This window comes from Drosophila miranda, chromosome XR (assembly GCF_003369915.1).
Source record: "Drosophila miranda strain MSH22 chromosome XR, D.miranda_PacBio2.1, whole genome shotgun sequence".
Lineage (NCBI taxonomy): Eukaryota > Metazoa > Arthropoda > Insecta > Diptera > Drosophilidae > Drosophila > Drosophila miranda.
Genome location: NC_046674.1, coordinates 6,576,943 through 6,847,211, shown reverse-complemented (window position 1 = coordinate 6,847,211; position 270,269 = coordinate 6,576,943). Strand labels below are relative to the sequence as shown.

The 270,269-nt window shown below is 44.9% G+C and overlaps 38 protein-coding genes and 7 non-coding genes across 80 annotated transcripts; 20 read left to right on the top strand and 25 right to left on the bottom strand.

Moving 5' to 3' along the window:
- Window positions 1-37,692: 37,692 nt before the first annotated feature.
- On the top strand, window positions 37,693-64,457 carry LOC108152950 (cell wall protein IFF6). 2 transcript variants are annotated; one of them, XM_033386915.1, is made up of 3 exons: window positions 37,693-37,841; window positions 52,307-52,490; window positions 61,837-64,457. In XM_033386915.1, the coding sequence occupies exons 2-3, from the start codon at window positions 52,424-52,426 to the stop codon at window positions 63,252-63,254; spliced, it is 1,485 nt and encodes a 494-aa protein (XP_033242806.1). In that variant the 5' UTR covers window positions 37,693-37,841; window positions 52,307-52,423; the 3' UTR covers window positions 63,255-64,457. The 2 variants fall into 2 exon arrangements, with proteins under 2 accessions (XP_033242806.1, XP_017138138.1); XM_017282649.2 differs by lacking the exon at window positions 37,693-37,841 and adding an exon at window positions 50,373-50,679.
- LOC108152952 lies at window positions 52,716-57,963 on the bottom strand. Of its 2 annotated transcripts, XM_017282651.2 has the most exons (3): window positions 56,495-57,955; window positions 56,047-56,376; window positions 52,716-55,629 (listed from the first exon to the last, which is right to left on the bottom strand). In XM_017282651.2, the coding sequence occupies exons 1-3, from the start codon at window positions 56,570-56,572 to the stop codon at window positions 55,471-55,473; spliced, it is 567 nt and encodes a 188-aa protein (XP_017138140.1). In that variant the 5' UTR covers window positions 56,573-57,955; the 3' UTR covers window positions 52,716-55,470. The 2 variants fall into 2 exon arrangements, with proteins under 2 accessions (XP_017138140.1, XP_033242808.1); XM_033386917.1 differs by having other exon boundaries at window positions 55,558-56,376; window positions 56,495-57,963.
- On the bottom strand, window positions 58,172-66,079 carry LOC108152951 (cytosolic Fe-S cluster assembly factor NUBP2 homolog). 2 transcript variants are annotated; one of them, XM_017282650.2, is made up of 4 exons: window positions 65,855-66,079; window positions 65,341-65,783; window positions 65,020-65,262; window positions 58,172-58,502 (listed from the first exon to the last, which is right to left on the bottom strand). In XM_017282650.2, exons 1-3 carry the CDS (start codon window positions 65,963-65,965, stop codon window positions 65,040-65,042), a joined length of 777 nt encoding a protein of 258 aa, XP_017138139.1. In that variant the 5' UTR covers window positions 65,966-66,079; the 3' UTR covers window positions 58,172-58,502; window positions 65,020-65,039. The 2 variants fall into 2 exon arrangements, with proteins under 2 accessions (XP_017138139.1, XP_033242807.1); XM_033386916.1 differs by lacking the exon at window positions 58,172-58,502 and having other exon boundaries at window positions 64,923-65,262.
- A 627-nt stretch (window positions 66,080-66,706) lies between these two features.
- Window positions 66,707-69,768, top strand: LOC108151521 (phosphatidylserine synthase 1). The gene is made up of 6 exons (XM_017280172.2): window positions 66,707-67,370; window positions 67,759-68,017; window positions 68,097-68,662; window positions 68,723-68,933; window positions 68,989-69,076; window positions 69,590-69,768. The coding sequence occupies exons 1-6, from the start codon at window positions 67,075-67,077 to the stop codon at window positions 69,625-69,627; spliced, it is 1,458 nt and encodes a 485-aa protein (XP_017135661.1). The 5' UTR covers window positions 66,707-67,074; the 3' UTR covers window positions 69,628-69,768.
- Window positions 69,769-69,832: 64 nt separating this feature from the next.
- Window positions 69,833-70,883, bottom strand: LOC108151527 (vesicle transport protein SFT2A). Its single transcript, XM_017280177.2, has 4 exons — window positions 70,790-70,883; window positions 70,418-70,587; window positions 70,217-70,334; window positions 69,833-70,133 (listed from the first exon to the last, which is right to left on the bottom strand). The coding sequence occupies exons 1-4, from the start codon at window positions 70,859-70,861 to the stop codon at window positions 70,002-70,004; spliced, it is 492 nt and encodes a 163-aa protein (XP_017135666.1). The 5' UTR covers window positions 70,862-70,883; the 3' UTR covers window positions 69,833-70,001.
- Window positions 70,884-71,101: 218 nt separating this feature from the next.
- LOC108151524 (transcription termination factor 3, mitochondrial) lies at window positions 71,102-72,289 on the top strand. The gene is made up of 2 exons (XM_017280174.2): window positions 71,102-71,907; window positions 71,968-72,289. The coding sequence occupies exons 1-2, from the start codon at window positions 71,124-71,126 to the stop codon at window positions 72,243-72,245; spliced, it is 1,062 nt and encodes a 353-aa protein (XP_017135663.1). The 5' UTR covers window positions 71,102-71,123; the 3' UTR covers window positions 72,246-72,289.
- A 635-nt stretch (window positions 72,290-72,924) lies between these two features.
- On the top strand, window positions 72,925-76,273 carry LOC108151526. Of its 2 annotated transcripts, none has more exons than XM_017280175.2 (5): window positions 72,925-73,396; window positions 75,459-75,730; window positions 75,808-75,884; window positions 75,945-76,121; window positions 76,196-76,273. In XM_017280175.2, exons 1-5 carry the CDS (start codon window positions 73,357-73,359, stop codon window positions 76,245-76,247), a joined length of 618 nt encoding a protein of 205 aa, XP_017135664.1. In that variant the 5' UTR covers window positions 72,925-73,356; the 3' UTR covers window positions 76,248-76,273. The 2 variants fall into 2 exon arrangements, with proteins under 2 accessions (XP_017135664.1, XP_017135665.1); XM_017280176.2 differs by lacking the exon at window positions 72,925-73,396 and adding an exon at window positions 74,435-74,524.
- A 1,486-nt stretch (window positions 76,274-77,759) lies between these two features.
- On the bottom strand, window positions 77,760-88,658 carry LOC108151520 (C2 domain-containing protein 3). Of its 3 annotated transcripts, none has more exons than XM_017280169.2 (5): window positions 87,472-88,572; window positions 80,739-81,548; window positions 79,507-79,952; window positions 78,863-79,441; window positions 77,760-78,789 (listed from the first exon to the last, which is right to left on the bottom strand). In XM_017280169.2, exons 1-5 carry the CDS (start codon window positions 88,397-88,399, stop codon window positions 78,226-78,228), a joined length of 3,327 nt encoding a protein of 1,108 aa, XP_017135658.1. In that variant the 5' UTR covers window positions 88,400-88,572; the 3' UTR covers window positions 77,760-78,225. The 3 variants fall into 3 exon arrangements, with proteins under 3 accessions (XP_017135658.1, XP_017135659.1, XP_017135660.1); XM_017280170.2 differs by lacking the exon at window positions 87,472-88,572 and adding an exon at window positions 81,618-81,728; XM_017280171.2 differs by lacking the exons at window positions 80,739-81,548; window positions 87,472-88,572 and adding an exon at window positions 88,600-88,658.
- Window positions 83,936-85,295, bottom strand: LOC108151523 (hippocampus abundant transcript-like protein 1). Its single transcript, XM_017280173.2, has one exon. The coding sequence runs from the start codon at window positions 85,275-85,277 to the stop codon at window positions 83,964-83,966; it is 1,314 nt and encodes a 437-aa protein (XP_017135662.1). The 5' UTR covers window positions 85,278-85,295; the 3' UTR covers window positions 83,936-83,963.
- LOC108151522 (hippocampus abundant transcript-like protein 1) lies at window positions 85,428-86,797 on the bottom strand. Its single transcript, XM_033388010.1, has one exon. The coding sequence runs from the start codon at window positions 86,765-86,767 to the stop codon at window positions 85,445-85,447; it is 1,323 nt and encodes a 440-aa protein (XP_033243901.1). The 5' UTR covers window positions 86,768-86,797; the 3' UTR covers window positions 85,428-85,444.
- Window positions 88,659-89,474: 816 nt separating the features above from the next.
- Window positions 89,475-91,148, bottom strand: LOC108153295 (NADH dehydrogenase [ubiquinone] 1 alpha subcomplex subunit 9, mitochondrial). The gene is made up of 4 exons (XM_017283182.2): window positions 90,990-91,148; window positions 90,447-90,888; window positions 90,025-90,390; window positions 89,475-89,971 (listed from the first exon to the last, which is right to left on the bottom strand). Exons 1-4 carry the CDS (start codon window positions 91,027-91,029, stop codon window positions 89,578-89,580), a joined length of 1,242 nt encoding a protein of 413 aa, XP_017138671.1. The 5' UTR covers window positions 91,030-91,148; the 3' UTR covers window positions 89,475-89,577.
- Window positions 91,149-93,386: 2,238 nt separating this feature from the next.
- On the top strand, window positions 93,387-101,506 carry LOC108152048 (zinc transporter 1). Its single transcript, XM_017281050.2, has 4 exons — window positions 93,387-93,649; window positions 98,324-98,525; window positions 99,710-100,445; window positions 100,519-101,506. Exons 2-4 carry the CDS (start codon window positions 98,337-98,339, stop codon window positions 101,238-101,240), a joined length of 1,647 nt encoding a protein of 548 aa, XP_017136539.1. The 5' UTR covers window positions 93,387-93,649; window positions 98,324-98,336; the 3' UTR covers window positions 101,241-101,506.
- On the bottom strand, window positions 101,384-103,484 carry LOC108152050 (glutaminyl-peptide cyclotransferase). Of its 2 annotated transcripts, none has more exons than XM_017281052.2 (2): window positions 103,315-103,484; window positions 101,384-102,715 (listed from the first exon to the last, which is right to left on the bottom strand). In XM_017281052.2, exons 1-2 carry the CDS (start codon window positions 103,456-103,458, stop codon window positions 101,768-101,770), a joined length of 1,092 nt encoding a protein of 363 aa, XP_017136541.1. In that variant the 5' UTR covers window positions 103,459-103,484; the 3' UTR covers window positions 101,384-101,767. The 2 variants fall into 2 exon arrangements, with proteins under 2 accessions (XP_017136541.1, XP_017136543.1); XM_017281054.2 differs by lacking the exon at window positions 103,315-103,484 and adding an exon at window positions 102,784-103,255.
- On the bottom strand, window positions 103,458-104,211 carry LOC108152052 (vacuolar ATPase assembly integral membrane protein VMA21 homolog). Its single transcript, XM_017281056.2, has 2 exons — window positions 104,018-104,211; window positions 103,458-103,954 (listed from the first exon to the last, which is right to left on the bottom strand). The coding sequence occupies exons 1-2, from the start codon at window positions 104,096-104,098 to the stop codon at window positions 103,709-103,711; spliced, it is 327 nt and encodes a 108-aa protein (XP_017136545.1). The 5' UTR covers window positions 104,099-104,211; the 3' UTR covers window positions 103,458-103,708.
- A 381-nt stretch (window positions 104,212-104,592) lies between these two features.
- Window positions 104,593-108,048, top strand: LOC108152051. 3 transcript variants are annotated; one of them, XM_017281055.2, is made up of 3 exons: window positions 104,593-105,276; window positions 106,424-106,591; window positions 107,673-108,048. In XM_017281055.2, the coding sequence occupies exons 1-3, from the start codon at window positions 104,940-104,942 to the stop codon at window positions 107,876-107,878; spliced, it is 711 nt and encodes a 236-aa protein (XP_017136544.1). In that variant the 5' UTR covers window positions 104,593-104,939; the 3' UTR covers window positions 107,879-108,048. The 3 variants fall into 3 exon arrangements, with proteins under 3 accessions (XP_017136544.1, XP_033242325.1, XP_033242324.1); XM_033386434.1 differs by having other exon boundaries at window positions 104,594-105,276; window positions 106,424-106,617; window positions 107,673-107,761; XM_033386433.1 differs by lacking the exon at window positions 107,673-108,048 and having other exon boundaries at window positions 104,595-105,276; window positions 106,424-107,475.
- Window positions 108,049-108,090: 42 nt separating this feature from the next.
- LOC108152049 (L-threonine 3-dehydrogenase, mitochondrial) lies at window positions 108,091-110,233 on the bottom strand. The gene is made up of 6 exons (XM_017281051.2): window positions 109,968-110,233; window positions 109,594-109,843; window positions 109,404-109,530; window positions 109,183-109,330; window positions 108,624-108,729; window positions 108,091-108,554 (listed from the first exon to the last, which is right to left on the bottom strand). The coding sequence occupies exons 1-6, from the start codon at window positions 110,107-110,109 to the stop codon at window positions 108,230-108,232; spliced, it is 1,098 nt and encodes a 365-aa protein (XP_017136540.1). The 5' UTR covers window positions 110,110-110,233; the 3' UTR covers window positions 108,091-108,229.
- Window positions 110,234-111,087: 854 nt separating this feature from the next.
- On the top strand, window positions 111,088-121,227 carry LOC108153290 (protein artichoke). 2 transcript variants are annotated; one of them, XM_017283178.2, is made up of 5 exons: window positions 111,088-111,543; window positions 116,301-116,499; window positions 116,558-119,057; window positions 119,124-119,247; window positions 119,311-121,227. In XM_017283178.2, the coding sequence occupies exons 2-5, from the start codon at window positions 116,372-116,374 to the stop codon at window positions 121,203-121,205; spliced, it is 4,647 nt and encodes a 1,548-aa protein (XP_017138667.1). In that variant the 5' UTR covers window positions 111,088-111,543; window positions 116,301-116,371; the 3' UTR covers window positions 121,206-121,227. The 2 variants fall into 2 exon arrangements, with proteins under 2 accessions (XP_017138667.1, XP_017138668.1); XM_017283179.2 differs by lacking the exon at window positions 111,088-111,543 and adding an exon at window positions 112,264-112,833.
- LOC108153291 (lipase 3) lies at window positions 114,606-115,940 on the bottom strand. The gene is made up of 2 exons (XM_017283180.2): window positions 115,092-115,940; window positions 114,606-115,033 (listed from the first exon to the last, which is right to left on the bottom strand). The coding sequence occupies exons 1-2, from the start codon at window positions 115,902-115,904 to the stop codon at window positions 114,647-114,649; spliced, it is 1,200 nt and encodes a 399-aa protein (XP_017138669.1). The 5' UTR covers window positions 115,905-115,940; the 3' UTR covers window positions 114,606-114,646.
- A 193-nt stretch (window positions 121,228-121,420) lies between the features above and the next one.
- LOC117186847 lies at window positions 121,421-121,507 on the bottom strand. The gene has a single exon (XR_004471721.1). It is a non-coding gene; the product is annotated as a small nucleolar RNA Me18S-Um1356 (small nucleolar RNA).
- Window positions 121,508-121,653: 146 nt separating this feature from the next.
- Window positions 121,654-121,738, bottom strand: LOC117186848. The gene has a single exon (XR_004471722.1). It is a non-coding gene; the product is annotated as a small nucleolar RNA Me18S-Um1356 (small nucleolar RNA).
- Window positions 121,739-121,891: 153 nt separating this feature from the next.
- LOC117186846 lies at window positions 121,892-121,977 on the bottom strand. The gene has a single exon (XR_004471720.1). It is a non-coding gene; the product is annotated as a small nucleolar RNA Me18S-Um1356 (small nucleolar RNA).
- Window positions 121,978-122,121: 144 nt separating this feature from the next.
- LOC117186852 lies at window positions 122,122-122,206 on the bottom strand. The gene has a single exon (XR_004471725.1). It is a non-coding gene; the product is annotated as a small nucleolar RNA Me18S-Um1356 (small nucleolar RNA).
- Window positions 122,207-122,423: 217 nt separating this feature from the next.
- LOC117186851 lies at window positions 122,424-122,508 on the bottom strand. The gene has a single exon (XR_004471724.1). It is a non-coding gene; the product is annotated as a small nucleolar RNA Me18S-Um1356 (small nucleolar RNA).
- Window positions 122,509-122,725: 217 nt separating this feature from the next.
- Window positions 122,726-122,810, bottom strand: LOC117186850. Its single transcript, XR_004471723.1, has one exon. It is a non-coding gene; the product is annotated as a small nucleolar RNA Me18S-Um1356 (small nucleolar RNA).
- Window positions 122,811-123,003: 193 nt separating this feature from the next.
- LOC117186853 lies at window positions 123,004-123,088 on the bottom strand. The gene has a single exon (XR_004471726.1). It is a non-coding gene; the product is annotated as a small nucleolar RNA Me18S-Um1356 (small nucleolar RNA).
- A 1,285-nt stretch (window positions 123,089-124,373) lies between these two features.
- Window positions 124,374-126,258, top strand: LOC108152931. Of its 2 annotated transcripts, none has more exons than XM_017282619.2 (3): window positions 124,374-124,577; window positions 124,672-125,371; window positions 125,431-126,258. In XM_017282619.2, the coding sequence occupies exons 2-3, from the start codon at window positions 124,677-124,679 to the stop codon at window positions 125,876-125,878; spliced, it is 1,143 nt and encodes a 380-aa protein (XP_017138108.1). In that variant the 5' UTR covers window positions 124,374-124,577; window positions 124,672-124,676; the 3' UTR covers window positions 125,879-126,258. The 2 variants fall into 2 exon arrangements, with proteins under 2 accessions (XP_017138108.1, XP_017138107.1); XM_017282618.2 differs by having other exon boundaries at window positions 124,375-124,577; window positions 124,669-125,371.
- Window positions 126,135-134,587, bottom strand: LOC108152932. Of its 4 annotated transcripts, XM_033387483.1 has the most exons (7): window positions 131,934-132,042; window positions 131,629-131,862; window positions 130,581-131,040; window positions 130,433-130,506; window positions 130,318-130,360; window positions 127,221-127,346; window positions 126,135-126,435 (listed from the first exon to the last, which is right to left on the bottom strand). In XM_033387483.1, exons 3-7 carry the CDS (start codon window positions 130,912-130,914, stop codon window positions 126,323-126,325), a joined length of 690 nt encoding a protein of 229 aa, XP_033243374.1. In that variant the 5' UTR covers window positions 130,915-131,040; window positions 131,629-131,862; window positions 131,934-132,042; the 3' UTR covers window positions 126,135-126,322. The 4 variants fall into 4 exon arrangements, with proteins under 4 accessions (XP_033243374.1, XP_033243375.1, XP_033243373.1 ...); XM_033387484.1 differs by lacking the exons at window positions 131,629-131,862; window positions 131,934-132,042 and adding an exon at window positions 134,488-134,587; XM_033387482.1 differs by having other exon boundaries at window positions 131,602-132,044.
- Window positions 134,588-136,869: 2,282 nt separating this feature from the next.
- LOC108151788 (4-hydroxyphenylpyruvate dioxygenase) lies at window positions 136,870-138,572 on the top strand. The gene is made up of 5 exons (XM_017280637.2): window positions 136,870-136,974; window positions 137,188-137,214; window positions 137,280-137,663; window positions 137,722-138,375; window positions 138,434-138,572. The coding sequence occupies exons 1-5, from the start codon at window positions 136,972-136,974 to the stop codon at window positions 138,506-138,508; spliced, it is 1,143 nt and encodes a 380-aa protein (XP_017136126.1). The 5' UTR covers window positions 136,870-136,971; the 3' UTR covers window positions 138,509-138,572.
- Window positions 138,389-140,394, bottom strand: LOC108151787. Of its 2 annotated transcripts, XM_017280635.2 has the most exons (4): window positions 140,185-140,391; window positions 139,536-140,130; window positions 138,841-139,477; window positions 138,389-138,776 (listed from the first exon to the last, which is right to left on the bottom strand). In XM_017280635.2, exons 1-4 carry the CDS (start codon window positions 140,270-140,272, stop codon window positions 138,591-138,593), a joined length of 1,506 nt encoding a protein of 501 aa, XP_017136124.1. In that variant the 5' UTR covers window positions 140,273-140,391; the 3' UTR covers window positions 138,389-138,590. The 2 variants fall into 2 exon arrangements, with proteins under 2 accessions (XP_017136124.1, XP_017136125.1); XM_017280636.2 differs by lacking the exon at window positions 138,389-138,776 and having other exon boundaries at window positions 139,291-139,484; window positions 140,185-140,394.
- A 44-nt stretch (window positions 140,395-140,438) lies between these two features.
- Window positions 140,439-141,510, top strand: LOC108151789 (39S ribosomal protein L15, mitochondrial). The gene is made up of 2 exons (XM_017280638.2): window positions 140,439-140,639; window positions 140,707-141,510. Exons 1-2 carry the CDS (start codon window positions 140,535-140,537, stop codon window positions 141,460-141,462), a joined length of 861 nt encoding a protein of 286 aa, XP_017136127.1. The 5' UTR covers window positions 140,439-140,534; the 3' UTR covers window positions 141,463-141,510.
- LOC108151785 (presenilin homolog) lies at window positions 141,463-144,025 on the bottom strand. Of its 3 annotated transcripts, none has more exons than XM_017280633.2 (8): window positions 143,674-144,025; window positions 143,366-143,610; window positions 143,097-143,306; window positions 142,814-143,034; window positions 142,653-142,751; window positions 142,360-142,590; window positions 141,910-142,074; window positions 141,463-141,848 (listed from the first exon to the last, which is right to left on the bottom strand). In XM_017280633.2, the coding sequence occupies exons 1-8, from the start codon at window positions 143,827-143,829 to the stop codon at window positions 141,580-141,582; spliced, it is 1,596 nt and encodes a 531-aa protein (XP_017136122.1). In that variant the 5' UTR covers window positions 143,830-144,025; the 3' UTR covers window positions 141,463-141,579. The 3 variants fall into 3 exon arrangements, with proteins under 3 accessions (XP_017136122.1, XP_017136123.1, XP_017136121.1); XM_017280634.2 differs by having other exon boundaries at window positions 142,423-142,590; XM_017280632.2 differs by having other exon boundaries at window positions 142,318-142,590; window positions 143,674-144,024.
- Window positions 144,026-144,197: 172 nt separating this feature from the next.
- On the top strand, window positions 144,198-151,760 carry LOC108151783 (Golgi apparatus protein 1). 2 transcript variants are annotated; one of them, XM_017280629.2, is made up of 6 exons: window positions 144,198-145,297; window positions 145,353-146,562; window positions 146,624-147,009; window positions 147,155-147,523; window positions 150,731-151,100; window positions 151,164-151,760. In XM_017280629.2, the coding sequence occupies exons 1-6, from the start codon at window positions 144,572-144,574 to the stop codon at window positions 151,439-151,441; spliced, it is 3,339 nt and encodes a 1,112-aa protein (XP_017136118.1). In that variant the 5' UTR covers window positions 144,198-144,571; the 3' UTR covers window positions 151,442-151,760. The 2 variants fall into 2 exon arrangements, with proteins under 2 accessions (XP_017136118.1, XP_017136117.1); XM_017280628.2 differs by having other exon boundaries at window positions 146,624-147,021.
- On the bottom strand, window positions 147,645-149,936 carry LOC108151784 (glutactin). The gene is made up of 5 exons (XM_017280630.2): window positions 149,609-149,936; window positions 149,301-149,447; window positions 148,587-149,238; window positions 148,329-148,519; window positions 147,645-148,253 (listed from the first exon to the last, which is right to left on the bottom strand). Exons 1-5 carry the CDS (start codon window positions 149,864-149,866, stop codon window positions 147,822-147,824), a joined length of 1,680 nt encoding a protein of 559 aa, XP_017136119.1. The 5' UTR covers window positions 149,867-149,936; the 3' UTR covers window positions 147,645-147,821.
- A 789-nt stretch (window positions 151,761-152,549) lies between the features above and the next one.
- LOC108153022 (nuclear hormone receptor HR78) lies at window positions 152,550-155,460 on the top strand. Of its 2 annotated transcripts, none has more exons than XM_017282776.2 (4): window positions 152,550-153,016; window positions 153,086-153,382; window positions 153,709-153,975; window positions 154,059-155,460. In XM_017282776.2, the coding sequence occupies exons 1-4, from the start codon at window positions 152,977-152,979 to the stop codon at window positions 155,240-155,242; spliced, it is 1,788 nt and encodes a 595-aa protein (XP_017138265.1). In that variant the 5' UTR covers window positions 152,550-152,976; the 3' UTR covers window positions 155,243-155,460. The 2 variants fall into 2 exon arrangements, with proteins under 2 accessions (XP_017138265.1, XP_017138264.1); XM_017282775.2 differs by having other exon boundaries at window positions 153,086-153,388.
- LOC108153024 (protein PBDC1) lies at window positions 155,458-156,277 on the bottom strand. The gene is made up of 3 exons (XM_017282778.2): window positions 156,165-156,277; window positions 155,999-156,106; window positions 155,458-155,933 (listed from the first exon to the last, which is right to left on the bottom strand). The coding sequence occupies exons 1-3, from the start codon at window positions 156,174-156,176 to the stop codon at window positions 155,559-155,561; spliced, it is 495 nt and encodes a 164-aa protein (XP_017138267.1). The 5' UTR covers window positions 156,177-156,277; the 3' UTR covers window positions 155,458-155,558.
- A 106-nt stretch (window positions 156,278-156,383) lies between these two features.
- Window positions 156,384-157,427, top strand: LOC108153023. Its single transcript, XM_017282777.2, has 2 exons — window positions 156,384-156,574; window positions 156,644-157,427. Exons 1-2 carry the CDS (start codon window positions 156,448-156,450, stop codon window positions 157,267-157,269), a joined length of 753 nt encoding a protein of 250 aa, XP_017138266.1. The 5' UTR covers window positions 156,384-156,447; the 3' UTR covers window positions 157,270-157,427.
- Window positions 157,428-160,284: 2,857 nt separating this feature from the next.
- LOC108152023 (receptor-type guanylate cyclase Gyc76C) lies at window positions 160,285-197,882 on the top strand. Of its 7 annotated transcripts, none has more exons than XM_033386379.1 (18): window positions 160,285-160,535; window positions 163,352-163,774; window positions 173,254-173,485; window positions 191,039-191,264; window positions 191,341-191,538; window positions 191,602-191,667; window positions 191,892-192,104; window positions 192,175-192,329; window positions 192,403-192,625; window positions 192,693-192,864; window positions 192,930-193,090; window positions 193,271-193,561; window positions 193,633-193,965; window positions 194,025-194,190; window positions 194,274-194,580; window positions 194,664-194,892; window positions 194,963-195,127; window positions 195,215-196,969. In XM_033386379.1, exons 4-18 carry the CDS (start codon window positions 191,097-191,099, stop codon window positions 196,967-196,969), a joined length of 4,602 nt encoding a protein of 1,533 aa, XP_033242270.1. In that variant the 5' UTR covers window positions 160,285-160,535; window positions 163,352-163,774; window positions 173,254-173,485; window positions 191,039-191,096. The 7 variants fall into 7 exon arrangements, with proteins under 7 accessions (XP_033242270.1, XP_017136490.1, XP_017136489.1 ...); XM_033386378.1 differs by lacking the exon at window positions 160,285-160,535 and adding an exon at window positions 162,188-162,519; XM_017281001.2 differs by lacking the exon at window positions 163,352-163,774.
- Window positions 186,564-188,472, bottom strand: LOC108152024. Its single transcript, XM_017281005.2, has 2 exons — window positions 186,862-188,472; window positions 186,564-186,802 (listed from the first exon to the last, which is right to left on the bottom strand). Exon 1 carries the CDS (start codon window positions 187,961-187,963, stop codon window positions 187,166-187,168), a length of 798 nt encoding a protein of 265 aa, XP_017136494.1. The 5' UTR covers window positions 187,964-188,472; the 3' UTR covers window positions 186,564-186,802; window positions 186,862-187,165.
- A 1,414-nt stretch (window positions 197,883-199,296) lies between the features above and the next one.
- Window positions 199,297-202,925, top strand: LOC108152409 (mucolipin-3). The gene is made up of 3 exons (XM_017281719.2): window positions 199,297-199,932; window positions 200,676-201,526; window positions 201,580-202,925. Exons 1-3 carry the CDS (start codon window positions 199,543-199,545, stop codon window positions 202,316-202,318), a joined length of 1,980 nt encoding a protein of 659 aa, XP_017137208.1. The 5' UTR covers window positions 199,297-199,542; the 3' UTR covers window positions 202,319-202,925.
- A 3,580-nt stretch (window positions 202,926-206,505) lies between these two features.
- LOC108152411 lies at window positions 206,506-213,451 on the top strand. The gene is made up of 4 exons (XM_017281724.2): window positions 206,506-207,038; window positions 208,267-208,439; window positions 208,522-208,771; window positions 212,043-213,451. Exons 1-4 carry the CDS (start codon window positions 206,984-206,986, stop codon window positions 213,188-213,190), a joined length of 1,626 nt encoding a protein of 541 aa, XP_017137213.1. The 5' UTR covers window positions 206,506-206,983; the 3' UTR covers window positions 213,191-213,451.
- Window positions 213,452-218,933: 5,482 nt separating this feature from the next.
- LOC108152410 lies at window positions 218,934-223,739 on the top strand. 3 transcript variants are annotated; one of them, XM_017281720.2, is made up of 6 exons: window positions 218,934-219,062; window positions 219,210-219,286; window positions 220,503-220,641; window positions 220,778-220,908; window positions 221,949-222,098; window positions 222,166-223,739. In XM_017281720.2, exons 2-6 carry the CDS (start codon window positions 219,229-219,231, stop codon window positions 223,314-223,316), a joined length of 1,629 nt encoding a protein of 542 aa, XP_017137209.1. In that variant the 5' UTR covers window positions 218,934-219,062; window positions 219,210-219,228; the 3' UTR covers window positions 223,317-223,739. The 3 variants fall into 3 exon arrangements, with proteins under 3 accessions (XP_017137209.1, XP_017137212.1, XP_017137211.1); XM_017281723.2 differs by having other exon boundaries at window positions 218,935-219,062; window positions 220,527-220,641; XM_017281722.2 differs by lacking the exon at window positions 220,778-220,908 and adding an exon at window positions 221,368-221,480 and having other exon boundaries at window positions 218,935-219,062.
- A 295-nt stretch (window positions 223,740-224,034) lies between these two features.
- LOC108152412 (guanine nucleotide-binding protein subunit beta-2) lies at window positions 224,035-225,824 on the bottom strand. Its single transcript, XM_017281725.2, has 6 exons — window positions 225,654-225,824; window positions 225,140-225,585; window positions 224,876-225,077; window positions 224,684-224,813; window positions 224,524-224,610; window positions 224,035-224,406 (listed from the first exon to the last, which is right to left on the bottom strand). Exons 1-6 carry the CDS (start codon window positions 225,720-225,722, stop codon window positions 224,300-224,302), a joined length of 1,041 nt encoding a protein of 346 aa, XP_017137214.1. The 5' UTR covers window positions 225,723-225,824; the 3' UTR covers window positions 224,035-224,299.
- Window positions 225,825-226,045: 221 nt separating this feature from the next.
- On the top strand, window positions 226,046-228,929 carry LOC108153162. 2 transcript variants are annotated; one of them, XM_033386892.1, is made up of 5 exons: window positions 226,046-226,415; window positions 226,485-226,626; window positions 226,684-227,390; window positions 227,449-227,581; window positions 227,671-228,929. In XM_033386892.1, the coding sequence occupies exons 1-5, from the start codon at window positions 226,166-226,168 to the stop codon at window positions 228,476-228,478; spliced, it is 2,040 nt and encodes a 679-aa protein (XP_033242783.1). In that variant the 5' UTR covers window positions 226,046-226,165; the 3' UTR covers window positions 228,479-228,929. The 2 variants fall into 2 exon arrangements, with proteins under 2 accessions (XP_033242783.1, XP_017138455.1); XM_017282966.2 differs by having other exon boundaries at window positions 226,047-226,415; window positions 227,449-227,602.
- A 23,734-nt stretch (window positions 228,930-252,663) lies between these two features.
- LOC108153600 (protein Teyrha-meyrha) lies at window positions 252,664-266,410 on the top strand. Of its 8 annotated transcripts, none has more exons than XM_017283686.2 (8): window positions 252,664-253,101; window positions 259,538-259,789; window positions 259,903-260,056; window positions 263,361-264,019; window positions 264,097-264,559; window positions 264,645-264,969; window positions 265,048-265,336; window positions 265,565-266,410. In XM_017283686.2, the coding sequence occupies exons 1-8, from the start codon at window positions 252,985-252,987 to the stop codon at window positions 265,856-265,858; spliced, it is 2,553 nt and encodes an 850-aa protein (XP_017139175.1). In that variant the 5' UTR covers window positions 252,664-252,984; the 3' UTR covers window positions 265,859-266,410. The 8 variants fall into 8 exon arrangements, with proteins under 8 accessions (XP_017139175.1, XP_017139174.1, XP_017139177.1 ...); XM_017283685.2 differs by having other exon boundaries at window positions 259,900-260,056; XM_017283688.2 differs by having other exon boundaries at window positions 259,523-259,789; window positions 265,048-265,279.
- Window positions 266,411-267,431: 1,021 nt separating this feature from the next.
- LOC108153585 (ornithine aminotransferase, mitochondrial) lies at window positions 267,432-270,011 on the top strand. Its single transcript, XM_017283664.2, has 3 exons — window positions 267,432-267,836; window positions 268,867-269,681; window positions 269,746-270,011. Exons 1-3 carry the CDS (start codon window positions 267,511-267,513, stop codon window positions 269,904-269,906), a joined length of 1,302 nt encoding a protein of 433 aa, XP_017139153.1. The 5' UTR covers window positions 267,432-267,510; the 3' UTR covers window positions 269,907-270,011.
- The last annotated feature ends 258 nt before the right edge of the window (window positions 270,012-270,269 follow it).

Genomic DNA, 270,269 nt, shown 5'->3' with positions numbered 1-270,269 from the left:
TGAAAATGAAAACATTTTCTTGGTACAATTTCCACTCTCGGAGAAAGCCTACATATATATTTTGTGATTCCAAATATAAATATTAATATTCCAGTGCTCTGGAAACGGTGGAAATTTATTTTAATTTTAAATTTAAATTTTAAGCCATGGATAATCGTCTTTGCTTTGCTTTGTTGTTTCCCAATCTCACTTTTCTATCAAGTCTCTTGGCTACCAGTGTTTTCCCCGTCTGTAATCCATAGATAAATATCGGGGAATTTTTCCAGCCACCTGTGAGAGTTTTAGGCGATCCGAAAATCAAAGAAATGCCACAAAAAATATAAGCGATTGAGGCCATCGAATGTTCGGATGACAGGCAGACGCCACAGAGATTACACCGGACAAAAAAGCCACCAGAAAGTGGCAGATTGGGGCTCCTCTACTGCTCCCTGGCTGAGGCTTTCAGGCGGCTCCAGCTGGATCTTGGAGGCTGCTGCCTGTTGCCTGCTGGCTGCTGGCTGCTGCCTTCTCCTGGTCGGCTTTGGTCATTCACACGTCTTGTTAGCGCGTCTTAATAAATTGCACGCAATCAACTTGCGCGCTTAGCTCCATTTAAGTGAGACTGAGCGAGTAAATCTCTTGGCCAGAGAGCTCCACAGCTCCACAGCTCCACAGCTCCACAGCGCAGAGCACAGCTACACAGCTCCACGGCACAGCACAGCATGTGGCAGGCAGGCACCTCTTACTCTCGGTGGCTGCGGCTGGACCGATCGGATGGTATAAATAATTGATTGCGCTTCAATTGCAATTACCCCCGAGAGTCGTCTCGGGACGCGCCATGAGAGAAGGCAACAACAGCAGCATCAACCACAGCAACAACAACAACAACAAAACTTGTGTAATTGTGTCGTAATAATGCGATTTCCGATCCCCGAGACTATATATATATGTATATATTTGTGGCAGTAGATCTGGCAGTGTGTGTGGCGCCACTAAAAGCTAATCTTTCCTGCCTGCCTCTCTCTCTCTCTCTCTCTCTCTCTCTCTCTGTCTCTCTCCATCTGCTGTGTGTGTTCCCACGCAGCATCCAACACCTCTTCGTCGCTTAGCTTAAATTAAACTTCTTTATTTCAATTAAATGTCCGTCTATCCGGAGTCTGCGTCTCTGCGTCATCGCCATGGCCGTGCCCACAAAACGTGAAACGGGAACAACGCGAGCAACAATCAAATCACAGAAACCCCAGCAAAACGTCTAACTCTTTGGGCCCGTCTGGGGCTTGGGCTTGGGGCTGTAGCTGGGGCTTGGGGCTTGGGCCTTTGTCTGTCTGTTTTGCTTGTAACCTCACCTTTAACATCCCACATGCGTCGACCGACGACCGACCAGAGAGAGCCAGAGACTGGGAAAGAGACTTGTTAGATTGCCTCACATCACATCACATCACATCGCATATGCTACCCAGAATCCCATAATTCAAAGGGTTCCTTGGCTTTATCAAGGCGTTTGTCAGCCCTGACTTTCGGCGGAAGAGCCCTCAATGAACCCTCAGTCCAAAAATGGAGAGCTCTCTTCGATGAAGAGCAATCAATAAGGGAATAATTTATGGCAAGGATGCATTTATTCGGTGATCAAAGCGACCAATCAAAGGATCTATGGAATGTTATTGTTTTTAGAAATTATATCCTATAATCTCCCTCTTATATGATCTTTTAGAAGACTCATATAATTCTCGCTTTTCTTGGGATCTTCAAAGACTCTTCTTTTTCGTTCGGGTCCTTCCCCCAAGAAGCGTCTTACAGAGCATTCCCTCGTTCCCTCCCAAAAAAAAAAAACGCTGCCACGTCATCGGTGACGCCAAGTAATTCATTCGTTCAATCAAATGCAAATGTTGGATAATATATATATAGATATATATATATAAATATTAAGCGACAGATATATCTCTCTGTCTCGATCAGATCAAAGTTCAATGATTATTACTATTACTCCTCGGAGCAGTAGCTCTGGGGAGCGCGTGGGCCCCAGAGCCAAAGGAGCTACTGTATTGCCAAATTGGCAAATGGCTGGGACTGGGGCTGGGACTGGGGCTGGGCCTGGGGAGGAGGGGGTGGCAGGTAGGTAGGTGTGTACGTTTCGAGGCGTTTAATTAGCAGCCAAAGCAGAGCTAAAGCCGCAGCAAACCTTGAGCTCAATGGGAAATGGGGAAAAACACACACACACACACACAGAGAGAGATAGAAAATAAATACTTTGGGTGGCCACAAAACAGGAAGTTTGCCTGCCACACGCAATCAGCATTCAAGTCAAGAGATTCGCTGAGATGTGGGACTTTGCTCCGCAGAGGATCCGCCGAGGCCCAGTGCAAGAGTCTCGCCGGGTCTTGGCCCGCGTTGCACATTCCACACTCGAACTAGACAAATATTGATGGCCGCTCATCAATAGCCGCAGCGGTGCAGCGGTGCAGCGTTGCAGCGGCAACGGCAGCGGCAGCAACAAAATCAAACGCAGGCAACAACATGAAAGAAGAGAAAACCAAAGCAGAGAACTTTCGGCTGGATGCGGACCAAAGGATACCCCTTGAAAAGCAACAAGAACCATAGGAACAAAAGGATACAAGAATCTTAAAAAAAATACATATATATTAAAAATAAATTCAAAAAATAATTAATTTTAATGAAAAAAAATAAATAAAAAATAATAATAATAAATACAAAATAATAATCATAAATAAATCAAAATAAAAAATACAAATAAAAACCGAAAATTAAAAATAATTAATAATAAAAATATACGGAAATAATTAATCTTAAAACTGTAAAAAAAAAAAAATTAAAAAGGTAAACAAAATATATTAATATTGATATTTATTAATAAATATATTCATAAATAAAATGAAAGAAAAAAATATACCAATATAAAAAAAATACAAATTAATAAACAAATAAGTATAGAATAAAAAATTAATATACAATAATATAAATTTGAACTTATGTACTTAAATATAATTTAGTCTGCTTAAATTAAAATTATTTAAATATTTATTCTAATTTAATATCATACCAAACTTTTCTAAATTACATTTTTAGGAAAATATTGTTAGAATATTAATATTAAATATTAATTAATAAAAAAAAAATACTAAACAATTTCTGGATCACCAGTCCAAAGAAGAACCCTGCATAATCCTTCAATTTGGGGGCACCAAAATCATCACCCCGTCGATCCCTAAAATTGCAGGGTATTTGAAAAAAAAAAAAAGCGAAAAAAAAAACGCGAAAATTTTTGCATTGCGATTGATTTATTTACCACGGCTTAGATTTACCGCCTTGAGAGTGGCATTTTGGCATTGTGCTGATGATGCCCCACAGTCTGTGCCCCTCTGGCAGGCAGCCGCATCATCATCAGCAGCGGCGGCACTTGCGGCACTCTGCGTGCAACTAGGGGGCAAAGTCAAAAAACCAACAACAACAACAACAGAAACAAAAATGTTGCATTTGATTTTGTTAGGCCACAACTTGTTCCATGTCCATCGCTCCATCGGTCCATCGGTCCATCCATCTATCCATCGCTTCACAGAGGTAAAGAGAGAGAGAGAGAGAGAGAGGGAGATCTGTGGGTCTCGTCTCGCATCGTTTGCATCGTTACACAAAACCACAAACAATTTATATTCCCATCAAACATTTTGACCGCAACGCTGATTCATCTTAATCAATTATAATCTTTTCGGATCGGATAGGATAGGATAGGATCGCTCAGATCTCCCCTCTTTCTGGTTTTGTAATGAGCAAACTTTGTGCAACAAACTGCAGCAGAAAGGATTAGCAACAGCGAGGGCAAAGAGGTCGTGTGCTCTAGGGGGCTGCGTGCCTCCACAGATCAAGACCGACCTTAAAGCGATGGACTTGGAATGAAGAGACAGATAAAGAGTGGCGGGGAGGGAGGGAGGCTGGGAGGATCTACTTAGGAACTAAACTATGCCATCGAACCGGGGTATTCATCGAAGATAAAAGGTGTCCCTAAACGGGAAGCCAGCACAAGGCTGTTACGCCCCCTACCAACCGAAAGGCGCTGCCGCATGACGCACTAGTTGCTAGATACGTGTTCTCCCTCTCTCCCAGTGTGGCTTAGCAGTAAAGCCCTCCATTATTGGTGATTTTGGCCCATCGCGTCAATCTAATCAAGATCTTCAGAGCCATCAATCAATCATTTTTTGTTTGCTGTTGAATATATTCCGTAAATATTCATTCGAAAATTCATTATCAAAATATTATATTACTTCCGGTTGCTGTTGTTATTGTTTTTTGTCTTTAGATTTAGCTGCAATAATCGTTTCAGAGTCCAATGCCAATCCTCAAATCAGTGGATCTCCCCCCACCCAGCGACCGAATCACGATATTATCAATCAACGCGTGTTGTGCTCTCCCTTTCCCCTTCCCCCTCCCCCCCGCCTCCATCTAGCAGCAAAGCTGTCAAAGCTCACACCGTTTCTTCATGCTCAATTTTCAATTACAAATTACAAAAGTCTCGCGCTCGCAATTGTTTAATTTACAAATCATGTGAACCAATTAAAGAGCCACACAGCCCAACAATGCCACGAACAAGGCTTAAATAGATTTTACTTGTTAACAAACCAAAAAAAAAAGGGGGGCGAGTACCGGGGGGAATCGAATGATAAATGACAACACCAAAACACAACTAGAGACGATGCAGAGTGAAAGAATCCAATCCCATATCCCATCCCATCCAATCCAATCCAAACCAATCCGCAGAGACTCTCGCAGCAATCTTCAATGTGTCGATCCATTAAGACCGCGCACCACGCACCACGCACCACACCACCACTTGACGGATGGGTTTGAACTCTTCTGTCTGACCCACAGACAGACACGAGAGATGGGGAGAGAGAGGGACGGGGAGGGCGGGGAGGCGCCCAACTGAAACTCACACCAGACGAGACCAGAGTCTAGCCCTAGACCTGGCCCTAGCCCTAGACCTAGGTTCAGGTTCAGTCCAGTTTGAGTTCTGTTTGTGCTCTGGTCTCCGTCTCCATCTCCGTCTCCATCGCTGCAATGATTTGATAAATGGCACACACACAACACGAGGCTTTCGAGGTTGATTATTTTGTGTTCTGTTTCTCTCTCCATTGATCGAGGGGCAGTGTTTATTGTGGGATTTTTAATACCCTACTCTCCCAGGAGTATACAAGCCACACTGGGAGAGAGAGGTGTGTGGTGCTCTCTGGAAGAGAGAGTTTTCTATTCAATTCAAAGGCACATCAATGATTCTAGATCAATGGAAAATCCTTTATTTCCCTTAAGGATCCACGCTTGAGACTCTCAAAGCTTGAAGAAGAGCTCAAGCTATAAGAAGATACCCATAAAACTCCATCAAAGCTTTCACATAACACTTTTGTACTCCTCTAAAACCGCATAGATCTCGCAAAATATAAACCAAATACCTACCACAAAGCCCCATCCCTCCCCTATTTTGGTTTTAATCATTTCTCAGAGCATTCACAGTTCCAGCTCTTGCAAAAAATAAATATTTTCTTGGATTTGCCCAAAGGGCAAAAACACACACACGATACACAACAAATCAAAGATCTTCTACGCGAACCACAAATTTAGCAACAGTTTCAGGCAGATTTTGTTGTTGTAGTTTTTTGCTTTTAACCATAACGGGGCCTCTACAGACGCCACAAAAATTTGGCGAATTGAATTGAATTAATCGTTTCCATTTTGTTGAATTTTGTTGAATTTTTTTTGAATTTTGTTTGGTAATTAAACACCTTCTCGCGCTTTGATTTCTTGTCTGAAGAAAATGAATCATTTACAAGCTTTTTTGTTGTTGTTGTTGTTGTTGTTGTACATTTGTTTTATTTTAATGTTGAATCGTTGTAAGCCATCAATTTACGGTTACGCTTCGGCCAGGCCATTTTATGCGTGTGTGTGTGTGTGTGCGGCGGGGGCCTGGGAATATCACTTCTTCTTTTTATTATTTTTTGTTGTTTTTTTTTGTGGAGCGCCTGTTGTGAAATTTTGTGGGGCACAGAATTATGGCGAAATCGAATCGGTTAATGAAGTTTCCATGCACACACACACACACACACAAACACCCATCGATGGGAACAGACATTCCAGATGGAGCCCAAAAACTAGAAGAGAAAATATATTTTGCATAAAAAAAGAGATAAATATTTGATATGCGATTGAGGAGGGTCTTGCTCTCTCTCTCCCAGTGTGGCTTAGCACTAGCATACTCGATTTTTTCAGGAATAAGAATCTATAGGGGGGACACATTTACACATTTATTTAATTTGATTTATTCTTTCTATTTCTTTCTTTATCTCTATAATTCTTTTAGAATTTTATTTATATTTTATTAAATTTTTAAAAATTTTTAACTATATATTTTTCATAAAAAATAAATACAAAGAAACTCAATTATAAATATGTTGAATTACAATTAAAAATAACTACAATAACGTAATATTTTATTAATCTATTATTTTAATATAATCTAATATTGTAGTTATTTTACTTGTAATTTAAAATATTTTTTATTGTAGCTATTTTTAATTTTAATTTTTTTGTAAATAAATACATCAACAAAATAATTTTTTTTTTATTATTATTATTATTTTTGATATTTTTTATTATTATTTATTTCTTATTATTATTTATTTTTTATTATTATTATTTATTTATTATTATTATTATTATTTATTTTTTATTATTATTATTTATTTATTATTATTATTATTTATTTATTATTATTATTATATATATTTTTTTTATTATTTTTTTTATTTTTATTATTACTATATATTTTTTATTATTTTTTTTTTATTATTACTATTTTTTTATTATTATTGTATATTTTGTATTATTATTATTTATTTTGTATTTTTATTATTTATTTTTAATTATTATTATATTTTTTATGACTTTTTATAGTTGTTAAATTAATAAACCCTTTGCGGATACACTTTATTTCCTGTACAGCTAAGACACACTGGGGGAGAGAGAGAATAGAACAATTAAGAGAACGCGTCTGGCGGGATATTGCTTTCCTCCTTCTTCTGCAGAAAAAGTCCATTCCCATTCCCATTTCCATTAGAAATCTCCCCCGAATAGAGTATTCCCATAGCCTTGTGGCCCATTTTTCGGGCTTGCGTTTTTGCTTGTTTGCTCTTTCAAATTTCAATTTGAAGCAAAATGTTAGCAGCAGGTGTCCCCCCACTGGAGAGCAGAGCAGATCCTAAGCATCAACATCTAACCGAAAACGAACAACAAAAAACGAAAAGCAGAAACAGAAACAGAAACAAAAACAAAAATAAAGCAATTTAATGTACGCCATTGGTGGTGTATCTTCTTCGTTTTTGCTCACTTTTTTTGGCTGGTGGAAAGTTTATAGATGCTTTTTGGTTGAAATATTCTCCAATGTCAAAATGAGAAAAATTTGCATTAACAGGCCTGCGCCTCGGCATGGGTCTGGGCCTAGGCATGGGCCTCTACTCTACGCCGGACACTGGGGCCCGGCCTGGCCTCGGTCGCCCTCGGGCATTCAATTACAATCGATTCTGGTGTGAAAAAGTTCAATTTCTTCTGCGCTCGGCCGCAAAACGTAACTCGTGGAAGAAGACAACGCTGGCGACGACTCCGAGAGACGATGACTGCGACCCGTTTTTACTATTTTCTTCTCTTCTCTCTTATATTTTTCTTCGTTTTTTCTCTGCTGTTTTGTTGCTGTTTTCTGCGGCTAGTAATGAGGAAATGGCAAAACGCAGTTGTCCGCGGAGATGGAGGAGTTGCAGCCAGGTAGAAGGAAGGGGCGGGAGGCGGTGGGGGGGGGGGGGGGGGGAGGGTGCAAGCATTTTGTGGCCATATGGAAAATGCAATTCATGCACTTCCTAGATTGGACAACTGGTTGCTGCTGCCGCTGAGTGTGTGCATATCTACATATGTGATTGCCATATTGTGTAGATAATTGTGGGGCCCTGCTGGCCCCACCCCACCACATCACATCGCAACCCCCCTATCCGCCATTCCCCCAATAAGCACCTCAAGTGCTTAATGCTTTGTGACTATTCATGGGCACTCAAAAGCAGCCTCAGACTCAGACTTCGAGTCGTACTCGGACTGAGACTCCAGGTTCGGACTTGCAATTGCTGTTGTTGCTGCTGCTGTTGCTGCTGCTGTTGCTGCTGCTGGCTGCTTCTGCTTCTGTTGGGGCAAGCTATGGGGCCACATATGCAAATCACATCCACAGGTGAAGTTCGACAGCCAGGAAGCCAGCCAGCAGACGAGGCAGGGACGAATCAGGCCAGGCAAAAGTGCAGCACTCCAAAATGGGCAAACAAACACACACACGTACACACACACACACACACACAAAGAGTCGGGGGCAACACAAATACACTGAAATCCTAGAAATACCTAGAAAATAGTACAGAATTGAGAGACTGAATGAATGAATGAATAAAGGAAGGAAGGAACTTAAGATTTCAAATTTTCATGACAAAAAACTAAAATAGGAAAAAATTATCAATAACAATAATAAATAAATAATTAGATAAATACATTAAAAAAAACTAATAATATTTATTTAGATTAAATAATTTAGTTTTAGATCAAAGTTTTAACAAAACTGCGTTCTAATAATAAATTTAAAAAAATAAAATAAATAAATAAAAAATAAAATAAATAAATAAGAATTAAAATAATTAAATACAAAATAAAATAAATAAATAAATAAGAAATAATATAATAAAATAAAAAATAAAATAAATAAATAAGAACTAAAATAAATAAATACAAAATAAAATAAATGAATAAAAAATTGGTAAATAAATAAAAAAAAAAAAAATAAATCCAAAATAAAGAAATAAAAAATAATTAATTAAAAAATAATTAAATCAAAAATAAAAAAATAAAAAAATAAATAAATAGTTTAAATAAATTAATTAGTAATTGGTACTTGAACATGATCATTATTTAAATATTTAAATTTTCCCAAAAATATATTTTTTTATTAGGGACTACCAGCCCAAATAATTGTTTAAAAATACAATAAAAAATAAAAAATAATAAAATGTAATCATATTGAAAGGTTATGATCATAGTTTTAGCTTAGGAGCTTATTTAAAAACAGAATAAGATTCCAGGGAGAAGAAAGCTCTTGGGTATAAAAGTAATCCCCTCCCGTTTTCTTGCAGTGCATCATCATCTGCGTTGGATAGCTGATGGGAGGAGGTTTACCCACTCCTCGAGCCATTGACAGTTGAGTGGTCAGCGTTTTCTATCCTGCATCATCAAGCAGGGGCAAGCAGCAGCAGCAAAAAACCACAGAGATAGAGCGGGAGAGAGACAGAGAGAGAGAGAGAGAGAGAGAGAGAGACAGAGTCAACAACAATAATTACCCACTTGCCTGCACTTGATATTAAAATCAGAGAAAAAGTCATAAGAGCCTTCCACTGCTTCTCCTTCTCCTTCTCTGATGCGCCCCCCATGTCACACTCCTCAATCAATGCAACCTGTCTCGCTCTCTCCCTCTCCCCCTCTCTCTCTCTCTTGGAACGTTTCAACAGGTCGCAAAAGCAAAAGCAAAAGCACCAAAACGTGCAAAAAAACGTGCAAAATTATCAAAAATCGTTCATCAAATTACCAAAAAAAAAACAAAAAAAAAAAAACAAAAAAAAAGAAGAAAAAAAAGAAGAAAAGAGCCACTTAACGACTCTATTACGAAACGGATAAAAATATATACGAAGGAGAAGGAGTGGAGAGTGGAGGAGAGGGGAGAGACAGAGGAAGAGAGCTGAGAGCTGAGAGCTTCCAAAAGACATTGAGACATTGAGACTCCTCTCTCATGTCTCTATGTCGCTGCCTCTGTCTCTGTCTCTCCTTTGTCTGCCTTCTGAAATTGCAAAAGCGTCAACACAAAAATTATTTTAAATTAGAACTCGAAAACTACCTCACGTTTTGCAATTTTCGCTTGCTTTTTTTTTGTTTTTGTTTTTGTTATTTTGTGTGGAATGCCAATTGAAGTGTTAGGAAAATAAACAGCAACACACACACACACACAAAAAAAGATAAGAAGAGAGAAAAAAAATCCAAGGCAAGAAAAACAACAAAAACTGAAGCATCATCATTGCCCATTGGGAATCATCGAAAGGCAAAAGGAGGAGGCGGCAAGTGATCCAGGGGAGTAGAGGGGGAGGGGGACGAGTAGGGTAAGGGGTTCGTTCATCCATCCAACGGTAGCACTAAAAATAACAACAACAATAACACGACTCCCATTCGATGGGAAGACCCCGAGCCCCGAGAGACAGACAGACAGACAGACAGACAGAGTCGCTTTAGTGATGGAAGCGTGACAGAAGAGATCAACAGCGGCAACGGGCGGGGAATTGGATTAGAAGAGCGCACAGCTTGCGATGGGAATTCCCCAGATTGGGGGTCTCAAGCGATATGTATCGAACCCCCAGCGATTTTAAAGCTTATTAATTGACTCATGTTTGAGTTTGAGCGCATGACAGGGGGGATATTTTGTGTCCAGGGCACCAATCATCACTTTTGGATGAGCGGAATATTCATTTTTTTGCTTAAAATATCGAATTTTTCGACTTTTTCGAACGATGTTTATTCGTAAGAGCCATCCCTAAGACTTTTTGCGACTTGCAGTCTGTCCGTCCATCTCCGTCGTCTCTTTTTGGCTATGTGCTGTGGTGCTATGGTGCTATGGTGGCCGTTGACAATCAACGCAAATAGCTCAAACGCCTCAAGTGTTTGGCTGCCGCTGATGCTGCCGCTGAAGATGTCACCCACACTTCAGGTCTTCTCGGTCTTCATCTGCATCTCCCTGGCCAACTCCAAGTTCGTTTCTCGAGTCTTTTGTTTAGACAACGTCAGTGGATGATGATGCGGAGATGGCTGGCTCGCTGGCTGGCTTTGACTTTTGCAATTTGGCACAGAGGCACAGCGCACAAGGAAGCACAAATATTGGCAATATTTTCAATGACTGCTGAATATCGCTTACAGTTAAATGGAAATTGATGCACTTAACGCTGACTCACTCCCAGCTCTTCTCTGTTTGGATTCTGTCATGGAAATGGCAAAGAAAACCCTATGCAAAGAATTCAAAGAAGAGAATTCCTCATTTTCCAGAGGACCGACTCATGGAACCGGCGTGACTCTGAATAAATTAAGAGACTGTCCAAAAAAAGGAGAAAAGAAATGGAGCAAATAATGATGAGGGGAGAGTAGCCATAAAAGAAATCCCGTGCACGTTTCAGCGCGGATCATTAATACGGATCCAGCCGGCCGTGGGGAGGCCTTAACTCTTGGCTCTGTCGTAAAACCAAAGCGATTATAATTATTTTTCATAAATTTCCATTTGAATAAATTGCAATTAATTTAATTTAATTAACAGCTCTACAAACACCAGTTACAGAGCAATTCGACAGGCTGGCCTCCTGCCTGCTGCTTGCTGGCTGTTGCCTGCTGAATCCTGTTGCAACAACCACTTGTCGCATTTTATTATCAGCCACGGCGACTGTCAAAAACCCATGCTAAATGCCATAAGATATAAGATTTTATATCCAGCAGCACATCGGGCTACAAATGGCACAACAAATTCGTGCAGAGCTACCAATCCACATCGAAGCACCAGAGCAGGCCGGAGAGGTGCATGCACCACACCTGGAACGACAATGAGGGGCACAAGATCATGATTGAGGCGCTGCTGCTGCTGTTGCCTGCTGCTCTGCTGCTGCGTTGGTGACGATGATGATGATGATGATGGTCCAGCTATCGCATCAAGTGGGATTCTTAATGGAGTTTTTCCTTATGATTTTTTAAAATCTATTCCAGGGGACAACTAACAAATTATTTCGAGTTTTATCGCCGTAGAAATGAAGAGGTAGATAGTAATGGAGAGATTTTACTCATCAATTTATTTTTTTTTTTTTGGTTTTTTTTGGGTGTGACATGACATGACGATACGATAACATTCGATAATTCAATCTCCAACTGAGACACAATTTTCGGGGTTTTTGAGAGGCCAAGGACATTCGATTAATCGTTCGAGCGGGAAAATTATGTAACATTGATATTTTAACAAAAATATTCGATATTTAATCAATACTCACTGAAAGCATGGAAGTTAATCAAAAATTATCCAAATTAATCGAAATTTATCGCTATTTAATACAAAGTTATCGAAATTAATCGATATTTAATCGAATCATAACTAAATTCCTTAATAAATTCCCAAAAATATTTCATTTTTGATAAAAATTGATCGCAAGTTATAAAAATAAATGGATATTTTATCGAAAATAATTCATATTTAATCGATACTAGCTAAAAGCATAGATTGATGCTTAAGATAATTAGGAATCAATTGATTCAGTTATCTAAAGTAATCGATATGTCATCGATAGCTGCCATCATTGATATTTAAACGTATATAATGGATATTTTATCGAAATTAATCGAAATTAATGGAAAATCATGAATATTTAATCGAACATATTTGATTTCCGACTAAAAATAATCGATGTATACGATTTTAATCGAAATTCACAAAATTTAATTCAAACTTATCGAAATTAATCGATATTCCCTGACTTAATGGACATTTCAATCGTATACCCACCAGTAATCTCTCATAAATTCCCAAAAAATCGCATTTTCTTGGTTAATTAATTTTCTCAATTGAAAAACCATCAACAATTCCCAAAGAAGACGGGAAGAGGGGAAGAGGCAGGGCAAAGAGATGGCAGGCGAGTTGTATTTCAAACTGTAAAAACTTCCTCAAGTAGGCTTCAGATATGCGAAATTAACAAGACACAATTACAAGCCAACAAACGCACACGCCTAGCCATCAACTGCCCCCCTCCCCTCCCTTCCCCGTTGCATCACCCACCATCCAGCATCCACCATTCTGTTATCGTTTAGTCTATGGTTTTATTTTTATTACGCCGCCGCACCGCCTTGAGACGCAGCGCAACGGATCCACCACCACCACCACCACAAAGGCAGAGATCGACTTCGACTTCGACGGCGACTCCAGCGAAATGTTCGCACAGAAATTTGCGAGATTGTTATCACAGGAGGCTGGAAGGAGAGCAGGGAGGGGGGGAAGACTGGAACGGAGGCGTAGAGAGCAGCCTAGTCAAACATCGCTTGTGGTTGTCGGAGGTGAAAACTCGAACCCGCGCAAGTCCCAGTGGGGCTGCGGTGCATGCAAAATGGAATTTATTGTATAATTAGGATTTGTCTTATTGGTAATAAGACGAGTTAAACACACACACAACGAGAAACGAAACGAAACGAAACTCGAACGGCAACGAAATTGCTTGTTGTTGTGCTGTTTTTTTCCCGCAGACAACTGCTTTCTACATAAACAATATTTTGTTGCGGACGCGCCCACCTGAGGCCACAGTCGTAGCCAGAGCCACGGGCCACGGACCACGGACCACGGACCACGGACCACAGAAAGATGCGTCCCACTACGGATGCTGCATCATATTTATTCCTGCATTTCTTTCGAGTCATTCGATACGGGATATACCCTTAAAGGGGTTCCATCTTCAAGTTTTCATTGAAGGAAGGAAAGAGCTATTCCCTTCGATAGGAACAAGTCTACTTTTGAAATATGCCAGAGATCTACTTTTGAAATTCTGGAAAATTGTATCGAAAAAGGGTTACTATACTCCTGTCATACTATCATACCCTGATCGATCGAAAACCTGCAAAATCTCAATTTTTATCGAAAAAAAATCGATAATTAGTCAACATTTATCGAAAAAATCGATAATTAATCCAAATTTATCAAAAAAAAACGATAACTAGTCTTAAGCTATCCAAAGTAAACCATTTGTAACCGAATATAATCTATTTAAAAAAAAATGCATTTTATTTAATTTAAATTTATCGAAATTCATTGACATCATCGATATTTAAGCTTAGTTTATCGAAAGTACAAGAAATTCATTGATATCCAATGAAACAATCGATATTAAATCAAGATAATCGATACTTACAACAATTAATCGAAACTTAGTATAAACCTATCGAAAGAAAGATTAATCGTAGACAAATTCCGCCCACAATTCAGAAGATTTAAATACTCGCAACTATTTCAACGAAAGAGAGATACTTTCGGTATAGAACAGATCGGTCGAAAGGCATATATCTTTCCACTTAGACATTTATTCAATACCGCAAAGCGCCTTGCCTTCCAGACATCGATCCCTTGAGTCCCTCGGGCTTGAATCTTATAGATTTCCTGGCCTAGAAACAATCGGTTTTTGCAAGAGTATCTATGGATTCAATCACCCCAAAAACAGGCCTTTCTTTCTAGTTTTTTTTGTTGATTTTATTTCTCTCTCTCTCTGCTGGTCTGCTGGTCTGCTGGTCTGCTCCCGCCGCTCTTGGCCGAGTGTTGGTGTGTGTGGTGTGTGTACAAGCTCATTACGACTCTTGCTCAGCGGTTGCTGTTGTTGCTGTTGTTGTTGTTGTGCCTCTGGTTGTTGCTGTTTTGCTATGGTTGTTCGGCTGTTGTCGCCGGGGTGTCGAAATGTACAGCCAATTACATGCGACAACAACCAAACAAACCACAGCGAGGCGACCGAATGTGGCCGAGTGTTAGGGAAGAGGCCAGAGGAAGATACCATGAGGATTGGTATCGGATCGCCCAGGGGGCGGCAGAGGGAGGGTGGAACGTTGCAGTCTGGTAATTCGATAGCCCCAAAGCACAGAGAGAGAGACAGAGAGAGAGAGCAGCCCGCAGCGCAAAGGAATTCAAGGCTAAAAAGTCTGAGAATCAGAGATGCAAGCGCATTGAATTTCATGAGGAAGCAGCAACAGCAGCAGAAGCAGCCACCACGCGGGTTGCGACCTCCGAAAGATTGGAGGGGATTCTCATACTCCCAGGGACAGGAGGCTCCTCCACACGCACACACACGCACGCATAGACACACACACAGACACATCGTAGTAGAACAATTATTTTGCGTGTAATTATATGAGCATGTTATGCGACGCGAAGGAGCCTATGTTTCGCGGATCTCTCTTGAGCTCTGTGTTTCCCGGTGGATGGATTTTTAATGGTGTTGCATGGGGCACGGCTGGAGCACGGAGTGTGTATGGAATATCTTCGAAATATCTATGGAGAAAGGAACATTAATGGCAGACATCGGGAATGCAATCGACAGATGTACAAGATTCTCAGGAGAGATTCTATGGAAATCCCAGGGAGCCTTCATCGAAATTCATTGATATTTAATCGTAACTTATCGAAACTTATTTTTATGCTATCGTATATGATTGATATTTATCACAAGAAATCCAACATGATCGATAGTTATCGAAAGAATTTTTAGTTCGTTGATTTTTTATAGAAAAAACACATTTTAATCCAAAAATATCGATAATTATTTAGAGTCATCGAATTTCATCAATATTTTATCAAAAATCATCGACAACTTATAAAAAGTATCGAAATTAATCAAATTTATTGATCGAAAGTTATCGAGTTTAATCGAAAATCATAGATCTTCAATGCGGCATAGAATCGATTATCGAAATTCATGGAAATTCATTGATATCGAATATGATTAATATTTATCACAAGAAATCCAGCATAATCGATAGTTATCGAAAGAATTTTGAATTCGTTGATTTTTTATCGAAAAAACACAATCGAAACATAAATAATTATCTAAAGTCATCGAATTTCATCAATATTTGATCAAAAATCATCGATAACTTATAAAAGTATCGAAATTAATCAAATTTATTGATCGAAAATAATCGAGTTTAATCGAAAATCAGAAATCTTCAATGCAGCAAATAATCGGTTATCGAAATTAATGGAAATTCATTGATATTTAATCGTAACTTATCGAAACTAATCGAATCCAATTGATATACGATCGCATATGATCGAAAATAATCGATAGTTATCGAAATTCATTGACTTCAAAGCGACTTCAATCTTCCCAAATGAAATCTACTCCAGCTCCAAGACGTGTCTAAAACCGAAATCACTTTCTAGCATCCTATGTATATGTCTGTGTATGTGTGCATGTGTGTGTGTGTGTGTGTGTGTGTATATGTGTGTGCAGCCCATAAGGTAGTCGTTATAAATATTCAAGGCAATCAATTACCTTTAATATGGGAAACAACATACATATCCATATATTAATTGTGGAAATTCCCTTCTCGCCCCCCCCCCCCCCCCGCCCAAAAATAAAAACTATAAAAAATAAATGATTATAAATATTCAAATTCCCGTGGTACTCATTTGTCATGGGAAAATCTCGCTATACTAATCGCTATTTCCATTTCCATTCCCATTTACCTGCCCACCGATATTATGGCCTAAAAAGCGTAACATCATAAATCGGGAATGGATGTTGTATCGCTGGGAATTCATAGCTTTATTAAACCCAACCCGAAATGATGGCCACACTTAACCTTAGCCCAAAAGAACGTGCGCATCATTTGGCGGGGGGGAATCACTTTAAACTGAATCCCAGACCCCTAGCCGATCCGATCCGATCCGATCCCAGACGAGTTGCTTTCGATTGCCCAGCAATAACTCAATAAACAACACAAAAATTGTATGTACGAGATGTTTCTGTTGGATTTTCCTACTCGACACACATTGAGAAAATTATGCATGCGATCGAAAACGATGCGAAACCCGACCCGACCCCAACCCTGGCGACCCAAAACCCCACGAATGGGGTACCACCGCGACCTGACCGACCAACATTGACTGTATAATCGCCCGCGACTGTCCACGGACGGTCGCTGCGGCAGATCAATCATAGAGGCCTCCATCTCCACCTCCATCTGCACCTCCTCCTCCTCCTTTGCGCTCGTCTCGTCTCGGCCTAGCCTTTTGGTTAATTTAATATGGCTAAAGATCAACTGCAGCCGCAAAATGTTCCCGCGAACTTTTGTGCACTTGCTGCCTGCTCTCTAGAGAGTCTGTATCTCTGGGATACTCTTTTTGGGGGGCTTCGCTTCTCTTCTCAAAGAGTACTTTGAATTCGTTGAACTCTTCCTTTACCCCGTTCATTGGCATTGGAGGGAGCCTGGGCACCTGGAGCATAATAAACCGAGGGGGAATAGAGCCAGCTCTCTCTCTCTCTTGGTTATGGGTCTGGGTCTGGGTCTGGCCAATTGATTTGCAAGCCATATTGTGGCATCGTTCCAATGAGCGAACCGTGCGAATAGGTCTTCGATCATCTAGTCTTCCTTGTGAGACGACGACGACGACGACGAGGATGAGATGTCGGGGTCATTGCTACAAATTTTGAACGTTCGGGTCATAGTCGTAGAAGTCACACGGGGCACCATCCCAGGCATCCGAGATCCGACATCAGGCAGGCACATCATCGTCGTCCGACTAGAGTTCGATCTTGTAATCAGGCGCAACGAATTTGTATATGAACATGCATGACGTGTGGCCTGATGGCCTGATGATGAGCCATGGAGCAGCAGGAGTCCCGATTGGAGTCCATGGGGTCGTTGGGGTTCCAACATACGGCATGGCATCGCATCGCCTCGCATCACATCTCAACACATTGCATTGCATCGCATCGCATAGCATCGCATCACGTAGGTGAAATGTTAAAGTTCCAACAAACAAAATCATGATTGACATGACGTATCAATCCAACAATCCGATGCTGCTGTTGGGGCATCATTCGTCGCAAAATTATAATTTCATAATTTTCAATTTCCATGGGCAATCAGCAGGTCAGCGAAATTAGCGTGGCCAAAAATGATTGCCCACCTACTCGAACCAGCCCGTAAGCCAGCCAATAAACCAGAATGAACTCGTGTTCGATGGGGCATCCTCCTCTGCCCCTCTGCCCCTCTGGCGGGCGGTGCAATCGGCGATAGATCCATCGAATGCCTTCAACTATTTGCATTTTCCACACCTCGTTGTCTCTGTGGTTGGCGATTCGTTTCCGTGATCAAATGAAACACAAATTAATGTGAGAGGATCTCTCAGAGGCTTCGTTACAGGATAACTACGAATAATACTCGTACATCCTCGTGTATTTGTGGACTCTGCTCTCTCGGCTCTGAGAGAGACGTGCAGAACGTTGGTCCTCGACAGAGAGCAGAGCACCACTTGGCGATTCCTAAATGCATCTTGGTTTTGACTGAGAGTTCCAGAGCACTAGAAGAGAGTCCTCATGGGGCTACACCTGCTCAGCAAATGAGTCCTGCCTGCCATAAAGTTAGTCGAATCTCAAGGGAAATTCGTGTTACGGAAAATTCTTAGTAGAGAATTCATTTTTGTAGAATATAGCCTTGCGGTGTTCTCAAAATCCATTCGTTTCGTAGAAAGCTTCGTTACAGAACATGTCATTCTACTAGGTGGTCCGCTAGCTCTCTTTTCGGGTCTTATTTTACGCTCAGCTCTACTGCGAGCGCTATGACGCCTTCTCTTTGCTGAAAGAGAGAAGAACGAAGTTGAATGTTGTACTGAACAAAATAAGACCCGAAAAGAGAGCGCTTTGCGGTGGCGTTTCGAGTACAAGTCCCGTTGGGCTGCCACGCAAAAGTGTGGCCAGGATTTCATCAGAGGATACCGGTACGACCGTATGCTGGCGGCAATTCGTATCTGCCTGTGATCGGTTTTTGTTTTCCTGAGGCCGAATAGAAAGGAACCTATAAAGAGAAGGAAAAATCGAGAAATTTTCTCTCTGGAGGTGAAAATTAAAGCCAAAAATTCAAGAATTCCAGCAGCATTTTTCAGTGGCAATCTATCAGTGGATACCCTCTCTTAGAGCCACATAAATTATGATGTATGCCACCTCATAAAAACACTTGTCCCTCTCTCCCTTCCCTCCCCTCCGCTGCCCTGCCCCGCCACTTCCCTCCCCACCACACCAATTAATTTAACTAATTTCCAAGCAAAACGATGGCCCAGACTTTTGGTCTCACATTCAAAGTCCGCCTCCATTTTGGGATCTCTTTTGGGGCACCCCCCCATTAAAATGCGTTCGGCCCCAAGCTCACACATCGTAAACCACACCGAAAACTATCCTCAACGTAAAGCCAGTCCCTAACATTAATGCTGAACATAAATTTCCACAAATCAAATCGAGCACAAATTTCCAACCAAAAAGAGTGGAAAAAAAAGGCTACTAATTAGCAACGCCCACGAGGAGAGAAAACAACAACAACAACAACGGAAAATATGGAAAACGTTTTGGTGTTGGGGGAAAATGTTGATAATGATGATGATGATGATTATTATGGACAAAAACGAAACCCGCTCAACGGCGATTAAAGTCGAAAAGTTGAGAAAATGGGTGTTGCCTGGTCATAAACAACAACAACAACAACAAACACCAACAAAAAGGAGTAGAAAATGAAACGAAAATCTGAGAGAAAAAAAAAGTGTTACAAATATCTGGAGAGCAGAAATGAGATTTGTCTCGTTTTTGGGGGGAATCGATTCGTCACATCCCAAAAAGGGCTTTGGCTTTGGCTTCGGCTGTGGCTCAATGTCGTGGGGTCAGGGGTTCCGATCGATCGGGGTCGTCAGCGTGTAATTTGCATACATTAAACTACTGTCTCCCCCTCTACCCCCCTCCCCTCTCCCCTCTCGCCACCAAAACTTAATCTAAATTTAATTATTGTTAGACAACAAAATACCAGAAAACGAAACGGCAGCCAGACAGCCGCCGAATGACATAGAAATCTGTTTCTTTTTTTTCCTCTCTTTTTTTTTTTTTTGTTAATAAATTAATGAAAAAAAAACACAAAAAGATGCTTTTCATATTTTTATGGGCCATAAGAAAACGAAACACGGCTCGCTTTGAACTTGCGGCATTATGTACATATATTTTCATAATTTATAAACGATTCTACGACAAGCGATGCTCCGACGAGGGCTTCCATTTCAAGAGATCGAATGGGATCGACTGAGAATCGAATGAGATCTCTTTTGAATGATTGCCCAAAGCCAGTCCAGGCCCTGCCCCTGCCCCCGTGCCCCCTAACCTGTTGATATACTTTTTATGGGCGTTTGATAAATTTCTTTTCATCTTCCATGCCACAATTAGTTGCAATCAAAAGGCATATTGTTCAGGCCTGGGGGGGGGGGATATCGGTTTCTATTTTCTAATCCGTAAGGCATTCGTTATGAATACAACCTGTTGCACGGTGGTGCTGGTGGTGCCCCCCGCCCCCTCCTCCTGCCACCATCGAAGAGAGAGAAAGAGCGCCTTAAAGGTGGATCTGTGAGATCTTTAATCATAATATTATTATTCGATTTTGGTGCGAAAATATCCCCCCCCCCCCCCTACTCGGGGATACATTTTTCAGCGTGCTCTGTGCTCTGTCTTAACACCAATCAAAACCTTTTTGACCGAGACTTTTGGAATTAACAGACAGATGCGACGATGTTGTGGCAAGTGGCCAAAGATTTGCGCAGTTTGCAATCCGTAAAACCCGTCAACGTCTATGTCTAAGCCCCTGCCGCACGTCACCGTCACCGCCTGCTCCTCCGCCAGCTCCTCCCCCTGCTCCTCCCCCTGCCCTCCTTCCACCTGTAGCTGCACTGCACTGCCCGGTAGTTGTAATTAAAAACGCGCAAGTCGTAAAAAACAGAAACAGAAAGATAGAAAAAAACTACAGTTGAGAACAGGTCGTCATCGTCGTCGTCGTCGTCGTCGTCGTCTATGGCTGATGGCCTGCCTGCTTATGAGAGTAGTGTGTGTGTGTGTGTGTGTGTGTGTGTGTGTGTGTGTGTGTGTGTGTGTGTGTGTGTGTGTGTGTGTGTGTGTGTGTGTGTGTGTGTGTGTGTGTGTGTGTGTGTCTTGCAACGGGGCGTAACGCATCCAAAATGAGTGAAAATTAATTTTCCATATGCTGGACTGGCCTCCTCCTGTAATGCAGGCTGGCAGGCAGCCTTCAATCACACGAAAAATGTGCTAATTGCAATAGAAATACAATTTCTATCGTAAAAACTAAAACAGCCAGCAAAAAGGAGCGGGAGAATGCCAGAGATACCCTCCCAAATGGAAGCTCGTATATACATCTATGTATGCTCTTCAGATGGGAATGAATATCGGATATAGACACTTCTTGGCCTGGGATGGCCCTTCATTTGTTGCCAATCAATGAATAAATCCATGAAGAATACAATTTAAAGCAGATTTGGACTATCGCTAGACATATAATCGTATAAAATCGGATAGATTTACGCCGAGAATGGAAATTGTAAAGGGAAATGGGTTTCCCTGGGTTTCAAAGGATTCAAAGTCCTGGAGTCGAGCCGGCGAAGCGAGTGAGCAAGGGGCTTGCCCTGTACTAAATTTATATATTTCCTATTAAATTAAATATATTTTATACTTCAAGTAAATATATTTCTTCATTAAAAAACAAAAATATTTAATAATTTAAAATAAATATTTTTTTTTTTAAATTAAATATATTTCCTACTTTATTTTATATTTAAATTAAATATATTTCTTACCTAAAATAAATATATTTCATAATTCAGATAAATATTTGGCATTTTTATTAAATATATTTCATAATTTAAAATATATATATTTTGCATTTTCATTTCAAAAATATTTCTTACTTAAAATTGACTTTTTTAAATTAAATATTATTATTTTTTTTTACTTTTTAATTTATAATCTTTTTTATTTTTATTTACTTATTTTATTTTTCATTTATTTTTTTTATTTATTTATTTTTTATTTATTTATTTTTTTATTCATTTTTTTTTATTCATTTTTTTATTTATTTATTTTTTTATTTAATTTTTTATTTTTTCTTTAAATTTATTTATTGTTTTTTTTTTTTTTGATTAGTCGTTATTTTTTATTTATTTATTTTTTTATTTAATTTTTTTTTTATTTATTTTTTTTTTTAATTTATTTATTGTTTTTTTTTTTTTTTGATTAGTCGTTATTATTAATAATAAAAATTAACACAAATAACAATAAACGATAACATTACATACGATAATTATTAAACTATGTACTTTTATAATGGCTTGGGTATTTCCTACAAATTTAATATATTTAAAAGTTGTTTGTATTTCAAGTAAAATAATTTTACAAATTTAAATGCATTAAATTTAGTATTTAAAAAAATATATATATATTTCACTTAAATATGAGTTGCCTTCTACTGAGCCCTTTTTTTGGTTGATTGATTTCTGTATCGTATCAGCGGTGACCCCATCTGGCGACCCCATCCGAATCCAACATACCCTTGACCCCTCCACCCATTACGGGGTACCCAAAAACTTTTCCAACTAATGAAGCGACGAATGAAAATCTGTGAGAGTTTTTTTGGCGCTGGGAGGGGGGAGGGGTGGGGTTGGGGGGGGGGCATGAACTGAACGATTGAGAGATTGGCAACGAAAATTAGTTGTTGAAAATGAATTGCACTAATATCGAATTTCACACTGTACCGCTAATGGCGGACAGCAACAACAACAACAACAAAAACAACAACAAAAACAACTGCAGCAGCAATCGACTTGGACGGCAACAACAAAGACAACAAAATGCAATCAACCTGTGTGTTGGTTGTAGTTGTTTTTTTTTTTTGCTTTTTTTTTGTATTTTTTTTTTGTAGCTAATGTGCAAAGCGCTGATTGGACGAATGCCTGACCGCAAAAATGGAAATTATGATGAGGCCCCCATTTGAGTAAAGAGCACAGCAGCGGCGGCAGCGGCAGCATCCACAAACGGCAACAGAGGGGGCGGAGAGAGGGGCAGAAAGAGGGGCGGAAAGAGGGGTGGAAAGAGGGGCAGAAAGAGGGGCGGATAGAGGGGCGGAAGGGGTAGAAAACTAACTTGAATTCAAAGCTGGTTTCACTTTTGGGCGAGGAGTTTTGTGTTTTGTGTTTTTTTCGTTTCGTTTTTTTCGTTTTTCTCTTTTTTTATTTAGTGGCAAATTCTCCAAAAAGCCAGCCAATAACAAACTATAACTAACAACGTCAACCGATATGAAGCTGCATGTTTATTGGTCAATCGCCCATCCCCCCAGCGCGCGAGCGAGCGAGAGAGCGAGCGAGTGTGCGTTGTATCTGTATCTGTATCTGCATCTGTATTTGTACCTGCCATTATACGAGCATGTGCATATCGAAAATCGAACATTCAACGAATATTGGGCGGGCATTTTGCATACAGCAAATGGCAGTGGGGAAAGTGGAGGGGACAGTGGATCAGGGAGGTGGGAGGTGGGTTCCTTGGGTTCCATTTTCTTGAGAGATAAATTCATAGGAAGAGTTCTTCTCCTAACAAATATTCCCATAAATTCGAGCAATATTTTTGTCTTTTTTTTCGCCCAGTGCATCTACAAAAAAGGTCTTCTGGCCTTGTCATCGGTTGTACGATTTAGTGGCCTGTATTAAGAGGGTCTCAAAACGCAGCCTTGCAGCCCAAGGAGGCAAGACCCCAAAGAGAGAGAGAGAGAGAGAGAGAGAGAGAGTGAGAGAGAGGTCCCGCCCCCCACAAAAGGCCGCTCTTCTCTCGACGGGTGCCTTAATTTATGTACCTGATTATGCTACGGAATCCACCAAAGAAATCAATTGGAAAAACAGCCAAGAAACAAAAACAAAACACAATCAAATGAGGCAATGAGTACGAGAGAGAGAGCGAGAGAGAGCGAGAGAGAGCGAGGCATTTAATTGGCTTCACTTCATTTGCTTGCGGGGTTTGCTGCCCGCCCCCCCCCCCCCAACCGACCCCCCACCGACCCCCGCGATGTGTGTGTGGAGGGTGGAGCCTGGAGCCCACAACAAGTGATATATTCGCAGATGCGGAGTGGAGCGGAGTGTCGGATACGACCTGGGGACTACCGCGATAATACTCGAGAGCTACACAAAGGATTTCCTTATTTTACAATTTTAAAATTGGTTTGAAATTTAATAAAAAATTAAAATTAATAAAATTAATTAAAAATTTTCACAAGTAGTTATAGATATAGATATCTATCTTATAGATTTTGGAAGAACTTTTTGTTTAGAACAAATCACACAAAAAAAAAACAAAATTAATTATTAAAAAAAAATTTAAAATAAAAAAAAAATATAACTTTCTTGCAGCACAAAAGGTCATACAATTTTACTTTACAAAATACAATCCTAATTATAATATAAAAAAAAGAATACGATTTTACTAGATTTTTAAAGTTAGATTAAAGTTGAAATAAATTTAAAAAAAAATTAAATATTTATGGAAATGCCCATAAAGGATTTCGTAAAGGATAAAGTTCTCTAAAAGGAAAAAATCGGAAGAATTATTCTTTAAACATTCATAAATATATTAAACAATGGTTGAACCTTCTTTACATTCAACAAAATTTATTATAACATTCAATTATATTTATTTAATATTCAAACATAAAATAATGTTTAGAAATGCAGAAAACGTACAAATCCTTGTGGCAAGCGACTCTTAAACTTAATTGAAACTCCTACAGGGTATCGGAGGATCACACACACACACAGGCAAAGGGTGGGAGAGGGAAAGGAAGAGGGAGAGGAAGAGGTACGATAAACGATTCCCAAATCTGTTGCCGCACCCATCAGACGACCTGCCCGACCGACCGACCGACACACACCACACCAGGCGCAGACGCAGACGCAGACGCAGACGCAGACCCAAAGCCAGACGCAGACCCACAGGGAGAGAGAGGAGCCACCAGAGCACACCATCCACAGCAAATACGACTACGAATACGAGAAACTTTCCATTCCGACTGAAAAATGTTATCAAATCACAGGCCAACAAAACGAACGACCACAAAACTAAGCAAGCCAATTTTCAGCTCATATTAACCCGCAGCACAAAGGCCAAAAGCAGCAAAGCAATGGACACGGCCTCTGGCCAGCATTCGCGAAGACACCTCCAGAGGAGGAGAACGAGGAGGAGGTGGAGGAGGAGCAGGAGGAGGAGGAGGTGGAGACCCTGCTGCCTGGTCGAACGAACGAACGAATGGACTGCCTGGCTGTATGGCTGGAACCCATTTTCCAACTTTCTCACGCACTTCAAATTTCAATTGGCAATAAATGTAATGCAAAGCAACACTTTAAATCATTTGCCACAGAGAGTCGCGAGTCGGGGGCCACAAAAACAACACGCCAACACCAATAAGCCAACAAGACATCCCCCCCCAGAGGCAGGGGGGGGCAGCAATAGTGGCAGCAATAGAGGTAGAGGCAGAGCCAGAAAGCCACGAGGTTTTTGGCTGAAATTGGGATGGCAATTTCTTTGGCATTGCCATTGGCATTGGCATTTGGTCATTGCCATGGAAAATACATGGCAAAAGCAGTCACTCCTCCTCCTGCCCCTGGGGGGGGAGGGGGGTGGTAATTAAATGTTCGCCTAATTGCCATTTTCTTTATAGGCACAAAAATTTGTCTAGTCATAAAAGTGAGGAAAAATATCAAAGGAAAAGCAGAGGCTTTAAAATATATACATAAATACATATATATATATATTGTATATATGTATGTATGTGTGTGTGTGTGCGTGTGTGTGTGTGTATATTAAATCGACTTAAACCCCGCTAATGCAACCATAAATCCAACTCCGCTGCGCTACTTTGGCGGCTATATATATTACGATATATACAAACGATATACATGTGCATATGTATATGTGTGTCTGTGTGTGTGTTTGTGTATGTGTGTGCTTTTGTTGGGTGTTGGATTTTATAGCCGCGTTTAAGTAACGAAATGGCCCAGAAGATGAAGTGCAATAAAGAAAGCACCTAATCGACTTTTATGCTTAAAGAAAACCAAAAACAAAACACAAAGCAAAACAAATGCAAATACAAATGCAAATCTCTGGTTGTGGCTGTAAAACAGCGCATTTATGCGGGTCTTTCGTCGTCGAGGAACATGCAAAAGTATCTTTTATATGAAAGCAATAAATCATTAGAGTGCGCTAAGCAGATACAAACGTGCAGGTATCCCCCCCCCCCCTTCCCCTGTATGCAGAGCACATTAGAAAGGGGCACTTACTGGGGGTGGGGTGGGGGGGTTTGTGACAGACAGAAGCCTGCTGGCTAATTGTTTTCTTAACCATAACCTAACCCAACCACCGCAAAAATCTCCGCCATGAAACGAAACGAAACGAAACATTCACTTGAACTAATTTACATAAAGACCAGGCCAGGACCCAAAAACAGCTACCAACTGGGGGGGGAGGGGGAAAGGGGATGGGATGACGTCGCTCCGTCTGGGACAAATGACTGACAGTCGCCTTGGCCGTGGCTGTGGCCGTGGCTGTGGCCGTGGCCATGGCCTGGAGCGTTGCATCCACATCATCGAGAGGGCTTCTTCAGTAGCCAGAGTGGCCCAAAGGACCGACGGCAGAGCCTAAAAACAAAAGCCCAACAAAAGCCAGGCCTCGACTAGGAGACACCCTGTCTAAACGGGGTCTAAAACTGGGAAAACAGATGAAGAAAGTGGATACAAGTTCCATTAATATCCACAAAAAGCTAGAGCTTCGTATCCCAGATCTGTTCCGAGTCTTAAACCCCCTGAATGTACCCCCCGAGTGCTGGGTATTTAAATAAAACAAAAGCTGGCCTCCTCCTCGTCTGTTGGAGCCTCGTCTCTCAATGCTAAATGCGCGTTAAATGATGCTTTCGTTGCGCATGCGCACAGCCCTAGACCCCCCCCCCCCCCTAGACCCCCCCTAGACCCCGCATCCCCCATCGACAGTCACAGCCTGAGAATGGAACGACATTGCGCTCGTAAAAATCACGAATTGATGGAGTGTCCAGAAGAGAGCAAGCGGGAGCGATTGGCAAATCATTTTTTTCTTTTCTTTTCTTTCTTTGCCCATCGCCGGACACCACAAAAATTGCCGAAACATATGCAAATGGGAACCACGTCCCATGCCACACCATTCGATCGGTGCCTCGAGTCGCGTCGAGTGCAGAGTGCAGAGTGGAGTGCAGAGTGGAGTGGAGTGGAGCACTTCTTCCCAGACATTCAACCGCAGGAAAGGAGAAACAGCAGCAGCAGCAGCAGCAGCAGGATCTGGAAATGGAGTTGGAGGCTGCAGGGAGACTCGGACAGAGTCCAGAGACAGACTCCCAGCCCAACAGCCCAACAGTTGCTTCACAGTCCCTCAGGTGCACTTTGCTGTATTTTATTTTATTTCATTTTCTTTTCTCCTTTGTGTGTGTGTGTGCTTCTTTTTCTCTCTCTCTTTATTTTGCTAAGGTCGCCTGGGCCGCTGCTTTTGTGTGCCACTTCCCCAGTGGCACTTGTATGCAAAAAAAAACAACAACAAAAACAAAAAATACTACGTGAGGATTTGAGTTATTTTCAAAAAAGAGAATAAGAACTGTAAATGCTCTAACAATAAAAAAAAGATTAAAAAAATAAAATTAACAAAAATAAAATTAATAAAATATACAAATTAATAGGAAATATTGTGAACAAAATTTATAAATTGAAAGAAATACATATACAAAATAAAAAAGAAACTAAAACGTTTAATTGTATTTTATGTTTAATTTTAAAAATTGCATAAGATGGAAGCCAATGAATATCAAAAATATAAGATCAGAGTTTAAGTTAAACTGATTAAAAACAAAAATAATTTTAAAAAAAATACAAATTTTATTTCAATATTTTTAAGTAAAGTAAATATAATTTTGTATTTTTTATTATATTTAGATTAAATATATTTCCTACAAATTTTATATTTCATTTTATTTATTTTTTAATTTTTTTAAGTATAATTTTTTATTATATTTTCATATTTAAATTAATTACATTTCCTATAAATTCAATTTTTTATTATATTTTTTTTTAAATTTTTTATTATTTTTTCATATTTAGATTAAATATATTTCCTACAAATTTTATATTTCATTTTATTTATTTTTTAATTATTATTTTGTATTATATTTTCATATTTAGATTAAATATATTTCCTACAAATTTTATATTTAATTTTATTTATTTTTTAATTTTTTTAACTATGGTTTTTTATTATATTTTCTTATTTAGATTAATATATTTCCTATAAATTAAATATTTCATTTTATTTTTTAAATGTTTTATATACCAATTAAGTATTAAAAAGGCTTTTAAGCTCCATTTAATTTCACTGTTTTAATATTTAAAGCCCGAAAATGTAATTGAAATATGCGTTTCTGCGTTTCCTTTCGTAGTCCCTCACAAATGCACCCAAAATGCCGCATCCTGCCGCCCAAAAGGAGAGAGTATGACAACAGAAAATCAATTCACACTCGATGCCCAAAGAGACCAGAGCCAAAGTTGTGGTCTTTTCTGGACTAAGGACTAGGGCTGGCTCCAAAAGACGGTGGAGCACGGGGGGGGAAAGGAATGGGAGTCGGTTCTGTGACTGGGTCTGGGTCCAGGTCTGTGACTGGGTCTGTGACTGGGTCTGGGTCCGGGGTCTAGACCAAGTTCTTAACCGCCCAAAAACCTTAAACTAAACCTTTTGTTATTTGCTTTTCTCCGTCTGTCGAGTGCCGTGGCAATGGAATGCTGCCACACTGCCACTGCCACTGCCACTGCCACTGCTGCCACTTGTCTGTCTTTTCTCATCTCTTCACAGCCGAATGGCTGGCTGGCTGGCTGGCTGGCTGGCTGGCTGACTGGCTTCTGAGGCTGCTGTTGAATTTATGTTCCTAGGGTTAGAGGGCGCAATGCCTCGAATCAGCGTTTGAGTTAGTTCCAAAAGCAGAGCCAGAGCCAGAGCCAGAAACAGAAACCGAAACAGGCAGCGTCCCAGGAGTCGCAGGAGGTTGTTGCAAGCGTGTGGCATGGCGAAAATGATTTACATTTTTAGCTGGCGAAGAGCCGTGTAACGACTTGCAGCGCGAACTGTTTTCTGTGGGTCTGTTGTGGTCTGTAATTAATTTCCCACCTTCCCCTCCATCCCTGGCCCCCTCTCCATCAACCATTAACCACATCTGTGGCAATTTTATGCTAAATCGATATGAAAGAGTGTGCTTGACCGAGCGACCGATGCTAATCGTCGGGGATTTGGTAACCAAAAAAGACCAGTAGCCGCCGTCGCAGCAATCCAATAATAAAAGTCTATGGAAAAGATATCGAAGCGCGGTGGCATGTCGCCAAAAGCTAGGAACATCTCACACACACACACACAAGAGTTGACCCTTTTTTCCGCAATGCCCGGTGCCCCTCTTTTGGTAGTTCTTTTTTTTTCTGGTGTCTGTTTTTTCTGTCGTTGTGACTCGAAAAATATCGATTACATGCTAGACTCCCATGTTCGCTCTTTCGCTCTTTCGCTCTTTGGAAATTCTCAATTTTTCCAGCGAAAACAGTTAAATTCCGGTAAAAAGAAAAACGTTTCCACCATGCGAACCGCCAGGCAGTGGACGTGGACGTGGACGGCAATGGCAACGGCACCAGCGGACGACCCACCATTGTGGGTCCATGGTGGTCCCAGCGATTATCATGAATTGATCTGTAAGATGTCAAAGCGCAGACACAGACAGAGACGCAGACGCAGACGCAGACGCAGACGACGACGAGCCACAAAAGAATGGATGGGATGGCCAATGTGGGCAGGGAGGTCGCTTTTGGCTCTTGGCTTTTGCGGTCCCACCTTCCCCCACCTTTCCAACAGGCAGAGCCAGAGCCACAGCCACTTTGTCTGGGCAGCAGGCAGGCAGGCACTGGCTGGGCTTGGGTTCCCAGGCCCCGCGTGCGTGTGTGTGTGTGTGTGTGTGGAGAATGTGGAGTCCGGTGGTCGGTGGTCGCTAGAGCAGATAACAGCACAAAATGTTGGCAGCACTGTTGACATTATGAATGACAGCGGTTATTTATTATGTCTTGGGTTATTCTTTTTGGAGGAGCAGCAACGGCAGCCAACGGATGTGGGTTACTCCCAAGCAGCCATCGATTTGGGGGGATTAAATGGTTTACATATGGCATCAAATTGTGCTCCAAACATTAACACAGAGAATTTTCATCGTTTTTCAGTGAAAAATGTGCCATGTGGCATGTGGCATGTGGCATGGATAATTGCGTAACTTCAACAACAGGCGGCGGCGTCTTCTTCGTCGTCGTCGTCGTACCGTTAAGTGCCAGGCTCTCGACTTCATTAGATTGTAATAAACGCGTTTCGGTTACAGCCTCCCCCCCTCTCTCTCTCTCTCTCGAAATACAAAAAACTGACAGTAACATAAAAAGAAACAACAACAACAACAACAACAGCCACAGCCAGAAGATCTGGTGGCCAGGGTGCAGGGGGGGGGGCCAGAGGGGACCAGGGGGCCTGAAGCTTATAAATGCAATTCGCGTTCGCACAAAAAAAAAAACCTCAATGGACTTCATTAAAATATTCGAAACACAAGCAGTTTAAACACCGAAAACTTGTCAGTTAGATAGAGCGAGAGGGAGGGAGAGCGAGCGAGAGGGAGAGCGAGAGAGACGATGCTATAAACTGAAGACTCAAAAGGAGGAGGATCTGTGGAAGACTTGGTCTTGGATTCCGAGTAGTTTTGTTGTTGTTGTTGTTGTTGTTTGTGGGGGCCCAGCTGTGCGTGGCCACTGGCTGACGCTGCATTCGGGTCTGCACTCTGGCGGGTTCAGAGGTCTAATTGAAAATGCTGGAAAACCTTAAAAATATTGAGAGTGTTAAAAGAGAGAGAGAAAGAGGGAGAGAAAGAGTAGGAATGAGTTCTCATTCCCATTAGAGCTCAATTTGTGCAACAGAACAATCTCGTATGTGCATCGCCCACAAGCGGTTAATATTATCGTATCCCCCCCCCCCCCCGCACGACCCCCGCCCCAGCATTCGACCATCTTCTTCGATCTTCGGCTTCACGGAGGGGAATGGGAATGCAAATTTATAATACGAAAGGCAAATTGGGGCCAACTTGTGACAATTTATGATATTAACACTAAATATTTGTGCCCCGTCGTGATTTACGGTCTGGGGTATAAGAAAAGCCACTCGCTTGAGCCAGCCATAGCCGACGAGGGGAATACACTCACAGAACAGAGAAAAACTCATACCAGGAAGAGGGAGGGGGAGGGGGGATGTCCATGGCCAGTGCTATTCCGAGAGTCGCAAAAAAAAAAAAGTTTCCTGCAAAAATGAGATAAGCATTCAATAAAGCAAGGAATCCCTTCCTCCCTCCCCCCGCCCCCTCCAACTCTGGTGACGCCCTTGTGCTGCTTTTCGTTTTTTTTTGCCGATAAGCATTTGCCGGCGCGAGCATGTTCGTGCATGCCAGCGAGAGAGCTGGCGATCGGGCGAGTGGTTGCTGGGAGAGCGCACTGGAATGATGGATAGAAACGCAGAGCAAAGCTCGCTGCGTCGCCGCGAAGGGCGGGTGACGGGGGGCTAGAGGGATATTTACTCTTTCTTGCATTTTTTGATGCCCAAACAAAGTCCTTGCGATAACCAATGTATCCCCACACCGAAAACTCCACCATGTAGAGCATTTCGAAAATGTTTATAAGTCGCATTATTTTGAGGTTTATGCGTTTTTATTGTTTGCCTGCAATAATTTCACTGCTTAAAGCAAAAGATGCCCCCAGAGATTGGTGGTCAACAGAGGGGGCGGGGGGGAGGAGGATTCAACGCAGGGAGTGCCGTGCCGTGCCGCGCCGCGTCTCGTCGTGGTGCGATGGACAGACACAGATAAAGTGGAGCAGTTCCATAAAATTTTATGATAATTGCACTGCCCGACAGCGACGGCGAGGCAGGAAAGAGAAATACACATGCTCTCTCTCTATCTCCCTCTCTCCCTCTGATAAATGAAGAGATTTTCGCTCATTTATTTTTCGGTGATTTTTGCACTTTTCTGCCAAACGATTTAATTATACAGTTCAAAGTCGCAAAAAGGGGGGCCCGATGGCCCGATGGATGGATGGACCGATGGATGGATGGATGCTAATGATGGTTAAAGTAGCCGCCGCTCCCAAAAAAAAAAAAAATATTTAAATCAAAAGTGGATTTCACCATTAGAAATCTGTTCAATAATTGGGGGATCGGATCGGTTCGGTTGGGATCTGCCTGCTGCTTGGGAACCAAACAAAATTTATGGGTCAACGGTTTATGATGGTTTATCATCGAATGGAAACAAAAATCAAAAACTGTAACCGAAGCGAAGCGTCATGCACAATTTGCATGAAACATCGTTCGAAAATATTCCCAAAAAAAAAAAAAAAACACCTTTGAGAAAAACATCTTTAATAAGCATCTCTCTCCATCCAACAGTTTGACGTTCGGGACTGACTGACATAGAAATCTGCACCGTTGGCTATTAGCAATTAACTGGGTCTATTATGAGGCACCGATGAGGCGGCCAGGCATCCGTAAGACAAAAATCTATTTGACATGCTACAAGGCAGAAGAAGATCGAAACGAATCGATCGAATCCATCCCAAGAGACGCCCATCAGCAAAAAATACAACAACAAAGAAAAACCCGAAAAAAAATATACATAATGCAAACGATCAAATCCGAAATTTTTGGGGCAGATTGCGAGCGTGGGGGGGAGGGCCAGGCAGCGGGGGCAAGCGGCGGGGGCAGGCGGCGGGGGCAAGCGGCGGGGGCAGGCGGCGGGGGCAACTGTGCGCATAAAAGCCAAATGCCATAATAGCCAAATTAATCAGTCACAGGTAACAACACGAGACTTGGCTCTGACTCCGACTCCGTCTCCGATCTTGGAGCTTTTCGGATCCCAGAGAAGAAGGCGACGTCCCGCCGTGTGCGTTGATGACTTAACAAAAATGTCAAAAAAAAAAGCTTGTTGGGGGGGAGGAGGTTAAGCGGGACAGAGAGTGTGCTGTCAGATCCAAAGGCGACCCTAATATGCCCTTGCATATCAATTTTATCGACATGGCATCGATTTAACGTATATTTAAATCTGAAAATTATCTGAAAACTTAAGAATTTTCAAACACAAAAGGCAATCAAAGACAGAAATTGATCATTCAATTTGGTTGAGAGCGGGCCAAAAGGGAAATTCGAGGGGAAATTTAAGAGGCGGGGGGTATTTATTCTTTTCTTAAGAGTTACTTGAATGTGGGAAATTGAAAAAGGGAAATTTAGGGAAGGAAAAAAATGTTGAATAAATAATAAATAAATAGATTTTATTAAAATTTTGCTTGATTTCCAAATTGTAGAAAAAAGAAAAAGGACTAGGCACTAAAAAGGAGTCGAATCAATGTTCTGAATCCGATGATGGATTTTTCTATAACAAAACGAAAATGTATATAAATTGTGCACAATCCTATATTATTTTATTAATACTATTTTTTTTTTTAATATTATTTATTATTATTTTTTTGTAATATTATTTATTATTATTATTATTTATTATTATTAATTTATTAATGTATTATTATTAATTTATTTATTTATTATTATTAATTTATTAATGTATTATTATTAATTTATTTATTTATTATTATTAATTTATTAATGTATTATTATTAATTTATTTATTTATTATTATTAATTTATTAATGTATTATTATTAATTAATTTATTTATTATTATTAATTTATTAATGTATTATTATTAATTAATTTATTTATTATTATTAATTTATTAATGTATTATTATTAATTAATTTATTTATTATTATTAATTTATTATTTATTTATTATAATCCATATGTGCATTGCCCAAAACATATTTAAAGATCTATTAATTCACAGAATTTAGATCTAGATCTAGATGATCTAGAATTTTCCAACATTATTGAATTTTGAAGTTTTCCATCTATTTTCCAGTATTCTTGTACGATATACGATCTTTTTTAAGACTTTTCTTATTATTATTAAATCGTAAAATACACCAAAAGCTTCCTCTGCCCCAGACAAAACCTATTCGAAAGCCTTGCTACCCAGTCCAGCATCAGAGTATGCAAAAAAGGTTTTATCCTACCCGTCAGACAGAAGGACAGACGGACAGACAGCCACACATGTGACTGCCAAGTAGGGGACTTACATTGTCTAGAGTTGGAGCTGGGGCTGGAGATGGAGCTTGTACTGGAAGCTGGAAGGTGGAAGGTGGGTGGCTGCTGATTTTGCTTTTCTTTTTATTTGTGGCCTCAAGTGCCCGCCGGCTGTGTGCCCCCCTCATATATGGGCAGACCAGCGGTTCGATCGGCTACCGGGCTACCGTTTTCGAGAGACAGAGAGAAAGAGAGAGAGAGAGAGAGAGACAATGGCGCCAAACGAGAAACAAAAAAAAAGCTGACAAAATGTAATTGTTATATAGGCGCAAAAATGGTGTTCGGTCCATCAATAAATAAAAAAGAAAGAAAAAAACCAGACCGCAGTGCGAACCGGATCGGAATGAAACGGAACGAAACGGAACGGATCGTATGGGAATGGTAATAGGAGGGGGAATGGGGGGGGGGGGGGGGAATGTGTCTCGCATGAATGTTAATTGAAATATGCGTATGACTGATGGACGACAGAGAGAGAGAGAGAGAGAGCGAGATAGAGAGATGCAGGAGAACATCTTTGGACATCGATGGACAGTTGGACACTCTCTTAGCTCAGCTTTCACAATTATTGATTGATTTATTGATTGAAATCTTTGCAGACAGTGGCAGGCAGGCAGGCAGCTTTTCCTCGTACAAATTGCTCGGAACGAGGCTCGTTGCCTAAGTCATTCGTTTTGTGCTGGCGCCCTGTCGCGCCGTCGCACACACACACACACAGAGAGAGAGAGAGAGAGAGCGAGAGCACAGAGAGAGCCAAACAATAAATAATTAAAGCAATTAAAAACGCTAAAACAAACATTTAACAAGCAGCGCCAAGATTCTGTTTTTCCTTCTTTTTTTTTTGGCAATCTCTAAAATGGGAAAGTCTGAAAAAGAGCGGAGCATGGCACTAGAGTGTACCCTGGAGACATTTTCAGAGACAAGAAGAGACCGTGGCGTTTCATTTCCGTGGCGTAACCCCATCTCAAAGACGTACATAGCCCTGGATACCCCGGGATACACGCAATTCGCTCTTATCTTGGCCCCAAATCGCGTCTAAATGTTGCACATTTATCAAAAGAGGCCCAAAAGAAACAGACAGGCCGACAGACCCGAAAAAAGAAAAAGGTCAACGCACAGTTATAGCTAACTAGGGGGCTGGGGGGAGCTAGGGGGGACTGGAAACTGGGGTCTTGTTACAATTGGTGTTTGTTTTCTGGTCTGTTCTACGATTACAAACTACCGGGTATTTCCGCCTTGGCCCTCGTAATTCATGGCCAAAAAAAAAAACGGCAAAAACAAAAAAAAATATTTGCAAACTAACATTAAAAGTGCTTTTTGCGCTAATTCTATTTGCTGGATCTCTTCTCTTTTTCGTTTTTTTGTGTGTTTCTGTAATTAAAATGAATTTTTTACCGAAAAATTCTATGCAAAAAAAAATACAAATCAGCAGAAAAGAATCCGCGAAAAACAGCCAAAAGGGAACAAGAAAAGGAAACTCAAACGGGCTCCCCCTCTTCAACCCCCCTCCCGACACAAAACCGGGATCCAGTCTCCAATCTGGCGACTTATCTGTGACTCTGGAAACCTTTTCTGCACGTGGCCCGCGATATGCAAATAAGTTGATATACAACATAATTAAATTTCATTACTTGGCCAAACGCGCGCGCTCTCGGGCTCCAACGAAGCCAACGAAGCCACCTCTGGGACATGCAACAAATTGCCAGCAATTAGTGCGCGGGCACCAGTGCGAAATCGGTTTTAGAGGAGTCGACGAGTCGAGGAGTCGAGGAGTCGAGGAGTCCCCCGGTTCCCCGTGCGTCTCCCGAGAGTCGAGAATCCAAATCCAAATGGAAATCGCATTAGGTGTCAGGATTGTGGGAATGCAGTCCCTCCTCCTCCTCCTCCTCCTGGCTAATTGCTGCTTAACGGTTCCCAAACCAGACAGAGATTTCAGTTGTTTAATAATCGATAATATATCGGTGTAAAAAGAATCGATTCTACAGATACATTATAGTTTCTGTATCGATTCTAAGCCAAAAGCCAAAGAGATATTTTCTTTCTTTATAATATACCAGATAATACCCACAATATACAGTCTTTCAGTATTTCTATAGACATGGGCTCCTTTCCCTCATCACTTAAATCCGCATCCCCCCCCCCTGCCCCCCCCACCCCACCCATACCTTTCAGCATAGCTTTTGATAAGCAAATGTAATTTCATCTCCTTTCGATCACCTCCTGTCCGCCCTTACCTTTTTTTATTTTGTCGAGAGGGAGAGACAGCGAACAACAAAGGGGGCCACCTTTTAGTTCCAATAATTTACCAATTAATCATATTACTCAACATCTCCTTTGGCCACAGCGCAGGCGCACACGCAGACCGAGGAGACCGAAGATACCTCTCTCTGGGGCCTGACAATAGGTGCTGATTGCTCTGCCCTCCTCCTCCCACCAACATAAATGGGAACAGGAGAGGGCGATCCATAGGAAGGGGTGAAAAGGGGGGAGGGGAGAGCTTGCCTGCCTGCCTGCCTGCCTGCATGGTGACGTGATAAATGATTTCGATTAGTTTGTTCTTGTAATTCGACGCCTATAAATGGGTCTATGATTGAGCGCAGACGACTTCGTTTACGTCAGGCGGTGTCGTTGTCGTTGTCGTTGCCGTTGTCGTTGTCGTTGTGCTGGGGGCTGCACCCTATACCAAAATGTCCCCAGATCCCCTCTCACTCCCTCCCTCCCTCCCATCTCTCCATCTACTGTCAGAGTCTCTTCGTCTCGCCATCTTTCAGTCTCCTTTTCCAGTCATTTGACAAATTGTCTATAATTGAAAGATTAGCTTTCCTCACACACACGGGGAACAGGCAACAAAACAGGCCACAGCAGCAACAGCAACAAAAACAACAACAACAACAAAAACAGAACCGAGAGAAACAGCTACAACCGACAACAAGTTGACGATGAGAACACGTCGCGCGGCGGACTCGGTTGAAGTTCCCGAGTCTGGTTTGGTGTCTGGAGTGTGGAGTGTGGAGTGTGGTGTGGAGCCAAGAGTGTGGCATGCCTCCTCTATAGAAGGTAAGCATCCTTATCAGCCGCCATCAGCTTGCATCTGTTGGGGCTGGTGCTGGCTTTTATTAATCAAATTCACAAAATGGTTTTAGGGGCTGCACCAAGTAGGTGGAGCATGTTTACATAGACAAGTGCTTCAATCTTTAGGCCGCTGTTCTTCTCTCTCTCCCTCTGCCGCATTGTAATTGGAATTGGTGTGAAATTCGCGTGCCAGAATGCCAGGAGGATCCCCGCGGATCCCAGAAGGTGTGGTCTTTTGTCAGACAGAGCGGAGTGGAGCGGAGTGGAGCGGAGTGCGAGTGCGAGTGCCTTTTGTAATGCTTGAAACATGTCAGCGCAATGCGATACCTTATCGCTGTCAATTACTCAACTCTCTGTTGGGACAGTAGGGGCGATGGAGGCACCGGCACCGGCACTGGAGTGAGACAGTCCCCCATGGGACAGACTTACAAATTACCCTCTTAAGTATAACAAATCCAAAAAAATATATACATATGCAAGCAAAGTGGAAAATGCAGTCCGAAAAGTCTGTATAGTGGAGAAAGGGGAAAAAGATTGTTTCCGGTAAATGGGAAATAAAGAAAAAGTCTACCAACCAATGCCAGATCTACTATACACTGAGAAATTCGTAAGAGAGTAAGGAAATATATTTTGTACTTACCTTTTGTCAGTATTTTGATTCTTACGACGGCATACGATTACGTGGATTACGAATAAAGAAACGAATCGGAACGAAGATACAAACTTTTCACATGATGACGCAGATGCGATTCCAATAAGAGCACAAATTTGGGATATATTTTTATAAGGTGAGACTTTAGAGGGAACAACTCTCCCAATGCACGCACACTTTGCAAAGTTCTTGTGCAAAAAGTAGACGAGAGAGAGAGAGATCATCACCTAAAATCATTGGCACGCTTGGAAAGAGAGCGGCCCGCTCATTCCTTGCTGGCTTCTCTTCTTCTCTGCGGCAATGCTGGAGTGGGAAAGGGACAAGCTTCTCGCCTTCTTTGACCTACATATTTTCACACACACACACACTTGCAAGACATCACGCGATCAAATGGAACAAAAAGTGAGACACCACACGGCACCATGGAAGCTGGGGGGTGCTCCGCACATTTTGCACATATTTGGCCATATTTTATTCTGCAATCTGCCGCTTGTATGCCATTTTGCTGCCGGACCGCCCACTCAATTGGTCACGGACTTTTTATTGCACTTAAACCGCATATTTTTGGCATTTTCAATGTTTAAACACTGCACCACTACACTAAACATTTCCCGCGACATTTTTCCGTTTTGATTTCCACCATTTTTCACGATTTTCGCTGCGCGAAACGCGGAGCTGACTTCGAAACGCACGCGGACCGATGATGAAATTAATGTGTGAGAGAGAGAGAGCGCGACAGATGCGTACGTGGCCTAGCGCTCATTTCAATTCCCCTGCTTCCATGCTCTCCTTTTAGTTCGCTTCCGAATTGCTCGCTCATAAATGCAAAAGGAGAGCGAACGAGTGAGGGCATATTGGAAGCTGGCAGCATTTCTGCTCTCATTCTTGGCGTGGGTGGAGAGGGGAGTGTGAGTTTGCGGTGTAGGTGGATTATATCTTGATCTCTCTCATTCCTTCCTCTGATCAGTGCAACTGGCCTTATTTTCCCTCTCCCTGCATAATAGGAGAGCGAGCTTTTGTGAGTGTTGGGCCATTTGTAGGGTACAGGTGGGAGTGAGAGTTAAATTCCCTAATTAAATACCTCTTTCAAGCAAATTCCCTTTGCTGAAAGAAGGAAATTACTGCACAATAGCCACATGCATATCTTGATTATCAGCATTCGTATTTATGCTTAATTGCATACAACAAAATATGAATAAAAAACGTATGTATGTATGATTGCTGATGGCTGAGTTCGATTCAATCCAATCCACTGGGATGCCATACAATTTGGTCATAAATTATGCGGCTCGGTGCACTAAATCAAGCGCACATGCTGCAGGGAGGGAGTGAGGGAGGGAGGGGGTAGAGGGCTGCGGTGGGTGCTCGATGCGAAATGTAAAAACTAATTAACGCTTTTATTGCGACTTCAATTATGCTAAAAATGCACAAATTGTTGGAAAATCACGCCCCTAATTGCCCGCTTGCCACAACAGCAGCAGCAGAAGGCAGCAACAATGAGGTAGATCTCCATCGCCCTCCTCCCCTGCCCCGCTGCCCCCCTGCCCTGCTGCTCCTCTGCTAAAAAATGATTGCCTTAGGTCATGGCTGTTGAGTTTTTTTTCTAGAGATGTGGTGTGGCTTTTGTGGTTTATTTATAGGTAAAATTTCGCTTTTAATAAATTGTTCATACAATAAGAAAAATAAAGGAAAAATCCAAGAGCGAGAGAGCGAGAGAGAGAGAGAGATTTCCCCTGCGTTCTCACACAGAGTTTTCCAGAGACAGAGACAGAGACAGACAATGAGGCGACACCTGCTGTTCGGGGGATAATTTATCATGGACCTGCTTAAACGCACATCCATTATCGGTAGGAGGAGGAGCAGGAGGAGGCCGTGGAGTGGACTCCAGTTAGTGGCCGGTCTGCAGGCCCCGTGGGCTCCCAGGCACAGGCGCACTCGGCTTTCCTCTCCTCTTTTAAGCCTTTAATTGAACAATTTGTAACAATCATGTGCACAAAATAGCGCAACAATTTGGCTTAAATAGTTTTCAATGGAGTTGCAACTGGCTGCAAAATGAATATCATCGATTAAAGAACAGAACAATGGGAGTGGTGGATGGTGGATGGTCAGAGGGCTGGGGGCTGGGGGCTGGGGGCTGGGGGCTGGGGGAAACAGCCTTGGGATTGGGTTTGCAGCTTAACGAAATGATATGATGGTAGGATCATTATGAATACGAATGCCAACTGGGGAACAGCATTTCCCACAGCACACTCGGTGCACGGTACTTTCTCTCTATTTTTATATAGTTTTACCGTCACCTTCCCACAGCCCAGCAATTACAATCTCTCTGGATCATCAATAACTAGACTTTGTTGCCTCTCGTACGCTCCAGCAATAAGTAGCACAATCAGCTCATGAAATTTGAGCGCCAATCCGCGCAAGAATCCACCTCCTCATCATCGGCATCAGCGGCAACATCATGATGATGCCAGGCTGGTAATCAGCACCCAAGAAGAATCCCAACCTGTAGTTGGAGCTGCAGAAGATGCTTATCAGCAGCAGACAGGAGACTGAAGATCTGAAGAGCTGGAAGACCTGAAGACCTGGAAGACTTGGAGACTAAAGACCTGAAGACTTGGAGAACCGAACAAACTGTTGGCGACTCTTGACTGCAGTTTGGCATGTCAACCCGAGAGGGACCTGTGCCCGTGCCTGTGCGCCTCCTCTGCACCAATTTATGATCGACAGAAGACCAAAAACAAGCCAAACAAAAAGGTGTGTCGATGGTGCAAGGAAGCCCAGATACTCTTCAAGATCTCTCCATAAAGATGCAAACAAAAACCTACCCAAGGCTTACCCTGCTTTAGAGCCTTCCCCATGAAAAAGTGTCATACTCCTGTTGGAGTGAAAAGTGTATAACAGCACGAAACGGAGGCAATGGGGTGTTGGCATACAAAAATGATAAATTCTCATCAAAAAAATATTTCACACTGCGGGATATCATCAGGCCGAAGATCAAGATCAGAAGAGATCACTGCAGCAACCACAAATATTTCGAAATTATTAAAGATCATGCAAAGACGAGAGAGAGAGATTGTTGTTGTTGTTGAAAAACACGCGCCCATTTTGGCTTAATTAGTGAAACAAGGCCCGAAGAAACAGCTACGACTTGGACACGATCCAGAGGCATCGTCTTCGTTTTCGTCTTCGTCCCCAACTAGATCTCGATTTCGATCTTGATCTCTCAAATATCGTTCGGGCTAATTAAAATTTATATATTTTAAAGGCGCATCGCATAGTTTCTCGTTTGAGAGTTCTCAATATCTCTCTGTGTGTGTGTGTGTTTTCCCCATCGCCCCGAACCCGAACCCGAACCCGAACCCATAAATCTTATTGATAATATGATTTTATTAACTTTTAAATAGGCAAAACATTTGGCGCCTGTGTTTGAATCACCAAAAAACACAAACAGAAAACGAAACCGAAAACCGAAAACCATTTATAAAAAAAAAAAAAAAAAAAAAAAAAACAAATCTGAAGTCGTTTTGACAACCAAATTAGAGTACATATTCGTACTGGTCGTAGTTTTTGTTGTTGTCTTTTGTTCTTCTTTTTTTTCATCTCGTTTGGCGTTTTTTTTTTTCTTTTTCTCGCATGCATATTTATCGGTTTTTTGTGGTTTTTGGAATTAATTAAGTATGCAAATGTTTTTTGGTAGGTTTTGTTTTGTTTTTTTTTTTTTTTGTTGGCGTTTTGCGGTACTTGCCACGCACCACCGATCAAACGGAATCTGGGCCTGCCTCCGAAATTATACTACTATATTTAAACATGAGAATATACGGAAATTCCTTGTGGCGTTATTTTTATGAGGTGAGCTCATAATTTTCGCTGCCATCGTGCCCCCAAAATCCACGCCAATCTAAATTGGCCTTTTGCCGGGTCGGGTCACAATCCGGCAAGTGATTAGCGGTTTATTTCTTGTTGCGTTTTAGCTGATTTTTTTTTTTTTTTAGCAACCGCCGTCTTGCCATGAGATTTGTTGGAATCAATTTCGTATCGATTATCGTGTGTTGGATGCTTGAATTTTGAATTCAAAAATTAACATTTATTTACGAGACGAGAGACGATTGAGTGGGTGGGGGATTTGAATATTTTGCAGAAGCAATACCACTTGTATAACAGCTCTGTTTGGGATAACGGATGTATTTTAGTCGGAAAATAGTCGTTTATTAGGGTAATAATCTCAGAAATGTGGTTGAAGATATGTATAACAGTCGTATAACAGTTTTATTTCATACATTTGTATTCCAGTTTCTTACAAGTTTAAAAAATAACATATAATAATGGTATAGTATATTGTATAACAGTCAAAAAGCAATAGTATAACAGTAGAACAGTATAAAATATACAAAAGTTGTATAATAATATAATAAGAAACCAATTGTGGGGTATAATACTAGTAGAAACACATATAAACATTATGTATAACATTTGTATAACAGTTTTATTATAAAATTAATCTGAAATGCTAAGAATAGTCTTTTAATAATCTTTAATTCATGTTCCCAATTGCAGTCGTAGGACAGTTGTATTACAGTTTCCTAAAAACCAAAAGAAAAGTCGTTTTTGAATTGTACAACACTGTTTTAGACATGTCTAAAGGGATCTAGGCATTCTTATGGTATAAAGGATACAAAGCTGTAGGAGATAATATAAAATAAAAGCGTATAACACTTATCTTACAATGGGATATGTCAAACATAAGCCCTACAGTCACTAAACCAAGCCCAAAAACGTGCAAAAGTAAAAAAGAGGAGTATATGAGTATTAGACGAGGCGTATAACAGTCAAGTGAGTCAATATAGATCGTAGAACAGTCATAAAAAAACCGGCTAACAGTGACATACGTTCAAATTCGAAATGGAAACCCTGTAGAACAGAATATGACACACGCCGCACACAAAGTTGCATTCAGAAAGTCGGCTGTCATCATTGTTTAGATCTCTATCGATTGTCCCTCTGCAGAGATCCGATCCTGCAAACTGTTGACATGTGTCAATTATAAATGTCTCAACTTCCAAATAAAACCGCATGGGAGGACAGAGGCCAAGCGCAAAGGCTAATGAAAAGCATGGCAAAAAGGAGAATTAGCCATAAAAAAAAGAAAGAAAAAAAAAAAGAAATAATAAAAACATGTGAAATATGTTCGGGCAGAGATACGAGAGATGCTATGCGTCGTCCTATACCGATATTGAGATTTTATGGCCTATTAAAAAGCCTGAATCATTAAGCGTTCTTCCTTTTTTTTTTTGCGATTGCTCCCCAGACAGCCTCCCAGCCCAAAACACTCTCACAGACCCGCTCCGATCCGTTGTCCAGCCGCATCCTAATTGATGTTAGTTCATAATTTTCCTTTGGGAAAATGTAGCAATTAATTGCATTGCCAATAAAACGCGTCGATGCCCCACTGTGCGAACGACGCACATTGCGCAATGTGCGCTGCATACCCGAGCGATCCGAACGATCCGATCCTCACCGGGAACCACCGGATCCACCGATCCTCCATGGCAGTCATGGGCCAATAAAAGTCTACAAGACAAAGGCCCCACCAACCCACAAAAAAGCGAACAAAAAAAAACCAAAACAAAAACAAAAAACCTCTAAGAAAAAAGAGAAAACAATTTGGCTTGGAAGTTGGGAAAACGGGAAAGGAATCCGGACCATGGGCTGGATTAACGTTTGATGCTCTTTAAAAACGGTTGCCCGAACGGGAAAATTAATCGAAAATGTAATTTAAGTTGCAAATCAAGTGCTTTTCCAATCACAATAAAATTAGGAATTTTTCGGGCTCTATGAATGGAAATCGAATGAACGAAAGAAAGTGCTATTTAGCAGGCTGGAATGGTACCAAGACGACGGCATTCGCTGAAAGCCCCAACAAGAGAATAAATCCCACGAAATTGTATATTTTCAAAGAAAATTTTTATAAATACAGGAGCTTCGCAGAAAAAGAAAGCGTTTTCTTGTTCATTTATAAAGAATTTGAAAAGAAAAAAAAAAAGAAGAAAATATATGAATATATTTCATATTTAAATAAATTTAAAATATTTAATATATTTTATTATTCAGATGAAATATTTTGGTTTTTTGAAATTTTTGTAAATCTCGATTATTTGTGGGCTGTATTAAAAAGCCTTTTTTAAATCATTTATTTAGGTTATATTTTATTAAATTTTTTTTGTAATTTAAAGCCAAATATTTTTGTTAAATATGGTTGTGTTTCTGCGAGGATATTCAACCCGAAAGTAATAATTCTTTCTACGATTGTATTGCCTTACACTTTTCTAAAGGTCTTTCCATTCTTGGGACCCTCTTAAGCCCGCTTAAACGATCAACTGGACTCTGTATACCCCCGTTCTCTGAAGGGTATTTGCCTTTTGTGGGTGTAAGCCGTACATGTGTGAGTGTGTGTGGGGGTGGGGGTGGGGGGGTCGATAAGGTCTTACGTTGGATAATTAGAACTGTAGAATTGTTGGCATAGAACATGTCATATATTATAAACATTTTCCATGATTTGTGTACTGGGGGGAGTATTGGGGAGGAGTGGAATCATAATGCTAATAGCACAGGTTCGCTCTCCCCACCGCTCCTCCTCCCCCCGCCCACCAGCCTCTCTTCCTTATAAATATATGTATTCTATGGACCTCCAACCGATCGGACCCACCGCTGCTTCTACTAGATCAGAGCGTTCGTTCCAGAGGTGATTTATTGAAAATTAAATTTTTCACCAACAGAGGTCGAACGAGAGAAAAGCACAGCACACGGCACACAACAGAGCACCGAGCACCGAGCACAGAGCACAGAAAACCACTAAAAATTTGCAGGCAGCCAGCAAGTTAATTATGACTGTGGTTGCTTAAGGCAGGGGGGGGGAGGATGGGAGGATGGGAGGATGGGAGGATGGGAGGATGGGAGGATGGGGGGATGGGTGTAAGGCCACAGATATACTATGGAGATGTGGAGATGGAGAGTTCCACAAACAAGTGCGCTGGGTGTATTTTGCTGTTAATTAGTCTTACGTGATGAAACCCCCAATGGTTGGGGAGGATCGTCGGGGACGGGGGCGGGGGGAGGGAGGTGCCTTCACAAATGGCGTCTCTCTATCTCCCTCTCCCTCTTGCCCTGTCTTTGTGTGTCTCACATTTTGCGGTTTATTTAACCCCTTGACGGCAGCCAACAAGAAAAAAGAGGAGTACAAAAAAAAAACCAAAAACCAATAAAAGTTGAAAAAATATACGAAAATTGGGAAATATCTGCCACTCTTTTAGAGTTTCAATTTAAAAACCACACCTTTAGGTTTTGGCCAATACGATTTAAGTATAGTATTTATAAGGAAGCCAAGCAGAGGCTGACCGAGGGGCGCTGCTAAATGACGCGTGACAGGTGTGCTAGACATTCTTATAAAAGAAATGAGGGAATGCCCATACAAACATCTTACATATCCATTTACAATGGGGTACAGTCACTAGATAACTAGCCTGAACCCCTTCTGCAGTTCATCAAAAATTATTTACCAAAAAGCATTTATTTTTCACGAATTTATTATGGAATTTTTCTATTTTCATGCAATTTTTTTAATTTATTTGTGGGTAAAATGGTAAAATATTTAAATTTAAATATTTATTATAGAATTTTTATATTTTTATGAAATTCTTTTACAATTTATTTGTGGGTAAAATGGTAAAATATTTATATTTAAATATTTATTATGGAATTTTTCTATTTTTATTTATTTATGACATATTTTTAAATTTATTTGTGGATAAAATGGTAACATATTTAAATTTAAATATTTATTATGGAATTTTTCTATTTTTATTTATTTATGACATTTTTTTAAATTTATTTGTGGATAAAATAATAAAATATTTAACTTTAAATTTAAAAAAATAAAACCTATGCAAAAGGTTAGGGGAATTCCGTGTTTAAGGGCCGGTTTTTCGACATTGTATGGGTTTTGGTTCCGAAAAACCTTTGGGGTTTCTCGGAGCGAAGAAGAATAAAGCTTTGATTAGCGCATCAGCTGTTTACCGTCAAGTGCCTGCTGTTCTTCTTTATCTGGGCTTTTTAAACCAGCTATGGATATTAAAATCCCATCAAACTATGGCTGGCCTTCTTGGGGTTAACAATTGAGCAGAAGTCCATCTGTTTGAGGGCATCAAATGGGCGAATCTCTACGCGTTCGTCTATGCATTTCTGAGCTAACAAATTGTGCACAATTTTCACCAATTTACAATTTTATGATTCGCAATTGCAGCATCCCAAAATCCAAAGAAAAGAAAAACAAAATCAGCCACGAAGAAAAAAAAAAGAAAAAAAAAGAAGAAAAAAACTTCATTAAAGCAAATATTGCGAATAAAATTTATGTTGGCAATTTAAATACATGGAAACACAACAACACAACAGCAGTTGGCGAAAAATAGGAAAATAATAAAAGGAGGTGTAAAGACTAAAAGGCTGTAACCGAGAGGCAAGCGAGGCAGCAGCAACAACAACTAATCGAACTGGTCATCAATTGACCAAAAGCCAGGTAATGGTCGGTCACAGCCCAGTCCCCAGTCGGAGATGGAGATGGCGATGGCGATGGCGATGGCGATGGAGATGGGTATGGGTATGGGTATGGGAGGCCACAGCCTGGGAGACCCAAAACCATCGACGATCGATCGAAACGACAACGCTGGAGCTGGAGCTGTAGCTGGAAGCAGTCTGAAGGCAAAAGGCAGCGGACGATCGATCTTGGCAGCCGCCGCTGCGTTAGATGATGCAGCAGCCATCCAAAGAGTCATCCGAAGATCCACCATGGACCAGCAAAGTGGGTGACGCAGGCAGGAGTCGAAGACACACAGTGGGGCAAGAACATTCTTTTCCCAGCAATACATGAATGTGAGTCCAATTCAATCGAAGCGAGACCACTGTACCATCGATTTGCCTCGCCCGCTGCCATCGACATCATTTGGCACATGTGAACACCAAAAAAAGATGCCACAGCCACAGCCAGCAGTGGCAGAGGCAGTGGGGCAGAGCCCCAAGACCCAGTCGAATGTCGGTTCGGGGAGATTCGTCTGCGGCCCATAACCGAAATCAAGTATGGAACGGAACGTCGCGTCGTCGTGGCATACGGCTCGACTTGACCGTCTCTCCGTCCGTCCGTCCGTCCGTCTGTCCAATATCCCCGTATGGGGCAGAGTCAACGGGCGGCCGATTCACCTGTCGCGTCGTCGTTTTTTGTTTGCTTTACGCAAAGGAGAAGAAATGTTTTGGTGGAGCAGGGCAGGGTTGGAAGAGGAGAAGAGCAGCAGAAGATACGACCTGGTCTCGGGCTGGCTTTATGCGAAAATTCCATGAATTTGATCATTTTGGTGGAAGCGTATTAGATATTTGGCATTTTCTGCCAGCCAGCCTGCCTGCCTGCCTGCCTGCCGGACTGACTGACGTACATACAATGCAAAAAGGAAAACTCCAGCCAAAGCCAAAGCCAAGGGGTCAGCGCACACACGTGACCCCATTGCTAGCCTCTGAGCGCTGCCAAATGATCGATGGAATTGCCAGGGCAAGAGTCTGAAAAAATTAAATGGATTATAATTATTATGCATTGGCCAGGAGGAGGGAGGAATGCAGACAGACAGACACTTGGCTCACTTTTATTGTCAACCAATAAAATGGCCAAGAGTGCGGCAGCGGCAGCGGCAGCGGCAGACAAGGCTTACATGTTGGGCCTGGAATTGATTTGGCCCGCAGCAACCATTAACAGCAACAAAGCAGCAACAGAGCCAAACAGCCACACAGCCACAGAGCCACAGAGCCACAGATGGTGGAAAGAAATAACCCTAAAGCTGCTTTGATGATCATCTTGTGGTGCTGCTGCTGCCGGCTGCTGGCTGCAGTGGCCATAGATGACATCAGGTGCAGATACTCGTAAGGGAAATCTCCAAACAGAGGGCCAGGGGCAGAGGCAGAGCATAATAGAGAAGCTCAACAGTTGTGGCACCAAATTCCATCGGACATTTTTGTCCGATCCAAAACGACACACAGCGGCAGCGGCAGCGACAGCGGCAACAACGAGGCATGTAACAACATAAACTACAGAATACTATTTGGCCTTTTGCACCTTTTTGGCATGAACAACTTTTGGGGGCACCATCAGTCGGGTGGAGAGGGGCGGCCGGCGGCAGGAAGACCTGCCCTGGTGGATGAGCTGTGTGCGCCGCCACAGAGATCTTTATTTCGGGTCGAGGCGGCCACCGATCGACCGGCAACGACAACGCCCCGAAAGGCACAATTAAAATTTCACGCTCTGTAGCTGCAGGAGCTGCAGTGGAGGAGGAGGAGGAGTACCCACCAGGACACCAAAATCGGACAACTAGGCAGCAGCCAAAAAACAAAACAAAAACAAAAACAAAAAACAGGCACAACTTGACCATTTTTGGGTTTACATGTGCGGCGGCATTTTCGCTTTGAGGCGCACAAACCCAGGAGCTATGCAGCGCGCAGCGGTCCAGCGGTGGTGCCACGCGTGCAATTTGCAGTCATCGGGGAATTGCAAGGGGCACAACCACAGCCACACCAGACACACCACACCAGACACACACGCGGAGAGGTGCCTCTCCAGAAAGTGTTAATTAGCAGCGCGCGTGCTAATTACCAATGCCGGTTGGTGTTCGAGGGAAGAGAGCCCACCAGTCACTCGTACGTACACCCAGTGACAGTAGAAGCCCCCTCCCCAGCCAGCAGGCCCCGCCGTACAGAAACCCCCAAGGCGGCGCTGGCCAGGCCAGGCCAGGCCGGGAAAATGTCAACATGTCAGCGGCGCTGCGAGATGTAGGATGAAATATCAATTAAATGCAAGCTAATACCATGCGAAGGAGTTGATTCTTCCACATCGAATATTTGGGTATCGTTTCGCTAGGGATCCAAAAATTCTAAGAGCAGTTTTGAAAGAACCCATAATGGTATTCAATAAATTACTTAAAATATACCTGATACTCGAAGAGCTTAAAGCTATGTAATTTTTGTGGTTACAGGCGTTTGGGAAGCGTTTCCCACACCATAAAGTAGGCATATTCTTGATCAGCATCAAGCCAAATCTGGATCAGATCGGATCATTATTAGAGCCCGAAGGAACAAATCGATTTGCAGTGACCACGCCACCCCTCAGCCACGCGCTTACTCATTCACTCTCGCTCTCTCTCACACGCACACTCTTCTTCGTGCAGTGTGCGCCCCTAGCGGAGGAGAGTGTGCGGTGGTGGGGAAAAACTCTAAAATTCTGATCAAAGAGTACAAACGAAGTGCAACAATTAACAATTAGAACATCACTAGCGGTCATGGTTTCTCTCTTTCTAGCTATGTTTTTTCCCTCTCTCATGACAAGGCTGTCCTACCAAAAGTCACCCATCTCTGCATTAAACAAGCAATCAATTTGTCTCTTTTGCGAACAGCCATCGGCAGATACCAATGCCGGCGCTTACATATAATTACGTATAAAATATATTTTATAAGTTACATAAATCATAAGCTCATGACTGATTACCGGGTATAAAAGTAGAGCCGCGACCCTTGCCGCGGCTCAACACGTTCCCGCTCCTTTCCCATAAAATTGACTCGTTTCCAGAAGAGTTTTCTAGCATTCTTTTTAAAGAATGCTGCTATGCCTGATTGTCCGGGTTTCTCGTATCTTCGACAATAGTGCCACCGATTTTCGTCCTTTGTGGGGGCAGTAGGGGGCGTGGCCAAACTTTGAGAACAAAATTGATTCAGTGTGAAATCACAGTAGTCTGTTCACCAAATTTGGTTTCTGGCTCTTGAAGTCTTTGAGATGTTGTTCATGTAATCATCAAGATGGCCGGATGGACAGACATAGCTATGTTTATCGACTGTGCTATTGATGATCAAGAATATGTATACTTTATGGGGTCGGAAACGCTTCCTGCTGGCTTTTACATCCATCCACTTCCACCACACAACTAATATATCCCTAAAGTCTTTGAGTATGGGCTATAAAAATACAAGCATACGATAAATGAATCAAATCTCTACAAGTTTTTCTGAATTATTGAATTATTTTTAAAGACAAACAAGAAAGTTGTAAAATCCGAAGGCAAAAATAGATTTGCTACATTCTAAAGGGCAGAGGCGCCATCTGTTGATATTTACACGAACTCGACGTTCCTACATGCTTTCTACATGAGTTCTACATGTATTTTTGGATTAAACGAAATGATGCCAGCCTTGTAAAAAAAACATGTGCCTGCTTCTTTTTCCGCCAGTCTGGCAGCACATCCATGTCGATAACAGTTGATATACCGATAGATGACAATCGATATGTAGGTAATTTGAATTTAAAGTTTTTTGTTGTATTAAGTATACGTAAACAAAAGAAAACACAAACGTACTATGCGAAGCAAGCATTGCAGGTGCAGATAATAAATGCTGGTATTTTGTGACCCAAAATACAAGCCTACCAGGCAATTACGCACTAACCAACGTTTATTTATCAAAACAAAAACAAGATCACAGCGAAGAAGAAGAAGAAGAGAATCAGATTCAGAGAGAGAGAGAGAGAGAGAGAGAGAGAGCCTATATAAAGCTATGTAGAGAGAGCGCCAAGCGCCATTTATTGCAAAAAGCTTTTGCCGTTTGGCGCGTGGGGTCTTCAGACACAGTTTGCTGTGAAAATCCATTGAAGCCGGTTGTGTCTGCGCGTGGCCCCGAATAAAAACTCAAAAAACGGAATTGAATAAACGAAATAGTATCATTAGACGGCAAGCGAAACAAAACAAAATACAGAGCAGAGCAGGCCAAAGCCATAAAAAAACATTAAAAAAAACTCAAAAAAAAAACATGGACAAACAAAAAAAAGGCAATTGAAGAAAAAATACATTAATACAATGACGTTTTATTTTTGGATCAGTTGAACTCTTTGCAAATAAATAAAGGTACGGTACGGTACGGTACGGGCATAAAAAGCGAGTAAATCTGTACATTGATTGTTTTTCTGCCTGTCTCTGTCCTACATATGTAGTGGTCTCGTACATATATAGGTATATAATCTGCGTAGGCCAGGCGACCTAATTTTCCGATTCTCTGGGAATTATTATTATTTTTTTCTTGTTTTTTGTTTTTGTTTTGTTTTTAACCAAACCAATCTCTGCGCAATTTCTTGTGAAATGTTGCCTGTTATGGTCGCTTATGGTTATTTCCTTATATGGCATTTCATTGATAGGCCGCGGCACATGCGCCTGCACTGCAGCAGGAGGCGGAGGCGGAGACGGAGGCGCAGGCGCACGGCACCCCGGAAAGTGTGATGTAATGTGTGGAACCTTCGAGGAGTACTGTACTACTTACATAAACAAAAAAAATATGCACCACCTCTGCTCCTCTGTCCGTCTGTGTGCACTCTTTTCTGCCAAATAAGGGAAAAAACTGTGTATATTATTGGCCTTGGTACTTGCACTCGACCTATGTAATATTTTCATTTTGTACTTTCAAAGTAAGCCCCCCTCCCCAAGAAAAAGAAATACTTGTCCCTGTCCATGTCTGGGTTTACTTTACTTAGTACTGTGTGCATGTGCATGTGGGTGTGTTTGTCGGTGGGGAGATATCAGTTTTGGCACTTATCGGTCGCCAAATCGAATTGGATGCATAACGACAATGGTGATACCCGTGATATGCTATCTTCGCTATAACTATGCTATAGATTCACAGTGGATGCAGTGTATATGACAAGAATACAGAGACTTCAAACTTGATTGCTCATCTTTATCTAGAATACTGTCACCTCCCATATACCCTTTTAATCTACATATTCTATAGGGTATACGGTAACCACACAACAATAGAAAAGGTGGGAAAGGCGTGTGTCCGTCTTGTGTCTTTTAATCAGAATGTACTCGGCACTCGGTGGGTTCATAAAATGATATATGTATTCGCGTATCTGTATCTGAGGCCCAAAAATATGTGTTCTTGAAAGAAAGGCAAGGGTGGAGAGGCCCCCGATTGGAACTGAAGTTAAACAGATTTCAGGCATGACTAATGTTGCTGAGAAGCCACTGGTGTTTTAAACTTGTGCATTCATACACTACTGGGCAAAATAATAAGTACACGCTTATGAGATTTCTACAAAGCGAAAAACCAAAAGCATATCAACATTATTTCACTTCTGGACCACTTTTCACTTATTATTTGTAATCTTATACTAGTATTCTGTATAGAATTTGTTTCCCTATCAAATCCTTTAAATTTTATTTTGGCCAGACCTAAAAAAAGCCCATTCATCAAAAGTTGGCAAGACTATAACATCCATAAATTTACAAAAATTCGAGCTATTCCATAAAAAATTAGCACAACACCGATGTACTTATTTTGTTGGCCAGTAGTGTGTATTGTAGGATAATGCAGATAAGGGCTCGGAATCAATATAACCCCAAAACCCAGTCGTTTTCGCGCAGTTCTGCCAGCCGGTTGGCTTTTCTTAATATTTTTTTGTGGTATGACATGAATCACATTTTCAGCAGTCCCATAAAACGTTCTTCTAATTTCTGTGATACTTTTGTTTATTTTCAGAGTTTCAGTGCGGCTTAAAGCGTGTCTTAAGCGACAACAAACAATCGAAAGTTTTGATTCGAACATAATAGTGCGGTATACTGTGGCTATACAATATATATTTTGTTCACGTGTGAAATGGCCAAGTTTAGCACTATTTTTTGTTGCCTCGTTGTGTTCTGGATTGGACTGGACGGTGTTTTGGGTGAGTGAATAATGCTGAAATTAGTTCATAAAAAAATGCCTATTTCGGGGCAATAATGAGGGTGATTCACTCGTTTAAATGGATATCAATACATTTGTTTTTGTTAAGTCATCGATGAGATGAGAGATTTCTTAAAAAACAGAACAAATGCGCCCCGATCTACGTCACAGTGGCAGCATCATGTGCCTATACATAGCTGCGGCATAGCTTGCGATCTTATGACGCGTCTGAAACTATTTCCATTCGCGATTTCTCCCCCAGAGGGAGAGGGAGAGGGAGAGGGAGAGCTCTCTGTTCTCTGGCCTCTTGCTTGCTTCTCTCGCTCAACCACATGTTGCGCTTCTTGTGGGGGTATATACGCAACATTGAATATCATCTGTGGCATCCAATATTTGGAACATTCGGAACTTCCTTCCTCATTGGCAGATCATCCTGAATTGATACTGATTGAATCCTGGATGATACTGATTATATATTCTTCTGATTGAACTCCGTTCAGATCTGAATAGCGATATAGGGGTATCTGATAGTCGGTATATCGCTCTTTATTTCTTTTGCTTTAATGTTTGATTCTCTTTGGGTTTTGTTTTGGTTTTCGTTTCGAAATTTCATTGATAATTCAAAAAGGCGGCGTAAAGTCTGTATTTGTATGTGTGTGCGTATTTTTTGTACCCGATAATCAAAATAAGTTTGAGGGTATGTTCGACTTGTGGCGAAAGTGGAGGACGAGCCCAGAAGAAAGCGTTCTTGATCAGCATCAATAGCCGAGTCGATTGAGTCATGTCCGTCCATCCGTCCCCCTACGCCCCCCCCCGCAAAGGACGTAAGCCTGTGGCATCCACAGATCTCAGAGCACTATTAAAGCACAATTTTGAAAATACGCACAATCATAGAGAATGACGATATCTACAAGACTGCCGAATCTGGATCAGATCGGATCAATTTGCAGTCCGACGACACGTTCTGACTGATTTCCTGTCTCTCTCGCACACACTCTTTGTCGTTCAATGTTAGCGTCGTTTGGCGTCTGAACTAAGTGTTTTTTTGCGTGGGGGTTTGGAGATTATATAGGTCAGGAATCGGAAGAAACTCAATAATTTAGGAACCGCATTAAAAGAGTCTTTGAAAGTTGATAGAGATATCTCTGGCTTGTTCTTTATACGGAAATATGTAAGGCAAGACTCTCAGAGAGTCATCTTTGTGGAAAACAAGGAAAGAAGCCCAACATCAAGCAGTTTCTCGCCCAAGTTTCCCCATCAGTCCACCCTGTGACCATCTATCCGTCGATGATTCATATCTGGAGGAAAATGTGCTTTAATCTTGCACAAAATCGAATGAACTTAACCTTCGAGTGGCGTAGTGGAGTCTTGATTTTGAATAGAAGAAGGAGCAAAGAAGTGGAAATACAAAAGAACGACGCAAACACACTTTTATTTGGAATTCCATCTTAATCTGGTGGCATTCTTATCAAAAGTGGTGACACAACGACAGATACAGATACGGATACAGATACAGATACAGCTAGAGCCGGAGCCGGAGCTACAGCTAGTTTTTGTTTTGTTATGGCAGAGCCCCAAGTGTTTGCCAAATAAATTCCATCCAGATGAATACGATAAAGTGAACTTCGGAATGGCGCAAACAAATGGTAAACCAGAGGTAGAGGTGGGGGCTAGGGGTAGGGGTAGGGGCAGAGGTGTACCGCATTCTACACTCTCTCTCTCTCTCGCGCTCTCTCTAGAAGAAACTACTCTCAAATTGGGGCACTCTACCTGGGGCTCCATCCCTCAAAAAACAGTTTTCCATTACCGGAATGAAATCGAGAACTACAGCAGAATGCCGGCCTGCATTCTTGCGCGTTGAGTAAGCCCCTCTCCCCCATCAAAGGCCTCTTGTGACTAACCCACTAAGTGAGCTATTTCAGACTTTACCCCCGTCGTTTTGGGAGTTGTCTGGGGTGGGTCTCCTGTCTGCCAGCCCCATGACACCACCTTTCTGCACCTCTCCATGGTGACCTTTGTTGTGGCTTTCATGCTAATGGCATTGACCCATTAAAATATTGGGATATTTCCCATAGAACTCAAATAGCAAACCCCTTTTTGGCTCTTTACCACTAAATAAATGACGTATTCCCACCGATAAGAGACCTGCCTGCCGTCCATGAATCAACAACTTTGCATTGAACAAACATATGAAAAAAAAAAAACTGATTCTGATTCTGAAAACAAAGCGTAAAGACGCGCTCCTAGCGTTTTGTGCGTCTCGTGGGGCACTTTTCTTTCGGCTAAATCTGTTACCGTTGGTCAGCGGGCTCACGTCATTTTCTTAATTTAAATGCCAGAGCCCTAGCTCTTAATCTGTTATTTTTTTGCACCCGCAATATCAACAAAATAGAGAAACCGAAAACAAGCCGCCACCAACTAAAATGCGGAGAGCAGAGAAGGAAAGGAATGTGTCGGAGGTACAGTTGTGCAGAGCCATGCAAGGTGGAAAATTTCCAGAAATTCGAGAAGTCACTCCATTTTCCGTCATTTAGAGAGCACCTGCAGCAGACACACCGTTTGGCACACGGCGTAGTCGGGGCACGGGTTTCACGGAGGCACGACGGCAACTCAGATGAGATGCCACGGGTACGGTACATAAAGACGTACCTTAAGGACTATCTACATCGCTTTGGCCACGACGAAGATGGACTGTGCACGCGGAATTTCATGGAATAGGGTATCATAGTACAGACCCTGAAGACTGATAAAAAAATATATATATATCAATAAGGCATTCCTCAGATTTATTATTTGCTTTAGCTTTAGACACGGCTCTAATCTAGAGAATGCCATGGATAATAATCATACCAAGGCCATTAGTCACTCTCCGTTCCCAAGTTAGTCATGGTTTTTGGATTTGGTTTTTGAGTTTCTCTCTATTGGAAGCGGTGGCTGTGGCTGTGGCCGTGGCTATGCCTGTGGCTGGACTGTGTATGTATCTACGATCGCCTCATTACCTCGGCATCCACACTGGCCCTAATCAGGGTGATATTCTTGCTCAGATAGAAAACCAATTTCGTGTTGAACTTCATGTCCGGCATGTAGGCTGGAAAGTGATCCGGATTGAGGGCAAAATGTGTGGACGTATAGTTGACATTCTGTGGAATGAAATCGAATCGAATCGAATCGGTATCGAAAACTCGTTAGGCATTGCACAATTTTTACAGAAAAACAGGAAAAAAAAAAAAATGAGAATGATATTTAAAAATCGATTTGGGTTTGGGGCTTCCATTGCCTGGGCCTCTCACTTCAGTTTGCAATAGCTCTATTTTCAGTTAATAAGCATTTGATGTGTTTATAAACACAGACATATATATAGACATACCATATACGATAATATCTTGTTTATCGCGGGCTTTTAAATAATTTCCCTGTGTGTGTTTCTGGTAAATTCTTGGCTGTTTGGAGGATTTGTGTACACAAAGACTATGGGATATTACGTATACCGAATAGAGGTCTATGCCTAGGTCTATGCAGTTCAAGATCAAGTGGAAAAGATCCATCTTACTACTTACCCCCAATAGTGGACAGGCCTTGGGATAGTTGCCCGACTGCAGTAGCTTCCCGAGAACGGCATTCAGTATACGATTTTTGCTGCGGAATCCTACCAGATGGCAGGCATCCACGCGTACCTTCATCAGGTTCTGGACAGTGCCAGTGCCACCGACCTGGCCCACGCTCATCTCCACCCACATCTTGGGCACGGGTCGGTTGAGCAGGAGTCGGGTGTTCAAGAAGTTTCCCTGCCGCTTGGGCAGCTCCACGATCAGGCAGTGAAAGGCGGCCGTTGTGGCCGGGTCAATGGCCGTGCAGTTGATGGTGCGCCAACGTATCTCAAAGTCTCTCTATAAGTAGGCAACGTGCACAAATTATACACATATATTTTGTATATTGTATATGTTTTGTGTGGTATATGCGAGTCTATATGGTGCGGGGGGGGGCGACACGACATCTGTTACGTACTGTCGCCAGCAGGGGCTCCAAGAGAACGGCCACCGCCGCCGAGAACACCAATAATCCCAGCAGAAAGGCGTCAGTCATGATACTGAATGCTGGTGCAGACACATATTGCTGGTCCCAATACAGTAATTATTTAACCATAATTATAATTATTATTTTGTATACAAAAAAAATATATATATATAAATTGAATATCAGCGCGCACATCTGTTCCGCTGGCGATCCCATCCCGGCCGGCCCTCCTCCTCCCCAGTTTGTCATTAATCAGACATTTTACGCTTTGCCGTATAATTTAATTGTAATTGTGCAATTTGTATAAAATAATACGAAATAATTACCCATACACCCTCTCTCTCTCTCTCTATACGTCTCAGACACGTCTCTCACTTTTTTGGGAGGTCGGTTCCACAGATATGTCTGGTTTGGGCCCAACAAAAGGGTAAATAAAAACCCAATTGGAGTTGCAAAAATCATTACAATCCATTCCATTTCAGGGCCTACCGTTTTTTTTTTTTTGCACAGCACACATCTGTTCGACCGAATTTTCGCACTTATAATTAATGATGTTCTGTTCGGTTCTGTTCCTAAGCATTCATGTGACGGCTACCACTACTATAATTGATCTATAATTAAGATAAGGTTTTACTACGCCTGTCGCCGTCGGCCGAAAAAAGAAAGCTCTCCGCATGCGAAAATGTTTTGTTTACGCAATTCCAGCGAATTAGCAGAGCACTCATAAATTCTACTCTATAACAGGGGGGTAACAGTGCCAGAAAAAACATTATGCCTGACTATTGGCCAAAAGGAAAGACTGTTAATGCTAATGGTAATGGTAATGCTTAGCGTGAAGTGCCGGACAATCATTGAATAGTGCGGCGATCATTGAATCATGGGGTCTACGGTCTATGGTCTATGGTCTATGTCTGCCACTTAATTGCCAGACAATGCGGAAAGAGATCGTCGCCTTTGGGAGTGCGAGAGAGTCCATATGCTCTAAATCGCATAAATCACGGTTACTTACGGCGACACATGAAGATTGATAGCCTTTGTACGATTGTATTTAGGATACCTTTTTGCACAAACTATAAAAACTGATTACTCAGGCTTTCGGGTCACATTTTTACCGGCCATTTCATTGGAACTTAAATATCACTCTAAATCACTGTCATAGTTCATTGGTCAGAGGGAAGTGGCGGTGGCAGCGGCAGTGGCAGTGGCAGTGGCGTCAGCCATCGATAGTCAAATCATTGCTGGAATGAAATATTTGAATACTCGCCTTGGGGTTTAAGATACCGCTAATGGGATTGAGTGTGCGTTTTACTCAGAAATAAAATATTCTATTAAGATTTAGTCACTGTTTTGGTATATGTTTAAGAAAAAAGATACTCTCTCGATCGTGCATTTTAAAGAGAGACGAGATTTTTCCCAGAGATCAGAAACAAGAATTATTAGTTTAACAAAAAGCAAAGTGGGAAAAAAAATTACCTAGGCTTTTTTATTTTTTTATATTATTTGGTATTACTTATTTTATTTTGTTTTTTATTTTTATTTATAATGATTTATATTTTAAATGTTTATTATGAAAATTAAAACTAACTAATTAATAGCAAAAATTAGAAAAGAATTATATTTATTATTTAAAATTATTATTTAATTAATTATATTAGTAAAAAAAAAAAAAAGAAAGAACAATTCAACCATGGAATCAGTGACCATTCAGTCATCAGTTCAGTGACCATCAGTGATCACTAATTGCTACCGCATTACTGTTGATAAATCACAGTTTAGCAAGTAATTCCCTTCATGGTCACAGCTTTATGGGTCCCCTAATGCCCATGCGAGTATCTGCCCCATCAAATGTGATAAAATGTACGTAAATATGATAATTCTCCGCAAACACAATGCGACAATTCCACATGATGATGGTTCAACACGATTGCCAAATGGTAAACACGCCGAAATTTCAACAGAATCTGAATGGGCATTCGTTCGTCTCTAATTACTCCATCAACTGCAAGAACAAAAGAAGGAAAAAATAAGGAAAAAAAAGCACTTATTTGTGTGAGGGGATGTAATGGCTAGCGTTCAGTCAGGTACATGCACGCCCCTGGCTGACGAAAAGACTCGCGAGACCTTTAAGATATGAAATAGACATAAACGACGACCTCCTCCGTTTGGTCTTTAGGTAGTTTCTAGTATATTGTCGTGTAGTAATGTAATGTTTGTTTTGTCTGTTGTCTGTTGTGTGTTGTGTGATTTTTCCAAGCTCTATGTTTAAGTAACTTTGCATGTCAACGAGCCGGCGCTGACAGGCAGCGTGTCAAAAAATATAACCGACTGCTAATTGTACTGGAATTTATATATTTTTTTTTTCGTTTTTCGTTTTTGAGATACGCCGCCATAGCGCGTCAGAGAGTACGAGTATCTGGTTTGTGTGCTGTGCGCTGTGCTGTGCTGGTTGGGGCTTCTCCTCGCTCCCTGAATTGCATTTTTGCATGCCAACCTTCGACTGTAGATCAATCAAAAAGAAATATGGATCGCCTGAGCGCCTGTGAAGCTTCAAGATCTGTTGTATCTGTTGTTGTATCTGGTTGTTGTGTATCTGTGGCTGTGAGGTGACGTAAGTGAGTAGTCGCACTTCTGCTGGTTGCTCTGACTCTGCCTTTGACTCTCTTTCTCTGTCTCTGATCCCCTATAATCATCATAATCATCTGAGATCTCTCTGCTAATGAGTGCCGACCCATTTATGAGGCGGATATATGCTTAGGTAATTTGCATTGAATTTGTACGAGTATCTACACTGTAGTAACCTTTGGAACCGTTGAAACCTGGAACCCTCCTCCTTCTCCTTCTCCTTCTCCTCTCTTGATATACATATATGTATATATACTCTTTACTTTTTGCTGACTGACCCAAACGGCGATAAAAAGTATTACTATACCATACACACGTTTGGGTCAATAAACCCACAAGAGGGAAAAGACGAAAAATATGTATAATGAATATCTAGAGAAAAGAAGGCCATAATCATGCACCATATATAGACATTTATTGTCTGGCTAAGCATTTAAATATAATTTGCAAAAGCATTTTACACCCAGCGACTAGATTCAGAATGAAATTCTTTTCGGTATTGTGTCTTGTTTATCGGGTTTTTTTTTTAGCAGCAACAAAATTTAATCCAAACAGAAGCCTTCTTTCATAGATCTTTCCTTTGTATTGTTAGCATTTCTATTCCCAGAAACTTTCCTTCCATGGATGCCATGGTCTTTTAGAATTTCAATTGTTGAATATAAGTATTTTCCTACATGGGAAAATTTGTCTCATATTTTTGGGATAAATGCAATGTATGGAATCCGTGGGATGTTTTTGATTTTCGACTAGCTATTGTATCCTATGTTTTATTGCATTATTTGTCACATTTTAAAATATGATCTGCCGCTTTGATCTGCCATCCAAAACGTGTGGCACGAACGTCGCTGGCATTTGGCCGCACTGTGCGTCGCATCGGGGCTGTCATATAGATCGCTTCGACCTGATAGCCAAAGAATCAAACAAAGCAACAACTACAACAACTTATATCTATTTTAAATTACGTTCAATTAAATGCGCTTCACCTACAAAGTCTTCGACAGTGACGTCAATATCGAAAATATACACTCTCTCTATAACCTTCGTGATCATTGATCATTGATCGGCGGCATCGACGGGAGTCTGTGGTGTGTCGTTGTAAAAGATGGGGGCATGAAATTTTGTAATACTCGTATCAAAAATATATGAACAAATTGGAGCTATAGCCGGGCCCCAAATTGACTCAATCGATCCAAAAGAAATCTTTCAGTTTTTGTTTTGTTTTGTTTTGTTTTGTTTTGTTTTGCATTGCAATTGTTTTTTCCGTTTCCCCCCGCCCCAAATTTGTTATCGCTCTACATCCCACCGGCACTCCTCCTTCTCCTCCCTTACTAATTCAATGATAAAATGTCAAAAATCAATAACAATAAATAAATGATAAACGAGATTGTCACTCGCGTACTTTGTATTCCCCCAAATAGAAATTTCTTTTTGTTTTTGTTTTCCTTTGTTTTGTTTAGTTTGGTTTTGTTTTGTTTTGATTGTGTGCTTTTTTGGCTCAAACAACTCTCTAATCAAATTGCAATTTTTATAAATTTACCTCCAGATCTATTGAATAATTCAGTGACTATATAGAATGTGCACTAGAGTCTGGAATTCAAGATCGATACGGCTATATGCTAATATTGAACTTGAAGGGCATTCAAATCAGTTTTGGAACTTGTTATATCCTAAATTATATTGAACAATTCATTAAAATCTGATTACAATTATGTGATCTGTGGCATTGAGTGGAATTTTATATTCTAGTTCAAGGCTTTATTGAAATTTTGTTGATATTTACGAGTAAATATTCTTCTTAAGGTCAGGTGCATGGAATCTCTACACACCCCCTGTGTGTGCCCGGAAATTCAATATATACAATTTTTCAATATTTACAATTGAATTTCAAAATGTATACCCATAGACTCGCTTCGAGATCATAAATTGTAAAAAGAAAGTGCTTGCACGTAAATGAAAAAGTTTTGATGGAAAATTTCAATAAAATAAATACATTTCAGATTCAAAATCAATATATTAAATATTGCATTCAAGATTTTTGTCTCTCTCGTTCTGGACTTGATTTTCTGGTAAAGAGAACGAGAGGGCAACACACAATCTTTCTGGACTCCTTCTTGCCTTACACTGAACAAGGTTTCGAGAATATTCTTGGGGGATCGTAAGTTAAACGTATATCTATGACCGACACTCACACAGTATGGCTTTCCTCCGCCAGAGGGCGCTAACTTTGAACGACATTGAAGAGTGCGAGAGAGAGAGAGACACAAAAAATGCGTTAGAATAATAATAATATAGGGACGGACAGACGCCCATGACTCAATCGACTCGGCTTTTGATGCTGATCGGAAACGCTTCCTTCTGGGCGTTACACACATCCACTTTCCCCACAAATCGAATATCACAGGGGTGATTCAAATCGAACTGGAAGCGGGATTCGTAATGATCGAAGGAGCATGAGTATAGCTGTGATTTGATGAATACTCGAAATGCATTTGTTTGCATTGTTGCATTGATTTCGCCACACGAAAAGGAAATTTACTTTGGCAGCTTTTTCATCTGCACACATGCCAGATGTCGTGTTGTTAGAAATAATTTCAGCATTGTCAAAATTTCAACGAGTATTAATAGACTGAACCAACAAGCTGCATATGTAGTACCTATGTGTGTAGACAGTACCCACAATTTATTCACACCTTTCTCTCTTCCTTTTGCAGCGATACCCATTCTGGAAATCGACACGAACAAATGCCAGAGCTGTCCGGAGAGGCCCGAATGTGAACCGGATCAGGTGCTCGTTGAGGTGGTGCGCGGCACCGGGGAGCCGGGCAGCTGTTGTTCGCGCTACCAGTGCGTCAGCGAAATGCCCGTCTGCGATCGTTCGAATCCCATTCGATACTATCCGAACGCGTGCATTGAGTGCAAGACCTGCTCCATCTGCCTGTCCATCTGTCCATCGAGCGAGTCGGAGCAGTTGCTCAACTGTCTGACCTTCAACGAGGAGCCCAAAATGAAGGGTGATATCTGGATGGAGAATAACGGCTGCACCACATGCGAATGCGATCAGCAGAGTGAGCGATCCTGCAAGGCCACCCAGTGTCTGGAGCCGGATTGTGAGAATCCCATTCAGAGAGAGGGCGACTGCTGTCCGGTCTGTCCGTCCGAAGACGAAGAGGAACTGATCAGACCCTCAATAGCGGGCACCACCAGTGGACCACCACTGGCTGTAAATCACACCAGCACCAGCAGCAGCACCAGCACCACTGAGAAGATCGAGGATACCACTGCGGCAATGGTTGATCCCTCGAATGAATATTCCAGCACCGACACAACAACTACTGGTTCCGTTTCCTCGACCGAAAACGAGCCAAGTGATGTTCCATTAACCTCCAGCACGACGATCGATAGCTCCACTGAAAGCGACAATGACACGACCATGGAGTCGTCGCCAGCCAGCGAGGGCCCCGTAGCCCCCCCCGACTTGGATGAGTATTCAACATTGGATGCCACTTCCACAAAGCCAACCACAGATCTCACTGCAAGCTCTGACACTCCCGACGAAGGCGGCCCCACAGCCACCTCAGTCTATGAAACCACAACGGATGCCTTCTCAATGGAGAAAGATCAGATTACCAATCCACACGAAACGGGGTCATCCTCAATTGAGTTCAATAAAGAGAGCACCCCCTCACAGATGCTCGATGAGATTAGCACAGAGGAGACCGTGACCACATCCACTGAAGATCCGCTGCCAGAGGCGGCTAGCGATCATCCTAGCACATCGGAGCCACCACCGCCGCCAGCACCCCAGTCGACCAGACTGGTTTCTGGATCCAATAACACGGATAGGACCACTCGCACAGTCTTGGAAGATGCTGTGCCTGTGGAGAAGGACAGTGTCAAGCGTTGGATTTCGATTCCCGCTGTTGTTGTCGGTTTTGTTGTCTTTTTCGTGTGTGTGTTTGCCATATTTTACTTTTGCTTTGTCCACAAGAAGCAAACCAATGGCAAAAAGCAAAACACGGACTACCGTGAGGTGTCACAAGCCAATCCACAGCCGTTGGGCAATACGGGGCTACATCTATTGCTAACGCCCATCGGCAGTGAGCCGATCAAGGAAGAATTGCAGAACTAGCATTTTTATTGTGGTGCCCCTTTCATCCTCTCTGCAGACTGATTTTTGATCTTACCCTCTAGTGGTCCAATCCATCTAGAACAAATTAAACCAAAACAGTGGAAAAAGTCTGCAATAGTGATACGACATAGAGAAGAGAGAGAGAGAGAGAGAGAGAAAGAGAGAGAGAGAGAGAGAGATAGAGAGAGAGAAAGAACCTTATCAGATCCATCAACAAAAATGAAAACCGAAAAGAACACACACACACATTTTCCGCCCAACTAGGGCAAGGAGAACCAGACAGAAGCAGACATTGAAACCGAAACGAAACGAATCGATGGACGAAGGAGAGCAACGGTTCCAGTATCCAGTATTTTTTTAGAGAAAAAATACTCCGAATTGACGGAGTCAATAGATCTTTCAAATGTATTTCTATCCGAGAGCTGTTGGAAAAGTGTGCAAAGGTTATTAGATCTTAAGGCTATGCTCAAATTCACAGAGTAAGAATTATGTTTAAGCCTCCATTAAGATAGTTTACGTTATTTTCTGATAACTCTAAATAGCGAAAAGAAAAGATAGACAAAACTGCAGGAAACTAAACGAAGCGAAGGGAAAGAAAACGAGATTGGATTAAGTATTAAAAGGCGGACTGTTTAGATTGATTGTAAATTATACTATGATTCCGACGTAACTCTCTATAATATATTAAAAATAGCTTTGAGTGGTCGTCGTCGTCGTCGCACGTAACTTTATTTTGGCAGCTGGCCCACATACAAGGTTGTTTGCGGTTCGATAAGAAAAACACAATGTAAGGGTTTGAAATACACTTTGTTATTTAGTATAGTCTTCCAACGAGATTTCAGAAGTTAGAACCCAGAAGTTAGAATCCGGAAGGGCCTCAAAATACGCTTCCACAGCTTTTATGAAAACAGATGGAAGTCGCTAGGGGCCAAGTCTCGTGAATACAGTGAATGCTCCAACAATTCAAACTTTAATTCATGGATTTTAGCCATTGTTAAAATGGATTGACTTGATGAAAAATAATTAATTCTTCTGCAAATTGGGTCTTTTCTCACGAATTTGTTCCTTCAGCTGGTCTAAAAGGATAAAGTCATATTCGGAATTCATTGTTTTACCAGTTTCAAGTGGTCCACAAACAAACTTTCTTTCGCATCCTATAAAACTGACACTAACTCGTTTAGGAGCCGAAGAACCAGGTTCACACCACGCTTTAGCCTCTTGATTTCATTCAGAATAATGGTGATAAACCCAAGTCTCATTTATAGTGATGAATCGATCCACAAAATCCACTTTATCGTTTCGAAAACACTCTAACTGGTGCTGAGAAAGTCGGTTTTTTTTTATTTTTAGCGAATGCGGCACCCATTCTGCACAGCTTTCTGAAACCCAATACTTCTTACGACTACGTGGAAATTAATTGAATAAAATTAAATTTAAAAAAAATTAAATTAAATTAAATTGTAAAAAAGATGTACCAAAATAACAAACAAAAAATTAGACTAGTCGTAACGCCCTCTCTTATCGAACCGCAAAACTTATTAAACACCCTTGTAGTGCTACTATAAACATACAATATACTTACTCTCACTCATAAATTATATATACATAAATATATACGATACACATACATTATTTGTTCCCCTCAAACGGATTGACTGCATTCCTGCATTCCCATATTCATTTCATTTTATTGTTAAACAATTTAGTCATTAAACGCAGAAACAAAATGATGCAAAAATAAAACCAAAGTAAACGAAAAACTTACCAATCCAATCAGTTTTTAATCTATGTTAGTGCAACCAAGTGCTGAACTATTCCCCTCAGTACTTGGGCCGTTGGCGAATCAGGCAACTCATCCAGCACAGAAGCTGTCGAGCCGGCAAGCACGCCGACGCGTGGATCTATGGGCAGAGTGCCGAGATGTGGTATCTGAACGAGATGCGCTAGCTCCACGCCGCCGTTCGAGGAGAAGATATTGGTGCAGTTTGTGCAATTGGGGCAAACAAATCTGTGAAAAGCAAACGAAAGTCTCAGTAAGTTGATCAAAGCTGATAGGTGCCGCCGCCTCCATAAACCTGATCCTCACCCGCTCATATTCTCGACAATACCCAGTAGCTTGATGCCCGTCTTCTTGCAGAATGTGATCTCCTTGCGCACATCGTCCAGCGCCACGCTCTGTGGCGTTGTTACAATGATGGCGCCATTGCAGGGCACTTCACGCATGCACTCCATGACGGTTATGTGCTCGTCGGAGGTGCCGGGTGGCGTGTCGATGATCAAATAGTCCAGCTCCTCCCACTTGACATCGGTGAGGAATTGGCGTATCATCATGGTCTTTTTGGGACCACGCCAAATCACGGGATCCGTGCGATTCTTTAGCAGAAATCCAATGGACATCACGGCCAGAGTTTTGCTCGCATCCGTGTAAATGGGGACCCAGCCCTCGTCGCACTGGTAAATATTGCTCCCCTCGAGGCCCAGCAAGAACGGTACACTGGGACCACACAGATCTATGTCCAGCAGGCCCACCTATAAGGAAAATACAACAATTACGCATCCGGTTTGCAGGTTCATGGTGAAATAGTTGGTCCGGCACTTGCCTTGTGTCCGGAGTGGCGTAGTGCCAGCGCCAGTTGTGTGCTAACAGTCGACTTTCCCACTCCACCCTTTCCAGAGAGGACTATAATCACGTTCTTAACTTTGTCCAACATAATATTGTCTTATTGTATATAATTATTCCAGAATTCTTTCTTTCAACAAGTGTGCCTAAGTGTGCCATCAGCTGTTTACCAGCGCTGGGAGCGAAATTTCGACCGTCTGACAACACTATCTTATTACCTTACGTGTACGGCAGCGTACAGTAAAGTTCAGTTCAGGTGAAAGATATTGTGGTTTTTCTTAAATAGATGGATCTACAAGAAGAATTATGTACTATATGTACTATTTTCCGTGGTTTAACTAAGTTCTTATCCTGTTTAAATAGAGGAGGGCTTAGTGGGCTAACTTGACTTCTTATCGATATACGAGACGATATATTGTTGTTGAGGCGCCAAAATTGGTGCAAAAACAATTAACGGAATTACCGTCGCAGGAAAATAAGTCAAGTATTTAAAACAAGCTAGTCAAGTAGAAAATTTAATCATTAATTGGATAAAATTAGATGGGCAGGGCTGAGAGATCTATGGAGCTAGTAATATTCCACGGAATATCAAAATCGAGAAATATGGTATCCAATCCTTGACGGAGAACAATTAACCCATTGTACCCCCAAAAGGGTACTTTAATAATCCGCCAAAATAAATGAAAATTGAATAAATTTTTGCGCTGTTCAGGTGAAAGGTATCGTGGCTTTTTTTTAGCTCAGAGTCTACAAGAAGAATTTACAATCAGTAATATTTGACGCCATTCACCTCAAGTCGTTGAACTGTTTAAATAGAGGGGGCTAAGTGGGCTAAGCAGTCAAACTGTCACACTGCCGCGCGCATGTTAATTAACAACAATAGACATTGCTGGCAAAAGATTAAATAAAATCACATTGATTTAACAACAATCGGTCATCTATGCGTGAGGCATTGCTGACAGCTGACACAGGACACGGACCAGGGCGATTTTGACAGCGGCAAAGCCGTAGAAATCAAGCCGACAAACTAATGTTGCGCAACCCGCTGCTCTCCCCGCATGTATTTGAGCCACCACCACACCACCCATCAGCAGCAATCAGTCCGCCTAACAACGCCGCCACCGCCAGCGCCACCCCACCATCACGCCATCCGCTTACATCTGATAATCAAATTTAGAGTGACTTTCTAGAAGCCAGGCCATGAAGAAGCGTTCCAACTCACGTGGTACGCCGTCGGCCGATGGTGATCACCCACCTGCGTACAAATCAGGAGCAGCCAGTGCTCCTGCCACCCCAACGAAGGAACGGCGTGGCAGCGACAATGGTACCAACAGTGCTGGAGCACAACGCAAACGCAAGGAGGAAATCGCCAAGACCTTTGTCATTGTCAACGAACGTCCTGTGGATGACATTTCACTGGATTTCTTCTACAAGCCCCACACCATTACACTGCTGGCCGTCTCCGTGCTGGCCGTGATGTACACTGCCTTCGTCAGGTAAGGAGCAACCACCGACCCGACGACGATGACCGCGACACTATTGATCTTTCGTTGCATGATGTGTGGCGGACCTTGCTTGTATCGAAAGTGTTTGAGGCAAACGAGTAAATGTCATGCATGCATACACAGCCAAAAGTGTCATTTCAGGCGGCTCAAGGTTCACAAAACTAAAATACGCACGTATATATAGTTCATATATAGAGAGCGAAAACAAAACGACGATACTTTACGGCTACATACAGCACAATTCATTCACCCCGCAACCGAAACGTGCGACTATGCTGATAAGAAATGGTCTGTCAGACCAGGGAGCAAAGAAATTCGACAAGATAGCCAGAGATCAATTCATTTACACAATGGGTATGCCCATGCTATATCCTTTCAGAAACGAGACGAATGTGGACGATAATCTTTGGGCCGGCCTCCTCTGCATTGTGTTCTTCTTTCTGATCATCTCGGTGCTGGCATTACCCAATGGACCATTTACGAGGCCGCATCCGGCCTTCTGGAGGATACTGTTTGGCTGTTCGGTGCTGTATCTGCTCTCGCTGCAGTTTCTGATGTTCCAAAACTATCCAACAATACGGAGCATATTCTATTGGATCGATCCCAAACTGAAGAACTTTCACATCGACATGGAAAAGGTAGCAATGGCATATTCCTATGGCTTCTAGTGCTGCAGTATGCATGTATACATTGTATCTCGGTCTTTGTCTATTTCAGGAATACGGTGTCAATTGTACGGACATCAGCTGGGACCGTGTCAAGGGACATTTGGATGTGTTTGCCTGGGGCCACTTCCTAGGCTGGGCCTTCAAGGCCATCCTCATCCGTCACATGGGCATTCTGTGGGCCATATCGGTGATGTGGGAAATCACCGAGATCACCTTTGCCCATCTGCTGCCGAACTTTATCGAATGCTGGTGGGATGCACTCATTCTGGATGTGATTATCTGCAATGGCTTGGGAATTTATGTCGGCCTCTGGATCTGTAAAATGCTCGAAATGCGGGAATACAAGTGGGCCAGCATCAAGGATATATCCACCACAACGGGCAAGATCAAGCGTGCCATGCTGCAGTTTACTCCGGAGAGCTGGACGGCCATTCGCTGGCTGGATCCAAAGTCAACGGCCATGCGATTTGCGGCCGTCATTCAGCTGGTCATCTTCTGGCAGGTTACAGAATTGAATACGTTCTTCTTGAAGCATATCTTCGAGATGCCACCAGATCACTTCATTGTTATTGGACGTCTGATATTCATTGGTCTATTTGTGGCGCCATCGGTCAGGTGAGTTCTTAGTCTCCCAACCCCAAAACCTTTTTTATATGGCTGTTCCATCTTTTGCAGGCAATATTATGTATATGTCACTGATACTCGCTGCAAGAGAGTCGGCACCCAGTGTTGGGTTTACGGCGCCATCATGGTCTCCGAGGCCATTCTTTGCATTAAGAATGGCAAGGAGTTGTTTGAGCGCACGCAAGCCATCAACATTGTCCTGTGGCTGTCGATTCAAGTGATCATCTCGGTGGCATTTGTGGCTGTAGCTGTTTTATGGCAGGTTTGTCGCCTACAATCTGCCATTTCCAGTATTATAAATTGTTAATTTTCTGCAGCAACGCCAGCTGAAAAAGGAAACCTCGTTGCCCACGAAGAGAAAAAACCAAAGTCCTGCCATTTCGCCATCGCCGTCGCCATCAAAAGGTACGTCCAAGTTCAAGCTTAGGCCAGCAGACAACATTGGTTAGAAGAAGATGAAAATGGGAAATAAACTGAAGATTAACGGTGATATATGTATATGTACCCTACGCAATCAATTGAGCCTTCGACGGGTAGATAATCTTGAATATATGAACCAATTTTCATTGTTAATACTTCCAATGTTGCTTCTGATTTATAGCTAACATTTGATCTGCACTTTTTGACTTTGTGTTAATTTTTGGCTCTCTTTCAATTGTTTTAATCGCAATTCTCCGTCTTTCTGAACTCATGATTCTCCCTGCCATCTCTCCCCCTCTCTCTCTCTATCTATCTATCTATTTTGTCTCTCTATTTCTCTTTGGATTGCATTGCCATCAAATAAATAGCACAAGTGTCGAGAAGTAAATCCATTGATGCCCCAAGCACTGCGCACTACGACATTAAAATTAAAATAGTTTAACTCATTTTGTTACTTTTCAAACGATCTAAAAAAACCTTTCGTCTCCGCTCTTTTAGGTAACTTGACGCCGCAGAAAGAGAAGAAGGTGAAATAAGTTAAGAACTGAAAGCTACAAACAAAAACTAAACAAACCAACCGACAATGTGGAAAAGACAAAAGCAAATCAAAGAACGGAATCACACGTTGTACATACACTCAATGAAAACTGTACTGATTAAATTAAATACAAAACATATTTAAATGTATATATGTATATAATATATATATATTTATTGAAAAAGGAGAACCAAAGGCAATACTTGTGAATGGGCGAAAATTAAAGTAAATGTAAAATCAATATCTACGTGCTAATGCTAGATTAATACAATTGTTGTTTAATCGATTTTTGTTAATTAAATTAAGAGACGTATTTTGAAATTCTCGAGTTATGTACAAATACCGAAACGCAGCGAGAACGTTTCATTCTGTCTACACCTCGAAACATGCCGAGACGGTCTTCTTGACCGCATCCCGTGCATAGGGTATGTAAGAGAGGGAATACCAGGTCATGGCCAACGATTGTATGATTATGAATATAAGCGTGAGTCCAGCCTTTTTCAACTAAAAACGGATAAACGAAAAAAACAATACAAATCAAAAGAAAATTATAATTTTAAATGGGATAAAATGGGATCATGCTGTACCACTATGGCGGAAATGAATGTCATAACGATGGCCACGATCACAATGCTGGTGGCTATCAGGCGCGTGTCGGCGAACATTTTCTTGACCTGCTTGAAGGGGCCCATCAGGAAGCAAGTACTGGATATACGGCGTGTACGGGAGAAGACAAACTCGTTAGCTGGTCCATGTGAAAACCAAGATGTGAAACAACGGAGCCTCACCTGGCCATCGAGATGATGTTTCCCAGTGTGTAGAAAACCGCAAAGACCACAATGCCGCGGTGCAGAAAGAGAGCAATGGAGCCCAACAGAGATAGAAAGATGCCCAAGACAAAGCAAATGCAAAATGCCTTGATGCGTGTGGACCAGCTCAGTGTGGACATGTCGTTAATCTGCATTTATGTATAAATAATGGCGGTAAAATAATTAATACGGCTGATAAGCGTTGAGTCACAGCTGCTCTGCCTTCATGTGATCGCGGGGGCGTATGGTAGGGTAGCGGTAGCAGTAACGTGCCCTAATCGAGCCAACCGCCATCTTTAGCTGCAAATGGGATCAGTGGTTAATGGGGCTGCAATAAACAATGGTTTTCACCTGTGTTATTATGCTGCTCTCCTCCTCCGGTGTGGGCTCATCTCCACTCAGAACGCGGCGTAGCTTGTCCATCGTTTCCAGCTTGTCCAACAAAACCAAACACTATAATCCAAAAAGGTCTTTGGCCAGCAACACTACACGAAAGCCACAATATGTCACTTAATTTTGCGCTGTACAAACAATAAAGAAATTATGAAAATCAAAGATCAACCAGATCGAGAGTGTGACAGGCAGTCTCCGATTTACGTATATCGATGTATATCGATTACCCACTAGTTGCGGTTATTTCAATCATTTTCCAACACTTCCTGCTGATAAATATATCGACTGCATCATGTTTGGCTCTGCAATACGTAACATTATAAAAAGTTCACAAAATGCAGCGAAATTCGAGGCAATTTGCGCTCAATGCCGGCATATACGAGCCAACCGAAGTATACAAAGTGAGGCGGATACAATCAAATCAATAGATGTGGCCACAAAACCAAATGACAAGGAACTGGAGCCAGCGCCTGAACATTCCAGTGCAGTTGCCTTGGACTTTGGGAGCCGGGAAGCCCACGTGCCGTCCTTTAATCTGGCCGCCTATGTCAATAGCTCGAGCACACTGCAGCAGCTTGTTAGCCTGGGCGTGGATCTGCACAGCATAGAGAGACGCAAGGGTCTGGGACAGTTTGTTCTCCGCCTAGACTTTGAGAAGAATATCAAACCGTGTTTGTCCTTTCTCGCGGACCAGGGCATTGCACCCGATGACTTTGGCAAGATGGTCACAAAGAATCCGCTGCTGTTCAAAGAGGATCAGGATGATTTGCAGACGCGCGTAGAGTACCTGAAGAGCAAAAGATTTTCGGACGAGGCCAGACAGCGCATCTTCACACAGAATCCGTTTTGGCTGATGTTCTCTACGAAACGCGTGGATCGCCGCCTGGGCTACTTCCAAAAGGAGTTTCGTTTGAGTGGGCACGACCTGCGTCTAATGGCCACCAAAGAGCCAAATTTGATCACATATAATATGGAACATCTGCGTAGATCTGTGTTTACCCTCCGCGAGGAAATGGGTTTCAGTGCCAGGGAGCTGCAATCCCTGATTGTTCGCAAGCCCCGTCTGATGATGATCCGTAAGTTGATTGGAAAATGCTGTCCTCTCAAATTGATAGACTTTATATGTCTCCTTGCAGGTCCCGATGATCTGGTAGAGAGATTCAGCTATATTCACAAGGATATGGGCCTGCCGCATTCCCAGATAGTGCAATGCGCCGAGTTGCTGGCCTCGCGCGAATTCCGGCTGCGTGAACGTCACGAGTTCCTTAAACTACTGGGACGTGCCCAGTACGATCCGCAGAAAGACCTGTACATCTCGCCTAGAACGATAGTGCTGGGAAATAATTTTTATTTTGTGCGAAATGTAGCAAAAAGTGACTTGGAAACGTTCGATTTGTTTTTAAAAACGCGATAACAATAAACGCCGAGTGCAATATATGTAGTCGACTTATCGGTAAATTTGTAAATTGTATAGTTTTGATAGTCATTTTTAAGATGTAGAAACCGTGTAGTACTGCCATTTAGAGCCATGTCCCAGGCCACGTCGAATATCAGCATCGCATTCCTGATTCTTTGCCATATAAAATCTAAATTTTTCAAATATGTTCCAAAGTGGATAACGGAGGTTTTTCACACTGGCGTTTCCATAGGGCGTTTGTGAAACACATTTCCTCTTCAGGTGTCGGTTTTGATAAAAACATAAACAAGTAATTAAAATGTAGCAAAGGTGTAGTTGGCGTGTAGTTACCATGTAAGAAAATTAATTTAGTATAAATTGTTGTTGACCGGTTTTGCTTAAACCTTATTTTGTAAACAATTCAATGAAGATGAGAACTTAAAATTAGCCAGTCTTGTAGGAAAGTCATTCCTTAATCGGATAAATTTATGAGTTTAGAGCTCAGACTCTTAGCTACCTAGTGATATTCAACAGAATATAAAAAACGAGGAATATGATGAAACTTGAACGTCAGTATTTTTACGGTATATTTTTTATCTTGCGACATATTTTCGATATATTTATGAGGGTAAGACCATATATGTGATCGATAAGTCGTGGTCACACTGGCATTAAGCTTGGCGGGTGCGTAGTATTTCCTGTTTTGTTAAACGGAACGATTTTCCGTTTATTTTAATCCTAAAAGAGAGCGCTTCGGCTAAGCATTGGACAAAGTTGCAATATTTAAAGTGCAAGCTGTTAGCTTGGTTAGAACGAAAACAATAGTATCAATCAACCAGTGCACAGACGGAGAATCAGCGCAGCTTCAAACAAAAAGTAAAACGCATATTCTCACTCATACATTGACACAAAAAGCGAATACACAACACACACAAGCAGGCAAACGTGCGAATAATAACAAAAGGGCTCAAAGAAGACTGGCAAAAACAAGGAGAATAAATTAAATTTGAATTTAATCTGAATAAATAGCAGCGGAGAACGAGTTATCTTTTGGTGTACAAGTGTTGAACACTCTGAACCCAGAAAGCCCTACCATATACCCACAAACACACACAAATACCTAAACAAAATGTCTACGACACCAAAATCGACTGAAGATTTGCTGGGCGGTAAGTTGTTTTGGTTTTGCTTCGGCATAGCTATTTTCTGTGTATTGTGAAATTTCATTATCTGCGTTAACAATAACAATGCGCATTAAGTAGTCTGGACTTACCTTTTACTTGATATACCTTTTTTTAACACGCTATGTCTCTGCGTGTTATTTGTTGTAGTTGTGGCTGTGACGACGCGTTATAAATAGATGTTTGTGTTTGTGTTTTGTTTGTATCCGCATATTCGTATTTTCCCCAGTGCTCCACTTGTATCCGCCCCTCCCGCATCTTCCATTTCAAGGCTTTGCTTTGTTGCGCCTCTTTGCAGCAGTATGGCAACAAAGAGCCACAACTTCGCCGCAAAAAAAGAGTGAAAACAAAGAGGCTGTACCCTCTTTCTCCTTCGCTGGCATTGCCCTCCTCCACCAATTTGCACTGAGAGAGTGCATGACCATTCACTCTCATGCCATATCTCTTTACTTTGCACTTTACCGTTTGACGTCAAAGTGCCCACGCCTACCCCCCCTCTCGTTGTTGTTTGCTTAAATAATTTTTAAATAAATATTTTAAGAAGCAATTGTAGGAGGGCATTTCCCTCTGCTCCCATGATTGTTGTTGATTCCCACATATTCCAGAAATTGCGACTTTGACTTTAGCCTCAATTATTTTTTGGCTTTGCCTACTTATCATCATCATACACACACACACACACACAGATACTACCACTCATGCATGCATGATATGGAGGAGTCATCCAATAAAAGGCGGTTCAATGGGCCGTGGCTCAGGGACAACATCAGAGCAGCAGCAGCAGCTGCGCATCAAGAGATGCAAACAACAAAAGAAAGCGAGAGGGAGACAGAGACTGGACACACACATATACTGTTGCACTCGGCCTACGTGCCGTGAGTCAGCAAGCCATGTTTTTGCCACCCCTAAACACACTTTTGTCTTAGCGTTTCCCTTCGTACCTGTTCCGTGTACACTATACAGTGGGTATTTCCGATACTGTGGTCACCTGTGCGCCCTAATCCAAGGCCTACCTGGCTTTGGGTTTGCAAAAATGGCTACGAATAAATCTTTGAGACCCTGTCTAGACGCATCATTTAGTATTTGTTTGTCAGCCCAGCATGATAGGTCTGCCACGTGAGTGAAACCTGCACATTGCTTTTCTCGCCCTTCCCCTGTGCTGCTCTCTAATTGATTCGGTCTGTGAAATTTTTACTAAATTAGTTGCCGTTATTGTTGTGTTCTCCTTATCAGCCAGCCAAGCATCTCTCGCGTGGAATTTGCACACGATTGTCCCCACAGACATATTGCATCGCTTTGAAAATACAATTTCTCGTTATTTTGATAAGCTTTGAAAACGTGTCTGTGTTTGCATTTGTTTGTAGGTATGTGTGTGTACACGCTTGCTCCAATAAAAGAAACGGAAATTGTGTGGGGAAGGTAGGGTAATGCGGTGTTTGCCTTATCAATGGGGCACGGGCACACGTACACGTACACGTACACAGATGAACGCACACACAGACATTAAGGCGCGCGCGCACAGGGGAAAGATTTTATTTACGTTTAAGCAAACAAAAACAAAGGCTGGCAAAGGGGTGACGACGTTGTATTTTTGGAGCCACAGCGGGCGTTGAACGGCTTTTCACAGTGAATGTCAAACTGTGTGGTGTCTCACGCGAATCTTTTCGAACAAAGTTCCCAGTGAATTTCAAACTTCTTTGTCTCACGAATCTCTTATGAGCGGAGTGATGCATACTTATCCAAAGGCTAAGATAACTCTCGAAATGTAAATTAAGCTAATTTCTGACCAGCTTAGGCAAGTACAGTCTTTTCGGTCCGAGTATTTGCTTTACAGAATGAAAAATGTAGCACAAAACATTTTAGGCAAACAAACGAAGACTACATACATATGTATATGTTTAACCAGCACCCAATACAAACAGCTCAATATGTATGTAGATAGTTTCACAGCATTTGGCTACAGCTTTCTGACGCTCCTGTTTATTTGTTTTACTCTTTGTTGCTTGTTGTTCATCATAATGACCCAATTCCATGTGATTTACTTTTGCAGAATCTTGGATTGAACTGAGCACAACAGCTGCCATGGCCGGTATCAAGAGCCCCGACAGAATCACACCGTTGCCGTTCAACAATGGGGAGGAGTATCTGCGCCTGTTGCGCGAGGCACAGCGCGAATCGAACCAGTCGAGCCGTGTGGTCTCGCTGGCCAGCTCTCGTCGTGATACGCCCCGAGACAGCCCCAAGAGCCCACCGAACAGTCCACAAACGGAACTCTGTCCCGATGATGAGCTGAGAAACGTGTACATTAACTATTGGACAAAGGTAAGTCGGAGGAAACGGAGGTTCAACCTTGGCGAAGAACTTGACACTATACTCGTGGACGTTTCTTTTGTTGGCAGGCCGGAGAAAAACAGAACACAGACAATGGAGATTGGTTGCAGAACTGGAATCGCAGCGCAGATGAGCAGCCTCCCAAGTACGAGCGAGCATTAATATTTGTGGAACAATGTGTAATAAAGATATCGTTGTTTTACAGAAACTGGAAGTTCGAGGCTGTGCATAAGGCCGGCGACGAGGATGAGAAAAAGAAGACTACTGGCGGCTACTCCATACGCTTGAAGCGCTTGGGCGCCCAATCGCTGTTCTCCCGCGAAATCCTCTACTCGCTGCTGTTCACCAATGTCCTGTCCTTGCTGCTTGGTGCCGGCTTTGGGTAAGCATCAGCCACGCCATCTCGGTCCGCAATCTCTGGGCATTGATTGATAATTATTTATTCGGTATTTATAGATTGTGGCTGAGCAAGCGCGGCATACTCCTCACCCGCGTGGTCATTGACTGAAAGACGCCATAAAAAAAAAAAAAAAACAGATACAGAACATACAGATTTATAAACGTTTTCAATCTATCAATATGCACATCAATCGAGAACAGAACAGAACCGAAACAGAAACAGAACATGAAGCGTTCCATTTACAAAAAAATCGCCAAACGTATTCCAGCTCATTTGTATTTTTCGACAGAAAGCAATCTGTGTAACACTTTCTCGTAAGATAAAAGTGTAATTTGTAAGCCACCAAGCTAAGGCAAGTCTCGAGGAGTGGGTATAACAGAATAACAATTTTTTTTAAATACACATTACATATTCTATAGTTTTATATATTTAACACGTTATATGTATCGTATCTAGGCGGCAAGTTGAGTACAGAAATGCCGCATATAGCCAGCCCCCCCAACTATATGTTTTTCTGTAGTTTCTTCGCTCTTAGCATTCACTTCGCCCATATATGTATGTTTAATCCTCCAATCAAATCCAATCCATTCAAAGTATTTCGTTTACATCTGATACACCCATACGCGTATATCTATAGACATATTGTAGTTCAATCACATTGTATATCCAAATCATTATTTTCTGTTGTGCATTCGTGAAATGGTTTTATATGATTTTCTAGCCTTTAGAAAACAACATAAAAGAGAAGAAAAAATAAATCCAGATATGGCAAATATACATATATATTAAATGATATATGTGTATATATATATATATATATATATATATTAATATGTGAGGGAGGGGTTATTAACCCCACAAAAAAATCACACAATAGTTGTAACAATTTTTATATTAAAATTTATTTTCAATATCTATTTAAACAGAATTTGTTTGAAATCTTTTATAATCTCAAAAGGAATGTGTTTCGGCTGAAACATGGAAAGATCTTTATCTTTTGGGATTAGGATCACTGAAATCTGTTGGATTGGGTCACGCTTTAGGTATTTCAGTCCTTAAGATACCTTTCTCAGCTATCGTCTAAGCCATCCAGCCATTGTTAGATAATCCAGTGGTTCCCCTGAATTGCAACCCAAGATACAATTGCAGGTAGAGATCAAGAAAATCAGTTTACGGTCATGTGGAGCCATTTCTTAAAGTCCGTCAAGCATTTGTTTTCGCAGTCGGTCACAATCTTCAAAGGTCGCTCCAGATTGTTTAAGTCTATCAATCTGTTGGAGCGTTTCCATGCCAGATCCCAGATGCCAGATAATCGAATGTAATGCATGTGTAGGCTAGATCCTTTTCTAGAATTTTAATTGACATTGAACAAATGCACTTCGAATGCAAAAACATTTCCATGAATGACGACGTTAGAGTGCTTGCAAACACATGGACGTCAAATAGATGTTTGTCAACAGGTCTGTGCATTTCATCAGAAATATTTATTATTTCTATAGTAATTGATGAGTCAGTGTGAATTTCCGCAGGTGCGCCAACAGATTTCAATATAGAAATGGTTATCAATCAATCGAAAGACTTTCTGTGGAATATACGTAGAAAGAAGAGCTCGACGCGCCATACCTTGTGTGCACTTTGCTTTAGCATTTTTATTTAAATTTTCATTAAGTAATAATGTCTAAATACTTAGGTGATTAACACAGTTTCAGAACTAATACATAATATAATGCATGTGGCCTGGGGATCGATGCTCCCCAAGCAATAATTCAATCAATCAATCATTTGTATTTCAATGGAACGATCGCTGGGTGATCGTTGCTGCTTGTTTGATTTTATGCTATATAGACAGCCATCAAAAGGTGAATCGAGGCAAAGTGGGATGCCAATTTAAGTACAATATGCGTTTGGTTGCGTGGGAGGGTGTGGGTGTGGGTGTGCATGATCGTGATCGTGATCAAGATCCATATAATATATACTGTATAACTAGATGGTTAACTAGAGCTAGCAATGAGCCTTTATCAACGATAACATCGAGATGCAGAGAGGGGAAAAAAGTTGCCTGACTAAGTGTGGGTTCAGGCCTGGGCTATTCCCGGCCAGATTCATTACTTGGCCTTTGTGCGGTGGGCGGTGGCGAATTGGGGGGCGTGGGTGTACGCAGGGCCCGCTCAAAATCGGCCACCAGTTCGTCGTCGTACCCATCCGTCTCTACCATCTTCCAGTTATCCAGTGCTGCATCCAAATCGTACTCCGGAGAGGTCAGGGCCTCCTCCGTGACGTCCACCAGACGTGTGCGCAATCTTTGTGAGATTTGTTCCAGCTCCGTGTACTTTCGCTTGATGGCCTGGCCCAGATGAAGGTGGGTCAGCTCCATGGACTGCTCGAATTGATCTATCACAGTATCCATGCTGGTGCCTCCGGGCGGTGGCAGTGGCTCCACGTGAGCCTCGAGGCCGCCGGTCACGCGCCCATTAAAATCGACTATGTTATGCCATCCACTGGGAAAAGCCGGCTCGCCACCTGGCTTCTTGTGACTGAGATTCAATGCAGCAAACCCAATGATGGCATCCTCCAACGGAGTGGGCTCGGTGCTGCCGCTTGCATTGATGGCAGCCTTCTTCCACAGCTTCAGAATGAACAGTTTCTGGGGCTGCAAAGCGACAGAGAGAGAAATACAGATAGAGAGAGAGGGAAATAGAGAGAATTAGCAGCATTGTACTCACATTGTTTAGGTAATCCAGGCTCACTTCCACCCGGAACTTGGTCCGCCACTGCGGTGTGGTGGACTTCTCTACAACGGGCGTGGCATAGACCAGACCCTCGTGCGACTTGTACGTCGGACTGTTGCTTTTCAGGGCCTGGAAGGTCACATAGGTGTTGGGCGATTCGTTGGGTGGGAATCGCTGTTTGGCTGCAGCCTGACGCTTGGCCTGCTTTTTGCCCGATTTCCCATAGCCCGGATTCAGGGGCAATCCGGCTGCTCCCACAATATGCAAGTCGAAACTGAATTTGCTGGCCGCTGAGGGAGCTGCTCCAGCTATAGGCGGACTTGGCCCAGCGCCAGTAGTAACTTTCGCGGGTGGTGGAGACGCAGTCAGTGCATTCTGGAGCATGTCCAGCAGATCTGTGGTGCGACTGCTCGTGGGCACTTGATTGTTGTCCTGGTCAAAGCCACGCTGCTGCTTCAATTGGGCAATCTGTGACTCGCTGCCAATGGCAAGGAGCACCTTGAGCTCGCCCAGCTGCGCCTGCGTCTGCGGATGGACAATGGGAGCCCAGCCATCGATGGAGATGACGGGTAGCTGTGCAAAAAGCCGACACTTTACTTTAGACAAACAGATGTGTGGAATGTGTGATGCCCCCTTACCTTTCCCTTGCACAGATGATTGGTAATGCTGGCATCCCTGTACGCAATGTAGAACTGATGGAGCGGCAGCCTCACCAGACCGCCCAGCGGACGCAGCTCCATCAACAGCTGCTGACGATCGACGCTCAGCAGAAACTTCTCATCGTTGATGATGGCGAACTGCTCCTGCAGCTGGAACGAGCCCACATCGTTGAGCTTGGCCACCAGAGGCTGTGGCTGCCAGAATGGCTGCAGCGAGAGCTCCTGGCCGACGGCAGTGTCTGTCGGGGACAATTGCCGCAACTCTCCCGCGTAGATGTAGCCCCGCAGGAGCCGGACCTTGGTTGTCTCTGCCATGAAATTCACGCTGGCCAGTAAGGCTTTCCTGTTGCCGTTTGCTTTGGGGGGAGGCGGCGGCGGTGGCGGTGGTTGTGGGGGTGTCAGAGCTTCCTTTGAACTGTGGTTAGCTGGAAGAGAGCGACAGAAACCAGGAGAGGATACGATTAGCCATCTACAGATTAGTCATAGTTCAACGGACCTTGATCCCAGTCTGTCCTCCCCAGCCCCAGCCCCAGCCCCTCCCCGATTAATGTATCAGATTCGAGATTCGCGCCTTATCGCCTCGACAACAGTCGGTCAGAGCTTTCAAGCAGCCAACCGGGTAAAACCGGGTCAAATCGGCTATGGCACGTGCCCAACTGTTGTGGGGAGGGGGAGGGGGGGAACTGGAAAGCGACTGTCCGCGACTGCGGACAGCGGACAGCGGACAACGGACATCGGACAACTGTTTTAACTGGAACTGTTTTTGTTCGCGTTAATGGACAATGGACTGTATAAATATCGCTTAAATTTATAATAATTTGTATGATTTCGAAACCCACTGTGCCGCCAACAAAAGCTCTGGAAAAACGAAATAAATACAATACGTGGAAAAAATAAACATAAAACACATAAGAAATTGTTTGTTTTTGTTGTTTGATTTGTTTTGGTTTTTTTTTCATCTTTTTTGCAGGTAAAAGTAAAATTGTTTATTAATAATTGAAACAGAATGATGGGCAGCACTTGTACAATGGCAGCCAGTAGGGTGTGGAGGATTTGCAGGAGGCGGAGGCGTGGTGGCACTGTGGCAGCTGTGTTTTGGTGGTGGTGCGTGTGATAATCGTGTGGTTCTGGCTTTTGTTTTTGTTGTTTGGGGTTCTTTATCTGTTGTTCTTGTAGGTGGCAGGCACACGACATTAGTCATATATATTCACCTGGGGCGGTTGCTGCTTGATTGGTGCTGCCACTGCTGCTGCCAGTTTCGTTCTGGTTCTGATTCTGATTGGGAATCTGTTTTGGGTTTTGGTTCGGCTTCTGGCCAACCATATTCGCCGAATTCTTGTTGGCCAGGCGCCTGGCCTCCAGCTGCTCGTCAAAGCGCAGGCTGATCTTCACATAGATGCTGCCCAGGTGGACGTCGCGCCGCTTCACGGCCACGCACTTGCACTGCTCCAGCAGCGAGGCCTCGTACAGCTCCCTGAGGTGGAGCCGGCCCATGCCCAGCATTTCGTTGAGACAGGTGCCCGGCTCACGCCACCAAATGGTCAGATCCACATGACCCATGTCTTCGTTGTCGTTCCAGGCCAGCTGCACCTCGCGCGTCTGCGTCTGCCCGAAACGGGTGCACTGCGTCAGGCTCTGGAACTTCTCCGACTCGAACTGCATCACGTGGAACATGGGATAGCGGGCCACCGACTTGATCAGGTCCTCGGACAGCTGGCACTCCACGGTGAAGATGGGACGCACCTCGCTCTGCAGCAGCTCCATGCGCTGGGTGCCCTCCGGCTGCAGGGTAACCGCCTCCAGGTGCAGCTGCAGCGCATTGCAGCGCTGGAAGATCTCCGGCGTGATGACCAGCTCCGTATCAGCAGGGGACTGCTGCAGCTGGAGTTCCTGCTCCGGCCACAGCTTCTGCTGCTTCTTCAGCTGCTCCAACGGCTCAGCGGCGGCGGTGGCAAAGAGAGCCACCAGATCCGCGTCCAGTTTCTTCATGGCCTCCATTAGCTCAAGGTTGTTGGGGGTGCCTGCAAGATAAGAGATTTACATCGTTAGTTTTCCTCTTCTTACAGTTCACATGTGCTCGGTGTGTTTACAGTTCTTTAAAGCGGAAACAAAACCGATCTCCACGACGTGGGCTTTCCAAATGTGGATTGTGGATGGACAGTCCCGGCCTCGCAACCAAAGCTGACGGGTAGCGGCAGTGGCAGTGGCAGCGGCAGTGTGTGGAAGGGAGACGCCGAAAATGCCGGCAGAGAACCGTAATCGAGTTCTATGCTCTGCTTGGCATTTCTCTCCCGCTCTCACGTGTTCACACGCTGGCGGCTCCCGCTCTCGCGCATTAGCTGTGCCAAAGAGCGGCCACGCTGACACGAACTCTGAACACCCTTTGCGGTCTTAGTTTTTCTCAATGTCGTGAATTCAGTTCAATGTTCATTTGGATCTGACTTCGATAATACTCGTAATTTTTGTCTTAAGTGTTTTGTCAATTTCCCCTTGAACTGTTTTGGGCAGACATTTACGATGTAGCCAGCATACTTGTGTAGAGTATTCAGAAAAACACACAAAGCTTTCCACATAAATTGCCCTCTCCACAACTGTCTCTCTCTAGCTCTCTCTCTCTCTTCGCCACTCGTTCGCATAGACCAAAAGCAAAACCAGACCCAAATAAATTTTTAGCATAAATTGCTTGGCATTGGCAAAGTTCAGTGACAAAAGGAAGTACAATTTGCAATAAATTCAAGGGCATTATCCACTGTACGTCGTAGTAACTGTAATCCGCACTAAAAAGGTCAAAAGGCTATCCGTGCGATTGCGAATTTTTTCCCCGATTTACCCGCTTGGTAACGCGCCAAATTCGATTTGACCCAAGATAATTGATAAGAGTCGCCTCGTCTGGCATCAGGTTCAATGACATAATTGGATCAGATAGCCGCGGGGGCACCGGAACGGGAGGGGGGTGGAGAGTAAAAGTACGGTACGCCGTAGCAATTCTGCAACGTTTTACAGCACTAATTAAAACCCATAGAAATTCGCACTAGCTGAGAAATGAAAGAGTGTGAAGGAAAGCGAGATGGGGGACCCCTCCCCCTTGTCCATCAGGGCAAGGCCTATCGATATCCCCATTCCACACCGTCTCCAAACCGTGTAGCAACAAAGTATGTACAATATCTGCCTGCAAAGCAGTAAATGCGAAAACGAATGCTTTTGTTTTTCACACATTTTGCCTCTCTCTTGGGCATGCTTCTTCTCCTCCGCCATTCCTCTTTGAATTTTTGGAATCGTTGCCCATTTTTATGTTTGCTTCTACATTCATAGGTTTTTTCGTACAGATGTAGATTCCATATGTACAATATGTTTGTCTGGTTGATAAGTAAGTCCCGTACCGCGGAATTGAAGGCCAATGGCAGAAAAACCCCACACTTAGCCGGCAACAGCGCTGCCAAACGCGAAACGCGAAAGAGAAGCAACAACAAAGTGCAGAGAACTAAGCTTGAAAGCATAAAGTGTGACAAAAGTTATGTTTGCGCTCTCCTCTCTGGATTTTGATGGACGGGAGCGGGGTTAAGGCATGGCCCACCCATGGCAATTCTTTTCTAGTACAACGGAGATCCAAGATCTCTTGGGCCCATAGCTAATGAGCAACTATGAATTCCACTAAAAAACCCGACACAGCTACATCCACCCTGTGGCTGCCTAATCCGTCCCTGGATTACCGTTAAATAATATTTATACGTCGCCTACGAGTCGCTCTTCTGCCTCTCTCGCCATCGTTCGCTCATCGCTAGCTTGTACTTGTGTGTGTGCCGCACGTGTTTTGTATATCACACTATTTCGTGATTTTTATGGCGCTCTTTCTCTCTTCGCTTGTGTGTAACACACACACACACGTACATGCATGCATACATATGTACATCTGTATTCATGGGGTTCTTTGCTTTGCGCTCACCGCCCGCCCGCCCGACCCAATGGAAAGTTTTCGGCGCTGCCCCGTTCAAGCAGAGAATACATAGAGGAGAGTGGTACATATTATGTATTTTTATGCCAAGTGATTGGATAGATCTGGGACTATTTCGGGAATCTGCAGCAATTGTTAATAAATTAAATTTTGCCAAATTTTGTGTTCCGAAGAGGCGCGAGACGAACCCGCGACCCCGCCGCTCTTACGTAAGAGTCAACAAACTGTCGTGAATTTTCTGTTTTGAAATAGCGAAAAAGAGCAGAGGCACAATTTATAAATAAATAAAATGAAAATGTCGGAAAAGGAAAAACAAAAACACAAATAAAAAGCAAAACAAACAGAAGCGGTCGTCGACTGAGAGGCAGGAGACCCGCGACTGGCTGATTTGGTGACGACACCGACTAAATCTTAGCCCACTGAAGCCCATCTGTCGATGACGAAAGGACCAACTTCTAAAACTAAGCCGAATCATCGTTTATTTCTATACGGATGTAGGGACTTCGTTAACCATTTCAATCACATACGGCATCTCGGAGAAATCGGCTTTGTTCCCCATCGGCTCTTGGCTGAGGGGCATGAAGATGGCCACCAGGATGGCGATGAGCAGACAGATGGCCCCGAACATAAAGGGAGCTGCTAAAGGAGGCTCTTGATCCACGTCGGAGAGATAAAAGATAATGCCGAACACTCCCGGTCCAAGGCTATTGCACAGGCTGGACATCCCATTGATCATGCCCTGGACCACCCCCTGGCTCTCGGAGTCGTAGTAGATACATGCATAGGCACTCAACGCGGGAAAGCTCATGGACCCCAGGGCGGCCACAAGGCCCGCCATCCACATAGTCCATTTCTCAGTGCAGAAGGAGTACAGAAGTAGCTGCAGCATATTCATGCCCAAGCCCACGAAGATCACTCGCTTGGCTCCGAGGGCTCGTATCAGGGAGCCCAGGGCCAGGTTCATCGCGATGCTAAGGATGGCAATGAAGGCGATCAGAATCGAGAGCTCCACAAAGTCAAAGCCAATCCTGAGCTTGAGGTAGGCGAGCATACAGGAGTACTCGCCGGCTGCGGGTAGCAGTAACAGAAATACGATGAGGCACAGCATCTGGATGTTCTTGTCGGACCCCATCGTCCGCAGGCTCCCGAAGGGATCCAGTTGCCTCCAACTGATCCTGGTGCGCAGCTTCCTGGGCAGACTCTCGGGGACGGCCAGCCAAACAAACAGCACATCCACCACTGCGATGGTCGTGGCGAAGAGTACCACCGTACTGATTCCGTACATATTCATCAGTATGTTACCCAAGGCCGGAGATACGACCAGGCTGGCGGCAAAGGTGGCGAACAACATCCCGTGCGACCGCGAGCGCTCCTCTGGCGTTGTCACATCCGTCACATAGGCAAACACCACCGAGAAGGTCACCCCAAAGACGCCGCTGAGCGAGGCTATCACGAAAAACCACCAGTTGTGGACGAACATCAACGGAATGGGCAGGCAGCTGAATGTCACCGTCACCAGCAGCAGCAGCTTGCGTCCCCAGATCTCCGAGAGGGCTCCGATCAGCGGGGCCGAGAGGAACGAGAGTGTACCCTTGATCCCCATGACCAGACCGTTCATGAGGAACGGCTCGTCCGGAAAGGTTTCCTTCAGCGTGGCTATCATGGGCATCGTCAGGAGGCCCCAGGCCGAGTATTCCAGTAATATCACAATCAGAGTGTGAGTAACACTTGCCTTTCCGAACCCGTGGCCAACGGTTGGACCCTTTTTCAACCCGAAATGGCATCTCTGGGGCGGCATGGTCTCGACTAAATGGCGTCCGGGGGTCCATCCAAGATCAATTTGCACGCTCTGTACATTTGAAACCGTGGCTTATATGGTTTGCAGGGTGTGGCAAATACACAGATTACAACTTTTTCCGGCCAAGATTACATTTTATTTGCTTAACAGATTCTGGAGTTTCCTCTTTACTCCGTTCCCGTTAATGGTTTCATCTCGTCAACTATTCCAGAGGACTTGTATACCTTTTGCTTGTCCACATCCTCCACTAGTAATTTGGCTAAAATAATGGCTAGTAGGACGCTTATGGCCCCAGCAACAAATGGTACCCCATTTTGGCTGCTGTGCTTCCCATTCAGATCCCGGTTGAACGCATAGAAGAGGATCCCAAAGACGACTGGTCCCAGGGCCTCGGAGAGCTCCATCATGCCAGACATGATGCCCTGAACAGCGCCATGATTCTGGGGATGAGAGTACATGGATGAGAAGACGGTGCAGGCGGAGGCCCCGATGGTGCCCGTGGCCGCCATTATTCCGGCCATCCACATCATCCATTTTTGGCTACCGAGCCCGTAGAGTAGTAGCTGGCACATTTCCAGGACCAGGCCCGAGATGATGGTACCCTTCGCTCCCAGGACGTTTATTAGGAGTCCCAGCGTGACATTCGCCGCAATGCCGAGCACCGCCACAAGGCCAACCAGCACGGATACTTCCACATTTCCAAAGCCCATATTGAGCGTAAGGTAGAGTGGGACACAGGACTCCTCCCCCGCCTCGGGCCAGGAGGAGAGCACAACAATCAGGCAGATGCGGAGCAGAGTCTTGTTTTTGCCCAACATTCGCAGATCATAAAATGGATGTGCTCCAACCCATGCAATGTCCATGGCATGCTCCTGCTCCTTCTGCCTGGGCAGACTTTCCGGCAATGCGACCCATATAAACAGGATGTTCATCAGGCCAGTAGCTGCAGCAACAGACACGGCCACAGGGAGTCCATATTTGTCCATTAGGAGGCTGCCCAGAGCCGGTGAGAGCACCATGGCAGCAGCATATGTGGCCGAGGTCAGACCATAGGCCTTCGAACGCTCCTCCTGCGAGGTAACATCGGCCACATAGGCCAGGACCGTCGAATAAACTGTGCCAAAGAGACCGCTGATCATTATCATGGCAAAGAACCACCAATCCTTGATGATCATCATCGGAATGGGCGAGTAGGTGGTCACCACGGCCATCAGCATCAGCGGCTTGCGTCCCCAAATGTCCGAGAGGGCGCCCATCAGCGGGGCCGCGATGAAGGCAAGCGTTCCCCTGGTCCCATAGATCAAGCCGTCGATGAGGAAGGCTCGTTCCGCAAACCTCTCGTTCAGCTTTACCATCGAGGGCACGGTCAACAGACCCCAGGAGAAGTAATGAACGAATGTCACGATCAGGGCATGGCTTAGACGCGGCTTCCCAATACCCGATTGCGGTATCGCACCGATCAGGCGTTTCTTCCAATTGGATCGAAACATTGCCAACGAGTAGCGAGAAAAATGGCGTAGGGAAAACTTTACAGCTCTAGTCGTAAATGCAATTTTCACGCCCTACATTTGCTTGTGTGTTAACCCATAAATATGGCAGTGCTGGCGATTTAGCCGGGCTAACAAATACGGGTCGGGGGCATATTCCCGTCTGAGAGAGAGAGAGAGTGCGGTTTTAAGCAAGTTCGTGGCTGAGAAATCTTTTGAATTCCCCCATTATAGTTATTCATAAAAGGCGAAATGAAATTATAATCTTGGCAAAGAAGGAAATGCCTGAATCACACACCAGAGAGAAAAAAATATATGTACATACAAATGAAAGAGGGCTTTACGGACCGGATATTATTTGTACAGGACAGAATGCTGACTCTGCTGCTGCTATACAGTTGCTGCAGATCGAATTCTGATGCCACACTCGATGAAGTCGGGGATAGAAAACAAATATTTTATGCTTGCAGTGAAGAATTTATAATCTTTGAGCTGCATCATAACACCCATACAAAGGGTGAAATGCTGACTCGTTTGCTCACTTCCTGAAACGCTTGAGCACTATATGAGAAAAAGAGACGGCTGTAGTGGCTCAATTTCCGTCATTTCGGCTGTGCAGTGTCCAACACTGTGCCTTCAACGTCCGTTATATTGCACTCGTTAAAAATACACCCAGAGAGGGGGCACATTCTGCGTGCATTACTCACCTGCAATGAGCTCTCCCGGCTGATCCTGCAGCAGAGCGGTCGGCGGGGGCGCTGGCGGCGGCTCAGCAGCAGCAGCAGCAACAGCAACAGCAGAAATGACGCTGGAGGCAGTGCTGGGTGGCGCCGCCTCGGCAAAGAGCATCTTGATACGCAATTGAATCTTACCGACTCTCAGCTGCTGTTGCTGTTGCACTTGTTCGAACGGGGCACCGATCTCGAGGTGACGATATAAAGCATAAATTTTGGTTTTATGCTCGAAATTGCAACCGTTGACGTAGTTGGCGGCGTATTTACGCAACAGTGGCGCCGGCACGGGAAGACGTGTCTGGCCAAGTGATGCTCCTCCTGCTGCTGCTGTACCGCTGCCGAGAGGATGATCGTAGGCGTGGTCGCTGACGTCACTGCCGGCAGCGACAATTTGAATAGAGGGACACTCGCGCAGATAGTCTAAAAATAAGGCAAGGCTCTTGCTCCGTACGCTGTACCGTAATTTATTGGTGGTGCATGTATTAGTATTGGTATGCTGCCGATGGGGATGATGCTGCCGCTGCTGTTGACTTGACCTTTGCTTCTGATTTCTGCGTTTGCCTGCGCAGAGCTTTTTGTCGCTGTTCCCGTCTCTGCCGCTGCCCCTGATGTGGGCGGCGGTGCAGGCGTCACAGCTGATGATGCTGACGCTGCCTGCTGTTTCGGGCTTCTCACCCTCACCCCACCAAACGATTTTCGCTGTAATGCCCGATGGGTGGGAGTAGGACCAGCCCTTCGCCCAGATCGATTTGTCGGTTATGAAATGGATGCAGCTCTTTTCGACTCCTAGATGCGCCAGCGGCGATCGGTGGGACTTCTGCTGTTTCTCAGCTAATGCTGCTGCACTTTTTTTCGGTTCCTGGCTTTTCACATACACATTCAGCGCATAGTCCGTTAGCATAATTATTTATGCACTTGCCATTTTAGTGCCCCGCACACACACACGCCGCACACTGGCAAACGCTGCACTCTCTCACTCAGAAACACAAACAAAAATTAAGCCGCACGGTTAACTTAGCACTGAAAAATTTCCTTGCAACTATGTTTGCACACAATTGGACCGACCACTCGAATAAATTAATAATATAAATTATTTTATACCAATAGGCTCTCCTGCCATATATCTGCTATCGCGGACTTGTCGATAAAATATACGGTCTGACCCCCAGAAATATACGAAATTTGAAAAATATACCGTAAATATACTGAAGAACTCAAGTTCTTTTGTACAAATTCGTCGCTTTTGATATTCCATCGAATATTATTAGCTAGATAGAACATTTAGCCATGCCCACATAATTTTATCCAATTAATGAACCTATTTTCTACTTTACTGGCTTAATGGACTTGGATTAACTTGGATTTTGCGTAAAAAAGGTTATAGCGAAAATGGGCAACAAAAAAAAACAAAGTGGATAGTCGTTAATATTGCTCAATTTAGAAATTCCGTTGAATAATTCTGGCTACCTAAAACCCTTAGTTCTGTCCACATCATTTTAGGCCGTTGATGAATAAATTTTCTTCAAGATTGGCTAGTTTTTAATCTTTGCTTGTATTGTATTTTGGCTAAAACAAGGCTTAAACAAAATAGTTCAACAAAAAAAACAGTCGCAGTGTTGCCGGTATTTGAAGACATGATGCGAGTATAGGCTTTTGTATACCCAATTTAGTTAATTTCATATGAAGATTCTGTTTTCCAAACTGTTTTTTAAACGTAATTAAAAAACATTTTTTCTCAAATTGATACGTTTTAGACATATTGTGTTTTAGACATTGTGGCGAGGAAAAAATCATCAGGAAAAATCCCAAAAAAGTCCCACCAAACTTGAGCGCCAAGTAGAAATTGTTTGAAAGTGAATGAGCGAAAAGGATTTAAATTCAATATAAATGATACAAATTCAAATCCGCCCTCCGTTTTAACCTGAAAGCGCGCAGAAATTTGGTTCAAAAACTAGAATTATTTAGAATATTGGTACTTTTCGATTCCGATTCGCTTTAAATGTAGACTTCCTTTATTGACGCATCGCCTTAAACAAGTTTTTACTAAGAATTTCCAATCAACACACAGACCAACATCAATTAGGCAAACAAGCGCAGCTCCTCACTCGCCTCAATGGTCTTTGGTGGCTCTGGTGTTTCGAATTCGCCCAACTCGGCATCATAGTAGAGGGCAGCGCGATATGGACGCAGCTCCCAGGGCACCTGCTGCTCCATGGTGGTCAGCTGAACGCCCAGATCCTCCAGAGTGGGCACACCGGGCAGGACCTTGTCGGTGATCCCTTCGCGCTCAATGCGTTCCGGGTGAAGACCACCAATGGGCGCACCGGGGCAGATGAAGCTGGTGAGCTTGGCCTTCATCAGGAAGGTGGGGTCCCAGCGCATGTCGTAACGCTGATAGCCCCAGCGTTTCTGATCCTTGCGCATCAGGCGATGGAACCAATCAACCAGCTCGCTCAGTTGATACCTCTTGGGCCTGAAGTACACACAGATTACAGCGGTTCGCATTGAAGTACTTCGGATACCTACCCCACAGCCTGGTAGATGCGTCCAGCGGAATCCGGCTCCTTGGCAGCGTTAATGATGGCCTGAGCCACATCCGTCACGTACACGGGCTGCTTCACGGTGCGCTCTCCCTTATACCAGAGCGGCATCGAGCGGAACTGGCGTCGCCAGATATGTGCATAGTAGCGCAAAAAGCGGTCCTCCGAGCCGTAGATGTCGGCTGGCCGAATGATTGTGGCATTGGGGAAGGCATCACGCACGCGGAGCTCTCCCTCGTATTTGCTCCTCAGCCACTCACTGCCGCCCTTAACGTACAGGGTCTTGGGATTGGCCTCCACGTTCAGAGACGAGAGGTGAATGAATCTCTCCACGCCAACCTCGCGACAGATCCTTTAAGAGGGAAAAATTCATCATTGAAGGGTCTCAATTCTCCTTGCGACACCCACCTGGCGATCCTCTCAGCACCAGTGACATTGACATCCTTGAACTTGAAGTTCTTGGTCTCGAAGTCGCGGCCAACCAAGTTGATGACCACGTTCGAGTGCTTGACAGCATTGCGAATGGAAGCGGCATCCTCCAGATTGTAAAAGTGGAACAGCACCTGGCCCAGATCGCCGGTGACTTTCAGCCGGATAACCTCAGAGTCCTCACCGCGATAGGGCAGGATCATTTGCGTGCCGGACTTTCCCAGCTTGTTGCACACATAGCGACCCACAAAACCGGTGGCTCCAAAGACGGTGGCCACGATTCCGTTGAAGCTGCTGCGTCCGCCCGTGCCGCGCTTCATGGCAGCCGGATTGATGGTCTTCAGGGGGCGTGGAGCATCCTCAGCGGCGGCGGCATAGCCCCGCAGGCAGAGCACGCCCACGACACCACTGCCATGGTGTTCTACAATCGGGAATAAACAACAACGTTAGCAAAAGGAACTGCACTCCACCATTACATAATTTTCGCCAGACACTTTTCTACTGGCTAGCCGTTTCACTTACTGGCCACCTGCATGTTCCGGGTTAGTACTATGGCGGCCATATTGCACCGCACTTTACCAAACTAGATCAAGTAATGCCCAATTTCCTAGTTTTAAGACAGATTTTATTGTTAAATTTTTTCTTGACAAGTACGGTCTGCAGTGTGACCGCGGATTTATAAATATACGGTCCGACCCCCAGAAATGTACCGAAATATACCGTCTCTTTTAAAAGATATACCGTAAATATACTGACGAACTGAAGTTCTTTTGTATATATTCCTCGTCTTTGATATTCCGTCGAATATTATTAGCTATATAGAACATTTAGCCATGCCATCATAATTTTCTACGATTGATGAATCAATTTTCTATTTAACTGGTGTATTCTTAATACTTGCTTTTATTGCATTTTGCGTAAAAAGAGGTTTTAGCGAAATAAGTCAAACAAAAAACAAGTAGCGAAATAGGTCAATCAAAACAAACGAAAAAGGAAATTGCTCAATTTTGATATTCCATTGAATAATGCTGACTAACTAAATCTCTCAGCAATGCCCACATAATTGTGTCCTATTAATGAATTAATTTCCTACTTGACTGGTTTGATTTAAATACTTGCTTTTATTGGATTTTGTCTAAAAAATTGCTCAATTTTGATATTCCGCTGAAAAATGCTGGCTTGACCCTCAGAAATATACAAAGCAGAGAAAATCCCAAAAAAAAAGACCCACCAAACTTGAGCGCCAAATAGAAATTGTTTGAATGACTGAGCAAAAAGGATTTAAATGCAATCCATTGGAATAAATGATGCACGGAAGCACGATTTGAGATAGCGAAAATTCAAAAAAGCTGCGTATGGAAGTTTCTATACCTATATTTATATATGTATTTGTTGGTGCACGAAATTACGTATGTGCTTTCATTCTGGGTGAATTTTCAAACACGGCTAAACGCGGAAGTTGTCGGAGGTGACACGAGTCCAGAGGAACCATTGGAAGGATGGTCCTAACCATTTGAGTATTGCTCTCTATCTCTCTCTCTCGATGTTTGATTCCCCGATTCCCAATTAAGTGCATTCCACGCTCACACCAATTGGTGTCACACCCAAAGTGTGTGGGAAGCGAGTGGGTAGAAGGAGCAAAAGGATCTCCTCTCCGATTTAATCTGAAGAAATAATTAAAGTCAACGCCATTTCGCTTTGGCGCGCAGCTCTACGAAGAGCGCCGTCTGTTGATGGTAACATGAACTAACTTATCGATAAGTTAATTGTATGACCGTTCGCTGTGAATGTCACAAATTTGGCGCACATTTTCAAATTAAAATCTCATCAAATTCCAATGGCCTTGGCATGGTTTATGTGTTTATCAACACAACTTTAATTACTCTTGTACAACTTAGTGTCAACAATTCGTAAATTACTCTGCAGCTTACGTCTTAATTTATGAATATTTCTTGCATCACCGGTGGTGCCAGGCGTGTCCCACTTTTCCAACTAAAGCCAAAAGTCAACCCCGTTGACTTTTTATCTCCAGTACGTGCTGAAATTGCAATTACCATGCCAACATTGGTTCGTCTCGGAGAGAATTCTAAGACCAATGAATAGTATATGCCCTTTTGCCAACTTCTCCTGCAGAGCAGCTGGCAGTTGCCTTTGAACTATATTTCTGCAAACATCAAACGAATTCTGGTTGAAAATATTTTAATATTGGAGTTTTCAAAGTAGGCTTTCTCTACTGTGCGCCCTAATCGCGATTGCAGCTGATAAGAACATTTTTAAAGCAGTACGAATAGTGTGTGTCTGTGTGTGTGTTCAGGTATAACTGTAAAGGGTTTCTACTACAGTGCGTGTGCTGCAATTATCTGGCGATTAGCATATGTGGAGGACCGTAAACTTGTTTTATTGTGGTCGTCGTCGTCGGGGCTTAATATGGCTAAAAACATATTATACCCCAAAAGTTCACCCTCATAATGCCTACCAGCGCGTGCCCTCTCTTTCCCTCTTCTATAACTGATACCATTATCCCCTCTCCTGCCCTCTGCTCTGCCATGCACTGCGGGCCCTGTAATGCCTACCTAATCGCACTCTCTCTCTCTCTCTCTCCCTCTCTCTTCTATCGCACTTTTACACCCACACACTTGTTGCCTATCCCTCTCTACGGCTTGCTTTCCCTCTCTTTCTGACAGACACTGGCAAACACACAGCCACAGACAGGCACTTGCACGCTCACTTTCAATATATTGGCCTTTATTTTGCCGGCTGTGGTCATTGTTGCTGTTTCCATATCTCTGCGTCTGCCACTACCTACCTCCCCATTTATTTTCGTACATCAGATTTTTGAGCTATATTTTTTTTTTTTTTTTTTTTTTTTTTTTTTTTTTCGTTTTTTTACTGGGCTTGATCGCCGCCTCCTCGTGGCTCTGCTTTTCATTCGCATCTGAGCCGCGCTGCCGTCCACATCGTCCGATCTGCCACTCCCGCTTCGCAGGTGGCACGCGTGTGTGAATTGTGCTACGATATATACAAAGAATAATAACAATAATAAATTTCGAAAAAAGCCTATAGAAATATTTTTTTTTAAAAGAAATTTACAGTGTGGTGCCCGCCTATAAATAGAACAATCCAAACTAAAAAAAAACTAAATCTTGTGCTATAGAAGCTGAAAAGTTTGCCCCAAATTGACGGTAATTTTCCTATATCTTAGCTTAAGTTCTACACTCCAGTATTCAGAACTGATAAGACTCCCTCCCTCTTTGGCCTTGTGTTAAACATTTGGCCAACCCAACCGCCAGTATCCAGTCAGAAAAAAAAACACACACCTTTCGCACACAGCATGGGGCTAGATATAGATGTATATAGATGACTGATTCGTTAGCAGGGCAGGCGGTCTGGACACTGGACTGGGTGTCCACTTAGCAAGTGATTATTAAGACGCCTCTCGCACCTTTTCGCACCGCCGAGAGAAAATAATAATCGAAAATAAAAACGCATCGAGCGGTAGCCAGTATAAAAATAAATTCGATCCAAATGAATGCTAATTAGAGGTTATATCTGTCTACTATCCGCTACGCTACCCCCATCCCATGTCTGCGCCGAAAACAAATTCTCATCCCAGAGATATCCGCACCTTCCGCCGCCCCCCCCCCCCCCCCCCCCCCCCCCCCCCCCCCCCCTCAAATCAGGCTAATTCAATGCAAATCAGCTGAAAAAAACCTTGGCTAAAAAATGCCCAAGAGCCCCCGAGCAAGCAACCAAAAGTTCTCAATGAATTATTATTAAAAATTACTTTACCGCTAGGAAATATTTGATGAGCCTCATTAAACGTAATTGCTTAAGTCTTTAGTAGTCAGCATTAATATCAATTTGTATATAATTTAATTCTATATAAACTGAACATGTCTGCTCTGATCACGATCGGCCCAAGCAGGAGGACGAGTGAAAGTGTGTAATTGAAGGGAGTTTCAGTCAGGGAGTGGAGTGGAGTAGAGTGGAGTCATGGGGATATATGTACATAGGCGCAGATCTCACGTAAATGGGGCCTCATAAAAGTGCAATTAAAATAAGTGGCTACCTCATTGCCAGGTTCTTTTATTGGGAACTTAAATGGAATTGTGCTGTGAAGTATGTGCAGCTGGTACGCACGCTCGGAAAGCGGGGACGGTGGCTTTCGAATAGAGTATGAGAAATGTTTTTATTGACTCACATTACAGAACGGTTCCATTAGTTGTTTATTTTCGGAAATCGTTTGGCTCTAAAGCCTTCTCAAAATAGCTTCAAAGTCTATTGAATGTGAAGCAACATTTGCCTTTGTTGGCAAAATTATTAGAATTCCCCGACTAGAGATGGACTTTGAACCCTTGTAGAGATGGGCTGTTGTCGACAAATCAGATTTCCAATCAAAATGAGACAGAGAGATAGATAAATCCTGCAATCTATGAGCAAGCGAAAGAGATTGATAGGCACAGATAGAGACAGAGATAGATAGTAATTAGATATGTACGCTGAGCTCCTATGGAGATGGCCTGTTTTCGATATTCGAACCAAATGCCCGTTATCTAGTTGATAGCAGTCAGATTTCCAAAGCAAACGAGGCATCGGAAAGTTTGCTTTGATTAATGAATAATAGATATTAGAGCCCTGCATGAGTCCACGGTAAACAAAAAATTATCCCATCTCGCTCAACTGAATAATGTGTTAATGGCAAAACTATTATCAATATTTCCCACTGTCCCACGAAAACCCCTTGACAACATACTGATGCCTGAGCCAGAGTCATAATCCAGCCGACTTATACCCATGTCTCAGAAAAAGCAGAAAGACTACTCTGGTACTACCGCTCAAAACCATAGTCAAAATTCATACTAACATATATGAAAACAATAACCATAAGCAATGGAGCTTCTAAGGTTCCTAGCTAGGGAAAACACTGTTTCAGAGGAAGCTCTTTCCACCAATGCAAAAAATTGAATTCGTCTTTCATTGGTGCTCTTATATTAGAGAATTTCCTCAGCGGATCGATGAAGTCGACAAGTCTTTGCGATCGTTATCAACTCTATCCACTTTATCAGAAAAGATAAAGGAATGATAGATATAGATATAGAGCTATATAAGTGCATCGCCTTTGGCGTTATCGAAAACTATTCAAATATGCCTCATTTGCCATGGTTAATTGACAGCAATCGCTGTCTCTCTCAATAGAATTCATAAAATAAAACAAATTTGTGTTCCCTTGTAAATTACAAATTCCAAATGCATCGGCGACCTTGTCTGAAATGGTCAAAAACGTTAGAAACGTTAGGGGATTGTTGAGGCCAGCCAGGGCTCAATCGGAATCTACGCAGAAAATTGAAAATAAAATTGTTATCTCTTTTTTTTTTGTTTTGTTTGCCAAATTTAAATTTATATGCAGGGCATGTCTTCCTTCTCCTCACAAGAAAAAATCAAGCAAACAAATCGTATCTGATGACAAATCAAAACAAAAAAGCAAAATGTTATTGGACCCGAATTTATTTTGCAGTCTTACCTCTTTGTTGTTGTTGTTGTCCGTGTGTTTGTTGATGGAGTGACTTGTTGCATTGATCTAATTGACAATCGAGCTGTCAGCGCTTGGGGCAGATTTATGAAGTGGATTTTACGTTATCGTAAAGCATACACAAAAGCCGGATACCGAAGAGTCGTCAGATACTTTTGGAAAGGCAGGGGAAACCCGTGATTACTTGACTCCATTTTCGAGCCACTGACCATAGAAATATTAGCCCTGCGTTATCTGTATTCTGTAGATTTGAGATCGCTATCTGGATGGTAATCCAGTGCCCCCAGTAACAGCAATAACCGAGTCGAGTTTCTCTTTGTGTCTGTATCTACTATCTTTGTTATCTGCCTCTCTGTGGGAGCCTCTGGCCCACACCCTCTGCCAGCAGGTCCATCTCCCATTGGGAGTGAACACAAATTGAGGAAATGAACATTTAGTGTCTGTGGCATGTGGAACGAACCACTGAGATATACATATACACATGTGGGGGTACACATGTACATACACATGTCGAGCTCTTGTCTATCTACGAGTATACTACGGATAGATAGTATCTAAATTGTTTGTTGCTACCTGTCTAACACTATCTGTTTAGCTTTCGCTTTCTCTCTCTCCCCTCCAAAAAGCGTTGGGAATTTGATTTGCGATGTTTCGGACAATTTGGGGCCGGAGGCGCCATTTAACGCTTTTGTATTTAGGATCTTTCTAATTACCTTCTACGGGTTGGTTTCGCAGAGGCTAAAGCGGGTACAGAGACCACTGGGAAGGTGGAAAAACAATAGATAATATCATTTGAATCGAAACTAAATGATTTTTACCATTGCACGTGTGACAATTTGGAATGCAATTAAATCGTTTATGTGGAGGAGGTTGCATCATTCGTTGGATTGCAATTTAAATGCCGTAGAAGTACCTATTGAGAATTCCAGATGGATGCTAGAGATATCAGTCAGGGATTTTACTGCGAGAAGTTTTTGGTTTCGCCAAGGAGAAATGAGGTCATATAGATCTTTTCTGCCCTTGGCAACAATACCATTGTGATATTAGTTCTGGTCTGCACAAGTTATGGATTAGTTTCGGGTATAATTTTATCTATAGAACACTTCTTGAACTCTCTACTTAGACGATAAGGGAGACCATATGGAAATGGGCCTGCAGCACGTCCCCTTGATAAGACCCACACAAATCGATATTCCCTCGAAACTATTATCTTTTTATGGGGGGTATTTCGGACTAATTCTCAATTAAATGCTGTAGATTACAAGGCTTTTAATGATTCCCATTTGTCTGGGGAGTTTTCTATAGTTTTCCCTATCCATTTAAATAGATCTTAATGGTTAGTCCTTGGTTTGTTCAAAGCCACCATTAAAGCAGCGACATGTCGCCTGATAATTACTCGGGTAGAGGGCATTGTAATACTACAAATGTCCGGCCGAAAGAAAAGGGGGTCTAACCTTGGGGTTACAGCAAACAAACCAACAAACAATCGGTAGTAGCCATATCCACGATCACGTAATGTTACGTCAATGTCGCGGGCCAACTGATCCGATCCGATCCGATCCAATCCGATCCGCTGGCGATTGCTATCGATTCAATGAGATACAGTGGGGTGGGTTAGCTACAGGTACAACGAGCCCATTTAGCATCTTCATTTGCATGCCGGACAGGCCACCGCCAACCCACGACAGCAGGAGTAGTACCCATAGCCCATAGCCCACAGCCCATAGCCCCCAGCCCATACCCATAATAATGCCGATTTTGATGATTTGCATATGAGTTTGGCCTGTGCTGATCCCCAAATATGGCGGTAGGTTCAGTTCAGTTCAGTTCAGTTCAGTTGAGTGCAGTTACGGTTCGTCTTGGTATGGTATGGGTTCACCGTTCACTTAACCCGCTTTATAGGAACTTGAACTTGACACAGATTTTTGTTGGGTTTATGGTAGCGCTGAAAGGAAGAAGTTATGCTCATAGAAAGGGGAAACTACAGTCAAACATAGTTTCGAAGAGCTAGAAAGCTCTCTTAATATACTCCAGATATAATATTTTTTGCCACCTCAATCGATCGGTATCGTTCAACCAGCAAATTTGTACATATAACACCTTACATTTTGCATTGACAAATTGACAGACAACCCGATGATGAAGTGTAAATTTGTACAAGCAATAAAACAAGCTAATTTGTGTAGATCTATGTAGGTAGGTGTGACTCCTGCGTGTGAATCTACAAGTTCGTTGACAAGTCAAGTGGTGACCTCTCAACGTCATGTCCGTATAAATCGAATATTGAATCAAATAGTAATCACTCTCTCTCTCTATCTCTCTGCAGACCTCCCTCCACAATGCCAATCAAAGATATATTGCAGCGATGCAGGCCCATACCCCTGTATGTGGTGCTGGTGCTATCGATCTGCTACTTTGTGCTCCAGCTGGCTCTCAGCCACATAACGCACGCTCTGACACTGCTCATGGCATCGTACCACATGTTGTGCAACATATTCGCACTGGGCGGCTGCATCATAACAATTAAGGTAAGTGGAACAGGCAACCCGTTTTTGTTTTTTGTATTTTTTGGATTTTGGCATATTTTGCTTACGATCTTTTGGCCAACGCCAGGAAGCTGTCGCGTGCTGCGGGATTAAAGCAACGACCACTCGACACCCGATCGTGTGCCGGTGCATTGAACCTTGATTGTGGCCGAGGCACACAAACGCATTCCAAACTCCTTTTGAATTTGGCCTGAAACTGGTTCCATTTCAAATTATAATTTATTAGCGAATTTTTGAAATATTTTCCCCCCTCCCCTCTCTATCCCTCTCTCTTCAGTCGATGGGAGCGGTTCTTTGAGTTTGTGTTATCTGCACATTCTGGCAGTGTTTTCGATTGGATTTCATGCTTATCAGTAGATTGCTGTGTAATTGCCTAGTCCGAGTGTCTAATGCCTCTGTCTACACAGATATCAGCCTGAAATTCATGGAGATACCACCGGCCAGACTGCCTTTTGTCACAGTGCCTCTGTTCGCCCGTATTTCTGTTGAGGTTTGAGCAAATGGACAAATGGAACTACTATTTCGGCAGAAAGCGAAAATGGGCATTTAGTAAACTTCTACATAAATATCTGCATATGGAATCTAAGTATATCCCTCCTGGGAACACCCATCCCCATCCAATAAGACGATCTCTTACCCAACTGAAATTTGCCTATAAATAAATTTGAACTCAAGGTGACTGAGTTCATAAACAGATGGATATGATCGTTGTCAATACGATCGTTAAATATTTAACATATTATTGAATGAATGCAAATATCTATGTATCTAACGCTGAGGTTGTGGGAAAGCGAAGCGTGCCAAGCACGTTTCGCAAAAAAAAAGACACAGCGCCAGAGACCAAAACATCCAAAAACCGCATAAAACTTGGCCTGAAACCACAGAGATACCAGAAATCGAAAGCGTCCAAAACGGACAGACAGTCGTAGGTGTGGACGGACACAGCACAGCTGTGTGGGCCGCTGGGGCCGATCGTATTATATAATGACAGAGAAGACCAGCGAAGCGTTAAAATAGTGGCTACCACATTTCGGGGCTGGCTCTAACGATCCAATGCCAATTGTTATGACTAGGCTTAGAAAGCATGACAATAAATGGACCATTCTATCCGATTCTATTTGAAAATCTATTAAGCCCCCTCTCTTGTCTCTCTCTCTCTCTTGTAGCACAGCAAAAAGAATCAGGAAGAGCCGGCGGCCCAAGGGCAGACCAAGCTAAATGGCACCAACGGTGGTGCTGGTGGTGCTGGTGGTGCTGGTGGTGTGGTTGTCCAACTGGGCGAGACGGAGGATCAGAAGGAGGCCAGGCGGGAGTGCCGGGAGCAGAAGCTGCGTAATACCTTCGGCTGGGCCAGAATCGATATACTCACCATGCTGATAGTGTTCATCATTCTGGCCTCGCTCTCCTTCTCGCTGGTGGTGGAGGCCCTGCAGACGCTGGTGCACATCGATCACCAGGACACGATGCACCTGCCCATACCCGTGATGATGCTGGGCTTTGTGGGTCTCATATTGAACGGGCTGACCTACCTGCTCATCGGTGGCTATACCCTGCACCAGGGCAGCTTCCTCCACTTGACGCCCGGCGGCAATGTCGTCCTCGAGCGCTCCATGTCCAGCAACATGGATCTGTCGCTGAAGCCCATGCAGCGGCAGCTGAGCAAGTCGCGGAACGATCGCCAGCTACGCGAGGAGCTGGAGGCGGAGGTGGGCAGTCTCTACTTTGCCACCAAGCGGCAGGGTGCCGTCGAGATGTTGCGGGATGTGTCCAGCACCATTTTTGTGATCGTCTGTGCGGCCATTGTCTATGTGGCGGAGGATGAGCAGCATACGGCCAAATTTATTGATCCGGTGCTGTCCATCTTCTCGTGTATCCTTCTAATTTCGCTCAGCTATCCCTACAGTGAGTATAAAAGCGAATACAAGAGTGTAAGAGAACATTAAGTTAACGTTAATTTGTCTCTTTCCTTTCGCAGTGAAAGAATCCTGCCTTATTTTGCTGCAGACCATTCCCGGCTCCATCGATCTGGAGATCTTTGAGCGGACGCTGGTCACCAAATTCCCGGAGATAGTCAGCTATCATGATCTGCACATCTGGCAGCTGGCTGCCCATCGCTACGTGGCCACCATACACATCCAGTTCCAGAATCCCAAGCTCTACCTGAAGATCATCGAACAGGTGCGCACGTACTTCCACGATCAGGGCATCGGCGCAGTCACCATCCAGCCCGAGTTCTATCCGTCCACCAATAAGAATGCATCCGCCTCACTGGAATGCCTGATGCAGTGCCAGGCGGCAGAGTGCATCGAAAAGGTGTGCTGTCGGGACTCACGTACGGACCTGCGTGAGATTAGCGATAGTCCAGATGGTGGCAAGTCCAAGTCTTCGCATTGCCATGGCCATGGGCATGGTCATGGTCACGGGCATGGCCATGGCAAGGGCAAGTCCGATTTGAGTGCTGTGGTTGTGGAGAAGCCCAAAGAACTGAATGCAGCCCAACTTATGAAGAGACAAGCGGCAGACGAAGCCAAGGCCAAGTCTCAGATGGAGCCGGCAACAGATCGAGCTGCATCTGAGCTAAAAATTGCCTCCAAGGCCACATGTCCCACAGAAGACAGTCCGCCTCCGCCTCCGGCTACCACTGCCACTGCAGCGACGAGTAGCAACGAAAAGTGCCAAGAGCCTCCCTCCCAATAGATATATGTATATACATAGTATTAGATCAAGAATTTGACGATTTTAGCTAGTTCTTAAGTTAGTTTACGACTTTGCCATATAATTTGTTGGAGCTAATGTTTCTACGCGTGACGCTTAACTAGTTAGGACACGTGTTTGATAAGTTAGTGTAATGAATCCCCTTTTTTTTATAGGTACATTTATTGTATTATGTATTGTGTTATGTTATGCATAATTCTAGCAGATTTACAAACGATAAATAATTAAACATACATACATCAATTTAACATGCCATTAGATGAGCAATTCTTTAGATAAATATCTATACAAATATTTGGACATTAGATTTGCAGGGTCACTTAAGTAGGCCTAAAGGGCCGGCCAGAATAGTCAATTAACAATAAGATCCACATGATTTCCACAGCTAATAACAATAGTTAACAACATTTTTGATATCGGACAGTCAGATAGATAAAGCCGTCGTGTATATACTACATCTATAAATATCATACATATATCTGATTTGCGGGGAACTCCACAAGAGGCCCCTACTTCGCCTGGTCGCCGCCCAACAGATACTCCAACGCAAAGAGCCGTATAATTAGGGCCAGGTTGTCCGTCGTCGCATAATCAATCACACTTTCGTTATCGTCGGGCGTATGCCATACGGTGGGGAAGGGCACTGGTATTAAATGGAGAACGGGTACATTGCGCTTGAGGAACGGTATGTGGTCGTCCTCGATGAACGAGGAGCGCATGGCCTGCGACTGGAAATAGCGCGTGGGATCCCGCTGAGAAACCCCACTGCTGGCATATCGCTCCAGCAACTCAATCTGCGCGAGACGCGTTTCCACGGACTGGAGGCGCATGTACCACGATTCTGTGTTGGCGAAGAAACTGTAGAATGCCGGATCGGGGGCTCCCAGCAGGTCCAACAAAACAAGCATATCGATGCTATCCAGTTTTCCCTCGTGTTGCCACCGTTTGGCCAAGTGACGGGCACCGTAAATTGAGTCTTTGGGTCCCCACTCCTCGAAGGCCTCCTCGCCATCGAAGAACAAAAGCATCAGACTGAGTTTGGACTTCTTGAACGGTTTTAGCTGCTCCTGCAGCACCTGGGCCAGGTTTAGCAGCATGGCACAGGGCACAGCGGAGTCAGTGGCTCCAAGAAATTCCGCCTTCGGCATGTACTTGCTGTCGTAGTGGCAGGCCAGGACCAGATACCGCTCTGCGTCCGGATTCAGGGTGGCAATGATATTGTGGAAATGCAGTTGCCCCATAATGGGGGCCGTATCATGGAAGCTGTCCAGCTCCACATGCCAGTCCAGGTCTTTCAGGCTCTGCACGATGTACTGCCTCACGAGGCTGTGGTTTCCGGTGCCCACCACTCGTGGAATCAGTATGTGGTTGATGGCTTCCCGCAAGTGGAGTTTGTTCGACAGATTGCTGTATTCCAGGAATTTTGATTCCGATAGCTTGCTCGGGTTGTACGAGGTCTGTAACGAGAAAGAAGAGATGGTTAAAGCACAGTCAGATGGTAGGAGTTGCTTTGGGGTGGTGGCACCTGTAATCGGCCAACCAGATTGTCCGTAAGGGACACCGAGCTCTTGACCAAGGTGGCTATCAAAGCCGCCTGCACGCACAACGTCCACATATTCGGCGGTAATCGAGGCAGCTGGAGTCGCAGCATGTTGAACACTGATACCCGAATACGTGGCCGAGTAATTCCGTTTTTTTGGGGAGTGGGAATCTCGCGTCGTAGCGTTCTAACAGGTGGTTCCAATCAATAGTGCGTGCTGTTTGTTTGCCGCTGGGCGAGGTGCTGCATGGGCGCAGGTGTGTATCAGTCTGATGACTGCAGCATGTGTTAACGAAACAGTTGCGTGGCATCTATCACTATCAATTTATCGTTTTTGCACTTGTTAGGGCCAATAAACAAGCCCAAATATTCTGGCCTGACCCGCGAACAGCTGTTGGCTTGTGGATTGGCAGTGTTGAACAGCGATCGACCGCGTATGCACAGACATTTGTACTTGGTGCTAGTTGCAAGAAAAGAATGTGGATCGGAACCAATTGATCGTGAATTATATCTGACCTGTGATATGTCGGCCAGCTCAAAGCAAGCTCCCAGGTTGTAGATTTTCTTTCGCGGCTTCGCCAGCATTGTTTTGACAGCCTCCATCCAGGAATATTGGCGCACCAAATGCCTGCCTCGATTCAGATTCAATAAACCACGCATTTCACTTAATAATGTCTTTTTTAATGCAATATTAGAGACAAAAAACACTAGACAACAAAGGGGGTTGCACGTTTTTCCCGCTGCTATCGAGAGTTATGCAATAGAAAACGATTACTACACACATTTACAGGCAACTTTCCCCCTCTCTCTGTCGGGCATATAAACATTGTATGTGTATGTACAAAAGTGTTTCGTTTGACTTAATACTTTCTAGAACAAAAATGGAAATGGTGAACGTCCTCGATGAAGCTTAGTCGACCTTCGATGCCTTGGAGCCGGAGCCTCCAAAGTAGGCGCGATAGATATACAGTCCCAGAGCAATGTGTAAGGCCACTACGGCACCGACCGCCGAGAAAATGTTAACTTTCAACTCGCTCATCTCGAAGAAGCCATCCAAAACGACGGCCTTTAACAGAAAGAATGTGATCACAGGTAGGAACACAATCAGCATGCAATAGAAGAGCACTGTTTTGAAAGAGCTATAGTCCTGAGAGTCCTAGAAACATAAACAAGACAAGGGTTTAGCTACCGGCAACTCCGTGGCCATTGTGTACCTTACCTCCGACTGCTGTCTGGCCTGCTTTGAGGGGGCAGCGGCACCGCCAGTGCCAGCGCTGGTTTTCTTATTTTTGTTCGTCATTTTTCTAAATATTTTTGAACTTATTCCAATTGAAAATTCTGATATTTGTGACTATTTTGATTTTGCTTTTGCCTGCCATTCGTTTTTATCATACATTTTGACAATCACATGATAATGCGATAGTTTCTACAGTTGCTTTGTTAGTTATCGATGTTTCAAAGCACCCCTGCGTGCGCAAAAGTCAACGGAACGAAGAGCGAACACACTTACGTTTTTTGGTTTAATTTTTTGATGACCGGTTTTGCTTAAACGAAATTTTATGAGCAATCCAATTAAGATGAGCCAGTCCCTTAGGAGACTTATGTAATAATCGGATAAAATAATGAGTTCAGAGCTGAGGGTCCTAGCTATCTTGTAAAATTCAACCGAATATCTTAAACGAGGAGTATGATGGAACTAGAATACAAATAACTCGTCAGTATATTTACGGTATATTTTGAATCCTGTGACGTATTTTCGGAATATTTCTGAGGGTAGACCATATATGTGATCGATAAGTCCGCGGTCACACTGGACGCGAATCAAAACAAAGCGCACGCGGCAAAAATGTAAAACTTGCTTATTGTGAGTTTATTTTTAACAATTGCCGTCATCGCGCGTTCGTTTCGTTCGCCGTTCGTCTCGTATTTGGCTGTGTGCTCGCCCTGCTTGCGTGTGTTAATTAAATTTATTTCAGCATTTTTCAATGCGCGTATTTGCTTTTGCGGCAATTAACTGTATACCAAAAAATCCATCGTCGACTGCAGTTTGCCGCGCGACCGAGTACTGTTAGGACGCCGTTCCGTTCTGTTCCCTCTCATATATTCTTGGTAAATTTCCACTGCGCGCGTCCGTCATCAGCATGGTGTTGACAAATTTCGAGTGCTGGGCACATGCAGACTCGGCGGGCCCGACTGCCGCCAATTTCGAAACCAGGCAGATGCGACAAACCTTGGATCCATTCAATCCACGTGCAGTCTCTTACACTGTCGCCCCCTCTGTCGACGCTGCCGGTGGCGGCTATGCGTTCAATGATGCAAACAACAATGAGCAGCCCATGGATGCTGCCGTCGCCGCGTCTGTAGCACGCTGCAAAAAGCGTTGTAACGGGAACGAGCCATCCGAGGACGGGGATAACCCGATGTACACCAAGCGCTGCCGCTTCGACGATGTGGATCTGGCGGCCCAGTATTGTAATGGTAAGTAAATTTCGTATAACAACCGAAATGTGTATATTTAATGAGCAGTTTTGGCTTAACCTTGACATTTAATTGCCGTTGCGTGAAATTTTTTGTGAATTTCGTTACAAAATCAGCGGGGGGCTGACCTCACCGCCTAATGTTGACTTGGTTGCTCTGACCTGGCTTATCAGTCATTATTTAGAGCGTTTTCCGTGGGTACAGCTCTCTGTTCAAAGAGCCGATAAGCACTTGCGAGACGGCTAAAATCCGCGCGACAATAATAAAAACGCCGTGCCACCGCGCTGAGATAGTGGAGGAGTGGGATAGGCGAAGGGGCAGCCAAGTGTTGCAACTTGTTGTGCACCCAATCAATCTATAATAGGTTTATACAACAAAAGAGGCGAGACACAAAATGTGTATCTAAAAGGTGTATATCTAAAACGTGAAAATCAATATAAATGTGGTATATCATATGTGTAGACTTCTTATAAAGCGTTAATCGCATTTATGGTTTCAATGAACGACTGACTGGATAAATGAATTGAAATATCAATTTAAGTGGGCTTAAATGTCTATCTACTGCAAAAATATTACCCAAGAGTCTATCTCAGTGTTAGAAAGCTTGATTCGACAGCTGCGTAGTCGCAATATTTGGTCATTATTTTAATGATGAATGACCTTTTCGGCATCTCGTTTAAAGGCATCTTGTTTAACCTAAGGTACAGTTCCCCCCCGGGGACGGGGTCCTAACATTCCACCATAACCGTTATCATAACCACAAACACGCATACAAATACAAAGCGACAAAGCGATAAGAAATGACATCGTCTCTGCCAGCGTCGCTGTCAACGCCGCTTGCATCGGCTATAAATAAACGAACGGTAATTGGGGCAACTATCGGCTCTGGTCGACAGAGCAGCGGCAGAGCAAGGTGTACCTATACAAGGTGAGGCGAGGAGTTCCCGCTCTTCGAATCGCATAGTCTCTCACGACCGCAGCGAAACAACAATATATGTGACTATTGTGGGAGCGCTCTCTGGAAATGCCTAACCTCATGCAGTACACCTTGCGAGAGAGCCGCAGGTGACATAACTATCGATATCGGCAACGTGTTGCGCCTGCATTAACGCTCATTACTATACCGTTTTTGCCTCTCGCCTTACAGATTTCTTTTCCCTGCCTGCCACACAAATAATTGGAACACAGGCCTGCTTAATGGATTACGAGATGCAGGCCAGCGGTGGTGGCGCTGGAGTTGGAGCTGGAGGCATGATGGTGGAAGCAGAGGCCCAGCAGCAGCAACAACAACAACGTCTACAGCAGCATTTTCAAGGTCATTTGCATCGCGCTAACCGTGATGTGAGTCGTTGCATGATGTCGCACATGATTTAGAGATCTTTCACACAATATAAATAATGATAAATGTATATAACACCCACTCACATACTCTCCCAAAAGCAACGCACATGCAAAAGAAACACATGCAACAATTCACCAAACGACGCGATTCTCTCTTTGATGAATCCACAAAATTTTCAATATTACTTATAAGAAAAACTCACACGAAAATACACACACACAAGGAAACGCAATGCCAGACCAAAAAGGGAAATTGTAAAAATAGCAAACGAATCAATTGATCAATCAATAAATATTCCAAATAAACGGTTGTACGCATATGTATGTCTGTACAACCGATTGTACAAATCGAAAGAAAATAGTATTGAAAGATCGTTGGAGAGTACCTGTACTTAATATGCAAATGTCAAGCAATACAATACTTAATGAACTTGAAAAACCTAAAACCAAACTAAGAGAAGCTATTCAATCAGCTAACACAGAAGCAATATATATATGTATACTTAAGACCGTGCTGTAAACTGCTTGAAGCGATTGCTCAGACCCTTTACAAAGTGTTGGACGTACATATTTAGCATCTAAGCAACTAGCACTTCAAGATTCAAATTTTGTGAACCAATTCGATGTTCCATAAATGTAGTTTAAGCTTTAGTTTAAGCTCAATCACCATATGTTCAAGATACGTACGATGTTTTTAAAACGATGCAAACGTTGTGAATTTTCGGTACTTCTTTAACGTATTACGCGATCGATTACCATGTTCCCTTCGGTTTTGTAATGGATATTTTACATGCATTGAAATGGAAATGAAATGAAATATTATTACCTTAATATAATCCTTTTGATTTTGATGATCTATTCTCATGTTTGCAAAGAAAAGGCAGAAATATTATTGGGAATATATAATAATTATAGCACAGTGAAATACAAATGTTGGAGAGAGACACTTTGTGAAAGATCTAAAGGGCAAACGTGGCAAAGCAGAGCAACGAAAATCAAAGTGAAAAATCGAAAAACTGATGGACAAACTCTCTCCACTCTTTGCTCGTTTACAGACCCCATAGAGAAAGAGCAGCAGCTGAAGCTGTACACACGACTACCCGAGCAGCATATATCCAGAAAAGTGATTGCACAGCCTCTCACGATAGCTCAGGCAAATTCCAGTGAAGCTGAGGCGTACCTGTATATAGGCACGCATGGCGGTTGTCTGCATCACTACGAAAAGCTGGGCGGGTCAGAGCAGGAGGAGTTTGATATCTGAAATCTAATATGTACCACTAACCCCCAGGGTTGTCTACACTTAGTGCCCTAACTAACTAGATAACTAACTAACTAACTCCAATCCAGCATTGTTAATCCCAACCGAAGTAGTCGCTACCTGAAGGTGCTTAGTGTTAGGAATTCAATTCTAATAAATGAAGTTCCATTTTAGATGTCTCTTGTTTAATGTTAACAAAAAAAAAGATAATTATAGAGAATTGTACTTGTACATTGTATTTGGGGTTTGGGGTTTTTAGTTGCTAGATAAATGCAGGGTTAAACGCAATTGAATTTCATTTGTTAAGAATACTAGATGCGGCCTCCATTTGGTCTGACCCGCTCGAGCCACTCCTCAGATCTTGAGCTGCTGCTGCTGCTGGCGATTCTCCACATTGATGTAGTTCTCCTGCACATCCTTGACCATGAAGTCCACCAGGTTGCCCAGATCGTACTTGTGCTGCCACTGCCAGTCGCGTCGGGCCTCGGAATCGTCAAACACCTCCGGCCAGGAGTCGGCTATCGACTGTCGACTGTCCGGCCTGTAGGTCACATGGAGATTGGGTACATGCTTGCTCAGCCGGTCCACCAGCTCCTCGGGCGTGAACGACATGGCGGTCACATTGTAGACGCGACGTTTTAGCTGCTCGTTGGGTGCCCGCATAAACTCCAGCAAAGCTCTGCAGAACGAAACTCTCTCTTAGACACATTCTAGTGGGATTTTTCGGGGATTTGTTAGGTTAGCCTACCGCAAACAGTCTTCGATGTACATCATGGGCAGACGCGTGTCGGGACGCAGATAGCAGGTGTATTTTCCAGAGCGCAGGGCCTCATGGAACACGGCAACGGCATAGTCTGTGAAGGCAAGAAACCAATTCAAACCCAAACACAAATAAGTATGCAACAGTATTTTTCTATAGCCCTAAGTGCTTCGAATTTTGAATTTTGTTTCGACTTTCACTCCCGAAGATTGTGGAAAGCCTCACAATTTGAAGACAATAAACTAGAGGTAGATATTATTGGAAGTACCGAAGGGGTACCATCATTTCAAGATAATATCCACACTAAGTGAGTCAATAGCTTAATGGGTCAACGGGTAGGCAAGCCCCTCTTTTTTTATGCATTGTCAAGCCATTTGATTACCCTAAACGATCAGCAATTGAGGCATACTATTATGTTGGAAAATTGGATTAAATAAAGCTTGAAATGCGCCCGACGACACAGTTTCGTTACGGGGAAAGTAACTCGAAGATGCATGGATGCCGCATAGATTGAGATGGGAATTTCTCCGGGAAATACCAGACATACCTGTGGTACCGCCGCCTGGTGGATCGCTGGAGATGACTCCGGGGAAGCGCAGACATCTAAAGTCCAGGCCAAATTTATGATAATAATATTCGCCAATTAGTTCGGCGTGCACCTTGGAAACGCCATAAATGGTGCGGGGACGTTGTATCTGCAAGGAGGTGCAACATGAATATCGAACAAACATTCTGGGGGGTGTCTGTGGGGTGTCTGGGGGGACCTACCGTAATGTTGGGCGTGGGATTGCGTGGACTGTCGGGCCCAAAGGCTCCAATGGTGCTCGGCACAAAGATGCGCAGCTTGTACTGCTTTGCCAGCTCAATGACATTGTGCACACCCTCGATGTTGACCCTACAGAAGGGGCATTACGGCATTAAGCGAGTGCTTAGGGGTTTAAGCCCGCCCGGAACTCACCTCACAGCCAGGGGCACGTTCTGCTCACCCACAGCACTGAGCAGGGCCGAGAAGTGTATCAGCCAGTCGATGCGATGGTTGACAACGATCTTCTGCAGGCCCTTGAAGTCCAGGATGTCCGCAAAAATATACGGCCCGTTCTCCAGCACCGCCTGGCTGGGCTTGATTATGTCCGAGAGTATCACGTTCTCGCTGCCGTACTGCGAGCGCAAGAGCTTCGCACACTCGATGCCCAGCTGCCCGAGGCCACCTACAACGTACAGAAGTACAATATATGGGGACTGTTTAATACAGCTGTTTTTTTATTTTCGCCTGCCCTTGAGAACTTCTCTCGCGTATCCACAAGAACCCAGCACGTGGTGCCGTCCACTGACCTGTGATGAGTACTTTGGGGGGTCTCGACTTGTCCGGCGCCTGATGCATGCCACGACTCTGACCGAGCCCGGCCAGCTGCCCGGCAGGAGTGATCCTTGGCAGCGGGGCCAGGGCCAAGCTGGCTAGACATTTGCGAAACATGTTTAGTTCCAGTTGCTGGGGAGAGAGACACAGCACAGCACAGCACAGCACAGCACAGCGACGTGCGAATGACTATTTCCAACTGATTTCGAAATTTGCAAAATCTTTTTCAGTAAGCAAGCCCTCCAACGTACCCGTACTGTCTCGCAGTCTCCTAGTCTCCCAGTCTCCCAGTCTCCCAGTCTCACAGTCTCATTTCCGCTATATGTTTTTTGTCGTATATATCGCGTGAGCGTAGGCACACTCGGGGGGCGTCCCGATTCGCAGTCGTCGTTTGGCATATACCAGTAGTAGACTCTGAGTAGAGCAGCACTTGGCAGCCAGTCAAATTCATTATGAGTTGTATGTGGCACGGTGGCGTGGTATGTGGCTTGCTTATTAAAGGGGAGCTGTCGCCATGGCGCAAAGATTTTGTTTTTGGATCGAGTAATTCAATAAAAAACGAAAGCTGCCCGCCAGAGAGACAGAGAGAGAGACACCCAGAGAGAGGAGGCCTGGCAATTGACAACAACAATTCGTTGGAGGTGGATGGATGGATGGGTTTCCTTTTCGGTCGGTCTCGGCATGTCTAAATCTGTTCGAATGCCTATTATTGCGTACACATTGTGTACATATGTTATGTAAGGCCTGCTCGCCGCTTATAGGGTGCCACCAGGACAGGCCCCTCTTTTTGTGGGGTCTAGTGGTAGAGGGTGCAACAGGTGGGGAATTTCGGAACTTACTAACATATGGAAAAATGGAATAGTAAAATAATTAATTTAAATATTTGATTTTTAAATAACAAATGAAATATAATAATTAAGATTTGTGGCAAATATTATTTCACATAAATCGGAAAATATTTAATTTAAATATGAAATATAATTTTTAATTAAATAAATAGAGAAAATAATTTGGATATATTGTTTTCAAATCTAATTTGTGTACATTTAGATCATTATTCATCTGTAATAAATGGAGCAATGACAAATACTGAAATATCCACTTATCCACAGAGTCTCCCACTACTGGAAGCCCCATGCCCCCAAAGATCGTTCACTGTAGCTGAATGAATTCTTTTATGCACAAACCTAAGCCCAACACCGCCGTATAGCACAGATCAAATTAACCTTGAGTGGGAAATTGAATTTCATTTGGGAGTGGAGTGGGTCGAGACCCCCAGAGGCTGCCTCCGAATGTATGCAAATTAGTGGAATAGTGGCATTATGGAACCCACTCCAGACTTACATCGGACACGTGTTGTGCTCGATCCGATAGTGCAATGGATTGGCATTAATTGGGAATCATTTTCCGACCTGGCCCCAAACGCTTATCAGCTCCGGCTGTACAGTGCACGGTGTCCAGTGCAGTACAGTGCGGACTACCACCAGCCATGGGTCGGCCTTGAGATCCGTATGACGTGCGCGTAGATGCTTTTTGCATACAGCAAATCGAGTAAATATTATGGCATATAGAACTAAAAATATTATTTGTTTTCCCATGTGTGCGGAAAACAGCTGAGAATTGTTCACTTGTTGCCTTCCCCTTCCTGCCGCCAGGCGACAAAAGTGAAAAGAAAGATGGAATTGGCTTTGGCAGTTATCGTGAAACAAATTAAATATATTAGGGAAGCGTTATGCTATTGTGTACGACTGTTGGTGCCTTGCCCAGCGAAGCGTCTCCGAGGAAAAGAAACAGAAAGCAGAGAGCCCCCACAAAAACTGGCGACTCTTTATGTAATCCCATTAAAAAAAATATCTGATGATTTAAGCGCTTTATGAGGCCTTTAATTTGATTTAGAAAAAGTGAGACCCAGAGCCCACGGAGCCAAGGAAATGATAGTCCCAACTGTTGTCAGATGAAAGAGAAAATATTGATAAAAAGTATGTAAGGTGCATACGAGTATTTCCATTAAAGATTGGAGCCAGCCAGGATTCCTGAAGGGATCCATTTTATCCATTAAAGATCCTTTGTAGACCTGGCTGGGCAAACCACTAATTCTCAGCTCTCTTGGCCTTCATTTGCACAAGCAATTTCCTCATCTAATAGCCTCGTCATTTCACTTGCAATTTCATTATAAGCAGCACATAAAACACCTGAGAGACCAGAGACCAGGCCTGGCCCAATCCCCCCCAAGAGCGACCTCTGAGCTGTGGTCACAGTTCACCTGCTCCATCCCATGCCCATGCCCCATACTCTCATCCAACACAGCATTATCTTCTCCCCAAAGAAGTGAGTGAGAATCAGCCAAGTGTGGCGTCAAGAGTGGAATCCAGCTCCGACTCCAACTCCAACTCCAACTCCGACTCCGATATTGCACAGGCAGGAAGCCCTCTGCTCTCTGTGTGTGAGGCCTGGCGCGCTCAAGCCAACATTTTTTGTAGAAATCTTGAGTAATCTGTGGGGCCATAACATTTTTTGTACCAGCCCAAACAGTTTTCGCGTGCATTCCAAACGAGACGGTTCGTTCGGCTAAGAAAAGGCTCGCCAGATTGCAAAAGTCACCTGCCCGATAAATTCCAAGCGAATTAGTTGGTGAATTATTTTGAAGTGCGTTGGAAAGTGATTGAAATTCGAATGGGGCCAAAAGGCTTCAAGTACAACAAATGATTTACAAATTGTTCTAGGGATTGAGAAAGTATATGCGAATTTCGCTGGAATTTCAAAATTTTAAGAACAAATAAACACAAGTGCTGTATTCCAAAAAAATAACAAGGATATTTGATTGGAGACTGTTGAAATTGAGTAAGTCCGAGGCTCGGGTTGGATAATCTGGAAAATTCCTCAAATGGTTTCAGAAATTTGTAATTTGATTGATTTACCCTAATTCATAATTTTGGAGGGAAGTATTGAGGGTTGAAGGGGGTCTTTTTTTAGGAATAAATCCGTACTTAACGCAGAAATCTTTTCTTTTACTTTTGATAATAGTTTATTGGTTTCCTTAGGAATAATTCAGTACTGAATGCTTTCTTCTTTGACTTTCTTCGGGGACCAAATTCGCAAGCCATGCATAAACCCTGAACCCACATCTATCTATCTATCTGTCTAAGCCACCTAAATCTGTATTCATTTGATAAAAGAACCGTTTGTAGAACCAAACAGTTACTTAATTAGGGGAGATGGTCGGTACCCAGTGCCAGAGAGAGGGAGAGAGAGAGAAATCAGAGCAGACTGGAGCCAAGGAAAAGCTGGTGAAACTGTCGCCAGAGAACTCCATGGGGACGGGCGGATGGGAGGGCGGGCCTTCACTTAGTGTGACTCCAAGGCGTGCAATGCAAAGTCTGCCAAAGAAATTACACACAGATACAGATACAGCTGCAGATACAGATACAAACACATAGACCCGAACAATGATGAAAACGACAATAATTTCAAGGTTCGTTTGATGTAAACTCCGCTGCGCATGCGTAGAAGCTGACTCTGAATCCGAATCCGAATCCGGCGCTCTACCAGCGGTATTCGTTTCACTCTATTCCGTAGTTTTCGTTTCACTCTATTCCATAGCAGCTTTGCAGCTGCTTGTTTTGTGTGTTGTTTTTTTTTTTGTTAAATGATTACAAAATTTTCGTTGAAAAGCCATGTTACGCTTCTTGGCGCAAAAAAGTTTCTTTTTTTCGGTTCGAGTTGCGCAGTTGCATGTGGGGGGATCTACTATGGATGGATATAATGTCTATACGTTATAGAGACAAGAAAAGACAGACCAGACCAGACCAGACCAGACGAGTCTTTGGTAGGGGTCTATTGCACAAGAGAGCGCTCGTTCGCACAACTTCCTGTCGTACGACCTGACCACAAAATGAAACAGCAGCTTTATGAGGCGTTAGAAGTGCATCTAAAGATGAATGGATCTATACAAAAGGTTATTTGTTTTCTAGAAAGAGGAAGTACCTGTGGTAATGGTTCGATAAGCATTTGCAAGACTCTTATATAAAAGAGTGCACTTGGAGTTCAAATTTAGAAGCAGAGATTTACAGATACCTTGATCTACAATAAATTATATTAATCATTGAGCACCTGGCCTTGTTTCCCTGTAGATAAACATACATCATCAGTACCTTGATTATTTTCATATATTATGAGCGGCTCAGCTGATGGAAAAATTACCTAAAATTAGTACCACAACTAGTTTAAATATGAAGTAATAGACATGGGTAAATGCCCATTATTGTCATGGGAGGGAAGTATCTTATCGCTGGGAATGTACACACGGTAACCTTTCAATTGATATCTGGTGGCAGCCAAACAAATCTTAGGATTCGATCAGCGATTTCTGACTAATTTAAAGAGCCGAATCAGCCAGACAAACACATCCATTCGCAAGAGCAGGGAAGGCCTCTCCAATACGGCCCAACAGGTGAGGGGTTGCTCAGGCACTCGAGTGGATGTTTGAAGGCAGTATCTAATCGATTGATTTAGTACTAAATCCCGCAGTAAATTCAGGCAAAGCTCCTCAGTGGCACTTGCACTTGAGACACTCTCTTGAGTGTCCCCCCGTCCAGATAATGCGAGTGCGGTCATTCATTAAATTGCATTTGCTGTATATATTTTGGGATCGTGTCTAGCGGCTCTCGTACTCGTTGATGCGCTCGATGATCGGATCGTTGACCAGCTCCTTTATGTTCTTGGCAATGATGAAGTCCAAGTGGTTGAAGCTCTGGACGGGCACGCGATGGTCCTCCGCCAGGTGGGTGAACCGGGAGACCAGGGTGTCCACGTCCTCTGGGCCGCACAGGGCGTCGTTGTGGCTCGAGTAGGAGTGTGTCTGGGCGGTGATCAGGTCCAGATCGTATTCGGGAGGCAGGTCCTGGCCGTACAGCTCGTTGTTCTTCTTCGTGCCCCAGTCGTACTGGCGGAACGTGTGCGACTTCCACAGCTGCAAGTAGTGGATACCCTGGTTGCTGGAGGAGCCAGCCGGATGGGTCTCAACCAGCACCGACATGGAGCTCTGGAAGAACAGTGTGGTCAGGAGATGAATGGTTCTGATTCGGCCCCGAATGACTTACAGCATTGGCATTCTCGTAGCCACCGTTGGCGAACATAACGAAGGCGTTCTTGCAGATTACGTCCGAGAGATGGCAGCCATTGTCCACCACGCGATTGACCAGGTTGTTGTGCGGGACAAGCTCGGTGTCCACCAAGAGCTGGTTCCAAATGCCGCCGGGGGTGCCCACCAAGGGTCCCAGGGTGTTGAAGACGAACGAGGTGCCGTGCGCGAAGAAGGCGCAGGGAGCCAGCAAGTGGCCGGTTGCGATCTTGTCGTTGTACTCGGGACGCTCGGAGAGCAGCACCAGGTAGACGGTGGTGCCCTGCGAGTGGCCGGCGTAGTGCACCTTGGGGAAATCGGTCACGTCGATGATGTAGTCGATCATGGCGGCGATGTCGATGGTGCCGATCTCGTGCCAGTCAAAGTGCCAGAACTTGTAGCTGTTCAGGGAGATCTTCTGGTTGGCCCGCGAGTAGATGTTGCCACGGGCATTGCCCAGCCAGACATCGTAGCCGGCGTCGGCCAGCAGGTAGGCCAGGGAGTTGTCCGGCCCGGAGCAGAGGAAACAGTCCGAGTTGCTGAACAGGCCGTGCTGCAGGAGGACGGGCGGGCGTCTCTGGTTCTGGTTCTGCAGCTTGTGCGAGTAGGGGATGCGGAACAGGGTCAGCACATAGCCGTCCTCGGTGACCACCTCGTGAGCCTCGGCCGGATACCCGTGGGATCGGATGCGCTGGTCCGACTTGACGATCTCGCTCAGACAGTAGTTGGACTTCTCGGCGGCGACCAGGCCAGCGGCCAGACTGAACAACAAAGCGTAGGCGATGGGACCCATGCTGATATCAATAGAGACCTCAGGGGCTTGCTTAGCCAACTGACCGCGGAGGAGGCCTATATATAGTTCGAGCCACCCGCCTTATCGGCTGATAGAGCACCGTTTTCGTGCCCCTGATTTATAGAGAGACTCTTGTCTCTGGGAATGTCCGCGCGAGCACCTGCTACAGCGCAGTGCAGCCTGATATAACTACCACAAGGGGGGTCTGATTCCCCAGTCAATAGTTCGGTTGAACTCTTCGCTTTTATCAAATATAAGTTGTATTTACTTCAGGCTACTCCGTCTGCTGAATCCCCTTGATATACGATGCCAAATGTCGTTTGTTTTGCCATTCTTTTCATGGTCTTCCTAGTTCAAATCTCCTAGGTCCTAACATCGCTCTCCTTTGCCCCACAGCTATGCCCCAGATTGGCCTACCGCAGTTTGTGCAACCCACTCAGCCGATGGTCTAACGCTAGCCCGTTTACATGATGATACTCCAGGTCTTACTGCTGCTCTGTGCCGGGACATTGCTGACCAGGGCCGACAGCTGTCCGCCCTCTCAGGCCATCCTACCCTGTCGCTGTTCGCTGCGTGGCAAGGAGATACAGATATGGTGAGTGGAACCAGAGAACTGCCTTCTCCAGCTTAAGGGTGCCACTCTTCTTCATCAGGTGCTCGCACAGCAATCTTCCCCAAATCATGGACGGGCTGAAGGCCGTGGAGCGGAATATCAAGAGCCAAATCGATGAGCTGGTGCTGGAGAACAATCAGCTGCCGGCGTTGCCGGGACGCTTCTTTGGTAACCTGCAGATTGTGCGGCTGATGCTGCGCTACAACAGCATCGAACGGGTGTCCAACGGCTGGCTGAACGAGCTGGAGAACAGCCTGGTGGAGATCTTCATCGTGGAGCCGCAGCTGCGCAGCATTCCCGCGGAGAGTCTCAATGGCATGATCAATATGCTGGCCATAACCATACAGAGCGACGAGCTGAAGCATCTGCCGGACTTCTCGGGCCTGCTCAGCCTCACGTACCTGAGTGTCCAGACGGGATCCCTGCTGGAGCTGGCGCCCCACATCTTCCGGCACTTGCCCAAGCTGCAGCACATCCACATCACGGGCGGATCGGGTCTAACCCGACTGGAGGCGGGCCTGTTCGATGGCCTGATCTCACTGAAGAACCTGGACCTCTCGCACAACGGACTCAACTGGATCCATCTGCGGGCCCTCACCCGATTGCCCAATTTGGTCAGCCTCAAGCTGTCCCACAATCAGATCAGCGACGTGGGCATGATCGGGCGCATTGTCAAGGACTTGGAGCACCTGAAGAAGCTCAGATTGGACCACAACATCATCAATGTCATCGAAGACGGGTCGTTCGTGGATCTGCCCAATCTGTCGGAGCTGCATCTGAACGACAACCGCATCACCGAGCTGCAGTACGGCGCCTTCCTGCGCACGCCCCAGCTGAAGACAATCTATCTGCAGAACAACCTCATCCGGCGCATACATCCGGAGTCGCTGCTCCAGGCCAGTGGCAGTGGCGTCGAGGCCGTCCACATCTACAACAATGAGATTGGCCATGTGGAGGCCTTGAGGGCGCTGCTCGACGCCCTGCCCACGCTGCGCTACCTCGACATGAGCGGCAACCTGTTGAGTGATCTGCCCTATGGCGCTCTGCGGGGTCACGGCACCTTGGAGCAGCTGCATCTGAACAACAACCAGCTGAGGCTGATTGAGCGGGACGCCCTGATGGCCATGCCCGCCCTGCGAGAGCTGCGCATGCGCAACAACAGTCTGTCCTCCGATCTGCCGCTGCCGTTCTGGAATCTGCCGGGCCTCAAGGGCCTGGACCTGGCTCAGAATCAGTTTGTGCGAGTGGATTCCCAGCTGCTGGCGGGACTGCCTTCGCTGCGGCGGCTCGATCTCAGCGAGAATGGACTGAGGGAGCTGGCTCCGAACAGTTTCCGGCACAATCCTTTGCTGGAAACCCTCAATATATCCTCCAATGGGCTGTCAAAGATTCATTCCTCCACGTTGCTGCACCTGGAACGGCTGTTCGAGGTCGATGCCAGCTTTAACCAGCTGACAGCGGTGATCGCGGGCCTGCCACGCATTGTGGAACGCATCTCCCTGAAGGGCAACGAGATCGGATCTCTGCCCGCTGCGGCCAGCAAGTCTCTGCAGCTGCCCAACCTGCGCATGCTCGATCTCAGCCAGAACCGCATCGAGCAGCTGCCCAGACACGGCTTCGAGGGCGCCGCCCAGTTGCGGGTCTTGAGCCTGGCCCAGAACCAGCTGCGACAGCTGGAGGACACCTCCTTTATAGGCATCCAGCGGCTGGAGTTGCTCCATCTGCAGGAGAACCAGCTGGGGGAGGCCGACGAGCGGGCTCTGTTGCCCCTGGCGGAGCTGCGGAACCTCAACCTGCAGTCGAACAAACTGGAGGCCATCACCGACAACTTCTTCTCGAACAACAGTCGCCTGGAGCAGCTGGATCTGTCCCGCAACCTGATCCGCAGCATCTCCCCGACGGCCTTCGATACGCAGAGATCTCTTGAGTATCTCGACTTGTCCGGCAACGGCCTGCTGGACATATCGGTGGGCCTGGGTAACCTGCACAGCCTTCGGGACATCGACCTGAGCTACAATCAGATCTCGCGTGTCCAGTCCGATGTCATTGGGGGCTGGCGCAACGTCGTCGAGATTCGTTTGTCCAACAATCTGATCGTGGAACTGCAGCAGGGCACCTTCCGGAACCTGCCGAAACTGCAGTATCTGGATTTGAGCAGCAATGAGATCAGGAATGTCGAGCCAGGTGCCCTCAAGGGTCTCGATGAACTGCAGGAGTTCGTCCTCGCAGACAACAAGCTGGTGGAGCTGAAGGACCATGTCTTCGAGGAGCTCCCCAGTCTGCTGGCCTCCCATTTCCAGTACAACAAGCTGCGCTACATCTCCCCGGAGAGCTTCCACAATGCCAACTCCCTGGTGTTCCTGAACCTGTCCAACAATCACTTCAGGAATATGGAGAACATTGGTCTGCGAAGCATGCGCAATCTGGAGGTCCTGGACTTGTCCACCAATGGGGTCAAACTGGTCTCGACAATGCCCTTGAAAGCTCTGAATTGGTTGGTGGAACTGAAAATGGATAACAATCAGATATGTCGGATACAGGTGAGACGTCTCTCCCTTAATTCCTATATGCCCTCTATATATGTTTTGTTGTACTCTTCCATCCAGGGTGCTCCGTTTGAGACCATGCCCAGGCTGCGGGTCCTCTCGATGCGAAACAATCAGCTGAGAAGCATCAAGGAGCGTACCTTCCGGAATCTCAGAGGGAACATAGCCATCTTGGATGTGGATGGTAAGACCTAGTCTAACAAACAGCCAAAAACCAAATGAAAAACCCTACTATATCCCACTCCAGGCAATCCCATTGACTGCAACTGTGAGATGCAGTGGCTTTCGGTTTGGCTGCAGGAAACAAACTTCCCGTATCCCGGGCCCAAGTGCCAGGACGGACGTCTCCTGAGGGCCGCCCGCATGGAGCGGAGCTTGTGTGCGGGCGTGGATGTATTTAACAATAATGAACGGACAGAGGCCAATCATCTGCCGCTGCTCAACGAACACGGCGATGTCTTCCAGCGGGACTTGCCCGAGGACTTCACCGACGAGTGTGAGGTGTTTGAGGCCACGAGGCAGCCCGGCGACCGACCCATGGTGGGCGAGAGCGAGTACTTCTACGATCAGTATGTGGACTCCACAGATCCGCCGGACGCGGCCAACACAGTGCTGAGCACCTCGCAGCGCCCGAAGCCCGTTCCCACGTCCAACATCGACCTGAACAACACACTGCTCCACACCAAATACTTCAACAGACGTCCACAGCCGGGGGCTGGAGCCGCCGGAGGGGGCTCTCCCTTCACCTTCTTTGGCTATCCCATTCCCAGCGTGAGTCTGGGCCGGTTCTTTGGCTTTGGGGATCGCGGCCGCAAGCAGCGAACGGATGGGAACGATGAGATGCCGGCCACGCATCGCATGGCCAGCATTAACCTGCCCAGCGGTCGGGGCAAGACGCGGATGTATCAGCCCAACAGCGCAGAGTTCGAAAAGTACTTGAAGGAGCAGCAGCAGCAGCAGAATGTGGCTAGAAACCGCTACATGGAAGTGGACACCACCACCAACTCGGCCGAGGAGACACTGAGCAATGAGAGCGGCGGGTCGGCCACAACAGTCGGAGTTTTTCGCACAACCTTCCGGGAACCGTCGAGCATCGAACGCGGAGGCTTCCGCCCCATTGTGCCGGCCCATGTGGGTGGCTTCATGCCCGTCCATGACCCGCAGCAGCGACGCGGTCTTGTGGAGGCTGTTAACGTCACAGGAAAGCTTCCGGAGCCGGCTCAGGCCAAGGCCGAGCGTAACTTTATGCCCATTTCCGTATATCCTCGCCCCAGACCCACGCCCAATAGTGTGGAGAGTGTCGAATCGGCCACATATGATGTCACGGAGATGACGCCCGATGTGACCACCATAGTTCCGCTTGTCCAAAGCACAAGAGGAGCGACCACGCGACCCACAACCACAACGAGGGCCACAACAACCACTGTTAGGACTACCACCACCACCACCACCACCACCCCTGAGCCTACAATTGTAAACGATTCCTCCTCGAGCAGCGAGCAGGAGCAACTGGACTCGCACTACGATGATGATGATTTGGAGGCGCAGTCTGTGACCTTGCTGCGACCTCCGCCACTGGTGCAGACAACCACGGCGGAAACAATTTTGCTGATTCCACCAGCAGAGGAGCATGTGGCACAGATCAAGAGCCACTCCTGGGTGACCACGACGACTCCACAGAGCCCCAGTGACTACCAGGCCACTCCAGTGCGCTCGACAAGCACGGTGCCACCGCCTGCCCCGCCACCTCCATTGCGGAGCGGTGGGCGATCCACCATCACCAAGGTCTTTACTCCGCACCAACCACAAGGGGCTCAGCCCACAGCGGAGGAATACCAGCGCACCACGCCCAGTGCGGACAACGAGGGTCTGGCCAGCGAGCATCAGCTAACCGCGCAGAAACGCACAGAGCTGGAGCTCTTGCAAGTGGATCGGCTAGATCGCAAGGACGGCATGGACTGGTACTACGAGAGCTTCAAGAAGAAGCGCGACTTCAATGGCGGGGCTGCAGTGCGAAAAGCAGCCCACAAGGAGGTGTTCTATGGTGGCATCCCCTCGGATGGGGAAAGTACGGGCAGCTGGAACCGATTCAACAAGAAGGAGATCATCTTTCTCAGCTTTTTATTGTTGTGGAGGCTCTAAGAGAGCGAGCGTGTTAAACAGTTTGTTAAGATCTTTGATATAGACAATTAATATATAAAATTTTTTTGTATATTTAAATAAAATCTTTATTTTATATATTTATTCCCCGTCTAGAAACGGGAGTCGTCTAAAAGCTCTGTCGCTTGACATTGCCTGTAAAATAAAACAAAAGGAAATTAATACCAAAATATAAATAAAGGACTGTAGCTTATAAAGTATGTGATCAGATGGTGATGCATGTTAATAGGATTTCAACATAATTGCTCTGAGATTGGTATGAAGTTGTCATCATTATGGGAATATGGCTCTTAATAAGAAAAAATGGGTTAATACCTTCAGACGAAGGGATCCATTAAGATCGTACTTCTCTAGCCAACACAGCCTGTAAAATATAAAAAAAAGAGCAAATTAATAAAAGAAAACACAGAATAAAGTCTTAATAATGGCTGATTATATCAGATGGTGATGCATGTTAATAGGATTTCAACATAATTGCTCTGAGTTTCGTATGAAGTTGTCATCATTATGGGAATACTTGTTCTAAATAATCAAGAAGAATCGAGTATTTACCTTTCAAAGGATGGACAGACCAATTTCTTTCGGGGTAAGCGCTTAATATTGCCTGTAAAAAATAAAAAGATGAGGGTTAAATCAACGTACTCTTATGTAAGAGTTTGGTTTATGAAGTATGTGATCAGATGGTGATGCATGTTAAAAAGATTTCAACATAATTGCTCTGAGTTTAGTATGAAGCTGTCATCATTTAGAAGTATGTATAGCTATAAATAATGAAATATTACCTTCAGACGAAGGGATCCATTGAGATCGTACTTCTCCAGCTAACACACAGCCTGTAAAATATAAAATAAGAGCAAATTAATAAACGCAAACACTTAATACAGTTTAAATAATGGCTGATTATATCAGATGGTGATGCATGTTAATAGGATTTCAACATAATTGCTCTGAGATTGGTATGAAGTTGTCATCATTATGGTGATATGGCGACTAATAATTGAAAATGGGCTTTTACCTTTAGACCAGTGGACGGCACGCTCTATCCTATGTGCATAGGAAAGTGTTCTGCTGCTGTGCAGCTGTAAAGTTTAGACGAACGGATCCATCGTCGACCGATATGGATATCGGCTATCACATGCTGTAAATATAATAAGAGCAAATTAATAAACGCAAAAACATAATACAGTTTAAATAATGGCTGATTATATCAGATGGTGATGCATGTTAATAGGATTTCAACATAATTGCTCTGAGTTCGGTATGAAGTTGTCATCATTATGGTGATATGGCGATTAATAATTGAAAATGGGCTTTTACCTTTAGACCAGTGGACGGCACGCTCTATCCTATGTGTATAGGAAAGTGTTCTGCTGCTGTGCAGCTGTAAAGTTTAGACGAACGGATCCATCGTCGACCGATATGGATATCGGCTATCACATGCTGTAAATATAATAAGAGCAAATTAATAAACGCAAAAACATAATACAGTTTAAATAATGGCTGATTATATCAGATGGTGATGCATGTTAATAGGATTTCAACATAATTGCTCTGAGTTCGGTATGAAGTTGTCATCATTATGGTGATATGGCGATTAATAATTGAAAATGGGCTTTTACCTTTAGACCAGTGGACGGCCCGCTCTATCTTATGGGTATAGGAAAGTGTTCTGAGCGGACCCATCGTGGTCCGATATGGCCATCGGTTACCACTTGCTGTAAATATAATAAGAGCATATTAGTAAACGAAAACGCACAATACAGTCTAAATAATGGATGATGATTATATCAGATGGTGATGCATGTTAAAAGGATTTCAACATAATTTCTCAGAATTGGGTATGTAGATGTCATCATTTGAGTTGTTATAGAGTGGGGCATTAATTAAGATGATTTAAAATTACCTCAAAGAATGTCTAGCAGCAATCTAACGTGTCTTCACATGGCACATGGCGCACCACGTGGGAGGTGCTGCTTTTGATTAAACGAAAATCCAACGATTTCTTCATACTTCCAACTTTATATTATATGTATACAACCACTTGTAATATGGATCGCGCATTTCAATGCTTTTTTCACTAATGCGCTGTGAAAATTTTCTATATTTTCCATTTCTTACAAAAATTTTGGCGCCAGCGACCACGACTAGCAGGCGATAAGAGGTTCGACCCCCAGAAATATACTAAAATATGCCGTGTCATTCGAAAAATATACCGTAAATATACTGACGAACTCAAGTTCTATTATACATATTCCTCAATTTTGATATTCCGTGGAATATTAATAGCTAGATAGATCTCTCAGCCCTGCCCACATAATTTTCTAATTGACTGGTTTATTTTAAACATTTGCTTCTATTGCATTTTGCGTATAAAGAGGTTTTAGCGAAAATGGTATGAACTATCGATATAATTAATGTACATAATTTCCGTCTTGAAACTAAATCTACAGTAAAATACCACAAAATGGATGAATACATACACACATATACCTTCGGTAAAATTCGCCTCTAAGATATACCAAAAAATTAAACGGTCCGCTATTTAATAGGGTGTTTACACCGGGACTGCGTCATTGCGTCTTACCGCAAGGTAAAAATACGCATATAGTCCATACAAAAAATAGTTAAAAACAATTGTATGATTAGATAAGAGACTTTTGTGGACCCCTGCGGCCATACTGACACTGCTCGATTTATGGGAAGAAAAAATTGATTGTTTTCGGGGAGTTAGAAAAAATCACATTTGTACATATTTGCCAGAAAATTGCAGAGGCACTTCCATGAATTTTAAAGCGTTTCTCCATTTTGCTCCATCTCAGATAAGAGAATCAAGTCTTTGTCGTCCATTTTTCCCTTTTCCATAATATGCTTGATATACAAAATTTGGGTTGCTTTCATCAAAACATAAATCAGCTGTTTTCTGGACGCAACAACCTGCGTTGGCCAGTGTGAACGCCTATTCTGCGTCACTTCTTCTATTCCGATATCAGTGGGAAACGCGCAGTAGTGTAAAAAAGCTATCATTTCGTAATCAAATTCACCGTCGAGAAAGAAATTCAATTTTAAAGGCCAATTTTAACACCTACTAATAAAGAGATATACCACAAAAAATACCCTCAACTGAAGGGTATAAAGTGGTCGATAATATATCGATTTCAGTCCGTCGCTATAGTGTGCTGCCACCTTGTGCAAATTGGCGCAATTTAAACAAAAATAAGAGGAAAATCACAGAATCATTCGCAGGAGGGACGCCAGGATAGACAGCCAAGCAACCAAAAGTCATTTGAAGGCACACAAAGCATTTGCAGAATTAATAGGTGTTTACGCAGTGCCCAACGAAAGAAATATCAATCGGTATGTGGGGTTCCTTTGGCAGGTGCAGGGTGCTGGAAAATTGTTTATACAATCCTAATGTGCATGCTATTTGTCGTTCCGCACTACGCAGCAGCCCCAATGACGACACCGCTGCAAACTCGCATGGCGCTGGCCGAGATACCCGATCGTCTGGAAGCCCTGCGCATGGCGAATACTCCGACAAATGCTAATCGACGCACTCCAGACGAGCCGACCCCGGCGGCCATAGTCAACACACCAAATGCCAATGGTGGCGGCGGCTTGGGAATGCGTCTGGACAACGAAGCGAATGTGGTGCAGGGTCAGGACTTTGTTTTCTCGCCCCTGCCCTCCCCGGATGAGCTGGTGATACGCCAACGTGGTCGACGACGTTTCACAACTACATTTTCGCCCGACAAGCCCAATGGCGGCAGCAGTGGGTCGGGTGGCTCTTCGATGCGAAGTCCATTCCAGCGTACGCCCACAAAGAACCTTCAGCTGACCAGTGGCATGATCTTGCGCAGCTCGCCAAGGAAGCGCTTGACCATGGGCAGCACTCCACCCGAGCCAACGCCTATGGAGACTTACTCCCCGATTAAAATAGCCACCACCAAGCAGCTCTGGCCAGGCACACCCATTGTGAAAAAGCTGAAGATGGATGACCGCCCAGTGGGCCAGACAAATACAGATGTGGCATTACCGTCCCTGTTGCAGGGGCTGTCTCATCAGCAGCTTATCGAATTGATTGTGAACAATATAAACAATGCCGGTGATGAGGAACGACTCCGACGGCAGCTGCCCACGCCAGACATTAGGTGGGTGGTTAGACAGGGTTTCATTTTCCAGTTTTGTTATTTCTCTGATTGAATTGCAGTGCGTTGGAACAGGAGCTGCAATATGCCAAGCGGCTGATATTTAAATCCTTGCCCACTTCTCGCCTGTGTAAGAAAACGGATGCGGCTGCATATTCCAAGGCAGCGATGCATCTCAACGAATTTAAGCGAACACTGCAAGTGCAGGCAAAGCGCCTGCACGACGCCACCCACTGGGACGCCCTGGTCGACTATGTCAGCATGGCCTGGCAGTGTGTGGCCACCACTCCCAACTGGGAGAGTCACGCGCACAATGCCGTGCGACGACAATGCTTCAAATTGCTGGCCTGCTCCTGCTATGCGGCCATCAAGCATGGCGGAATGCGCCTCGGCCAGACACGACTGGAGAGTCTGGAGCGTAACCTGCGCGAATGGTCCAAGGACTACGAGGATGTTCTGTCCTGTGTGAATGCCTTGCAGCGTACGCTCAGCAGCCGTACTAGCATATAGAACCGAGGAGACTATAGACTTGCTGAACTCGAGGATTAGTGGACCGTTTTTAGTAATTAAGTTGAACGTTAGCCCATAAGCGAATGATGGTCATTACTGGCCGATTACTGTTGCTGAACGGAAAGGCCTGGCATGTGTTAAAGACTATTTTTTAATTTTTTGTTCATCGACATGTTTCCTTTTTACAATGCGCGTCTGCAGTTATAGCTTCATTATTTAGTCGTCTAAGCTCCACACAAACGCTAACTACAGCCGGTTAGCTCTATAAAAATGTATTTATTAACGCTTAAATATATGCTTAGCAAGTAGGTTTGATTTCCATTGGACATTGGTTGAACTAAGTACACTTATTCGATAAACCGCGTTACATCTAGATCCTACATCACTATGACTATCTTTTACAAATTTTACACTCTCTGTCCCCCAACGAGGTCTCTCCCAGCTTTAACAAGTCGGCCCTCTCCGGCCCATCCAGTGGAGTAAACTGAATACAAACAGCAAAGTTATTAGTATTTTTGGTGGGTTTTGGCTCCGCGAACTCCCCGAGATGTGTCGCCCTGGAAATAATGCAAATATGTACATGTATAGTATATGCAGCTTAGAAGTTATGTCAGAAATGTGGTTTCGATATGGTAGAGAAAATCTATAGCACTCGCTTTTAATGGCCATCTGCTAAATGATATGTATTTGTTTTTACAGCTTTTTCCGTATTAACGAGCAAGCCCTCCATTTAGCCAGAGTGTTATGTTTATTTTCTATGCGAGTCTGGAGCTGCTCAAAAGCTCAACAAGTTCTTGGTATTATAAACTACTCAGCAATAATATACAGCCAAGGCTAATTACCCTTTTAAATTTATAGTTGCCAATTTTGTATAAGCAAATCTCCTCATTCGTTGCTATATTTTATGATTTAAAACTCTCTCCTCGCTCTCTCCATCTCTCTCTGATTCCTGACGGCCAGCAGCAAATGCTGTGTGAGCGATATCAATTAGCATTCTAAACTAAATATAATTAGCATGATTCGATTTTCGGTCTAGTGAATGGACAGAGGAGAGAGGGCTATGGAATATTGGATGATTTTGCTGCCTATTATTGTTGTTGTTGTTGTTTTTGGTATTTGTTTATTTATCGAAGGCGCCGTGTGGAAATGGAATCATTGAAAAAGTATATTTACAGTATTAAATTAGCATTGCTTTGTTAATCCCTGGCCATGTGTGAGTGGCCAGCGATTTAGCATCTAGCATTAGATATTGTGACTCCACACACACACACGATGGCAGTGCCAGTGGCAGTGGATGCCTCATTCGAATTCATGCGAATCTCTATTTGTATCTGGTACTTACACTTCTTGGCCCAGGCAGGTGCACAGCAGCATTCTTTGACCTCGTCGAAGAGGAAACAGGAACCAATGGACGGTCTATGAACCTTTTCATCGGCATAGCATATGTGAGGCACAAAAGGCAGACCCTCTGTAAAAAGCAATCAAATAGTGTGGTTTAATATTATAGGAAAAAAAAGATCTATGTACTATAATTGGAATAGGCACTCTTCCATATCGCAGCGACCCCATTTCCTGACCCTACAAAATTCGACACTCCAACCAAAAAAAATAATTCCTACGTCTTTACGAGTGTGTACTCAGCTGTCTATGCCAATCATAAAAACTTATATCACGTACTGGGGGATATATTAAATATTGTATATTTATTTAGTGGAATCTGCTTCCAGATCAGATCTGTTCATGTCTGTTCCTATTTCGGAATAATGTACAATATTTACCTATTTCTAATGGAAACCACTTAATTTAGATATTAAATTTATGAAACTTTTTCACTTTGAGTAGAAACGGAAACCAATAAAACAGAATATGTTTATGGAGAGGCACAAAAATCAGCACAAAAATCAACACAGCCCACAAAATTGTTCAAAAAAATATAAACTGTGGTGGCAGGAGGGTGTTGGCTGGAGGGAGGAGTGAGGCTGAGCGACTAAATATGAAACATATTGTTTCTCGATCGGATCGTAACACTGTTGTTCTGCTGGCCTGTTTATAGATGCGTATTTGTTTATGGGAACTCAACGTGTTGAATTTTATGAAGTTCCATGTCTACATTTATTAGAACATCCCAGACCAGACCCACACACAGAGGGAATACATACATATGTACATATGTATATGGTAATTTTTGTTGCTTCGTGTCGCAAATATTTATCCAATTAAATAATTATTAGTTAATGCAAACAGACATGGAGTGGGGCCCTGGGGCCGGGGGCCTGGGGCCTGGAGTGTAATATGTTGGTTCAATTTTGTGATTGCGCTCGCAATTGTTGTTAATCTTTGGCGACAGCTGACGGGGCGAGGACGATCCCGGCTAAAATACAAATCGACAGATCGTTGGCGTAGGAAAAACCTATTTGCAAATGATTGATTACACTGGATTACACTGAAACAAGGCACTATTCTCACATTAGACTGATTTATGCGATAATTTAATGACTCGAAAATTGGCTTAAACTTGATTTTTAGTGGTATGAATCACATTTCATTTGTCAACATTCGAAAAACTATAGTATTATTGACAGTGCCAATAATTGGGGAAGGGAAGTGTTTGCGTGCACGAAATATCCCCTCGAAAAAACACCGCGAAATCTATCCAATTTAATGGCGCAAAATTATGGAAATATTCAAATTCAAATTCAAATTGTGAGTGCTACAACCGGCACCTAACAATGGTCATCGGGAGGGTCCAGTCTATGGCTATATGGCTATAGCCACCCACCCAGAGGCACTTCATTTCATTCATTCAACGCTGGACAGGTGTTTTACGATTGATATTTCAGGCACGTTCCCCATCATCGATGGCTAGAGGAACTGCCCATGGAATACTAAAGGAAGCTCGTCAGGGCAGCCGTTTGCATAAACATAAATAAAATAAGTGCAAATACATATAATATATATATGTATATATTTTAAGGTACGCTGGAAACAGTCAAACTGTCTGTTAGGGCAGAGATTTTTGCACCCGATAAGAGGGGGCTGAGAGTGAGAGATAAGGACGGTTGAGTTTAGGTCAGTGATAGTACTCGTACTCGAGAATAAGTACTACTCATAAATGTAGCAAATAATACATATGTACATATATAAATATTGTAGATACTCGGGCAAGCACCGAAGCAACAACAGGGCGAATGCCTGTATTGGGGCCTTTGGAGATACCTTTGCGTATAGCTTAAACCAATAAACTCGTAAGAACCCCAATTGAATGTCCTCTGATAGCGGTCCTGAGAACGGAGACTTTCATAAATATTTGAGAAGTTAATAACTGATTATAAAATGAATGCAGCGCAAAACTAAATGCAATCGTTTTTATTGTCCGGAAAACCTTCGCCCAGTTATCAGCCCAGTAACTGAAATGCCCAACAAGCCCAAAGCACATAAAGAAAAATTAACAAAATTGAATTTAATGAGTGAGGCGCACACACAAGAAAAAACAATTTAAAGGCGAGTGCATTTGAAAAGAGGAAAACTACAGCGGAATGGAAAACTGTGCACGCCTTGAAGAAAATCATTCAACTGTAGACAATCTAAGCGCCGAACCCACTAAAACGGGGGGGGGCGGGGGGGGGGGGGGTGGGGTGGGGTGGGGTCTTTAACCCCCTCCCCCTACTCGGTGCAGAATGCACATCAAGACAGAGGGAAAAGCGAAAAGAAACAAATAATACTATAAAGAGTGAATTATAAACTGACGCTTGGACATTTGGAATGCCGAAAGAATCCGGTTACAGGGGCTACACGCTATGGAAGATAAATCTAGAAAATGTTTGAATATTATAGCTCACAGTATTTCCAAACAAAACCTCCTAAAATTGTCAAGCATTCTGTGAATCAATATCTAGTGGCAGTTACCTCCATAGAGGCTTCACTGTCTTTGGTACTTAATGCAAAGCAGTGCAATGAAGCGTGCAGCGGCATTAGGTTGCGGTTCAATCAGTGGCCTGGACCAGGCTTAACGACTTCCGCACCGCACCGCACCGCACCGCATCACGTGCCGGCCGAAGCCGAAGAGAACGGCCTTATTCTGACTCCAATTATCACATTCTATTCCAAGTAGATCCCAGACCATGGGACAGTTTTGTGGCCAAGACTCTCTCCCCACCCCCACCCCAACTGTTGCGTCATCAGTGGCTTGCGTGATGGCCGCTTGTTAAGGGCCAACCCCCACTCCCCCCCCCCCCCCAATAATGAAGCTCTTTGGATAACTGCCTCAGACTCTGGGTCTGTCTGTGCCTCTGCAAGTGGGTTAGTAGCACTCGACGGTGTTCACTGTGAGAGACTGTGTGGCAGAGTTTGCTTATTGTTGCATGGGCGCCATGTGCCGAGACTCTAGTGGCAAGTCATAAACATCATCTTGGGTAAATACTCGCACTCTTTGTACTAACCTTCTCTGTGCTGCAGCTCGCACCAACAATGATCGTTGATGAACTGAAAGGCGAAATCAAAATCAAAATCGAAATGTTTACATTGAATGGAGGGAGTCTCGTCACCGATCCTTACCTGATTTCCCAGGCAATATTTCAAGACATTCGGATCGCACTTGATCGTATTGCAGGCGTTCTTCAGACCAAGTGCTTGAAATGGGAGAAAAGACAGGTGACAGATCAGAGAGGATGTGGAACCCATCCCAGGGGTGTGGTCTGCTTACTCTCATTGAACTTTCGCAGCGCCTCCATGGCGTCGTGCTGGGACACCTGATGGTCGAAGGTGAATTCCTCGTAGCTGTCGCTGTAGGGCGGCACCCGGGGCCGGATGTCCTCCTTGTCGCACATGATACAGGAGGTTTGTGGCGCCGCCAGCACGGAGCTTAGTGAGAGGATCGTCAGCAGCAATTGGAGCAGGATTGTGGCGCTCGACTGATAGGGGAGGCTGACCCTCGGGGCCGTTCCGCTGTCTCCGTGAGATCTCCCAGTCGCACCTCGCAGTCTCTGGCACAGACAGTCCTCCCCAGCAGACCCGTTGCATTCCACTTGGTTCCACATCGTGACTAATGTTGCTTTTTGCTCGCCAATTATCACATTAATTCGTTTGATTTTATTGGCGTTTTATTTTGGCTTAGTTGGTGCCTCGTTGTGGTCGGAGTCGCAGTCGCAGCAATCGGAGACGATCTATAAGTCGCATGGTTGGATATGAGATGCACGGAACAGAACAAATACTTGGGTTAGAAATGCGGTCGTGATCTGAATATAGACTCGAGTTACATATATGGTTCAGTCTCTGTACGCGTTAGTTTTCCACACGAACAACTTTCGTCTTATGCACTTTACAGCTGATTGGTTTGTTGGCATTTTGCGATTGTTAAATCATTTTATAGATTTTATTTCCCTTTTACTGGAGTAATTGGGTGCGACATGGCATTGTGTTCATACGAGATATGAGTGTAAGAGAAACTGTTTTGTATCTAAGATCCATAAGAGTCGCATAACTTTCGAGGATTATTATTTTCTTTAAGATTTAGCTTTGGATGTTATAGTTTTATAATATTTCTGGGTTCTTAAAAAAAATTCACTTTAAACTTCACTTTAATATTTTTCAAAATCATTTTATTTTCTTGATTAAAAAAAAAAAATTGTATGATTTTAGAGATCTCTGTTACACCAATAGTTCTTGAATTCAGTTTCATATTTTATAGGATTATAGTGTAGAGTGCACTCTTCCTTATTTATTACCATTTGTTGCCATTTCACATATCTTACAGATTTCTTGTTTCCACATATCCACTTCAAATGATTGCACACCATCTTCGCCTGCCGGCTTTCATCTGATAAATGACTTTGAAATTTGGTGGATATTATTTCTCTTCACTAAAAAATGCCTGGTATTCTTGGGAATAATTTATCGGGCAGCCATCCAGCGGTTCCACATCTCATAAATAAAAAGTTACAGATTTCACAGGCACACGCACACGCCCGACAGGAGGCGGGAATGAACTGGAAAAAATATAATATGAGTATTTGTCGTACCGCTGCGATGTATTCGCATCAAGATCGACGGGCCACACGTCCGATTCTCAGCCTATGCAAATTCGTTCTGAGCGTTACGAGTCGACGCTGCCGTCACCGTCGCAGTCGCAGTCGCAGTCGGCCCAGAGGCGGAGGCAGGCGTGGTTTGCCTGGTCGGATGTCGAATCGGACGACTAATGAAAGCAAATGCCGACGGTCTGGCTGCATTTAAAGGTAAGTGACCAAGAAAGTGGGCAAGGGGGCAAATCTTAAAGAGGGATGTACAGAAGTACCGGTATAGATAAACATACTTGTAAATATGTACACTTTAAAAACCGGGTCGTGATAACGTTTACAAATTGAGTCCAAGAGCTTTTTTAATGAACAGGACTACTTCATTAAGCATTTATACTCGTACTTCTACATAAAATAGGTACTGGATTATCGTTTATGAGATCATCTAGCATCCTCCAGTTTATAAACAAACTATTCGCTCAATTTACACTCGCTTCCCCCGAATGATTAGCGCCGGCTATCAACGGACATTCAATCATTCAGTCAGTCCCCTGTGAATCATGCTCCATTAATAATATGGCACTTAATAAGCTGCAGTAATTTGTTAGAAACGAAGCAGAACAGAACACAGGACAGCAGCATTTTCCCCCCAAGAGAAGACACCACAAACAAATGGACGGCATACCTTGGCATACCGAACAAACAATATCTGACACGCATGGAAATATTTGTATAATTTATGCCTACCTAAATGCCTCAGAGGCGATCCCTTTAAATAGATATATGTATGGCGATCTGCATCTATTCTATATACCCTGGGCCTCGGTCTCGGGTCTTCATAATTTGTGTGTTTAAAAATAAAATAGAAATTCACATAGACGACGTGGCGAAGAAGTTTTCGAAGCAATCTTTTGTTTATTTGTCTTACTGCAACCTGCTATGGATGGTCCGTCCCCACCTTCTGGCACTCCCTCCGTCGCGGATCGTAAATCTGGACAACCCGTCTATTTTCATGTTTTGAAAGCGACATTTTATGGACCTTACTTTCTAGAATTACCCAAGACCATTAAATGTAGCTCTGCCATCAGATCTGTGGGCGGTGATTGTAGTTTCCTTCTGGTTGATGTGGTTTCCAGCTACCACAATACTTAAAACTATAAGTCGGCGTGTAAATAGCGTCAGAAATATCATTTATATGACGGCATCAGGCATAAAGAACTTAATACCTTGCTGCCACCGCAATAGAAAGGACATTGAGGCACGATAAGAGCTGGCTGCGCCCCAATCATGTCAAGGTAAAAGTGAATCATGCCGGGAACAACGGCTCATTCATTTACCCCGTGGTAATGTCATAATAAGGGACTTCCCCTCACAGCACATGAGGGCGCACAAAGGGCGAGGCGCGTCTAATGGCAAGTAATGGAAGGCCGCCTTGTCGAAAGCTTGACGATTGAGTTCTGGCACGCAAACTGAATTTAATTCGCAAATTTGCATACAAATATTTGGATTTATACGGGGCTTTGGGCTTTTGGGATAAAACGATGTTGCGAAGTACAGCGGAGTACGGGAAAGAAAGTCCTAGAGAGTGTTTTGATGGCTTTAATGGGGAAATGACAGAACTATTAAGATCCCATCTCTGCTCGTAAAAGGACACAACACAACAACAGTAACAAAAAGTTAAGGCGAACCATACGCCCCAAGACGCCCTTGCGATTGATCACTGTGTTTGCCTTCCTCTTTGCGGGTACTCTGAGAGCAAGGCGGCTTACGCTCTCAGTCTAAGTAAAGTGCAAGCGAGACAAAGAACTGCATTGATAAGAAGGGAGAAAACGCGAGAGAGGGCAGCAGCTACTGTTGAGAGAATAACTGCTTATGAAACAAATGCTCTCCACTCCCCACCACTCCACTCCCAAGGTGTTTGCGTATAGTACACAATGCCCTTTTCGTTTTGCTCTCTCTCTCTCTCTGCTCTGGGAATTAATACACTTTGTCCTTTTGCCGCGTCAAGCATTAAACTAGTTCCAGCAGTACCTCTAAAACGGTGCACAGTTTATGGAGCACTGGTGTTCAAGCGGCTTTCAAGCTTCACCGAACGGCACACTTCCACTGCAGATTTATGATCATTTCCACACCAAACAATCAATCAACAAAATCGCAAAAATATCATCTATAAACTATTTTTAATTCTCCAACTAGAAATTCCGTTCAGTGTGTGTATATTTTCTTCGGTATAATTTATGTTGTAATTTTTAAAAGTCTCTTGTCTTGCTCTGGGCAGGGGGTTTTCGCTTGTCAGTTCGGGGCCAGCGATTTGGTGTTTTTGGATCGTTTTTTAGCATAAAGATTTTAATCGCATAGCGAGACGAACGAATTTGTCAATATTTAGAAAAAAGTTTAACATAAATTTCCACAGAAGCAACACAACAAAAACGTGGTTTGGGGCGAAAAAATAGAGATGGCGACAAATGATTTTTTTAGATTTATACACAAAACCAGCGACAGTTCAAGTACGTTCGGAGGGGGGTTTTTTTTTCGTTTCGTTCGTTTTTTAATAGAATTATAGCAATACACATGAATAATTTGGTAGTTGTTACCCACTTAAGTTGAACAAACAGATTTGTGATTTGGTTTTTTAGCCGAGAGTCTGAATGTGCCTGGTGCTTGGTGCTTCGTGCCTGGTGCCTGTGTCTGGGGCTGTTGTTTTGGAAGCGCATTAAACGCGACTGAAGGAAGGATGGAAAGCGTGACGTAGACCGGCGACAGCTTGCGGCTATGGCAACAACAATAGAAACTCATATCCTTCTCCTGTCTGCCGTGCCGTGTCCTTTGCCCGCCCAGGCGTCACCACCAGACCCGAACGTACATAAGCCCTTCCACACGCAACGCAACCCCTAAGCAGACGCAAACTTTTTCCTGCTGGCAACGCTGTCCTCGTTCGGCTCTCTGCGTGGCGAGCCAGCGAAACAAAGGGAGAGTGGAAGCCAGACCAACGGTGCAGAGAGAGAGACAGACAGAGAGAGAGAGAGAGCGCGCCTTGGAAATACAATCCTCCTCTCCCAGCCAGCAATGCAACAGGCTTCCCACATCAGAGCCGAGCAACCCGAGAGCAAACCCGAGGAGCGCGGAGAACGAACCACCGTTGTTTCGCCAAGGACAAAAGTTTGTTTAGCTAATGGCAAGTCCGGTGGGAGACTGGTGGATGCCCTCCTTGCGGGGAAGATGCAGGAGCGGGGGTTGTATATTTTGTTGGGATAGGACTGGTGTGGGTAAGATTCTATGACTAATGGAACTCAGGTTGTGACAGGTGTACTAGGAGGAACCAACACTACTCGGAGCTAAGAAATGAGGGTATTTGAGTTCATTAAGTGGACAGAGTGATGGTAATATGATATACAGTCGAACTTTCCCAGGTCGAATATGGTCTAGGGATCCTATAGAAAGATTTTTACTCTACTCAGTCCAGCTCAGTCCATGGTTATATCAATTCAATAGCCATATTATTTAATGGACTGTGCCACATCTGGCACAATCAAGCGACAAGTGTACAACCTCCCCCCTTCAAATGTTAGCGGGTTATCGCCTCCGCTGCGCCCTAATAAGCCAATCATAATAAATGTCAAGCATCGATTTGGCTTCCTGCCAATGGGGCACTAGACCATATCATGCTCCTCACCCCACCTTTACAGTCCCCCTGTCTCTTTTGGGGACTGTCAGTTCATCATTAGCTCGTTGCCAGCCAGCCAGCTGCTGGGGCGACTTTGTCTAGGGCTAATCATGAATGCTTAGCTGCCTGAATTGCTCATACGCCATGTGCTCTAGTATTTTTAGAGTAGCCCTCAGAAAGCATAAATCGAAGCTACGGGAGTGGGAACCGTTTAATTTATGTGTGTGTCGAATGGTTGCCAAACACCTGACATCAGTCGTCAGTCAAAATGATAAAGAGAAACTGCCCTATCTCAAATACCAATAAAGTTGAGCAAGAGCCAAAATAAGGGTTTAAGGATAGCAATTTCGAAGCCGAAGCAGAATGAAGTAGCTAAGATCTTCTCTAAATCCATTTATAGACATAAAGAGATACATATTTAGTATAACTCAATCAGATGGTCCCCGAACAATGAAAAAACACGACAAATCTTAAACAATTTCCTATCGAAATCATCTTAAGCCCACAATTAATAATCAATTTGCGGCAATAACTAAACAAAGTAAATGAATTATGGCCAACGTGTGCCAAGGCAAAGCAAACAACAACAAACAACTTTCTTGGCTCTTGGGCAACCAGTTTTCGTAGCTTATTTTCAGAGCACTTCAAAGCAATTCTAATGCAAAACAGCTCCCATAGTGATATACATTATCCCCTGGAACAATAACAATAATAGCTCCGGATGGCATTAGCACTCTGTTCAACTATGTATTGTTACTTTTTGGGGGCTCGCAACTGGAATCAAGTTCAATGTGACTTGGCAACTGTGGACTGTGCTGCGGCGTGTGGATCTCCGCACAGAACTCGACTGCCGGCCCGGCAGTCTCATGAATATTTAAGGGTATTCTAGCACATTTTGCATAATGAGTTGAGATATGTATTTGTGGATATAACGGGTTAAAGGAAGTGCAATTTTTGGCTTCGGAGAACCTTTGTAAGGCCGCTTTGATAAGAAGAAACTTGGAGGAGGCCTGTCTGTCCCACTTGGGCAAAGCGCAATTCATGTTTGTTGATTGCATAAATTCAGTATCTGTATTGTGGAAAACATCGCCACCTGTTCTAGTAAACAAATTTCTGCAATCTCCGCTTAAAATATGCAAACAGCAATGACAACAACAAGAACAACAACAGCCAGATACTTAAGATATTCCGATATATATAGCATCGGAATGAAATAAACAAAATACTAGTTTGGCTCTTATTTAAATTAGTACAGGATTTTCACCTGATCAACTTGGTCGAGGCTGGGGCCCTATATAAAGCTCCGATTTGCCACAGCTCAGGCCATAATCAACTTGTAGATCGTGTAAGATCAACGGAACGTAGAAATCTTTATCGCGTGTGAGGAGAGGATTTGCATAAATTGAGTCTGAGTGATAATGGTAAATGTGAAAAGTGTTCCATAAGAAAAGAACCAACGTGGTTGTGCGTGAAATAGGATATTTTGGCTGATCCTTTCACGAATATTTTAAATCTCTGTTGAATTAAACATCAGTACACCGTGAAAGTTATGTTGTGATGACGATGACCCATCTATCTTTAATATTGTAGATCCCTAACCTATTTTTTCCATTCTATTTCCGCTGTGCTAATAGACCAGCTATACTGACAAAGGAACCAAAGTAAGACCTAATGAAAATTCACTACATAAATCACAAGATTGTAACTGTTCCTGTACTCTGTCCAGCCTGAAGCCGGCAAATTCCTAAGCTTTGATCACTTAACGTTTTACGTTGGTAACGCCAAGCAGGCGGCCAGCTACTATACCACCCGTCTGGGCTTTGAACCACTTGGCTATCAGGGATTGGAGACCGGGGAGCGACGCTTTGCCAAGCATGCTGTGCGCCAGAACAAGATCGTCTTTGTGTTCGTCTCGGCCTATACGCCGGACGATCGCGAGCATGGCCTGCACTTGATGCGCCATGGGGATGGCGTCAAAGATGTGGCCTTCGAAGTGGAGGATTTGAATGCAATATTTACCCTGGCCGTGTCCAGAGGTGCCGAGGTGGTGCGCGACATCTGGGAGGAGAGCGATGACAATGGGTTCGTGAGATTTGCCACCATCAAGACTGTAAGTGGAGCAAGCTGATAACCAAAGACAGTTCCTCGCATTAATACTCGTCATTTAGTATGGGGACACCACACACACCTTCGTGGAACGCAAGGGCTATGCGGGGGACTTTCTGCCCGGCTTCCAGCGTTCCCCTCAGGATGTTGTGTCCAAGAACTTGCCAGCGACCAAGCTGAACTTTATCGACCATGTGGTCGGTAATCAGCCCGACCTTCAGATGGAGAGCGTGGCCTCTTGGTACGAGAGGATTTTGCAGTTCCATCGGTTCTGGTCTGTGGACGATTCGCAAATCCACACCGAGTACTCGGCTCTGCGCTCCATTGTGATGGCCAACTACGAGGAGACGGTGAAAATGCCCATCAATGAGCCGGCCAATGGCAAGAAGAAGTCCCAGATTCAGGAGTATGTGGAGTACTATGGCGGCGCAGGTGTGCAGCACATTGCCCTCAATACGGATGACATTATCCAGGCGGTTAGCAATCTGAAGGCGCGTGGCACCGAGTTTCTGGTCATACCGGCCTCCTACTACGAGATCCTGCAGGAGCAGCTTTCGCACAGTCGCACCACAATCAAGGAGGACATGGAAATACTACAGAAATTAAATATTTTAATTGACTTTGATGAGAACGGCTACCTTCTGCAGATCTTCACGAAGAACTGCCAGGATAGGCCCACTCTCTTCCTCGAAGTGATTCAACGCCACAATCACAATGTAAGATTATTGCTTTACTTATTCTAAGAACACTTTATTCCTAACACAATCGTTTCAGGGCTTTGGCGCCGGCAACTTCAAGTCCCTGTTCACGGCCATCGAGATTGAGCAGGCCAAGCGCGGCAATTTGTAAATTATGTATAATAATATCAAATGATAAATATATTGAATTATCCAGGTAATTCAATGGAATGGCATCCGATGTTATTTTTATTTTATCGCTGGTCTCTAAAGCGAGTGTCAATCAAGACCTCATTGCGTGGATCGTCTTCGGCAAAGGAAACCATGTGGGGATTCCAAAAGCCTGGCGGCGACCCAGTTCGTTCATTGTTGTGTTTACATTTGCTCAAATAGAGTTGGATCTTTTCATCATTCAGGTTGGAGCCCATGAAGTTGATAAACTAGAAACGGAAAGGCGGCTTTACATGCTTTCTACCACATGGAACTGTGTTTTGGGGCACTCACCTTTTCGCACTCCTCGCATTCAATGTTGAACCGCTCTTTGAGTGTCAATTCAGGTTCATCTTTTACCATAATGGGTCGTGGAATCTCGTCCTCAGATTCCTTGCTGTCGTCTTCCTCCATCATATATTTTTCAATATCTTCAGAAAGTCTCGTTGATTCATTGCCGTGATCTTCGTTTGGCTGTGTTATTGGCTCATCTTTTATGGCTCCGACTGGTGCGAGAGCAGTCTGAACTTTCTGTGGATTGGGTTGAACGTGTTTCTGTTGGTCAATCATTATCTTCTCGTACTGCAGCAAGGCAGACGAACAGGCATCGTCGTCCTCTTTCATAATCTCCGCTAGAACATCCATTGTGCCGATTTTTTTTATGTCTTCGCTGCTATCATTCACGAAGATGATGTCCTGTGTGGCAGGAGTGAGTATGACTACGCTCTCGCTTGAGTTGTCTATCTTCAGGTGCGGAGGTGTAGCAGGTGGCGGCATTACGGGTAGTTCGAGGCTGACATCAGGCAGACTGTCGATCCCAATGAAATTTTCTACGTCCATGTGAAAGCTAGGGTCGGTATTTTTGATGTTGACACTGTTGCTCCTGCTCAAGATGAAGTTGTCTTCGTTTAAGGCGTTGCCTATGTCGGTTCTGCAAGCTTGGCGTAAGATATTACACAGGGAAAGACACGGGTTTATTCGATAAATACCTTTGCAGCAAGGAGCGAGACGCCGGGGCACGTTTCGATCCTGGGCTTGGGTTGGGACTTTCTTCTATCACATCTTTTTCGCTGCCACTTGCCTTGTTGCCATCGAATTTGAGACGAGTCTGCTTAAATTGCAGGTTGCTACCTCTGTGCGTCAATGACAGTTTGGTCATCATTCCGATATTCTTGGGTGTCTTCCGGAGCCAGCTTTGGCTCACACTGGTCACGTTATTGGGCTGTACATTCTCTAAATTCCTAACATCAGGCTTGCGATGATGTGGCCTGAGCTTACGAGGACTGCCAATGGATGGAGCCTCGGTTTCCGCTATGCTTTCGTCTTCCTGCTCTTCTGTGTCTTCATCAGAGAGCTCTATGCTGTTGAGTGCTATATTCATGTTCAGCGAGCTCTGACTTTGCGGAAGCGGTGAAATATCTTCCTTGGACTTCTTGGGCGACACTTTACGTCGCTTGTCGTCATGGAGAACGGCCAGCGATTCCTGACGTTCTTTTAGGAGATCCACAGCCCTGTGCAGCTTTTCATTTTGGGCTTGCAGGCTTCCAATAGTCTTGTCCTTCTCCTCCGCCTCATGTTGCATCACTATATGGAAAACCTTTCTAATTATATTCCCAAAACAAATTTACTTTAACTTACTTAAGGCGTGCTCTTTAATCGTATCCAACGCTGCTATAAGACACTTTATACCTTTGTCTTTGCGCCCACGACATGCTCCACAAGTCATTTTGGCGTCGTTAAGAAATGATTACCTATACTATATTTTAGTTTATTTATTTGTAGAAATGTATTAAATTATCTTTTTCAAGCTACGATAGTTAGTTGTCCAGCACTCTATAATGGCAGTCGACAGTGCTGGAAAAATTCAGATGATATCGATATGAAACCAGCTGATTGGAGTATCGATAGTCGATTCAGCTAAAATCGTGTTAGATTTTATTTTTCAGCCCGAGAAACTTAAATTTATTAAAGAAACCGAGCTTTTCAGCATGGCACACTTGCGGGAAACCTCGGACAAGGCTTTGAAGCTGTTGCGAACGTTGCCGCGCGTGCAAATTGGAAACCTGCGACCAAATCCCAACTCCAAACAGAACGTGAGTGCTTTGCCTGACCGGTTGAATAACAACTTTTGACATACCCGATCCATTCAATCCTCTTCAGGACAAGCGAGGGCGGGCGCAGCACGGCGGTGATAAGCATGGAGCTGGCAACAAGGGCTCCGGACAACGCCAGAACTTTATGCGTTTGGGCTATGAGACGGGTAATCAGCCCTTCTACTTGCGGTTTCCCTATGAGCCGTATTACAAGGGCCACCACATGAAGCGCCAGTACCCACCGATCTCCCTACTGCAGCTGCAGGTGCTGATTGATACGAACCGAATAGATATCAGCCAGCCCGTAGATATAAGTACGCTGTGCAACTCTGGTTTGTTGAAGCTAAAGCCTGCGGAAATGGAATATGGATTCCAGCTGACCGACGAAGGATTGGACAACTTCAAGGCCAAGATCAATATTGAGGTACAGCATGCAAATGAGGCGGTAATTGCAGCCATCGAGCGCAACGGGGGTGTCATTCGTACAGCCTACTACGATCCTCGGAGCCTCCACATGCTCGCCAATGCGAAAAAGTGGTTCGAGAAGGGTGTCCCGATTCCTTATCGTATGATGCCGCCTCAGGACGCCGTGGACTACTACACAGACGCCAAGAATCGTGGATATTTGGCAAATCCCGAGGAGATCAGCAAGGATCGACTGGTGCTGGCACAGAAATACGGCTATCAACTGCCCCGCATTGAAGACGACTCTGCCTATGAGATGCTCTCAGCCACCAAGGATCCGAGGCAAGTGTTCTATGGCCTGGAACCCGGTTGGCTAATCAATGTTGTAGACAAAACAATAATGAGGCGCAAGAAATAGTTATTTGTGTTACTATGCATTTTGTTAATAAAGATTTGATTTTAAAAAGCTTTTTTAGACTATGATAAGAAGGACATCGACTTGTCCTTGTCTACTAAATTCTTGTATGTCTCTTTCTTATATAAACACCTGCTTGGCCGACAGGTTCTCCATGAACGGCTTAACCACAGCGCTCGTGGCAAAGCAGAATATCAAGCCAAAGGTGATGGAAATGGGCAGGGCTGGCAGAGCCTTGCGCCAAACGGCCAGGAGTAGCAGCGTGAGACAGAGTCCAATCAAGATGGCCACAAAACATGCAATAGTTGTGGTCCAGTCGCCATAACTGGAGGCTTTGCCCACTAATACCGAGTAGAAGATGAAGTCGCCGAGCCCCAATTTGATGCCACCTGAGAATCAAATTCCTTATTAATTTCTAATGGCCGCAGGAAACACCCCGGTTAAACTTACGCTCCTCCTGGGCATCTGCTGGGGCCTGATCTGGTGCTGTGACAGTACGATACTCGTTGGAACGTTGGGCATTGCCGCTCTGTGTACTCTGAACTTCAATCTGACGACGTGCCACACGATCATTGAGGTTTTCAGACCATTCTTGGGTGAAGCCTGCTGCCTCAGCTGGAAGTAAGAACATAAGTGTTAAATATTGGGGAACATATTTACAGCTCCATACGATATGTATACATCTCAAAATAGAATAGTGTTCTACTAGCAGCGCCTTATACCATATACCCACAACGAAACAAGACACAAGAGAAATACGAGTACTTATAAGATCAAACACACACAGAAAGGCCAATAAGAAGCGTTGTACACATGGGAGAAGTAAATTAAATCATAAAAAATATAATGCATATGTACCGTTTCCGCGCAAATTGCTTTTAAAAGTCACAAGTGGCATACCTTCAGCTGCCATTACGTTGCTATCATCCCGCTGATTCTGGTGAGGATGTGTTCGAGTATTACCTGAGCGGGAGCTGCTGCTGGCCACAGCTGCCTCTGGGGATGCCAGAGAGTTTTGTGTGGCTCTCGTAGTTGTAGTCGAGTTGCTCGATGAGGGCGAGGAAGTGACTGCGGGCTCTGCCGATTGTTGCGGTGTATAATGTGTGCCCATAAGCGTATAAATAACAGTGGCTGAACAAATGGGAGAATTCTATAATTCGAATGATCTACAGCAGGCCGATAAGAGTCCTTACATGAGTAGATCAGAGCGGGGAAAATTTGCTCATTTCGTTCCTGAGCAGTTTCCACTAATATGCGCAGCGGTCCTCTTGGTGTAAGGACAGCTATGAGATCTGTCAACGCATGAATCGGTTTAGTAAACAATAATATACGCCAAAACTGCATTTATCCTCACCCCAAATAGAAATTGCGGCCAAGACAGCCCAGGCAGTCCACTCTGGGAGATATTTAATAAAGACCAGTGCCATGAGGGCTGCAACGAATATGAGGTATCCCTGTTGAAGACGCAAAGGTCCCTGCCAATGTATGGACATCATTCCAGCCACACCAAAGTTCCACATAAAGAGCAGGGCAGTGGGGTAGTCCATGGGTACGTTGTAGGCGCGCAGGAGCTCCCTAAAAGCCATAGATGCCATAGAATTAGATTGCACCAAATTGAAGAGATCGGCTATACTTACTCCAAGTATAAGTACGTGAAAATGAACAGGAGCATGAACGATGAGAGAATTAACCAACCATGGATGATGCGGTAGCAACGCTTCTTATAAAGGACTATCAATAGAATAGTCATCACAACCACCACGCTCATCAGAATCAATGAATTGGCCAGAGCATTCCAGAATTTGACACTGGGCTCCGGCGAGAGCTCATGGAACGGAGTGTACAGACTGCAATTAACAATTGGATTAGTGACGAATCTCATCTACAAATATCTCTTTTGTCTTACAGATAGACATCAGTGCTGGAGTAGAAGCTGATCGAGTTGATTGTGGCCACCACCAGCAGCATGCACAAGGAGACGGGCACAAACAGCTTGATGACATGCTGGGCACCGTATTTCAAGCCCTGATCCTCTTCTGTTTCATTTGGGGGAGGTCCGGCGCCACCGCCACCGCCGCCGCCGCCACTCAATCTTGATGGTCGAGAAGCCGAAGAGCCCCTTACCGCCACACTGGGGACGGCAAGTACAGCCTGGCAAAGAATCACAAGAATCAAGTCATCTGAACCGCCCACAGAATCGTATGATTGACCTACCGCATCTGTTTGATCCTGATTATTGGAGCCATAATTGCCCCTTTGTTGTGTTCGCTTTGGAGGACGCTCCAAACGCTCTGCTGCGCCGCTCAGGCCACTACCATCAGCGCCAGCGCCACTCCTTGACGAGGACGAGGCATTGACATGGCCGTCCATGAGCGGTGTGCGTTCGGTTGCCTCCTTAGCGCTCGACGATTGCCACTTTGAAGCCGTAGTTGGGGGTTAAAGCACTTCAAAAGAATGTACCCAGTGACTGTTGGTTGAGGATTTGACCCGATGGGAAAATTTTCTTTAGTTTTTTGCAGCAGACAGAGCGATTCATAGACTAGTGATGGGCGAAAATAACTGCAGCTTAGTAATCGATTGCAGAATAATTATTTAGATTACATTTTGTAAGCCAAAACATAATAGCTTTACTAGGCGAATCTAATTTAAGTGCAATTTATTTATTTTAACTAATACTTATGCTATAATTTACATAATTTTTACTTTGTTTAAATGATATCGATGAATCGCTGTCCAGCCGATAGTTATTCTGGTCATCAGTCACAAGTGAATTTGTTGCAAAAAGTTTGATATTAGCGTTAAAAATGCTGAATCAACAGTTTGCACAGGCTGTTTAATTCATAAAAGTGGACATTAGCCCGACCCAAAGGTTGAAATATGATCAAGAAGTGAGAGCATTTCCAACCGGCCTTCTGTTTGTTTTTGTTGTTGTGGACCTAAGAACTCTACAAGATATTTCATGCCATTGCGAAGAGCAGCAGCGCGTCGAATTGCTGAATATTGCACATAGAGTCGCTTCGTTAGCTTACGCAAGCAACTTGCCAGTCGACCAGTTTCGATGACCAGTCGATAAGCGCCAAAGACAGATCTTCCAGATACAAATAAACGCAAAATGAAACACTTGCTACTGGTGCTGTTGGCGGCGGCAGTAGCAGCAGCCGGCGATTCGTCCCGCCATCGCCGCGTCGCCATTGACGTGGACAATAAGAATGTGGGGGCCAAGGAAATGCACAGCATCATCGATTTGCCAGATTGCCAGGATTTGAAGAAATTCTGCACCCACCAGAAGTCCACCGACAATCTGTCCATGCTGGAGTGTGCCCTCACGTTCAGTTCCAGCCAACTGGAGGCTCTTCCCGAAACCTGCCAGCACGCCCTTTGGATGCAGCAGCGGCAGCTGCAGCTTCCCGCATGGATAGAAAACACACTCCTGCCCACATACTGTCCAGAGGAGCGGGCAAAGCTCGAGACCTGCCTGAACTCTGTGTACATGTGGAACTGCCTGGAGGAGCAGCGCCTGCAGCTCTCGCAGAGCAACACGTGCCAGCAGCATCTCCGGAGTGCCTACAATGCCCTGGGCCACGACTACACCAACGTGGATGAGTTCTACGTGGCCTGCAGCAGCCTCGTGGAACACCACAAATGCGGCCGCCTGAATGTCGAGCACCTGCCGTCGCTTCTGTCCCAGCTTGGAACGGTGCAGTGCCTCCGGTCGACTGCCCAGAAGTCCACCATTGAGCCCACTTGCATGTCCGCCATGAATGCCATCGAACTGCAGCGCGGAATGCTCGAATTGTTCAGGATCTGCTCGGAGGACCTCGCTTCGCTCTGTTCACAGGTGAGGGGGAATTCTGTTTGTTTTGATCGGAGCCTCAGTAACACGTTTTATTTAGGAGCAATCCGGAACGCCGGGGGCGTACAAGTGCCTGGTGCGGCACAAGAGCCATCCATCGATGACGGCTAACTGCGCGTCGCAGATCTCAAAGCGGGATCAGCAGATGGGCCGCGACTACCGCGTCTCGCACGGCCTGGCCAAGGCCTGCAAGGATGACATCAAGCTGTATCACTGTCGCCGCGGTGTATCCGAGGATAAGCATGTGCGCCTGGCCCAGATTCTGCTTTGTCTGGAGACTGTATCGAAGAACGGCACCAAGCTCGCGCCTTCCTGTCTGGTGGAGCTGACCGACCACCGCCGCATGCTGATGACAGACTACCAGCTGTCGCCGGAGCTGCTGAGTGACTGTGCCGACGACATACCCAAGTTCTGCCCGGAAGAGCACAAGGCCCAGCTGGTGAATGGCCTGTCCGGCACTGGCGGAGAGATTATCCACTGCCTGCTGGAGCATGTGAAGGCCAGGCGACCGCAGAGGCGCGTCACGGCCCAATGTCAGCGCGCATTGGAGTCTTTGATCAAGGTCAGCGATGCCGGCGAGGATTGGCGTGTGGACCCCGTGCTGAGGCGTGCCTGCAAGCCGGTGGTGGACGTGGCCTGCAAGGATGTGGAGGGGGGAGAAGCCCGGGTCATGACATGCCTCGTCGAACGCATCGGCACTCCCTCGATGCTGCCGGAGTGCGAGCAGGCCCTTCTCATCATCGAATACTTTGTGGCGCGCGACTTTAAGCTGGATCCGCAGCTGTACAAGCACTGCCGCGACGATGCCGTCAAGTATTGCCGGGCCAAGCGGCAGTGGGACGATGTACAGAATGTGCAAATGGATCCGGAGCGGGGCCCAATGATTCTGCCCTGTCTGCATCGCATGGCCTTCAGCGAGGACGAGCAGCAGACGCTGCGGAAGGACTGCTTCAAGGAGGTCAAGCGGGTGATGCGCCAGCGAGCCATGTCCATGGACCTCATACCCGAGGTGGAGGACTATTGCCTGAACGATCTTTCGCTCTTCTGTGCGGAGTGCGTGGAGAAGGGCAGCGAAATGGAGTGCCTGCAGAAGAACATGGACCAGCTGCAGCCGGAGTGCAAAACGGTTGTGGTCAAATACACCGAGGAGGAAGCAGCTCATGTCGAACTGAATCCCGTCATAATGAACGTCTGCGGCGAGGCCATGCAGCAGCACTGCTCGGCCATTCTCAAGAGCGGCAAGGATAATGGTAAGCTGGAACGAATCGGCACCCTTTTTGCATCTGATTGAGTTCTGATCCTCTCGCATAGGCGACATGATGGACTGCCTTATAGCGCACAAAAACGACGCCGATCTGCGCAAAGATCTGCGCTGCCGCGCCGCCATCGAACACTTTCAGATAATCTCGCTGAAGAATTTTCATTTCACCACCAAATTCAAGGAGGCCTGCCGTCCATTTGTTCAGCGCTTCTGCTCCTCCAGCATCACCAAGAACGATGTGGTCGGCTGCCTCAGTGAGGTGATGCGCAACGATACAATCAAGGCGCAGCGCCACCAGATACCCAAGGAGTGCCGCCATCAGGTGAAGTCGCAGCTGTATCAGCAGAGGGAGAGCATCCAGCTGGATCCGAAGCTAGCGAATGCCTGCAAACGGGAACTGGAAGAGTTCTGTGGGGACCAAAAGGGTCCCGGTCAGGTGAATAAAAATGCAAGTTCTCTTAACCATCCTTAATCTATCCACAATCTATTAACAAACACTCACCGGCACCCCACCGTCCAAACCACACGAAGTTCAGCCCCAGAGCAGGCTCTGATTGCTTTCGACATCTCTTCTATTGCAGGCCTTGGAGTGCCTTATCAAGAAGACCCCCAGTTTGGGCAAGACTTGCCATCACGCCATATTCATGATCAAGAAATCAGAGCTGGGCGACAGCGGCACCGACTACACGCTCCTCAACACGTGCAAGGAAATGATCTACAAGTTCTGCCCGAGCACGGACTCCGCGAAGCTCCTGGACTGCCTCAAGACCTACAAGGATGACACGCAGTTCGACCAGCGCTGCCATCTGGTTGTGGTCAATCGCATGATCGAACAGAACACGGATTTCCGCTTTAATCCCTCGCTGCAGAGTGCCTGTGGCAAGAACATTGATAGCTACTGCTCCCATATTGTGGCCAGTGCATTGCCCAACGAGGAGCTCAATGGAAAGGTGAGTGTTTCACGTCTTTATCCATCTCCCGGATCTCTATCTATGAAAGATACTCACCGAGTTATTGACCAGTGGAATAATGACCTTTGCTCGCGCCAGTCATGAAAAAAAAGGTGTGGGGCACAGTTTCTAAGATATAGCGCTCTATTTAGGAAAAGTACTACGAGTATATATAGCCCTTATCTACCGTTCCACTAAATTTAGCACGCTTTGATAAGTATTATACCCAGAAATGGGAAAAATAGCCGTCTTGCCTTTCCATGCTCCCATCTAATTTATAATTCCCAAGTAACCCACCTCAAAAGTCCACATTCTCACGCTGCAGCCTCCCATTGTCGGGATCATCGATGGCCGACGTCAGAGTCTCCAGCAGATCCTCGCCTGTCGTTATGTTCAGAGCCAGCCGATTGTAGGGTCCACTGGGGCTAGACAGGGGTCGCAGTTCCTTGGGCCTGCCATCGATGGCAAACGAAGTCCACAATTCGACCATTTTCTGGGACATACGCGAGTCCTGCCCCACCAGGGGATGTGTGGCGAACAGATACAGATTGTCATTGGAATGGTGCACTCCCCCATTGAAGGGGTAGTGGTCGTTGCCGAACTCATAGCCAAACCGGGTGTACATTCCCTCGTACTCGAAGCTGTACACGTAGACGGGAGCCGAGGGCTGCTGTGCGTAGAGTTTCGTGGCCAGCGCTATCACTGGCGACTTCATGTAGGCCGACGTAAGCTGTTTACGGAGGAGGGTAATGAGAAAATCATTCGGTTGAAAGGTTGAGAGGTTCCTCTTGTAGATCTGACTCACATCGAAGTAGGCGGGCAGCGCACCCTTGTGATCGTGACTGTTGAGGAGCTCTGGTGTGAAGAGCAAACGGTACAGCAGGTTGTCCGTGAGTCCGGTGCTATCATTGGCCATTCCCATGAGTCCCGCGGAGAAATCGCGCACCGTTAGGGCACTCACATTTGAAAGCTTTGCGGCAATCATATCGTAGTAGCCTACAAAAGCGATTCATTAGCTTGATCTCTACATCCATGTACTACATACTATATGCGCGCTACCCACTGGCCAGGATGAAGGAGCCATCGTGTTCCGTGAAGCCAGTGAGCAGTGGAATCTGCCGCTGGTATGTTTTCACCAGCTCACTGGGATGCTGGGGCAGGATTCCCAGTAGATCGCCCACAACTGGAGAGAACGACTCCGCCTGGGTGGCCCTTAGGATACTCGCGACCGAAGCGTTGCGCAAACAAACCCACAGCCGATCCTCCTGTTCGCATCCGGAGCAAAGCAGTTTCTCACAGATACGTGTGGCCTGGGCACGGGGATCGCTATTGATGGCCCACCGGGCGAAGATCGAACCCGACTGGACAATGGCTCGCTTGAAGAGATGCTCTTCGGTGCGGGGACTCAACAGCAGGGCACTGGCCACCCCAGAGCCAGCGCTCTGGCCGAAGATGGTCACCTGCTGTGGGTCCCCACCGAACAGAGAGATATGTGTCTGCACCCACTGGAGCGCCAATAGGATATCCGCAATGGGCGCATTGCCGGGCATATCCTCCGTGAAGGTGCTCAGCCAGCCCAGGGCTCCCACTCGGTACTGAGGCACTACCAGGACCACATCCTCCTCTAGCAAATAGTGGGGAGGATGATCCTCGGCAGAACCGTTGTAGTAGCCACCGCCGTAGATGTAGAACATCACTGGCTGCCCGGCTGTGAGCTGAAAAAAGAGGGGAAAGACATCATCCGACTCCTAGGCGTCATTTCTGTCATCTTACTCACATTTTTGGTGTACACGGAAACATTGAGACAGTCCTCCGTCTTAGCATCGGACGTCTGGCCATCCAAGTGCGTTATCACGGGACAGCGTTGAGCAAAGTGGAGGGCACTGGCGGTATGGGGCGACCAGCTCGAACGCGGAACAGGTGGCTATCAGTCGGATGAGGGGAACAGTAATCATTAACAGCACCACGTCATATTAGGCATTAGCCTTATCTCTTGCCTCTATCAAGTCTTAATAGTCAATATAACTTGGCTGAACTGGAGGGCAGGCCACTCGGGCGACAGTCCAAAGACTGTTTTTGACTCACCCGAAAGCGCAGATCCCCCGCCGGTGACTCCGCAAATGGAATGCCGCGGAATTGCATAAATCTCTGATCTGTCAAAGCCGTCACATCGAAATTGCCCAGCACCTTGCCCTGCCCGTTGGCCAATTCAACGGTCACCACCGTTGTGGACTCTTCAGCCCCCGCTTGGGCACCCACAAGGGAGACCAGCAGCCAACCGGCCAGTGCAGCGCTCACTAATCCGCATAATGTTAACATCACGTATACGCCGCGGCTACGCATCAGAATGGACTGTGATGGGGGACTGATGTGGACTCGGCTCAACCGAGACGACCCACAAACGAGACGGAAACGAAGCCTCACGAGGCAACCAGCGAGTGCAGATACCCCCTCGGCCAGTGACGAGCCCACTAAACTGACTTTCCTTACAGTCTATGATGAGCCGTAATTGTGAAGTTTGTTCGACCGCATAAGCATCCGGGTTGAACAGATCATACCCTTCGTTAATTGTTCTACTATTGTTATACATTTACACATGTTCAACAAGTGTTGTTGGTAGCAAAGAGTATCAAATTTCAAACAATTTCAACAGGGAGCAAATTCCATTGAAAGTTTCGAGGTATTCTCTTTTCTTAGTTTCTGGGGATCGACTCAGCTAACCAAGGCATTGACGACGCCAAGTAGGCAGCGGGTCAGAGATGTGTCACATATGTGAAGAATGAGAATTGAACCTCCGCACGAGCCCTCTGTCAACACCGCCGAAGAGCAGATTTTTGCTGCCTCATGTAACATCTTGGTAATTGTATAGTCTTTGATAGTAGATAATTTGAACCTGTGACCTAAAGCTGTCTCTTATCTTTTTGATAGATACGTACTAGTAGTACCTTACGCGTCTTATCAAAAGTACAATGAACCTGAGTAGCGGGTATCGTATAGTCGAATATCGCGAGTACAGAGCTTTTAGTAGTTTAGCTTAAATCTAAGTTACGTGATCACTTGGAGTGGCAACAGTAATGGACTCTTTATCTGTGTCTTGCCTAATCAGACCCTTTCAATTGAAAGCACTCCACGATTATACGCTAATTGATGGCTCTACATGAGAGAACTATTCTCAAATTGGGGTAATTCTTTTGTTTATTTTCATAGGTCATCCATTGCCTGAAAGATAAGTTCCGTCAATCGGCGCTGGATGAGCCCTGCGCCCAGGAGATGATCAAGATCCTGCAGGAGCAGGCTCTCAATTACAAGCTGAATCCATTGCTCCAGGTGTTTTGCAAATCGGAGATCCAGGAGCTGTGCAAGGCCAACATGGATGCTGATGAGCATGGCCAGGTGGCCGAGTGCCTGAAGACGGCCTTCCTGCAGAAGCAGATCATCAACAGGCAGTGCCAGATGGAGGTGGCCACGCTTATAGCCGAGGCCAAGGCCGATATTCATGTGGATCCCATACTGGAGACTGCGTGCACAGTGGATCTGCTGAGATATTGCTCCAAGGTCTCCAGCGGCAACGGACGCAGTGAGTAGAGTACAGGGCGTGTGCCAGATAAACCATCATTCTCTAATGATATCCATTCCAAAGAGCTGAATTGCCTGCGCACGCTGCTGAAGGATACGCCCAACTCCTTGGACACAGACTGCCGCGAGAAGCTGCAGCGACGCATCGAAATGTTCCACAATGCGGACGATACGCTGGCGCTGCCGCCGGAGGACATGCAACAGCTAGTGCAGCAAGTGGTCGCGTCGCCGGCGCGCAAATTCTTCCTTGTGATATTGATGAGCGTCACGGGCCTGATCTTTCTGACGGGCATCTTCCTGGGACGAGCCACCAAACGTGCAATGGGCTTAAAGAATAAATAGACTGTAGTTTGTGGGCATAGACCATGATAGTTGTAAGCGTGTGCGTGCCTGCCTGTGAGCTTAGCCCCGCTTGTTGTTCTCCATTTTGGGTTAAATTCCCTCATCCATTTATCCATCCGCCCCCCTACCACTCCATGCAGCCTGAATATTTGTGTAAGTGATTTGTGGCCTAATCGTTTCTAAGACCAAAAAAAAAACCACAAAAATTAATATGTTTTTCACAACTAGGGAGTCTTATGTTTTATGTTATATATATGTAAAGAAAAATAGTCTTTTGTAATGATTTCTCTGTATATTAAAGTGTATTTTTGTAAATGAAGAGCTCGTTTCAAAGTTCATTCAAGCAACATTTGATATATCCTTTGGGAAAAAGTATATTATAGAATTGATGGACTGGAGTGCCTCAAAGCAGCCAGTCTTGTATAAAATGGATTTATTTATCGGCTAAAATTGTCCGTGCACGTATAGAAGTCCTAGCTAGCTAGTAATATTGAACAGGATATCAAAATAGAGGAAGATGATTTCTAATCAACAACTATCAACCAGTTACTATTGAAATATACCCACGAAAATTATGAACATAAAGAGTTCAGCGCAGTTCAGGTAAAATATATCGAGTTTTAATAGATTTTTATCTGAAGAGAAAGGATAAACCCCAGATAAACTAAATTTAATCTCCTGTTTAAAATAGAGGGGCGTTAAGTGGGCTAAGTTCGTTTTTTCATCGGTATATTTTGAAAATTATATATATTGGTATATTTCCGAGGGTTCGACGGTCACACTGCTGCTCTCTCCTGCAACAAAAAAATGAGTCCAAATTTTAAATGGGCAATAAATAAGGGTATGGCACAACGGGCAAGAACAGCCAAGGTAAATTGGAAGGCTCGTACGAACCTCACCTCGCGAGTGAGGACAATATACCTTGAACACAAAAAGCCCATGTTGTCTCCAAGGTATATTGGGCAAAAGGGATAGTTTTTACGTGGCATGCATTGCATTTTCTGGGCGGTTTTGCCCACTGTCCATACCCTCTCTTTCCTCCCATTATGTAGCAAACTTGTACTTACCCTGTAGTTGCCGTGTAGTTTCTTTCTCTTTTGATTTCTGATTTCGCTTGCGTGTAAACATAATCATTATAATTTTTTCTATTGTTGCATTGGATATTGGATATGGTGATAGCCGTTATAGCTGATAGTTGTAGAATCTGTAATAATAACTGTAATAAATTGAGCAAATGTGAACGAGTAAGGTTGGTGAATATTTGTGCTGCTGCCATTGGGCATAAAAAAACAGCTTCCGAAAGGCTAAAATGCCTCTAAAATCGTACAATTAACTAGCTAAATCGACTTAGCCAACGAAAGTGCTTGGTGTACTGTATAAACATGGTGATAGCACCTGTTCAATAAGAATTTTCCAAGAGCCAAGTAAGCAAAATCCACTCATACGCACAAACACAGGCGTGGAAGAAACGGGTTCTAATAAAAATAGCTAACATCGCACCAATACCAACAAGCAACAGAGCAGCCAGCTTGCAAATGGACGGCGTTAAGGTTGAGGCATTCATTAAAGCTGAAGGTGGGGACTCGACTCGACGTGCAGGCACCTTGAGAAGTATTATAATAAACGTTGCCCTCGCCATTACAGAACCCCGAGCGATGCCTTTGATTGGAAGTGGCAGTGGAGCAGCGGCTGCTGCAGCTGCTGCGGCCGCCGCGGCGGCCTCCCTCAGCGTGGAGCTGTGTCTGGTTTGCGGGGACCGTGCCTCGGGCCGCCACTACGGGGCCATTAGCTGCGAGGGCTGCAAGGGCTTCTTCAAGCGATCCATACGCAAGCAGCTGGGCTATCAGTGTCGCGGGGCAATGAACTGCGAGGTGACCAAGCACCATCGGAATCGTTGCCAGTTCTGTCGGCTGCAAAAGTGCTTGGCCAGCGGCATGCGAAGTGATTGTAATTTTCGTTTAAGTCGTCGTCTCAAGCAATAACCCAACGCATCTTTGGCTGGCCAAAGTCTACGTACCCTTGCAAGAGCCATTAGCAATTAGCTATTAGCACAGTCCAAATTATCTCGCTCTGCAAGGGTATAAACGATGATCCCAACTAGCACACATACTAACCCCCAATGCACACTCACTCAGGCACACACACATACACACACACACAGTCACCCTGCTGGAAAACTGCATCATCAACTGCACCGTTAGTCGACTTCTCGCTCTAATTAATTTCTATTTTTTCTCTCTCTCTCTTCCTCTCTCTCTTTTCTACAGCCGTTCAGCATGAGAGGAAACCGATTGTGGACAGGAAAGAGAGCCTGAATGCCTCTGTTGGCGGGGGCTCCTCCACATCGGGCAGCGGAGGGACATCCTCCAGCTATATATCCAGCAAGTCTGGCTACCAGCAGGCACGTGGCAAGCAGCACACTGTCAAGGCCGATACCGCGGCCACACCCCCCGTACCGAGTAATGCAGCAACGCCTTTCGGCCTGAATGACAATCTGTTTGGCCTGAATTTTGCCGAACTGACGCAGACGTTGAGTGAGTCTCTTCCAACCAGAAAAAAACCTACCGCCAACTGGTGAGCAATGAAACTAATTGGTGTTTCTGTCTCGCTTTTCCAGTGTTTGCCACCCAACAGCAGCAGCAGCAACAACAGCAACAACAACAGCAGCAGCAACAGAGTGGAAGCTATTCGCCAGACCTGCCCAAGGCAGAGGTAGAAGACGATGACGACGACTCGATGGACAATAGCAGCACCTTGTGCCTGCAACTCTTGGCCAACAGTGCCAGCAACAATAACTCCCAGCACCTGAACTTCAATGCAGGGGAGCCGACAACGACACTTCCCACCACCGCCACACTGGGCCTGATCAAGAGCTCCCTGGATATGCGGGTGATCAACAAGGGTCTGCAGCTGCTGCAGCCCATCCAGCATCAGTTGGAGCGCATTGGGGGCCAGGGAACAAGCCTCAGTGTGAAGCCCGAATGCGATTCGGAGGCCGAGGACAGTGGCACCGAAGATGCCGTCGATCCCGAGCTGGAGCACATGGACCTGGACTTTGACTTCTGCAATCGCAGCGATCTTATGATAAATGAAGCGGTCTTCGATCAGGAGCTGTTCACCGATGCCCAGTGCACCTTCCATGTGCAGCCGCCGACCTTGGTGCACTCCTATCTGAATATACACTATGTGTGCGAGACTGGATCTCGCATCATCTTCCTCACAATTCACACGCTGCGGAAGGTGCCCGTCTTCGAGCAGCTCGATTCACACAGCCAGGTAAAGCTGCTGCGCAGCGCCTGGCCAGCTTTGATGGCCGTGGCCTTGGCCCAGTGCCAGGGTCAGCTGTCTGCCTCCACCATAATTGCTCAGTTCATCCAGAGCATTCGGCAGTTGGCGGACATTGATAAGTCAGAGCCGCTAAAGATATCCAAAATGGCCCATCTCACTCGCGCCCTGCACGACTTTGTCCAGGAGCTGCAGAGCCAGGAGGTGACAGACATGGAGTTTGGACTGCTCAGACTTATCCTGCTCTTCAATCCCTCGCTGCTGCAGCAGCGCAAGGAGCGACAACTGCGTGGCTATGTGAGGCGCGTTCAGTTGTATGCTTTGACCAGTTTGCGTCGCCAGGGCGGCGTCGGTGGGGAGGAGCGCTTCAATTGCCTGGTTGCCCGCCTGCTGCCGCTAAGCAGCCTCGACGCCGAGGCCATGGAGGAGCTATTTTTCGCCAATCTAGTGGGACAGATGCAGATGGAGGCCCTGATTCCATTCATCCTGATGACCAGCAACAGCATCGGACTCTAGGGGGAGCAGGGGAAGAACACATGAAAGACTGAAGATGGACCAAGTGCGGGCAATACTTAGCAATTAGAGAGAAAACCCATAATAATATACCTATATATTTAATATATATGTACAACGTATATACACCTTAGCCTAAAACAAAAACAAAACCACCATATATGAGAAATTTGGGTTTATTTTTTGTTTTTTCTGAATTAAAATGAATCAATTCCCAATAACATCTTAAAATGCATTTATTGCCTAGAAGTATTCGAATTCCGAATAACCATTACCTTTCGCGTGATCCATAACTTAGAGACTAAACGTAGCTGAAGGCTCACTGGGTTTCTGTCCTGTCCTCTTGGGTGGTCTTCTTGGCAGGCTTATGTTTCGCGTGAACCTCGTCGTTGAGTCCCTCCCGATTGCGGGCTATCTCTATGGCCAGGAACTGTACGCGAAACACAAAAATGGAATTGTCCGAGCTAAACTCTTTGCTGGCATCGGCTCTCATTAGGGTCCCATAGGAGTAGTCATCCATTTTGTTGAATTTCTCGGCGAATTCACGCCACTTTAGCTTCCCTACAGCGGACTTTAGTACGTCATCTGTGAGCAGACCCACTTTGAGATCGGGAAAGTCCTGACGAAAGGTTTCATAGATCTGATCGTCATAGGGCGTCAGACGTAGCTGAGAGGGATGGACACTGGTAAGAAGCTAGAACGATGTTGCGAATCAGTAATGATTGTTATTTGCATTTGGAAATCTCTTTGGAAGCTTACATTGAAATGAACCTCGGCGTGTTCCAGAGCTTTAGCGGCCCACATTTCCTCCACCATCGAATCGTTGCCAAACTCCTCTGCTGGCCTGGACAGCATCGAAGCTCCGTGCTAACCATTGGAAATATTTTAATTAAGACCTGCCCATAGTATCTATACCCAGACATACCATCATCTCCATTCTGAATAGCAGATAAATCAAAAAATAGCCGAAAAAACTTTAAAAAATCAGCACGTTTCCTTTATTTAGCGGAGAGTGTGGCCAGCCCATGCTTAAGTGGAGAATGCCTGGTAATACCTACAGAAGTTAAAAAACAACAGAACTTGTGTGACCATACCGTTTTTTAAAATTCCACTTTGGATTCTCGTTCAATTTGATTTTTATTTCATTTCATTCTCCATTATAAACGCTCAAGTCACGTTACAATTCTCATACAAAATTTAATACAAACATGTTTGATCAAATAAATACTCTGTTCCTGTTGGCGTTGGCCTTCACCGCCTGGATTATTTGCTGTTATTATCATGCAATTCAGGAGCAGGAACACAATTATGACTTCAAGGTGGAGCTGTACACAGGTGAGCAGGAGCGAATACCGACCGAATATATCCTTGTCTATATCTATTTGTACATATGCTGCTTTCTAGAACACCCTGGCTTTGAAAATAAGCTATTGAATAGCGGATTCCCCTCGACAAGTGCTCCACCATATATTTTCACCTTTGAAATGATGGGCACCCTTCTCATCGGCATAAGTCTCACATATTCCTTGTTCAAGGTGTTGAAGATTGTGTTGGCGCGGGCACAACAGTTTTGGCAAGGCAAGGAGCAGAAGGAGCAGGAGGAGAACAGTCTGCAGGACAGTCCTCAGGACGATCTGGAGGCCAGTTCTGTGAACGAACAGTTGTGGGAGCAAATAAAGCTCTTGCGGGAGAGACATCAGATGATGGGTGATCTGCTGAAGCAGGTAAAGAGCAGTGGTGTCTTGGACCTGCAGACCAGTGTCTCCTTAGAGCCACAGATCCCAGGCAGTAGATGTTTGGCGCTACAGACCCGTGGCTCTCTGGAGCTCCAGCCCCTGTTCAGCAGCACCATCGACAGCGAAGAGCACATCCAGACAGAGTCCGTCAACTTGGAGGTGGTCTGCCAGTCGAGGGCGTACTCACGTAAACCGAGTGTTTCCCTCCCGGTGTCTGATAATTGCATTACCGGATCCATGCACGGCCCCCTGGTAGAAAGCAGCACTGGCACAGTGGCCCTGCCCCCGTTATAAATACTCGGATGTCTGAAAGAGCCCGATCTAAATTTAAAAATATTGCACCAATTTAAATTTCGCGCGCTTATATGTCCCTGTTGTAATATTTGTATTGCGTGTCCCAACCAAATATATTTTTTCCCTGCGTTCACAAATAGCTTAGGTCGCTGTAAAAATCCATGAACTGTTATGTTATCTGAAAAGCTGGTAGTTTGAACACCACCCGCAATACGCTGCGATACAAGTTTGTGAGCTACCTTGCATATATATGTATGTATGTACATGTGCGTAAAAAAACACCCCACAAGAGCCATCATTTTTTGATTAACTTAACAATCTTGCGCTTAAAAATCTCAACCTCCTGTCTAAAAATACGAAATGAATTAATGTATTTTATGAAATATGTATACAATATCAATGTTCAGTTTTCCCGCTCGATACTGATGGTCGGCTAATTCTTAAATTCTGGTATCGATAGCACTATCGAAACATCAATGTTTGCGGACAACGAAGTTTTCGATGCTTTGAGAGAAATATATCGATGAAACATCGTTGCTATTCAAATATACACTTGAAATGAACCCACTGAGAGATAAACAGAATAAAATGTTTTCAAAAAGATTATTTTGGGATTTAAATATTCATACTATACCATAGGTATTCGCGCTAGCACACAAAAATACGAAATTTATTAATTATTAATCCTCTTGTTACACTAGGGTTGAATTATTCAGTTTTTTGCAACTCAGTTTTTTTTTTACCAAGAATAAGCATGGGGGCCTAGTAGGGGCAACAAGTTTTGTTATGGTTGCCTTTCATTTTAACCCTGTTCTGCCTACCGTGTCAGCTTTTAACTAGCTCATGTCAGTATAAAATATAAATAGCCCATAAGATGCTCTTAATGTAAATCTAACGGAATCTAAAAACATCGGTGCTTGAAAAAACATCGATGTCTACAGTGTGTCCAAACATCGATGACATCGATGCTAACATCGCTGTTTCTCCAGCTCTAGCTCACATAGCGGCCCAGTAAACACTTTGGCGCCCAGCGCCCCAAACCCCCAAAACTCGTATTGCACGTATGATTGAGCAGTGGGATGCACTTGTTCTTTTTTTTTGAGTACGAATTGGCCATAGAAAAAAATTTATCTGCAGATACACTCTCTCAAATTTAAAAAGCGTTTCAGTCAAATTATATTTCTACTTTCTAGACTATATTTTACCTATAATAATAAATAGATTTAATATCATTTTTCAGTCTAGCAAAGCTGTAACACACATAATATATAAAAATATGTCTGAAACTTATATGTTAATATTAAGCTGTTATTTGAAAGACTTATATACAAGGAATACTGATTTAAATTTACTAGATCCAAGCAGCAATGTTAATTTCGTAGAATTCCAAAAAATGAATTTGGGCATTAATGTAAGCCTCGAAGTGTCAAAATTAGAAAGAAATGAAAAATATGCATTTTTCCAAAGAGCAAAGTCATTTTTGATCGAGTTGAGTATACAATTAAAGAAAAGGTTGCCTTTTAACGAGAAGGTTTTTAAACTTCTCTCATTTTTAAACCCTGAAGACATGGTCAATGGCCAATTATCAGATTTGCATGACCTGTATAAAAGATTTCCTCAACTTATTAAAGATCCGCAGGGAATCGATAATGAATTTGTCCTCTTAAAAAATGATGAGGTTCTTTTTAGTTTATTAAAAACACACAAAAGTCCTGGCCATTTCTTTGAACATGCTGTTAAAAAATCCCAGCGACATCGTTAGTGACGATAGTGATGTTAGTGATTAGTATATTATTAAGACTTTATTCTTATTAATAAGTCTTATTAAGACTTCAGATTAATAAATGAAATGAATGAAACAATTGTTTCGAATAGGCCAATCAAGTAGGAAATAGATTCACCAATCGTATAAAATGATGTGGGCATGGCTAAATCTTCCATATAGCTGATTTTCGACGGAAGATCAAGATTGAGGGAATCGTCGTATTTGTTGAATCGGTAAAGCCCGGTTGACAACATTTAAATCCTTGTCGTTCAAATTCAAAAAAGTTATATTTGGCGCGCACCACTCGTAACCAGTCGATAGTATCGATAACCGAACTTGAATCGGGTAAGGACCTATTTTCCGATTGACAACAATGAGTCCCATTCCATGCACAAATACCCTGGGGGAAATGGATGTTATAGAGTTGTGAATATGTTTGGCAAAATCAATTTATTCTTAATAAATTTTATTATTATTCAATATTATTTTCAATATTTCAACGATATTTTAAAGCTTATTGTCTTCTTGCAGAGACCAAGAATAGGTATCACGATCGAGATCATATACTCATGACTCATCATATACATGAATATGTCTAAAAAATGTCAATTTGAGAAAAGGTCTTTAGTAGTTACGTTTTATCTTCATATCAATATTTATACTTTCATATAAAATTAACAAAATAGGGTATACAAGGGCTATACTACGGCTTACACGCAATATAGCGACTCTTTTTTTGTTGAACTTTTTCGTTTAAACCTTTTTTACATAAAATACAATAAAAGCAAGGATTAAAAACTATCCAATCTTGTAGAAAATGTATTCATCAATGGGATAAAACTATGTGGGCATTGCTGAGAGATTAAGTTAGTCAGCATTATTCAATGGAATATCAAAATTGAGCAATTTCCTTTTTCGTTTGTTTTGATTGACCTATTTCGCTACTTATTTTTTGTTTGACTTATTTCGCTAAAAAGCAGTAAAAGCAAGTATTAAGAATACAACAGTTAAATAGAAAATTGATTCATCAATCGTATAAAGTTATGATGGCATGGCTAAATGTTCTATATAGCTAGTAATATTCGTCGGAATATCAAAAACGAGGAATATGTAAAATAGAACTTGAATTCGTCAGTATATTTACGGTATATTTTGAAAATGAGGCGGTATGTTTCGGTATATTTCTGAGGGTCGGACGGAATATTTTATCGATAAATCCGCGGTCACACTGCAGTAAACACTTTGGCGCCCGGCGCCCCAAACCCCCAAAACTCGTGAACGTGATGACATGCTTCGGCCGGCCGCGGAAAATCGAGCAACCGAAAGCCAGTGCAGAATTTTTTTAGTGAATTCAGAAATGTCCAGAAATCCCAACACATAATGTCCATATTGATATATTTAAAAAAATAATATATATAGAACTTGCTTAAATCTTTCTTGGCCGCGACAAACGAAACAACGGTTAAAACGTTGGTGCATTTAACTCTCAGTGAAAATAGCGGTAAATTCGAAAATCAATCTGCGAAAATGACAAGAAATGATCTTCATAAAATACTAAATCTTTTACTGACCAAAATGTATGCTTTCTAATGCGAAATATATTGTTACCTTTGAATATTTCGAGTAAATAAAACAATACCCGCTAACTGCAATGTAAATGTTTGTGTTCTCCTTTGCTCTCCCGCTCTCGGACACCCACACACAGGCGCACAAGCATGCATGTATTGGTGGGCGATGATCGTGCTGACAAAAGTGCAACAGCAACAGTGATAAAAAATGCACAATAATAAAAGCAAAATCGGAAAAGTTTCACAATGCAATGCCGCCGCCAGGCTATGCATAAAAATGTCCAATCCGCTGCGTGATTTTTGATTTTGGTTTTGCTTTTGGCTTTTGCACTTGTCACGTCTTTGCGGAGTGTTTTTCCTGTTGTTTCAGCTGCCCTGCCCCTTCGCCTACGTACGCACATTTTCAAATCGAACTTTGTGCATCCCTCCCGTATATTTCAATTGCAGTTTAAAAATAGATCACAGAATTAAGTTAGAACAGTTTATATTTTGGCACATTTGTAGAAATGATTTTTGTATTTTTGGTGATTTGTTGCTTTGTTGCCTTTTGGGCAACACAAACACGTCTAAAAATAGGCAGACGGGACTGATAAAACAGATCACTCTCACTATCTGTCGCCGCTCGTTTGCTCTTCTCTCTGCAGCGATTTCGTGTGTGCATGTGTGTGTGCAATGCTTGCGGCATATTGTTGTACCCAGTGTTGTGGGTATGATTGAACTAGCCAAGCTTCAAGCAAATATGATGAGTTCTAGGAGTGCATTTGTCCCACTGTACTGAACTGAATCATCCAACAAGTTGCTGCTGTCTTGCACTGTTTGCCATCTTTCTGTTTTCTCTGTTTTCCTGTTCTGCCATTTTTTGCATAAATTACAATTTTCTTTTGGACTTTGGCGAATATATCGCACCTATAGAGCGAAAAATGTCCAACGGAAATTGTCGGCACAAATTGAAAAACTCCCATGTAAGCAGACACACACACACACAAGAACAATCAAGCACACCCATATAACCTCTCATACACACACACACCCATATAGGGTTTAATAAAGATTAACGCATTTCTTATCAAGCGGTGATAGCAGGCAAAAGGAAGATGGGGAACAGAAGAAGCAGAGAGAGCGATTGGGAGAGCAGCAGCATTATTTTGAGCTACTCTTTTCGCACACACACAGGCACACAGGAACACATGCACACAGATCAGGAAAGAGAACACGCTTGATATCTTTTACTAGGCCTCTGATTAGCAACAACAACACCAAAGGCAGCGTCTAGTTTTTCACGTATTATTTATTTGTTTTCTGGTTTCTTCGCTGCTTTCGCGTCGCGCCGCGACGCTGATAAAATAAAGAACAATATTAATTTAAGTTTAAAAATAGAATTTGCTGCAGATGCCCATTGCATGAATGTGCGAGAGAGGGAAGAGAAAAGAAGAAATAACAACCTTACTTGATCTCTGCTCTGTGATTGCGCTCTTGTCTTCGCTCTCTTGGCACACACATGTTGATCTGTAGCGTCGAATTAGCGTCGAGAGAGGAACTCAGAGCGACCGCTCTCTTGTGGTGGTGCGCCCGCCGCTGTTTGGGGCCTTTGGGGCCGTCGGTTTGGGGCCCCCGTTCAGTATTATTCTCGCCGTTGCCGTTTCAAAAGTTGGTTTTTCGGATTGCCAAAGCCGCGTGCGTCGCTCCCACACATACACTCTCTCGAACATACACACACACGTGCAGAGCAAACGATATTATGCATATGTATGTTTATATATATTTCTTGTGATTGGATTGGGACAAAAACAAAAACCCCAAAGAGTGCGGAGTGCGACCAGAGCGAGCTCCTCCAGCCACCCGTTTTGCCGTCGGCTTTTTTTTTTTTTTTTTTGGTTTTTCGGTATCAACAGGCTGAGAAAAAGCAGCAACCACAAAGTAAATCCCTAACCGCATTGCGTATAATATATTAATAGTTATTATTGAATTCAAAAACAAATTTTCGCAAAATGTGTTAACAAGAGTGTTTGCTGGCCCTCCTCATAAAAGTTTATAATACCAAATAAAAAAATATATGTATATAAAGCCACAAAATCGAAAAGAAAACTGGATTTTGTGATAATTGTTTTGTGATCGCACGACAGAGCGAGAGAGGGGAAAAGAGAAAAGAGTGGGAGTGGAGAGGTATGGAGAAAAAAAAGTTCAAAGATAACAGATTTCTGTGCGGTTTCTGATAAGCGCTCATCTTTATCTGAGCCATAAAAAAAGAACAACAACAACAACGCTGATACTATAGTAAAATGTATGGGAAGAGGAAATTAAGGCAAATACCGATATGTTTCGCTGGAATATTAGATAAAATGTGGGACCAGCGGGGTGTTTCGATTATTTTTCTATGCAAATTCGAACAAGATCCATTGTTCTTCCAGCCTCTTTGCCGTAATCTCTCTTAGCGAGAGTGCGTGCTCTCTCCCATTAACCTACCACAATGCATTTCATTCTTCTCGTTCCGCTCTCCACGCTCTCTATTTTGCTGGCTGCATTCTCTCCCGCTCTCAACTCTCCATTTACATGCAGACAATCAATTCCCTTTTCATGCAATTTACCGCTACATATTACAGTATTAGTTTTCCGCTCTCTCTCTCTCTCTCTTCCACTCTACTTTGGCTCTTCCTGTGTGCGTGGCGTGCATGTGTGTGTGTGTGTGTGTGCATGAAATAGCAACAAAATTATATTATAATTAACCGCAATATATTTTCCATATGAAAAGCAAAACGAGTAAATGCGATCACGATAGCAACAGCAGCAGCAAAAAAGTGAACAATTGTTAAACAACCAAAAAGCAAAACCAATTAGAAAAATAAACATAGTGCAAAAATACAACAAAAAGCGGAAAAAAAAACGCTGAAGCTGAAGCAGCAGCAGCAGAAGCAGGAGAGAAGAAAACGCAAATCGTTGAAAACAAAAACAACTAAAACAAAAAGTTTATCTAACTGTAAAAGCTGAGAGGAGGCCGCATCGTGGGAGGCAAGGCATTTCAGCATTAAGCATCCACTCGGAGAGCAGCAGATAAAGACAGCAACACAGAGAAACAGACAGGCAGACAGAGAGTGAGAGAGAGAGAGAGAGATAGCGAGAGATAGCGAGAGATCAGAAGAGTGTTCTAATGACGGAGCAGGCAAGGCCGAACAATGTGAGTGTAAACCAAATGATACCCTTTCCAATTGGTTCAGTGAACAGAGCCCAACTCCCCTCCCCCTTCCCTACCTGCCTCAGGAATTTAATGGAACTTGGAACTACAGAAGGGTTTCCGGTTTCTTCCCTTCTCTTAAAGAGTTTTCTTATCGCATACAACAGGTTTTCCAGATTTTCTAGGCGACCGTTCTAGACCGTTTGGTTTTCATTTCAATTTAATTGCAAAATTCTGTTTAAAGGGAAAGTTCTGGGCAAAAATGTACAATGTATATACATATATACAATTGTATATATTTTTTCTGCTCAGCTTGATTTCCATTTAATTGCAGTCTGGAAAACAGCAATTCCCTCTTTTCCAGCAATTTTCTTGCTCGTATTTCTTGGAATATCTGTCCAAACTCCAGCAAAAAACCAAAATTTTTTGGTAACCAACTATTTTTGCAACACGATAGCTGACATCCTGGCAACCTGTCACCACGGCATCCTCCACGGAACGCACGAGAGGGAACTTTATTAAAAAGTTGGCCACAGAATTGCCCGCAATGAAACACCGCAACAAGTTGGCCGTTCCGAGAGACCGAGAGACCCAGAGAGCGGAGCAGGAGGAGGAGAAGGAGAAGGAGGATGCGTAAGCCAGAGAGTGCCTCTCGATGCGGCTTCTTCTTCTTTGCTTTGTCTAACAGACTACTCCTCCCCCCCCAACCCAATTTTGAAAATGAAATTTTTATGCCGTTTCTTTTTTATGGTGTGGAACAAAAACGAAAAACAAAAAAAAACGGGGAAAAGAAAATTTCTATTATTGATTGAAACGTATGTATTTTTGCATTTTCTTGTGTTTACATTATTTCTGGTCTGCTAATGAAATTGAAATGTTCGATGTGTCGGAAAAAGTATAATCTAAATATAACTTTTTTTTTTGGGGTATTTATAATGGTGGGGTGGGTGTATGGACTGTGATTGCTTTTGGCCTGGCTTTCTGCTGTCGGTGTGTGTGTATAGGTGTGTGTAACTGACAGGAAGACCTTACACTCGCACTTGTATTTTTGGCAACGCAAATTGTTCATATTTCGAATTTTGAATTCAATTTTTGTGTTCGGGTATCTGTTCTATGTCAACATTTGCACACCAAATATACAAATTTTTCACTCTCTTTCTCTCTCGCGCTCTCTCTGAAATTATTAAGTAATACAGCCCCTCTTCCTCCCATTTCTGACCCTCGTATCGCGCTCTGTCAGAGGTTTCCGATTGAACAGATGTTTTCCCTCAATTAAACTTTGTGCCGAAGTACGTTTCTGTTTCCGAATAAAGTTCAGTTCCATCGAAAAGTGCGACAAAAACCGAGTGGTGGGTCTTTGGGTCTTAAAGCCCCGCCATGCGGGTCCTCAAATGGTACTTTTTCCTTCAGCAGAGTCTCATCCGTTTGGGGCATCATTTCCGCATACGAGAAACCTGCACAGAAACAATAAATAAAACCACAAAATTCTAAAATACCAACAATTGTTATTGTTCTATTTCGCTATGCTTTCGGTCTAAATATAGAAAATGTGCCTGCAAAAACAAAAACCGCTTTATAACAAACATTTTGTTTGTAATCTTGACCGTGGAATATTTTGTGTTCCGTCCGTCTGTCTGTCCGTCCGCTAATTGAAAAACGCGTAGCATAACTAATGAAAAGTGTGTGTGTTTTTTTTGTTTTCTTCTTCCAGGAACAGGATGCAAATCCAAATGAATTTTTATGTAGAAAAATCTGTTTAAAATTTGTTACTTTTAGAGTACTCAGGCTTTAGAGAATTAGAGATATTGTATCTCCATTTTGGTAATCCAAAAATTGTGATGTATAAAACTTGTTCTTCCTTTGGTTTTTTTTTTCTTTCGGTTTTTGTTGCTGTTTTTATTGTATATTATATTTTTTTGATGTATATTTTGCGCTAAAACCGCAGAAAGTTTTGCGGTTCGGCACAACGGGGACACAATCTTATCATCTAGGGGTTCTATAAATAGCACCCGCCCCGCCCCGCACCCGCCCCGCACCCGCCCCGCCCCGCACCCGCCACGCCCCGCTCCGGTGTGGATGGGTCTCGCTGGAGCTTGGAGTGAAAATTGTCGCCCAACCTTTTTTTTTTTGTGTTTTTGTGTTTTTTATTCGTATCTGTATCTGTATCTCTATCTCCACTCGTAAAATATATATTTTTAATGTATCTGTATCTCTGTGCGAGTATCTGTTGCTTGTATCTCGGTATCTATCTGTATCTGTGTTTGTAGTTGTTGTTATTTTTTTTTTTTTTTGCAAATTTTAGTTTTCTTTTGTTGTTGTTTTCGCTGCTGGACTTCTGGGTGGACTTTGTGTTTTTCTTTGCTTGTTTTCTTTTAGAGCGACCGTGTGATCATTTAGCGTTGTGCTAATTCAATTTGTATCTTTACTGTATCTGTATCTGTAGCTGTAGCTGTGGCTGTATCTTTGCGTATTTCGAATTTATATTTTTCCAAACGCAAAACAAAAACCACCAAAAAAAAAAACGTGGAAGATCTGCCCCCCAGGGCTCCACATATTCTCGTTCTTTGCGGCTCCACTGTTGGCCCAGGCCAGTGCCAGATCCTGGCGACGATTGACGGTCAGGATGACACATTTTCTGGCTTCAGTTCGATGTGAAGTTCGCCCTGAAGTGGGGGGCACACGGCAGGGGCGCCAGGGACTCCATCAGGAAATCATTGGATCCTCTTCTCGATCGTTTCTCCCTCAATCTTTCGGACTCACATCGACCGGATAAGGATGGTGGATGGTTTCGAATCTTGAATTCAATTGTACAAAGGAATCTTTTGAGATGATTCCTCCAGAATGGATTCCATATGGTAGTTCCAGTGGATTCTGTGGGGTCGCAGGTCCACCAGTTGAAAGTCCAGTCTCCAGTACCGCCTGTTCCATCGCCTGTTGGACTGTTCTGGGGCCACCGCAGACCGCGCGTCTTGCGCTTCATTCATTGCTAAACCAAACCCCGAAAAAATAATAGAAATTCCTGCAAAAGCTGGCAACAAAAACGAGGGAGAGAGAACTGTCAACTGTCAACAAGAGATTTCACGCCTATAATTAAATTAGAAGTTCGATCCTAAACGAAACTAATAAAACGGATGCCAAGCTCGTACTTTTTTTCTGGTCAACGCTTTTTCGATCGGGCCAAGAAAATACACTAAACGAAGTCGTGTTCGCTTTTCTACTTAACTTCTCTGTGAATTAAAGCACAGACTAGAAGCAAAGAAACTAAATAAATAATATAGAAAATTATGCTCAAATCCATTGAGGGTATTGTGAAAATGTTAAAAGTGTATTCGGTGCAAATCTACTGCCTGTCGAGGGTAGGAGGAGGCATGTTGCAAGTCGGGGAGGATCTGCTGATTTTTTTAAATATTCTTTGGACAGACGCCGAAGGGCATTTAATAGTCGTTCTCACCTTGGAATATTTGCATGTTGTTTAACAATTCATAAATGAACAAACAAACAAGAGAGAAATAGGCGACAGAAAATATATACATATATATATATATATATTTTCTTTTTCCACTCTCGACATTTTCTTGCCTCAAAAGTTTTTCGCGCGTTGCACTAAAAAAAATAAACGAACAAAAACTTGAAGTAAAAAAAAATAAAAGCCAAGAAATTCGTTTCGAGACGAGACGAGAAATTTATAAAAAAAAAAATAAAAAAAAAAAAAAAATAAAATGGGATTTGTGTAAAAATTTCCATCGTCGTAGCTTTAGCCGGAATATAAAATTATATAAAATATTCCACGAAAGAAGGAATTTTAAAGGCGACTGGGAGGGGGGGAGGGGCGGCCTGGAACGGGCTAATAGGGGAGGTGCTGTTTGATCAATCATTTAACAGGCCATTGGTAGATTTTTAATAACTCAAGAAACAAAATTTTGTACACCTTACGGCGGTGGCAGGGAGCGGAGGGGAGGGGCGGGGCGGGAAGGGGGGGTACTGTGGCAGAAAAGATTCCACTATAAATAATTTGGCACTCGAGAGAAAGGGAGCCTCGGCTCGTTTGTTGCGTTGCGTTTTGCCACTGCATAAATTAGATAGAAGATGCCAGACAGACGTCTGGCGGGACAGAAGTCATGTCTGGTGACATTCTGTACGGAATGGCCATGGCCGTGGCCGTGTGCCCGTGTGGCCGTGTGGCACCCCCCACACGATGACTCGACAGATGCTGCCTCGATCCCATTGTGGCCGTCATTGGATTTGCATCTGGAGGATGCCGCCAAGTCCTTGTTTTTAGCAGGATATTTAGAGATTCTGTTTGGTATGCAACCTGCATATATGTATGATCGGGTGCTCAAAGGCATCCTCGTTGGGCATCCTTTAAGCATCAGAGCCAACAAATTAGCGAAGCGCGAGCGTCGCGTGCGTTGCCTTGCCAACGCCACACGCATTGTGGCAGTGTGGCAGGCATGTGTGTGCCCCCCCCCTCTCTCTCTCTCTTCTGAAGCGAATATTATACACCATCAATTAGAGTGCTCACTGTAGTGGAGAGCCCACAATTAGTGGCATTAAATGCTACTACATGAAAAGCACTGGACTGCAATGAAAGGCATCTCCAATACGCATCTGCATGTGGCAGGGGCATACATGAATGTTCATGAATGATTCGTGAAGGACCTTCCCTTCTCCAATTTGTGGCACACTGCAGTCCATGACTTCCATTCTGGTGTTCAACTAATCGTCTTTTTCTCAACTATTTACAAACTTTGAGCTCGAATGAGCGTCCTCGGGGTCCTTGAGGTCCTCTTTGGGGTCTGACTTACCCCTATGTGGGGCTAATCAGGCCCAGCCATATAGCTCCCTTTGTCACCTCCTTATGGTCCCTCAAGATTGTAGCACCCAGCGAAAACGAAAGCATTTAGGGCTGTGCCACAAACAATATTATATTCAACATCAATTAACATGCGTATTGTTTTTGGGGTGGGGGGGTTGGGGGCACACACATTGATTTAAACTCAATCAATCAGCGAATCGTGTTTTTCATGAGTTTATTCAATCAATTCATTGACCTTTTACTGGCTGAAACGGGGCCAGACTTCAGTTCCCTTTTAAGCGATCCTTGGGGCTGCCTCGAAGGCAGACAAAGTTTTCGCCCAAAACAAGTTTCTGGCAGTTGGATTGTAAACAGAATTCCAGCTGAAATTGGGCAAAACTCATGTGAAGTTTGTAGGGAAATTAGCTCGGGGAAACAGAATTTCTGCTGGAGGACACCAAAGACGAGAGAATAAAGGATCAGCCTTGAATTTCAGGACAAATTTTCCCGCTTTTCAACAAAACCTTCAAAGAGCCGGAACGGGGGCATTTTTGGGGAATTTTTGTTGCATATTTCCTGGCCTAAAACATGCCACACATTTTGGACGCACTCGGGACACTTTTGGTGGCAACTAAATTTAAGATTTTTGGTGTCCAAACAGCCAGAAGAAGGTTTTCAGCTGGAAAAATCTGCTCAGGGAGAGACAGAGGACGTGGGGCAGGGGCAGGGACAGGGACAGGGGCAAGGGCAAGGACAGAGGCAGGAAAGCGGAGCGGAAGAGGAAGGGTCTTATCATTGTGGCTGGTGGTGGGGCTGGTGTGGGTGTGGGTGGGGGTGGGGGGTAATTCAATTTGGAGAGAGAGAGCCTTTCTCTAGCTGCTCTTTTGTTCTCTGGCAGTGTATTGTCCCAAAAATAGTCCTGAGGGAAATGGAATGTGGCATGAGGCGTATGGCATTTGGCATGCGGCATGTGGCATGTGGCATGTGTGACAGACAAAAGACAAAGACCAACTCAAAATTAGTTGACTTATTGTTCGGTCATTTATGGCTTTATCAATTGGCCATCTCAAGGACCCCCCCCCCCCCCGCACCCATTGATACTCGTTTGGCCTGTCGAATTTTCCTCGATTCTAAAGAATTTTCCACTTGATTTATTTGGCCAGGGACAGAGACAGATTGCCAAAGTTTATTCAACAAGTTGGAGCCGCAAAAACCCAACCAAAATGAAGGTCCTTGCAGTCCATTGACTGAGAATCGGGCTTGAGAAATGCTTGCTGCAAGAATCTGTAACTTTCTATTCAAGGCATCAGCCGAGGAAGCTCTGAGCAACGGGAATTACCATAAACGAAAGAAGCTTCAAGAGGCAGAGGCAGAGGCAGAGGCAGAGCCAGAGACAGAGGCAGAGGCAGAGCCAGGACTATCATTGTGGCCTGTGTACATATGTCCTCCGACAGGGAATGCCCTGCCTTTTGAATATGGCCAGGAACAAAGGGCAAAGGCCAAAGGCAGAACGCTCTCTCTCTCTCTTTGAAGAAATTTGATTATATTTGCACCTTTCTGGCAGTCACAGAATGCACTCCACTTCGTTTGAAAAGAGCCCCAGTCCCGACTCGAAGATTACTGGACTCCGCCCCTTTGGGCCTTGACAAAATCTTGTCTTGGCCCCGAATAAACACTGCTTGTAGGCGGGCAAAACACTTTGGCGTTTCCGGGAAATCATAGCGGCTAAACACAAGTGAGGCCGAAACTGAAACTGAATTTGCATAATGGTACGCGTAGTACGCAATCTGCTAGCCACAACCCCAGCCCCAACGCAGGGCTGCTAATCTATTCGCCGATTTGGGGGCAACATTGTTGTGTTTAGGACGGGGCCTTTCAACGCGGCAAGTGTGTTTATGTTTAGGCCCCAGAGGCACACTTCCACAGTGCCACAGTGCCACACGGCCACTAAATTATGTTGTTTTAACTTGGCTTTAATGGCCCTATCCGACTGGATTTTCCTGGACTGGCGGAAGCAATGTGTTTATCCCTGCTCCGAAGAAGTGTGTGGATAAAGCAACAGATAAAGAACAGAAAGAAGCGTAGAGGCAGCTGCCACACAAAGCTGGCTGCAACATTTTTGAAAACTAATTAAAGTTTGTTTTTGAATGCGGAAATAAAGCTGAAATCTGGGTGCAGGATAGACATTCTTTGGGGAACAATAAGGGAGATCCCGCTGCCTTGCCGCTTGTCCTTTGGGCAGGACAACTACTCTTTGCCCACCTGAAGGGCAGGAGGGCAGGAGGGGGGAGACGCTCTCTATCTGCGTGGTGGCATCTGCCCCTCGAATATCATATCATATCCTCCTTTGTGCCCTGGCGGGCGGTGGGGGCGTCCCAAATGTGGGCTTGCCTTTGCCAATTTTAGTGTTTTTGTTTAATAAACAAATAAGTAAAAGGTAAAGTGGATTGAAGAAAACGACGACGACGACGACGACGCCACCAAGTCGGAGGAAAGTCCACAAAGGGTTTTTTTTTTTGTCAGCCTTGTTGTTTTCCCTTAATTTTTTTTTTTTTGGGCGGGGTTTTCCATTCTATTAGCATTAATCGGAAAGGGGGGGGTGGGGAGGGAGGAGGGGGGGGGGGTATGTGTCAATATGCCCCTTATGGCACACAGAAATTTACGACCTCGCTGGAGCTTTTAACAACTGTTTGTCCTGCAATTTCCCCCAACACACAGACACACACACACACACACACACACACACACACACATACACAGACAGGGAAAGAGTGAAAGGAAATTTATTATTATTTTTATGAGCTCTGCAATTCCCAGCCCCTGAAAGGGTGGGGGGGGGGGGGCACTGAAGTGGCCGGCTAAAGGGGGGTGGGGAAGGGGGAAACTCTGTTTGAGGATTCGCCCTCTCTCTCTCTCTATCTCTCTCTCGCTCTCTCTCTTCCTCTGTAAAAGTTTTTTAATAACTTGGCTGGTTTCTAGCCTTTTCTTGGCCAAGAGCTGTCCCTCTCTCTCTCTCTCTCTCTGTCCCTCTCTCTCTCTCTGTCTCTCTTTGGAGTTGCACGAAAATAAGTTGAACATTTGCATAGCATACTTATCTGCGTAGGCAAACAATTAACTCGTGCTCCACTGCATCTGCCACTGCCACTGACACTGCCACTGACACTGCCACTGACGCATGTAGGCGTGGCACGCTCAATGGGCGGCTCCAGTTCGACACGGAGCCAAAAAATGCGATGACGCACGTGCGAATCAATCCCCAATTGAATCTGACAGACTGCCTCTGCCTCTGCCTCTGCCTCTGAACGTGGGACCCCCCAGCCGGGCCGGATTTGCTGTCCGGAGCAACAGCTGAATGAGTTTTATGTGTTTAAATTTCCTTTTTTTTGCTTATTAATAACTGCAGCGCCCGGGCCGAAAAGGGTATGCCGAGAGTGTGGCATGCCGCGTTCACAGGGCTCTCCCACAAGATCCCAGCAATTGTCATTCGAGTAGCCCTCTGCCACCTCTTTGGGAACTTTGCACACGATTCAATGCCAAGGATTCTGGGGCTACTGCCACATTCTGTTGGCTGTTGGCTGTTGGCTGCTGCATTCCATTGCCCGGCTCACGTTCTGAAAAGAGATATGCTCGAGTATTTGCCAGCATTTTCTTGCCTTTTTCCAGGACGAGTCGGTGTTTCCCTCTTGAATTAGCTTCTCCCGCCGCCCACACGGCTCCTCCTTTGTCGCATAACCATGTCCGAGGACGAGGACGAGGCCGTAATGCCGTTCATTATGGCCTTGTTTATTTCGGTCTCCTAATTGGCTGCCCAACGCCCATGGCTTCCGAGAAAAATGAAAGGGCATTCGGTAGTCCCATCAGATGGATTGCATTTCCCTGGAGCCTTCTTTTGACCTTTGTGCGTTTCTGTGGCAACACGAGTCTGCAGGTCCCCGCTGCCCCCCCGCTGCCCCCTTCTGCTGCGGACGCGACTCCTTTCTAGTGCTTACGGGACCAGAAGTGTTGGACCTGTTATGGAAAAAGTACGGCTCTGCCTCGTGCAAAAGCCCCACATAGAGGGAATATTGTATTTGTATATCAAGGACCCCCCGCCCCCCCACCCTCACCGAAAGGCGGAGCCGGGGAGCTGTCCAGCTGTTCAAATGTTTGCCATTCGGCCTTTAAAGAGATCTAGTTACCAGCTAAAAAAGTTGGTCTCTTCTTCATTATTCCGCCTTTTAATTGAGAAAAAGTTCAGGGGGGTTGGGGGGAGGTGGTAGGGGAGAGGGATTTGCTTTTAAATGCAACTCCATTTACATATTATTTTGCAACTAAATGAATGGGAAATCCACTTATATTTTAGGTGCATCTACACTCAGAGAAATAACACACCCAAAATAATGGAATTTACAATTTTACCAAAAGATTTAAATGAAAAATAATTAACTATAATTCCCCACAAATTGATTATATATTAAATATTGTTTAAATGTATTTTATATTCAAGTTTTAGATGAGTTTTTTGTTTTTTTTTTTGTTTTTTCTCCGAGTGTAGTATCTGTAGTTTTTACATCTGCATTTGTAATCCCTGTATTTGTATATTGAATGCAGTTTTTGCAGTTCGTTAATTGGCCATTTATATCTGTAAATTTTTGTCCCTCAACGGATTTGAAATTTCTTTTTGTAAACTTTTGCATGCTTTTTCCAGCTATGAGTGCAGCCCGGTCTTAAAGCAATTATAGGATACACGGAACTACATATATGCCAGGACACGCCACGGGCCATCGATCAGATCCGTCGAACGGGAGCCGCCACACAATTCGAACCGATTCGCTTTGTTAATCCACTCTCCGAGTGGCCGTTGTGGTTGCAGCAGCAACGACAGCCGCCCCACACTCGACGGTCCATCCACACACACCGCAATCCACAACAAAAATCACGTGAGTGCCTGCCTGCCAAAGCTGACAAAAAGCCAGAAAAACAGAAAACCCAGAAAAATATATTGAATCTTTAAATTTGTTTCAAATGTGGGGCACTTGGGGCATGTGATGCATGCGGGCTTTCACGTGTGCATTTTTAATGCAAATGTCCTGTTCTGGAACTGGGAAATAGATCCCACAGATTGACATCAATTTGCGCAACTCATTTTCATAATTAAAGTCACAATAAAATATGCAAATATTCACGACACGGCAGCAGAGCATTGATATTTGATTTATTTTGTTTGAAGTGAACTTTCTCTGGCTTATTATAATATTAATGGAACCTTTGGCATGTTTTTTGTCCATCATTAGATGGGACTGTGGGACTGTAGGCAAGTCCAGGTGTTCAAACAGCCACGCGACATTCAGGGCCCATAATACGATCTTGGGAGTCTCTGTATATTACTAAGAGTCCTAAGATCTCTTTCTCCTGGCATATTAAACGATGGCGAAATACAGTCATCAATCTTTGAGAACACTTTGGACCTTCTTGGGTCTCCCTGCCCATCATCTTTATCGCATGTATCGAATGATTCCCCGTCATTCCATCGTTTACTCTCCCATTCACGATTTACTCGAAATGTGTTAATTGTTTATTTCAACGCGAATCGAACGAATCGAACGAATGAACGACATGTGCGAAAACCCCCATCAAACTTTCTTATACAACAAATATCTCCCCCTACTATATACCGTACGAGTGCTGCTTTCCCCCTGGACTCGATATTTGACTATTTGCTGGGGTACAGGCTCCAAAAGGATTGCATTTCCTTGAGCTTTGTATTCTTCGTGTGGCAAGGAGTTCCCAGAAATTCAACAAAGGCCAAGGCAAGCCCCAAGCCAGGTCGAAAGGAAGGGAAAATCCTTTGTGACACCCTTAACCTTTAACCCTTAACCCTCTTCCAACCCTCTTCTTCGCCCCGAGTCGATGAGTCGTTGAGTCGTTTTTGCAATAATTTCCACATTTATTCTCGTCTCGTTTTTCTTTGTTTTCTCAATCGGCCAGAGACAGACCTAAACCTCATATGATACCATATATTAGGTATAAGCTCGTGCCATTTAGCGACACTCATAGAAAAACAACCGCAAATCGACTCATACACTCACACACTCACACGCAGATACAGATACGGATACAGTGAATATTCCCTTGAATACATGGCGACAGAGAAGCAGGGCAATATGCTGCATATAGGATGGGGGAGGTGGAGGGTGAGGAGGGGGAGGAGGAGAGCCGCACCACACCACACTACACTTTTTATTATGCACGATAAATTAATGATAATTTAAAGATAACTTTTATATAAACAATAAATTTTGTGCTCTCTTCCGCGCCCATTCTCCCTCTCGCTCTCCCACTCGCTCTTCTCTGTTCTAAAAATAGAAACCGAACAGTTACAAAAAAGAACGGAATGGAATGGAATGGAATAGCGATTAGTAATGAGAAAAAAAACAACGTCGCTTGGTGGTGAGCGGAGAGCGGGGAGCGGGGACTCCATTGATATGGCAATACATACTCTAGTATATCGGAACATTATCATTATTATTATTATTATTATGAAAAAAAACAAAAAGAATGAGAATAATTAACAACTGTTGTTGTTTATTCATGAAGCCCGGCATAGGTGGAGGTTTTAATTTTAAATTACAGATTACTCCAGGGATTACTTAGTCGATGCTAAACTGAAAATATGCCAGATACTATCATTAAATGTAATCTATCGAGATTGGGCATATTTTAAGATACATTTTGTTCTATGGGAACTCTGTTTTTATTTATTTTTTTAAATAGAATATATTTCTATAAAGGATTTAGATAATCCTCAAAATCAATTTCGATAATCGCTCTTTTGAATTTCAATTAAATTTCCGCTACAGATTGATTAAAAACCAATCAAAAAAGTACAAAAGATCAGTGACAAAAGCCTCTGAGACGGCTCTTAATATCCAAATATCTCTTACACTCCACACGTATTCGCTCCTCCTCGTCTATCTTCCATCTGGTATCGCTTCATCGCTCTATCGTTTATCTATCGACTTTCATCGTAATGCGGAAGTCCGCCAAGGGCAGGGGCGCCCCACCCCTCTAATTTCCATACAACCGGCAGCAGTCGTTCCGTTCCGTTCCGTTCCAAACAAAACCCAAACAAAACCCAAAAAAAACTTAATTCTCTATGGAGTATATTGTCTACCGTTTTTCACTTCCTCCACTGCCGCCGCCGATCTCTTGAAATGTAGACAAGCTTCTTTAACTGTCATTATTCACGCCATAGAAACCAAAAACCAAAACCAAAGCCAAAAAGTCCGAGTCAGAGCCGTGGCCGGTGGCCGGTGGCCGGTGCCGGGGCCCCAGAGGCAATGCCAAATCGGGAAACAAAGGTCTAAGGAGAATAAATTTGTTAAGCGGCAATTAAACGTCAATGGCGACACTTGAAAAGCGATCCAAAGACGATGGATCGGCTATTTTGGAGCTCAGTTGTGGCCCGGAGGGGTCCGTCTGGAGAGGGGGGTATTATAGCTGACATTTTCAAGTGACTTGTATTTCTACACCCCCAGCCGCACTCTGTCCCACTCTGTCGCACTCTGCCCCACTCTGTCTCCTCAAATGATATTTGTTTTCACTTATCTTGAGGTCTTATCAAGTGCTTCGCTCACATACCGTACTCCTCCACCTCCTCCTCCTCCTCCTCCTCCTCCTCCTCCTCCTCCTCCTCCTCCAATAATATGTTGTGTTTGTATAAATAATTGCCAATCATCTATGTATGGTGGGATGTTGAAATTTTTGATATCATTTTGATTGAGAGTCGCGCAAAGGCAAAGTCGACGTCGAAGACGAAGTCGAAAGCGCCGGGTAATTAGCTTAAAAAAAATATACATACATACAATGTATGTACTACGAATGACTGAGTGAATGAATGAAGAACTTTTGAGAAGCCGACGGGCCGCCACCAGTTAATCAATCAATGGAGGAGAGGCGACGACTTGGCTGTTGGCTGCTGGTTTCTAGCTGTGGCCATCGAATATGAGAAGCCTTAACTGGACTTTGATTGGCATCGTGGGGATGTGGCAGTGGAGGGCGGGGAGGGATCAATGGTTCAATGGTTCAATGGTTCAATGGTTGAATGGGCCCATCAATCAATGGGCTACGCGATTCAAGTTACAATTCAATTAGCCAAAGAATAGGCTCGGGGCTCGGATAAAAGAGCTATAAATTAGGTGGATAATATTCACACCTTCCCCAGGGGGGGGAGGGGGGTTGGTGGGAAAACGGCGACAAAAATTTGCGGGCTGAAAATTGGAGAGTAATCAACTAGATTGATGGATGGATAGATCCCTTAGGAGAGGTCTGTGCATCGAGTGGGGGATTGACTCATTTTGAGGGAACACATGGGCGATCTCTTCGCAAGAGATGGCCAGCAAAAAACAACAAATATTTCATATACAATTTATAATTCATAAAATTAATTATATTAATTGTTTTAAACATTAATGTATGCGAATGCATTTGTATGAAAATATATATAATTTATTAATTTTGTGAGAGACAGAAATTTAAAATAAAGAAACTAAAATATAAAATAAAATAAATAAAAAATAAAATAAAATAAATAAAAAATAAAATAAAATACATAAAAAAAAAAAATAAATAAAAATAAATAAAATAAGTAAAAAAATAATAATTGTAAAAAATAAAAATAATAATAATAAAAAAACCAATAAAATAAATTAAAAATTAAAATAAATGAAAACCAATAAAATAAATTAAAAAATAAAATAAATGATATAAAAAAACCAATAAAATAAATTAAAAAATAAAATAAATGATATAAAAAAAAAATGATTTAAAAAAAACAAAAACAAAAATGATTTCAAAAAAACATGATTTAAAAAAAAAATAAAATAAATGATTAAAAAAAAAACTAAAATAAATAAAATTATTTAAAAAAATTAAACAAATACAAAAAAATAAAATAAAAAAATTTATAACATAAATTAAAAAATAAATAAAATATATGGCAAAAAAATTAATAAAATATATGGCAAAAAAATTAATAAAATAAAATATATGTATTAAATAAATACAAAATATCAAACTTTTCCAACATCCATTCTCAAAGGCAATCTATTGGCAATCTAATTTTTCTATGCACTCGTATGTGTCGAATTTTATGGATATTCTCTCTGGGTCTACGATTCTACGCTTCGATTCTTTCGATTCGCTGTCCAAAAACTAGACCTAAACAATGGAAAGCTCAGGCAAAACCTAAAATCCAATTATGCTTGTTTAAGGGGTATTTGATGGACCGATCCAACATCAAGCGGATAATTTAAGTAAATGCCAATTAATTGGTTCCATGACAAAACCAAAACCAAACCAAAACCACAGACAAAGATACAGATACAGATAGAGGTACAAACAGAGATTTGTTGGTCAGTCAGGTAGCTTTTTATCCATCAATAAAAACCGAAACAGAGACCGACAGAGACCAGAGACCAGAAACACACAGAAAAACGATTTATCATCTTGTGTGGCTCGGTGTGGTGTCAAATTTTGAGGTTTTAAGTTTCTGTTTTTGTTGTCTGTTGACCTGGAAGTCAATGGGCGGGATTGATAGACCATTTGGTGGAGAGAGAGAGAGGTGCCTCTTGGCCGCCACTGAGGCTGGGCACGTTTCTCAGATCTGTTTTCCCTGCTCTCCTCTCCCCCTTTTTTTTTATGGTTATTGTAATGTTTGGAAGACCGACCCACCTCCTCAACTGCTTAATTAATGAGTTTTCGCTTTCTATTTTTTTTTTTGGCTTGTCGCGTGGACAACCAGACAATGACTAATCAGAAGATGGAAATAGGTTGTTGGTGTTTTCGGTTGATTTTTTCGCCGGGCAATTCTTCTTCTTGCTCTCCTTGTTGGGGGGTTAATTGAGGAGACCCCCCGCCACCTGCCACCGCCTGCTGCCTGCCACCACCTCTGCTGTGTCTTTGGTTGGTGTTCGGTCGAGTTAAGTTGAGTAAACAAATTGCATTAATTTGTGTCTTATTATTTAATAACAAAATAAATAGACAACAGCCGACAGCCGACGGCCGACGGCAGCGATAATTGATGGCGAGGCGGGGGGAGGGGAGGGGTGGGGAGCATGGTGTGGGGGAGGTAGCTCTGCTGTGTGCTTAGCTTTCGTTTTGTTGTCGGTTGCTGAGCAATTATTTTAATCCCATTCAATTAGGAATCGAACAAGTCGAATCGAAACGGAATCGTCGAGGCAGGCGCCTTAACCAGGACACGCCCTGACCTTCTTTTGCTCCTCAAGGAGGAGCCTGCTCCACCACCCACCCAGAGGCAGAGGCAGAGACGGAGATGGAGACGGCGGCATCGTTTCAATATTTCTTCCATCTTCGATTTGCTTCTGAATATTTGAACGACCCTGGGGGACTTCCTTTGGCGGCAGGCCGGGCCTTAGGGATTTATTCGAGTGTATTTTAATTGGAATTTCGCAGTTTCCCAACTTCAGAGCTTCCCAGCTTTCAGTTCCCAAAGGACTCTCAAGTGGGTGATGATTAAAACCCGCAAAATAATTGGAATTCGAAGAGGCTTCCTTCCCAGCCTCGAATCGTGCCCATATCGTGGGTGCATTTGTACCGTCCAAAATCCTCGTAATCCCCAGCCCACGTAGTCATACTGAATCAGCTCTTTTGGCACTTTTATCGAAATAATTCCATTTCAAGTTCAAGTTTTGTGCCTCATACCCCGAAAGCCGTTTCCCTTTCTCACTCTTTCGATCCAACTGTTGCCCGAAAAAAGTATTATAATCGGGCGTACCATAAAACCATAAATTTTGTATTTATTATATGATATGCATACACGTGTGTGTGTGTGTGTGTGTGTGTGTGCGTCAAATAGAGGTGTTGGCATAGAATCGATTCTGATGGCGCCTCCGACCCCAGAAACACCGAACCCCAACCCGAACTCCTCCCCCATCGCCTGGGGGTGTAATGATTATGTTTATTCGAATTGAAGACATTCGAGAGACGATTTTTATCGCCCGTTTCTGTGCGTACTATTAATATAATTTTATGTGCAAAAATATTCCAATTTCAATTTCAATCGAGCAGAGGGTGGGAGGGCGAGAGGTGGAGGTGGAGGGGTTTCTTATCAGCCCCGAAACACCCAAAAATAAAACCCAAGCCAAGATAATGCTCTATAGGCGCCTCTATTGCCGGCAGAGAGGAGGATCATCATCGAGTGGTGCGGTGGGCGGTGGGGCGGGGCGGGGCTGGTGTGGCGTGTTCTCTCTGTCTCTTTCTTTCGCAGAGCACGCAGCCTTCTTGTGGCATGTGCAGACACTAAACTTATTAATAAAACATCGACGAAACCATATCAATTCTGAATTTGTGAATTCTAAATTCCGGATTCCGTTTCGGATTGAATGGTTCGGTGGGTCAGGGAGGGGGGTGGCTGAGGGGCTAAGGGGGGGACTTGGACGTACTGGAAGAACGAGTCGCAGCCATTTGCTGTTTGCATATCGCTTTGCCATTAATCGCTGCTGGGTTTTGTTGCTTTTTTCACTTTATATATACATATGTGGCGATATATACATATATACATATGTATATATTAAGCGATATCAACAACAACAACAACAAAATGTTTTATTTTTAGCTTGGAGTATTTATAAATGGCCTTGGCGCTCCAAACCGATCCGCTCCGATCCGCTCCACTCTGCTCTGTAGGGGTATCCAAAAAGAGAGACGAACCAGCGGAAGGGGTGCAGCCCCATACATATTTTTTTGGAGGCTTTTGCGAACCGCAACATCTGTCCTTTTGAAGATTAAAGCCTGAAAATCTGAAGTAATTTGGTAATTTTGGAATAGGGTTATAGGGATTATTCGGCTACAAGATTTATAGCATTTTATGGCACTACTTCCTTGCTTAAATATGTGTGTGGGTGTGTCCTTTGCGGCCATAAAGTATTCACAAGCCAGCATTTAAGCCTTTCTCCCGCCCTGCTGTGTCTCCTGCCAAATGTTTAAGCTTTAAGCCATTAATGGCTGTGTTTTCCCTTTGGCAATTTGCAGCTCGGAAGCGGCCAAAAAACATTCACAGAAGCCTCTCCCTTAACTGGGACTTAACACTCATTCAAGGGTCTGGCTCTGCGCTGCGCTGCTCTGCTGCGAAATGGGAAGAATTTACAACTTGATTCACTTGTCCTCGACTTTTATCACACACACACACACACACACTCCCACACACACACACACACACACACATATATCTCCTTCAAGAACATAAACTGTTCGGTTGCGTTGCTCAATTTAATCTCTGAATGTCTGAATGTCTGAATGTGTGAATGGGGGGGATGGAATAATAATGAGAGAAACTGCACTTCTGAACAATTTACAATGCACAAGAGGATTGGCCCCCGCACAATTTTGGGGAAGAGATTTGGGGGGTAAGAAGAGCAGATCAGAGAATCTTATGCACTTGAGTGCATGAGAAATGCAGTGTAGTCGGTGCTCTGCTAATAATACAAATGAGAAATACATAAAAATAATAATATTAATACCAGTTAAACCACTTTGCGTGCAATGGCAGACAACGAGGCAGACCCCGGACCGACCACCGGGCACAGCCACAACCTGCATGGCATGGAACTTGTTAAATTGTTAAACCCATCAAGACAAGACCCAGCCCCAGGTCCAGGTCCAGAGCCAGCCCCAGTCCCAGCCCCAGCCCCAGCTCCAGCTCCAGTCAGAGACCCGAAAGAAGTGGTCGAAGCCAGTTAGCCAGCCAGCCACCCTGTCACCCAAACAAACCAACAAACTGGCCAAGAAGAAGGCCAGGACGGGACACCAGCCAGAGGAGGAGTAAGATGTAAGATGGAAATGGAGATGGAGATGGAGATGAAGACCACGTCGCGACGCATTGGCTGGCAAATACTCGAGAGACAGAGAGAGAGAGAGAGACTGAGTCCCCAAGCTCTGCGTTAAATAAAATAGAGAATATTTCTAATAAACACAAAATGAGGAGAGAAACTAGATAATCTTGAATGGGGAGGTGGGTAGGGGGAGCGATGGGGCTTTGGTAGAACGGGAGAGCATCAAACTTGAAACCGAATTGATTAAATCGAGGAAATCCAATTGAGTGGGAATATTAGTTCGGGGACAGGAAGTGAGCCCTGGCCTAAGCAGGCCTGGGACTATTCTATTATTCCTGGATAGCCCCCAAAAGTAGGCAAATGGAGGCAGAAGATCCCGCTCAAAGAGAGAGAGAGAGAGAGAGCAGTCTCGATTGGTAAAAAATTCATTGAAGCATTCTGTTTGGCACCATGGCAATGGAGCCCCCCTCTGCCCCCTCTCCCCCCCCCCCCCCCCCCCCCCCCCCCCCCCCCCGCCCTTGGGGAAACGGAAATAGTATTTCCTGTTTGAAAACCACTCGACGAACCCTTCTCGCTTATCATTTCTCTTTGGTCGGAGGAGGAGGAGGAGGAGAAAGAGGAGGCCTCGTCCATTCATTCTAACGAGAAAGGAGCCCGGTTTTTGGTTTTCTGATTTCGAGCGTGCCCCATGACGGCTGGTTGCAGCATCATCATTGCCTTTTGGCGGCCGTTGCATGTGCACATGTGGCGCGTATTCAAGTATTTCCCCACGGTCTATTTTTAGAAAATCCTGTTTTTTGGCAACACACAGACGGACAGGCAGGTCTCTGCTTTGCATGAGAGAAGTCAAACGAGAGACGGGAAAGAGAGAGAGAGAGGGAGAGAGAGACACGCTGAGAGAGAAACTTCAGCAGAGATTACAGAGATCCTCCTGCTGCCTTTGTAGACTCATAATTCGCGCTCATAAATGTGCAAACATTCAAGGAAATTCCTTCGTTTTTTTCCGCCCAAAAAAGCCCTTCACTTTCACACGAAACGGAGCTGAGAGCTGAGATTTGAGCTGGGTTGTGCCTGGCCGGATCCAGTCTGCCTTTTCTCTACCGCACTCCCCGCTCTCCCCCTCTCTTTGGGGCCGTGTCTGCTGCTAAATGCCAAAGCTGCTGGCTGTCATGTGTTGCTTCCTTTTAAGGCCAGCAAAACGGCGCCTCATCAGGCGGGATAGAAGGGGCGACGGCTGTTGAGTGGAAGTTGGCGCTGCAGCTAAGGCAATGGTATGCCATGGAGCCCCATGCCCCCCCCCATAGCCCCCTGCCTGGCACCGTCATCATCATCATCATCACATCATGGACGGGTGCTTGGGCTTCTTTGAAAGTGAAATTTCCGAGTGTAACACATGCGATGACAATGCTGCCACAGCAACTGGCAACCAGCATATGAAGCCCCACAGCATTCACAGCATTCAGAGCTCTCTTCGCAACAGATGATGCCTTGACATTGTCAAGTGTGCGGCATGGCATGATGCCGCATGATGCGGCGGTACGGCGCAAGACCGATCTTAAATGGAATCATTGTCCCATTGAGGAATCATTTTGTGGCACAAGCGAGAGAGAACTGGGTTAAGTTCCGGGCAGCAAAAACGGAATTATGAATGGGCACGGAGGGAGAGAGAAGGATTCGCTCCTCGAGAGCGAACAGTGAAATGATTGAATGAGTGAATCAATCGTTGGCTATCCATGAGTGCACTCACTCCTTCACACTTCTATCCTTTAACCATTATTGGAAGTTTTTGGCTCATTTAGTTTCTGTGTTCCCTTTTCATCTGTGGGGGGGTGGCGAGGGGACGCCATTCAACAGATTGTGCGTGTACATAGGGCTGAGGGGAGGGCGGGGAGGGAGGAGGGAGGATGCTGATGCCTGATTCCGAATTCCAGGCACGCTCCGTGCATACAGAACGAGCGAATCATTTGCAACAGTTGAACAGTTCGTTTATATTGTAATTTGATTTGAGAGACACCAGAGAGAGGGAGAGAGGGAGAGGGCGAGAGGGAGAGCTGGAGGGTAATTGTATTAGCACCCCTTGACTGTCCCCCGTGTATCCCTGATGTCATTCCATTCCCGTTGACCACCTTTCTGGGGCAATAGGCAATGCAATCAACTCCCCTCACATGAGACAGCTGTCTAGGTCCTGTCATTGTCAAGCCCTGCTCCTTGGCCTGTCCTTGTGGCCATTCATTTATCATATCCCTACGACAGAGCTGCTGTCAGAGCTCTGGCTCTGGCTCTGGCCCCTTCGTCGATCAAGTGTAAGCTTTAAAGGCAGCGAGGACAAAGGAGTCCCACTCATTAGCTGAAATCCCTTTGCCACTTTCCAATTAACTTTCTGCTGCTTTCACTGGCCAGAGGAGGGAGGAGGAGGAGGGAAGGGGTTCATCTCTGGCGATTAAATCAAATTGCACATTCGGGCCCAATAATCCATTTAACGGTGGGGCCCTGCCGCCAGCCCCATCTTGGATCCCTTTCATAGCGAAAGGGCTTTGAACCCTTTTTTGTAGCCACATTCCCTGCGTGGGTGTGGGTGTGTGAGTGTGGGTGTGTGTGTGCGCTCTTTTGTGGAGCCCGGCCCCAACTTGTTGATGATTGATGGCCGTGTGTGTGTGCGTGGGCGAGTGGAATGTGTGTCCTTGAACTGATTGGCGATTGGCCTGGCCCAGCATGCTGGCCAAACAATAAACATTAACAATAGCCAAGAACAACAGATAGTGAGATAAATAAACTCCATTAAGGGTAAAAAGCAAAGGCTTAAAGAGATTTAATTCAAAGTTAATTTCGTAATTAAAATTTCAAGCAGATTCGTGGAGCCACCCACCCATGAATCTTCGGAGCAACAATGTATTTTATTTAAGAGGATTTACAGGATTTTTCATAGGCAAACATTTTGCATCAGAATAGGCTTTGTCTTTGCCCTGGCGGTACTTCAAAACGGAATTCTGAGATCAAAGCTCCGATTGATACCATTTCTTCTTGGCTTTCTGTACGTTATGTATATGCCCCTTCATCGGAGAGGCAATATATCTGGTCTTTAAAGAAAGAAATCATGACTGAACACGCCCTCCCACCCGGACATGGGCCGGGATCGGGACTGGGACTTTGATTGAGATTGAATCAAATCTGACAAGGGGCATGAGTCAAGCCCCCCCTCGGAATCCGATGACAATTCACGCACATTTTCCATTTGTTGTTATTTGTATTGTATACCTCTGTCCTCTCTTCCCGCCACCATGGGTGATGTTTGCTGAAATATATTGAATTGTACATACATACATACATACATACATACATACATATGTAATGTCGTGTCGTGTCGTGTCGTGTCGTGTGTTGGTTTATCCACGGGAATGCCTAGTGTTGAGGTCTGGGGATAGTCATGTTTGCGTCTGGTTTCTATTTTTAGTGCGCAAGTTTTATTTTTAGACAATCCGACGCACACGCACACGCACACAATCACTGACAAATGCACACAGAGATAGAGACAGAGAGACAGAGAGAGAGAGAGACACAACACACGTGTGGAGCAGCAAACAACTTTAACTGGAAAAAAAAAGTACATATCACTGCAACTTGTTGCACTGCCACTGCCAGAGAGGGCAGCCTCATGCCGACGGGGGAGAGGGCGAGGGCGAGGCAGAGCAGGAGCAGCACCCCGAGGCGTCCCACGTTGCGGCTACGCGATATATATGTTTCTTTTTTCGGTTACACAACATCGCGTCGTGTGCAGACTGTGCTATACCCTTGACAAAAAGGGTATTGGCAAGCCTAGAAGAAGGAAGAATCATATATATAATTATTATACAGATATTTGATCTGCCCTTGGTGCTCAAGTAGGGGCCTTAAGCGGGATACCTACAAAGGGTATTTGCTTGTGTTCCGCAACGATCTCCATATATATTTTAGTGGCAGCGATCGCTTTTCAAGGGTATCGAATGCGTCGGTAGGCGACTTGAGCGTTGCGTTCTCTCTCTGGCTTGTTTGTTTGTTGATTACAACTAAGCTCTGCTCTGCTCTCGCTCTCTCTCTGCATCTTGTGCTCTCGAGCAGCGCTCTCGCTGTCCCTCTCTTTGCTCTCGCACTCTGCCGCCGCGCCGCTCTTTGGGCTGTCGGTCTGTCCGCGTGCTTTTTTCCCCATTTCGTTAAACGTTTTATCACGTCCGTCGTCGTCTCCCTGTGCTGCTGCTCTTTTCTCATATTTTCCTTTGAAATGTGATTCTATTTTTAGAATCGAATTGCTCGCCCGCTCTCTTCTGCCTCTCGCTCTCTCGCTCTCTCTCTAGCCGTGTGTGTCTGTTATTCTTTGCTGCTCTCTGTTTACTTTATAAATATTTAAATTGTTGTCACGTACTAAGTTCTTAATAGGTTACGTTATGTGTTTATTTAACTCATTTTGATTAGAAGTCGAGAAAATACGAGAATATGTATACGGAAGAAGAGCGCCACAAGCGCCGTACAACTACGGAAAATACACATACTAGATATACTATATCCTATCCCTAACTACTGAGTAAACCTACCATCCACCCCCAGACTAACTGATTCCCGTTCAAAGTTCAACTTTGGAGCTCCCCTCCACATCCCCATCCCCATCCCCCCCAACAGATGTTCAACCCAAAGTTCTTTAAAATTAAATGTTTACTCAAGTGCAATTAGGAAATAGAAATAATGGAAAATATAAACACTGACACAGGCACATCTAACATATTCTTAATTAAATAATCTTAAATGTCACACAAAGCATACGAAAACTAGAAATTCCGAAATTTTGCCTCGCCCTGACCCTCGCCCAGCTGTGCAAAAATATTCAGGAACAAAAAATGTTCCATTTCCATGGAGGAATATTTCAACATTTAATAAATGACTTGCAATAATGGAAATTGGAGCAATCGAATGGCATTCTTTAGATACATTCTGATATTACATACAAAGAGCAAGAGGGAACGTTATATATAATATATAGCATCCAGCATTTTACAGAATTTCCGATCACATTCGCGTCTTTCTGAGTCTGATCATAAATGATGCTAAAGCTTAGCGCCCTTTGAGCCCTTGACCCGACCTCTCGATCGGCAGGACTTGAGCAGACGAAGAAGAGCAGACACATTGGAGGAAGAAAAGTTGTAAGATAGGGATAAAAGGGAAAGACTTGGGGAGGATTTAGAGTTTTAATATCGAAACCGGAAGGATGCTCTTCCTTCCACTACCCGAACGGAACATCCTCTCGGCCCGCCTAGTAGCGAAATTTGATTACAATACATTTTTCGCAAGAAAATGATAGGGTTATGACTTTTCTTAAAGTGTAGCTTGTCATTCGTTCTTCTGATCATTTCCAAGAGGCAAGGACCTTAGATACGATGCCTGTGACGAATATTTAGAATATTACTCGAGAATATGCACCTTTTTTGTGTTAAACTTACTTCGTTTGATGCGTCATGCAGCAGCACCTCTCGGCCAGTTTCTATTTGCGCTCTTATGGCTCCCCCATACAGGTATTACTCGAGTGGTGTTCGTTTTTGGTTTATTGAAGGTCAGTTTGGAATTTTGAATTTGGAATTTGGTTAGAGGTCTGAAATCTTCGATTAGCCTATTTTGGAATTTTGGCTATATCAATTTTGGGCCTGAGCCCGTTCCCAGATGACAGATGTCAGATGCTATATGCCTGATGCCTGATGCCTGATGCAGACGGGCTGTGTACCGGGGGGACACTGGGGCTCTGCAGTGCTACGAGGCCACATAGTTCTTGGTGGACTTTTTGAGGTCGCCCGCAATCTTCTTGATGGCCGGCGGAATATGCTTCGCCACTCCCGGCTGCGAGCTGAGGAACGAGATCTCGAAGAGGGCGGGACGGCTCGAGTAGACGTTGTGGAGCATGCTGATGAACCAGAAGAGCAGGTCGTCCATGTTCTGGAGGGTGCACTGGGCGAACACGGCACCCGCGTCGCGGCCGTGCTGGTGGGAGTCGAAGAGGGCGACGATCGAGACCCGAAAATCGAAGGTCACCATCACCGTTCGACTGTCCGCAATGATGGCGGCGAACAGCTGGGTGGGTGCCACCTGGCCGATGGCCTGCTGGAAGACCTGCAGGGTGATCTGGAAGATGCGGGACAGCTGCATGGCCACGTTCCGGTTGTACATGGGACTGGAGGTGTCCGCCTCCATGTGCGTGTAGAACCACTCCTCCAGCCGGAAGTTCATCTTGTGCTGCGACCGAATGGCCGCAATCGCGTCGGGGATGTTCAGGTTGAGGTTGCGCACGTGCGGCGTGTTGGCCGAGATCACGTTGTGGTAGACCTTGTTGCCATCGTTCATGGCGTGGCCGAACAGCTCCATGCCGCGCGGCGGCATGTTCGACACCCGGTGGTAGAACCGCTCCGCCTTGGACACCTTGTCGGCCAGGATCAGCGAGATGAGGGTGCACGAGTTGGTGCCGCTCTGCTGGAACTCCCCGAATCTTGACTGGCAGAAGTCGCGCGGGAACCACCAGATGTTCAGGTTGTCGATCTGCTCGTGTATGGCCATCTTGGTGCAGGACCTTCGTCTGCGTCCTCTTCTGAGGAGCCTTCTTCTGGCTAGGCTTTTGGCGGCTTCGTCCACTCCTTCTTGTCTGCTCTCTTCTGGCACTCCTGCCACTCCTGCCACTGCTGCGGCTGCTGCTCCTGCTGCTGCTGCTCTTGGCTCTCACATAGTATTCCCCATGTGGATTCACCCTTCAACAACAGCAGTACCTTGGACGTGCAACGTGCAACGTGCACGTGAATCCCAACGGAGATGGCTTCTTCGATTGCTCCGGCTCCTTCCTCGGCTCCTCCTCTCCAGTACACTCCAGGGGCGGCCACTCGGTCCTAGCCGAACATTGAATTTCGCGTGTCCTCTGCCGGTGGAGTAATCAGCGGGAAAAGATACAGATCTTCCGGAATCGAAAAAAAAAACAAAAAAAATTTCTAGACCAACAATTGACAAATAACAAACAAGATTTGAGATTTTGATACCGACTGGTCGGGTGACCGATCTGCCAAATCGAATGCCTTGACCGCTTTGACAGTAAAGAAACGGGTATCGGGATTTTTTCCATCAGACTCATGAGATACGCCGTTCTAGATGAATCGTATTAATTCCAAGAGCTAGAAAACCTTGAGTTCTGGCTTCTTTTGGACGTGTCTTTAATCGCCGAGTAATCCCAGACACCATCCACAGGGACTTTCTTAGCTCTAAATGCTATTTAAATGGAGTAGTATTCAGGGGGATTAGTCATTTGTTTGTTTGCCGATTCGGCGGAACTGGAGGCCAGTCGCGGTCTCTGAGCCCCGCTAAGCTTTATTCTAGGAATGGGAACACTCTATTTTAAAACTGGCCTAAACGGAGATTCTTGGAAACGCGCTCTTCGCCGAGTGTCAAAATTCTGCGCAAATATTTATCAGTGGCGCCCAAAATTAGCCAAGGCCCGGGGCCAAGTAGTTCTAATTATAAATTGCAACATTGGCGAAAAAAAAACAAACTAAAGAATAAACAACGGACGGACGGACGGACGGAGGGACGGACGGGCCAGCACGGGCGGTAAAGAAACAAAAATAAAATCGAGAAACAAATATGTGAAGTGTGTCGGAAATGCTAATTTATGGTGGCATGAGCGCTTTGGGGTGTTGATTGAGATTGAGATTGAAGAAGTGCTTGAAAGATTGCTGGAATGCCTGAATGGAGCGCCGTACAAGTTGCTCAAGAGTCTCGATTTTAAAGAAATATTCCCGGAATTCCCCCTGGTATTTCTTTCACGAATAAATGCCAGTAAATAATATATAATGAACTGAAGAGAGATATCCGAAGAATGGTAGCAACCTGCAGAAGCCCCACATAGTGCCTATTCGGGAAGACTTTTCAAGAAACTTTGGCACTATGAGTTTTCCTTTAGACTGTTGTGCATAGATGCAGGGTGTTCATAGTACCCAAAAACGTTTTATACTTATTTTTAAATTCAATGTTAAATTAGCCAAGTGACTCTTTTGAACTTTTGCTGATTTTCAATGGGGTTTTGACATTAAAGATATGTCAATCAGTTGCTAATATCGGGACCTACATTTATGAGGTTTTTACTTATTTATTTGTTAAAAATTCTCATCTTCAGGTGCCGCAAATAAACGTTCCACAAAATGTCTGAAATGTGGCAATAAAAATTCCAAAATAAATATTTAGCCCCCTGAAATGGGGCTCATTTGTTGGTACACTTCAGGCCTAATTAATACTTTAATGTATCGCTCTCTGTTGTTGTACATTCGTGAAAGTGAAACGTGAAAGGACGAGCTGAAACAAAGGACGAACCGGAGCACTATCCTGGCTCTATCGCTGTTCTACCACACAGCCCGTCCCGTAATCCATTTTGAATGGAATGCGCTTTCCTTCCATAACAAACAATCTGAACAATGCTGAGGCAAGCATCTGGAATGGGCTGCTGTCGGGGGGGTGGGATAATAGCAGGACAAGCAAATGCCAGGGACAAAATCAGGGATCCATCCATCCATCCATCCATCCATCCACTAGCTCTCTCACTCACGGTAATACGATACGGTTAATACCTCAAACGAAATTGCATAATGTGGAAATCAACGCGTACGCGTGCTATAATTAATGATAACGAGCCATGGCATGCCATGCAGTCGGAAGCGAGTCCCCCCAACCCCACCGCACCCCACCTGAGGAGGGGATGGATTCCTCTAAGCCGATAGATGGATGGGTGGCTGGGGCGCCATACTGTGGGAACGGACGGCAGGGGCAGCCCAAAAGGATTTCCTTTGGGGGTTCTCTTGGCGATTCCCAGATTTTTATAGTTTTTTTTTCTTTTCTTATCTGGCGTGTGTGGCCTGTGGGCTGTGAAAGTCAAGGCCATCGGCAACAGTTGACATTTGACTTCAGCTCCAGCGCCCAGCCGCACTCCTAACACCATTTCGTTGGCCATCCACTTGTCGTTCAGGAGAACCGTCCAGTCTTTTACTGCTTTTCTGCAGACTCTCCTACTGTTTGTGTCGGCTTCAAAGGCACGTATAATACCCTGAACCAACGGGTAATTGCATTTTTCCAGAAGCGACAAATTCCTGGCTTAAAAATGTGCACCCAGTTGCTGTTCTTGGAAGAGACAGACATTTAGGCGCCTGTTGCCGCAGGGTCTTATCCGTTCACCTTCTGGAACAGCGTGGAGCAGGCTTTTTGAGGTTAGGAGCAGTCCAGGAACAAACCACAGCCAAAATAACGTTTATCCCCTACACGCAATGCATGTTGTTTCGAGCTTTCATGAGCCGCGTCGTGTGTGAGCGACGAGAGCAGTGGCGAGCAGTGGGGCGGCACCTTCGAATATGCGTGCATGTAGATACCCAGAGAGAAAGGGAAACGCTAGAGAAGGGTATTATCCCTTTCGATCTTTGACAAGGCCCAGACTTTCTCTTGTTTTTGTGTTTGAGTTTGTCTTTGTCAAACATGCACTTCATCATGCACCAGAAGTGCCAGTGATGGAGTCCTCGGACTGGGATTGAATTGCATCCGCACTTAACTCTGGATATCGTTCCTCCGCTCATGTGCATGTTTTTGCTTGTGTCCCTCTCGTTGCAGTGTGAGAATCTGTTGGGACCCATAGGCGTCGCGCTGAACGGCCCCGGCCTAAGGGGCCATGACGCGTTGGCCCTTTAATCTACTACTCTTGCTGTCGGTGGCAGTGCGCGACTGTAGCAATCATCGCACCGTCCTCACAGTTGGCTATCTGACGGCTCTCACTGGCGAGCTCAAGACGCGTCAGGGCTTGGCCATATCCGGTGCGCTGACGATGGCCCTGGATGAGGTAAGACTCCCTAATTGGCGGCTCCGTGCAACTGAGTCCGTAATAATCCATCCATAAATTCCGTCGTCGTGCAAAGGTCAACAAGGATCCGAATCTGCTGCCAAATGTGACGCTCGACCTGCGCTGGAATGACACCAAGGGTGATACGGTATTGGCCACCAAAGCCATTACCGAAATGATATGCGATGGCATTGCCACCATATTCGGGCCGGAGGGTCCTTGCTATGTGGAGGCCATCGTGTCGCAGAGTCGCAACATTCCAATGATATCCTATGTAAGTTTATTCCCGATTTATGGAGTCACAGACAATTTCATGCATCGCCTTTTTTGTTCGCAGAAATGCGCAGAGTACCGTGCATCCGCCATACCGACGTTCGCCCGCACGGAACCGCCAGACACGCAGGTGAGTGGAGCCCCGGGGAGGGGGGGTGGGGGTTGCAACAGGTGGGAGGGACTTGCCCTGAATCATTCGCCAAACAGGACAGGGGATTATCCCCGGGTGAGGGAGAACAGCCACAAGGATGTGGAACTAAGACAATGGTCATGACCCCCTGCCTGCGCGACCCCCTGGAGCGCACTCTGCTCGTTTTGGAGCCCACTGGAGCCTACATACTCGTCTCTTTGCAGGTCGTCAAATCGCTGCTCGCCTTGTTGCGCTACTATGCCTGGAACAAGTTCTCCATCCTCTACGAGGACGTGTGGGGCCCGGTGGCGGACTTGCTCAAGGATCAGGCCACCAAGCGGAACATGACGATCAACCACAAGCAGTCGTTCATCGACAATCGGGCCAAATGCTGCGAACTGGGGCTCGATTGCTGTCGCTCCGGCTATTGGTATCAGGTGGGTTCGAAATATTCACAAGAGAGTCCAAACACTCAAGGCTCAAGCTCTCTCCTTGTATCTTTTAAAGCTGGTGCAGAATACGATGAACCGCACGAGGATCTACGTGTTTCTGGGTGCCGCCAACAGCCTGGTGGACTTTATGAGCTCCATGGAGACGGCCGGACTGTTTGCGCGCGGCGAATACATGGTGATCTTTGTGGACATGATGGTGTACTCGGAACGGTAAGGGATCGCCTCGATCACTGACTGTACAGATTGAACCAATTTTGGCTTTGGCTTTGGCTTTTCACTGCAGTGAGGCAGAGAAGTACTTGCGGAAAGTGGATCAGATCGATCTCATGTCGAACTGCCACAGCACCGAGAAGTTCAACCAGCTGGCACGCAGTCTGCTCGTCGTGGCCTCCACGCCGCCGACCAAGGGCTATGAGAAGTTCACAGAACGCGTGCGGACCTACAGCTCGATGCCGCCGTTCAACTTTGAGATACCCAAACTGTTTTCCCAGAGTAAATTTAGCAAGGTAATCGATTGAATGATCCGTGTTATTGGAACATACTTCTGCCATGTGTGTGTGATGTATCTTGCAGTTCATATCGATCTATGCCGCCTATCTGTACGATTCGGTGAAACTGTATGCCTGGGCTGTGGACAAAATGCTGCGCCAGGAGACGCGTGTGCTCACCGACGAGGTGATCTTCGATGTGGCCAGCAATGGGACGCGTGTCATCGATACCATCATCAAGAATCGTACTTATATGAGTGAGTCCCCGTCCCTGCAATCCCTTCATTCTTGCTGATCGTCTTTGTCTGTATCCAACATACAGGCGTCACTGGGTCCACGATCAAGATCGATCGTTATGGCGACTCGGAGGGGAACTTCTCAGTGCTGGCCTACAAGCCCCACAAATGGAACAACTCGAACGGAGTGATATGCCACTACCACATGGTGCCCGTGGCGTATTTCCACCAAGGCGAAGAACTTCCAGTGAGTGAGTCGTCTTCTCTTTTTTAGTTTGCCTTTTGCCTTTCGCATTTCGCCTTTTGCCTTTGACTTTCCACTTTCCACTTTCCACTTTTGACTTTGAGTTGGTTCCTGCACGTGTCCCCCAAAAGGGAAATCCATCTGTACTCACGTGTATCTATCGCTTGTCCATCGTTTCTGTAGGAATACAAACTGATCAACGGCTCTATAGACTGGCCCTCGGGCGGCGAGAAGCCCACGGATGAGCCCATGTGCGGGTTTGCCAACGAACTGTGCAAGAAGGACGACACACACTATACCTCCACAGTGGCTGCCGTGGTGCTGGGGGTGCTGCTCTTTTGCTCTGGCGTGATCACCATGAGCATCTATCGCAAGTGGAAGATTGAGCTGGAGATCGAGGGTTTGCTGTGGAAGATCGATCCAAACGAAATCAAGGGCTACTCCGGCAACGAAATTGTCTCCTCGCCCAGCAAGGTAGGTGGTCGAGCCTTTTGATTGAACCCCCACTGAACTCTCTTCACCGATTCTCCTCCGCCCGTGTGCAGGTCAGTTTGATGAGTGCCCAGAGCTATGGCTCACGCTGGACAAATCAGTTTGTGACCTCCACGGGTCGCCTACGCGGCGCAGTGGTGCGCATCAAAGAATTGAAGTTCCCGCGCAAGCGGGACATCTCCAGGGAGATCATGAAGGAGATGCGTTTGCTGCGCGAGTTGCGACACGACAACATCAACAGCTTCATTGGCGCCTCTGTGGAGCCGACGCGCATCCTGCTAGTCACCGATTACTGCGCCAAGGGCAGTCTGTACGATATCATCGAGAACGAAGACATCAAATTGGACGATCTGTTCATTGCCTCACTCATCCATGACCTCATCAAGGTAACTAGAACAGAGACAGAAGCCACGCCAGTACTAATGCTTTTCTTTGCGCTGTCCAGGGCATGATCTACATCCACAATTCCCAATTGATCTATCATGGCAATCTCAAATCCTCGAATTGTGTGGTCACCTCGCGCTGGATGCTGCAAGTCACCGACTTTGGGCTGCACGAGCTGCGCCAGTGCGCCGAGAACGAGTCGATTGGGGAGCATCAGCATTACCGAAGTGAGTATCCAGTATCCAGTCATCCCGTCATTCCTCTGGCGTTCAGCTGCTCTAATCCGAAACCGAATCCTCTCATTGCGCAGATCAACTGTGGCGCGCACCGGAACTGCTGCGGAATCATATCCATGGCAGCCAAAAGGGCGATGTCTATGCGTTTGCCATCATCATGTACGAGATATTTAGTCGTAAGGGTCCGTTCGGACAAACCATTTTAGAACCAAAGGATATTGTGGACTTTGTTAAGAAGCTGCCGCTCAATGGCCAGGAGCCGTTTCGGCCGGAGGTCGAGTCCATAATAGAGGCCGAATCCTGTCCGGATTATGTGCTGGCCTGCATCAAGGACTGCTGGGCCGAGGAGCCCGAAGAGCGGCCCGAATTCAGTGCCATACGGTAGGGCTCTCACTATCTCTCTCTGTCTCTCTCTCTTTCTCTCTCTAGAATTTATAGTAATTTCGAATAAAATGTTAATTTAGAAATCGCTTGAAGAAGATGCGCGGCGGTAAAACCAAAAACATCATGGACCAAATGATGGAAATGATGGAGAAGTATGCCAACAACCTGGAGGACATTGTCACCGAGCGCACACGTCTGCTGTGCGAGGAGAAGCTCAAGACAGAGGATCTGCTGCATCGCATGTTGCCCCAGTCGGTGGCCGAGAAGCTGACCATGGGTCAGGGCGTTGAGCCGGTGTCCTATGATTTGGTAGGAACAAAGATCAAGCCTTAAAGACTGCCTCCCTCACACTCATGTACTCTGTTTGCCTTTCCCTCAGGTAACGATCTATTTCAGCGACATTGTCGGCTTCACGGCCATGTCAGCGGAGAGCACACCGCTGCAGGTGGTTAACTTTCTGAATGATCTCTACACGGTGTTCGATCGCATCATTCGCGGCTATGATGTGTACAAGGTGGAGACCATAGGCGATGCCTACATGGTGGTAAGTGCACTCCAGCTCCAGCTCCAGCTCCAGCACAGCTCTAGCTCTGTATGGGTTTCTCATTGATTTTCTTTGTGTTGGCGGCAGGTCTCTGGTCTCCCCATTAAGAATGGGGATCGTCATGCGGGCGAGATAGCTTCGATGGCTCTGGAGCTGCTGCAGGCGGTGAAACAGCATCGCATCGCCCATCGTCCGAACGAGACGCTGAAGCTGAGAATCGGAATGCATACGGGCCCCGTGGTGGCCGGCGTCGTGGGCCTCACGATGCCGAGGTACTGCCTCTTTGGCGACACCGTCAACACGGCCTCACGAATGGAGAGCAATGGCGAGGCGCTGAAGATACACATTTCCAACAAGTGTAAGCTGGCGCTGGACAAACTCGGAGGCGGCTACATCACCGAGAAGCGTGGCCTGGTCAATATGAAGGGAAAGGGCGATGTGATCACCTGGTGGCTGACGGGGGCCAATGATAATGCGATACAGAAGAAGCCTGTGGACATGATGGACATGCCGCCCCTGTTCTCCCGTCCGAGGAAGAGTCCGAAGCTGAATTCCGACTCCAGGCAGCCAAGTATTCAGGCCATGCACTTCTGCGGGACAGGATCGAGGCGTCAGAGCAGTGTGCCAAGGCCGGCGGATGTCGAGTCCACGTACAGCCTGCAGGGATCCGTGAGGGAGTCGCCGCGAGTCAGCAAGAGGGACAGGGACAGGGAGCGACCCGTCAATGGACTGGGTGGAGCACACTTTGTGGGCGGAGCACTCCTGGAGTCGGCTCTGGCCTCGCTCAGCACGCTGAATCATTCCGAAACAAATGAAACGAACTGTGATATGGATGGAGGAGTAGGAGGAGCGAGTCTAGTACGCCAGCCGAACGCTCTGCACAAGCCCCTGGCCATGGTGCGGCCCCACCGGATCATCAGTGCCGCCCAGCTGCCCCTCGGGGAGGACGACGACGCCGACGGCACCACCGTCTCCCAGATGGACGTGGAGATGCTCCTGAGGGAATCTCGCTCCCTGGATCCCATGCCGTGGCAGCATCTGCGCAAGCGGCACGAGAGGGTCAAGCTGCCACCCTCCAAGCTGTCCAAAAACAATTCGCGATCCCTGGACACGGGAGTGTCGCTGATCAGCGGCAACCAGAACGGCGATGCCGAGGGGAGCCAACTGGAGATCGACGACGACATGTCCGCCAACCCAGTGGATGCCAACGATAGCTACGACGATGAGCTGGGCCTGCTCATGCGACACGACAACGGCCAGCTGCCCACGCTCCGCTACTCCGGCAGCTTCCCCAATGCCAATGCCCACGCCCATGGCCAGATCAGCATCGTTCCCACCGGCGGCAGCTCCAGCCGACGGCGCACCAGCAATGTCTCCAGCGGCAGCTGTGCCAAGCATCTGAACAACAACTGCAACGGCGGCATGAATATCGAGGACGATCTAGAGTCTCCCCTGCTGCAGCGCCAGGCCTCGCTCTCTGTGCCCCCCGAGGAAATGTTGGCGCACAACAAGCGCTGGCACTCGCTGGAGCACATGGAGCCGGGCGGTGCCGGGCACGGGAACAGTGTCAGCTATGCGGCGGACATCGATGGCCCTGTCAGTGGCTTGGACATCTTGGGCGGCTCCTCCAATCAGCGTCCCAGAGGTGTAGGTGGCACAGGCGGCGGAGCCACCAAGCTGGGCAACTGGATGGCCAATTTCTTCAAGGGCAATGGAGTGCGCAGCGGGGAGGCTAGGCGAGTGGGAATCCTGCCCACCGGTGTGCAAGGAGTAAGAGCTGGATTCACGGATATGACGGCAGCGGCAGCAGCCGGAGCCCGAGATCGTGAGAGTATAGTGTAGAGAGTAGGATCTAAGAGGATAGCAAGATAGCAGGATAGCAGAATGGGAGGATAGTAAGTTGGAGGTGAAAAAGTTACTCAGGAACCGTGTCGAGCAGGAAACGATCGTCTTTTGGCTTATTTCTTCGTTTTATGTATTGTAGTTTGTATCGATCGAACCGGTTTGTGTGTCTGTGTTTGGAGACTGGAGATGATCCATTTACATACAAACCTCTTTACCTCGAAATCGCTGGATTATCTAAAGCTTGTCGATGTGAAATGGGATTCAAAGTATATATTTTTGTGTAATTCTTGCAATTTCGAGGATTTAGAGGAATGATTAAGCATTGCATATTGTATACATATGTATGTATTTGAAAACTCTACCCTACATATAAATATTGGAGAAGCCGAAAAAACCGTCTAGTCACAAGGTCTTCAGACTAGTTATTGTTTTATAATATATATAAATATATATACTATATTATACACACACCCACACATCTAAATGTACGTTTGTAAATGTAACACAACACACATAAACACACACACACACATATTTATATGAAGAATCAAAAACAAAAACAAATATTTGATGTAAATGTAATTGAAAATGTTTGCTTTTCTATACAAAATGCGATGCAGCTTAATGGAAAACTAGTTAATTTATGTATTTCGAAAATCAAAAGAGGAAAAATTAATGTATCAATGTTTTTTTGCTAGTATGTAATTAAGTGCGTGTGATTGTACGTAATGTTTAAGTCCTTAACACTAAACGCATAATTTTAATTAATTAATTATGAACGAGAATTGTGAGCAGAGTTGCGAAAAAAGGCCCGATATGAGGTGTTTTTAGCCTAAATGTATGTATGTATATTTTTAAAAGAAATTTGTTAAATTTGCCATATATAAATACAAAGAAAACAAGAAAGGAAGGCTATTTTTCGGTGCAAAGCATTTAATACTCTGCATAATTCAAATTTGCAGTCTGGCGCCCTCTGTGCCCGCCAAATATATTTGTAAGTTACGCATTAGAGGTAAGTGTCTCTGCAAGTGAACTATCGATTGGACTATCGATGGTGCTTTATTCCGTTCCCGTTAGATTTGTATGGAAAAAAATCATTTGAAATACCCATTGGGAAAAGTCTATTATAGATCGATGAAATGTTTGTTACCCCAGGCGCCAATGAATGCAAAGATACAAAATCGAATTAAATGCATGAAAAGGTCAAAAAAATGTCAATCTGGGAAAAAGACATTATTAATTAGATTTCAAAGAAGCTTGGAAAACAGTATTTTAACATTAATTAAAGGAAATAGGGTATATAAATGTCTATACTCCATAAATTTCATTGATGTGTTGCAAATGTGTAGTTATTTTGTAGCTACCTTGTAAAAAATTTGAATTTTCATTGAACTTTTTTGTTCAAGCTTTCTTTTATAAACTATCCAATAAAAGCAAGTATTTAGAATAAGCCAGTTAATTAGAAAATTGATTCGTTAATCATATAAAATTATCTGGGCAAAACTGAAAGATCTATATAGCTGGGAATATTCGACGGAAGATAAAAAACGAGTATTTATTGGTGAATAACCGACAATAATTACCGGCAACACTATTACTCATACCCTAGGGAAAAGGATGTTATAGAGTTGAGATGATGCTTGTCATACCAGGCTCCGAAGGTATCAGGATCGAGATAAGTATATACAAGGTACTAATACTATACATGAATATGTCTAAAAAATATCAATTTGAGAAAAGGTCTTAATAAATTAAGTTGTATCTTCATATAAAATTATCGAAATAGGGTGTACCAAGGCCTATACACGCATCATGTCTTCAAATACCATCAACATTGCGACTGTTTTTTTGTTGAACTATTTTGTTTAAACCTTGCTTTAGTCAAAATAAAATAGAAACATGGACTAAAAACTAGCCAGCTATGAAAAAAATTCATTAATCAATGGCCTAAAACTACGTGGGCAAATCTTAAGGTTTTAGTTAGCCAGAATTATTCAACGGAATCTCTAAATTGAGCAATATGAACGACTATCCTTTTTCGTTTATTTTTGTTTTGACCTATTTCGCTAAAACCTTTTTTTACGCAAAATGCAATAAAAGCAAGTGTTTAAAATAAATTAAACAATTAGAAAATAGATTTACTAATCGGATAAAATTAAGTGGGCATAGCTAAATGTTCTATATAGCTATTAATACACGACGGAATATCAAAAACGAGGAATTAGTACAAAAGAACTTGAGCTCGTCAGTATATTTACGGTATATTTTTAAAGTAAGGCGGTATATTTTGGTATATTTCTGGGGGTCGGACCGTATATCTTATCGACGGTTCGCGATAAACAAAGCAATTTCGTATCTCTTGCTATTTTTGGGTATTTTATTTCGGTCGAATAAGTCGCGCATTTAGTTACTATACATTCTCTTGATCCCCTTCCCCGTCTGCTTGTTGCGCTTGTGTAGATTCTTCCTTTGTATGTTGACCTGGACGACAAGCAAAGGAAAGTTTTTACACGCAGAACAACAACGCACGCCCCGCGACCCTCGCGACGCAGCCAGTGCAATACATTGAAATGCAAAACTACGGCGTTGGAGCCGCAGCCGCGACAGCAGCAGCAGCTCCAGCCGTCAAACGCCGTACGGACAGTTATGAGGCTGCCCAGCATCACCCCCAATCGCCCGAGAGCGATGAGGACTACGTGAACACCAGGACACTGCACCGACAGGCGCACCTCCAATCCACACCAGTGGCCCCCGTTGTACCCATGCCCGCTGTGCCCATCATTGCTGACGGTCCCATTTCTGTGGAGGGTCATGTGGAGCAGCCAGAGTTCTCGGGGCCTACGTCTTCCGCCTCCTCCTATCATGAAGAACGCATGAGACGAAAGCTGCAGTTTTACTTCATGAATCCCATCGAGAAGTGGCAGGCGAGGCGCAAATTCCCCTACAAGTTTGTCGTGCAGGTGAGTGACTCGACACTGGAGATCCGCCTCATATTGTAGCTTAATTGGCAATTGTCTCGTGATGCCTCTTCCGCAATGTGGAATTTCGACTGGGGGGCGGGCGGAACTGTGTGTGACACATGTTTTGCTAAATTTACAGTCGCTTTTTAATCAGGGCTTTCAAGCTTTGTGTTTACTTAGTTTTTTCAGCCTGTAACACAAAAGGTCCAACTCGAGCATAGTCAACATTTAGACACTTAAGCATTCTGCTTGCATTGTTAAGCCCTCTTCGCTTATCGACGCCTTATCTGAAAGGTCTACTAACTAAATATAGGACATACGTACATACGTATGTACATACATAGTGTGCGCAATAAACTTGAAAAAATATCTTACGTTTTACTGCTAGACCTACCCGTCCACACGTACGCATATGTATGCACAATTTAGAAAATTATTCAATAGTATCTAATAAATGATAGCTTTTTGGGGGTTTTTTTGGATGATTAATTCGAAATTGGGCTGGGAACTGAACTTGTCGGGAACTCCATTGTCCCGACAATGCTTAGTAGTCGTGGTAGAAGCTGATTTGTCTATAGATACAAGGAAAACATGATAAGGTTCTTAGATCATTGAACGCCCGTATCTGTGTTCTCAAAAGAAATGCATACATACTCGTACATATAGGAACGACCACACACTTTAATTAGATTAAGCAAACACTCCCACTGATTTGCGCATATGAATCCCCCTCCTTTCTACAGATTGTGAAGATCTTTCTGGTGACGATGCAGCTGTGCCTTTTTGCCCACTCGCGCTACAACCACATTAACTATACGGGGGACAACCGATTTGCCTTCTCGCACCTGTTCCTGAGGGGCTGGGACTCGTCGCGGGAGGTTGAGAGCTATCCACCTGCGGTCGGTCCCTTCGCCTTGTATTTGAAATCGGAATTCTACGACACAGTGCAGTATGCAGTCAACGGATATGCCAATGTGAGCCGATCGATTGGCCCGTACGACTATCCTACGCACAACAATACAATGCCGGCGTTGAAGCTGTGTCTGCAGAACTATCGAGAGGGCACCATATTCGGTTTCAACGAGTCCTACATCTTTGATCCCCACATCGACGAGGTGTGCGAATCGCTGCCACCGAACGTGACCACCATCGGAGTGGAGAACTATCTTAGGCAGCGCGGAGTGGAGGTCAATTTCGCGTCTCTGGTGTCGGCACAGCTGACGTTTAAGATCAAGACTGTGAACTTCAAGGCCAATGGTGGACCCTTGTCGGCTCCAGATTGCTTTAGGTTCGACATAGCCATACTGTTCAACAACCGGGACAATGACGGTCAGATGTTGTTGTCGCTGGATGCCGAGGCCACGCGATTGAAGTGCCATGGAGCTACCGATTTCATATCGGAGGCGAACTTCGACTCCATGCTAAGGAGCGTGCTCAATATATTTGTCCTTCTAACCTGCGCCTTATCCTTTGCCCTGTGCACGAGGGCCTTGTGGAGAGCATACCTTCTGAGATGCACGACTGTCAACTTTTTCCGGTCGCATTTTGGCAAGGACTTAAGCTTCGACGGTCGCCTGGAGTTCGTCAACTTTTGGTAAGTCTGAAAATGAAAAGAACATCTGATTTATTTAATTTATATTTTGCTAGGTACATTATGATCATTTTTAATGATATCCTGCTGATCATTGGGTCTGCTCTTAAAGAGCAGATCGAAGGACGCTACTTGGTTGTGGATCAATGGGATACATGCTCCCTGTTCCTTGGCATCGGAAATCTGCTTGTGTGGTTTGGAGTGTTGCGGTATCTGGGATTCTTCAAGACCTACAATGTGGTAATTCTCACGCTAAAGAAAGCGGCTCCAAAGATTCTGCGATTCCTGATTGCCGCCCTGCTGATCTATGCTGGTTTTGTCTTCTGCGGCTGGCTTATTCTGGGACCCTACCACATGAAGTTCCGCTCGCTGGCCACCACCTCTGAGTGTTTGTTTGCGCTTATCAATGGCGACGATATGTTTGCCACCTTTGCCACCCTGTCGAGCAAGGCCACCTGGTTGTGGTGGTTCTGTCAGATCTACCTGTATTCCTTTATATCGCTTTACATTTATGTAGTGCTGTCTCTGTTTATTGCCGTCATTATGGATGCCTACGATACAATAAAGGCGTATTACAAAGATGGCTTCCCAACCACCGATCTCAAGGCATTTGTTGGCACCCGCACCGCCGAGGACATCAGCTCTGGCGTCTTCATGTCCGATCTGGATGACTTTGACCAGACGAGCATCGTGGATATTGTGAGGAGCATTTGCTGCTGCGGCTGCTGCAGACGCGAGCAGGAGCCCGTCCAGCCCAACAGCGGCTACACCAGCCTCTCGAGTATTATGAAATAACTGGGTGCGCCATAGATAGTTTGGAATCATTATAATGTTTTTTTTTGTTGTTTTTGTAGTTAGTCTGTCATCAGCTTTATGTGTGTAGTGGCGTGTTAAAAACTGTTATTAGCTTTTTGTATTAATTTGTTAATTGCCAAAGCACTTTAACCGAGAGAAACCCCAACGTACGTACCTTTAAGAGTTTCCAACAAATAGCGGCTCAGAATCAGCTTTGACCAGGGAAACGCGCCAGTTGGCAATGCAACTGTTTGCATTTGTAATGAACGATATTATGTGTATACTGTGTGTGATATAAGTCAGAACCAGAATCAGAATCAAAACCAGAACCAGAGAACAATAGAAATTAAAGTATGAGAGCTATTTTTGCCGGGAATATGGACATGGATCAAGTCCATGGGAACAATTGCATCCGCAACGAGTTTACGTACAAATATGAAATATGAGTCACTGCATATAAATGCCTAACATTAATAATACAGAAACCCTAGGTACCTAAGTATCCAATAGGTAATTTTTTTTTATGTTTACGATGAAAAGTTTGTATGAATAACCAAAATGCCCTCTGTAAACTGTATACAGAAATTACAATAAAGAAAGAAAAGTAACGAAAAAGGTGCCAGTCGGTTGGCAGGACTCTGCCGGTCACGAAATGACATGCCACGCCCCGATCGGCTTCCGTATGGCTGAGATATAGCTTGCAGAAAAAACCAGTATTTGCATTATGCGTAAATCCAAATCTTCGGAAGGCTATATCTCGGGAAAACAGGACCAGATCGATGAAGGACCTAGTCTCCCAGGATCGTGAGGACCCAGCCTGTCGGTCGGCATCAAAATCTCGACCTAGAAAATGAGGCCGATTTTTGGCAAATTCAATGATATTTGGCGAAAAATCGTGAGAATGGATGTCCTTTTTTCTGGTGCCAATCGGTTGGCAGGACCCTCCTGCTTGCAAAAAGACATGCCACGCCCCGATCGGCCCACAAATAGCCGAGATATAGCCAACGAAAAAATTTAAGTTTAATCCGACGTCAAACGGCGAAAACAAGGTAATTTCAAATCTCGGTACCAGGCGAACAGAAATCAGCAGAAGGCAACTTGGTGTTTGTTCAACCCCAAAAGTAGGCTATGCTTTAAATTCAAGTTTTCTCTGTAACTAAAAGTATGCAACACTAAATTTCGTATTCGCTAAAGTTGCCTTCTGCTTATTTCTGTTCGCCTGGTACCTCGGCCTGAAATTTCTTCATTTTCTGCCATTTGAGCGGTCGCAAATCGCAACAAAAATCGTTGGAGAAAAGTTGTTTTTCTAATTTTTTTTTGTAGAACAAAATACAACAAGTTAGTTTTGTTTTATTGTTTTCTCCGCTATTTGTGGCCCGATCTGGCAGTGTGATGACATCCTCTGATCGGAAAAATGTCCCCGACTTAATGGAGCCCTTTTCAAGGATCCAGAATATTTTTCCCAGTCAAACATATGTTTTATTTATTCACTTATTTATTTATTTTTTGTATTATTTTCTTATTTAACTTATTTCTATCTTAAATAATACCAAAAAATAACAAAATTATACATGGAATAGGAAAAAATCAATAATCTGACGGCTGCTTTTTTACCCTTGCAAATCATCAAATCAATTCAAATCATCAAATCACCGGTAGAGATCAACCACAAGGGGTGCATGGGTCCTTAGGCTCCTGTCAGGCGTACTGAAGCCAATCCTTCTAAGCAGGTCAGGGCAACCGATGTTACCCACCAGAGGTCATCGATAAGGATCTGAGCAGCAACGGTCCTTCGGTCCTCCGACCTTCGAGGGAGGAGAGATGCACTAGGCGACGTCTGCACTCATAAGGTGGCAACGGGATGGAAAAGTCCAAACGCTGGAGTGCAAACTTCAGAAACTTCCTCTGCAGTGTCTCGATACCTGCAATTTGAACGACCCCAGAGGGGTTTTATATAATATCATTTGTAAAAAATGTAGTTTTAAAAGGAACCTAGAATGTTAAAACTAAATAAATACATTTTTTTTTAAAAGATTTTCTTATGCCAATCGGTGGGCGGGACTCTCTCGAGCATGAAAAGACATGCCACGCCTAGATGGACTGAGACATAGCCGAGTTATATGGACGAAAAAGAAGAATGATTTTATGCGATAAATCAAGCAATTGGATCTATAGGATTGGGTAGCTTTGAAGCGAGTAGTTGTATTCCATTATTTTTAATTTTTAACAGAAAAAGAACATGGCTTCCTTTCCGAAATCTTCAAAAAAACTGCGATTTTGATGTCAATCGATCAGATCAATGCTGGAGTCGTACATGATCTGTATAAAGCAGTTTCGGCGCCAAAAGTATGCTCAAAAAATCCAGTTTGGGTTGCAACTTTTTTGCAAGGAAATTTTTTACATTTTCGAAAGCATTTAGCAGATCTGAAAACCGCGAGATCTCGATCGTTTGGAGGCATCAAGGACAATAAGGGTATTGTTTTTTTAACGTTTAATAGCTATAACATCGTTCGATCTGGACGGGCCATGCCTTCTCTTGATCGAGAGAATATTCCTAAAATCTACTCTGTAATATTTATATTTTTATTTAAAGTTAAATTTTTTATTTGATTGAATTTGAATTTTGGTATATGTACAATGTGAATTGTTCAAATGTGCATACATAATATGGTTATTTTTTTTAGAAAAAAATAAAAGAAAAAACTTGACAGAAAAGGGAAAGGAAAGGAACAAGTGCTTCCCAAAACCAGAAAATTGATTAACTTAAGCAGCATCGAATTTTTGCGGTTTTAAGCTTGAATTTCATTGAAGATTTTGCAAGAATTCGTCGGAACGAGATGATCACATTGAGATGATATGGGGAAAACTGGTTCCTCAATTGACGTACATTTCGTCAGGCAGATGTTGTCCTAAAGCGTTGAGGCGGAAACTGCTCAAAACTTATTTTACTTAATCTTAATTGGAAATTCAAGCCGAAATCTCCGGCAAGAGGCAGCCTTACTCCTCTATGCAAATGTCAAGAGTGGCAAAAATAGACAATGACAATTCGGAAAGGTCTCTCGTCGAACGGCAAAACACTTTGGCACACTTTGGAGCTGTGGCGTCCAGCGATCAGCGATCAGCGGGCATGGCGACAAAAAAAACGCTCTGGCTGGAGGCAGTTCGTCACGCCTTAAGACGCCTCTCTGTCATTTAGCAGCCGTCGAGCCACGACGTATCACTCGCTTGGCCATAAATGGCTTTAATTTAGCTTTAAAATGATCAAGGTCGTGGCGTGAAAAAAATAACAGCTTTTGAATTGGGACGACGAGACGTCAGAGAGGCGCTACTTAGCCATAAAAAAAAGAAACAAAAATACAGATTGGAAAGATGTATCTTTCTTCAATTGGTTTCTGGCAAGGCGAATACAGTATACGCTTGTTGGAGCAGTTGCTGGAGTTCAGAGTTCATCTTGGAGAGGCAATCATGGAGTGTTTCTCAACAAACCATCCAAATCTGCAGAGTTATAACTTAAACATGTCAAATATTGTCAAAACTACCCTTTCCTTAGCTACCATGGCTTCAAGTGGTATTTAGTACGGAAAAACAATAATTATACGCACTGTTGACAGACACAACTGAAAAATCCATATACCCTCCGCTCGGGCATTAGGTATACTTAAATAAAAAGCAACTTCAGAGACATATGTATGAATATGTATGTGTGTATGTGGGGGGGGCATTAAAAATGCAGTGGTTTTTTGACGGTGTGTTTGGCGTGGGCACGCCCAGACTGACACACTTCCGACACACAGAAGCGAGGGCTAGGCCAGGTTGGGCAGACAGCAGACAGCAGACAGAGCCAAGAACCAAGAGGCCTTCTGGAATCTGCCAGAAGTGCCTAGATGGTCGCATATAAATTATGGCCAAGAATGCCATTTGCATAATGGCAAACCGAGCTCCACTGCACTCCACGGCACTCCACGGCACTCCACGGCACTCCACACACATGCAGTCCACTTGATTGTCCACAGCTACTCACCACAGTGCACCACAGTGCACCAGCAGAGAAGCTGAGTAGCAGAGTGGATGCGAACGAACCCCTTTAGAGACCGACAACCACCACCATTTTGCATATAAAAGAGCACCACCACAGTGCCGCACTGCTCTCTTCTTTCAGGCAGCGATCCAGTCACGACCGAGCCACAGACTTGTGCAACACACACACAATCAATCGGAAAAAGCCGGGCTTGGTAGTGAACAGAGCTTTCGTGTGGATCGCGTTTCGGAGCCACCTACCCCGCTGTGGATCGTGCACGGAGACTGCAGAAAGCTCAACGCTGAACGTTGCTGGGCCGTGCGCTCGACGCTTTCCAAAACCCACCACAGAGGCACGAAAGAGACGTCGTCGTGGCCGCCGTGTAATAAAAGAAGCAAATCCGACTTCGTCTGGGGCTTTGGTGTCAGAGAGGGGTTCGAGAAATTGTGCGCGGCTCGTATAAGACAGTGTAAATGGAGCTTTGATAGCGATCGGAAGGACAAAACTTGCTCTCTGCCGTCGATCTCCAAATCCAGTGTTTTTCCTTACTGTGTGTTAACCGTAACAAAAAACAAAAAACAACCCAATAAAACTGTGCGCAAACGAACGAAATACTCAACAGATTTCCAGTCAGCCTTAAGTCAAAGATGGCAAAACTGTTTGTGGTTTTTGCCGTTCTGGCTTTGGCGGCCTTTAACGAAGGTAAGAGGGTCTCCGCCGAAACATTAAAGTATATGTTGCTTCTCTCCGCTTCCATTCCACCTAGTTTTAAGTTTTAATTATTGAACTGCAATTTGCATTTGGCCCGGCTGGCGGAAGTTGTCAAGACATCAATTAAAATGGCTCGACTGGTCTTCGGCCTTCAGAAAAAATGAAGGAAAAAAAAAGAAAAAAACAAAAAATAAAAAAAAAACGCAAAGGGGAAAATCGAAACGAAATTTAAAAGCAGTCTTCGAGATGTGAATGTGAGGCTTAGTAACCTTGATTATGCAAAGGAAAAGGACGAGCAGATAAGTGGCTCCGACTAGTTCGGTGAAAAAACAACTTTCATTTTTCAAGGGAGCCCCGTACCTTGAGCCGAAGAGAAATCCCCACACCACGTAGCACATACCACGTACTACACACACCACATACCACATACCACATACCACATACTACACTCCCGTTGACATTTGAGCTGCTCTCCGATGAATGCAGTTCGCAGATCTCCTGGCACGCCGAGCGACTCTTGACTTTGACAGGCCATCGATCATGATTATGAAGGCGAAACGAATCGAAACGAAACGAAACATACATAAATAAATACTGGCTTCTGCTGCTGCTGGTGCTGCCACTGTTACCAGCTGTCAATTAACGGTTATGCAAATGTGGCAACTCCCCCTCGACGCGGACGCAGACCCGGACTGTTGCCAACTGCCAGCGAAATGCAAAATGTCAAAGTTATAGCGCAGGCGCAACAAGTTTTCGGAATGCCATGGAACAATTTCTGTTTCTATACAATACAGACAGACGGACAGACAGACGGACAGACAGATAGACAGATATTTTTGTGTTTCTGCGCTCGGTTCTCTGGTGACATCGTATTTCATAATGCCAAACGTGTTTGCTGGCCGACACAAAGCAACACAACACAACACAACCAGCCAGACGACATGCCATGTCTATATCTATATCTATATCTAAGCCATATACTATAAAGCCGTGCATATAGCCATGCCCGTGCCCGTGCCCATGCCCGTGCCTGACTCGATCTGTGCTTTTGTAACAGGAAGTGCCAGAGAGAGCCATGGCGACATGGCGACATGGTCCGCACTGAACCCAACCCAACCCAACCCACATTCGCAATAGAAATTCTTCCGGTTTGGCAACTCACTCACTGACAAATCGAACCACACTCTGGTTTCCTCTTGCTCCTTCCGTCCATCCACAGCCAATGCCAGCGATCCGCTGCTCCGATTCAAGCGACAGGCCACCACCGAAGAGACCAAGAAGGAGGAGTCGTTCGAGAAGGAGCTCTGCAAGGACAAGGATGCCGGCGAGTGGTTCCGCCTGGTTGCCGGCGAAGGCGACAACTGTCGCGACGTCATCCAGTGCACCTCATCGGTAGGTCCATCACAGCCACACGATTGATTTACACACACCCATAACACTCGGTTTCTTCCCCGTATTCGTTGTATCCTTGCAGGGCCTGCAAGCCATTCGCTGCCCTGCCGGTCTGTACTTCGACATTGAGAAGCAGACCTGCGACTGGAAGGAGTCGGTGAAGAACTGCAAGTCCAAGAACAAGGAGCGCCGTGTGAAGCCTCTGCTCCACACGGACGAGCCACTCTGCCAGGACGGCTTCCTCGCGTGCGGCGATGGCAACTGCATTGAGCGCGGCCTCTTCTGCAACGGCGAGAAGGATTGCTCCGATGGTTCCGATGAGAACACCTGTGGTGAGTCCAAGAAAAAATACTATAATAATTCAAGAAGAAGTGCAGACACCTATGGGGTATTCAGTTACAGAGAGTTTTCCGATTATACCCCACAAAAACCCCTACTAATTGTATAAAACAGATCATGACTATGATTAATGAGGTTTATCTTTTCATTGCCCATTCATTGCCACAATCCAAAGCCCAAAAATCAAGTTATTTGTTGTGAGGATCAAGGATCGAACGAAGCTATAATCCAGTGATCTGTCATTTAATTTTGGAGCACATTTCTATTCAATTTGACATTTGACAACAATGATTCACAATGATTCAGCACTCTATAGAAGTAAGCCGCCAGATATTGCATGGGATTGGGATTGAGAATGGGATTGGGATTGGCTTTCCCAAAATAGGCTGAGTATTATTACTCCATCATCTCAAGATGTAAGTCTTCAAGTGGCTCAAATATGTATATTCAAGCCTATGTGTGGCTGTCTGCCTGTCTTGTCTTTTGGCCGGGCGCCAAGTCGAATTTCTTTCAGTTATTCCAGTCGCAACAAGAGTCGCACCTTAAAACCGGTTGACGGCATTTAAGACATTACTTCAATGCGACCATTACAGCCCCGAGAGAGGGGAGAGGACGGACACAGAGACAGGGGCAGAGACAGAAACAGAAACAGAAACAGACACTCCACTCGGCTCTCGAAAACTCCGACAACGGCATACAAGTGTCTGTCTGGGATTGGGATTGGGATAGAGATTGGGGGATGCGGCGGGGATCATTGGGATGCCAATGACGCCTACATGCAACGGATCCGATCCGAGTCTTGCTGCATTGTTGCACAGATCCGCGACACCGACCGGTTTCGTAAAGGCCCTTAGCGGCGTCTCGGCCGGCCCCGACACGAATCTCTAATGGAAATCGACTTTCGGGTGGAAATGTCAAGTGTGAAATGGAAACGAAATGAAATGTCAGACACAAAGACCCCCCCTCTGGGGCCCCCAGCGATCCGCAGATCTCTCACATGAATTACCAAGATCTTCAGCCCGTATTGCTCGTACCTCTGGTAGATACGAGCACTCGCATATGAAATATTAAATCACTAATTAGCAACATCCATCGCAACAGAGCGCTAACCTTGGACTTAATAGAAATCAAATCGAAGCACAACAAAATGCCTCTCCATAGGCGTTCCGAAGCGCGTTCGATTCATGTGTAAATTAGCCTTACATAAGCGGCTTAAGAGACCCATTCCATTCGCCGCAGTCGCATTTGTTTGTATATATTTTTAGCAATTGCAAAAAGCCGCAAAAAAACTGAGCCAAAAGCAGCAGCAAAATAAATAAACTAAACATCAAGACAGCAGGCAGCAGGCAGCAGGCAGCAGACAGTGTAAAAACCGCAACTAATTTATAATAATACCAATAATAACAGACACCGAAGACTGGCATCGGGCCGGGTCTGGGCTGTCTGGGATGCGATTAGTACTATGTATATCTCTGCTCATCGTCTGCGACGATCACCTGGCACGAGCGACATTTCCCCAAGAGACTCACGTGGCATATAAACGATGCCTTAACGAGCTAATTAATGCCGATCCGTACAGATATCGAGCCATCAGCCACCACCTGCCACCGTGCTCGAAGCTCATTCTGAGACCTCGCTTCTTTGTAGATTGTTGCACATCGCGTTGGCTGAATGCAATGAAAAAACATGCACAGCGCCAGAAGGCGTAACTCTTGAAATGCTCAGCGGACCATTAACTTATAAACAATTGGATAACCAAAGCCCAAGTTTAGCCCGCACTCCACAATGAGGAAGCCCGCGTCACTTGAGGGGACCGATTAGATGGTCATACTTTGTAGGTTTTGGCACTAGAGGCACTGCAATAAGGAAAGTGTAAAAACGAATTTTGCAAGCCCTGTTGGACAAAGAAAACTATAGAAAATACTGCGGGAAAACTGGCATATTGGGGGGAATTCAAAGGGAGTTTGGGCTTGTATTTCGCAACCCGAAATTTTCCACAATTATTTATCAATCACCTCCAGTGATCCCGGCCCGACTTCATCTCTCCATCGCCGTCTTGGCCACATCCTCTTCAGAAATAGCCATAATGACGCTCAATAAGCCAGCTTACACATCTCAGCCGTTCCCCTGGCCACAAAAAAAAGACCGTAAAGCAAATAAATAAAAGAAATAAAGGCAAAGCCCTAAAAAAGTCAATAATAGTCGGGAATATGGTAAGCAATGAATGCTGAATGCTGAATGCCTCCCCGAACCGGTTCGGGATGACATAACACCTGGCTTTAACGACAGATTATTGGCAAATGTGTAAGAAAGACAAAACAAAAAAAAGAGGCGAAAGGAAACCAGCCAAGACGACAGCCAGAGATGCCGGACAAAAAGGTCACAAGAGAGACAAAAGCCGGCAGTAGGCAGTGGACTCAAAAAGGCGAAAAACTCTTTGCTGTACAACAAAATGCTTTGGCCTTTGCCTGCCCCCCGTTGCCATTTCACTCTGCAAATAGCAGGCAGCAAATATCAAAAGGCAAATGCCAAATGAGACAACACCAAAATAATTACCGCCAATTTCTATGAAAACTTTCGCAAATGATTCGAATGGCCATTGGCCAGTGGCAAGTGCAAGGCTTACCAATTGGTTTTGGCCCGAAAGCAGATAGCCCTCATTTGCATATGGCCGACTAACGAATGGCCAAACACGTGGGTGGAGTGGTGGGTGGGACAGACCGTCAGTCACCCACTACTGAGTGAACGCTCTCTGAATCCCCGATCAGGCTTGAAAATTGCTCAAACACCAAGCCTCCCATCCCCCTTCCCCCCTTCCCACCAGAAAACAACAACAAAATAATAATGAAAGAGAAATATATGTATATTGTATATGTACTATGAAAATGAGACTCCTCGAGTGGAAGACTGTGTAGACATTTTCCATTCACTTTGCGTTTCGGTTTTCCCACCACCTCTCTTGATTGCTTTTCCAGACTGTGTCGGTTCATTGAACTAACCCCGGACCCGGCCACAGCCACAACCACAGCCACAGGCACAGGCACATACCACACTCTGTACAGTTAGCTAATTGTTTAAATATTTATGTGAACAAGTTGAGTGAACTTTTGCCGGCAAGCAAAAGCGCAAGCGCAGGCAGAATACAAATATTGTACAAGTAAATTCCTGCTGAAGATCAATAGGTCCACGAGGGGGAAACCCCACATATGTACATGTGTATTCGAATTATTACTATACAGTATTTGTCATTATTTGTCCTTGCAGATATCGACAACGATCCCAATCGTGCTCCTCCCTGCGATCCCGCTGTCTGTGTCCTGCCCGACTGCTTCTGCTCGGAGGACGGCACCTCGATCCCCGGCGATCTGCCCGCCAAGGATGTGCCCATGATGATCACCATCACCTTCGACGATGCCATCAACAACAACAACATCGAGCTGTACAAGGAGATGTTCAAGGGCCGCAAGAACCCCAACGGCTGCGACATCAAGGCCACCTACTTCGTCTCGCACAAGTACACCAACTACTCGGCCGTCCAGGAGACAGCCCGCAAGGGCCACGAGATCGCCGTCCACTCGATCACGCACAACGACGAGGAGCGCTTCTGGTCGAACGCCACCGTGGACGACTGGGCCAAGGAGATGGCCGGCATGAGGATCATCACCGAGAAGTACGCCAACATCACGGACAACTCGGTGGTGGGCGTGCGCGCACCGTACCTGCGGGTGGGCGGCAACAACCAGTTCACGATGATGGAGGAGCAGGCCTTCCTCTACGACTCCACCATCACGGCGCCCCTGTCCAACCCCCCGCTGTGGCCGTACACCATGTACTTCCGCATGCCCCACCGCTGTCACGGCAACCTGCAGAGCTGCCCCACCAGGTCGCATGCCGTCTGGGAGATGGTCATGAACGAGCTGGACCGTCGCGAGGATCCTGCCAACGACGAGTACCTGCCCGGCTGTGCCATGGTCGACTCCTGCTCGAACATCCTGACCGGCGATCAGTTCTACAACTTCCTGAACCACAACTTTGATCGCCACTACGACCAGAACCGCGCTCCTCTCGGTCTGTACTTCCATGCCGCCTGGCTGAAGAACAATCCCGAGTTCCTCGACGCCTTCCTCTACTGGATCGACGAGATCCTGGCCAACCACAACGATGTGTACTTCGTGACGATGACCCAGGTGATCCAGTGGATGCAGAACCCACGCACCATCAGCGAGGTCAAGAACTTCGAGCCCTGGAGGGAGAAGTGCGTGGTCGAGGGCAAGCCCGCCTGCTGGGTGCCCAACACCTGCAAGCTCACCTCCAAGGAGGTTCCCGGGGAGACCATCAACCTGCAGACCTGTGTGCGGTGCCCCAACAACTACCCATGGGTCAACGATCCCACTGGCGATGGTTTCTTCTAAGTCAGCGAGCGAGATGATCTTCTGCCCCCGTCCCACTCCCAGTTCCAGTCCCGGTCCCACTCCCAGTCCCAGTTCTTGTCCCTCTGGCGAGGCTCCTTTCTCTGAGCTCTACCACAGTCCACAGCCACTCGATCAATCGATTTTTTTGAATTTCCTGCAAGACTTTTTTTTATTTTTTTATTGACTGACTTTCCGAGCGCCTCCCCTGGGCAAGTCCTTGCTGTGTTACGGTTACGTTGAGACAAGATGGAGAAAAGACGGAAAGAAAAACTCTACAACAGAAAAGCGAACAACACCAACCACAAGGGAGAATCAACAGCATCCACACTTGTGTCTAAATTCTTTTTTTGTAGTTTTACGTTAATTTGTATGTGTATATTTAAATGATAAAAAATAAAAACGAAAAAACCACAAAAAATTATATAAAAAAAAAAAAAACATCAAGAAAACAAATTATGGATTTCTCAATCATATTTCTCTCGTTTGCTCATCAAACAGCCGAAAAATGCATAAATGCAGATGGGCTTAGCCATGGGGGGGGGGGTTATGGCATGGAGACCCAGGCGATCCCCAGCAACAGAAATCGAAACCACAATAATTCAACCCAATTTGTATGCTACCTACTCTACCCACTGACTTACTAACCAGTTTCTCGGAATTATCCGACAGGAAAAAATAAGCCGCAAATTTGAATAACAATAACGCGTTTTGTGTTCAGTTTCGATTTCAGTTGGAGTCCCGTCCCCCCATCTCCGCATCTCCGCATCTCACCATCTGTCCGTCCCCCAGCCCCCCAGGCACCACCTTCATATGGTAATTTTCAGGTTTTCATTTCGGGCACCTAACACCGAACGCTCCAAAGTGTCGATCCGGTCTAGAATTAGATATATTAGTCTATAATATACACACATAAAGTATAAAATGACTCTCGAGATTTGCTAATTTGTATGCGCACAAATCAATGCAAAAGCCAAAACCAAAGCCAAAGCAAAGGCAGAAGGAGATGGCGATGGCGATGGCGCTGGCTGTGGCTGTGGAGATGGAGATTTGGCTCTGCTGTTGAGCTGTTGAGCTGTGGAGCTGTGGAGATGGCCAAAACTGGTTCTTGGGCCTGGCTCGGTTTGGGGTGTGACATGGGTCTGGGCTTGGGGGCTCTTTGCGCAATCCCCAAACAAATCGAAAAAGCTGCTAATTAATTTTAAGCATTGCAAATTTTTGCTGGAAATACCACAGAGATATATTCACAGACACATATGAAATTCATACGATATTTATATGCTTTACACATTTATTTAGCTGCACAAATGAATATTATTTCTTTTTTGGTACGAATTCGACGCATAAATAAGTTTTATCACCAATCAAGGTAAGCGGCTCTCTGAGGCTTCAAAAAGTGGCCCAAAAAACGAGTTCCCTACGATCGCCACACCGTGTGGTGTGTGTGCTGTGTGTGTGCTGCTGTGTGTGTGCCTCTGTGTGAGTGTAACTTGAGCAAACTTTTACTTTTGCCATGCCGAGGTAAGTGAACTAGTTGCAAAGTGGGCGATTTGCATAAATTGCACACGGGACGACGACAAACGACAAACGCAGGCAGGCAGGTAGGACAGCCCCTGTCCTCAGCTGCACAGTGGATCCCAGTCGATGTAGTCGGGGTAGGGATATATGTAGTACAACCCAACCAATGCACAGTTTAAATGAGTTAGCTCTGAAAATCCATGCACTGCGAAAAATGGCAGAGTAAAAGGAAACACTTTGTCTCCACACACCCTTCCTTCTGCTTTTAAGCAGCTTCCCTTTACCATCGTTCCCTCTAGAGCTTTTGCTTCGATGATCCCCTCTCTGCTTTCTTCGCGGCTCTCCTACCAGTGTGTCCGACAAGTGGCAGCGGCTACCCAGCCGCACAATTCTCGAATATGCTTCCTGGTTCTGAGAGTCTTGCTCCATTTTATGTGAATATGCAAGTTACTGGCTATTCGGGTGACGTCAATGCGACAAGGTGATCAGACATGGGACCCAACCAGGTGCTGGGGCTGTGACGTCGCCCTGGGGGCAGCGCAGGAGAGAGGCCAGGCCATTTACGGATGAGGCTCCCCGCAAAACAAATAATTGCATAATAACCAAGTCGGCAAGCTGTTGAAAATGTTTAAAAAAGAAAAGAAACAGATCGCAGTTGATTGCCGATGATGAGTTTTTCAAATGGAAATGAAAATTGAAAGTCAAAGGCAAAGGCAAAGGCAAACAAACACTCTTCCACACGCACACAGAGACACGCACATTGTCTTAAATACTGAAGATATACTAAAAAGAAAGTCCGTTATTTGCTACAGGCCTTCGGATGCTCTTGGCTTGCCATAAATTAAACCCACAGCCCCACACAGCCCCTAGCCGTCCCCCGGTGCGGATCGAAGCCGATGATGACGATGATAGGGAGAGCCAGAAGGAGAAGGCAATGGCGAAGGAGAAGGAGAAGATACAACAAAGCGGACGAAGGGTGGTGAGGGGCCCGTTATGCAACTCTCCAGCTCGCGTTTTTTTGATTTTTTCTGTTTTATGGTTATGCATTTCTTTTACAGTTTACAGGCTCATCTTCAACTTCGACTTGGCTCGGTTTATTGTCTTGGCCATCACACCACACTCCACACTCCACACTCTACACTCCACACTCCACACCATTTCCTTCATTAACAATTCCGTTTTTGTACGAAGAAATTTCTCTTTTCTCAGCCAACATCGAGCCCGAGACTGAGGCTGAGACGACCCAAGCTTAAGCGCTCTGCTGATCAAGGACAGCTTTGGCTGCTGCTGGAAATGGTCTAATCCAAGCGTTTTGCTTCTCCAATTAGTATGCAAAATAGTTATGCGTTAATTGATCGAAGGACCGTGGAAAAGCCCACTGGCGGGGCGTTGTTTTTTGATTGTTTTTGTACGGATCAAAAGTGTGTCACTCACTCTGTAAACTCGTATGGACGACCTTTCAAAGCAGAGCCCACAGCAGCTGCCAAAAAAATGGTTAAAACGCTTACAAATTTAAATCAAATCGGAAACAATAAAAGCAACAACAACAGCCACAAAATCGAGGGCAACTAAATTATGTAAATCCGTAAAACCCATCGACAAAAAAAAAAAACCAACGATGATAAAATAAAACGATTTTCACTCTTCATCTGGTCATCGCTTTGGGGCGCCCAGTGCCCAGTGCCCAGTGCCCAGTGCCCATCATCAACATTTTCACTCTAATTGAAAAACCAGTTTTAACAGTTGATTAAACAGCGGAAAGATGCAGCACAGTAATAATAATAATCAGCTTTTATTTTGTCTTTTTTCGTTGGCTGGCTTTCCGTTGAGATTGAGGGATTATATCACACCAGAGCGCAGAAATTAATTGTAACTAAGAAACTAAAAAAAAAAGAAGAAAAACCTGCAATCGGCAACCAATTTTGCAAGCAGCAGCCGCAAGAAGGTGAACCGCTTTTTGCAGCATCTTCGTGCCAAGTGGCACGACGGCAACCTTCACCCGCGTGGCTGCCACTCCACTCCACTCCACTCCACTCCAGTTGTGGACTCCATCCAATTGGTAATTGGCAATTGGTAAATCGTACGAGTACGAGTATATCGCAATTAAAATGTAATTGTCATCTGTGGCAATTCCAAGAATTTTCCAGCACACCCGCCGCACAATGCGCATACGCCACGTTGCCACGGCCTTTCTGTCCGTCTGTGCATGTTCTCATTTGCCTGAGGCACTCTGCGCGACACCACAACAGAACTCGTTTTCAAGTTCAGGAAATGGCTATGCAATGTGTACATATACTCGAAATACTCGAATAAATTGCATTAACACGCCACCAGCCATCGATTCCTTCTAGATCGGACACGAATAAAACTTAATTGACATGGCTCTGGCTCTGGCTCTGGCATGGGGCTGTCTATTGGTCCATTGATCAGCGGCTAAGTGATGCAGTCAACAAGTAAAAAAGCAAAAGGGGGAAACCATTGGAGAAACTCTTGACAGATACGTGCTGATGATCAATTGCCCTATCGATCGCTACAATGGGAAAATAAATCAAGTGTGTTTGAGTGTTTCTGGTAGGATCAGCTTATCAGTTCTGTTCCTTCTCTCTGAAGACACACCTCTTATGGTCTTATGGTTCGAAGTATATCAATTCCTCCAAGGAACTCTCATTTCTCAAACCCTTGAGACGTGTACCGCTATGCTGGAACTGAGGAATGCTTATCTCCGAATCTTCTGTTTCTCCATTCCCTGCGCAAATGTTGACCATTTCCTGTTGATTCTCTCGAGTCCCGTTACAAACTGGATGGGGATCGGAGTATGCGCGGAGCACACAAGGTTTCTGCGGGCTGTCCTCAACAATTTCATATCCGCAAACATGCTCCGTTTTGTTGCTGTTGTTTCTGCATGTGTACACACACTCGGGGATCGCTTATTGAATAACAGGGCCTGGCCTGGACCGATCTCTTGGTATGTGGTGGCCCTTAAATCGTGTGCTGCTGTGCCCCTGCACCTCTTCCATCTGCTTTACATAACAGCGAACGGAGAGTGCAAAAAGAGGGTAAACAACGCAAAAACAGTTAACAACGGCATCATTAATTTGACATTAATTAAAAAAACCTCATGATCTTTAGAGACAGTGGCAGGGACAGAGACAGGGCCAGAGCCAGAGATGGAGTTAAATTTAACAACTGGTGACTCAGCGGCAATCGAAAACAAGACTCTCTTTTGCTGGAATACCTGCGGCAGGAGAGGTTTAATAACCTTTTAGTGTCTTAGCCACGTTAACAAGAATTTTATGCGACCGATGTGCTTGGCATAACCGATCCCCGGACAGACACCGGGAGGCTCATCGTAAGTTCCAGACCCAGCCAGGCCGGGCTTCTTTAATATGCAGCGAGTGTCCGCAATTGGGATTCTCGGATCGTTCGGGTGAAAATAAAAAGTAATCGTAACTAGACAAGAAACGTGTGCAAGAAAACCGAAGAGAAGTGTCACAAAAAGGAGTAAAAGAAACAGTTACGAAATCGAGATTTTGTATAATAATAGTCGGTGGTGGGTTGGGGGTAGAATCGAGTGGTAGAATCGAGAGATAATGAAGCCAAGCCAAGCCAAGCCAAGCCAAGCCAATCCGATGTCGCAGATGTTCAAACAAAAGACTTGGCAATTCATGGTCAGTGGCAGAAAGAGATTGATGGGCCTTTGGATTTGATTTATGTCTAAGATGACAGACGATCAGACGATCAGACGATGACTAACTAATAGTAGAGCCCAGCCCAGCCCTAATCCGTACCCGAACCCCCAAAAGCAGCAGGCCTCAGAGGTGCAGTCGCAGAAGTCACCCACACAATCGAGCACACAAATACATGCATATACTGTGTATGCATTCCCATATCGGTACGATCCCGCGCTCCCACCTGCGCCTATAAATGCTAATTAACCTTTCTTCACACTCGCACACACACACACAGAGGCAGAGGCAGAGACAGAGACAGGAGAGCCGCTCGGCCTCGGCTCGCCCTCGTGTCACCCTCGGCTCGCCCTCATGCCTTGGCATTTTAAAATACGATCCACAAGAGCCGCCCCAGCGCTACCCCGTCAAAAGCTCTGCGCCGGCGCGACTGCCGCTGCCCGTGCTGCAGTGTTGAGCTTCCGAGCCCCGAAACCCACCACACGGCGGCGGCCAAGACACACCACGGCTTAATAAATAGAACTCGTTGGCCCCGGCCAACACCTAGTGTAAGCGTGGCTGTGTATTGGAAGAGTGCTCCGTTCACTCCACTTCCATTCCGATCATCATCCCCAACGCAGAGTCCGCAGACAGGGTCTTGTTCATTCCGTTCAGTTGCTCAGTGCGCAAATGTTAGTCTTCAACAAAGTTTCAAAAAAGTTTCTCTTCCCTCTGTACTGCCTAAATGTATAATCTTTCGATTTAAGAGTTGTTTTTTTTTTTACGTGCTGGCTAACCTCTTTTTTTTTGCTGTTTCTTGTTTTTATTCGACGGTCTAGAAGGCGCTGGAAATAAATCATGGCGCGTATCCACTGGGCATTCTTTGTGTCCATCATGTGCCTGTGCATGGCAGCTGGTGAGTACTCGAAATTAGTAGCATTAGTAGCACTTAGAGCTTAAGTAGCGGCCACGTCGGCTTCGCCCAATTGACCTTTATCGGTGGAAACTCCACGGTGAATTTTCGCAAGGTTGCAAAAAACAATGAAATAAACGCAAAAACAAACCACTCGGCACTCGGCGGTCGGCAGTCGGCACTCGGCGGCTTCGGTCGTTGGCCAAGGCAAATAAACTTGAAAAAATGATGATCGAAAATATCGGAGTTGTTGCAAGTCATTAGCGGCATGCGATCGATCAAATTTATCCTTCGATCGGTGATGCAATACCCCCAAAACCAGAAACCAGAAACCTCAAACAAGAAACCAGAAATAGCTGAGCGAACATCAGATTGTGATCGAGATGGAGATGGAAAGACAATCGAAAAGGAAACCGAGAAAACTGTGGCATGAGGACGAAACCGGAGTTGGCCATAAGCCAAAAAAAAAACATTAAAATTAGCATAGGCAAAACGAGCAAAACCCGCGACTGGCTGGCAATCGGTTCCGTTTTAATATATTTTTGGACTCGGCAACGTTGTTTATGCAATAATCATTTTAATGTTGAACCGAAAACGGGTTCCCAATACACCAACAACAGTTAGGTTGGCCAATCCCCGTACCGAACCGAACCGAACCGAACCGAACCCGTTTGAGCAGACACCTTACGTGAGAAACTGCCAGTCAACATCATCGGGCAGGCAGGCAGGCCAGGCAGGCACATTCCCCAGTTCCATTTCCATTTCCATATCCATCTAGAGATATGGCCATGTCTGCGCCTATAAATGGCAGGTGAGCCCCGAGGCTTTCGTTGCCCTTTCGTTTTCATTTGAACGCCGCGTCGTGCCGCGAGATGAAGATAAAAACGGTGGCTATGAACAAAAATGAGAGTTGTTTTGGGTCGGTCGGCTAGAAGTGGTACTCGGTACTGGTACTGGTACTGGTACTGCCACTCGTATTTCCCCACCAGCGCAGACCAAACCGGTTGTTCGCTTTGGAGTACGAAAACAGTTCGAGCCACTATTATATTATAATATATTATTATGAGGTATTATAGAACAAGATAAAATCCACAGGAATGCGAATTCCAGATCAAATATAAATAGCCATAAATATATACTGCTCGAATTCGAATTCGATTTCGAAATCGAATGATGATTATTCCAACCATGATTTACACACTTTCTTATAAGCAATCAGACTCATTTACTCCATTTCAAACAGGAAAATCCCAGCAGGAGAAGCTGGAGGGCGTTGACGTCGAGGAGGTCTGTGCGGATCGTCCCGCCGACGAGTACTTCCGCCTGGAGGCCGATGGCGACTGCCGCGAGGTGTACAGGTAAGGGAGCACACTCCAAGCAACTTCCAGAGATTGTCCGATTTCCTGCAGTCTATATGGCTATGCTATGCTATTGTTCTTTAAAACCAACCAACCAACCAACCAACCAACCAACTCTTTGTATCGGTATCGAAAGGTGCGACAGCGCCGGTGAAGATGGCAGCAATCGCCTGGCACCGATTAAATGTGCCGGCGGCTTGGCGTTCGATGTTTTGCGACAGCTTTGCGATTGGAAATCGAACGTGAAGAATTGCGATGTCCAAGAAAGTAAGTGGGGCCCACAAGAGGCCACAACCCACCGTTCCGAGTGCCGATAGCCTCCGGCTCCGGCTCCGGATAGTACTTCCAAAGGCTTTCAGCCCAAATGCCCAATCTTCCACCCTCCTAACTCTGTCTCTGTCTTTGTCTATCTGTCTCTCACTATGTCTATTCGTATGTGTGTGCGCCTCGTAGCTCATTGTGCGTTTGTGTCTGTGTCACTAAACCAAACAAAAACCAAACCAAACCAAAACCAAAACCAAAACTCCCCCTGAAATATCGTTCGTGTCATTGCATAATTACCACCCAGACTCCCCCCTAAATTATAGACTCCCCACTTAGTGCCAAAGTTCTTTTAGCTAGCCAAAGAATGTAGAGATCCACAGCAAACAGCCACAGCCAAAGCAAACAGCTACAGCAAAAGCAACATGAACATCAAACAACAACAAAATGAACTTTATTTTTTAGATGTACTAAATCGGGTTTGAAAGAAATTCAGTGTCCCTCCGGTTTGGCCTTTGATGTGATCAAACAGACCTGCGACTGGAAGGCCAAGGTGACCAATTGCGATGAGAAAGAGAGTAAGTGTGCCGAAACAACAACAACAACAACAACCAAGCTAGACAACCAACAAAAAAACCAAAACAAAACAAAACAAATCAATTCCTGGAACCACACTTGTACATACAGTAGTCAGCAATGTTAGATTCGGAACTTTGGTAGAATCAAATCCGTTAACCCACTCCAAAATCCAAAATCCAAAATCCAAAAACACAAACCTAACCCGCACCAAATGGTAGACACCACCACACAATGGTGTGATCGTTGCGAAACACCCCACACCCCACTACCCACCACCCACTACCTGCTAACCCACCTACCAAACTCACCAAATCAGCCGCACTAACCGCACTCATGCATTCATATGTATATTTCTCATTTCAAAATTTAGACATGTGTTGTCACTAACCAAACTTTAGGCACAAGACCTTCAAGATAATCCTTGATCTAACCCCCATCCACCATCTCTCATTCGCACGTTTCTACAGAGCCCCGCAAGGCCAAGCCCATCCTGAAGACGGATGAGCCCATCTGTCCAGAGGGTAAGCTGTCCTGCGGCGATGGCGAGTGCCTCGACAAGGAGCTCTTCTGCAACGGCAAGCCCGATTGCAAGGACGAGTCCGATGAGAACGCCTGCTGTGAGTGTCACCTGTCCCTTGACAATCCCTGATCCCCAGCACACAGACTAATCTCCCAACTTAACAGCTGTCGATGAGGATCCCAACCGTGCCCCCGAGTGCGATCCCACCCAGTGCGCCCTGCCCGATTGCTTCTGCTCGGCGGACGGAACCCGCATTCCCGGCGGAATCGAGCCCCAGCAGGTGCCCCAGATGATTACGATCACCTTCAACGGTGCCGTGAACGTGGACAACATCGATCTGTACGATGATCTCTTCAATGGCCAGCGCCAGAACCCCAACGGCTGCTCCATCAAGGGCACGTTCTTCGTCTCGCACAAGTACACCAACTACTCGGCCGTGCAGGATCTGCACCGTCGTGGCCACGAGATCTCCGTGTTCTCGCTGACGCACAAGGACGATCCCAACTACTGGTCCGGCGGCAGCTACGACGATTGGCTGGCCGAGATGGCTGGATCCCGATTGATTGTCGAGCGCTTTGCCAACATCACCGACGGCTCGATCATCGGCATGCGTGCTCCCTACCTCCGTGTGGGCGGGAACAAGCAGTTCGAGATGATGGCGGATCAGTTCTTCGTGTACGACGCCTCGATCACCGCCTCCCTGGGCCGCGTGCCCATCTGGCCCTACACCCTGTACTTCCGCATGCCCCACAAGTGCAACGGCAACGCCCACAACTGCCCCTCCCGTAGCCATCCCGTGTGGGAGATGGTGATGAACGAGCTGGATCGTCGCGACGACCCCACCTTCGATGAGTCCCTGCCCGGTTGCCACATGGTCGACTCCTGCTCGAACGTCGCCTCTGGCGAGCAGTTTGCGCGCCTCCTCCGCCACAACTTCAACCGCCACTACAACAGCAACCGTGCCCCTCTGGGTCTGCACTTCCACGCCTCGTGGCTGAAGTCCAAGAAGGAGTACCGCGACGAGCTGGTCAAGTTCATCGAGGAGATGCTGGGCCGCAACGATGTGTTCTTCGTGACCAACCTGCAGGTGATCCAGTGGATGCAGAACCCCACCGAGCTGAACTCGCTGCGCGACTTCCAGGAGTGGAAGGAGAAGTGCGATGTCAAGGGCCAGCCCTACTGCTCGCTGCCCAATGCCTGCCCCCTGACCACTCGGGAGCTGCCCGGCGAGACCCTGCGCCTGTTCACGTGCATGGAGTGCCCCAATAACTATCCCTGGATCCTCGATCCCACTGGCGACGGCTTCTCCGTCTAAGGCAGTACACTCTCCTGCTCTTTTACTTTTCCAAAACCAACAAGAGAACAACTCATAGTAGTTCCACCGAGAGTCTGATAAACTAAAACACCCACAAAAACAAAAACCCTACAAGCAAGCAAACAAACAAACAAACAAACAATATGTTGAACCATCTACACAAAAATACTCAATTAGTTGCATCTTGTGTGATCCTAAAAAGAAGTTTCGTTTCGTTTCCCCCTCTATTATTTATGCAAATCTTATCGTTTCCGTTTCGTTTCGTTTCGTTTCGTCTCTCACTTTCCACTTTCTATACCCCCTATAGTCCGCTGTTTGTCTCTCAACTCTTTCTCTTTCCCTTCCTAATGCCTATATCTTTTCCTTGATCTGCTCGTACTATTTCTGTTTCGTTTCTCATTTATGTTGATGATAAAGTGATTTTTTTTTTAATTTACTTCGCTGCTTCTTTGATCTGTTCAAAGATAATTTTCAAAAACAAAAAAACCAAGCGCCAAAAATCGCAGCAGCACAAAAATATCTTCGTAATTGTATAAGTATTTTTTATAAGAAAAATATAAAAAATATATATAAAAAAAAAAGAATAATACTTACTGGTTTAAATGTGGGACTTACGGAAGGGAGGAGTTCGGATCCCTGATAAATGGATAAACGGAGCTGCAAAGACCACAAATAAAACTCATAAAAACAGAAAAGAATAACGAAGAATAAGGATGCGTATTTTTGTTGTTAGTAGTGCTACTTTATAGATTTTATTCTCGCACATGCAATTTGCTCTGGGTTAACTACTCGCCACAGCTACGTTTTAAGTTAGTAAATATTATTAGACGACGGCATTCGACCATTGGACTGGATTGGAGCCAGGAGTCGGGAGTCGGGAGTCGGGAGTGATTAGAGCCACCGAGTCTGCGACCAACTCATAGTTGTCCACGCGGCGATACAAATACAAAAACAAAAACAAAAACAACAAAAAATAAAGTTAATTAGAGCCACAGGCGCACTTGTTGATCCCAACTGGTCGAGGCTAGACACATGCCATTGGGGCACAGGCTGATGCAAGTAATCCGATTCTCGTGTCCAGACAGTGTGCCTATGGCAGGGACGGGGGAGGGGCGAGAGACAGAACAAGAAATCGATATAAGCATTTGCATAGGTTTCTTCATCCCCATCACCATCACCATGTCTATACCCATCCACCAATACCCACCCGTATGCCTCTGTTTCATCGTGTCCCACGAGTGCACCATGCCCTCAATGCCGCCGCACATTAGGTAGCGCCCGCTGGTCGATAGAGCTAATGAGCACACAACACAAAATCAGATTAAAAATTGTCAAGAGTCAAGGCGAAAAGCACGCCAAAGACGCACCGCACGAAGTGAAGCCCGTGTTCTTCTGGGGTGGGGCGTACAGGCCGATTTGTTGATCCGATCGCAAGTCGTACAAGCGCGCCGTCTGATCCTCCGAGCAGGAGGCGAAGCCATAGCCATTTGGATGGTACTGTGCAAAACAGAACCTTATGATGCAGTTTGCCAGAGACGAAGCTTGAAAGATGTACTTACGCAAACAGAGGAGACGTCCATGTCGTGGCCAAAGAACATCTGCTTATGGCCCTGTTCGCGTACATCCCACAATTTGGCAGTTTTGTCCACAGAGCCCGTTATGTAAGTCTGCATATCGGGAGACAGCGACAGGCCAGCGATGTCGCCAGCATGCCCATTGAAATCCATTGTCTTGACACCCTTCTCCAGATCCCAATGGCAGCTGCAACGATACAAAAGTGCTAGTACAGCCAATACTCTTCTAGAGATGGAGAGATACCTTACATCTTCATGTCGCCCGATCCGGTGATCAAATGGCTATCGTCGAGGAAGCGACAGGAGCTGAGGAAGCCCTCGTAGCCCACGAGCTCCCGCACCATTTTGGCCACACCCGAGGCATCGCGATTGTTCACATCGTAGACAGTGCAGGCGTTATCCATGCCGCCGCAGGCCACGAAATTTCCCGATGGCGAGAAGGCCACCGTCATCACCCAGGCCGATCTCAAGGGTATGATCTGCACTTTGTTGGCTGTCCATGTGTCCCAGATGATCAGTTTGCCATCCAGCGAGCCAGTGACGCAGTGGCGCGAGTCGCCAGCGAAGTGCACCGAGTTGACCTTGTTGATGTGACCCTTGAGAATCTTCTTCGACGAGAAGCGGAGCTTGGTCACATCACTCATGTCGCCGCATTTGTCGGCCAACGTGCAATCCGCCTTGGCCTTTTGGTCTTCCTGCAACGAAATGAAGTTTGATTTGAATCCCATTTGATTGGAGCAACTTCGGCGAAAAAAAACGCAACCTTAAACTTCTCGATCATGCCATTGATTTCGTCGTATAGGGCCTGTGTTTCTGGATCAATTTTAGGCATGATTGAGCATTAATCGAGGGACGAAACCGAAAGGAAACCAATTTTTTGCAAGTCAATGTTGATTTATATCGCACCGCGTCGCAAAACAAACTAAATGTTGAAGAAAATGTTTCGCTTACATGTTATGATGTTTTCTTTTGCCTTTGCGGTAATGCAATTAACTAATTGGATTAGTTTAATACAAATACAATACATTGAAGACATTATTTACGCGCTACAAATCGAAACAAACACAGTGTCGGGGCTGCCAGCTTGGCCAAAAATTGTGGCCCGCCCGGCAGTGCACCACACTGGCAACGGCGCGAGCCTGGTCACACTAATTAGACAACTGATTGGCCAGCTGTTTGGTCACCTCATTTTTGTTTGCCTTGCTTTTATTTATAAGAATTAACCAAATAAACAGACCGCCCCGCCAGCAGGATGTATCAATAAAGGAACGTAGAATGGAGCCTCTGCCATGTGCCAGCCAACACCACCAGCAGTCGCCGCAACAGCAGCAGCAGCAGCAACTCGGAAATCTCAACATGGATTCGAGTCTGGGCAATAATGTGGTCAGCATACCCAAAGAACTGATTCTGCTATCGCTCGTCTCCCAGCAGCAGTGCCTGTACAATCCCAAGCATCCGCACTATCGCAGTACAAAGAGCAAGGACGAAAAGTGGGCCGAGATTGGCGGACAAGTGGGTTGGTCAGGTGAGTAGTCTGCAGCCTGCAGCCTGCAACCCCATGGTGACCCTCAGAGTCATGTTCTCTGTCTTTCAGACACACAATGCAAGGGCAAATGGAAGGCCCTGAGGGATCAATATTGCCGCGAGCTGAAGCGCGCCAAAACCTGTGCCAAAGCCGTCAAGTGGAAATACTTTAAGGAACTGGACTTTCTGCGTCCATATGCGCTGGCGCGAAAGTAAGTAGCGTCCCCAGGGTCAATAAACAGCCCACTAAGATTTTCTGTTTGCTGCAGCTATCGGGGAAGATCTGGACAGAATGCAAATGGTGTTGTGTCCACAGTGCCGCCCCTCACGCTGCCCATAAGCAATTCGTTTAGCAGCAACAGCAGCAGCAGTCAGAACTTGCACCTAACCGGCAGCATTAAGATCGAAGATGCCACTCTCCTGGACAACTGCAATATTGTTCAGTTTCTGCAACAGCATGTGCCATCTACAGCGTCGTCTGGGGCAGGGGTCGTCACGACTGCCACCGACAAGAAGTCTGGATCAGCTTTCATTACCAATCACATTAACACCGTCATGCAGCAGCAGCAGCAGCTGCAGGCCCAGCCAGGCAATAACTGGAACTATCTGACCGATGCAGGAGGCGGCACGACAGCCCCCAGCATTGTACAGTGCGGCACGCAGAATGCCACCACCGTAGTGGAGATTGTCGACTGTGTAAACGCCACTAACAATCAGTCAAACTCTGCGGCCACAACAAAGGCAACAACAGCCACGACAACGTCGGCGTCGACGCATAATCACTCGACGAACGCCGAGGAGGAAGATGACGATCCCATACACACGTTCCTCAACATGGAAAGCTATTTCGAGAAAGAACTGATTACGCTGATACAGCAGGAGGATATGATCTACAACTATGGCAATGAAAACTATCGCAATGCCAAGCTAAAGATGGAGGTGTGGGAGGAGATAGCACGGAAACTAAAGAAGTCAGGTGAGTCTTCACCTAAATTGACACTGTTTGGCACACTCTGAACTATCTGTCCTTGCAGTGAAACAATGTCGGCTTAAGTGGAAAGCCTTGCGGGACCAATACGCACGCGAGCACAAACGTCTGAGGACCCTGATGCAAATAGAGGCCACATCGCGCTGGAAGCACTACGACACTCTCAGCTTCCTTCAGAAGTACATACAACAAAAGGCGCTGTAAGGCACCAACATTTGTCTCGCTCCTGTGTGAAGAATATTTGTAACTACTTTGGCATTTTTTTCAGTGAGGGTGATCCTCCACTCAGCATGCTGCTGCCCAAGCATGATCTAGAGGAGCATCTGGGTGGTCATGGCTCCCACTCACCGCCGACACAGCCAAACACCATGGAGACGTCCTCGGGTAGTTCACAGCTTAACATGCCCCTGCCACCCCTGACGGGTTCACACAAGACGGAGTTGGCCAACGCGCTGCAAGAGCAGCAGCAGGAGGAGCAGAACCAGCAGGCCAGGGAGCTTTGTGTGGCCAGCTACGATGAAATGGACATCGAGAACTACATTAATGGCGCTGCGCACCACAACGGCGAGGACGAGGAAGATGAGGATGAGGAAATGGAGAGCACAACGGTGCCGGAGCCGACTTCCCAGCAGCAAGAACAGCACGTGGTGGGCTATGACCATGACGAAAGCTCTGTGTACATGGCCGTTCAGAGTGTTAGCAATGCCTTGACCAAACATGAGCACCACAACGATACCTCGAGTAATCTGGAGCAGCAGCAGCAACAGCAGCTGCAATCTGCTGGGGGCTGCAATCAGCAGAAGCTGGACGTTGAGTCGACTTCACGTTATCAGAACGCGGCCACCACGCCGTGCTCCACACCGACTTCGCGCTATTACTTCAATCAAATCTCACCCCTTAAGAGCGGACATCTGGAGTTCCCAGCCAGCGGCAGCAACGGCGAGGAGGATGAAATCGGTGCCTTCTTTAAGGCAGTGGCAATGAAGATTCGCAGTGCCCATATGGAGCCGGTTGCCTTTACAGATCTACAAATCGATATACTCCGTGTCATCAATGATGCACTGCGGAATCCATAGGAGATCTCTTCCAGAGGAACAGGAGGAGACCATAGCGGACCATATACGGTTTCAGGACGTTTCTGTTTAATTGTAGCTCCTAAGTGTTATTTGAAAATTGTGTTTTTTTTTTCTAATTTATAGTAGAGTGGATAATTTCGTAAATTTCTTTATTATTTTGTGAACACCGAACGAACCCTTCAAGCAAAACGCCATTGGCAGACGGTGCATGAACTAATATGCTCCCAAAATGTGTTTAATGTAATGTACATAGTCGGAACAGAACCATTTATACGAGTAGTGTTTAATAGCTTAGGAGGATGCTTCCGGTAGAGCCCACACAAGTCCGGAACTAAAAGATTCTGATTTACGAGTACATTTGTAACCAAATACATAGATTGTACGAGTAGCATCGGCATACAATAGCCAAAACAAAAACAAGAATAAAATATACCTATATTTTTCAAGCAAATAATACGGGTTTTAATCTGATTCTGAAGACCCTCCCAAAGAGGCTGAAGAGGCCTGGCAGCCCTTTTCGAGCCCCGCCACAGGGTATACGAAAAAATCAATGCATCTGCCAGTTAAAACCGGTAGTTGATGTAGCTTCCTTTGAGGTATCCCCTTCGGCTCGCCCTCAGCCAACCATCACCCTCAACCATCCACTCATTGGCGCACCCACGCGATTCCCGCAGCTCCAACACAAACATTTAGACAAACGACAAAGCGTAGGAGCAGCTGGCTTCAAGTGGAGCACACTTGGAGCACCATCTCCAGCACCATCCCCAACCCGAACGCAACTCGAGCCCAACCCAACCCCTTGGCGCCGCTATACATAGGAGTACGTACTTCGCTTGTATACAGACAGATACATATACAGATATCTATGGTACGTAGTACGTATGTGCCGAGCTGTATCCACTCTTCTCTTGCCACTGCCAATGGCCTCCCTTTGGCATTGGGCAGAAACCGGTTCGGGTGACGCATCCAATGGGTAGACAGGGCCGCTGTCTGAGCGAGACAACCGTAGTGTGTGCGTTCCGTACATAAGACCGTCAACGGGGGCGGTTCCCATTTATGGGCGTGGCCAATTCATTCCCATCCATCCATCCATCCATCCATCTATCCAGATGGCACCAGCTGGTAGTACCTGCTGCCGTTTCTGGTCTTTTTCCGGCTGCTGCTGCTGCCGCTGCCGCTGCGGCCGCTGCTGTTTGCAAATTTATGTAAAAGTGAACATTTTTTAATAAACATTTTCATTTTCAGACGGTAGTTCCGGTAGCCGACTGGACTGTTGCCTAATCAGACGGACATCGGAGCTTGGGCTGTTTGGCAACTGTTTGCCATGGTCTCCGTTCTACGCTTGATTGATTCCCCTCCCACTCCCACTCTGACTCCCACACCCACACCCACTCCCACTCCCATGCGGCTGCAATTGCAATTGGTTCGATGGTTTTTGGTTTATTCTGTTTGCTTTTGCAAATTAATTTCCATTCTCCTCGAAATGGTTGAGTGCGCGAATTTTAATTAAAATTATATGGGTGTGGGTGTGCGTGTGGGTGGGGTCTCCAATGGGAGGGACGGTATCGGAGGGCAGGCTTGAGTATCGTGGGATCAATTAATATAGTCGGAAGCGGTCTTATATTTCATGAAGCGTGGCCCAATGACATTTCTTAAACTCTACCCAGGATATCTAATCAATTCATTGGGAATTTCCACGCTATTCCTGTAGCTTAAAGGTGAAGTAACTCTAAAAAATTCTTCCAATCTGTAGAAGCTAGATTCTCCTGAAGATTCTCTGTTCAGTTAATAAATTACAGTACACAGAACTAGCTTTCTTGTTAAAGTGTGGGGCCCACATACGAGTAGTACAAAGAAATACTCAAAAATTTAAATTAAATATTCGGCTTTTAAATAGAAAAATAGGGAAATTACGGTCCATATTTAATCTATAAATAAAACAGTTTAAAACACATTTATTTAATCTCAATATGCAAATATTTAATTTAATTATGTTACATATTTAAATCAAATATTTTCATATTATACTCAAAATGGTGATTTTTTCTCTGAGTGCCTCGATTAAAGAGAGATTTAAGTCCTTTAATCTCCTGAACTTGGCTAATATTCCACCACCCCAACATTAGTTTCGAGTGCTACTGAATCCATTGCGGCACCTAAACAAGGATAATATCTATTTATTTCCAGAAGTAAAGCCCATCCAATACGGAAACCCAAGCTTCTACCTTCTCGTTTGTGGCAAATAAAGGTTTTCACTTCCTTGAATGTGCCTTTGATCCATTTTAAATCGATTTGCCTTAAAGACCATCTTTCCAAGAATAAACAGAAGACGAAAACGAATCCTTGACAATATTTATCTACACTCCTTACACCTTATCGCATTATGGCACATTTTCGTTTGCAATTTCCAGGACACGGAAACTATTTTCGCGGCTCATTTAACGGGTTCATGCTATCCCAGAGAAGAAATCATAAAAAATACATAAAAAAATACATATTTTTTTATTGCTTGAGGGCAACTTCTACGGGGACGAGCAGAAAGACAGACAGAGAGAGAGAGCGAGAGAGAGAGAGAGAGAGAGACAAGGAGACAGGACAGACTGAGACACAGTTAAACCAATTTGCAACTCATTCCAGCCGCAGCGCCTTAAGTATATCAAATTTGCCAGGATTACGGAGACGCCTCAACGCCTTCACGCCCACGGGGCTGGACCGAAGATAGAGAGAGAGGGGGGAGGGGGAACATATACTTATATTCGAAACTCATTTCCTGCCCGAAAAGAAAAAATATTAGGTACAAAATTTATAAAACGTGGAGCCGCCTGCAGCTTTGGGTCAAAGAGATACAAAGACAAAATGCTGACAAACTGTTGAGTGAATGTTTTTTTTTTGGGGTCCGGTCTCGGAGTCCATCCCCATCCCCATCCCCCATACCCATACCCACCCCAGTCCCGATTACGATTCCGATTCCGATTCCTTTCAGCGCATTTTGGAGGAACTGTTATCATAAATAAAGTCAAGCCAAATGTCAGGGACAGGCCTCATATCATAAAGCAAATGCAAGTGGCGCAGTGAATCGGAATCGGAATCGAGGCGAGCGAGCAGGCGAGCAGGCGAGCATTCAGGCAAACCATTCACGATTTATTGTCCGATATGCGATGCACTTTTTCTCTCTCTCTCTCCCCTTTCAATATCTCTTTCTCTCTGTTAAACTGAATTGTTTCCGGGAACTGCTGTGGCAACAACAACAACAATGGCAAAACAACAAAGCGCTGAAAAGCTTGTAAAACATTTGTAGCAACTGCAACTCAAGTCAGAGTACGAGTCCGAGTCTGAGTCCGAGTCCGAGTCTGAGTCCCAGTCCGAGTCCGAGTCCGAGTCCGAAGTCGTTTCGAGTCTGGAGTTGGCCAGAAGGAGCAGGCAAAGCTGGGAAGGCTACTGCTACTGTTGACCACGTTCACCGCCCCAAAAAAATGTTTTATTCATAAAGTTTAGCGACAAGATCGTCGCCCGTATGCTGTTTGCTGCTACTGCTGCTGTTGCTGCTGTTGCTGGAGTGTGGGGCATGGTGGGGCAGCAGGGCGGAGTGCGGAGTGTGGAGCGCAGAGTGTCCGATGCTGGCCAAAGACCAAAGCCTATGCTAATTTCACATGCAACTTATCAGCCGACGCGCATCTTGTCAAGCTTTTGTGCGGCTGTTAGAAATGGCCGTGATCCGACTCCGACTCCGACTCCCAGCTACAGCTACAGCTACAGCTCTCATCTCTGACTGCTGGATCTGTCCTGTCCCATCCTGCTGTCCCGTCCTGGGACCACATGCCGACCGACCGTTTCAGCCAACTCACAAAGGGGTGCTAATCGCCAAATTTACAACTTGATGCAAAACTTTGCTCCGCAAATGGGCCAGAAAACAAAACGACCGCAACTCGCCCAGAAAATGGCAAATGTGGGTGGGGCTGGGGCATGCCTTGAAAAACTATAAAAATCAACACACCGCAGAGAGCAGAAAAGAGACAGCAGATTGTGATAAAGTGAGAGAGAAAGAGCGATGCCAGGCGGTTAGCAACTTTCACTCGCCCCCCAAAGAGGGCTACGAAAAATGTAACATTTGAAAAATGTACTTTTCCACACTCTCCAAAAAGCGCGACAATGAGAGAAGGAGGCACACTGGGGCAAGACACAAGCTGTCTCCAAGCCAAACTCTCGAAGCCATTTCCCTTTCCAGTCCCTCGGCTATCATGAACTCGCTCCTATGATCCTCTCTCAGCGAGTCTTTCAACACTCGTTCTCTCTCAGCAACAGAATAGGCAGGAATGAGAAGAATAACGGCCAGCAAAGTAACAGAATAGACAGCCAGCTGAAGATCAAACACTGAGAATAATAGTTCGTGGCCAGTTCAGGCAGGGCTAAATGTCCAAAAAATGCACTGATAATAATCTTACAATCCAACACACAATGCACATCCCATCGTCTTCCATCCACTGTGCGTTCATCTTCTGGGGAGGGTTCTATCGGTTGGTCGCTGAAAGGATACTACTCCTTTTTTTCGTCTGCAACCACAGTGCCGGCCACACTCGTAGTGTTAGTTACAAGACACAGAACACATAACACTTTGTTATGTGCGCTTGACAAAGTTGGGCAGCGAGACAGCACAGCGGTAAAAGTGCTTAGTGCCTTAGTTTAAAGCAATTCCTATCCTTTTTTTCTCTCCCGCACCCGCTACAGCTCCCGCTCCCGCTCCTGGGGCAGGGATAACAGATAAAGCGCACACGAGGCTCGCGGGGGCAGGGGCCGGGGCAGGGGCAGGGGACTGTGAGCGAATTGGGTGCTAATATGGTCAAAGCACACAGCACCATTTTCAACTTCGGTGGTTTGAGGGATTTTGTGATTTTTTTTTTTTGTCCGTGTGTGTGTGTTGTATTTTATTTTTAAATTTTAAGATTTGCACATCCTGATACGGCGGAAAGAATGGAGAAACAAATAAATCTCGTACAAAGGAAACGGATAACGGATAGCGGATATTTGCGGAATTTGTAGACACGTGTGTGTGGAGAGCGGAAGGCATTTGGGAAACCGTTTAGTGGGGTGACTTTTCCCGCATACGCATACGCGCCCCGTATGCTGCATGCCCCAAAAACCAGATGGACTCAGTGGTGGTGGGGGTTGGAGGAGGGCGACCTCGGCAGGGAGAAGGGGCACGGCACGGATGGGTCTGCGAAAGTGCCAAAATGCCTGGCGCGACAACCTCCAACACCTTGTGCCAGTAGTGTCAGAGGAGTCAGAGGAGAGAGGTACGGCCCGGCCCGGCCCGGCCCGGTCCGGTCCGGTCAGGCATCCATCCGACAATCATCGACACATCCTTGGGCCCATGATCATCATCCATGATCCACTCGTTGCAGACGCACAAAAAAGCCTCCAAAACATCAGCGGCTGCTGCTGGCTGCCTGTCTGGCAAAATGTCAACTTTATTAAAAGAAATTATAAATTGGTATGCCAGTGCGGATCCCCAGTTCGACTCCCGACCAGTCCCGAGTCCCAGTCCCAGTCCCAGTCCACCACTTCACAGACACCGCGCGCAAAATTCCAGGCTCACACATCATTAAACGAGCAAAAAACTGAAAGATCAGTCCACTCTAGAGTCGGGAGTCGGGAGTCGGGAATCGGGCGTTGGAGTTGCAGTTGCAACTCCAGTCAGTTCTCCAGCGAAACAGTCGGGAGTTGCTCCCCTCCACGAGTATGTGCCCCTCTTGGGCCCCGCCCTTGTCCAGGCCATTACAATTACTGACAAAAAGCATCAAGGTAACGATAAAAAGAAACCTTTGTACGGGAGGGTAGCCAGAGAAGTATCCAGTATCCAATCGAAGATCCACAATGATCCACAACGAACTCCCGAAAGAGATCTCACGACTTACCCTCTCAGGACTCTTGATGCCACCCTCTATTCCAAAAACTGCCCAAGAATCTTTATCGAGAGGCACATACGAAAAGCTCATGTCAAGCCATTTAGAATTATGATAGAGTTTTGATGTTGTCATAAAAAAATTTAATTGAAATACCAAAAATGGCAATGAAAGACGTCCAACAGCCGAAAGGTAGGCCTGGACCCTGGACATTCTCGAGCCAGATGAAGATGTCAGTGCTTTGAAGTCCGACTTTTAATGTGTGTATTTTTGGTAGGCATTAAGTATTTATTGCAGACAAGGCCCGCATGTATCACTCGCTGGGCCTGGACGGATCGATGGATCGATGGATCGATGGATGGATGGATGGATGGATCCTCTGGGCCCAGAGAGAGAGAGATGTCAAAATGAGGCCACTTAGGCGAGACATTTCTTTCTCTTCTTGCGGCACAGCGCAAAATCAACTCGCGAGGCGGCAAAAAAGGAGACACATACAGAAAACTGCTGAAAAGTGAAACGTCCACGATGATGATGAGGACAAAAAAACAACAACAGCAACAAGAAAAGAAAAAGATAAAACAAGTAGCGGACCGCTTGCTGGGTCTCTTCGAGTGGAGGCTCAACTCTTTAAGGTGTTGCCAAGACAAACAAGTCAAGGAGTGGGATATGTTGAAGGCGAAGGCGAAAGCGTTGAAACTCAGGGCTTCCTGGCTGTGAGCCCTGGCCACATTTCAATTACCTTTGTGGGCAGCCATTTAAATGAAAATGCCACACATTGCAGCCAGGCACAAGCCACAAGGAGCCGCAGGAGCAGCAGCATCACAGCGGGGCACCCCAGTGCCAGTGCCAGTGGCAGTGCCAGGGGCCCACACATCTCCACATCTCCACACACATGTGAGGGGCCGTCGTGCCACAGGCCAGCAGCAAGTAATCATAATCTTAAGGCAATAACAGGCACATTACATGTCACATTAATAAACGCCGCCGCATTGAAATTAATATCATAATTCATATCGTTATAATTTAGCATGCGCCCAAAACAGTTCCACTGCCAGTAGCCATCCTAGTGTTCCCCCCACATCCTCACATACTCCTTACACATCCTTGCTTATTAATTTTATGTGACTTTTTTCGGTGCAGGGTGAGTTTCGGGTGTGCGAAAAAATGGCAAGTAATCAGAGCTCGCTTTGTGGGGGGGCCTTACAAAAACATTTACATTCTAGTCCTTTAAGCCTGATAAATGAGTGGGCCAAGACGCTGCCTTAAACGTAGGATAGCTGGGACACTGGGAAATCTATAAAAGAAAACTACAAGTCTCTGTGGGTCAGGTGGTGGTCCATGAGTTTTTCCAAAAGAGTTACAGAACACAATATAATCTTTGGAACGTTTCTGATCGCGGCACACGTTCCTCGACATTCAGATACTCGGTACAGACAGAGACAGAGAGAGAGAGACAGAGAGAGAGTGAGAGAGAGAGTTAGACTGTGCTCTCTTTGAGTATGTCGAAAATGAAAACTCACCCTTAGCTACTAAGCCACACTGGGAGAGAGAGTAAAACTCATTTTCTGACCCGGATTTCCCTTCCCTCCGAACCGGTTTACTATTTGATTTTACTGAATTTCTGCATTAATTATCTACTATGGTTCATTGCAATTCGAAGCATCAAATGGGGAGCTACAGCCGCTGCCTTGGGCATTTGATTTCCAAATGAAATCAATGCTACGAGTATTCATAAGTGGTTTCCCGACCATAAATTTGTCTCGAAAACAGCATCATTATCATTAATCAACTGCAACTGAAACTGCACTGAAACTGCACTGAAACTGCAACGGCGACTAGCAGCAAACGTCTTACAGCGGCATCAACTCAGAAATGAGCAATTGGGGCTTTCAGGCGGATTTGGTTTATGTTCAGAGCCACAGAGCCACAGAGCCATGTAAACGACATCTGGCGATGCCGGGTTGCCGCATGGCAATTGGATATGTCACCTCCAAAATGGCCAGAGACCGGGTAATGGATATTGAAAGTGCCGCTAAAGTTGCCCCATAGAACAGAGATAGAGAGAGAGGGAGAGATAGAGAGAGAAGTCAGAAGTCGGTAGGCAAAGTATTGGCAAAGTATTGACTGGGCCCAGACGGGGGCATATCGTATCGGAGATTCGGCTCTGTGTGCATTTCATTTCATTGACAGCCTCTGTACAAATGTCACGAACAATTTAAAATGCCATTTTTACATGACGATTTATTTGTTGACATGTTCGCAGTCAAGTGGCAGTCGAGACTGGAGACTGGATACTCCATTGGAAAGATTTTTACATGGGGCTACTACTCAACTGTCCGAGAGTCCGTGCGTCCGAGCGTCCGATCGTCTCGCGCAGCTGCTGCCCGACAGACAGCACAACAATCGAATCGCTTGGGGCGGCTCCAGATCCCCGGCCTCAGATTCAGTCAAAGATGGGCTGTGCGGACAGATTGTGTGTGTTTTGCATGGACAGGCGGCTGTGTAACCAGGCAAACCTCCTGACACTTGTCGCCGAACTATAAATCCTCAGCGGATGCTCTCTCTCTAGCCACAGTCTTGATGGTCAGCCGCTGGTCGATGGTCCCGGTCTCGGTCCCAGTCCCGGTCCCAGTGCCTGCTTCCAGCTACCAGCTACCAGCTTCTTTTAAAACTCAATTTGCGCTAATAAATCGCCGAAAAAGCATTTTGACAGCTTATGATGCGCAATGGCGCGGGCATAAATCGTCAAGCGTTTTTGTCCAGCGCTCTCCCCGCTCCCTCATTGATTTCCAGCGAAAACCGCGCGCGGCTTTTGCACAAACGTTCAGCGAGGACCAGGACCAGGACGAGCCCCATGACGACAACGGGGGACTACTCAGGGACGGTGACTCCCGGCCAGACTTGGATGGGGACGCAAAGGGGACGCGTTCGACGGCATTCGTCATTATTTGTTCATTTTTAGCATTTAACATTCCGCCAAAGTCCTCGCTCAGATACGGCAAAGTCAAAAGGCCAGTCCAGTCCAGGCCAAAAGCCAGCCCAAGCCATCCCAAGCCAAGCCAAGCCAAGCAGTCTCTGATGATAGCTGGACAGCCAGCCAGGTGCATTGCGGGGCAGGAGATGCTGGGCGAAGGAGTGAGGGAAAGCCGCATTGAACTGTGGGCACAAAGGGCTCAGAGTGAGTTTTATTTGTAGATTACTTTTCCTGGAATACTTACTTCAATATCGGTAAGTATTTGGGACTGCCTTTAAAGCAATTTCTACTAAGGGGTCAACAATTGGCGGTAGGAACCCAAAATGTGTAAATTTTTAGATGAAAATAGATGACAAATAAATGGAATACAAATTTTAAGTGCTTCAAACTTCCTTGTAGGGATCGTAAGGATTATATTTTTTATAATACAATTTATGAAGTAAAGATTTGTTTCTGAGGAAAACCTGAAAGAAATTAATTTCTGTATAAAATAAAAAAAATATAATGAAATAAAAATGTAGTTAAAATTTCTATCGAACGGAGAAATGTTTATCGAAAGTGTATTCATTTTTGCTCGTGGTCTATACTTTTATACCATTTGTTTTTTATATGTAGTAAATATTTAAGATTATAAATTTCACATTCTAGGGGTACACGGATCCTGCAACCACTGTGCAGACAAGAGCTGGGGACTCGACTCGACTCGACTCTTCTGTGGTGCCGTTGGTCTCCCTCCTCGTGCGAGTATTGTATTCAATTTTTGTCAACAACTTGGTTTTCCTCCATATTCTCCTCCATCATCGTCATCGTCATCGTCATCATCATCTTTATCGTCATCATCATTGTGTCTTGTGTCGTCAGTGTGTCTGCCGCGAACACACGGAGGGGAACGAGCGGGTTGGGGTCGCAAAGGGGGGGAGGGCAGATGGGAACCCACCTTTTCTAAATTCGTTTTTTCGGCACCAGCGAATGGCCTAGGAGTAATTAATTCCCCATGGGCAACACCCTTTGCTGCCGCACTATCATGGGCAAGTCGAAATCGATTTACATACTATGCCCCCGAATTCTATTGTATGGAAAAACTCCGCCAGAGACAAATATTATTTCTGGCTTTTCTTGGGAAACCGAAAGGAATCTCTTGCAACTGCAATAAATGCAAAAACAGTGAAAACTTACACAAGGATTACAGCGTTTGGGAGAGAGAGAGAGATGGCTCTGAGATTAAATGGAGTGAAAGCATTCTTAGAATTCTATTTCAGAAGCAGAGAGGAATATATGGGAAAACTATAGTTAGATTGGTATTAGATAATAATGAAATGCATGAAAACTTGCAGAGTCCCTCTCCGCCACTCTAGAGAGCGTTCACTGTACCGCACACAGATGCATCGACCAGACACACACAGGTGTTCGATAATAATTTTTCAAGTTGACAACAACTATGCCAGCCCCAAGACCCCCTCCACCCCCCCACCACTTTCCTTTCAGCCGAACAGTAGCTTTGTGTGTCTGCTCCAGTTTTTGGCTGCTCCGGCTGCTGTGTCCAGTGTCCAGTTGCGAACGAATCGGCGATCCGAGGAATTCCAACTGTGCGCTCAATTGTTGAGACTGCCCCCGGCCCCCCGCCCCCGGCCACGGGCCCAGCTCCGAACCGAATCCCGACCAAGCTCAAAGATTCTTTATAAGCGCAGGCACAAAGTCAAAGACAATCAAAATATTTGCATATTACCAATTTTATATGCAAATATCTCCATGTCAGTCGTGAGCCGACAACGACAACGACGACGACGACGACGTCGCTATGGCTAGGACTTGGCCGGCTCTGGGCCTGGGGTTTCCCCTTTGCTTCCCCCATTGGCCAACGCTTCGGTTAGTCTTGTTTTGGGGCCGCTTTGGCGGCTTGCAAGTTTACATTTTTATACCCGGTAATACTATAAGTATAAGGGTATATGTATTTCCTCACTACTTTTTGTATACAGAAAATATATCAAAAATATACTGCTTTTCGATGGACATCTCTCGTTCAAAAGCTATTTGAATTTAGTTTGTATTATAAAATAATTAAGTTATTATAAATTAATAATTATAATTAATTAATTATGTAAAGGAGAGAAAAAACTTAAAAAAAAAATAATATAAAAATATAATTTATACAAACATTATTTTATTTTCAATTTTAATTACTTTAAATTTAATTTTGGAAAATGATACATTTGTTAAATTTTATTTCAGATTTGAATAATAAACATCAAAAATTAATATTTTTTTCATAATTTGCTTAACAAAAATGCTCAAGAAAATTCTCTAATATCTCTATTCATCTCAGTCCATCTCTCGTATGTTTTATTCGAAGAATTTATAGTCAATACCTAATTTTAGTACTCCGAAACTTAAAGATTTATTTGCCCGCTTTGCAACTGGCATGGAAAAAAGTGTTAGGCAGTGTGTAATGGGTATCTCCTAGTCGGGGTATCGACTGTCGACGCTCTTACTTGTTACTTTACACAACACGGCAATAAGAACAGCAGCAACACGAGTGGCCGATGCCGCAAAAAAGACGCTTCGCTTCACACAAAGGCCCTTTGGCCGTGCCTGCTCCTGTGCCTGCCAGAGGATGCCAGGGGATGTACTTGCTCTGCCGGCAAGTGGTGTGACAATCGCACGTAAAAGTGCAACGGTCTTTGGCTAAGAGGCCAAGGAAAAGGCAGCCCAAAATCAGCCAAAGACAACGCACGACAAATGGGGGAGGGGGCTTGGAGTTCAAGAGTTCGCTGTCACTTTGGGGCGAGCCAAGGAAGGCCTGGGGGCAGACAGTGAGGCAGAGGGGGCACGAGGTACGAGGCACAAGCCACAAGCCACAAGAGGGGGATCCATATTGGAAATAGCCCAGACCATATGGGCAATTAAACAATCGTTACAGATGCTGGGATGCTGCGATGGATAGACAGAAGACAGAAGGATTGATGGCAGAATGAATGGATGGCATTCCCCAGTTCGGTGGCACATTCCAAAGGTATCAATATCACTTGGGATGATTGACGGTCGCAGGCCAGGGGTTATTCGTGATCTTCCATTCGCTTCTATCGATCCAAGAATAGCGCTGAAAAGCCGACACCTTTACTTTCCGATAGTTTGACCCCGCTTGTAGTTGGAGCAGTCCTTCCAGGCCAATCATGGCATAAATGTGGCATAAATAAATCACACTCTCAATATTTGCTCAGTCTTCGGGACTCTTTTGGCGTTTACAACTCTTTATTCGTCGTAATAAAATGCAAACATAATAAATCAGTTGATGTCTGCGGCTCATGTTGCTGCCATTTATTAATTTATACATTCATTCGTTTAATAAACACCATTTTCGGTTGGGCAACCATTTTTTAAGCCATTTTTAAAATGCGTTCAAGCAAAAGACCAGCAAACACACGAGAAGGAAAGGAGTGGCGAGTGGAGTGGAGTGGAGTGGAGTGGAGCTGGCCTCCGGAGGCAATTAAGAATCCGAATCCGAAACCGAAACCGAATCGAAACAAATCGAACAGCTGTCCATGGTGGGGCGGTCCATGGCTCCGCACAGATCCCCCCGCAGCTTAATGCGATTTATACGAACTGGAAGGCCTGTCCTCTTAATTGGTCGGCTGGCCGCAGTCAAGAAAATAAAGTACAAAAGTTGTACAACAAGAGGGCTCTGTGCTCTGGGCTTTGGACTCCTGGCTACGGGCTACGGCCTCCCTGTGTTGTCCCGTGTTGATTTTAATGCCAATTTCATAGACAAGTCAAATATAAGTATATATATGCGATATGTGTATGCGATATATGTATGTGTATACGGCGGGAGGGCGTGGACAAAAAATGGCAAATGATTAATTAAAAATCTTTCTTCGCGCGCGCTGCTGTTTGCGTAAATTTTTAACATAAATTGCACGTTTTTTACATTTCAAACGCATTATTTCGAGTTCGTTAGCTTCTCGCATACCAAATGGTATGATCTATGCCAGTCCCTTCCCCTCCACCCCTGCTACCACTGTCTGTCCTGGCCGCAATGCAAATAGAATGGAGATTGGAGAAATAAAATAACTCATACCCCGGATCGGTGGCACTTTCGACTCGACGAGTCCCTTTGGGCTAGAGATTTTTTTGTTTCTTTTCGGACATTTTATGCAGATAAGTCAGCGAGATGATGGCAAATCCGCAAAGTGTTCTGTTGACTTACTTAATTTGCAGAGTGGCCAAGAGGCGGAGAGATACGGTGGAAGTTTGGTATGGGGGGGCACTGGGGGCATAGAAATTTTTAATTTCCTTTGGAAAAGGAAACACTTCAGTGGCTGTCGAATCTTCAAAGATGTTTCGGCCCTTCCGCTTTCCGTTTTCCACTTAATCAGCATAAAGAAGCGACCGGCCCGACCGTCTTGCCAGCAAATTTAATTAAATAATGTTGGGTGGAAAAAATGCGAGAATTCTTGGACAATTAGCTGGGGCCACAGCTAAATGAGCAGCTAAGCGGCAAAGTGGCAACACCTGTGGCATTTTTTTTTCCTAAACGGCCAGAGGCGTGCACTGCAAAAGGGGTAGGAAGGCTGTACATGGGACTGGAATATGGGCGATTCTTTAAAAGATAGGAATGGGATAGAGATATAAGGATACAAAATATAGCTTTAGACAGACAAAACGAAATAGAGAGCAGGCCAAAAAGATACATGAATCTTTTTAGAATAGCATAGAATGACAGCATTCCATACTGTACTCTCATGACTATAATCGCATAGAAGTGCGGTAAAATGCTTCAAGAATAACTCCTTCAGTAGAGGATACAAATTCAAATAGCTAACAAAATATTTATAAATATATAATGAGTCACTGTTCTATATTTCATCATATCATACCTAACTTAAAGACCCCACCCTTGGCTTTATCCATGGTCAGAGCCCCCCTTCGACTACGCTCCGCACCGCTCTAGTCCGCTCCAGCGCGTCACTCATTTAGAAAGTGTGAGACTCGCATCAAACTTCAAAAAGAAATCAAATTAAATGTGTAAAGCAGTAAAGATAAAAATGTTTGGTAAATCACCAACTGACAAAAAAAAAAAAAAAGAAGAAAAAAAACGAGGAGCGAAAAGAAACTTGTAAATACCATGGAGAGGAAAAAGGTCAAAGCGCGTTAAATTTAAGGGATTTTTTCCGCATTTTTTTCGCTTTTCTTTTATCAGTATCAAGGGCGTGAATTGTAGTCAGTTATCGAAGGAGAAGCTGGGCGGGGAAGAAGGGGGGTTGGTGTTGAAAATTGACACTCGAAAATGAGCTTGGGGTGGTGGATGGGGGAAAGGGGGATGGTGGGATGGGGGGCATCAGAGCAGTTACACTTGCAATCAGACAAAGCTGTTGCTAAATGCAACTCTCAAAGGATCTGGGGAATGAGACCCATAACACAACAGATCCCAGTCAAAGCTAATGACAATATAACAATAACGGAGCACAGAGCACGGCGAGGCCTCATTGCAACATACTGACGACACATCGCTAATGCTGCGGCGCCCAGGTTCCTGCCACTCCGCTGTCGAGGCTGAGGTTGAGGTTGAGGTTGCCATGGTTCGATGCCTGTGCCTCTGATTGCAGCTGCCGGCTGGAACTGCGCTTTTGAATGCCTTCATGCCTCATAAACAGGCAACATTGGCGAGAATTCGACTGCCATCCAGACGCAGAAGCACAAATAATATACATAAAGTGTGCCTATACTCGATATGGGGGGAAAAAAGGGTGCAGGCGTTAATTAACTTTGGGTCCAGGAGCAATGTAATCCCTTTAGATGGATAGATGTAATGAAATCGAAGGAACTCTTGGAACCCTAAGGAACCGTCCAGAGAGGCAACTCAACTCGACTCAACTTTCCTGAAATACTTGGCACAAACAGACAGAAAAGATGACCTTATAACAAACGATTCTGAAGAGTAAACAGACAACCAGATGCGGCAGTATTATCTAAACAAGCCGAGAGTCATGATACTCGTAAAGTTGGACTTTTAAAATTGTGCCACCCACAAATAAAACAGCGCCAAAGAGTAACAAGAATTCAATCATCAGGCAAAAAACAAACACAAAAAAGCTCAAAATCATATTTTACTAATAGCAAAGTGGGGGAACAAAGAGCTATCCAAGAAGGGGTGGGGGGGGGGGGGGGGGGGGGGAGGCCCCTATCCATGGAAAGAACAACAAACAAAGGCGCGGACGTGTGGCCAACCACATTTTGCCGCTGATCGAATCAACAACAATGGCAAACCAACAATCAACAATAGGAACAAGAGCAACAACAACAACAACAACGACAACAGCACTCCAAATCGGAAATCAATTTCAACATTCAACGAGTCTGTGCGTAGTCCCGACCATGGGATACCCCTTAAAAACAGCTTATTGTGGCCTTAAGGCTTGTGATTTTGTTAGTTCCGGCTCTTGAGAGTGCTGAAAACGGATGATAGCTCTTCGAAATTAAGAAGGCCTCTGTTCTACGATACTCCCCATGTAACACGCATTCCATATACCCTCGAGGCATTCCCTGTGTACCGGGTATACAAATATAACTCACAAATCAACAACAAGAACAACAACAACAGCAATCGAAGCAGTGGAGTGCTGCCATATGGTGCCACCTTTTTTGAGGCCATTCCCGGTTGCCAAGGGGCAACTCCCGGCTGTTGCAGCACGCGTGGGCGGATGCTGCTCGCCGAAAAAAGGGGGAAAAAGGGGAAGTCCTGCCCACAAAACAGTTGGTGGGAGGGTGGGGGGATTAGTGAAGTTATATATGGGAATGTCTTAACCCCATCTAAACAAAACCAAATTGGCCAGACGACGAAAATATTTGAGATATTTAACAAGGCAAAACAATAAAACGACAATTTAATTTGTTCGTCTGGCGTCAGGCAACGCAGGCAATGGCCTGGCCTATCCTCCCATGGCATCCCTATCCTCCAGTTTTCTTGCCCGATTAGCGTAAATTTAATTTTACAGTGACACACATTAAGCTGTTACAACCTTCCACTGCTTCCACTGTGCCACTGGCATTCTGCTTCCCCTCAGATGCCGCCTAATTGCACTCATTATTATTGGTGTAATATTAATTTCAGGGGGAGAAGACGGGTGGGTGCAACCCTTTGGGGAAGACTCGCAAGTCATCAGCCACATCACATCGCATCGCATCACAGAACCAACAACGGACGGCGGACTCTTTCGACGGCTGTTTGCATTTGGTTTTTATGTCCGAATGTTGAATGTTGAATGTTGTTTGAATGCCTTAAATTTGCCGCACCACATAAAATCCCTGGCAGGGGACGACGCCCAACTGTTGTGGCGTTCAACTTTAATGTTTGACGCCACATAAACTGGCAATTTGGCGTGAAAATATCTAGCCAGGGGTTAACTATGCGATTCAAATGGCAAAAGGAGTTGTGCCTCGAGGATATTCATACATATTGTAGATTGTTATGGGATATTAAAGGGACTTTCAAACCAGTTATTAGAACGTAGGACTTAAGACATCACAACATCTTTCTATATCCCCTCGGAAGAGTCGTGTTAGCTGCAGAGACACCATAAGTTCCGATGCAATATTCAAAGGGCTCAGGGTCTAAAAAGGTCTTCCTCTTGGTTAAAAAAAAAAATCAATCAAATATACAGAAATAATATAAAATTGGCTTAAATATTAAACTATCGAAAGTTTCGGTTCGAGATTATATTTGAATATTCTAAATCATAAAACATGAAATCCCATCAGAGCGAACCATCGGTTATGCTATAGGAACCATCGTTTGAATATCGTATTTTTCAACTTTCAGTTCAATTCTGCTCCTCTTGGCGTGGACGATTCTGGCTATAACTTTCTCCAAAAAGAACCTTTTTAGCACCTGAGCCCTTGAAAATTACACTTTTTACTCAAAGAAAAAATAAATTAAATATCCGGTTTTTGAGAAATATAAACATAGTGAAATTAAGTAGAAATCTCTTGGATATAAATATAAATTTACTTAAAAGTTTTTTTAATACGGCCTTTAAAAATCAATATATATAATATATAGTATTGAATACTATGGGAATACTGTGGGAGATAATATATTTAAATAAAATATATGCTGATTAATGTCAAAAGCACTTTCTTGTCACAAAATTTCATTCCAGAAGCCCATCAATTGGGCTTTCTCTAATTTTATACGTTAAATTAAATTTCTTCAGCTTATGTTAGGAATCATCATGAAATTTATATTAAATAAGATGGAAAGTGCACTTCTGGTAAAAATATACAAAATTTGCAGTGAGCATATTCAATTTTCTGAGAATTAAGAATAGTTTTTTGGAAAAGATTTCTGGGAAAAGACAACGAATTGAAGAAACTCCTAAACGGTCGACCAGCTCCAGCAATCGTGTTCCCCAATTCCCCATTAAGCCCCTCTCACTTACCCCACCTCGAACACCCCTTCAAACAGTCTGCTGCTGGCGTTGCTGCCGTTGAACTTTTGACCACCAATTAATCAAAGAAAATTTTAACAAATTCATTCGGGCAACATATGGAACGGAACACAGACTGCTTTTTGCTGTGCATTTGTGCGAGTGTGTATCTGTGTGTGTGTGTGTGTGTGTGTGTGTCTACCATACATCAGCCATCAGCCTCCGCACCCCGCCCATCCATAAGAGCCACCCCCTCAGCCTAATTTCAACATGAATAATTCGCTTTTAATTAGGTTTTTACACAATTTCGAAATCTGTTTGTTTCGGTGCCCAAACGTAAATACAGGGAAAACATTTAGGAGGGGCGGTGGGGAAGGTGGGGGGTGGCCTAGCATTGTGGCCCAGCTATTATAAATAATTTTGTATAATTAGACACACTTGCCGTCCGGTCGATTTGACATATGAGAGCCGGCAAAAGCCAACGTCAACAGCCTCCGCCTCCATATCGAATTGGAGCGAAGGCTTTAAGGACCCAGAGCCAGGACCCCCATCGATGGGGCTTATCTTGTTGGGTTTCTCTCGCTTTCTTCGGGGGGGGAAATCCTTTTGGCTGGGCCTGCCCCAGCAGTTGCTGGGCTTAGGCCAAGGACAAACAAAAGCCTTTATCTGGTAAATTAGCCACAGAGTGTCATAAATATCCCAATGACAGCGAGGGCATTGTCAGCAGGCTCTCCATCTCTCTCTCTCTCTCTCTCTGCCTCTGAGTCTCGCTCTTGGCCACAAAACTATTGGCAAGTTATTTTAATGCACTAAGCCAATTAGTGGCCAGGGCCTTGCCTTGCCTTGCCTTTCTTGGCTCTTGGTTCATTTGCGGTCGCCTGGAGAAAGAGTCCTTTAAAGGCGCGCTACCTCTCCCCACGCAGTGAAGGAGGGGGAGCGGTGCGGCTGGGGCTCTGGCTTGGGTGACATGTCATCAAGGACACGTGCGCATAAATAAAAACTTTCCCGGGCACCCAGAAGAAAAAAAGTTCATCAAGCCTAGCCTCGGACTAACACTAAACGTGGGAGAAAACTTTTATAATATAGTCGCTCATGCAATGCCTCGTACAGCATTTTTAGGGTATCCAATAAATCCTTCACGGATTCTTTTGCTGCCAAAAGACAAAGGCCACAGGGATGTTGTCATAGGCAAAGTTTAAATTACTTCACAGGCTGTCGCAAGGGCGAAGGAGTCGTGAAGGAACATGTGTGGCAGATGAGTAATACTACTAGTTGCAAACTAAAATTAAGATGATGCATGTGTGGGCGGCACACTGGAGATGGACTCACGAGCAGATCCCACGAATGGGGACAAGTGCTGCTCCTTCTTCCGAGAAAAGTACAGGGGGTCTCTGGCTCATTTTAATTGCTAATGTGCCAGGATATCCTGGTTCAATCCTTGTTCACGCTGCCATCTCGAACAGTCTCTAATACAACATTAATGGTCTTTTCCCATCCCACACTCTGAGCCACAGAGCAAAAGTCTGGGGCTGCTGCTGGCCATTGTCGCTGGAGTGACCACAACAAATTGAGCTTATCATTGACGGATTAACACTAAACACACCCACATGCACAGGATACGAGAGATACCATGCCGCACCATGCCACACCATGCCATGCCATGCCAGGCCATGGCCATTCCATCCCATCCAAAGGATGCTTGTTGTCCACTTGTTTTTTGTGGCTCTGGCCATAGATGAGACATAAATCTGCCACACGTACTCATGCAGCATGCTTCTCGGAGGTTGACTAAAGCGAAAAATTAGCAACGTTGGGAAAAGCATATTGATGAAGCGTTAAGACCACATCACAACCGATGACCCAAGCCCGACAAGGGTCCGGGTTCCGGCTGGGGTCGCAGGTCGCTCTGGTCTCGTGGAAAGTGGAAAGTGGAAAATCAATGCCAACGACAAAAACATGACAAGTTGATCCCTTTAAGCCGCAAGTTATGCCAGCCACGCACATCACACAGGGACATGGCCAGGGCCAGGAGCAGGGAATGGGAATGGGAATGGGACTGGCCCTGGGACTGGGGTTCAGAGGGGAGTTGACTTTGGCTGTTGCGTTTTTCTGTCACTTTGTGCAAATGTGTCCTTGCAAATCCTGTTAAAATTGCATTTGGAACATGTCAACATTGCGACTGGAAACCACACAGAGAAAAAAAAAAAATGTTTACCCCCCAAAAACCCCATACCATACCATACGATACCATAGCAATCCCGAACCTGTATCCGAATCTGAACCCTCAAAAGCCATATTTGTTAGCTGTTCCTTTCTTTTTTTACGATTTGGCTTTGTTTCATCCAATTTTTTTCGTACATTTATTTCGCTTGTAATTCATTTCCATTCATATTTACATGGGAAAATGTACCCAGTACGAGGAGCAGGGAGCGTGGAGCGGGGAGCGGGAAGCGGGGGGAGTATTGCCGAATTTGTATTTTCTTTCGCTTGCACATTTGTCTGGGATTTGTGGGGGATTGCTGGATCGACGACCTCCTAAACCCTCCTCCATCCCTCCCCTGTTCGCACTTCCTTTTTTTTTATAGTAGTCGCATCTGTGGTGTTTTTTTTTTTGTATTTTTTGGGAGTCGGTTTTATTCTGCATTCGAGGGATTGGTCGTGGCAGATCTGACAGCCAAACGGTATGGGTTTTTTGGGTTTGGCACTTGTAATGCGGTTTCAATTAATTCGGAGGCGTTGCCCGATCCGTCGAGGGGATATTCCTGGGGAGCAGGTGCATGGACTGGGGAGGAAGATAGTTCTGCACGGGGTTCAGCAGAGGATTAATGCAGGCAGTCGATAAGATATGTTCTTGATTGGTAAATATTGGAAGAGCAATATAAATGTGTACAAATTAGACAGAAATCCTAAAAAATACTCCAAAAATTGAAAATTAATTATTGTTACGACTTCCCGAAGATATTTCCACCTTAAATATCATCTTAGGGCAAGGGAAATGGTTGTGCATTCGATCTGCATTCGATAGTTTCAACTTCGGCTCGATATATCTTCAAGTATAGCCATTGTATCTTTACGAATAAAAAATCCAATGAAAGGTCACACCAAATCGTGGTTTTAGAATTTTTAGAAACGATTTTGGGGGTATATTGAAAATTCTAAGCATGGGGACTCAGACCTACAACCCAACATTTGTCGCACAGTGTAATACACCATTGATATACCCACTTTACCCTTTCGTTTCTGCTAAAAGCATCTCCTAACTCGTTATTACTGCGAAATTCCTCTGCCCATATGAAAATATGACAAGTAAACATTTCAAAATCAACAAACAAGCCATCAAAATGTCCACCAATTAATATCTAATTTGCTGTCCATCATCAAATTTATATGGTAGGCACCCACAGAACACACTTAGAGGACTGTACCGCACCACACGTCACTTGGGCATACTAAATTATAAGAAATTGTTTGCGAAAATGGGGAAAAAAAAATGAAATAAAAAATAAAAAAAAACACGAAAGATTATTAAAGAACTGTGAGAGGCTAAAGTTGTAGCAGCTGCTATCTGGCCACTACATAAATTAGTTGTCAGCGCCAAGACGTACATATGTATGTGTGCGAGGAGGAGCAGAGGGCCAAGACAGACGACACTTGGCTATATAAAGAGCGAGAGCCACACCCACACGCCCCACAGTAGAACAGAGCAAAAAAAAAAAAACGACAGATCAGAGACAAGTATTTAATTTTGTAGCTGAGAAGCTGACAAACTGACAAAGAGATGAGCAGGAAAATGGTGCAAGGGCAGAGCCAGAGGCAGAGACGGAGACGGAGCATGGGGTAGGAGCATGGGGCAGTGGCAGTGGCAGAGCCAGAGGCAGAGGCAGAATGGCAATCAGCACATAAATAAAATGAAAAATCTACTGCCAACCCGAAATGCAGTACAAGTCCTGTACATGGCAGTCGCTGCCAGTCGCCAGTCGGCAGTCGGCAGTCGCCAGTTGGCAGTCACCAGTCGCCAGTCGAAGGAAGACTTAGTTACCTCTGCCTGGGAGCCTCTACGTTCTATGTACTCGGACTCGGACTCGGACTCGGATCCGGACTGGGAGTCGCGGAGTCGGAGCTGACTCCGAGTCGGCATAGACACATAATGTAGGCTACCGCCAACGTCGGCGCATGCGCCCGACGAAGTATCCAGTATTTCCTATCCAATCTCCTATCTGTGTCTCACTCTCACTCTCTTCCCCACTCTGTCTGCACCACCATGTGGGCCTCTCCCTCCCTCGCTGATGGGTGGGTAATAAACCAGACCGAGGGCAGGCTGCTGGAAATTATAAAGTGCAAACCTCTCCCTTTCTCACTCTGCTTTAGAGGAATGCTTAAAATGTAAATTTAATGAGCAAAAAATTAGAAGAAATCGTTCTCGAGGCGATCTCTGAGGCCTCCAAACATGGCGAAGAGAAAATTTACTAGCCACCAATTAAAGGCATGGGATCCTGTGGGCCGGTGCGGGCGATGAAGTGGTGTCAACTGCCTCCTTTTGACGGACAGGTCCCCATAAACATGTCAGAAAAGGTCTGCACCGCTTTTTCTACACAAATTTCTTCCTTGCTCCTGTTGTTCTGTGGTGCTGTGGTGCTGTACTGCTGCAGTGCTCCTCCATTCCATCTTCTCCAGTAAATTGCAAGGAAAATACTTTATTTAGTTAGTCCGACACAGTGGAAATCACAACAAGGCCAAAAGGGAGAAGATACCTCGAGCCGCACAAAAAAAGATGAGCGCAGACGGGTTAAGGTTTTTATAGTGTCCACTGTACGGTGTACACACAGTGGTTGTTGCTGTCCATGTCGCATTCGTTGTTGTAATTGCAGTTGTTGCTTTGGTAATATTGTGTGACACAACTATTTCAGCTTGTAGGCAGTTGCCACAAACAGTTTACAGTGGGGAACAGGCCTTGAAAGGTGCGAAAAATACGACCCTATTCGCAGGATTCTCTGATTCCTTCAGAGAACCAAAACTTTGAAGCTAAAAAGAGCAGAAAATATTGGACCAGAACTTGGAATACGACTTTCACATGATTCACAAATATATATCCTTTTGAAAAAAAGTTTACAGTGGGAAAAACACTGAAAGTTTGGAAAAGATATCAGGATTTCAGGAAGTGTTTAGCTCAAGAACTTTGAAAATGTCTCTTAAGAGGTGTCAGTCTATGGGTACATCACAGAAATGTAATGAAATATATTCTGAATTCATAAGATGTTTGAATTCTGTAAAAACAAGAGGGAACGTTGTTAGCCGCGGCAAGGGCGCCGGCTCTACATTTGTACCCGATACTCAGTCAGCATATATATATGAGCTTATGATTTACATAACCTATAAAATATATTTTATACCTAGTTAGACGTAAGCACCGGTCGCATCCTCTCACTTTCTCTTTTCATAAAAAGGATGAATTGATTTGTTGGTAGTTGCGTGAAAGGAGGGATCTCTCCGCGATCTCTTTCATATAGGTTTATAGGGGATACCTATTCGATCAGTATTTTAGAATACTTCATCTGTTTCCCTTTTTCCGCAACTGTGTTAATCCGCTACATCTGTCTCGCTCTCTCTTCTCACATTAACACCAGCTGTGTTTCCATCTCACTTGCTTCCGCCAGGGGCGCACACTGCACGAGGAAGAGCGTGTGAGAAAGAGAGATAGAATGAGTAAGAACGTGGAAGGGGTAGCTATAATAATGTTCGGATGAAACTCAGATTCTGCAATCTAGAATATAGAATATTTCTATTTTTTTCATATCTTCAAAATTGTGGATGCCACAGATTTTCGTCATTTGTGGGGGCGGAAAGGGGCGTGACAAAGCTTTGAAACAAACTTGATTCAGTGGAATATCACAGGAGTCTGTAGTCTAAACACTGGGCGGACGGATAGACATGGCTATATCGACTCTTATATTGATGATGGGATCGGAAAAGAAAAAGATGATTCAACACTCTTTTATAGGAATAATAGGATTTATTCAGAGGACAGTAGAGAATCTCTACTGTATTGTCACATATTTTTGGAACATAAAAGACCCCAATTTTCGGAATTTGTTTTCTCTGCGTATGTCTTAAATAATTTCGCACTAGTGTGCCCAATAAATACCACGGTAATGTGCTATATTAAGTGTCCGGCAAACAAAAAACCAACCAGAAGCGGCAGCAAAAAAAGAAAGAAAGACAGACTTCCAAGATACTTTGCCCAGTCCAGTCCAGGCCAGGCCAGGCCAGTCCAGTCCCGTCCAGTTCCATACCCATTCCCGTCCAGGACAGTGTCCGACCAACAAGGCAGGCAACAAAATACCAAAGCCAAAAGTAAAAAAAAAAAATGTTTCCCATACGGTTTATTTACACAAAATGTCAGAAGTTGACCAGAGCGGCGAGGAGAGGAGAGGAGCCAGAAGATGGGAGGGGAGCCAAAGGGAAGTCCCCAGTAGAAGTAGCAGTAGCAGTAGAAGTAGAAGTACCAGTCCCGTGGTGTACCGTCCCAGATCCCCATCCCAGGGCACCAGGTGCTGGCAGACAAACAGGCGTACAATGGCAGAGATAAAAACAGACAAACATGCAACCATTTTGGAATAATAATGCAGCAGCAGGAAAAACAAACTCGAGCCAGCAACCAGCAGCCAGCAACCAGCAAAAGAGGTGAGAACATAATGTAAAAGCCAGCGACCGGTGTGGTGTGTGTATGCCCCTGCCCTGCGCCAGAGCGGGACGTCTATAGGGCACGCAAACCGGTTGTGGCCGCCGGCCAATCGGAGCATCGCAGCCGTTGCGCTCCTCTAGCGCCGACTGCGCAGCGGCGAAGGAGAAGCCAGCGACGAAAAATCCAACTGGATTCGAAAGCAGCGCCTCAGTTGGATTTTTGCAACGGGAACGTGCGGGTGCATGCCTGTGTCGAGAGCGAGAACGAGAAAGAGAAAGAGACCGAGTCAGCTGATCCATCCGTTACCGTACCGTTAATTTACCGACGCCGCGCGAAAACAGTTTCAAATGATATTCGAAACAATATTTTTTTTCTAAATTTTGCATGTGCCAATAAAGAAGAGAAAGTGAAAGTATTTTTATTTGTGTGCCAAATTAGTTGAAATCAAAAGTTAACAGCAAGAAGCGACAACAAAATAAGAGAAAAACAAAACCAAAACAAAAACAAAAACAAAAAACAATTGGCAGATGGAAAGCAACGCATTTGGCAGCAGCCATTTGCCATCTCAAGCGCTTGTTGTTCTATCAGAGGCCGCTTCCGGTTTGCATGAGGCTCTACGTGGACAACGTCCGTTTCCATCGCGAGTAAGTAAAACCCAATCGCATCCCAATCCGCCTCCCCTCCCCTCCCCACAATGCATTGCAATGCAAGGGATACGACACACTGATCAGAAACGGAATCGGAATCGGGATCGGGATCAGGATCAGGTTCGGTGCTGATGCTGATGCTAAGGAAGGGCAGGGACCGGCGGTGGTGGGGACATATTTATGACAAATCATAAACCTGGGGGCCAGTAGCCGAAATGCCGAAAGATGCTATAAATCAGCACACCGCTAAGGCCCCGCAAAGGCAAAACAATGCGCATTGTAAAACAACAAAACGAACCAGAACTTCCAAGTGAACTTCCAGTTGAGAAAAGTATCGCCTAGCGATGGCAGCGTGAGCGAGAGATCATAAATTAGGAGAGGATCAAAGAGAAAGAGAAAGTATGGGTTTCTGTCGGTAATTGGGGACCGTGACACGCCACCAGTCCCAATCCCCGCCGCCAGTCAATTCGCACTGAAAACCCACAAAAACGAACACGTGAACTTCCAGTCCTAGAGATGACAGCGTGAGCGAGAGATCATAAATTAGGAGAGAATCATACAGAAAGTATGCCGGAAGGAGACGTTTTCCATATTTGTGTGTGTTTTTGGTAAAACTATCCAATAATTGGTTTGATCGTGTTTCTCAGTCGTGTCACGATCGCATTCCCATTCCCCCTGCCGCCGCAGTCAAGAAGTCAGTCAAGAGAGAGGCAGATTCAGAGAGTTCGTCGTCGCATTCCGATCAACGAATGCGTTTGCAAACGCCCCATTGTGTGTAGATTTTTGCGACGAACAGATTTATGATAGCTTCAATACCGAACCTCGGCCTGAACCGGGCCTGATGGCAGCCACGTAGCCCCCGGATCCCACAGACCAGCAGCTACTACCATTCCACATTCGATTTGGTTGGGGCTTCGGTTGTTTCTGCTGCTTCTGCTGCTCCTCTGCCTGTCATCATTGTAAACATGAGCAATGATCTTGACGCTGATGCTACAAATGATGAAGAACTCGAACGCTGATGATGTTCCGACTGCAGGCAGGCAGCCAGTCCAACGTACTTGGAATAACTAACTTCTGGCGAAACTGGTTATTCGGAATTGGAGGAGCTGGAGATGGAGATGGAGCTGGAATCGGAATTGAAATTATATCTCTGCCAGTGCATAGCATTGAGTAGCGTTAAGATATGTTAAACATGACAACAATATGTCCTCGTCCTCTAGATGCGAGTTGGGTTCTGTTCTCTGCATTCTGGGATCGAAGCTGTACCTAGAAAAGGGGCAAATAGTTTTTTATGGAATACAAATACAAGTGAAGTAAAGTGAAAGCAGTGCCATTCCATGTGAATCGTTTCTCTTTTGATTGGAGAGCTTTCCATATAAAGAACTCAATGGCCATGGTTTTCCAATTTCTTTGAACATCCCTACACAAACTTTGTCCTTTCGGAAAAGTCTTGCAAAATAGCTCCCTCTCTCTCTCTATATCGCTTATCTAGCATTATTTATGTAACCATTTATAGCCAAGCATAACCCAAACAATAAAAATTAATAAAAACAACCCAAGCAGGCATATTAAATGCAATGTCAAATGGTTTAATGTCTCCCTGCCACTGCCACTGGTACTGCCACTGCCACTGGTACTGGTACTCCCGTTCCACGACTGGGTGTCTGGGTGGGACAACATCATAACAATTTTGTAACCACACCAACAAAAGGTAGACGACTGACGACTGACCCCCTCCTGTCGAAAAAGAACCAGAAAAAATGGTCAGGCACCCTGGCACCCTGGTCTCTCTCAGGGTGGGAGAGAAATTATGAGTCTCTGAGGCGGGGACAACATATGAAAAATAATTCCTTTTTTTTCTGCACACTTATTACCACAAAGTATGTGGATGTGGAGGTGAGCTCTGTGTGTGTGTGTGAGCGAGCTTAATTTAATTTATAGCAATTTATCAAGACGGGAACTACACGTGGAGTCGAGGCATGCAAAGGCATCGAGGCGTATAACAAGAAGTACTCATGAAGAGTGCCCCAGTATCATGTGCACAAATGGTCACTGATAGTCGGCTTAAGGTATGCCTCCGAAAGGAGAGATACAAGATACAAGAAGGGCGGGACCATGCCACAATGGAGGTAAAACATATGGTGTGAACGGACAACAAGAGCCACTAAAGATGGAAGATACCAACTAGCAGTAGATTGCTGTAAAGATGGAGCGCTTTTTGGCATGGTTTGCAGGATAAAGAAACACCAAAGAACAAGATGGAACACCAAGAAATGGGAATAATATTACATGGAAAACTTACCGAATACTCAATCGAGAAAATACTTCCTTCCACCTTTTGACTTGACTTCAAAGACCCCTCAACGTATGCTATCAAAAAATGGTATCTCCTTTTGGGATTCCTCTTCACTGAACCGCAAAGCACTCGAGCAAACAGTCGAACATTCGGACAGTCGAACAGGTTGAGGAGACCGACTCTCTCGGACTCTCGCCCCATAAACATTTGGTTTGAGAAAATTGCCAATTGCTAAACGTTTTTAGTGTTCCCTTCTGCCGCTGCTGCTGCTGCTGCCCGCAGTTTACTCCGCGTGTTAGTGCCACAAATTGAGATTTATTTGTGGTGTGTGGAGAGGAGGCCCCAAGTTGTTGCGATTGGTTCGGTTCGGTTCGGTTTTGTGTGTTGACTTCTCCGCCGGGGCTGTCGTTTTGTTGTTGTTTATGGCCAAGTTAAGCGAAATTGGCAATTGTATGTAGACAATTGCTATTTGCCACTCGTTATCGTGTTGTTGTAATTAAGCTGTTATTGTTGCTGCTCTTCCAGAGCTCTAGCTGCAGCTGAGAGTTGCAACTTAACAGAATAAACACAGATACGGATACAGATACAGATACATATCCAGTGGCAGGAGAGGGAGAGGGAGAGGGAGGGAGAGAGGCAATAATTCAAGTGTTAAAAAGAACAAACACAGAACGAATTTATGCAAATCTCAGACAAGAGCAGGAATGTTTTATTTTGGGATAACAAATCACCCCCCGCACCCGTCCAACGGCCCTCTAATAGAAAAGCAAACAACAACGAGGGTAGCACCCTGGAGGCTGGAGGGTGGTTACAGCACCTGCTCTGGTTTGTCCTTGGCTTAACACTGATTAACAGGCATAAATCAATAAGCGCCGAGGCCGAGACCGAGACCGAGGCCGAGACCGTGGCCGAGTCCTCGCCGAAAACACTCTTCAACACGTAATGCATTAAAAACTCGTGATGTGACGGTTCCCCGCCAGAGAGTGCACAGCCAAGTGGTTGACCACTTCTGTTTTGGGGCTCGATGCCCATCCCCATCGTTATCCCCTGCGGCGGGGCCAGCTGTTGACCAAACTGCAGACTTAGACAAAGTGCAACTCATGCGGTTGTATGCCACATCCCCTTCTATTCCATTCCGTCTGACTTGCAACATTACCAACATTACGCTGCACGGCAGGACGAGGACGAGGAGGATGATGATGATGATGGAGCTGATATGGCAACATATGCTGCAACGGCTAGCCCCCAAATTGAGGTGCTAATTTCCGTTGATAAGCCCTAATTTATTGGCTCTGATTTGGGCCTGGCTGGGACAGAACAACGCACGGGCGGGTGATTAACCAATGGCCAAGGGCCACTGGCCATGGATTAAGCAACTGTCGAAGGAGGGATTTTCCAGTTTAATTGATGCGATTGATTAGCCTAGATTGTCCAATGCCTGGAGATGATTCAACCCAAGGGAACACCCAAGCAAAAGAGTCTAAAGATTGCAGTCGGTTGGTTATTCCTATCTTTAAACCCCATTTACTGTCCGTAATATCCCTAAATTAGATCATCCATAAATAAACCAACAATTTCCAACTCCACTCGAACATTTTTGATATCATTTTCTCACACTTTATGCCAAAAAAAAGAAGCAGAAAAAAAAAACTTTCCTTGGCAGACAAATTTGTATGTAAATTTTTGCCCAGAAAACATATCCAGGGAGGGGTTACTGCAAATAGAAATGAGGATAGGAGGGTAGGAGGGTGGTATGGGTGGTATGGGTTGGATGGGTGGCTGGGTTAATACTTGTCACACATGTCGTCGCTTATGTTATACTCGTATCTTGTCTGTCTGTCCCAAGCCGCCGCTTAACACTCGTCAGCCTCAATTTGTTATGAGCGCTTTACGTTCCCGTCGGTTATCGGGAGTTGGAAAACTCCCCCAGCCATCCAGCCTACCCCCTGCCCCCCTCCCGGTTTACCCATATCATTTGCAAAAGTCTTTATGCGTGTGTGGGTGGGTTTTTCTCGTTATTTTACACCCCATTGGAACGTACAGCCCAGCCCCCCCTGCCTGGCACACATCGAGTGCCAGAGTGACACAGTTTATGCGACGAGACTCGATATCGTAATTCGAAAATCTCTCAATTTAACATTTATTTGTCGTAAATTAAACATTTCTCCTTCATTTCTCCTTCCCCTGCATAATTTCTATCGATGCAAATACCCCAAGAACATGCCACACTCAAGGGTGTACAAGATTTGTTTCTGTGGAATTCGATTAGGTCTTGCAATGATTTCTTGCACTTTTCCATACGCCCCGTTCCATATGTTGCCTGGCAGCATCCGGGCTCTCTCTCTCTCTGGGAAGGAAGGTGATGCCGAAATTGGCTAATTTTAGCGCCAAGTCATGTAGCCACCATAATTTGTTGTGCGGTTCCATGGCCTAGACTCAAGTAATGCGCATATTTAACGCTTAAATTTAACGCTCACTTAGCCTGTCAAAACTCCCGCTTGGTGGGGCACTTGGGGTACGTGTCGGAATACAGCAATTAGGGGAGCCGCCGCGAAAATGCGGATCTTGATTTTCTTCGAGCTTAGATTCGTTGTTTGTGGCTACAAAAAGCCCGTTGATAGAATGGATAGGCTAAAGCGGACCTACTAAAAATATTTTACATAGATTTTAATAGCTGTTTATGGAATACACTTACAGAAAAATGGCGAAGTCAAGAGAAACGCCCATATTTAAACTAAATATTCTGTTTTTAAATAAAATTCACATTCAAATGTGTTCAAGCGTGTTTTTAATACGTTCCATATTAAATCGAACTATCCATAACACTTTTAAATAAATTAAATATATTGAAATTATAGGAAATATATTTACAGGGTGGCCTGCACCTAGCTTTTCGAAGAAATCAAAAACTGGAGTATCTTTTAGGCTTTTTATTCTTTTTATAATAGTCGATTTCATCTGCGGGCGGCACAACAGACCTCATTGCGAATTTCGCCTCCAACTCATGATTTTTGGGCCTTCCAATGAATTTACATTAAAATTTAGATGGATAGAGCGGAAAGGAGATGCTTTTGAGGCCCCAAAACCCTAAAAGATATCGTATTTTGATACCTCTATTTTGCTTTCTGATTAGCTAGAATATTTACCATGTTTTTTGCCTACAACTTGGCATTTTGTGATCATTTTCCGATCTGTAATTTCTCTTTTGTGTCAAGATCAAAAATCTTATTTCCTGTGTCATTTTTTGTTGCCACTCAATAGGGCTGTGGATACCCTTTTTTTTGTAAGCGTTCAACCCGAGCTAATTTTTAATTACATTTTTAAAGGTCGTACGGCTCAAATTTGGTTTCTTTTTCTTCCCCAAATCAGCACAATTTCTTTATATCCTCTCTGATGTCTTTACCAACCAGAATTTGCATTTTTGCCCTGATATGTGGGATATTTTCACACGTCCCGTTGCCTTGAACACAGCTACAGTGCATTGCACCATTCTATTATTAGCTTCTAAATTTTCTATTGAATTAAATATTACGAATTTTTGTATTCTTAGTCTGAACAAAGGCTTGTTTTGCTCCCACCGCTTAGAAATTTCCAATAGCAACTTTTTGGAGTTATAACTAAATATCTTAAATAATTTCACAGTAAATGTAAGTTTGAGAATTCATAGCGGCTGCAAGTCTGAGAATTTAGCGACGGCTACTACGGGGCCAGCCCGTAAATTTTAATCAATTATTTTCCATAAATAAAAGTATTTAATTTAAATATAAAATTTAAATTTGTAGAAAATATACTTATCTTAAATATGAGATATATTTAAATCAATTGTTTTCCATAAATAAAAGTATTTTATTTAAATATAAAACACTTTAAAATAAATATAAAAAATATTACATTTGTATAAAATATATTTATTTTAAATGTCTATTTTTCTTTTTTTTTCTCTCCCGGGAAATCTTGTGGGAAATGAATCTTAGCGTGAATATTCCACTATTTAGAGTAGATCTAGCAAATGTAGTGCTTAAATTACGGGGAACAGCTCGCATGCCCTGGCCTTGAAGATTCCGTTTCAGTGTTACTCCAAAAGTGTTTCGGAGCAAACCCCTTCATACTGATACTCTCCAGTTTTTCCCCTTTCAGTTACCTGACGCCAAAGATCTACACAACATGTCACTAGTCGGCAACTACTTCCATCCGCACCTGCTGCAGACCCTCAACCATGGAATGCTGGTGGCCAACGGGGCCGCCGCGGCCGCGGCAGCCGCCGGCGCGGGTCCCGCGAGCTACTTCGCCAGCGACAGATCGCCGCTGGGCAAGCCGTCGGTGCTGTCGAACTTCTCGCTGCCGTCGGCCTTCTCGCCACCCAAATACATTGGCATATCGTTGGATCAGGTGAGTGGGGTCTGGGCGGGGCGGCACAGAAGATCCGATGAGCTGATAATCGTTGAAAGATTGACACTTGTCATAATGGGATTTCGATTTCTCTCGCTCTCTCTCTCCAGCAGAATCTGTTCAATGGCAGCGAATCATTTCGCACGGATTCGGCCAGTCCCACATGCACATCCCATGAATCCATGGAGGGATCACAGGATTACGATGCCGTTGAAAAGGGTGAAAGTCCGCGCAGTAATAATTCTCAGGATCCCAGGGATTTGAGACGTAAGTAGGGTTGGCTGCTGCCTATCTCCACTTTCATTTCCATTTCCATTCCGATTGCGATTCCCTTATTTATTTAGCAAATTTACATCTGAGCCAAACAAAAATTTGCATGGCAAAAAATTGCTCAAAATTGGGCGTAGAAAGTTGTGTTGCCTTTTTCCTTTTTTCCCAATTTTCCTGATAAAAATCTATCTGGGCGTACGTACTCGTATTTGTTTCAATTTTACTTTTCCTGAGCAATTTTAACGCTTCAGTGGGTTAACTTTGACTGGCAGGCGTAAGGCCATACCCCAGACCCCAGTCCCCAGTCCCCAGACAGGACGCAGAACCCACTCCCAGAACGCACTCCACTTCACTCTACTTTCTTTTTTATTAGTTTTTTACGTCCCCCAGACATTCTAAATCAATTTCGCATATTTACCATTTACCTGGGGGATGCTTTCCTGCTTTAAAGTCGGGCTTCGGACTCTTCCCGAATATGGGCTAAGCAAATCTGGCTTAAATGCGTTGCTAATTGGTCCTGGAGCTCGGCAAAGCTGTTCGAGTTAAGCGCCTTATGATACAAATTAAGCGGCAGCATATGAAAATGATAAATACGGAAATACGGAATGGAAATTAACCAAACACATCTAAGGGATGGGGATAGATGAGCGCCTGACACAGGGGCGCAGCTGAAAAAGGGGCATTCGACTAGAGGTGAAGGGCTTTGGGATAATGCCGAGTGAATCGGAGAATATACTCGAAGACATTTCAGCTTGCGAGTGCGAAAACTTAACGAATTACGAGGCATGAACTGACTACGAGATGGCTCTCAGGGTATGATCTTCTGCTGGCCGTTATTCTTGTCATTTGCCTATTCTATAGTGGAACTCGGTTGGATGAGAGAGAGGGTGATCATTGAAAGACTCGCTCATAAGTGCTAGACGATGAGAGACGACGCACAGACTCCATGGTGAAGGATGAAGAAGGCTTCGCCAGACTTGTGGGTCGGACCTGCAATACAGGAACAAAGCGATTATACATAGATTATACTGGAAAGCCTGACAAATATTAACCGATAGCCGACATATGTATTTCCAAAATTCTAGAAGCCATTTCCCCATATCCACAGGCCCCCTTTGGGCGGCAACACCCCTGTCCAACACACACAGACAACTGTTTATTTTGGCCATTATTTGCCTTTCAACTTAAGCCGGAAAACCAGTTTTTCCGGCCTCAGCCCACACCAGAACAGAAAGCCGCTCTACATGTGGATTGTCGGTGTTGTTTAACTTTTGGCTTAGACCTGAATGGGCTTAGCCCATAAATTAATTTTGATAAATAATACACTTTTAATTAGCTGAAACTGATATGAAGGCATCTCCGAGCATCTATCAATGGGTGAAAACTAACTAAAGGTAAACAGCCGGCAGTCGAGCCCTGGCCCTGAGTTCCGTTCCGTGCACCTCCTCCTGTGCCTCCTGTTCCCGTTCCTGTGGGGGAGATGCGACATGCGGCAAAAGTCAAAAGGGCATTCGACGGAGAAAAGAGAAAAGGGTTAGCAGGGGGCAGGGTGTGCGTGTGGCCAAAGTGTTTTAAATGGCACAACGAGTACGCGACTTGACTGGAGTTGGCCTTATTGAAATGTAACATCAACCCCCCCTAGGACACAGGCACACAGGGGGACACAGGGACACAAGGACACCAGGACACAAGCCACTTGACTACAAAGTCAAACCGCATCCTTTTGGCAGGAGCCAGGGCTCGGGCTCGTGCTCCTGCTCGTGCTCGGCACACGAAGACGACGGACGTTACCTCCTCTCCGTTTCCAGGGCTAATTACTTATCCTCGACATTGTTGCAACTCTTCTAGAGGCAATTACAAGGAAGCCACCACCATCCTGCCATCCTGCCATCCCGCCATCCCGCCATCCTTTTTCGATACCATAATGTTTGCTCATTTATTGCGGGACTCCACTCGTAGTACGCGTTGTTTTTTTTTTTCCTCGCTCAAAGGATGCGCAAGTGTTGCAAATCGCTTTGATTGCATTGTTTGCTATTGTTATGACGAGAATTATTATTATTACAAGTATATCCCTGGGACTCTTGTTGTTTTTGTTGCCCCGATGATGTATTATATTGAATGCACACTTGGAATTTTCATATTAATTTCGGTAATATTAATGGGCATCCCCAGCCACCCGCCACCCGAAAAAGCACCAAAAACCAGAGGAACGAAACTCATATTTCATATAACGATATATGGGAACGCCCCCTTTTTGGTCGTCGTTGAGCACGTGACACTGCGAGGGTGTTGTAAGGGGGTAGTGGGGGGCGGGGTTGGTCATTGATAACTAATATTATAATAACTTGCAGGAGAAGTCAGTCCAGTCAGAGTTGAAGCTTTGCATACCATATTAGAAGGGGATTCCAGCCTTTGAGCCCGAATTTAATTTAGTTGTGGGTTGTTCCAGCCACTAAATTCGATTCGAAAGAAGGTTCTTCAAACTTCTAGCTATCCTCCGTTTAGTCTTTGAAAATAGTTGTACGATTCCAGGGCGAAACTGAATGCCGAAACACCTCCACAAGCCACATCTAAGCTAATTTGAACCAGAGTCACGACTCGGATGGATCTCTCTCTCTCCTTCTCTATATCCATGGACCATTTCCATCCGCCATTGACCGCTGAATGTGTGTGTTTCTGTTTGGCCGCGGTTAACCGACATATTTTAGAGGAATATAAATATAAAATACAGCAATTGTAGTGGGCCTGGTCCTGACCTCTGCTCTCCACCATATTGCGATATATTTTATTGTAATATTATTTTAATTGCCAACCGAACAGTCACGTGCAGAAGGAGAGCGGGATTTTGTTTGGAGGGGGTGGGGCTTGTGGGCCAGCAAACAGTTTGTATTTATTGTGGTTGACGGTGGTTTTTCTTTTTGTGCCGTGTGCCTGTGGCTCCCGAAATACGTGGGGACGTGTGTCTGACATGAGGAATCTGCGGCCGAGAGTTGTGTGTTTGCTTGTCCTGTTTCTGGCGCTGATTCTCTCCACAAAATTACGAGCTCCAATTAATTTTTCCTCGACTGTTAAAAATGTGCAGAGCAGCGCAGAGCGGGGCGGGTGCAGGGGCAGGAGGCAATTAGAAAATGCCTGAGAAATTTATGGGACAGGCAGGACTCCCACCCATGCGGCAGCAGAATGGAAATCAATGTGGGACTCGGATTGGAAGAGGGGTTGGAATTTTTCCAATTTTTTATTGCCTTGCAGTTGATTGATGATTGCGGGCATGTCTAAAATTTAGTGTCCGATTCTTTCACAGATCTGCATAATGTGGGGAAGGGAGGAGGACACCCGGCAATGGCCACCTCCTCGGCCTCGGCCTCGGCATCGGCATCGGCATCCAGCTCATCCTCGTCCTCATCCTGCTCGACCAGCAATTCGGCCATCAGCACGCCCACCAGCAGTGTGGCCGTCTCGATGGCCACACATCTGGCCGCCTCGCCCCATCTGCATCACACGCACTCGCTTTCGCACTCGCATCCGCACCAGCACCAGCATCAGCACCAGCACTCGCACTCGCATCCCCATCACGGCCACCATGTGGGGGCGCCGCCAGGATCGGTGGCAACAACACACCACCACATGGCCCATCCGCATCCGTTGTCCCACCACCATGCGGCCCATCATGCGGCGCTGGCCAGCCTGAGCATGGCCGGTCTGCGGGCGGTGCCGGGCGGCCTGAGTCTGGTCAGCGGACTGCAGGCGGCGGCGGCCGGCGGGGCCATACCCGACATGTGTCCGGTGTGCGGCCTCAAGCTGAGCCCGGAGGAGTGGCACACGCACTTCCTCACGGAGCTGGACCGGCTCTACAAGCTGAGTGCGGGCTTCGAGCGGGCCAATCTGCAGGCGACCTATATGTTTGCCCCTCCCTGTCCGGCCCAAGAGAACGCCATACGCACCAGTCACAATCGCTGGGAGGTAGGTGCCTTCTCCTTATACGAGTCCTTGTACGCTTCCAGAACTAAGAGGTCTCCTTTGGTCCTTTGTGTGTGCAGACATTCCAGCGGATACGTAACAATCGCCAGAACCGCCTGAGACTCAAAGTGCGCAAGCGCAAGTACGGCGAGATGTACATGATGGAGAGTCTCTACTGTAGCAGCTGTCCGATCTGCAAGCGAAAGTATGCCCTGGAAACGGGCAAGATGCCCGAGGACGATGCCAAGTCGCAGGAGGAGATCGAAACGGTAGATGTGGAGAGCTGCACAGATGACGTGCCCGACTCGGGCTCGGAGCTAGCTGGCCCCGGGTCGGCCCTGGCCTCGGCCGGTGTCCCCACCAGCATGCACAACAGCAATGCCCAGCCGGGCAAGCTGGACGGGATTCTGTACCGCACCGCCTGCGTCATGAACCAGAAGGACGTGCACGCCGACGAGCAGGATGTGAGCACCAATGTGACAACAGCCAGCAGCAGCAGCAGCAGTTGGCCGACGGGCGAGCCCCCTCAGGCACATATCAGTGGTGGGTCTCCCAGCTACCAGCTCCAAGGGCTATGCTAATAATTACACCTCTGCCTCTACCTCCATTCCGTTTGTGGGTCTTTCAGTGAAAAACGTCAGCGAGCTGTCATCCACCACACATCACCACTACTACAATGCCGACTCCTGCGGCGTGGGCGTCAATGACAACAACAGCAGCAGCGGCGGTGGCGGGGGCGGCAACAACAACCACAGCGGTGGCGGCAGCAACAACAACAACAACAACAAGGAGCTAATGATGGACACGGCCTCGTGCCAGAACGACAGCGATGAGGATGTGATTGTGGATGATGATGACAACAACACCGCCATGAAGATGACGAACGCGAAAATGAATTACAACAAAATGCAGCAGCAGCGACGGCAGGAGGAGCAGAATGTGGGGAGTAGCAGGTAATAGAGCCAATCGATAGGCACATATCGATAATTATCGATGACACGGGTGTGTCTAAAACCTCTACTCCCATGCAGATCTCTGGAGAACATCTCGCCCATCGAAGAGCGTCCCCGGTCGGAGCCGCAGGTTACCAGCACCGATCCCGGACCCATGGACATTTCCCACAACAACAACAACAACAACAGCAGCAATAGCAACAACAACAACAACAACAATCCAAACTCAAAATATGTGGAGAGCATGGAGAACAGCCTGTCGCAGCTGTCATCGATGGGAGTGCCGGGATTAACGCAATTGGACACAAAGGTGGGAATTAGTTCGGATTTAAAACCGGACGATGAAAACAAATGTTTCATTTGTAAGGTAATTTCTCAGTTTGCTTCAGTTTCACTTTTTAGTCCCCAGTCCAGCACGATACGATAGATAGATATCCCTTGCCATCTGTTGTGGTCTTTAACTGTCTTTCTACTCCACTCCACTCCACTCTACTCCCCCACGATGATGCACACACACACACACATCTACTCTAAGCACATAGCCAGCGATTATTTCTATATCTTGCCACCCTTTTTCTCTCCTATATCTTTCAAGACAGGCATAAAGGATCTCAATACGGATGCGTTCCTGCGCGGTCGCAACTTCTATTTTCATCAAAGCTGTGCCAATGTCATGAGCAGCTATCGCTTGAACAAGGAGCTGCTCAGCCAGGCCCAGAACCAGCAGCAGCAGCAGCAGCAGCAACAGCAGCAACAACAGCAACAACAGCAGCAACAGAGAAGTGCTGCTGGCTCTGGAGGACATGGAGGAGAGGCGGCGGCGGCAACGCCACGCAGTTTGTCCCCGGCCCAGTCGCCGCAGCAGAGCGTGGGCCAGGCCATGGAGTAGCGGAGGAGGTGTCAAAGGTCGAATTGATAATTGCAATCAAAGCGTGAATTTATTAAAATTAATTAATAAATAAAATATGTATTGTGCGAGTATTTGTGGTAGCTAATGGGAACGTAGCAACAAAATCGAGCAAATGGGTGTTTAATTGGCCATTCCATCCCATCCTCCTGTGTTCGGGCCTGCTCTTTCCCTTCCCCCCCCCTTCCCCCTCCCCCCCTTCCCATCCTTCTCTGTAAAAATTCGGCATGTAAATTGAATTTTTTTTTTTTTTTTTAAATGGAAATTTCTAGTGCAATTTATGTGTTGCCTTTTCAAACTGTCTTATAAATATACCTTACCATAATATATCCGATTCGTGTATATGTAATATGTATTCGTAGTTTCCCTGAACGTGCTATAATTGTTAAATATTTGATTGAAGAAAAAAACACACACATACATACATACGAGAAATGAGAAATAGTTTCAACAGTAAGCAAATAATTAGTTGTAAATTCTTAAGCCCATAAATTATTTATGACAAAAATCAAATAAATACATACGAATATTAACAGTACCCAGCATCCGCATTGAGTGTAATAAAATACAATAATGGAATACAAAATTTGGGTAAGTATAGAGTGTTTTCTAAAGGGGTTTTGTTTGAGAGTAAGACAGCGATAGACACTGAGCAAAGAGCTGATTGTTTCTATTCTTTAAAGCAGTAGAGAAATTATCAAAGAAGTCTCTTAAATCTCAAGTGTCTGTCTACATTCTATATATTTATATGTATTTTCTATTTTCTGTAAGATTTTCCCATACCATATTGATATATTCATACATATATTACCTTCCCAGCCCAAGAAACCTGTATTTTGTTTTTGCATTCTCGGCACCAAACCTTCAGCTTTCTGTTTGCGCGCCCAGGCAGCGGCCCAGGTTGCAAGGGCATGCCCACAGATGATATAAAATGAACAAAGCCCTTCAAGTGATAGCATGTAGTTGAATCCTTGGTTCTACTCCATATCTATTGGATTATTAATGCATCTAAATCTAGTCTATATATTCTTGATTTATTCTTGATTTCCACGCCACTTTCTGGTTGAATCTCTCCACATTCTTTCCCTCCAATCTCATGTCAGAAGTTTCTCAAATTTCTATGAGACAAAGCGAATATCCAGCATGAATGGCAAAAGCTTTTAATTGTAATTTGCCTCTACATGAGAGTTTAACAAAAAGCTGCCCTCCACATGCTTGAGCGCCTCAATCAATCGAGCAGTGGAAAAGTTTTCTGCTGATTACAATTAGCCGGCACCAGGCACAACAACAACAACCAGCAGACGTACGAGTACAAGTACGAGTACGAGTATGCATGGATCATATTCCCCAAGTATCAGATGATAATTTCCATATAATACAAAAATAGAATGTAAGCAAGATAGAGCCCAGTGCCAGTGCCAGTCCCAGTCGCAGAGAGCGGAAGAAGCACTGAGAGAATGTTAGTTCCAGATAGAGCTGTCTTTGCAGGGGGTACGTAACGCTCTCGCCGAGTATGTGCCTCTCCCGATCGGCAGTATAAAAAGCTGCCGCCTGTGGCCAGCGCACTTTCAGTTGTCGTCTCGCGAGTGGAAGTATCAGACCCCCCCAGTTAGCGATCCATTAGTGCTCTCACAATGTTCTCCAAGCTTTCCGCACGCGGCATTGCCACCCGTCTGGGCTGCCTGGCCCAGAAGACGGCGCCCAAAGAGGCCACTGGCACATCCACTGGATCCCACCTGTCCGAGGCTGTCTTTGCCCGGGAGCAGAAGTACGGCGCCCACAATTACCATCCACTGCCGGTGGCCCTGGCCAAGGGCGAGGGCGTCTACGTGTGGGATGTGGAGGGTAAACGCTACTTTGATTACCTCAGCGCCTATTCCGCCGTCAACCAGGGACACTGTCATCCCAAAATTGTAAAGGCACTCACAGAACAGGCCTCCAAGCTGGCTCTGACCTCCAGGTAAGGGCATCATTGAGTTGAATAAACTTAAGATAAGAAATAATATCATTCCGTCCATAATCGACAAGCAAAAGACGTGCCCCCCGTGCTCGCGAAAAGCTTATCGGTTCCATGGAGCTTTGTCATCATTCGATATATTCGTGGCGATAGTGACCTTGGTCTAGTTGGTGCGAGAGAGACATTCTGTTCCTCAAGTTCAAGAGCGGACTACGTCGTTCGTTGTTGTACTTTCAAGTGATCCGCAAACAAGTCGATTGGGCTTTCTTTGTTCTCTGTGTGTTTCCGATGACAACGCCTTACTTTGGAGGTTTAAAGATACAGAAATATGTGGACCATGTGACGCCCTTTTACTGGGGATCGATCTGCCGTTGAAGTTGCCCTTAAAAATACCCTTTCCTTCCTGTTAATCCATGGGGTTTTTATGTGTCTGGATGAGATTAGATTGGCTCATTAAGAGCTTCGACGGATGAAAAATCCCTCAAGTGCCAACCATTTTCCGCATCTGATGATTGGGAGCCACTAGTTTGTGTTTACTTCCCAAACTACTAGTATATTTAGATGCTATAAAAACAGTTTATTCACTGATAACCCCCAGGGAACAGGCTCAAGTATAATCAGTTTCGAATGCACGTATAAATTCACACTCCACCGAATGTTTGGATGGAGATTGTCATTTGTCAGAATATTATTTATTGAATTATTCTGCTGCACTCGAGTGCCTAACTGATTTGGGCTGGGACAGCTCTTGCCGGTTTTAGTTGGTTTCGGTTTGGGTTGCCAGGGGCAGATTGCCGGGTTGAGTGGGGCCGTAAAGTCGCGAGCGAAAGCATTGATAAGAAAGAGCCTGATCAATGACTTGTTTTGGCTCGCAATTTGTTGTTTTGCGATTTCTAAATTTGGAACAAAAGTCGCGTGATAAGGCTGGGATCTGGGATCTGGGGTAGGAATATTTTTGGAATATTTCGAACGATGTGCGCACACCCAGAGAAGTCCCGACTTGGATTTAAAAGTATACGCTTTCCCTTCGTAGAGCCTTCTATTCGGATGTCCTGGGCGAGTACGAGGAGTTTGTGACCAAGTTTTTTGGCTTCGACAAAGTCCTGCCCATGAACACCGGCGTGGAGGGCGGCGAGACGGCCTGCAAGCTGGCCCGCAAGTGGGGCTACGAGCAGAAGAAGATACCCAAGAACCAGGCCAAGATCATCTTTGCCAGGAACAACTTCTGGGGCCGCACCCTGTCGGCGGTGTCTGCCTCGAATGATCCCAGCAGCTACGAGGGATTCGGCCCCTTCATGCCGGGCTTCGAGCTGATCGACTACGACAACACCACGGCCCTCGAGGAGGCCCTCCGGGATCCGAATGTGTGCGCGTTCATGGTGGAGCCCATCCAGGGCGAGGCCGGGGTGGTGGTGCCCAGCGATGGCTACCTGAAGAAGGTCCGTGAGCTGTGCAGCAAGTACAATGTGCTCTGGATCGCGGACGAGGTGCAGACGGGCCTGGCCCGCACCGGCCGCATGCTGGCCGTCAACTACGAGGACGTGCAGCCGGACATCCTCATCCTGGGCAAGGCCCTGTCCGGCGGCATGTACCCCGTCTCGGCGGTGCTCTGCAACGACCAGGTGATGCTCTGCATCAAGCCCGGCGAGCATGGCTCCACCTACGGCGGCAATCCCCTCGGCTGTCGTGTGGCCATGGCCGCCCTGGAGGTGCTGCAGGAGGAGAAGCTGGCCGAGAACGCCTACAAAATGGGTGCCCTCCTGCGCAACGAGCTGGGACAGCTGCCCAAGGATGTCGTCTCTGTGGTCCGTGGCAAGGGACTGCTGAATGCCATTGTCATCAATCAGAGTGAGTATTGCACCCACCCGCACCCATTGATCCGTATCTAATTCTCGGGGTTTCCCTCCTACAGAGTACGATGCCTGGAACGTGTGCCTCAGGCTCAAGGAAAACGGCCTCCTGGCGAAGCCCACGCATGGGGACATCATACGCTTTGCCCCGCCCCTGGTCATCAATGAGGCCCAGATGCTCGAGAGCATCGACATCATCAAGAAGACCATTCTTTCCATGTAGACCGGTCCAGATCGAATCGATCGCCTTAGTTTTTTTTTTTTAAACTAGTTTTTTTAAGTTTTTTGATGTAAAGTCTGAATTAAAATACACATTTTTTATAGCGTACGCTGATCCTGGCTGTTCTGGGAGCCCCCCCCCCAACTTTTACTTGACAAAATCCGCTTATAAATGTCAAATGTAATCTAAACCATTTCAATTTGCCCAACCGTCTGACGCCTGAAGGCGAACAGAAGTCAACTTGAAATTCCGCCCCCATTCTCACACCTGTCAAGGATGTCACTGGAGCTTCCTGCTTGGCCCTGTTTACCCAGGAGCCAGGAGGCAGGAGCTGTCGCATCTGTTTGGGGGCTTCTCACTTGGCAT

What these genes read in the sequence shown, in the direction of transcription:
- LOC108151785 (XM_017280632.2), bottom strand. Translation starts at nt 143,829, where the DNA reads ATGGACGGCCATGTCAATGCCTCGTCCTCGTCAAGGAGTGGCGCTGGC. An exon ending in TCCAGCACTGATGTCTATCT is followed by an intron (nt 143,307 to 143,365) that starts GTAAGACAAAAG and finishes TGTTAATTGCAG; the next exon opens with TCTGTACACTCCGTTCCATG. An exon ending in AGCAGATGCCCAGGAGGAGC is followed by an intron (nt 141,849 to 141,909) that starts GTAAGTTTAACC and finishes TTTGATTCTCAG; the next exon opens with GTGGCATCAAATTGGGGCTC.
- LOC108153295 (XM_017283182.2), bottom strand. Translation starts at nt 91,029, where the DNA reads ATGGCCGCCATAGTACTAACCCGGAACATGCAGGTGGCCA. An exon ending in CCGGAACATGCAGGTGGCCA is followed by an intron (nt 90,889 to 90,989) that starts GTAAGTGAAACG and finishes TCCCGATTGTAG; the next exon opens with AACACCATGGCAGTGGTGTC. An exon ending in GGTGCTGAGAGGATCGCCAG is followed by an intron (nt 90,391 to 90,446) that starts GTGGGTGTCGCA and finishes TCCCTCTTAAAG; the next exon opens with GATCTGTCGCGAGGTTGGCG.
- LOC108152023 (XM_017281003.2), top strand. Translation starts at nt 191,097, where the DNA reads ATGACGCGTTGGCCCTTTAATCTACTACTCTTGCTGTCGGTGGCAGTG. An exon ending in TGACGATGGCCCTGGATGAG is followed by an intron (nt 191,265 to 191,340) that starts GTAAGACTCCCT and finishes CGTCGTGCAAAG; the next exon opens with GTCAACAAGGATCCGAATCT. An exon ending in AGCCGGTGTCCTATGATTTG is followed by an intron (nt 194,893 to 194,962) that starts GTAGGAACAAAG and finishes CCTTTCCCTCAG; the next exon opens with GTAACGATCTATTTCAGCGA.
- LOC108151788 (XM_017280637.2), top strand. An exon ending in GATTTGCCACCATCAAGACT is followed by an intron (nt 137,664 to 137,721) that starts GTAAGTGGAGCA and finishes CTCGTCATTTAG; the next exon opens with TATGGGGACACCACACACAC. An exon ending in TTCAACGCCACAATCACAAT is followed by an intron (nt 138,376 to 138,433) that starts GTAAGATTATTG and finishes CAATCGTTTCAG; the next exon opens with GGCTTTGGCGCCGGCAACTT.
- LOC108151524 (XM_017280174.2), top strand. Translation starts at nt 71,124, where the DNA reads ATGTTTGGCTCTGCAATACGTAACATTATAAAAAGTTCACAAAATGCA. An exon ending in GCCCCGTCTGATGATGATCC is followed by an intron (nt 71,908 to 71,967) that starts GTAAGTTGATTG and finishes GTCTCCTTGCAG; the next exon opens with GTCCCGATGATCTGGTAGAG.
- LOC108153023 (XM_017282777.2), top strand. Translation starts at nt 156,448, where the DNA reads ATGTTTGATCAAATAAATACTCTGTTCCTGTTGGCGTTGGCCTTCACC. An exon ending in CAAGGTGGAGCTGTACACAG is followed by an intron (nt 156,575 to 156,643) that starts GTGAGCAGGAGC and finishes GCTGCTTTCTAG; the next exon opens with AACACCCTGGCTTTGAAAAT.
- LOC108151522 (XM_033388010.1), bottom strand. Translation starts at nt 86,767, where the DNA reads ATGTTTCGATCCAATTGGAAGAAACGCCTGATCGGTGCGATACCGCAA.
- LOC108152049 (XM_017281051.2), bottom strand. Translation starts at nt 110,109, where the DNA reads ATGTTTCGCAAATGTCTAGCCAGCTTGGCCCTGGCCCCGCTGCCAAGG. An exon ending in ACCAGGCGGCGGTACCACAG is followed by an intron (nt 108,730 to 109,182) that starts GTATGTCTGGTA and finishes TTGCCTTCACAG; the next exon opens with ACTATGCCGTTGCCGTGTTC. An exon ending in TACATCGAAGACTGTTTGCG is followed by an intron (nt 108,555 to 108,623) that starts GTAGGCTAACCT and finishes TTCGTTCTGCAG; the next exon opens with AGCTTTGCTGGAGTTTATGC.
- LOC108151527 (XM_017280177.2), bottom strand. Translation starts at nt 70,861, where the DNA reads ATGGACAAGCTACGCCGCGTTCTGAGTGGAGATGAGCCCACACCGGAG. An exon ending in AACATCATCTCGATGGCCAG is followed by an intron (nt 70,335 to 70,417) that starts GTGAGGCTCCGT and finishes CCGTATATCCAG; the next exon opens with TACTTGCTTCCTGATGGGCC. An exon ending in CATTCATTTCCGCCATAGTG is followed by an intron (nt 70,134 to 70,216) that starts GTACAGCATGAT and finishes ATCCGTTTTTAG; the next exon opens with TTGAAAAAGGCTGGACTCAC.
- LOC108152411 (XM_017281724.2), top strand. Translation starts at nt 206,984, where the DNA reads ATGGCAAAACTGTTTGTGGTTTTTGCCGTTCTGGCTTTGGCGGCCTTT. An exon ending in TTTGGCGGCCTTTAACGAAG is followed by an intron (nt 207,039 to 208,266) that starts GTAAGAGGGTCT and finishes GTCCATCCACAG; the next exon opens with CCAATGCCAGCGATCCGCTG. An exon ending in TTCCGATGAGAACACCTGTG is followed by an intron (nt 208,772 to 212,042) that starts GTGAGTCCAAGA and finishes TTGTCCTTGCAG; the next exon opens with ATATCGACAACGATCCCAAT.
- LOC108152950 (XM_033386915.1), top strand. Translation starts at nt 52,424, where the DNA reads ATGGCCAAGTTTAGCACTATTTTTTGTTGCCTCGTTGTGTTCTGGATT. An exon ending in TGGACTGGACGGTGTTTTGG is followed by an intron (nt 52,491 to 61,836) that starts GTGAGTGAATAA and finishes TTCCTTTTGCAG; the next exon opens with CGATACCCATTCTGGAAATC.
- LOC108152952 (XM_033386917.1), bottom strand. Translation starts at nt 56,572, where the DNA reads ATGACTGACGCCTTTCTGCTGGGATTATTGGTGTTCTCGGCGGCGGTG. An exon ending in TGGAGCCCCTGCTGGCGACA is followed by an intron (nt 56,377 to 56,494) that starts GTACGTAACAGA and finishes GCCTACTTATAG; the next exon opens with AGAGACTTTGAGATACGTTG.
- LOC108151523 (XM_017280173.2), bottom strand. Translation starts at nt 85,277, where the DNA reads ATGCCGCCCCAGAGATGCCATTTCGGGTTGAAAAAGGGTCCAACCGTT.
- LOC108152931 (XM_017282619.2), top strand. Translation starts at nt 124,677, where the DNA reads ATGACGACACCGCTGCAAACTCGCATGGCGCTGGCCGAGATACCCGAT. An exon ending in CTGCCCACGCCAGACATTAG is followed by an intron (nt 125,372 to 125,430) that starts GTGGGTGGTTAG and finishes ATTGAATTGCAG; the next exon opens with TGCGTTGGAACAGGAGCTGC.
- LOC108152051 (XM_017281055.2), top strand. Translation starts at nt 104,940, where the DNA reads ATGGTGTTGACAAATTTCGAGTGCTGGGCACATGCAGACTCGGCGGGC. An exon ending in GGCGGCCCAGTATTGTAATG is followed by an intron (nt 105,277 to 106,423) that starts GTAAGTAAATTT and finishes CTCGCCTTACAG; the next exon opens with ATTTCTTTTCCCTGCCTGCC. An exon ending in TCTACAGCAGCATTTTCAAG is followed by an intron (nt 106,592 to 107,672) that starts GTCATTTGCATC and finishes GCTCGTTTACAG; the next exon opens with ACCCCATAGAGAAAGAGCAG.
- LOC108152932 (XM_033387484.1), bottom strand. Translation starts at nt 130,914, where the DNA reads ATGTGGAACCAAGTGGAATGCAACGGGTCTGCTGGGGAGGACTGTCTG. An exon ending in GCTGCGAAAGTTCAATGAGA is followed by an intron (nt 130,507 to 130,580) that starts GTAAGCAGACCA and finishes TCCCATTTCAAG; the next exon opens with CACTTGGTCTGAAGAACGCC. An exon ending in CGAGCTGCAGCACAGAGAAG is followed by an intron (nt 127,347 to 130,317) that starts GTTAGTACAAAG and finishes TGCTTTTTACAG; the next exon opens with AGGGTCTGCCTTTTGTGCCT.
- LOC108153585 (XM_017283664.2), top strand. Translation starts at nt 267,511, where the DNA reads ATGTTCTCCAAGCTTTCCGCACGCGGCATTGCCACCCGTCTGGGCTGC. An exon ending in AAGCTGGCTCTGACCTCCAG is followed by an intron (nt 267,837 to 268,866) that starts GTAAGGGCATCA and finishes TTCCCTTCGTAG; the next exon opens with AGCCTTCTATTCGGATGTCC. An exon ending in TGCCATTGTCATCAATCAGA is followed by an intron (nt 269,682 to 269,745) that starts GTGAGTATTGCA and finishes TCCCTCCTACAG; the next exon opens with AGTACGATGCCTGGAACGTG.
- LOC108152050 (XM_017281052.2), bottom strand. Translation starts at nt 103,458, where the DNA reads ATGCGTGGTTTATTGAATCTGAATCGAGGCAGGCATTTGGTGCGCCAA. An exon ending in AGCTGGCCGACATATCACAG is followed by an intron (nt 102,716 to 103,314) that starts GTCAGATATAAT and finishes TTCTCGTTACAG; the next exon opens with ACCTCGTACAACCCGAGCAA.
- LOC108153022 (XM_017282775.2), top strand. Translation starts at nt 152,977, where the DNA reads ATGGACGGCGTTAAGGTTGAGGCATTCATTAAAGCTGAAG. An exon ending in CAGCGGCATGCGAAGTGATT is followed by an intron (nt 153,389 to 153,708) that starts GTAATTTTCGTT and finishes TCTTTTCTACAG; the next exon opens with CCGTTCAGCATGAGAGGAAA. An exon ending in CGAACTGACGCAGACGTTGA is followed by an intron (nt 153,976 to 154,058) that starts GTGAGTCTCTTC and finishes TCGCTTTTCCAG; the next exon opens with TGTTTGCCACCCAACAGCAG.
- LOC108151783 (XM_017280628.2), top strand. Translation starts at nt 144,572, where the DNA reads ATGAAACACTTGCTACTGGTGCTGTTGGCGGCGGCAGTAGCAGCAGCC. An exon ending in TCGCTTCGCTCTGTTCACAG is followed by an intron (nt 145,298 to 145,352) that starts GTGAGGGGGAAT and finishes CGTTTTATTTAG; the next exon opens with GAGCAATCCGGAACGCCGGG. An exon ending in CTCCAGCGGCAACGGACGCA is followed by an intron (nt 151,101 to 151,163) that starts GTGAGTAGAGTA and finishes TCCATTCCAAAG; the next exon opens with AGCTGAATTGCCTGCGCACG.
- LOC108152951 (XM_017282650.2), bottom strand. Translation starts at nt 65,965, where the DNA reads ATGTTGGACAAAGTTAAGAACGTGATTATAGTCCTCTCTGGAAAGGGT. An exon ending in TACGCCACTCCGGACACAAG is followed by an intron (nt 65,784 to 65,854) that starts GCAAGTGCCGGA and finishes TTTTCCTTATAG; the next exon opens with GTGGGCCTGCTGGACATAGA. An exon ending in ATTGTCGAGAATATGAGCGG is followed by an intron (nt 65,263 to 65,340) that starts GTGAGGATCAGG and finishes TGCTTTTCACAG; the next exon opens with ATTTGTTTGCCCCAATTGCA.
- LOC108153291 (XM_017283180.2), bottom strand. Translation starts at nt 115,904, where the DNA reads ATGGGTCCCATCGCCTACGCTTTGTTGTTCAGTCTGGCCGCTGGCCTG. An exon ending in GCTACGAGAATGCCAATGCT is followed by an intron (nt 115,034 to 115,091) that starts GTAAGTCATTCG and finishes CTGTTCTTCCAG; the next exon opens with AGCTCCATGTCGGTGCTGGT.
- LOC108152024 (XM_017281005.2), bottom strand. Translation starts at nt 187,963, where the DNA reads ATGGCCATACACGAGCAGATCGACAACCTGAACATCTGGTGGTTCCCG.
- LOC108152409 (XM_017281719.2), top strand. Translation starts at nt 199,543, where the DNA reads ATGCAAAACTACGGCGTTGGAGCCGCAGCCGCGACAGCAGCAGCAGCT. An exon ending in CCTACAAGTTTGTCGTGCAG is followed by an intron (nt 199,933 to 200,675) that starts GTGAGTGACTCG and finishes TCCTTTCTACAG; the next exon opens with ATTGTGAAGATCTTTCTGGT. An exon ending in CTGGAGTTCGTCAACTTTTG is followed by an intron (nt 201,527 to 201,579) that starts GTAAGTCTGAAA and finishes ATATTTTGCTAG; the next exon opens with GTACATTATGATCATTTTTA.
- LOC108151784 (XM_017280630.2), bottom strand. Translation starts at nt 149,866, where the DNA reads ATGCGTAGCCGCGGCGTATACGTGATGTTAACATTATGCGGATTAGTG. An exon ending in TGGCTCCTTCATCCTGGCCA is followed by an intron (nt 148,520 to 148,586) that starts GTGGGTAGCGCG and finishes TCGCTTTTGTAG; the next exon opens with GCTACTACGATATGATTGCC. An exon ending in CGCTGCCCGCCTACTTCGAT is followed by an intron (nt 148,254 to 148,328) that starts GTGAGTCAGATC and finishes CTCCGTAAACAG; the next exon opens with CTTACGTCGGCCTACATGAA.
- LOC108151787 (XM_017280635.2), bottom strand. Translation starts at nt 140,272, where the DNA reads ATGACTTGTGGAGCATGTCGTGGGCGCAAAGACAAAGGTATAAAGTGT. An exon ending in GATTAAAGAGCACGCCTTAA is followed by an intron (nt 140,131 to 140,184) that starts GTAAGTTAAAGT and finishes TTTTCCATATAG; the next exon opens with TGATGCAACATGAGGCGGAG. An exon ending in AATGCGAGGAGTGCGAAAAG is followed by an intron (nt 138,777 to 138,840) that starts GTGAGTGCCCCA and finishes TTCCGTTTCTAG; the next exon opens with TTTATCAACTTCATGGGCTC.
- LOC108153600 (XM_017283683.2), top strand. Translation starts at nt 252,985, where the DNA reads ATGGAAAGCAACGCATTTGGCAGCAGCCATTTGCCATCTCAAGCGCTT. An exon ending in CAGAATGTGGGGAGTAGCAG is followed by an intron (nt 264,970 to 265,047) that starts GTAATAGAGCCA and finishes ACTCCCATGCAG; the next exon opens with ATCTCTGGAGAACATCTCGC. An exon ending in ACAAATGTTTCATTTGTAAG is followed by an intron (nt 265,337 to 265,564) that starts GTAATTTCTCAG and finishes ATATCTTTCAAG; the next exon opens with ACAGGCATAAAGGATCTCAA.
- LOC108151789 (XM_017280638.2), top strand. Translation starts at nt 140,535, where the DNA reads ATGGCACACTTGCGGGAAACCTCGGACAAGGCTTTGAAGCTGTTGCGA. An exon ending in ATCCCAACTCCAAACAGAAC is followed by an intron (nt 140,640 to 140,706) that starts GTGAGTGCTTTG and finishes AATCCTCTTCAG; the next exon opens with GACAAGCGAGGGCGGGCGCA.
- LOC108152048 (XM_017281050.2), top strand. Translation starts at nt 98,337, where the DNA reads ATGCCAATCAAAGATATATTGCAGCGATGCAGGCCCATACCCCTGTAT. An exon ending in GCTGCATCATAACAATTAAG is followed by an intron (nt 98,526 to 99,709) that starts GTAAGTGGAACA and finishes TCTCTCTTGTAG; the next exon opens with CACAGCAAAAAGAATCAGGA. An exon ending in TTCGCTCAGCTATCCCTACA is followed by an intron (nt 100,446 to 100,518) that starts GTGAGTATAAAA and finishes TTCCTTTCGCAG; the next exon opens with TGAAAGAATCCTGCCTTATT.
- LOC108152412 (XM_017281725.2), bottom strand. Translation starts at nt 225,722, where the DNA reads ATGCCTAAAATTGATCCAGAAACACAGGCCCTATACGACGAAATCAAT. An exon ending in GGATCGGGCGACATGAAGAT is followed by an intron (nt 225,078 to 225,139) that starts GTAAGGTATCTC and finishes GTATCGTTGCAG; the next exon opens with CTGCCATTGGGATCTGGAGA. An exon ending in GATGAAACAGAGGCATACGG is followed by an intron (nt 224,407 to 224,523) that starts GTGGGTATTGGT and finishes TCCCTGCCATAG; the next exon opens with GCACACTGTCTGGACACGAG.
- LOC108153290 (XM_017283178.2), top strand. Translation starts at nt 116,372, where the DNA reads ATGATGATACTCCAGGTCTTACTGCTGCTCTGTGCCGGGACATTGCTG. An exon ending in GGCAAGGAGATACAGATATG is followed by an intron (nt 116,500 to 116,557) that starts GTGAGTGGAACC and finishes CTTCTTCATCAG; the next exon opens with GTGCTCGCACAGCAATCTTC. An exon ending in ATCAGATATGTCGGATACAG is followed by an intron (nt 119,058 to 119,123) that starts GTGAGACGTCTC and finishes TCTTCCATCCAG; the next exon opens with GGTGCTCCGTTTGAGACCAT.
- LOC108153162 (XM_017282966.2), top strand. Translation starts at nt 226,166, where the DNA reads ATGGAGCCTCTGCCATGTGCCAGCCAACACCACCAGCAGTCGCCGCAA. An exon ending in CGGACAAGTGGGTTGGTCAG is followed by an intron (nt 226,416 to 226,484) that starts GTGAGTAGTCTG and finishes TCTGTCTTTCAG; the next exon opens with ACACACAATGCAAGGGCAAA. An exon ending in TACATACAACAAAAGGCGCT is followed by an intron (nt 227,603 to 227,670) that starts GTAAGGCACCAA and finishes CATTTTTTTCAG; the next exon opens with TGAGGGTGATCCTCCACTCA.
- LOC108152052 (XM_017281056.2), bottom strand. Translation starts at nt 104,098, where the DNA reads ATGACGAACAAAAATAAGAAAACCAGCGCTGGCACTGGCGGTGCCGCT. An exon ending in AGGCCAGACAGCAGTCGGAG is followed by an intron (nt 103,955 to 104,017) that starts GTAAGGTACACA and finishes TTATGTTTCTAG; the next exon opens with GACTCTCAGGACTATAGCTC.
- LOC108151521 (XM_017280172.2), top strand. Translation starts at nt 67,075, where the DNA reads ATGAAGAAGCGTTCCAACTCACGTGGTACGCCGTCGGCCGATGGTGAT. An exon ending in TTTGTGGCGCCATCGGTCAG is followed by an intron (nt 68,663 to 68,722) that starts GTGAGTTCTTAG and finishes CATCTTTTGCAG; the next exon opens with GCAATATTATGTATATGTCA. An exon ending in ATCGCCGTCGCCATCAAAAG is followed by an intron (nt 69,077 to 69,589) that starts GTACGTCCAAGT and finishes CCGCTCTTTTAG; the next exon opens with GTAACTTGACGCCGCAGAAA.
- LOC108151526 (XM_017280175.2), top strand. Translation starts at nt 73,357, where the DNA reads ATGTCTACGACACCAAAATCGACTGAAGATTTGCTGGGCG. An exon ending in ACATTAACTATTGGACAAAG is followed by an intron (nt 75,731 to 75,807) that starts GTAAGTCGGAGG and finishes TTTTGTTGGCAG; the next exon opens with GCCGGAGAAAAACAGAACAC. An exon ending in GCAGATGAGCAGCCTCCCAA is followed by an intron (nt 75,885 to 75,944) that starts GTACGAGCGAGC and finishes GTTGTTTTACAG; the next exon opens with AAACTGGAAGTTCGAGGCTG.
- LOC108153024 (XM_017282778.2), bottom strand. An exon ending in ACGCCGAGGTTCATTTCAAT is followed by an intron (nt 155,934 to 155,998) that starts GTAAGCTTCCAA and finishes ACATCGTTCTAG; the next exon opens with CTTCTTACCAGTGTCCATCC.
- LOC108151520 (XM_017280169.2), bottom strand. Translation starts at nt 88,399, where the DNA reads ATGCTAACGGACTATGCGCTGAATGTGTATGTGAAAAGCCAGGAACCG. An exon ending in ATCATCTGTGCAAGGGAAAG is followed by an intron (nt 79,442 to 79,506) that starts GTAAGGGGGCAT and finishes CTTTTTGCACAG; the next exon opens with CTACCCGTCATCTCCATCGA. An exon ending in GCCTGGATTACCTAAACAAT is followed by an intron (nt 78,790 to 78,862) that starts GTGAGTACAATG and finishes GTCGCTTTGCAG; the next exon opens with CCCCAGAAACTGTTCATTCT.
- LOC108152410 (XM_017281720.2), top strand. Translation starts at nt 219,229, where the DNA reads ATGGCGCGTATCCACTGGGCATTCTTTGTGTCCATCATGTGCCTGTGC. An exon ending in GAATTGCGATGTCCAAGAAA is followed by an intron (nt 220,909 to 221,948) that starts GTAAGTGGGGCC and finishes ACGTTTCTACAG; the next exon opens with AGCCCCGCAAGGCCAAGCCC. An exon ending in GTCCGATGAGAACGCCTGCT is followed by an intron (nt 222,099 to 222,165) that starts GTGAGTGTCACC and finishes CCAACTTAACAG; the next exon opens with CTGTCGATGAGGATCCCAAC.